The sequence below is a fragment of the Salarias fasciatus genome, chromosome 13 (genome assembly GCF_902148845.1).
Source record: "Salarias fasciatus chromosome 13, fSalaFa1.1, whole genome shotgun sequence".
In the NCBI taxonomy this organism is placed as follows: domain Eukaryota; kingdom Metazoa; phylum Chordata; class Actinopteri; order Blenniiformes; family Blenniidae; genus Salarias; species Salarias fasciatus.
The window spans coordinates 1-203,655 of NC_043757.1; the positions used below are offsets into that span (position 1 = coordinate 1).

At 48.7% G+C, this 203,655-nt stretch overlaps 3 protein-coding genes across 4 annotated transcripts; all 3 read right to left on the reverse strand.

Annotated features, from left to right (window-relative positions):
• Positions 1-38,121: 38,121 nt before the first annotated feature.
• Positions 38,122-57,494, reverse strand: plekha3 (pleckstrin homology domain containing, family A (phosphoinositide binding specific) member 3). Of its 2 annotated transcripts, XM_030106754.1 has the most exons (9): positions 57,241-57,494; positions 51,747-51,863; positions 51,513-51,665; positions 51,141-51,262; positions 50,934-51,038; positions 45,714-45,757; positions 45,590-45,649; positions 40,658-40,752; positions 38,122-39,224 (listed from the first exon to the last, which is right to left on the reverse strand). In XM_030106754.1, exons 1-9 carry the CDS (start codon positions 57,278-57,280, stop codon positions 39,112-39,114), a joined length of 849 nt encoding a protein of 282 aa, XP_029962614.1. In that variant the 5' UTR covers positions 57,281-57,494; the 3' UTR covers positions 38,122-39,111. The 2 variants fall into 2 exon arrangements, with proteins under 2 accessions (XP_029962614.1, XP_029962615.1); XM_030106755.1 differs by lacking the exon at positions 45,590-45,649.
• Positions 57,495-63,065: 5,571 nt separating this feature from the next.
• pdxkb (pyridoxal (pyridoxine, vitamin B6) kinase b) lies at positions 63,066-145,028 on the reverse strand. Its single transcript, XM_030107362.1, has 11 exons — positions 144,810-145,028; positions 107,393-107,447; positions 77,585-77,689; positions 76,292-76,375; positions 68,439-68,473; positions 68,259-68,344; positions 67,483-67,528; positions 67,291-67,402; positions 67,058-67,194; positions 66,923-66,989; positions 63,066-64,663 (listed from the first exon to the last, which is right to left on the reverse strand). The coding sequence occupies exons 1-11, from the start codon at positions 144,888-144,890 to the stop codon at positions 64,548-64,550; spliced, it is 924 nt and encodes a 307-aa protein (XP_029963222.1). The 5' UTR covers positions 144,891-145,028; the 3' UTR covers positions 63,066-64,547.
• Positions 145,029-150,366: 5,338 nt separating this feature from the next.
• On the reverse strand, positions 150,367-181,442 carry LOC115399861 (ATP synthase-coupling factor 6, mitochondrial-like). Its single transcript, XM_030107498.1, has 6 exons — positions 181,343-181,442; positions 173,188-173,241; positions 172,341-172,440; positions 158,238-158,298; positions 152,979-153,103; positions 150,367-151,247 (listed from the first exon to the last, which is right to left on the reverse strand). Exons 2-6 carry the CDS (start codon positions 173,224-173,226, stop codon positions 151,219-151,221), a joined length of 354 nt encoding a protein of 117 aa, XP_029963358.1. The 5' UTR covers positions 173,227-173,241; positions 181,343-181,442; the 3' UTR covers positions 150,367-151,218.
• Between the last annotated feature and the right edge of the window lie 22,213 nt (positions 181,443-203,655).

A 203,655-nucleotide genomic window follows, 5' to 3' on the forward strand; every position in this document is an offset into this window, starting at 1 on the left:
CTAACCCTAACCCTAACCTAACCCTAACCCTAACCTAACCTAACCCTAACCCTAACCCTAACCCTAACCCTAACCCTAACCCTAACCCTAACCCTAACCCTAACCTAACCCTAACCCTAACCCTAACCCTAACCCTAACCCTAACCCTAACCCTAACCCTAACCCTAACCCTAACCCTAACCCTAACCCTAACCCTAACCTAACCCTAACCCTAACCCTAACCCTAACCCTAACCCTAACCCTAACCCTAACCCTAACCTAACCTAACCCTAACCCTAACCCTAACCTAACCCTAACCCTAACCCTAACCCTAACCCTAACCCTAACCCTAACCCTAACCCTAACCCTAACCCTAACCTAACCCTAACCTAACCCTAACCCTAACCCTAACCCTAACCCTAACCCTAACCCTAACCCTAACCCTAACCCTAACCCTAACCCTAACCCTAACCCTAACCCTAACCCTAACCCTAACCCTAACCCTAACCCTAACCCTAACCCTAACCCTAACCCTAACCCTAACCCTAACCTAACCCTAACCCTAACCCTAACCCTAACCCTAACCCTAACCCTAACCCTAACCTAACCCTAACCCTAACCCTAACCTAACCCTAACCCTAACCCTAACCTAACCTAACCCTAACCCTAACCCTAACCCTAACCCTAACCCTAACCCTAACCTAACCCTAACCTAACCCTAACCTAACCCTAACCCTAACCCTAACCTAACCCTAACCCTAACCCTAACCCTAACCTAACCTAACCCTAACCCTAACCTAACCCTAACCCTAACCTAACCCTAACCCTAACCCTAACCCTAACCCTAACCTAACCCTAACCTAACCCTAACCTAACCCTAACCCTAACCCTAACCCTAACCCTAACCCTAACCCTAACCCTAACCCTAACCCTAACCTAACCCTAACCCTAACCCTAACCCTAACCCTAACCCTAACCCTAACCTAACCCTAACCCTAACCCAACCTAACCTAACCCTAACCCTAACCCTAACCCTAACCTAACCCTAACCCTAACCCTAACCCTAACCCTAACCCTAACCCTAACCTAACCTAACCCTAACCCTAACCTAACCCTAACCCTAACCCTAACCCTTACCCTAACCCTAACCCTAACCCTAACCCTAACCCTAACCCTAACCCTAACCCTAACCCTAACCCTAACCCTAACCCTAACCCTAACCCTAACCCTAACCCTAACCCTAACCCTAACCCTAACCCTAACCTAACCCTAACCCTAACCCTAACCCTAACCCTAACCCTAACCCTAACCCTAACCCTAACCCTAACCCTAACCCTAACCCTAACCCTAACCCTAACCCTAACCCTAACCCTAACCTAACCCTAACCCTAACCCTAACCCTAACCCTAACCTAACCCACCTAACCCTAACCTAACCCTAACCCTAACCCTAACCCTAACCTAACCCTAACCCTAACCCTAACCCTAACCCTAACCCTAACCCTAACCCTAACCCTAACCCTAACCCTAACCCTAACCTAACCCTAACCTAACCCTAACCCTAACCCTAACCCTAACCTAACCCTAACCTAACCCTAACCTAACCCTAACCTAACCCTAACCCTAACCCTAACCCTAACCCTAACCCTAACCCTAACCCTAACCCTAAACCCTAACCTAACCCTAACCCTAACCCTAACCCTAACCCTAACCCTAACCCTAACCCTAACCCTAACCCTAACCCTAACCTAACCCTAACCTAACCTAACCCTAACCCTAACCCTAACCCTAACCCTAACCTAACCTAACCTAACCCTAACCCTAACCCTAACCCTAACCCTAACCCTAACCCTAACCCTAACCCTAACCCTAACCCTAACCCTAACCCTAACCCTAACCCTAACCCTAACCCTAACCCTAACCTAACCCTAACCCTAACCCTAACCCTAACCCTAACCCTAACCCTAACCTAACCCTAACCCTAACCCTAAACCCTAACCCTAACCTAACCTAACCCTAACCCTAACCCTAACCCTAACCCTAACCCTAACCTAACCTAACCCTAACCCTAACCCTAACCCTAACCCTAACCCTAACCCTAACCCTAACCTAACCCTAACCCTAACCTAACCCTAACCTAACCCTAACCCTAACCTAACCCTAACCCTAACCCTAACCCTAACCCTAACCCTAACCTAACCCTAACCCTAACCTAACCCTAACCCTAACCCTAACCTAACCTAACCCTAACCCTAACCCTAACCCTGACCCCATTTACCCCTATTACCTACTGGAAGCCCTAACACTTACATTGACTCCTATGGGGCTCCGGGAACATGACTCTGTAACTCAGCCAAACAAAGGCCCACAGTCCTGATTTTCACACCACGCACTCACAACCCTAGCCTTGACACAACCCTACTTCCAGAATGTCACATTGACCAACTTTTGACCAAAACTTCAAGAAACCCTAACCCTAACCCTACCACCCGGACCGGCTCGTCACCCTCTACGCATGGCTCAAGTCTCAAGTCTCTCACACTTAGGGTTACAAAGTTATTGGAGCTTGAGTCAATGACTCAGCACCCCATTTACCCCTATTACCTACTGGAAGCCCTAACACTTACATTGACTCCTATGGGGCTCCGGGAACATGACTCTGTAACTCAGCCAAACAAAGGCCCACAGTCCTGATTTTCACACCACGCACTCACAACCCTAGCCCTGACACAACCCTAGGTCCAGAATGTCACTTTGACCAACTTTTGACCAAAACTTCAAGAAACCCTAACCCTAACCCTACCACCCGGACCGGCTCGTCACCCTCTACGCATGGCTCAAGTCTCAAGTCTCTCACACTTAGGGTTACAAAGTTATTACACGAGCAGTTATTAACTGGGTTCTTAATGATCCCTATTACCTACTGGAAGCCCTAACACTTACATTGACTCCTATGGGGCTCCGGGAACATGACTCTGTAACTCAGCCAAACAAAGGCCCACAGTCCTGATTTTCACACCACGCACTCACAACCCTAGCCTTGACACAACCCTACTTCCAGAATGTCACATTGACCAACTTTTGACCAAAACTTCAAGAAACCCTAACCCTAACCCTACCACCCGGACCGGCTCGTCACCCTCTACGCATGGCTCAAGTCTCAAGTCTCTCACACTTAGGGTTACAAAGTTATTACAAATCGCAGGCCTGCGATTACCACATTTACCCCTTAACCTACCCCTACCACCCGGACCGGCTCGTCACCCTCTACGCATGGCTCAAGTCTCAAGTCTCAAGCACTTAGGGTTACAAAGTTATTACACGAGCAGTTATTAACTGGGTTCTTAATGATCCCTATTACCTACTGGAAACCCTAACATTTACATTGACTCCTATGGGGCTCCGGGAACATGACTCTGTAACTCAGCCAAACAAAGGCCCACAGTCCTGATTTTCACACCACGCACTCACAACCCTAGCCCTGACACAACCCTAGGTCCAGAATGTCACTTTGACCAACTTTTGACCCAAACTTCCAGAAACCCTAACCCTACCCCTACCACCCGGACCGGCTCGTCACCCTCTACACATGGCTCAAGTCTCAAGTCTCAAGCACTTAGGGTTACAAAGTTATTAACAAAAGACTCACTTCAAAGTGCCTTTTTTTGGAATAACTCCTCCCCCGTACATCACAACAACATGGTTCACATATGTATGGATAGATCTCGTCCAGACCTATCCATAGATGTCTCAACCATTCATGTCAGTTGTTCCTAGAAAAAGTCATTCAATCTCAAACCCAAAAAGAGGCACTTTGAGTGGTTTTCATCCCTATACCTACCCTAACCCTAACCCTAACCCTAACCCTAACCTAACCCTAACCCTAACCCTAACCCTAACCCTAACCCTAACCCTAACCCTAACCCTAACCCTAACCCTAACCCTAAACCCTAACCCTAACCCTAACCCTAACCCTAACCCTAACCCTAACCCTAACCCTAACCCTAACCCTAACCCTAACCCTAACCCTAACCTAACCCTAACCCTAACCCTAAACCCTAACCCTAACCTAACCTAACCCTAACCCTAACCCTAACCCTAACCCTAACCCTAACCTAACCTAACCCTAACCCTAACCCTAACCCTAACCCTAACCCTAACCCTAACCCTAACCTAACCCTAACCCTAACCTAACCCTAACCTAACCCTAACCCTAACCCTAACCCTAACCCTAACCCTAACCCTAACCCTAACCCTAACCTAACCCTAACCCTAACCTAACCCTAACCCTAACCCTAACCTAACCTAACCCTAACCCTAACCCTAACCCTGACCCCATTTACCCCTATTACCTACTGGAAGCCCTAACACTTACATTGACTCCTATGGGGCTCCGGGAACATGACTCTGTAACTCAGCCAAACAAAGGCCCACAGTCCTGATTTTCACACCACGCACTCACAACCCTAGCCTTGACACAACCCTACTTCCAGAATGTCACATTGACCAACTTTTGACCAAAACTTCAAGAAACCCTAACCCTAACCCTACCACCCGGACCGGCTCGTCACCCTCTACGCATGGCTCAAGTCTCAAGTCTCTCACACTTAGGGTTACAAAGTTATTGGAGCTTGAGTCAATGACTCAGCACCCCATTTACCCCTATTACCTACTGGAAGCCCTAACACTTACATTGACTCCTATGGGGCTCCGGGAACATGACTCTGTAACTCAGCCAAACAAAGGCCCACAGTCCTGATTTTCACACCACGCACTCACAACCCTAGCCCTGACACAACCCTAGGTCCAGAATGTCACTTTGACCAACTTTTGACCAAAACTTCAAGAAACCCTAACCCTAACCCTACCACCCGGACCGGCTCGTCACCCTCTACGCATGGCTCAAGTCTCAAGTCTCTCACACTTAGGGTTACAAAGTTATTACACGAGCAGTTATTAACTGGGTTCTTAATGATCCCTATTACCTACTGGAAGCCCTAACACTTACATTGACTCCTATGGGGCTCCGGGAACATGACTCTGTAACTCAGCCAAACAAAGGCCCACAGTCCTGATTTTCACACCACGCACTCACAACCCTAGCCTTGACACAACCCTACTTCCAGAATGTCACATTGACCAACTTTTGACCAAAACTTCAAGAAACCCTAACCCTAACCCTACCACCCGGACCGGCTCGTCACCCTCTACGCATGGCTCAAGTCTCAAGTCTCTCACACTTAGGGTTACAAAGTTATTACAAATCGCAGGCCTGCGATTACCACATTTACCCCTTAACCTACCCCTACCACCCGGACCGGCTCGTCACCCTCTACGCATGGCTCAAGTCTCAAGTCTCAAGCACTTAGGGTTACAAAGTTATTACACGAGCAGTTATTAACTGGGTTCTTAATGATCCCTATTACCTACTGGAAACCCTAACATTTACATTGACTCCTATGGGGCTCCGGGAACATGACTCTGTAACTCAGCCAAACAAAGGCCCACAGTCCTGATTTTCACACCACGCACTCACAACCCTAGCCCTGACACAACCCTAGGTCCAGAATGTCACTTTGACCAACTTTTGACCCAAACTTCCAGAAACCCTAACCCTACCCCTACCACCCGGACCGGCTCGTCACCCTCTACACATGGCTCAAGTCTCAAGTCTCAAGCACTTAGGGTTACAAAGTTATTAACAAAAGACTCACTTCAAAGTGCCTTTTTTTGGAATAACTCCTCCCCCGTACATCACAACAACATGGTTCACATATGTATGGATAGATCTCGTCCAGACCTATCCATAGATGTCTCAACCATTCATGTCAGTTGTTCCTAGAAAAAGTCATTCAATCTCAAACCCAAAAAGAGGCACTTTGAGTGGTTTTCATCCCTATACCTAACCCTAACCCTACCACCCGGACCGGCTCGTCACCCTCTACGCATGGCTCAAGTCTCAAGTCTCTCACACTTAGGGTTACAAAGTTATTGGAGCTTGAGTCAATGACTCAGGACCCCATTTACCCCTATTACCTTGACACAACCCTACTTCCAGAATGTCACATTGACCAACTTTTGACCAAAACTTCAAGAAACCCTAACCCTAACCCTACCACCCGGACCGGCTCGTCACCCTCTACGCATGGCTCAAGTCTCAAGTCTCTCACACTTAGGGTTACAAAGTTATTGGAGCTTGAGTCAATGACTCAGGACCCCATTTACCCCTATTACCTACTGGAAGCCCTAACACTTACATTGACTCCTATGGGGCTCCGGGAACATGACTCTGTAACTCAGCCAAACAAAGGCCCACAGTCCTGATTTTCACACCACGCACTCACAACCCTAGCCTTGACACAACCCTACTTCCAGAATGTCACATTGACCAACTTTTGACCAAAACTTCAAGAAACCCTAACCCTAACCCTACCACCCGGACCGGCTCGTCACCCTCTACGCATGGCTCAAGTCTCAAGTCTCTCACACTTAGGGTTACAAAGTTATTACAAATCGCAGGCCTGCGATTACCACATTTACCCCTTAACCTTGACACAACCCTACTTCCAGAATGTCACATTGACCAACTTTTGACCAAAACTTCAAGAAACCCTAACCCTAACCCTACCACCCGGACCGGCTCGTCACCCTCTACGCATGGCTCAAGTCTCAAGTCTCTCACACTTAGGGTTACAAAGTTATTACAAATCGCAGGCCTGCGATTACCACATTTACCCCTTAACCTAACCCTAACCCTAACCCTAACCCTAACCCTAACCCTAACCCTACCACCCGGACCGGCTCGTCACCCTCTACGCATGGCTCAAGTCTCAAGTCTCTGACACTTAGGGTTACAAAGTTATTGGAGCTTGAGTCAATGACTCAGGACCCCATTTACCCCTATTACCTAACCCTAACTTCAAGAAACCCTAACCCTAACCCTACCACCCGGACCGGCTCGTCACCCTCTACGAATGGCTCAAGTCTCAAGTCTCTGACACTTAGGGTTACAAAGTTATTGGAGCTTGAGTCAATGACTCAGGACCCCATTTACCCCTATTACCTACTGGAAGCCCTAACACTTACATTGACTCCTATGGGGCTCCGGGAACATGACTCTGTAACTCAGCCAAACAAAGGCCCACAGTCCTGATTTTCACACCACGCACTCACAACCCTAGCCTTGACACAACCCTACTTCCAGAATGTCACATTGACCAACTTTTGACCAAAACTTCAAGAAACCCTAACCCTAACCCTACCACCCGGACCGGCTCGTCACCCTCTACGCATGGCTCAAGTCTCAAGTCTCTCACACTTAGGGTTACAAAGTTATTGGAGCTTGAGTCAATGACTCAGCACCCCATTTACCCCTATTACCTACTGGAAGCCCTAACACTTACATTGACTCCTATGGGGCTCCGGGAACATGACTCTGTAACTCAGCCAAACAAAGGCCCACAGTCCTGATTTTCACACCACGCACTCACAACCCTAGCCCTGACACAACCCTAGGTCCAGAATGTCACTTTGACCAACTTTTGACCAAAACTTCAAGAAACCCTAACCCTAACCCTACCACCCGGACCGGCTCGTCACCCTCTACGCATGGCTCAAGTCTCAAGTCTCTCACACTTAGGGTTACAAAGTTATTACACGAGCAGTTATTAACTGGGTTCTTAATGATCCCTATTACCTAACCCTAACCCTAACCCTAACCTAACCCTAACCCCTAACCCTAACCCTAACCCTAACCCTAACCCTAACCCTAACCCTAACCCTAACCCTAACCCTAACCCTAACCCTAACCCTAACCCTAACCCTAACCCTAACCTAACCCTAACCCTAACCCTAACCCTAACCTAACCTAACCCTAACCCTAACCCTAACCCTAACCCTAACCCTAACCTAACCCTAACCCTAACCCTAACCCTAACCCTAACCTGACCCTAACCCTAACCCTAACCCTAACCCACGAGCAGTTATTAACTGGGTTCTTAATGATCCCTATTACCTAACCCTAACCCTAACACCCGGACCGGCTCGTCACCCTCTACGCATGGCTCAAGTCTCAAGTCTCTCACACTTAGGGTTACAAAGTTATTGGAGCTTGAGTCAATGACTCAGGACCCCATTTACCCCTATTACCTAACCCTACCACCCGGACCGGCTCGTCACCCTCTACGCATGGCTCAAGTCTCAAGTCTCTCACACTTAGGGTTACAAAGTTATTAACAAAAGACTCACTTCAAAGTGCTTTTTTTGGGAATAACTCCTCCCCCTTACATCACACCAACATGGTTCACACATGTATGGATAGATCTCGTCCAGACCTATCCATAGATGTCTCAACCATTCATGTCAGTTGTTCCTATAAAAAGTCATTCAATCTCAAAGCAAAAAAGACTCACTTTGAGTGGTTTTTATCCCTATACCCTTTCCTAAACCTAAAATCCTTTCTTCCCTCTTTTTTTTCCCCCTCTTTTTTAGTTTTCCTTACACATTAAATTTTGGGATCCTACCCGCCTCCCTTCCTTTACCCTAAACCTAACCCCTCCCTTATATTTACACATCAAATTTTGTGATCCTACCCGCTTCCCTTGCTTAACCCTAAACCTAACCCCTCCCCTATATTCATTAACTTCCTCCCTTCCAATTTTCCCTTTTTCCCCCCCTTTCCCCCCCCCTTCTTTTTCTATTTCTTTTGTCTCCAGTTATATTCAAAATCCTGCAGCTGCGAAGGTGACTGGAAAACAATCATGGGCCTGTTTTTATGATTTTCATCTGAATACTGACCTTGGGTTCTGTTCCCCCTAAGCAGGACTCCAGTTGGGAGATTTATTGGTCATATCCTTCTAATTTTTGTTTTTTATACTTCAAGAGTGTTTCTCTACTAACAATCTCATTTTGTTTCTTTTCTCATTTTACCCTTTTTGTTTTTCCAAGTTATCCAATTATACAAAATATCATTGGGATGTTAAAGAAACGATTACTGTTGCAATAGGGAAGGATACTGTTGCCCATGCTTTTCTCTTTTATGTTTCCACACCTAACCCTAAGGGTTCCAAAGTTATTGAGGCTTGAGTCAATGACTCAGGACCCCATTTACCCCTATTACCTAACCCTAACCTAACCCTAATTAGGGGATTCCATGTCTTGTTCTGAGGGTCTCTGAGCGACGGGAGTAGGACCGTTGGAATCGCCTCGGCGAGCTCTACAACATATCTGGCATTGCCATTTTATACCCGGAAAGTGTATGTGGCATTTATTTCCCTAACCATGGGTCCTAGACAAAAACAGGACGTCTAGGTGAATTCGGGGGATTTTTTACAGTCCGGTGATGTGTCTTTTGACTCTCTAGCACCTATTTTTTTTTGTTGCAGTACCACCATTTTACCACTAGGGGGAGCAATTTGTCTGTCGTTTTCTGGAATATAGTTCCACAATTGGTTCAATCTACCACTGTGAGCCGTAGGAACATGCTAGAGAGCTGGGAGTTGGTTTAAACTGCTGTTAGGGGACTCGGGCTCCCTTGGCCACCGTTTCTGAGTGCCTAGGACCTTTCTGCCAAAGATTCCAGAACTGAAGATTCCGTTTCCAGAACTGAAGATTCCGTTTCCGGAACTGAAGATTCCGTTTCCGGAACTGAACATTCTGAAAACGAGCTCCAACTCCGCTCAGGAAGGACCGAGAGCTCTGGCAATGACTTCAAATGAAAGCTGAGGGCCTCAGCAGTGCAATGGAAGTGGTTTCAAGTGTCCAACTACAACACTGTAGATTTTGAATAGGGATTCCAGATTGGTCAAGCCTTGACCGATTCTGGAAGGTGCTGTAACTGAGCTCAGGAAAGAGCTAGAGGTGTGGGATTTACTTCAAATGAAAGCTGGGGGGGTCCCTGACAGGTGTGGTATGATGTCATCTCTGTAAACCTGCATAAAAATTTCACCTCATGAATCAGCCCATAGACTGTATGGTGGGATACAGGGGGATGAGCCTTATGTGTCCTGAGGGTCAGTTGGGTCAATTTCCACCATGAATTTTGCGACCCCTTGGGGAGTGGCAACAACCCCAAACACACAACTGTTGGGGTGGTGACTGTCTGTTTTGGGTGTTTTTGGGCTGATCCAAACACTTTGAGCTTCAAAGATGCAATCTGGAAGGGGATTCCAGATTCCAGATTCCAGATTCCAGATTGGGATTCCAGATTCCAGATTCCAGATTCCAGATTGGGATTCCAGATTCCAGATTCCAGATTCCAGATTGGGATTCCAGATTCGGTCAAGCAATGATAACTCCTCTCAGGAAGGAGCTAGATGGCTGGGATTAGCATCAAATGAAAGCTTAGGACCTCAGCAGTGTAATGGTTGCAGTGTCAAGTCTCAAGTCACTTCTTAAAAATCGATGTCATTTTCTGGAAGGGGATTCCAGATTTAGACATCAAATGACCGATTCTGGAATCTGCTATAACTCCTCTCAGGAAGGAGCTAGAGGCGTGGGACTGGCTTCAAATGAAAGCTGAGGGTCCTGTGAGTGTAATGGTGGTAGTTTCAAGTGTCTTACTTCAATGTTAAGGGTTTTATGGTCAACCCTATGTGTAACCCTAACTCGGTAACCCTACACCCTAACTGTAACCCTATACCCCAAAAAAGCAGGTAAGTTGTGATGACATCTCTCTGACCCCTAAAGAAAAACTTTGACGTTCACCACAATAAGCATGTTCCCCGTGGGATTTGATCCCACAAAAGCTGGGTTGAAAGCCATAGCATTAGACCACTCAGCCACTCAGTGCCATGAAAAGGTGTGTTTGGAACTTGTACTTATGTTTTAAACTTTGTGTTGACGAGGAGTCAAAGGTCATTTAACCCTAGTTCCCAAACAATTAGGGCTAGGGTTATGAAAGTTGGATATGTGTCTCACTGGGGGTGCCTGACAGGTGGGTTGTGGTGTCGTCTCTGTAACCCTAGCAGAAAAATTTGACCTCATGAATCACCCCATAATGTGTATGGTTGGACCCGTGGGGATGAGCCTTGGGTGTCCTGAGGGTCGGTTCGGTCAATTTCCACCATGAAATTTGGAACCCTTCGGGGACTGGCAACGAACCCGCACACGTGTCTCTTGGGGCAGTGACTGTCTGTTTTGGGTGTTTTTGGGCTGATCCAAACACCCTGAGCTTCAGAAACGCAATCTGGAAGGGGATTCCAGATTTCGTCATTCAATGACCAATTCTGGAATCCTCTGTAACTCCTCTCAGGAAGGAGGTAGAAGTGTGGGATTGGCTTCAAATGAAAGCTGAGGGCCTTGCAAGTGTAACGGTGGTACTTTCAAGTGTCTAACTCCACGTTTAAGTTTCAATGACACTTTCTGGAAGGGGATTCCAGAATGTGTCATCCAATGACCGATTCTGGAATCCTCTGCTATAACTCCTCTCAGGAAGGAGCTAGAGGGCTGGGATTAGCATCAAGTGAAAGCTTAGGAGCTCAGCAGTGCAATGGTTGCAGTGTCAAGTCTCAAGTCACTTCTTAAAAATCAATGTCATTTTCTGGAAGGGGATTCCAGATTTAGACATCAAATGACCGATTCTGGAATCTGCTATAACTCCTCTCAGGAAGGAGCTAGATGCGTGGGACTGGCTTCAAATGAAAGCTGAGGGCCCTCCGAGTGTAATGGTAGTAATTTCAAGTGTGTAACTTCAATGTTAAGGGTTTTATGGTCAACCCTATGTGTAACCCTAACTCGGTAACCCTACTCCCTAACTGTAACCCTAACAATCCCAAACAATGAGGGCTAGGGTTATGAAAGTTTGATATGTGTCTCCCTCGGGGGTCCCTGACAGGTGGGTTGTGGTGTCGTCTCTGTAACCCTAGCAGAAAAATTTGACCTCATGAATCACCCCATAATGTATATGGTTGGACCCGTGGGGATGAGCCTTGGGTGTCCTGAGGGTCGGTTCGGTCAATTTCCACCATGAAATGTGGAACCCTTCGGGGACTGGCAACAACCCCGCACACGTGTCTCTTGGGGCAGTGACTGTCTGTTTTGGGTGTTTTTGGGCTGATCCAAACACCCTGAGCTTCAGAAACGCAATCTGGAAGGGGATTCCAGATTTCGTCATTCAATGACCAATTCTGGAATCCTCTGTAACTCCTCTCAGGAAGGAGGTAGAAGTGTGGGCTTGGCTTCAAATGAAAGCTGAGGGCCTTGCGAGTGTAACGGTGGTACTTTCAAGTGTCAAACTCCACGTTTAAGTTTCAATGACACTTTCTGGAAGGGGATTCCAGAATGTGTCATCCAATGACCGATTCTGGAATTCTCAACCCTAACTCCTCTCAGGAAGGAGCTAGAGGGCTGGGATTAGCATCAAATGAAAGCTTAGGACCTCAGCAGTGTAATGGTTGCAGTGTCAAGTCTCAAGTCACTTTTTAAAAATCGATGTCATTTTCTGGAAGGGGATTCCAGATTTAGACATCAAATGACCGATTCTGGAATCTGCTATAACTCCTCTCAGGAAGGAGCTAGATGGCTGGGATTAGCATCAAATGAAAGCTTAGGACCTCAGCAGTGCAATGGTTGCAGTGTCAAGTCTCAAGTCACTTTTTAGAAATCGATGTCATTTTCTGGAAGGGGATTCCAGATTTAGACATCAAATGACACATTCTGGAATCTGCCTTAACTCCTCTCAGGAAGGAGCTAGAGGCGTGGGACTGGCTTCAAATGAAAGCTGAGGGCCCTCCGAGTGTAATGGTGGTAGTTTCAAGTGTCTAACTTCAATGTTAAGGGTTTTATGGTCAACCCTATGTGTAACCCTAACTCGGTAACCCTACTCCCTAACTGTAACCCTAACAATCCCAAACAATGAGGGCTAGGGTTATGAAAGTTTGATATGTGTCTCCCTCGGGGGTCCCTGACAGGTCTGTTGTGGTCTTGGTAAGATTCGGTCAAGTAATGATAACTCCTGTCAGGAAGGAGCTAGAAGGCTGAGATTGGCATCAAATGAAAGCTTAGGGCCTCAGCAATGCAATGGTTATAGTTTTAAGTGTCTACCTGCACTTTTTAAAAATCGATGTCATTTTCTGGAAGGGGATTCCAGATTTAGACATCAAATGACCGATTCTGGAATCTGCTATAACTCCTCTCAGGAAGGAGCTAGAGGGCTGGGATTAGCATCAAATGAAAGCTTAGGACCTCAGCAGTGCAATGGTTGTAGTTTCAAGTGTCTACCTGCACTTTTTAAAAATCGATGTCATTTTCTGGAAGGGGATTCCAGATTTAGACATCAAATGACACATTCTGGAATCTGCCTTAACTCCTCTCAGGAAGGAGCAAGAGGCGTGGGACTGGCTTCAAATGAAAGCTGAGGGCCCTACGAGTGTAAAGGTGGTAGTTTCACGTGTCTAACTTGAATGTTAAGGGTTTTATGGTCAACCCTATGTGTAACCCTAACTCGGTAACCCTACACCCTAACTGTAACCCTATACCCCAAAAAGCAGGTATGTTGTGATGACATCTCTCTGACCCCTAAAGAAAAACTTTGACGTTCACCACAATAAGCATGTTCCCTGTGGGATTTGATCCCACAAAAGTTGGGTTGAAAGCCATAGCATAAGACCACTCAGCCACTCAGTGCCATGAATTTTTCGCGTTTGGAACTTGTACTTATTTTTTAAGCTTTGTGTGGAGGGGGGCTGGGATAATGACCCTCCTAACCCTTGGGGTCAGAGGTCATTTAACCCTAGTTTCCAAACAATTAGGGCTAGGGTTATGAAAGGTGGCTGTCGGTTTTGGGTGTTTTTGGGTGTTTTTGGGCTGATCCAAACACTTTGGGTTTCAATGTCTCTTTCTGGAATGCAATGCCAGCTTGCTTCATTCTGGTGACAATCTCTAACTTTGTCCAGGAAGGCCCTAGAAGTGTGGGATTGGCATCAAATGAAAGCTTAGGGCCTTGGCAGTACAATGGTAGTGGTTTCAAGTGTCTAACTTAAATGGTAAGGGGTCTTTGGTCAACCCTATTTGCAACCCTAAGCCCTAAGCCTTGACCCTAACTCCAGTCAGAGTTTTTGTTGGCTTCCAATGACAGCTTAGGGCCTTAAGAGTGTAATGGTGTTCCTTTCAGGTGTGTACCTGCACTTTTTAAAAAACGATGTCACATTCTGGAAGGGGATTCCAGATTTAGTCATCCAATGTCAGATTCTGGAATCTGAAAGGTTAGGCTAAGTTAGTTTAATAAAACACTTTGCCTCAGTAACACTAAGTCTCCACTGCTCAAGATGCACCACAATAAGCATGTCCCCCGTGGGGTTTGATCCCACAACCTACTGGTTGCAAGCCATAGCATTAGACCACTCGGCCACTCAGTGCTATGAATTTTTCGCGTTTGGAACTTGTACTTATTTTTTAAGCTTTGTGTGGAGGGGGGCTGGGATAATGACCCTCCTAGCCCGAGGGGGTAGAGGTAATCTAACCCTAGTTTGCTGACTATTAGGGTTACGGTGATGAAAAATTGATATGTGTCTCCCTGGGGGGTGCCTGACAGGTGTGTTGTGGTGTCATTTCTCTAACCCTAGCAGAAAAATTTGACCTCATGAATCAGCGTATAATCTACATGGTTGGATTGGGAGGCTGATGCCCCACTGAGTCTGGGGGATTTGCAAGCTCTCCCAGGGGTCAAAATTAAACGTTGACCGATCGACACGAGGCTCACGTATGTTCATCGGGGGAGCCAGGGTATCCAGTGTGAGAAGTTTCAGCCCTGTGCGACCCTCCTGACCCTATCGGTCAAAGGTCAACGGGGTGACCTTTCCCATAAGGCCTTGAGCCAGGGAGCTCAAATTCGCTGTCATGCATCGGGGCTGGCAGCACATCCACGGTGTGCGATCTCAGCCCTCTAGGCCACCCGGAAGTCTTTCAGGAGAGCTGAAGGCACTCGTTTTCAAAAACGCCTTAACCGAACATATTTTGTGCGCCATTTTTGAAATACTTGAGCAAACGAGCTCAAAGTGGCATCAAAATGACCGTCTCTACACCCCGCTGATGTGTGCCGACAGTGGTGGTTGTAGCTGAAACGGAAATACCCGAAAAAAGCACGTTTCTGTATTTCGCCATTTCACGTTTTTATTTTTTAAAAATCAACGGTGATAGCCAGGGGGCTGAGACTTTCAGGGTGTCCTCGGGGTCCCATCCCACACCTGTGATAAAATTTTCAGCCCTCCGGGACATGTAGAAGTATGTGAAATAGGCAAATGCTAACGTTTTGTGGCTAAAATAGGAGCTAATTTCGCTATTTACATTAATAGCTCCCAAACGATGACAGCTAGCCGGCTCAAACTCGCACACAAGGTGTGTGGTGACCTTAGGCACCCATCGATATGGGGCAGCCCCGCCCACCGCGTGGAATTACTGCACAAAGTGGGCGGGAGCAGAAATTAGCCGTTAGCTGCTAACCCTAACTTCCAGCTTGAATAACTCTTAAACGATTAGGGTTAGGAGGATGGGGGTTGGAGGCATGACTCCTGGGGGGGTCCCTGATGGATGTGTGGAAGGGGATCCCTCCAGCGCATAAGGAAGCCGCGTGGTTGTTGCATTTAGCATTAGCCGCCGCTAACGACTTCGGAGTTGAATAACTCTGGAAGGGGAGGGGCTAGGAGGGTGTGGCTTTAACAGCTGACTCCCTGGGGGGTCCCTGACCTGTATGTAGGACCTCATCCCTCTGCTGCCCTCCTAGCCCCGCCCAATGACCTTTTACCTCAGGAGCGCGTTTAATTGAATAACTCCGGAAGGGGAGGGGCTAGGAGGGTGTGGCTTGAACAGTTGACTTCCAGTGGGGTCCCCGACACTTGTGTGCGATGGCATCCCGATCGGACCTTTGGATCTCCTTCAAATCATGTTTTTTCACTTTTTTCAGCGAAATCTCATTTCAGAGAGGATTGGGAGGCTGATGGCATAGTAACCCTAGAGGATCTGTAGTCTGTCATAGGGGGTGAAAATTAACGCTTTGCCCGATTGGCACGAAACTCGGGGAGGTTCATCGGGGGTGCTGGGAGAGCCGCTGTGTTGATTTTCAGCCCTCTGGGACCCTCCTAACCCTAGGGGTCAAAGGTCATCCAACCCTAGTTCGCCGACGATTAGGGTTACGGTTATGAAAATTTGATATGTGTCTCCCTGGGGGGTGCCTGACAGGTGTGTTGTGGTGTCATTTCTGTAACCCTAGCAGAAAAATTTGACCTCATGAATCAGCACATAATCTATATGGTTGCATCCGTGGGGATGAGCCCTGGGTGTCCTGAGGGTCGGTTGGGTCAATTTCCACCATGAAATTTGGGACCCTCGGGGATCGGCAGGACCCCCGCACACATACCTCATGAGAGGTCAGGGATCCCCTCATCACTCTAAGGGTGAAACTCAGAGGGTGAAAACAACGCATTGAGCTAGAGACAAAAAAACGCTAGATCCTGCATCGGGGCTTCCAGGGCATCCATCCTGTGAAGTTTCAGCTCTCTAGAATACTTTTTTCCAAAAAAATCCATCCGTTTTCACTTGCCCTGCAGAAGGCCCGAAATAAAGCCTGAATCATAGCAAAATCCCTCAACGCTTTGACCGATCGGCACGAAACTCGGGAACCTGCATCGGGGGAGCCAGGGTATCCATTGTGAGAAGTTTCAGCCCTGTGCGACCCTCCTGACCCTATCGGTCAAAGGTCAACGGGGTGACCTTTCCCATAAGGCCTTGAGCCAGGGAGCTCAAATTCGGGGTCATGCATCGGGGCTGGCAGCACATCCAATCTGTGCGATTTCAGCCCTCTAGGCCACCCGGAAGTCTTTCGGGAGAGCTGAAGGCACTCGTTTTCAAAAACGCCTTAACCGAACATATTTTGTGCGCCATTTTTGAAATACTTGAGCAAACGAGGTCAAAGTGGCATCAAAATGACCGTCTCTAGACCCCGCTGATGTGTGCCGGCTGCGGTGGTTGTAGCTGAAACGGAAATACCCGAAAAAAGCTACTTTCTGCATTTCGCATTTTCACGTTTTTATTTTTTAAAAATCAACGGTAATAAATGGAGGGCTGAGACTTTCAGGGTTGCCTCGGGGTCCCCTTCTGCACCTGTGGTAAAATTTTCAGCCTCCCGGGACATGTAGAAGTATGTTAAATAGGCAAATGCTAACGTTTTGCGGCTAAAAAATGAGCTAATTTAGCTATTTTCGTTAATAGCTCCCAAACGGTGATAGCTAGCCGGCTCAAACTCGCACACAGGGTGCGTGGTGACCTTAGGCACCCTTTGATATGGGGCAGCCCCGCCCACCGCGTAGAATTACTGCGCAAATTGAGAAGGAGCTTAAATTAGCCGTTAGCTGCTAACCCTAACTTTGAGCTTTAATAACTCCTAAACGATTAGGGTTAGGAGGATGGGATTTGGATGCATGACTCCCGGGAGGGTCCCTGATGGGTGTGTAAAAGGATATCCCTCCAGCGCGTGCACAAGCCGCGTGGTTGTTGCATTTAGCATTAGCCGCCGCTAACGACTTTGGAGTTGAATAACTCTGGAAGGGGAGGGGCTAGGAGGGTGTGGCTTTAACAGCTGACCCCCAGGGGGGTCCCTGACCTGTATGTAGGACCTCATCCCTCTGCTGCCCTCCTAGCCCCGCCCAATGACCTTTTACCTCAGGAGCGCGTTTAATTGAATAACTCAGGAATGGGAGGGGCTAGGAGGGTGTGGCTTGAACAGTTGACTTCCAGTGGGGTCCCCGACACTTGTGTGCGATGGCATCCCGATCGGACCTTTGGATCTCCTTCAAATCATGTTTTTTCACTTTTTTCAGCGAAATCTCATTTCAGAGAGGATTGGGAGGCTGATGGCATAGTAACCCTAGAGGATCTGTAGTCTGTCATAGGGGGTGAAAATTAACACTTTGCCCGATTGGCACGAAACTCGGGGAGGTTCATCGGGGGTGCTGGGAGAGCCGCTGTGTGGATTTTCAGCCCTCTGGGACCAACTTGACCCTAGGGGTCAAAGGTCATCGAGCCCTAGTTCGCAAACAATTAGGGTTAGGGTTATGCAAATTTGATATGCGTCTCCCCGGGGGGTCCCTGACAGGTCTGTTGAGGTTTCATATCTCTAACCCTAGCGTAAAAATTTGACCTCATGAATCAGCGCATAGTCTATATGGATGGATTGGGAGGCTGATGAGGAGCATTTTCAGCCCTCTGGGAACCTCGTAACCCTAGCGGTCAACGGTAATCTAACCCTAATTCCATCAACATTAGGGTTAGGGTTATGGGAGTTGGATATGTGTTGATACGCGATGAGCCTTGGGTGTCCTGAGGGTCGGTTCGGTCAATTTCCACCGTGAAATTTCGGACCTCTCGGGGACCGGCAACAACCCCATACACGTATTTCTTGGGCTGCTGACTGTCTGTTTTGGGTGTTTTTGGGCTCATCCTAGCATGTGGAGCTAACATGGCTAAGGATTCCAGATTCGGTCAACCAATGACCGCTTCTGGAATCAGCTATAACTCAGCTCAGGAAGGAGCTACAGTGGTAAGATTGGTGTCAAATTAAAGCTTAGGACCTCAGCAATGCAATGGTGGTGGTTTCAAGTGTCTAAATGCAACTTTTTAAAAAACGATGTCACATTCTGGAAGGCAATTCCAGATTTCGTCAACCAATGACCAAATCTGGAATCAGCTATAACTTTGCCCGGGAAGGAGCTTGAGGGCTGGGATTGACTTCAGATGATAGCTGAGAGCCTCAGCAGTGCAATGGTGGTGGTTTCAAGTGTTTAACTCCACATTTAAGGGTCAAGGACTTATTCTGGAAGGGGATTCCAGATTAGGTCAACCAATGACCAAATCTGGAATCTGCTCTAACTCTGCCCAGGAAGTAGCTAGAGGACTGGGATTGGCTTCTACTGACAGCTGGGGAGGTCCCTGACAGGTGTGGTGGGGTGTCATCTCTCTACCCCCTGGATAAAAATTTGACCTCATGAATCAGCCCATAGTCTATGTGGTTGGATCGGTGGGGATGAGCCTTGGGTGTCCTGAGGGTCAGTCGGGTCAATTTCCACCATGAAATTTGGGACCCCTCGGGGACTGGCAACGACCCCGCACACGTGTCTCTCGGGGCGGTGACTGTCTGTATTGGGTGTTTTTGGGCTGATCCAAACACTTTGAGCTTCAAAGACCCAATCTGGAAGTGGATTCCAGATTCCAGATTGGGATTCCAGATTCCAGATTCCAGATTCCAGATTCTGTCAAGCAATGATAACTCCGCCCAGGAAGGAGCTAGAGGACTGGGCTGGGCTTCAGATGACAGCTGAGGGCCTCAGCAGTGCAATGGTGGTGGTTTCACGTGTCTACCTGCAATCTTAAGGGTCAAAAACGCAATCTGGAAGGGGATTCCAGATTCGGTCAAGCAATGATAACTCCTCTCAGGAAGGAGCTAGAGGGCTGAGATTGGCATCAAATGAAAGCTTAGGGCCTCAGCAGTGCAATGGTTGTAGTTTCAAGTGTCTACCTGCACTTTTTAAAAATCGATGTCACATTCTGGAAGGGGATTCCAGATTAGGTCAACCAATGACCAAATCTGGAATCTGCTCTAACTCTGCCCAGGAAGTAGCTAGAGGACTGGGATTGGCTTCTACTGACAGCTGGGGAGGTCCCTGACAGGTGTGGTGGGGTGTCATCTCTCTACCCCCTGGATAAAAATTTGACCTCATGAATCAGCCCATAGTCTATGTGGTTGGATCGGTGGGGATGAGCCTTGGGTGTCCTGAGGGTCAGTCGGGTCAATTTCCACCATGAAATTTGGGACCCCTCGGGGACTGGCAACGACCCCGCACACGTGTCTCTCGGGGCGGTGACTGTCTGTTTTGGGTGTTTTTGGGCTGATCCAAACACTTTGAGCTTCAAAGACGCAATCTGGAAGGGGATTCCAGATTCCAGATTGGGATTCCAGATTCCAGATTCCAGATTCCAGATTCCAGATTCCAGGTTGGGATTCCACATTCCAGATTCCAGATTCCAGATTGGAATGGGATTCCAGATGCGGTCAAGCAATGATAACTCCGCCCAGGAAGTAGCTAAAGGACTGGGATTGGCTTCCACTGACAGCTGGGGAGGTCCCTGACAGGTGTGGTGGGGTGTCATCTCTCCAGGACCTCTAGAAATGTTTGACTTCACCAACCGGCCCCCGCTCTCTAGCGTTGATCCGGGCTGATGAGCTTTATTTGTCCTGAGGGTCGGTTGGGTCAATTTCCACCGTGAAATTTTTGACCCCTCGGGGACCGGCGGGACCCCCACCCACGCGTTTGTGGGGGTGTGACTGTCTGTTTTGTGTGTTTTGGGGCTCGTCCCAACATTTTTGGCATTTCGGGTGAAAATCCCACATGGCCGGGTTCTCTGATTTATTTAGAGTCATTTTGGTGAAAAACATGGGTTAGCCACTTGAAAACTGAATTTTAAAATGGTTTTCTAACTTTTGATGGCTCTCTAGCGCTCAAAACATAGTGGTCAAAATCCGGAATTGGGATTCCGGAATTGAAAAATCCGGATACGGAATTTTCAGTTCTGGAATCTGGAATCTGGAATCCGGAATCCAGAACTGCAAATTCCGGATCCGGATTCTTCCATTCTGGAATTCCAGATTCCTATCAAATCGACGGTGTCCCCTAACCCTAACCCTAACCCTAACCCTAACCCTAACCTCTAACCCTAACCCTAACCTAACCCTAACCTGACCCTAACCCTAACCCTAACCCTAACCCACGAGCAGTTATTAACTGGGTTCTTAATGATCCCTATTACCTAACCCTAACCCTAACACCCGGACCGGCTCGTCACCCTCTACGCATGGCTCAAGTCTCAAGTCTCTCACACTTAGGGTTACAAAGTTATTGGAGCTTGAGTCAATGACTCAGGACCCCATTTACCCCTATTACCTAACCCTACCACCCGGACCGGCTCGTCACCCTCTACGCATGGCTCAAGTCTCAAGTCTCTCACACTTAGGGTTACAAAGTTATTAACAAAAGACTCACTTCAAAGTGCTTTTTTTGGGAATAACTCCTCCCCCTTACATCACACCAACATGGTTCACACATGTATGGATAGATCTCGTCCAGACCTATCCATAGATGTCTCAACCATTCATGTCAGTTGTTCCTATAAAAAGTCATTCAATCTCAAAGCAAAAAAGACTCACTTTGAGTGGTTTTTATCCCTATACCCTTTCCTAAACCTAAAATCCTTTCTTCCCTCTTTTTTTTCCCCCTCTTTTTTAGTTTTCCTTACACATTAAATTTTGGGATCCTACCCGCCTCCCTTCCTTTACCCTAAACCTAACCCCTCCCTTATATTTACACATCAAATTTTGTGATCCTACCCGCTTCCCTTGCTTAACCCTAAACCTAACCCCTCCCCTATATTCATTAACTTCCTCCCTTCCAATTTTCCCTTTTTCCCCCCCTTTCCCCCCCCCTTCTTTTTCTATTTCTTTTGTCTCCAGTTATATTCAAAATCCTGCAGCTGCGAAGGTGACTGGAAAACAATCATGGGCCTGTTTTTATGATTTTCATCTGAATACTGACCTTGGGTTCTGTTCCCCCTAAGCAGGACTCCAGTTGGGAGATTTATTGGTCATATCCTTCTAATTTTTGTTTTTTATACTTCAAGAGTGTTTCTCTACTAACAATCTCATTTTGTTTCTTTTCTCATTTTACCCTTTTTGTTTTTCCAAGTTATCCAATTATACAAAATATCATTGGGATGTTAAAGAAACGATTACTGTTGCAATAGGGAAGGATACTGTTGCCCATGCTTTTCTCTTTTATGTTTCCACACCTAACCCTAAGGGTTCCAAAGTTATTGAGGCTTGAGTCAATGACTCAGGACCCCATTTACCCCTATTACCTTTCTTTTTTTTATAAAATTCCTTTAATATTGCCTGAGTTGAAGCAATGTATGAATGGTTCCTTGGAGTTAAAGGAGTATTGTGGGTATTGGACCACCAGGGGGAGGCATCCTGCCTGCATTGATCACTGGCAGGCAGGCCTAAAGTCAGCTGGAAAGTAGACTCTTCAGAATCCTCCCCCCGGAGAATTCCACGCCCACTTTTACCTCCTCCAGGAAGCTTTAAATCCAGCAGCTCCTCAGACGCTGATTCACTCTGCCCCTGAAGAAGCCTACCGGCGAAACGTTGGGCCTCCTTCTTGCACTTTTTTGCACTCCTTTTGCACTTTTTTCTCCCATGAAGGACATTTTTTGGATCATGGGACAGGACTGAGCTCAGCACCTGAAATAGACAATTTTTTAACCGCCAGTTTTTAAGGAAATGTTGGGATTTTATGTGTTTGTGAGTCTGCCTCCAATTTACCTTCATTGAAGAGTGGAGCACCGCCACACCTGGGCCTCCAAACCGGGCTTCATCCAGAGCTGGACTTCCTGAAACTAGGAACTTTCACAGGTTGGGGAGGCTTTTGAAGGTACTGGGGGGGTTGTGTGGGGTGTAAGAAAACACATAAGACCTCCTAAAGTTTCAGGCTAGTTTTGGTTTAAAGTCTTCAGGTCTTTAGCCTCATGACCCAGTTCCCCTTGGTTTTGTGAATGTTTTTCTTTCCTTTCTTTTTCTTCCCCTTGTTTTCCCTTTATTGTTCTTATTCTTGAGAAGCACTCTTTTAACATGTCTATTTATTCTAAAAACAGATTTGCAGTCCTGTCTTCCGTGGAGCAGGGGAGCCAGCGGGAGGCCCCCACCACATCTTCCAGAGCAACGACTACAGTTCAGAGTGCACCATCCATAGTAAATCACACTAAAAGATACTTTCAGATCATCCAATTAGGCCATCACTTGGAAGTATTAACTCAAGTTGAACAAACTAATACTTTACCAGCAGGCAAGAGAAAAAAGTTGAAAAACTAACCTCATTTATCAAACCGGCCTGCCCAAATGCTGAAGTGTTGGAACAGATTAAAGTAAATACTGTGCATTGGATGACCCGTAACTTAACTATTCTTCAGAACCATTACAACTCAGTTTTAAATCCACTCCTTAAGTGGGCAAGATCTGGCCCCTTTCAACAGGAGCCATACCAGAAAGCCACTAAGTGGGCTAAAAAGCGATATGGTCAGAAGCTGAGGGAGGAAAACTTGCTAGGTTTTGAGGAACTATTTGGGGCCTCCTCAGATTCTGACCCTAATGACTCTTCTCTTACCAGGCCCACAGGTGCCAGCTCACCCCTGGCTGACAGGGAGCAGAGTCTCCCTTTCTTGCCAGCACAACAACCAGAAGTTCTCCCAGGGCCGGCACAGGTTCCCGAACCCCCTGGTCTCCAGTGCATTAATTCACATCAGGTTGAGATAACTGGGCCCTCATCCAACTCTCAGGACCCGGATCCATCAGGACCAACCAAAAGTTCCCAGTGCTCTAAGTACAGTGGCATGATCCACCCTGTGTCCACAGAGCAGATTACCAGGGCATTTTTACCTAAACCTAACCTCTCACCTCCACCGGCAGATCTTCCTGAGCAGCAACAGAAGCGGAGGAGGAGGCGGAGAGGGAAGGGAGCCACCGAGAAGCAAAACAGCAATGGGTTGAACACAAACACACAGGTTGGGAAGGAGATGATGATGGGATTAATTCATAAAGGCGACAATGCTGTGAACTTTTCCCAATCTGATCCCAACCTTAATCTTAACCCTAATCCTAACCCAAAACCCATGGGTGGGCTCTTTGACCTCTCTTCCTCCTTCCTCGAACAACTTGTGGATGGTTATTTAAACGAAAAAAGATAAAACTAACTAGGGGAGTGATATGACCTGACTAGCACTGACCTGGGGACGGGACCCCCTGCTGACCAAGATCTGTATGGAGTGCAGAGCTGGGACTACTTCTGGGACTTCACCCGATTGGCTCCCTGGTTCCCACGGTTTAACTATTATTTTTTTCTCACAGATCACACCAGAGAGCTTTTCGACAGAAACGGGGAACCTTCAGCAGATTCCCGGTTAACTGATTGAACAGATCTTCTTTTATATTGTAGGGGATAAAGGAGAACCCGGGGGAAAAGCTGGACCAGCAGTTCCATAGCAAATTACCCGGTGGTTGAGTGGTTAAGGAAAGGTTCTGAGTAACCAAGGTTGTGGGTTCGATTCCCGCTGGGAATTTGATCCAGTTTAAACTGACTCATATGACAACGGATGGCCACCGATTGGGGAATTGTGATGATTGGGCTTCCACCTCCTTTGTCTCCCTTAGAACGATGGGTTATTAACTTAAGAGAGGGGAACCAGTCGAACCTCCAAGGTAATTTGATGAATTACTTACCTGGAGGAATAGTCCCCCTCCTGATTAGAGATTCCCTTTTCTTTAGAGCCTCTGGTAGATCCAAAAATACATTTTATTGACAGGAATATTTCCAATTTTTTCAATTTATAAGTATTTATTGGGTTTTAAATAAACACTTCCTAAATTATTAGAGTGCCTCTCATGTCTGAACTCGGTGTTTTGAAGCCACCTTTTGAGTTTTAAGCCATAGATCCACACATACCCCCTGGAGGATGGTTGCATTACGGAGGGTTTCTGTTGCCGGTGCTTTTCTTTTTTATGCACTGACCTAACCCTAACGCCGGAAAAACTTCTCGAGGCTGCGTGGATTACCGCGCCTGCATGAGATAGATAGATAGATAGATAAAAACTTTATTAATCTCCCAAAGGAGAAATTCCAGTGTCCAGCAGCACACAGATCATTCACATGCAAATAAATAACAGTACAATAAATACAAGTGCTCGGATTGTACTTAGTTTTGCTCAGGCACATCTGTTATACAGCCTGATTGCTGAGGGGATGAACGACCTCTTGAAGCGCTCAGTTCTGCAGCGCAATGACAGGAGCCTGTTACTCCGCTCACTTTTTTGAGCTGCAACTGTGTCGTGCAGTGGATGTTTGGAGTTCCTCAAGATACTCTGCATTAGAGCCCCCATCCTCCTCTCCAAGACTGCTCCAAGAGAGTCCACCTTCCTCCCCATCACAGACACACACCTCCTGATCAGTCTGTCCAGCCGATTGCTGTCTCTTTTTGTCATGCTGCCACCCCAACAGACAACCCCAAAGAAAACAGCACTTGCAACAACAGACTGGTAGAAAATGTACAGCATGTCACCACACACGTCAAAGGATTTAAGTCTCCTCAGGAAAAACAGCCTGCTCTGTCCTTTCTTATACAGGGCCCGAGCTGCTCCGACCAGTCCATAACTTATGCATTATGTTTATACTTTTCTAACAACGTATTTTAAGTGTAGACATCAGCGACAACATTTGTAGAGCTAATAGACATTTTAATCGGGGTTCGCTTTAACTACAGTCCCCCACAGTTAACTACAGTCCCCCACAGTTAACTACAGTCCCCCACAGTCAACTACAGTCCCCCACAGTTAACTACAGTCCCCCACAGTTAACTACAGTCCCCCACAGTTAACTACAGTCCTGTATAATTAACTACAGTCCCCGACAATCAACTATAGTCCCCTACAATTGACTACAGTCAACTACAGTCCACTCCAGTCAACTACAGTCCTCTACAGTAAACTACAGTTAACTACAGTCCTCTACAGTCAACTCCTGTCTCCTGAACAGGACACCAGTCCAGTCCACAACAGTCCGCTACAGTCCTCTACAGTTCCTTACAGTTAACTCCAGTCCCCTACAGTCAATTAAACTACAGTCCTCTACAATCAACTACTGTCCTCTACAATCGAGGACAGTCTTCTACAGTTGCCTACAGTCCTCTACAGTCAACTACAGTCCTCTACAGTCAACTACAGACAACTACAGTTACCTACAGTCCTCTAGAGTCAACTACAGTCCTCTACAGTCAACTACTGTCCTCTACAGTCAACTACTGTCCTCTACAGTCAACTACTGTCCTCTACAGTCGCCTACAGTCAACTACAGTCCTCTACAGTCAACTACAGTCCACTACAGTCCACTACAGTCAACTACAGTCAACTACAGTCAACTACAGTCAACTACAGTTAACTACAGTCCTCTATCGTCAACTAGAGTCAACTACAGTAATGTACAGTCAACTACAGTCCTCTCCAGTCAACTACAGACAACTACAGTTACCTACAGTCCTCTAGAGTCAACTACTGTCCTCTTCAGTCAACGGCAGTCCTCTTCAGTCAACGGCAGTCCTCTTCAGTCAACTACAGTCCTCGACAGTCAACTACAGTTAACTACAGTTAACTACAGTTAACTACAGTCCTCTCCAGTCAACTACAGTCCTCTACAGTCAACTACAGTCAACTGCAGTCCTCTACAGTCAACTGTAAAAGCCGCCTCGCCATGGGTTTTGGTTCTGGCTTTAGGAACACACAATAAGGCACTGCCAGAGGACCTCAGGGCCCACGAGGGTCGATAAGGTAAAAGCAGATCAGCTAAATAAGAAGGTGCAAGGCCATTAAGACATTTATAAACTAATAAGAGAACTTTAAAATCGATCCTGAAGCGGACAGGGAGCCAATGCAGCGACTGTAAAACCGGTGTAATGTGGGCCCGCCCCCTGGTCCTCGTCAGCATGCGTGCGGCTGAATTTTGTAATAACTGCCTTTGGCCTTTGGAACATAGCCTGTTACTAAGGATAAGTTGATCTGATCTAATATTGATGTACTGATCAGGGGGAAAATGTCTTTAAACAGTCTGGTTGGGATTGGATCTCATGTACAAGTTGTAGGTTTAGATGAGGAACTCAGAGAGTTCAGTAGGATGGAAGCTCAGTAGCTGTGAGTCAGGTTCTACTGACAGGTCTGAAGATGTGGTTGGTTGGTCTGGGACCACTTTGGGGAGAGCACTTTCAATTTTACCTCTAATAGTTCTGATTTTGTCATTAAAGAAGTTTATAAATCATTGCTGCTTCAGGCTGAGGGGATCTGAGGCTCAACAGAGCTGTGACTTCCTGTCAGCCTGGCTCTGGTATTAAAGAGGAACCTGGGGCCGTTCTGGTTTCTTCTATTCAGGATGAATAGTAGGCAGTTCCAGTTTTACGTAAAGTTTTTTCATAAGTTAACAGACTATCTTGCCAGGCAGTACGAAGTACTTCTAGTTGGGTTAGATGCCATTTCCTCTCTGTTTTCCAGCTGATCTTTTTAATGTTTGTAGTTGGTTGTTGTGCCATGGAGTTAGTCTCCTGAGGGTTCATGTTATTAACTTCACGGGAGCAACTGAGTCCAGTGTGAAGCAGAGTGAAGCTGCCACTTCATCTACAACTAAATCAACCTGAGTGGGGCTGATACTGCTGCTAATGCTAATGCTAATGCTAATACTGCTGTCCATTGGGCCAACAGATGGAGTGAAGTTAATATTGATGGATAATTTCCTTGAATTTGGTCACATTTTCCTCTGACAGACATCTTCTAAGTTTAAGTTTTTTCCCAGGTACTTTAAAACCAGTTAATGTAAACTCAAATGATAACAGGAAGTGATCAGACAGTACAGGGTTATTAATCGGTTAATGTCAATACCGTCGGTGAGAACAAGGTGGAGGGTGAGATTCAAGTGATGAGTAGGTTTATTCACCTTCTGAGAAAAAACAGTTGTATCAAGTAGTGAACTGAAAGCAGTGTTCAGGCTGTCAGTGTCGACATCTGCATGAATATTAAAGTCTAAACTACAATGATTTGATCTAAGCTTAAGACTAAACTGGAGAGAAAGTCTGAACATTCAGAGTGTGGAGCAGGGTGGGGGGATACACTCCAGCCAGCAGGACTGGCTTCTGTGTTTTCCAGCTGGAGTTAGTGAGATTCAGAGTGAGACTCTCAAAGGTTTTATGCTTAGTTTTAGATCCAGGACTGATTAGAAGTTTAGAGTTCTAGATGGACGCTGCTCCACCGCCTCGGCCAGATTCTGGGGGAATATGATAGTTGACATGTTGCTTCATTTAAATTGAGACATTCATCCTTCCTTAGCCAGGTTTCAGTGAGGTTTAATAAATCTAAATTATGAACAGTTATTAGGTCACCAATAAGCAGGATTTGGAGGAGAGGGATCGGATATTTAACAGTCCACATTTGACTCTTGTGGGTTTTTGTTCTACTGCAGGTTTAGTTTTAATTTTGATTAGGTTTTTAAGATTAACTTAATTAAGGTGCAGTCTGCTGGAGATAATACCAGAGAGAGGGGTGTGTGAAGAGTGGGCGGGGCTTACTGTTAGTCAGCTGGATTGACAGCTAGAGACGTCTGGACTGCTGGATGTTACCTGACAGGACGGAGTGTCCTTAAAATCCTTTTCGGTGAGCTCGGAGTGTCGCCGCGTCGTGTTGTTGGACCTGATGTGAACAATCACCCGGTGAGCGGAGGAGGGGGCGGACCGGAGGAGCTCTGGAAGTTTTTCCAGGATGGTGGGGACGGTGGCGCCGGGAAAACACCATGTGAGGGTGTTGAAGAAGTGAAGACTCCGCACGATGCTGGCGCCGATGATGAGTGAAGTCGGGGGGAAGAGAGGCCGAGGCGGGGGCGGGGCGGTGACGTGGGTGTCCTGGGCCGGGGAGCGTTCTGCCGGCGCAGCGGGGACGCTGGCAGCAGCCTCGTCGCTGGGGCGGCGTTCCCGGGTCTCCCTTGGGCGGCAGTGGCTCCCGGATCTCCCTGGGGCGGCAGTGGCTCCCGGAATGCCTGCGCACTGCTTCCATAATCAGCCTCCGGCGCGCTGTGGAGGTTGAAGTCCGGGATGATTGCTGCTTCTCCGGGATCGGCGGGACACGCTCTGGCGAGGCTGGGACCCAGCAGGATGGAGGACCGTAGCGGCGTCGGGCGGCCTGGTTTCCGGGTTGTTAAGATCCTGGCGGCGGGCCGTGGATCCACCGGAGGGTGCGGTAGCAGCCGCAGCAGACTGCCGGCCTTCATCATCTGCCGTGTCATCGCCGTCGTGCTGCGTCAGGGCGAGGCAGCGGTTGGAGAGGGGGAGTGGAGGTGAAGCCGCGGTGGGCCGAGGCTATAAAATGCTTTTTAACTCAGCAGAAGCAAATACCATTGTTACACACTCTGCCTTGGATCGTTCCACTATTATGGCTAATAATCAGATCTTTCTTCAGAATATCGATTAATCTACATTTGCATTTCCAGGATCTATGAAACGACACCCATGGCGTGACATCTTTAAGTTGAGAATGCGTGTTCCCAACACGACATGGATTCTAATTGACTTTCAGTGGAGACTGTGTGGTGACCACACGCAATTTCAACACAATGCATGACAGGAGCACAGAATCTAGTACTTTTTTTTTTTCCCTTGTCCTGTTCGGCAGCTGGGGCGTGCAATATTGTATGATTGTCGCCTTTTACTATCCAAACAGATTTTAATGTTAGCAGCAAGAGGAGACCGAGTCTCCTCCTGCTGCTGCCTTTATTTAAAGCTGGCATCCGGCATGGCTGCCGGACAGGACCGGGATGGAAACGCTCAGAGAGCAGGGACAGAAAGAGAGAAAGATAAAGAGAGGGAGAACGGGGGGGGGGGGCACAACCTATGTACAAAGTCACAATACAAAACAGTGTTGTCGACGCACCACACGCAACCAAGAACAATCCCAAATCCCCAATCTGGACAACACCAAAACAGAGCCGACAACCAACACAGAAAATTACAGAACCATACATAATTTTTTTTTTTTTTTTTTGAACCACATTAGTGAACAGACCAGGCCACAAAAATAAAAGGAGGTGTAGGGGAGGAAGGAAATGCAAGGACACCACAAACCCTTTTTTTTTTTTTAATATAGCTAGTCGTAACTCGTAGTAACTAGTAGTAAACTCGGGGCGTGCATCAAGAGAGGTCTGCTACAGATCACCATTAGTCTAACCACCACAAGAAGACAAGGTAACCCAGTATGTGAAGAGTGATTAAAGATCAACGTGATCATGTGAGTATGATGGTGACAGTGATGGTGATAGTGATCATGCATATATGACCTCTGACCTCTGAGAACGCCAGAAGCAGGCCAGAGAGGCCCTCAGAGCCCAGACAGCCGGCGGTCATCACAGAGCCCGGATCCAAGCCGCCCCCCCAGGCAGACGCCCACGCTCCAGTCCAGAAACGGGGCAGAGGAAAGCCCCGGCCGGGGACCCCGGCAGCCCCGGGGCCCGGGCCCCGCGGAGCCACGACCGGCAGGAGCCGGTCTACCCCGGGCGCCGGACGCCCAGGGCGGGCAGGGCCGAGAGCCCAAGGCCCAAGAGCCCAGGAGCCAACCCCCCACCCAGGCGGAGGGCCATGACCCCCCCGGGAGAACCGGCCCACACGGGCGGCTACCCACCCCGGGCCAGTACACCCCCCAGCGCTCCGGCCACGCACCCCGAGATCCAGGGCATCACCCCCACCCCCCCGGAACCCACCCCACCCCACCCCCTGTCCTCTCCCGCCTCACTCCCCCCCTCCCCAACCTAACACTCATACCCACTCACTCATACTGACACACACACATGCACAGACACACACAACCCTAACCCAAACGCGCTCACATTCCCGCGTCATCCAACTGTCATATCCTGTGGGAGACACCCCCGGAAGGCGAGGGAACACCGAACCCCACATCCACAGAATCTAGTACTAAGAGGTCATGCTCAGTTCATGCATTTCTGTTGAGATCAGGTTCAGATTCAGATTTTATTTATATAGCACTTTTCATATTAATAAAAACAACGCAAAGTGCTGAACATTAAAAACAGTCATAAAAACAAAAAGAATAAAAACCGCACCATCAAACAGTATGCACCACACACACACTCACACTCACACTCACACTCACACTACCATTAATTCGCACAGAACAGAGGAGACATGGCATGGCACTGAGCATCTTAGGGAAAACGCCACCAGTGGGGCCCCCCACACCAAGGGAAGTCGAGGGTCAATTAAAACTGGGGCTCCAGCGCCCGACCCCCGACCCCGACAGACCATGGGAACTCGCACACCAAAGTGTGGAGCCCCCAGGCCAGCCAGGACCAGAGTACCCGGGCACAGTAACCCCAGCACTGGACCAGGATCAACTCCCGGTGTGAAGGACCCCCCTGAGGTTGAGTTCAATGTGTGTAAAAAGTGACTAATGTGCTGTGGGGATAATTTCTTTCAATTGTGTCTCAAATAATCTCACTAACTGAATGCTCCAACTGCATTTTGACTACCGAGTGTTTGTTTTATAAGAACTTTAAAATCCATGTGCAACAATTCACCACACCCCCGTCACCCACACTTCCCGATTCAAAATGCAACAGAATAAGCAAACCGTCTGCTTCACCCCACCATATTGGGTCTCATATGAAACTAGAAAAGCTGCACTTTAAGATAACAGCAGGCAGAATATTCTTTGAGCTGACCACCTTCCGTCAACGGCAAAACAAACTCAAAACCCAGCTTCGCATTTCACAGCCAGCACCTCAGACTGCATGTTTCTCAAACATTTCTTCACCAAATCTCAAAGCTATTCACACTAAACACAACATATTTAATTTCCTTACCGTTTTGTGGTCATTTTCCCTCTATCCACATTACTGGCACAATCCTCTGGCATAGTGAAAGAGCGTCATGATGTGTTGCCTCTTGTCATCTTATGGGCTTTTCGTTAATCTTGGGAGTTTAAATAAAGTTTGTTGACTGTCATGTTCACCTGAGAGACTGGAGCCGGAATCCAGGTATTACCCAAAATGCAGACTTTCATTTCATAATCCAGCCATTACAGCAGGGCAGGCAAAAGACATGCACACCTGAAAACTTCTGGAGATCTCTCCCTCACCTGCCACTCCAGCTTCCCACTATGGAGAGGTCTGTCTGACCTGCAGCCACACCTGCCTCTTTATCGTTTCCCCACAGGTGCTCTAATTACCCCCACACTCACAGAAAAGACACTAATAAACCACTCCCCTTTTAACACACCATAACTTAATGACCACAGACATATTATGATAGACCACAGCCATACACTATATGACCAAAAGTATTTGCTCACCCATCCAAATGATCAGAATCTGGTGTTCTAATCACCTGGCTTGGCCACAGGTGTAAAAAAAATCAAGGACCAAGGTATGCAAACTGTTTTGCCAAACATTGGTGAAAGAATGGGCTGCCCTCAGGAGCTCAGTGGATTCCAGCGTGGAACTGTCATAGGATGCCACCTGTGCAACAAATCCAGTCGTGAAATTTCCTCACTCCTAAATATTGCACGTTCAACTGGCAGCTTTATTATAAGAAAACGGAAGAGTTTGGGAGCAACAGCAACTCAGCCACGAACTGGTCGGCCTTGTAAACTGACGGAGAGGGGTCGGCTGATGCTGAAGCGAATAGTGTAAAGTGCAAAGAGGTCGACAACTTTCTGCACAGTCAATCGCTACAGAGCTCCAAACGTCATGCAACCTTCAGATTAGCCAGGTCCAGAATGCAGAGAGCTTCATGGAATGGGTTTCCATGGCAGAGCAGCTGCATCCGAGCCACTCATCACCAAGTGCAATGCAAAGCGCCGGATGCAGTGGTGTAACGCCCACCGCCACTGGACTATAGAACAGTGGAGACGTGTTCTCTGGAACGACGGATCACACTTTTCCATCTGGCAATCTGATGGATGAGTCTGGGTTTGGAGGTTGCCAGGAGAACGGTATATTTTAGACTGCATAGTGCAAAGTGTGAAATTTGCTGGAGGAGGAATCATGGTGTGGGGTTGTTTGTCAGGAGTTGGGCTTGGCCCCTTAGCTCCAGTGAAGGGAACTTGTTTCAGGATACCAAAACATTTTTGACAATTTCATGCTCCCAACCTTGTGGGAACAGTTTGGAACAGGCCCCTTCCTCTTCCAGTATGACTGTGCACCAGTGCACAAAGAAAGGTCCATAAAGACCTGGATGCCAGAGTCTGGTGTGGATGAACTTGACTGGCCTGCATAGAGTCCTGACCTGAACCCGATAGAACACTCTTGGGGTGAATTACAGTGGAGACTGAGAGCCAGGCCTCCTCCACCAACATCAGTGCGTGACCTCACCTGGCGCTTTTGGAAGAATGCTCAAAGATCCTATAAACACACTCCTCAACCATCAGAGAGCCTTCCCAGAAGAGTTCAAGCCGTAATAGCGGCAAAAAGTGGTCCGACATATTGAACCCTACGGGTTGGGAATGGGATGGCACTTAGTTCAAGTGTGAGTCAAGGCAGGTGAGCAGATGCTTTTGGTAATTTAGTGAACGTTAAAGCACAATGTTGGTGCCCGTCCTGGTCTACCACTTCTCCCAGTGTGGACGGCCCCCTTTCCCCACTATCTTCAGTGACATGCCATGTCAGTCAACTGCATACAGGGGCAGTGTTTGTGTTGGTGTGCGATTGCGGTGAAGGTGTTTTATTGCATCATATATTGAAGGCAGTGGGATGGCCTTACCTTTATTTTATTTATCAGGGACAACACATATTAACACTTCTTTTTACAGTAAATACACCAGAGTTAGCCATGGGCTTATTTACATCTGTAATCCCTGAGCAGGAACACCAGTTAACCTGACATGCATGTTTTTGGTCTGTGGGAGGAAGCCGGAGTACGAACCCACCCACACACAGTGAGAACATGCAAACTCCACACAGAAAGGCCCCGAGTCCCGGCCGGTACTTGAACCCAGGACCTTCTTGATTTGAGGCAAGAGCTGCACCACCTTTCCAGGCAGTGTTAATAGCTGGAAAGATTTTTTTTTTGTGCCTTTATTAATATGCAAAGTGCTCCAGCAATGAAATTTGATGATTTGATTTTCTGGGACAAAGAATGCTCTGGAACTGTTTTTGTTTGAGATGAGACCGCTACAGCTGCCATGATGGAGTCATTCAGACTGCTGGGGAACAGATAATACAGAACATTATATTTGGAACTACATAAAAGATATTCTATGACTGCATGTCTGTTCCTGGGGTCATTTTTCAACTTTCTGATTACATTTTCATCCAAGGTAGCTTCTAAAAAAAAAAAAAAAAAAAAAAAAAAAAAAAAAAAACCCACATATTTGATAGTCATATGCCTGTATTGGTTAGAACTACTTCCCATTTGGGTTTCACACCAAAACATAGAAAAATTATGCTTTGTGTTTCACAAGTTTCAACGTCTTCAACAGAAATCTTCAACGATGACTGTAAGAAAAGAAGGAAGTATTAAATAGAGTCACACTCACATTCTGAGAGCCAAGAACTGAAGAGAAATCAAAAACAAAGAGCATCATTAAAAGATGAGAAGCTTCAGTTTCACACGTTTCTTTAATCAATGAAAATCTGATTTTTACACTCACTTCGTGCACCAACGCTTAAGGCATAAAAATCTGCTGGCTTGGCAACAATCAAGGAGGAAAAACAGCAATACATGAAAAAAAAGTGTCTCTGTTCACCCTCTGTTCTCTTCAGTCATGACTTTTACTTTCACGCCACAGATTCGACCAGGATAAAGAAAAGATTTGAAACCAAAACCAACTTCTCAAAATCAAACAAACTACAACTTCTTGATAAAGAAAATTGCAGCTGAACATCATGAATTTATCTTCGAGTGCCAGAAGGAAATTGATCAGTTCAGGTTTATCTGACAGGGAAAAGCTGCAGACTTCCTCGACCAACTCCATCCAATTACGCTGGTGTCCATGGCAACATTCTGAAAACCACGTCCGTGAGCGAGGAAACGCTTCATCACAGTATTAACATACACATTATTATATCCATTCAGGCAAAGTGTTTGAGCAGAAGCAGAGTGAGGATGAAGGCTTGTTCAGTTTAACACACACACACACACACACACACACACACACACACACACACACACACTTTGTTTTCTTAGCACAAACGTTAAAGTGCAAAACTATCACAGTTTCAAAATGAACGTCAGGAAAAACACAAACTGGGTGTAGAATGGAACAGACCTCCAGAGAATGGAGAACTGGATTTTACTGGAAGCCAACATTCAGAACACTGCAGATTCAGGCCTCGTTTGCACCACAACAGTCCAAGTTAAAAACACCATTGTGCTTTTGTCTCCATTTATTCAACTAGAATAGTTTTGAAACTGCTACATTTCCATGGAAATGGCAGAAAACCTGAAGACCAAGTAGTTCTCATGTTGGTCCACTGGTTGGAGCTGTTGGCAATGAAACTACACACAGCTGCAGGGAACATTAAGGATGGGAGAACACATGTTCAAACAGACAATCCAAGTTTCATTACCCTGGTGAAACATGAGGCCAGTGTTGAAGTGTAATAAAGCTGTAATTCCGGGGAAATTCAATCAGGGGGCATGAAGTTGGTTTAAAAAAGAACCCAGGTCCCATTGGAACTCATTGAAAAATGTGGAATTTCAGAGGTTAAATCAACATCTTAAATCCTGGTTTCAGAGCATGTTCTGGTCTCTACATTAGCTTCATCAACCAAGTTGTCTTGACTAGATTTTAATTTTCATCAATTATCTATTGATTAGACTTCATAACTTAAAGGGGCTGTATCATGCTTTCTTAGCTAGTCCAAGTTAGTATAGGCATTAACATGGAAATGGTTTATTTTTGGCGCTAAGGAAAAGTCCTTTTGTGTGAAATAAAAGATTTTCTGGGCCAATTCTGAAACCCGGAAGAGAAAACGCTCTGTTTCACTGAAAATCCCGCCTCTCCCCCTGTGGACTTTGACTGACAGCGTACTTCAACCAATCGGAGCTTCAAAACAAATACGTCATCAAAATGCATTAGCTTCTCTGATCTTTAGCTCTTTAGCTCTAGCTTCTCTACACGCAAAGAAACGCGGAAACGTCTTTTCCTGTTAGAAACTCACCAAGCGCAGACCCTTCAGACTCTTGCTCTTCCTTGATTGTTGCTTTCAGATGATGGTTAAAATTTATCTCCATAATCTCCGCTACACACAGTGATGGCGTCACTTCGGTTTAACCACCGGAATTCGCCAAAACAATTTGAAAACAAAAAGCGGCAATGCTGATTGGCTCGGCCGTTTCATGAGCAAGGGCCTGCAGGGGGAAGGTGAGGGGGGCGGGCTCAGTGGAAGGGGGCGGGCTCAGGGGAGCGCTCTGCTGCTCCTAGTGACGTCACTAGAGCAGACAGAGCGTTTTCACGGGTATGGGAGGGGCTGCCTCTCTGAGCAGGACAAAAACAAGGAAAGCTCAAACACACAGGCATGGAGGAAAACCCCGCTTTGGGGTGTTTTTGATGAGTAAATAACTATATAACAAGGTTAAAACATACAAAAAGGGAATTTTGCATGATACACCCCCTTTGAAGTTTAGCATAAATCAGCCTATCACAGCTCCTCCTCTGTCCACGTAATGCGGTCATGTGACAGGCTGGACCAATCACATTTACATCTGGTTCACAGTGTTCAATATGGAGAAGTCCTGCTGGAAGATACAGTCAATGAGAACGCTATGGGGAATGCCACGTTAGCTCCACCCACCTTTACATACAGTCAATGAGAATGGTATGGGGGAAGCCACATTAGCGCCGCCCATTTTTAATAAATCAATGGTGCAGAGCAGTAGCAGCAGAGGCAGCATTAGCAGTAGTGGTAGCAGCAGTAGTAGTAACATCAGTAGCGGTAATGTTAGCAGCAGTCGTAGTAGCAGTAACATCAGTCGCGGTAGTGGTAGCAGCAGTACTAGTAGCATCAGTAGCGGTAATGTTAGCAGCAGTAGTAGTAGCAGTAACATCAGTAGCGGTAGTGGTAGCAGCAGTCGTAGTAGCAGTAGTAGCAGTAGCATCAGTAGCGGTAGTGCTAGCAGCAGTAGTAGTAGCAGTAGTAGCAGTAGCATCAGTAGCGGTAGTGGTAGCAGCAGTAGTAGTAGCAGTAGTAGCAGTAGCATCAGTAGCGGTAGTGGTAGCAGCAGTAGTAGTAGCATCAGTAGCGGTAATGTTAGCAGCAGTAGTAGTAGCAGTAACATCAGTAGCGGTAGTGGTAGCAGCAGTCGTAGTAGCAGTAGCATCAGTCGCGGTAGTGGTAGCAGCAGTAGTAGTAGCAGTAGTAGCAGTAGCATCAGTAGCGGTAGTGGTAGCAGCAGTCGTAGTAGCATCAGTAGCGGTAATGTTAGCAGCAGTAGTAGTAGCAGTAACATCAGTAGCGGTAGTGGTAGCAGCAGTCGTAGTAGCAGTAGTAGCAGTAGCATCAGTAGCGGTAGTGGTAGCAGCAGTAGTAGTAGCAGTAGTAGCAGTAGCATCAGTAGCGGTAGTGGTAGCAGCAGTAGTAGTAGCATCAGTAGCGGTAATGTTAGCAGCAGTAGTAGTAGCAGTAACATCAGTAGCGGTAGTGGTAGCAGCAGTCGTAGTAGCAGTAGTAGCAGTAGCATCAGTAGCGGTAGTGGTAGCAGCAGTAGTAGTAGCAGTAGTAGCAGTAGCATCAGTAGCGGTAGTGGTAGCAGCAGTAGTAGTAGCATCAGTAGCGGTAATGTTAGCAGCAGTAGTAGTAGCAGTAACATCAGTAGCGGTAGTGGTAGCAGCAGTCGTAGTAGCAGTAGCATCAGTCGCGGTAGTGGTAGCAGCAGTAGTAGTAGCAGTAGTAGCAGTAGCATCAGTAGCGGTAGTGGTAGCAGCAGTCGTAGTAGCATCAGTAGCGGTAATGTTAGCAGCAGTAGTAGTAGCAGTAACATCAGTAGCGGTAGTGGTAGCAGCAGTCGTAGTAGCAGTAGCATCAGTCGCGGTAGTGGTAGCAGCAGTAGTAGTAGCAGTAACATCAGTAGCGGTAGTGGTAGCAGCAGTCGTAGTAGCAGTAGCATCAGTAGCGGTAATGTTAGCAGCAGTAGTAGTAGCAGTAGCATCAGTCGCGGTAATGTTAGCAGCAGTCGTAGTAGCAGTAGCATCAGTAGCGGTAATGTTAGCAGCAGTAGTAGTAGCAGTAGCATCAGTCGCGGTAATGTTAGCAGCAGTAGTAGTAGCAGTAGCATCAGTCGCGGTAATGTTAGCAGCAGTAGTAGTAGCAGTAACATCAGTAGCGGTAGTGGTAGCAGCAGTAGTAGTAGCAGTAACATCAGTAGCGGTAGTGGTAGCAGCAGTAGTAGTAGCAGTAACATCAGTAGCGGTAGTGGTAGCAGCAGTAGTAGTAGCAGTAACATCAGTAGCGGTAGTGGTAGCAGCAGTAGTAGTAGCAGTAACATCAGTAGCGGTAGTGGTAGCAGCAGTCGTAGTAGCAGTAGCATCAGTAGCGGTAATGTTAGCAGCAGTAGTAGTAGCAGTAGCAGGAGTGGTAGCAGCAGCAGCAGTAGCAGTAGAGGTAGCGGAAGCAGCAGCAGTAGCGGTAGCAGCATTTTGAAAACGTTCCTTGGTTTCTCCCCATTGCCATGGAGATGGACTTGTTTTCAATTGCTGAGGACTGTTGTGGTGTGAAGGAAGCCTCAGGCTCGCAGGGTGGAAGCTGAAACGGTTCCTCTGAAGCTGAATCGTCACACTGTGGTTCTGTTAGCGATGAGCATCAGATTACAGGTGTTTCATAGTTTACACCACAATAATGTTCATGCAACGAGGACGGAACCAGAACATGAAGCTTTAGTTCAGGGTCCGGACTCACTAAAGACCATTACTAGGCCCACATCCAGACCTTCATCTAAGTCAACAAAACCATCTGAACCACCGGAACCAACGAAACCATCTGAACCAATGGAACTCTGAACCAACGAAACCAACAAAAACAGCAGAATTGTCTGAACCAGCAAAACCATCCGAACTGGGGGGGTGGGGGGGGGGGGGGTGGGGGGGGTGTTTTAAAAAGTAAAAAATTGAGCTCCCTCTACATTCAGTGAGCTTAAAGCAGCTCTGCCTCTCAAGTATTGAAACATCGATTCACAGGTCAGATACAATAATCTGATTCTCTGAGAAGATCAACTAGATCCACTGGACTGGGAAGAAATCTGGTCCAAGCTGAGTAGATCTACTAGACCTACTAGACTTGAGTGAGGGATCTGATCCGACTGAGACCCAGTGGACTAGTGTGAGGGATGGGCTCTCACAGTCCAGAAAGGATGTGTTTGTTCTGACAGGTGGAGTAGTGGGAGGTGTCGGGTCCTCTCTGCAGACTCTCCAGTGTGAACCCAACTTCTCTAACACCACAACATTCAATGGCTCCCAGCGGACTTCAGAGCAGAAGAGGAGAAAGCTCGTGCGGCTCAGATCCGCCAGAGTCCTTCATATGGACAAGTCGGTGTCTGTGTCGGTGGGCGTGGTCTTGGAGCTGGCGCCACCTCCTCCTCGCTCCTCAGGAATGGAGGACGATTCTCCGTTGAGGCTGGACAGAACTCCTGAAACACAGAAGGCACGAGGAGCGCCAGATGGTCAAGAACATTCTCAAAGACAAGTGAAGGAATGAGCATCAATGAGACGGAGGTGGAGAAAACAAATGCTCAGAACATTATAGCTGGCTTCTTCAACTTCTGTCCTGGAGAAATCTTAAGAAAATTAAAAACTAACAGAATACGACCTGAAGACCATTTGACACAACAATCAGAGCTGGTCTGAGTTCAGCGTTCACTACATGTGGTAATCTGGTTCGATTCCCTAACCTGGCAAAAGCCATCTTGACATGTGCAGCAACGAATTGCTTCACATGTCAATCTGGGATTTCACTCGGCAAATCCGTTCGGGGAAGGAGGGACTTGCTGTAGAACTCTTTGCGTTCATTGGACAGAAGGACACAGTGCACCGCTTAACCATGTTTAGTTTCAGCCAATCACTGCCAAGAAAAAACCTCCTGCTGATCATTTTTCTAAGAGGCAACAGAGGATTCATCCAAAACAGATTTACTGGCTGTCGGGACGTCCATTGTTTCACTAGCCATGCTAATATTATTAGCAGTTCGTCGCTTCCTGCTTCCATCAAAGCTTCATGTCCCGCCCTAAACGACGCGTGATTGGTCCGACCGAAATAAGTCCGATCCCGAGCGCATAGGCCCGAGCGGTGCAAGATGGATTCTTGTGGTGTGTGTGAACTAATACCGTGAGAATTCAGCTTGCCGGCAAGGTTAGAGATTCCAGGGAGTTTGAGGGTGTATAGTGAACTGAATAATACCCCTGCTGACCTGAGGGGGGCAGTGTGTAGTACACCTGCTGACCTGAGGGGGCAGTGTGTAGGACCCCTGCTGACCTGAGGGGGGCAGTGTGTAGTACACCTGCTGACCTGAGGGGGGCAGTGTGTAGTACACCTGCTGACCTGAGGGGGCAGTGTGTAGTACACCTGCTGACCTGAGGGGGGCAGTGTGTAGTACACCTGCTGACCTGAGGGGGGCAGTGTGTAGTACACCTGCTGACCTGAGGGGGGCAGTGTGTAGTACACCTGCTGACCTGAGGGGGCAGTGTGTAGGACCCCTGCTGACCTGAGGGGGGCAGTGTGTAGTACCCCTGCTGACCTGAGGGGGCAGTGTGTAGGACCCCTGCTGACCTGAGGGGGGCAGTGTGTAGTACCCCTGCTGACCTGAGGGGGGCAGTGTGTAGTACCCCTGCTGACCTGAGGGGGGCAGTGTGTAGTACCCCTGCTGACCTGAGGGGGGCAGTGTGTAGTACCCCTGCTGACCTGAGGGGGGCAGTGTGTAGTACCCCTGCTGACCTGAGGGGGGCAGTGTGTAGTACCCCTGCTGACCTGAGGGGGGCAGTGTGTAGTACCCCTGCTGACCTGAGGGGGCAGAACCTTCCAGGACACAGAGGCTGTGAGGCGCAGCCTGCAGGACATCATGTCTTACGTTCAGCGTCGTATACAGAGCTGTCGGAGCATGTCCGGTTCCTGCGCTGAGTCGACCTTTGACCTTTGCTCACGCACTCCTTGGGGACACCTGACCTGAAGAGGGAACAAACCGAGGAGTGAAACACCAGAGAGTTCCGTCCTGCTGCTCACACATCTTTCTTCCGTCGTGTTGGAAAGTAGAACCTTCTGCTCTGATCACAAACTCTGGCTTGTGTGTATGGCTTGTGTCCATAGTCCAAAATGGTGTCTGCCAAAAAATGTTTGACTTATAAAACTGGCACGCACTCACCTGCACAACTTTTCCCTTTATAAAACACAGTTGGCTTGGAAAGCTGTCATGCAGGTTCTCCTCATGCCCCGCCTCTGGACATGCCCACTTTCCACCATATAAGGTTAGCGGGCTGTCCTCATCCCCAACCCAGGACACACCGACTTTATGCCATATCGGATCAGTGTAAATCAGCTCCTGAATATTCTGCCTGATGATCAATGGACTTTTGCGATCAATGGTGGCAGAGAAGACACGGAGCATTTAATGGAGAGTGAAACAGAAGAGCTGGTGAAGGAGGAGGAGGAGGAGGATGAGGAGGAGGAGGGAGGAGGAGGGAGGAGGGGGAGAAGATCTGGTGGAGACAGTGGAATCCCTGAAAACAGAAGGAGGGGTGAACAGCAGCATGTGGTCAGCTGATGTTTCCTCAGTGCACTGATGTGGAGGACACTGAGGACACATCAGTCCACTGCTGCCATTCACCCTTCTCTGTCTTCAATGATTCCACTGTCTCTACCAAACATCATTTTCCTGACTCCCCCTACCCCACAAGCTCTTTTGTTTCACTCTCCATTAAAATGTCTTCTCTGCCACGATGGAGCGTCCACTGATCAGAAGCAGAATCCTCAGATTGTACTTTGCATTGACTATATTTGGTAAAAAGTGGGCATGTCCAGGCCGAGACACAAGAAGGATCCACCTGCTGTGATTTCTAAAGGGATGATTGGTTCCTGTGCCTCTTGGAAGAATCTGACTTTCTCTTGGTTTAGCTCGACCTATAGTTTGATGCTATACCGAGTGTTCTAAATGAAGCTTTGGAACATGAAAGGAACAAACCTAGAATAAAGCCGCGCGCGGCGTTAGTGCTTCACTCCCTGCTATTGCCGTCAACGTCTCACGTTCGCTAAATTGACATTAATGAAAAAGATTGGTAAAAGTAAGTTTTTTTAATTGCATTGTAAACTTTGCACACTCCTATAGGTGGCGCTGTAGCATCTGTCACAGTCATTCATACATCAATATAATCAGCATCATGTTGTGTATAATTGATCCAAATTTGAAGACAGTCGGACAAAGTGTGTGCTTCTAAGAAATGTTTATGTAATTTTCGGGGGGGTCTTTGCGCCCCTGCTGGCCAACGGTTATAAATACATCAAAATGGTGGTATAATTTTTTGCTTGTCTTCAGGCATAGAATTTTACTGCACAGTTTGGTTACTGTGGAAGAATGTTAATGTTTGAGGTGTATGGTAGGGGGCGCTATAGAGTTGAGTTGTATTAAACTTTAAAATGCATTGCATGCGGACCGTTATGACACATAACTGACTGTAATCTGAGTGTTCTAGGACAATGCCTGAGCTCGTGAGGGGCTGTCCAAATAACAGGAAATGAAGGCGTTTTTCGACGGCGTGCTGTGAAGAGACCGAGCGACGCATCAAAAAAAGCTGGCTGATTATTGAAAGTCAATGTGTCTAGATGCAGCGTGCTGAGTTTGGGCTCATTTGGATGAAAGGAAGTAAGAGTTCAGTTCATTTGAAAAATGAAAAGTGAAACGGTGGCGAATTTTATATCCAAGATGGCCGCCTTCCTGTTGGTCCCACAGATTTGAGCCAAGAGAGTTTTCTGTTTGTCCCCTCATGCTCTGTCACTGGTGTGAATTTTGTGTTCCTACGTCAAAACATGCCCACTGTGGGCCATAGGGGTCTGATTGTAGGTGGCGCTGTTGAGCCAGTGTTGATCTGTCACTGTGGAGGTATACATTTTATCGAATTTTTCGCCGGGCCGGTCGCATAGATACCAAAAAACCCCACATTCAGCTATGTTCAGGGGGTCAAAATGCATTCTCGTGGGACAAAGAATAATAATAATAATAATAACAATAATACAGAAGAAACTGAGCAAGAACAATACCCTTCGCCGTTACACTACGTGTTACGGCGATGGCTAATAAGGTCCAGAACAATAAAGGTCGAAGGACAGAGGCAGTTTATCTTTTCCATGTATGAAGGACTCTGATCAATCGATTATCATTCTGCTATATTAGGCCCGTCAGTGTGAGGATGTGATCCCAAGTTTCTATCTGAGGGAATTATTGATCAGTGAGCCATTGATCACCTCCAATAGGAGCTTTGATAAACAGGAAGCCAGAGCTAAGACATCCTGAAGATCCTGACATTCCTGATCAGAATGTCATGTAAGATTTGGCATGAGGTGAAACCAGGATGAAATGATGCTGAGAGTTTTACTTTTGATATAGAATTGACATCTGATCACATTAAGATGTTGGGGCATACACTTCAATGACCAGTACTGTCAGGATGAAGTAAAGGAACAGTTATATTAACTGTACATCAGGACCTTGTGTCATGTGTACCAAGCTTCAGAAGCTTCCAAGATGTTCTGCTGAAATGTAAACATAACATGTTCCACAGATATCAACACGCATACATTACTGTTTCAAACATCCCTGATAATGATCTCAGCTCTCGGCTGGCAGCCAACACCAAACTGTCTGATTGGGAATGAAGTCCAACATATCTGTTGAGACCCAGCCCGGAAGAACATGGACTTAAAGGTTTGCTGCATGAAGGATCAGGTAGGGGTGGGCGATATGACAAAAATGTCATATCACGATTTTTTAAAATTAATATCACGATCACGATTTTATCACGATTCTTTTTTATATTGATTTTTCTAGACTAATTTGCAAGTTTGACTATTTTTCCCCCAATGTTAAACATATAAAATGTATGAAATGTATTTAAACATATAAAACCCTAAAAGAAAAAAAAAAGACAATTTAAGCTAAAGAAACTAGCTTTAATTTAAATAGTACAGGTTTTTTTCTAATCAAAATGTGCAATGAACACAAACATAAAAAGTAATGAACAGCAATAGAGTGCACTTTTGTAGCACAAAAACTAAACACACCAAATAGATTATTAAAAAGGGTCAATAAAAATGCAAACTTAGCTGGTTGCCTCTTAAAGGGCAACAATTTAGAACAAAAACAATATCAATTTAACTTGAATATCTATAACCTGAGTGAATAATACAGCTGCTTGAGAACAATTTTTTGTTCAGAGATCTAAGCTTTTTATCTCCCTTTAAAAATGAGGTAAAAGATAATGAACAATAAAGTACACTTTTGTAACACAAAAAACTAAACATATCAAATAGCTTTTTAGCAGTTTTAATAGGATATAATTTTAGTAGTTGCGCTATATGACCACTAGAGGGCTCTGTCTCCATTGAAACACAGCCCCTCATCATCCCATTAAACCACAGACGTTCCACTAGTGATCAGACTAAAGGGTCGTTTCAGCTGTTAGCTTGATGGTTGTTCACTCAGTGTCTTTTCACATTTCTGTGATTTGTTGCATATAAAATCCCTCATGCTAGCTTGTGAACTGCGAGCGGTAGCTCGCTAGCTAGCATTAGCATCGGTGCTAGCTTCAGCGTCTCTCCCTCCAGCTTTTCGGGGTGTTTCTATGGTGGCTGATCTCTTGTAGATCCCGTACTGCTGCTGTAAACCAGCTCTGCCTGACCCAGCCTCCACCCAGCCTCCACCCAGCCTCCACCCAGCAGCAGCTCCAGTCAGAAAAGCTCCACAGCGCTCCGCTCGCTGTTAGCTGCCTTTGCGTCCCGAACGCAGCGCTGGCTGTGGCTGCGTGTTTTTTTTTTTTGTTTTCTTTTAATCATCGTTAATGTTGCTCCGCATGTATCTATCATGCATGTGGAGAACTGCACGAGAGGGAATGTTTAGTTGATATTATCTGAAGCTTTCAGGTAACATCATCACTCCAAAAAATATTATATATAGGTGAAAAAACAACGAGGAGAACGTGCCCTATAGACGGTTTAACGATCTTTCTGATTTAAGAGATCGTCCTGACGTTATAATCCTTAACGATCTTATATCGTCATATCGCACACCCCTAGGATCAGGATCCAGAGAGACACCCAAGGGATTGTCCTGAGGGTTTTTCTCCATTAAGTCCAGCAGAATCAAAGAAGTGGGTGGAGACGGACGGCAAGTCCCGGACGTCAACAGAACAGACATAGAACGGCTTTACTTTCTATTTCACACTGAACCACAAGGGGAAGCTGAATGATTTTCAAATTGTAGGAAAAGGGCTTTAAATAATCCAGATGTTTTTTTATTTTTTGTTTTTGGTTTCGACAGATGAGAAATGACATGATGAAAATACAAAGGTAAGAAAAGAACAATAGCTTTTTAACTCAAAAATAAGTTTTAGTAATAGTTCCCAGGTTTTAACAGCCATTCCCAGAAAACAAACCCATCAATACCTGATCCGTTACACATAAACGGAAAAAGGAACCGGCTCAATCAAGGGCAATGAGGATTGGGAATTGATCTGTAAAATGCAATAGAAAACTACTTGATTTGGAAAAAAAATCAAGTTTGGTTTTTACTGCAGTCCAGAAAAAAAAAAATCAATATATTGGAGCTGGTTGTTGGAGATTCTATGACAGTTTGATGCTGATCAATATCATCTCTTCTGATCAATATCATCCATTTTGATCTGTTGGGTTTGCTCTATAAAAAGTGTCCAGAAATGAGTATGTTGTAGTTGACACTTTATAAATAAAGCTGAATTGAATTAAAGTCATCAATATCATCTCTTCTGATCGCGATCACCTGCATATGTAGAGTTTCCATGTTTCTTCCACAGTGAAAACCATAAGGGTGTGTCTGACCCTGTGGGCGGGAGTTGTACAGGTCAAAGTTGGGGTCGCAACAGGAAGTGTTGTGTTTGACTCACCTGTCGAGGCTGCAGGTCCCGGGGTGACTGATGGACCTCTTCATCTGGAAGGAACCAGAACACTGTAATTGAACCTGTGTGATTCACCACCGAACCATGAAGCAATGAGTCTGAGCTCCACTGCTTTGAACTGAACAGGAATCTGCTTCCTCTCATCTTTTACCAGGAGAACCACAGACAGTCCTGCAGTAACCTGGATCCTGTGGAGGACTGACAGGGCAGGGGTCAGGGTTAGAGAGTTCAGGGTCAGGGGTCAGGGTTAGAGAGTTCAGGGTAAGGATTAAAGGGTTTAGGGTCAGTGTTCAAGATATAAGTTTCAGGATTTAAGGTATAGGGTAAGTGCTCAGGGTTCAGGGATTAGGGTCCATGTTCGGGGTTTAGGGATCAAGGTCAGGGTTTGAGTTAGGTTAAACACAAATGGAAGAAGACAAACTGAAGTGGATCACACTGATGGACTGGCAGTGAAACATCTGCAGGTTTCTGTGAGGACAGCAGGTGACACTAGATCTGCTAAGCCCTCCTGAACATGACAGTCTGATGGAGCAACAGCACATCAAAAAACCATCATCCAATCACCAACAATTCAAACACTAACAATCCAAACACCGACAAACTACCTCCCGTCCCCAGACCCCCCGTCCCCAGACCTCCCGTCCCCAGACCCCCCGTACCCAGACCCCCCGTACCCAGACCCCCCGTACCCAGACCTCCCGTCCCCAGACCCCCCGTACCCAGACCCCCCGTCCCCAGACCTCCCGTCCCCAGACTCTTCCTCCAGCTCTTCCTGGAGGATCCCAAGGCGTTCCCAGACCAGCCGAGAGACATAGTCTCTCCAGCGTGTCCTGGTCTTCCCCGGGGTCTCCTCCAGGTGGGACATGCCCGGAACACCTCCCCAGGGAGGAGTCCAGGAGGCGTCCTGAAGAGGTGCTGAGCCTCCTCAGCTGCTCCACTCCGAGCTCCGCCCTGGTGACGTAGCTCCTCCCCCTGGTGACATAGCCCCTCCCCCTGTCTCTAAGGGAGTCCAGCCCCCCTACGGAGGAAGCTCATTTCAGCCGCTTGTGTCCGGGATCTGGTCCTTTCGGTCCTGACCCAAAGCTCAGGACCAGAGGTGAGGGTGGGAACGTAGACGGACCGGTAAATCCAGAGCTTCTCCTTTTGGCTCCTTCTTCACCACGACGGACCGAAACGACTGATCTCTGCAGCCGCTGCACCGATCCGCCTGTCAGTCTCCCCTCCACCCTTCCTCCACCCTCCTGTCAGTCTCTCCTCCACCCTTCCTCCACCCTCCTGTCAGTCTCTCCTCCACCCTTCCTCCACCCTCCTGTCAGTCTCTCCTCCACCCTTCCTCCACCCTCCTGTCAGTCTCTCCTCCATCCTTCCTCCACCCTCCTGTCAGTCTCTCCTCCACCCTTCTGTCAGTCTCTCCTCCATCCTTCCTCCACCCTCCTGTCAGTCTCTCCTCCATCCTTCCTCCACCCTCCTGTCAGTCTCTCCTCCACCCTTCCTCCACCCTCCTGTCAGTCTTTCCTCCATCCTTCCTCCACCCTCCTGTCAGTCTCTCCTCCACCCTTCTGTCAGTCTCTCCTCCATCCTTCCTCCACCCTCCTGTCAGTCTCTCCTCCATCCTTCCTCCACCCTCCTGTCAGTCTCTCCTCCACCCTTCCTCCACCCTCCTGTCAGTCTCTCCTCCACCCTTCCTCCACCCTCCTGTCAGTCTCTCCTCCACCCTTCCTCCACCCTCCTGTCAGTCTCTCCTCCATCCTTCCTCCACCCTCCTGTCAGTCTCTCCTCCATCCTTCCTCCACCCTCCTGTCAGTCTCTCCTCCACCCTCCTGTCAGTCTCTCCTCCACCCTTCCTCCACCCTCCTGTCAGTCTCTCCTCCACCCTTCCTCCACCCTCCTGTCAGTCTCTCCTCCACCCTTCCTCCACCCTCCTGTCAGTCTCTCCTCCATCCTTCCTCCACCCTCCTGTCAGTCTCTCCTCCACCCTTCTGTCAGTCTCTCCTCCATCCTTCCTCCACCCTCCTGTCAGTCTCTCCTCCATCCTTCCTCCACCCTCCTGTCAGTCTCTCCTCCACCCTTCTGTCAGTCTCTCCTCCATCCTTCCTCCACCCTCCTGTCAGTCTCTCCTCCACCCTCCTGTCAGTCTCTCCTCCACCCTTCCTCCACCCTCCTGTCAGTCTCACCTCCACCCTTCCTCCACCCTCCTGTCAGTCTCTCCTCCATCCTTCCTCCACCCTCCTGTCAGTCTCTCCTCCACCCTTCTGTCAGTCTCTCCTCCATCCTTCCTCCACCGTCCTGTCAGTCTCTCCTCCACCCTTCCTCCACCGTCCTGACAGTCTCTCCTCCACCCTTCCTCCACCCTCCTGTCAGTATCTCCTCCACCCTTCCTCCACCCTCCTGTCAGTCTCTCCTCCACCCTTCCTCCACCCTCCTGTCAGTCTCTCCTCCACCCTTCCTCCACCCTCCTGTCAGTCTCTCCTCCATCCTTCCTCCACCCTCCTGTCAGTCTCCCCTCCACCCTTCCTCCACCGTCCTGTCAGTCTCCCCTCCACCCTTCCTCCACCGTCCTGTCAGTCTCTCCTCCACCCTTCCTCCACCGTCCTGTCAGTCTCTCCTCCACCCTTCCTCCACCGTCCTGTCAGTCTCTCCTCCACCCTTCCTCCACCCTCCTGTCAGTCTCGCCTCCACCCTTCCTCCACCCTCCTGTCAGTCTCTCCTCCACCCTCCTGTCAGTCTCTCCTCCACCCTTCCTCCACCCTCCTGTCAGTCTCTCCTCCACCCTTCCTCCACCCTCCTGTCAGTCTCTCCTCCACCCTTCCTCCACCCTCCTGTCAGTCTCTCCTCCATCCTTCCTCCACCCTCCTGTCAGTCTCTCCTCCACCCTTCTGTCAGTCTCTCCTCCATCCTTCCTCCACCCTCCTGTCAGTCTCTCCTCCATCCTTCCTCCACCCTCCTGTCAGTCTCTCCTCCACCCTTCTGTCAGTCTCTCCTCCATCCTTCCTCCACCCTCCTGTCAGTCTCTCCTCCACCCTCCTGTCAGTCTCTCCTCCACCCTTCCTCCACCCTCCTGTCAGTCTCACCTCCACCCTTCCTCCACCCTCCTGTCAGTCTCTCCTCCATCCTTCCTCCACCCTCCTGTCAGTCTCTCCTCCACCCTTCTGTCAGTCTCTCCTCCATCCTTCCTCCACCGTCCTGTCAGTCTCTCCTCCACCCTTCCTCCACCCTCCTGTCAGTATCTCCTCCACCCTTCCTCCACCCTCCTGTCAGTCTCTCCTCCACCCTTCCTCCACCCTCCTGTCAGTCTCTCCTCCATCCTTCCTCCACCCTCCTGTCAGTCTCCCCTCCACCCTTCCTCCACCGTCCTGTCAGTCTCCCCTCCACCCTTCCTCCACCGTCCTGTCAGTCTCTCCTCCACCCTTCCTCCACCCTCCTGTCAGTCTCTCCTCCACCCTTCCTCCACCGTCCTGACAGTCTCTCCTCCACCCTTCCTCCACCCTCCTGTCAGTATCTCCTCCACCCTTCCTCCACCCTCCTGTCAGTCTCTCCTCCACCCTTCCTCCACCCTCCTGTCAGTCTCTCCTCCACCCTTCCTCCACCCTCCTGTCAGTCTCTCCTCCATCCTTCCTCCACCCTCCTGTCAGTCTCCCCTCCACCCTTCCTCCACCGTCCTGTCAGTCTCCCCTCCACCCTTCCTCCACCGTCCTGTCAGTCTCCCCTCCACCCTTCCTCCACCGTCCTGTCAGTCTCTCCTCCATCCTTCCTCCACCCTCCTGTCAGTCTCTCCTCCATCCTTCCTCCACCCTCCTGTCAGTCTCCCCTCCACCCTTCCTCCACCGTCCTGTCAGTCTCTCCTCCACCCTTCCTCCACCGTCCTGTCAGTCTCTCCTCCACCCTTCCTCCACCGTCCTGTCAGTCTCTCCTCCACCCTTCCTCCACCCTCCTGTCAGTCTCTCCTCCACCCTTCCTCCACCCTCCTGTCAGTCTCGCCTCCACCCTTCCTCCACCCTCCTGTCAGTCTCTCCTCCACCCTTCCTCCACCCTCCTGTCAGTCTCTCCTCCACCCTTCCTCCACCCTCCTGTCAGTCTCGCCTCCACCCTTCCTCCACCCTCCTGTCAGTCTCGCCTCCACCCTTCCTCCACCCTCCTGTCAGTCTCTCCTCCACCCTTCCTCCACCCTCCTGTCAGTCTCTCCTCCACCCTTCCTCCACCCTCCTGTCAGTCTCGCCTCCACCCTTCCTCCACCCTCCTGTCAGTCTCTCCTCCACCCTTCCTCCACCTTCCTGTCAGTCTTTCCTCCACCCTTCCTCCACCCTCCTGTCAGTCTCTCCTCCACCCGCCCCCCACTGTGAACAAGACCCCAAGATACTGAAACTCCTCCACCTGGACCAGAGTCTCTCCACCAACCTGGAGAGGACAGACCACCTTCTTCTGGTCCAGGACCAGGTCCAGGACCAGGACCTTGGATTTGGAGGTGCTGATCCTCATCCCTGTCACTTCAAACTCAGCTACAAACCGCCCCAGTGCATGATGGTCCAGGTTCCATGGAGCCAACAGGAGAACATCATCTGCAAAAAGCAGAGACGAAACCCTGTGGTCCCCAAACTGGCCCCCCTCCAGCTCCTGGTCCCTGAACCGGACCCCCTCCAGCTTCTGGTCCCTGAACCGGACCCCCTCCAGCTTCTGGTCCCTGAACCGGCCCCCCTCCAGCTCCTGGTCCCTCAACCGGACCTCCTCCAGCTCCTGGTCCCTCAACCGGACCTCCTCCAGCTTCTGGTCCCTCAACCGGACCCCCTCCAGATTCTGGTCCCTGAACTGGACGCCATCTGGCCCCTGGTCCCTGAACCGGACCCCCTCCAGATTCTGGCTGCACCTAGAACTTCTGTCCATAAAGATTTCGAACAGAACCGGTACCAAAGTTCAGCCCTGCTGGAGTCCAACATGAACCAGGACCAGGTCTGACTTACTGCCTTCAATGTGGACCAGACTTCTACTCTGGTCCTCCACAGACCGGACGGCCCTGAACAAGGGGCCCCGGACCACGAGGGATGCAGTCGAATGCCTTCTCCAAATCCACAAAACCCTCTAGCACCCTATGGGTTTGGTTTGTTGGTGTTTCCATCCAAACAACAACAATTCAAATACCAACAGCAGTCAGTCAGGCTGTGGTTGTGAAGGACAGTCGGCTGTCCTGGAATGAGACAGAAAAAGTGAGTTCACCCGTTCAGGAGGTCGCAGTTCAGGGGTCAGACTGTGGTTGGCCAGGGTCATACACTCCTCCAGAGTCCTGATGAAGGTGGAGCAGGTGGCACTGAGCAGCGAGGCCTGAGGAGAGATTCAGAATGCCCTGCAGGTTTAGTTCATCCCATTTCTTACTCAGCAAACATAATGGTGGATCAGGGAACTGGATCAGGATGTGGTGCACACCTCAGATTTGGGCGGGGCGTCTGCGTCAGCCGAGTGCTGTGATTGAATGGTGTGGACCTGCTGGACCAGGAGGTCACAGTACAGACGGAGCTCAGACATCTTGGTCTTCAGACAGTCTGGACCTGGAGACACAAACAGAGACCAATTCAACATGCCGGCCTGCAGACCACCATGCGCCAGGGCCTGCAGACCGCGACAGGTCACGGTTCCGCAGACCGCCGCAGGTCACAGCCCGTCCTTTATTGAAGACACACCATCTGAATGAACGTTCAGAGTTGATCATCAAGTGTCAGGCTGATTGTTCAGAGTTGATCAGGCCTCAGAATGATTGAGTAGTTCTCCCGGCTCGTCAGCAGTGAGTCGTCTCCACACCTTTGCTGTTCTTGTGAGCGTCCAGTGTCCCGGCCTTGGATGATCCTAACGCCACCAGCCAGCGCTGCCGCTCCGCGGCGTTCACCGCCCGGACGTAGAAGTGCTGCTCCCCGGGGATGATCAGCTCCAGACGAGTCAGGTCGCTGGGATGAACTGAAAAGTCAAGCAGCAGCAGCGTGACTCCTCTGAGGACAAGAGCAGGAAGTGTTGGCGCTCAACGGGGGGGGTTCTGACCTTTGATATCGCACACCGACATCTTGATGGATCCCTTGCTTCCTTTGCCAACATCATCCTCGCTATCGTAGTACGAGATGACTCCATTCTCCAACACAAACCAGCGAGGCTGCCAGCCTGGAGCCAACATGAGAATCAGAGCGAGAGAGGAGAAAGCAGCAGACACGTCAGACACGTCAGAGCAGGGCTGCACAATCAATCGAATTTGAAAGGACCCCCAGTGTAAAGGACGCCCCCTCAGGAAACACTGGAGCTAAACATGGGCGGCTGTGGATCAGTGGGGAGAGCAGTCATCTGATAATTGGGAGGTTGTTAGTTCGATTCCCGTCTCCCCCTGTCTGCATGTCGAAGTGTCCTTGGGAAAGACACTGAACCCTAAATTGCCCCCAGTGAACGGACTGAGCACCTTGGATGGCAGCTGCCTTTACTGGTGTTTGAATGTGTGTGTGAATAGGTGAATGTATTAATGCAGTGTAAAGCGCTTTGGGCTCTGTCAGTGCAGGATAAATATGCTATATAAGTGTAGTCCGAATCTGAATAAAATCAGAGTCCATGAATCTGGTGTGCGGGGTGCCACAAGACTCCATCCTGGGCCCTATTTTATTTTTATTGTATCTGCTCCCCCTGGGTAAGATCATCCAAAGGTTCAAGGGTGTTTCTTACCACTTGTATGCCAACGACATCCAGCTCTACTGTTCTTTTAAGCCGGATGAGTTAAAGAAGCTGGACTCCTTTTTCCATCGCTTGGCAGAAAAAACAATGGCTCAGTGAAAACTCTCTTCAGCTAAATGCAGACAAAATTGAAACACTCATCATTGCCCCTGATGCCTCAATTCCAGGGATCAAACAGGAACTTGGTGACTTAGGACAGTCCGCGAATTTGTGCCTTAGAAATTTGGGTGTCTTCTAAGACTGAACGATATATCGTTATCATATCGATATCGGGATATGAACATTCAGGACATTAGTTTCTCAAAATCAACGATATCAAGATTTCCTCTGCTTGCCCTGCGTGTAAGCTCGCCCATGCACAGGTCAGGCCAGCCAACCACAAACCTCGTTTACTGGTTGACAGCTGATGGCAGCCAATGAGAAACATCAGAGGGAGGCAGGAGGGAGACGGAGACGCACACTCACATGTGCTACAGGCGGCGGAGAGGAAGCACAACAACAACATGAGAGCTGAAGAGAGGGCGGAGCACACATGCAAGCACAAATTGATAAAGTACAACACACACACGCACACACACTCTCACACATGCCTACCTCTGTTCTGTAAGTAATATAGTTTCTGCACACAGTTATGTTGTCTTTTAAAGACCAAAAGAGCGTTGTTCCAGCAGTTGCAGCAAATTTTATTTGTTATTTATTGTTAAATATTAGATTTTTACTTCATTTTTTCGTGAATTTATGTTAATGTTGATGACTGGCAGTGAGTTCTCGTAAATAAAACTGCATTTTTTACATCCTTTTGTATTATGATGTTTTCATTTTTCTGAAAAATGCTTAACTTTCACTGAATCCATTGTAATATATCATACCGATATCGAGATATCTGGCATGAATATAGAGATATGAAATTTTGCCCATATCGTTCAGCCCTAGTGTCTTCTAGGGCTGGACGATTATAGCAAAAATAATAATCACGATTATGTTGATAGATATTGAAATCATGATTAATAACGATTATTCATAATTCCAAAACTTGAGTATTTATTAAACTACAACTTGAAAGAACAATCAAAAATAAACTTATAAAAAATTAATATCTTAAATAATATCAATAAAACAAATAAAAATAAATACCCAATCTGCATGCATTTCTATAAAACTTGCAAAAATAGCAATATGCAAAATACACTAATAACTCAGTCAAAAACACAACCTGAAAATATTCTTTGAACTCTCTCAAAAACTTTTTTAAAGAACAAAAGAGGGGTTGGCTGCATAGTTAAACACTCCCTGTAGTTAACTTCCTACAGGTTTTTGGCGAGGAAGACGAGTCTGTTCACCTGGTCTGGCTTCAGCGACTAACGAAGGCAGGTGACAACATTTCCACCTGTGCTGAAAACCCGCCTGATGCAGCACTTGTGGCAGGATGCTGGATGTCTGACGACTTGAAGCCAAAATGCTTCCAGATGACTGAAGTAGTCCTGCCTTTGTCAACTAAAGGCTCCTTTTCTGCCATGTTTGTGAACCTTCCTTCACGTGCTGCTGATAGAGCCCTGGCTGCTGCTGCTGCACAAGGTGCATTCATGGTACTTTGGCAGCGTAGGAAATTACATACACGCCGCGCCGCGCGGCTAATTAATCGTTTTTTCTCCCATTATAAAATTTTTATAATCGTGAGTAACCAAAATCGAAATCAAGATTAAAATTCAATTAATCGTCCAGCCTTAGTGTCTTCTTCGATAAAGACATGTCTCTAGTGCAGCACTGTAAGCAGCTGACAAGAAACTGTTTCTTCCAACTCAGAAATATCTCTAAACTTAGGAAAACGGTATCATGCAATGACCTAGAGCTCATCATCCATGCCTTTGTTTCTTCACGCTTATACTACTGTAACAGCCTGTTCTCATGCTTGAACAAGAAGGAGCTTTCGAAACTGCAACTTGTACAAAACTCTGCAGCGAGAATACTGACCCACACAAACAGGTGGACTCGCATATCCCCCGTTTTAAAGGAGCTTCACTGGCTACCAGTTTCTTACAGAGTTCATTTTAAGATTTTGGTTTTAACTAGGGCTGAACGATATGGGCAAAATTTCATATCTCGATATCCATGCCAGATATCTCCATAGATACGATTTATTATAATGGATTCAGTGAAAGTTAAGCATTTTTCAGAAAAATAAAAACATCATAATACAAAAGGATGTAAAAAAAAAATGCAGTTTTATTTATGAGAACTCACTGCCACGACCACCAAACTCGTTTGTGCAGATTCTGCAGCCGCCCTCTGCCATCAGCTGTCAACCAGTAAACAAGGTTTGTGGTTGGCTGGCCATGGGCGAGCTGACAAGCAGGGCAAGCAGGGGAAATCTTGATATCGTTGATTTTGAGAAACTAATGTCCTGAATGTTCATATCCCGATATCGATATGATAACGATATATCGTTCAGCCCTAGTTTTAACCTTCCGGGCCTTGCATGGCCAAGCGCCTTCTTACATCTGTGACCTGCTCCGGCCTTACTCCCCTGTGAGGGTTTTAAGGTCTGCAGACCAGAATCTTTTAAAGGTGCTGTGTACCCGGTTTACGACCAGAGGAGCCCGATCGTTCCAGGCCGTTGCTCCTAGGCTCTGGAATGATCTCCCGCTCTCTCTCCGCTCAGTTGCGTCTATTGACACTTTTAAAACACAACTTAAAACGTTTCTGTTTGTTGAAGCATTCGCTTAGTTTTTCGGGCCCGTTATGATCTCCTTTTAATGTTGACTATTTATTTGTTGTCTATTATATTGTTGTCTTATATATGTTGTGAAGCACTTTGTGGCTCTTTGCCTGTGAAAGGTGCTATATAAATAGAAACTACTTACTTAGTCCACTTTAACATTTACCATGGTGTAATGTGACCCCGCCCTCTGGTCCTATCAGGATTTTAACCTGGAGTAATGTGACCCCGCCCTCTGGTCCTATCAGGACTTTAAACTGGAGTAATGTGACCCCGCCCTCTGGTCCTATCAGGACTTTAACCTGGAGTAATGTGACCCCGCCCTCTGGTCCTATCAGGACTTTAACCTGGAGTAATGTGGCCCCGCCCCCTGGTCCTATCAGGGCTTTAACCTGGAGTAATGTGGCCCCGCCCCCTGGTCCTATCAGGGCTTTAAACTGGAGTAATGTGACCCCGCCCTCTGGTCCTATCAGGACTTTAACCTGGAGTAATGTGGCCCCGCCCCCTGGTCCTATCAGGGCTTTAACCTGGAGTAATGTGGCCCCGCCCCCTGGTCCTATCAGGGCTTTAACCTGGAGTAATGTGGCCCCGCCCACTGGTCCTATCAGGACTTTAACCTGGAGTAATGTGGCCCCGCCCCCTGGTCCTATCAGGGCTTTAACCTGGAGTAATGTGGCCCCGCCCACTGGTCCTATCAGGACTTTAACCTGGAGTAATGTGGCCCCGCCCACTGGTCCTATCAGGGCTTTAAACTGGAGTAATGTGGCCCCGCCCCCTGGTCCTATCAGGACTTTAACCTGGAGTAATGTGGCCCCGCCCCCTGGTCCTATCAGGGCTTTAAACTGGAGTAATGTGGCCCCGCCCCCTGGTCCTATCAGGGCTTTAAACTGGAGTAATGTGGCCCCGCCCCCTGGTCCTATCAGGGCTTTAAACTGGAGTAATGTGGCCCCGCCCCCTGGTCCTTGTCAGCATGGCTGCTGAGTTTTGGAATAACTGGAGATTTGAAATACTCTTTTTGGAAATGCCAGACAGCCAAGCATTACAGTTCGAGTCCCAGTTTATGTGTTGACCTACCTGTGTGGAGATTCTACAAAACATCACCAAAAAGCAGAATTGCCCAAAGCTTCAGTTTTTAATCTAGTTAGATCAAGTTAATTCAGCAAGATGTGGGGGGTGGTTCTTTGGTCATATTCAGTCGAAGCAGCGTTCAGGAAAGGAAATGCGTTTAAATATGAACGACAGAAAATAGGCCGACTGTGAAGATCGTGAAAAATGCAGACAGTGACGCTTTGAGAAGCTTCAGGGCGGCTGTTGAATGTTACGCTGACATACAGGATGTGTACAGGCCCATGCAGCCCAATGTGAAGGGGCGGTTTGAGCATTTTCTTCAGGAGTTTTCAGCCAGGGGAAACAGAGCACCCTTTTCTGAGTTCTGTAAGAGCAGCATGAAAGTGCAAAGTGCAAAATGAGCACAAAACAGAAACACAAAGACAAACAAAGAGCAGCAGGAACCACAAAACAGCCAAATCTTAACTATAAAAAACAAACAAGATGAGCAAAATGAGCAGTGTGTGTGTGTGTGTGTGTGTGTGTGTGTGTGTGTGTGTGTGTGTGTGTGTGTGTGTGTGTCAGCCAGCTGGATCTCGACAGGCTGGGGCACATTCATTAGGATTAGCATGAAGGGTTGTTGAAGTCAACAGTAAGTTCGGCGCCTCGACATGACCAGACATTAAACAGACTGACAGACTGACAGGTTAGCAGACTGACGGGTTAGCAGACTGACAGGTTAGCAGACTGACGGGTTAGCAGACTGACAGGTTAGCAGACTGACGGGTTAGCAGACTGACAGGTTAGCAGACTGACGGGTTAGCAGACTGACGGGTTAGCAGACTGACGGGTTAGCAGACTGACAGGTTAGCAGACTGACAGGTTAGCAGACTGACGGGTTAGCAGACTGACGGGTTAGCAGACTGACGGGTTAGCAGACTGACGGGTTAGCAGACTGACAGGTTAGCAGACTGACGGGTTAGCAGACTGACAGGTTAGCAGACTGACGGGTTAGCAGACTGATAGGTTAGCAGACTGACGGGTTAGCAGACGTCTCACCTGTCATGTAATTCGTCCATTTGTAGAGCATTCCCTCCATCTGTTTGAACTGACATCGGCTAGTGGCTAACCCGTTAGCTTCGCTCCGTCTCCGGTTCAAGAAGAAACGCTCGCTGGGAGCTTCCCGGCTTCTTCGCTCTCACGGCAGCTGACGGAAATGCGGAGCGACATGACGGCGTTGGAACTGTCGGCGAAGTTTAACGGCGGCTATCAGTCAGCTGGTGAGGAAAACTGTCAACATAACGACTGGTGCGCTACGGAAGCCCGCAAGGGCAAAATCAAACTGCCTTTTGCTCCGCCTCCGCTTCTTCTTCTTCTTCTTCTATGATGTTTAACGGCAGCTTGCATCCCATTGGTTGTGTTACCGCCATCTCCTGGTCGTTATACTTCTATCTTATTCTACTCACTTTTTTCTCATCAGTGCGTTTCTTTTAGGGAGATCAGATGTTCTCCACCTCTCCCCCAATAAAGTATTTCTTTCACCCCTCCTCCTTCCATTCCTTCTCTCCTTCATCCTACCATCATTTCCCTCTTTCTTGGCCATATTTCCTGCAGTTCACTAAAACATGTTGAACTGTTTCTGGCTCTACATTCACCACAGAGTCCTGCTGGATGTTTCCACCTCAGATGTTTTGAGCTGTATAGATCAGTACGTCCAGTTCTTAGTCTGGCTCCTCCCATCCTCCTACTGTCCACTTCCTGGTGGATCCTGTACAGCTGTCTTCCTCTTCCTCTTGTCTTTTTGTCCCAATGTAGCTGCCACTTTTTATTTATTTCCTTCCACACCATGGGTTTTCCCTCTGATCTGGACAGCCTGATGGGTGCATCAATCTGTTCTTTCCTCAGAGCTACCTTATCTGCTCTTTCCTTCCCTCCAACCCCCACATGAGCTGGAGCCCACATCAGGGCCATCTCCATCCCTTGTCCCTTCATTTCTGTGTTCCAGCGTTACTTTCTGGAGTAAGTCTGGTCTACTGCAGGATCTACTGACCGGATGCTCTTTAGTACTGAGTCACTGCAGATGATGACTTTGTTTGTCTTCCTCTCTCTGATCCACTTCAGTGCCATCCAAATTGCGTCCATCTCCAGTGCGGTGGTATTGCACCACTGCGCTGTAACTGCATGGGAACAAATGGCATTGTTCCTTTGGTCTCTGAGGGTCTCTGTATGCCAGCATGAAGAGATCCTGACAAGATAATATCCTTGTTTCCCCATCCAATGAGTTCCCAACACATAGTATGTAATAAAACCTGAGGTTGCAGAATTCCAGTTTAATATTCTTTATTAGTTACATTTCACTGTTGGATACATTAATATTAAAACTGAGGCGTTAATGATGTAAATCCTGTGACGAGCTTTGAAAATTTGGATAATTTATTATTCAATTGAAACTTTAAGAATAAAATAATAGGAACGATAACGTCATATTTTTTGGAAGTGTGTGGAGTCAGTCACTGTCCAGGGAGATTATCGTGTCCCCAAAATGATCACATTTTGTGCTATTATTTTGAAAAATAAATGTTTTTTTTAATTTATTTCATTTTGCTCGATAAATGTTTAATTCATAAATATTTTCTCTTTTAAACAAACTAAAATAAAACCATCAATCATTTTTTGGACTATTTGCTGAAACTTTGAAATTAGTGGCGAGTAAGTCAGCAGGTAAATTGCCGACACCAATAGGAAACTGAAGCGTCCAGCTTTTATCTGATTTGTTCTTTTTTGCAGTTGGTAGAAAGTTTATCTTCAGTAGGAAGGCTTACTGTGTTTGTTCTGTGAATCTGTCTGACAGAGGGGGAAGCCGAACGGGTCAGTCCAGTTGCAAACGGAGCATCTGAGCAGCTGCAGCTCGCTTCTCTGACTCCTTTCAGTTAGAAGATGGAAGGATAAGTTGATGAGCAGTGAGTTGAGGGTTCAGCCTGGCTCCACAGGGGGGCAGTACTGCATTACCTGACGGCTTGTCGTGGTCTGAGGCCACAGCGCTGGTCCAGGTCACCTCAGCAGGACCTGAAGCTGGTGGAGAGGAAGGCAGAGCATCGTGATGAACAGGGACATTCAGAGAAATAAACCATTTCAGTTTTCATCCATCTTCTGTTCCACTTCATCTACATGTCATGTGAGACAGGAAGGGATGAAACCCTGTTCTGGATCGACCCCAGGCTGCTCTGAAACCAGGAGGGTCCTGAACTACTTCCAGGCCTCCACAAGCTGGACATATCAGGTAGACTTCAAACTGGAGGAGAGGCTGAACAGGGTTCTGATCAGATCAAACAAGGCAATGACTCCTGATCAGACTAGACAGGGTCCTGATTCCTGATCAGACAGGAAAGGGTCCTGATTCCTGATCAGACTAGACAGGGTCCTGATTCCTGATCAGACAGGAAAGGGTCCTGATTCCTGATCAGACTAGACAGGGTCCTGATTCCTGATCAGACAGGAAAGGGTCCTGTCAACCTCATCTTTCGTGAGCTCTGCTTGATCTTTGAAAACTTCAAATTGATCAGAGGGTCTGGTGCTTGGAGCCCCGATGTGAGGAGGAATGTGAAGTGCGCCTGGAGCCCTGAAGTGTGTGTTGGGGGGGAGGCGGGCATGTACCTGGAGTTCCTGTCCATTGAAGACGAGGGAGACGTCCACACAGTGGGATTTGTGCTGAGGGGCTTCTGCTGGGGGGGTTCTGCTTCACACTGGTCTCCTGGAAAATGAAGACCAGCCAGTAACGTCTCCCAGCAGCTGGAGGTCTAAAGGACAGATGAACCGCTACACGCAGTCAGTCCAGGGGGGGACAGCTTTAACTGACGTGAACCATGAGGTGGTTCCTTCTGACCTGATGGATTTTCAGGAGGAACATGCAGCTGTTTTCTGCTTGAAGCTCTGTCTCGTGCCTAAAATAATGTAGAGATGATATTTGGGCTTCAAGGTTCCTGTTCACGGTCTGGTTCTCCCTCTGGAGGGCTCAGACCTGGAGAAGCTCCCCCACCCTTCATGTGCTCCATGGACACCATGACCCCGAAGGCTGGATTGACTCCTGTTATGCCAGCTGAAGACACTCTGACCTGTGGACCGCCGCTCATTTGCACACCATTTTACACCAGCTGCGTAGCATCTGGGTGGTGTCGGGGTGGCATGGTGTCCTCTGCAGCTATTCTTTGCCATTCCCCACCGGATGCTTCAGCTGCAGCGTCTCAGTGGAGGAAGCGACTCCCCGCCAGATTAAAAGAAGGAGCAGTAACTGCATTATCTGGCCAGATTTCCCTCGCTGCGAGAAGCTCTTCACAGAAAACATCCACAAAACAGCATAATGGTAGAAAGCATGGCATTTCTTCACTTCTGGAATAAAAAGCTTGTTGTTCATGGTTGGAAAAAAAAACACTTCTGTCAAACAGCAACAGTTGGGAGGAGAAAGGTGTGCCAGTACGGCCGGAAGAAGGGTTTTATTTCATCCGGTTTTTCATGGCGTCTTTCTTCCTGAAGTCCTTTGTCGTTTGCTGCGGCGAATGGTGGAAACAGCCTGGCTGACGATCATCTGGAAGTTGCGGTCATGTCGCTGTTATTAAACTGCATCCAGTGGAAACACAGCCCTTATTTACAGTGGGGCTAATGCAAACGGCTAATGCTAATGGATAATGCTGCGTAATGCAATGCGCCCCTTCAGGTGTCAACAAAACGCAGAGACACAGTGACAGGAGTTTTAGCCTTAATCACTCTTTATTGCATTAGAACATACATTTCTCATATATTTATATATATATATATATCTATTTATACATATGTATATGTATTATAAATGTGAATTTGTACACTACAATCTTTTATTTTGACATGTTAGAAAATACTCGTAATGCTCCAAAACCATAATCACTAAAAACATTTACCAAACAATGATTGTTACACTTCCTCAGTTTTATTTTGGTCAGAAGAAGTAGATGTTGGAGATGAAGCTGGGGGGGCGTCTGCTGCTGCTGCTGCTGCTCATGAGCACCAGAAGAGTGAGAGAACCAGACCGTTCTCTGTGTTCCTGCCTCTTTCTGCAGGCATTTCATCACCTGGAGCGTGGAGCCAGCGGCCTCCACATGGCTCAGGATCAATACTTTTCTTCATTGTGGCTGATTATTTATAATGAAATATAAAAACACTCATGTTCTAAACTATGCTAAGCTAACATGGTAAAAGAAGACACGAAGCTTGAAATGTTCGATGAATGACTGAGCTTCACTTCCTATTGACTGTAGAATGGGGACATGCCCACAGACTGTAGCCTGGCACGCCAGACTGTCTCTCCATGCTCATGGATACATGGATACATGGTCTGGGACCACGCCGTCTGAATCTGACTTCTGCCCGGCAGACTTCTGGCGGACCAATCACAGCCCACGAGAGGCGGGAGTTAGCGATGCGTCATATTATATCCCCCCCCCCAAAAAAAAAAAAAAAACAATCATGTTGGCACAACACAGCGAGGTTTTATCACGGCTCTGTCTGAAGTTTTGAACAAACTGAATTTGGCGCTGAAACCACAGCAGGAATCTGCTCTGAAGGCTTTTCTTTCAATCCCTCAAATTCCACCGGACGCAAAAGCGCCGTGCCGCGTCCCAGAAGCGCCGGTGTTACAACGGATCACCAGAACGGAGGCGCGCGCCACGGCGCTGGTGATTCGCTTCAGGTTGCCGCTCTCTAAACGGTGCTGCGCCGCGCTCCCGGTGTGCGGTGACTTCAGGAACAAGATGCCGGCAGGGCGCGATGCTTTAGCGTCTGGTGGAATTTGGGGGTAAAACGGACGTAAAACTACCTGCCATGATCCCATGTTTTGGACTACAAAACGACTACAACGGGGCGCTGCATACGTCGCATTGTCGTTGCATCACAGCCTTGTTTCTTGGATTGGTTCTCTCCGCTCAATAGTCCCGCCCCTCGTTGCCAGTTTGAAATGCTGCCCCAATGGCGCGGTACCAGACTATTTTTATATGTGTGTTAAACATAAATAAAGTCAGTCTGGCATGCCAGGCTACACAGACTGCAGCTCTTTAAGACTTTTATATTTAAATCTTTCAAAATTAAAGAGGAGCTTTAAGGTGAAGCTGAGGAATCTCGTGTGGATAAACAGTGTCAGCGGGATGAGAACAGTTTGACTCTCAGAGGGTTGGTTAAAGGTCCCATACTCTGCAGGAGACCCCCCCGCCAAAGGTTTTCTCCAGTCTGAACCAGGCTCCAGCGCTGAAGAGTCTGTTTTCTCTCTCACTTCTACGCTTTTTCGAAAGTCTGTGGCGTTCACATTTTAACCCGAATTAACCCTAACCCCTCCCTCTGGGAACAACTCCGCCCCCTGGAAACAGCCCCTCCCTCTGGGAACAACCCTCTCCCCCCTCTGGAAACAGCCTCTCCCTCTGGAGATGACCCAGGCCCCTGCAGATAACCCCTCCCACTGCAGATAACCCCTCCCTCTGGAGATGACCCCCCCCCGCTGGAGATGACCCCTCCCGCTGGAGATAACCCCTCCCTCTGGGAATAACCCCTCCCACTGGAGATGACCCCTCCCTCTGGAGATGACCCCTCCCTCTGGAGATGACCCCTCCCGCTGGAGATAACCCCTCCCACTGCAGATAACCCCTCCCTCTGGGAATAACCCCTCCCACTGGAGATGACTCCTCCCACTGGAGATGACCCCTCCCGCTGGAGATAACCCCTCCCTCTGGAGATGACCCCTCCCGCTGGAGATGACCCCTCCCGCTGGAGATAACCCCTCCCGCTGGAGATGACCCCTCCCTCTGGAGATGACCCCTCCCTCTGGAGATAACCCCTCCCTCTGGAGATGACCCCTCCCTCTGGAGATGACCCCTCCCGCTGGAGATAACCCCTCCCTCTGGAGGCGGAGCTCTGCGTCACTGTGAACTGACAGCTGATTTGGGGAAACACTGTGTGGGACCGAGGAACCTTTGAAAAAGTTTAAAACCTGCAGAATCTGGAACCTTTAAGATGAGATCTGCTTCAAAGATACAGAATGCCAATCATTCTGGAAGCAGACGAGAGAAACGACCAGCTGGCCGGCCTGCTCAGGCTGACAGGGAGTGTGTGATATGAAGTGTGTGGTGTGTATTGAAGTGTGTGTGGTGTGTGATATAAAGTATATGTGGCATGATATGCACTGTGGGTGGCGTGATATGAAGTGTGTGTGGTGTGTATCAGTGTGTGGTGTGTACTGGAGTGTGTGTGGTGTGTAGCACAGGAGCACCAACACAATGGCCCAACAGACAGGTCCGATCAAATCCGATCAGATCGATACACTTATAGTACAACATCTATACATCGACTATACATTGTGCGTTTTTTTTTTTTTTGTTCCTTTGATGTATCATCAGGAGGCCTCTGGGACGGGGGGGTCAGGGAGGGGGGTTACATGGGGTCACCAAAACATCACTGCTGTGGATGGGGATGGGGGTGGGGGTGGGGGTGGGGTAGTGGAGGGTAGTGGAGGGTAGTGGGAGGTAGTGGGAGGTAGTGGGTAGGGGGGGAGTGGGGCGGGGGGGTGTTGGACTGGCGGTGAGCAGAGCCAGAGAAACAGGGTTTGTTCAGCGAGTCAGAAAGAAACTGGAAGAGAGAAAAAGAAATCCTGCTGCTGCCAACAGCAGCATGTTGCCTATGGTGACGACAGTGAATGGTGTTTCAGCCAATCAATCGGTGTTTCAACCGGTCGAATGGTGTTTCAGCTGGTCAAACAGTGTTTCAGTCGGTCAAACGGTGTTTCAGTCGGTCAAACGGTGTTTCAGTCGGTCAAACGGTGTTTCAGTCGGTCAAACAGTGTTTCAGTCGGTCAAACGGTGTTTCAGTCGGTCAAACGGTGTTTCAGTCGGTCAAACGGTGTTTCAGTCGGGCAAATTGTCTTTCAGTTTGTCAAATGGTGTTTCAATCGGGTTAATGGAGTTTCAGTCAGTCGAAAGGTGTTTCAGCTGGTCGAACGGTGTTTCAGTCGGGCAAACAGTGTATCAGTCGGACAAACGGTGTGTCAGTCAGACAAACGGTCTATCATGCAGGCAAACGGACTTTCAGTTGGTCGAATGGTGTTTCAGTCGGACAAACGGCGTTTCAGTCGGGTGAACATCGAGTCGTGTTTCAGTGATCTGGATTTCGCTCTCCCTCTCTACAGTGAATGGATCTCCTGAACGTCTGTCTGTCCATGGCTCTGGCAGGGGGTCAAGAAGCATGGGGTCAGGGGTCACTAAAGGAGGTTACAATACCGAAGGAGGAAGAGCCGGACCACATCGGTTTGGTGAAGACAGATTTACCGATACGGGCTGAACAGGAGTCTGGGGCCGTTAGGGAATGACGGTGGCCTCAGTGACGATAGCCGGATCCTCGATGTCCGCTTTACTCTGAACCATCCGCAGCTCCAGCTGGGGGGGGCTGGGCCTCCGACCAGGACCGGCCAGATCTGGACCAGGGGAGACCAGAGTCACTGGGGGGATGGGGCGGCAAGAGGGGCGGGGGGGTGCTGTCCACAGCAGGACATACACTGCGACCACTGCAGCAGACCCACAACAATGCGACCACAGCAGGAGACACAACACTGTGACCAATGAGGGACACACACTGTGACCACTGCAGGAGACACACTGTGACCACTGCAGGAGACACACTGTGATCACTGCAGGAGACACACTGTGATCACTGCAGGAGACACAGGATACACGCTGTGACCACTGCAGGAGACAGGATACACGCTGTGACCACTGCAGGAGACACGCTGTGACCACTGCAGGATACACGCTGTGACCACTGCAGGAGACACACTGTGACCACTGCAGGAGACACACTGTGACCACTGCAGGAGACACACTGTGACCACTGCAGGAGACACACTGTGATCACTGCAGGAGACACACTGTGATCACTGCAGGAGACACAGGATACACGCTGTGACCACTGCAGGAGACAGGATACACGCTGTGACCACTGCAGGAGACACGCTGTGACCACTGCAGGATACACGCTGTGACCACTGCAGGAGACACACTGTGACCACTGCAGGAGACACACTGTGACCACTGCAGGAGACACACTGTGACCACTGCAGGAGACACAGGATACACGCTGTGACCACTGCAGGAGACACGCTGTGACCATTGCAGGAGACACAACACTGTGACCACTGCAGGAGACACAACACTGTGACCACTGCAGGAGACACAACACTGTGACCACTGCAGGAGACACAACACTGTGACCACTGCAGGAGACACAACACTGTGACCACTGCAGGAGACACAACACTGTGACCACTGCAGGACAGGGTTAGGGTTACTGCTTTATTTGCTGGTTAAAGCAGAACTATGCAGTTTTTGCTCTGGCGCTCCCCCTACTGGTCTTCTGTGAAAGCTCACTGTCATAAACGTCCTGCCCATCACCCTTTCCTTCTTTTCACTCGTCAGACAAAGGTTCTTTCTGTCTTTTTGGTTCTACCATTCGTGAGCAGTTCGGTGGTGTTGCTAACGCTAGCGAGGGTTTCATGTTTGTTTTACGCGCTTTTATCCTTGTCCTCCCGTATGAGCGCCGTAAAGCAGGTTTGTCCTCGCGAGACGTCGTCGGGTCGCTCCTCTGAAAGTTACAAGTGCTGTTTTCAGGACAGACACCGGGGGGAGGTGAGGGACCAGCCAATCACCGTGACAAGTCTGTTTACCCCCACAGGGATTCTGAAAAACATTTATTGAGGTAAAAAAGTTGCATAGTTCTGCTTTAACTTGCTGATCGAATTTCTGGTTAAAGCTGCTGTAGGCAGGATTTTGCTAGTCAATGCTAATTTTTCTGTGTTTCCTTTGGATTAAATGTTAGAGTATCCATTGATAATCCTTTAGGAGTGTAGCATAACTGCTCTACCGCGAGGGCGCGGCGTTTCCATCTGTCTCTGTTCTGAGCTGAAAAGGAATCTCGACAGCTCCAGGTATCTTTGACCAATCAGAAGAGCCCCTGAGGCTCTAACCGTGAAAATAGTTGAAAATAAAAAATAGAATAGATTAAAAAAACAGTCAATTAAAGGGTACATAATACCACTATTGCTCCTAAGTACTAAATAAATAAATCATTTGATTTGTCAGAAAAGGAGTAGGAAGAAGCAAAAGCTTTCCATGTCCTGCCCCCACTTACTCACCCTCTACATTAATCAAAATTTGTTCAGTGCCCCAAACCCCGAATCGATTAAGTTCCTGGATCAGTTGCTGGACCAGTTGCTGGTTAAGGTACTGATTAAGTTGCTGGGTCAACTGCTGGTTAAATTTCTGGTGTTGTAAATGTAAAGACCGTTTTAATGTTATTCCCCTGAATTTTCCATAAATACTGTCTGTTGTAAAATGTTATACTCTGAAAATAAAATTAAAAAAAAAAAATTCTGGTGTTGTACCAACCATGTCACTCCTCTTGATGTTTCATCATTTACAGTCTGTCTCACTTCTGTCGTTCTCGGTAACGTTAAAGAACCTCTAAATTGCGGATGTTGCTCGTTCTGTCTCTCAACCTGCTGTTGACAGAAAGTAATAATCCAGGTCTGAGTTCTCTGCAGTATTGGAGGAGACGTTTGGAGGTGCAGGACAGTTGAGGAGACGTTCTACATTTGATCTGATGACTTTAGCAGTAAATCTGCAAGGAAAGTGTCAAACAGTGAAAGTGGAGGTGGAGAACTCCAGGGTTCCCTTCTTACCGTGAGCATAAGAAATGGTCCTCTGGATGACGTGATGCATCACGGAGAAGGTCTTCTCGCAGGCCGTCTGAGAGGGAGACAGAAGACGCAGTGAGTTTGTCTTCTGGCAGGATGCCTGCAGAGGGATCAGGGTACCTTCAGGTCGTTGGGGTAGTGATGTGTCCACGCTAGCAGCATTGCAGCAAACAAATCTCCGGTTCCCACGAAGACGGCGTCCACTTTGGGGACTTCAATTCGAACTCTCTGCGTCGTCCTGCTGCCATCCGGACGAACTGAAGAGGACAAACCGACCAAACATCAACCTGCAGTCCTGCAGCAGACAAAGCAAGCGGAACATGAAGAACCAGACATCCTGACTCAGGACCCACCGTGACGCTGGCTGCCCAGCGACACCAGGAAGCGGTCTCCCAGTCTGGATGGCAGATCAGAGGACGTGATGACCACCGTGTCTGGGCCCATGGCGTGGAGAAGGTCCATAACCTGGAACATGGAATCCAGAGGTGAAAGGCGAAGAGAAGTGATCCTGAGTGACAGAAGCCGAGCAGGAGGAAGAGTTTTACCTCTACCGCGTCCTTCTCTGTGCTGATGTTCTTCCCCGTCAGCAGCCTGAAACACAGAACCAGCGTTAGACCAGAACCTTCTCTGGACTCAGCAGGACACGTTTCCCTCGCCGTTTCCCACGTCCTTCAGGGTGGATCACAGGTCCAGCAGGAAACCAGAAACATGTCAGTCTGGGGAAGAAAATGAAGTTCAACAGCAGCAGCTGAACATCCATTAAAGATGCAGTAGATCACAACACATCAGCAGGGCCCAGGAGGTCCAGACTAGGTTTTGAAGAAACTCTCGCCTGGAAGGTCTCTTGTCTTGGACAATCTCTTGTTTTGTATGGACTCTGGTCCTAGAGAGTCCCTGTCCTCCACGCCTCTGGTTCTGGACAGTCCCTGTCCCTGTTTCAGCTCTCTCGTGCTCCACATGAGTCTATTTCTGGGTTTCATTTACATCTGGGACAAATAAATAGGGCCCTGCTGGACCAGAGCCCTGCTGGACAGGAAACCTGCTGGACCAGAGCCCTGCTGGACCAGAGCCCTGCTGGACCAGAGCCCTGTTGGACCAGAGCCCTGTTGGACCGGAGACCTGCTGGACCAGAGCCCTGTTGGACCGGAGACCTGCTGGACCAGAGCCCTGTTGGACCGGAGACCTGCTGGCCCGGATCTTATCTAATCAACAGGTCAGTAAAAGGAGGCAAACTCAGAGTTGCCTGTTTGCAATCTACCAATAAAATGCCCTCAAGTCTCCAGTTTAAGACACAAAAACAGGAGAAGAAACAGAAACTCACTCGGCCTCAAACTGGTTTGGAGTGATGATGTCAGCAACTGGAACCACTTTGTTCTTATAGACTGGATAGAGATTCTGGGGAACATACTGGAGAACACACACACACACACACACACACACACAAAGAGAGTACACTATTGAGTGATGACAGCTGGAGGATGACCAATTGTCGTGGTCTCACCATTGATCCGTGATCGCCGAGGACAGGGTCACACACTGAAAAGACAAGCACACAGTGAAACAGTGAGTGAGACACTGTGAGACAGTGTGAGACAGGGACCGAGACATTGTGTGAGACAGTGGAAGCAGCAAGAGGCAGGTGGAGAGAGGGCAGGGCAGTCTCAATTACAGTTTTTCACAATTGCTAAAACACTAAACCCCGCTGCCTGAACCAAACTCTCAGTGGCCGGAACTCATTTTTCGAATCAAACACTCTTTTGGCAAAAACGAACACTGTTCAGGTCCGATGCTCAATTTGCAAAAGCCATCTGCTCTTTTTTGCAAAACCTCAGACACATTCTCAGCCACTAAACACATTTCACAACATTTTTGCAAAATTGTACTCACTGGCAGCAAAATGTGAACACAACTCCAACACAACTGTCATCTTTTACACACAACAGCTCAAAACTGAACACACACGTTTCTAATGACGTGATCAGACCAAGTGCGCACAAAGACAAGACGCTGAGACTGAATCTCCAGGACCGGGACCCTGCAGGAGTCTGCTTTGGTTCTGTTTTGTTACGACAGTGAATTTAGATATTACTTTGACTTAGATACTTTTTTTTTTTTTTTTTTTTGCTAAATGCATTTACAATATGTAAAATAAACATTTTCTGTGCACCACACACTCTGAAAACTGCTGGGTTACTGTAAAAATAACCCACATTGGGTGAAACTGCTGACCCAGCGCCGGGTCCAGAAGGGACCGAGCCATGCTGGGTCATTTCTACCCAGCTGTTTGGGCTGAAGAGTTGACCCTGATGCTGGGTCAGGATTTATCAGCCGGTCTGGGAAGGTTACTTTAAAAATGTAATCCCTTAGAATTCACACACAAGCGCCCTCTGCCCTGCAAGGCTGTCAAACCCTCCACTGGAGGCCAGCTGGGGTTCAGTGCAGTTGATTGACAGGGAGAGGAAAAGATTTGAACTAGCAACCTCACAACTGCTAGACAACCACTCAACCAACTCAGCCACAGCCACACATGTCCACAGGGAGAGGGAGGACATACGTCTTTTCCTTCTTAGACATTTCAATAGTCCTCAGTGAGAACACAGGACTCCAGTTTTCTGTTGCATTTGTTGCCAGAAGCCTCCAGATGCAAGAAGGAGAAGAAGTTGCAGGAATGTACAGAATAGTGATTCTTCTCTTCCCTTCAGCCACAAAATCATCAACTCACTCTGCTGGGTCGACACAATTCACCTCATTTTGGGTAAAAGTGACTCAATCTGCACAAAATCTAGGGCTGCCCAGAAAATGTGTTGGGGAAAAAGACCCAGCAGGTTTCAGAGTGAGGACTGCTGCTGTGTCCTCAGTGATTTCATGTAGAGTCTGATGAACGATCTGAGGTGAACATGTTTTACCTGCTGTGTGTGAGATCTGAAAGCATAGTGTGGTTTTGAACACAGGAGAACTGGTTTTCAGCTGATAGTTTGATTTTGACAGAAATGTCTGAGGTTTTGTGAATGTAGCGTGGACTTTTGGATTTGTGTTCAAGGTTTTGAGAAAATGGATGGAGGTCACAAGAAATGTGTTTTAGCAATTGTAAAAAATGTAATCACAATTATTTTACCTATTCGCAATTATTTTTCATATTCGAGATTACCATGAATTATTTATTTTATTTTACAGGATCACAGACGACCTTCCAATGGCAGCTGACTCACTTCTGGTGTGCCCCAGGGCTCTTTCCTGGGGCCCCTCCTCTTCATCATATACCTCCTTCCCCTCGGCAGTATTTTTCGTAAACATGGTATTCATTTTCACTGCTTCACTGATGACACCCAGCTCTCTCTCTAAACCTGACTCCACTCCCCTCCCCTCCCTCACCCTCTGCATCTCTGAATCAAATCCTGGTTCACTTCAAATTTCCTTAAATTAAACGGCAATGAAACACAACTCCTTCTTGTTGGCACCAAGTCCTCACTGTCCAGATCTGACAGGTTGTCCCTCACAGTGGACAGATCCACGGTGTCCCTGTCCCCTCAGGTTAGAGTCTGGGTGTCGTCCTCCACAGCTTACTTTCTTTTCACTCCCACATAGGGATGGGAATCCAGAACCGATTCTTTTGTAGAACCGATTCCCAGTGACTCGATTCCAAGGAATTGTTTGTCTCCTTGACGATTCCGCTTATCGGTTCCGGTACCACACCGGGTTCACAGCAGTCACGGTGCACGGTACAGAGCCGCAGACCGGAAACTTTCAGCAAGGATCCTGCTGTTCCGCAGTCCAGAGCCTTACCGCTTCAATCTAAACACGAGCACGCCGGGTGCCACAAGGAAAGTAGATACGTGTTCTTAAAGTGATTTCAAAACAAAATCTGTGTTGTGTTTTTGCTATAAAATTGTTGGGGTTTTTTTAATTCTTCTGGTGGAATATATAACAAATAACGCAATCTAACCATTATATGCATTAGCAAATAATGCATTGGTTTTATACAGCACTTTTCAGGACACTCAAAGACGCTTCACACTGCATTCTTCATTCTCTCCATACTGGGTGGTGGTAAGCTGCTGCTGTAGCCACAGCTGCCCTGGGGGGGGCAGACTGACACCATCGGCCCCTCCCACCACCAACCATTCACTCTCACTTTCTTCATTCATACTAGGCAAGGTGGGTGAAGTGTCTTGTCCAAGGACACAACAACAGTTTTACACCTTCGGGAGCGGGGATCGAACCGCCAACATTCCGGTTAACAGTCCGCTCTACCATCTAAGCTGGTACCGGGGCAGGGACACCTGTGGTCTTATAAACACTGAGCACTTCTCATCCTTTGAAGCACTTATGATCAAAGTTGGCACTTCAGACATGTTTTATTGTATTTTAATCTATCGCCCTCCGGGCCCTGCTGGGGGCTTTTTAAGGGATTTCTCTGACTTTTTATCATCAATAATCCGCCTGGAAAGAGTTGTGCTTATGGGTGATTTCAACTTACACATTGATGATAACACATGCAGCCCAGCAACTGAACTTTTATCCATGACTGAGGCTTTTAACTTTAAACATGTGTCAGGCCCCACCCACACCAAACGTCACACTCTGGACCTTGTTTTTTCTTTGGGTCTGCATGTTGACACTGTCTGTGTGGAAGATGTGCATCTGAGTGACCATCACTGTGTCTTCTTTGAACTAAGTGCCCCACCTGAGTCCAGGTGTGTTCCATCTCAGTCAGAGAGGAGGATTATCACAGAGGCAACAGCCACGCATCTCTGTGATAGGTTCGACCCTTCTCTCTTTAGTGACTGCACTGACATTGATGATTTTATGCACTGTTTTAACAGTCACTGTGGGTCTATTCTGGATCAAGTAGCACCACTTAAACTAATATTATGTGGCGCAAACAGTCCTGTCCCTGGATCAATGATGCAATTTTGAGTCTAAGGAGAACATGTTGCCAAACTGAACGTTTGTGGAAATCTACGAAACTGGAGGTCCACAGGCTTCATTGAAGGGACCTCATAGCTTCCTTAAATAAGAAGTTAGAGGAGGCTCGGGCGACCTATTTTCATCAGCTGATTTCCTCCAACAAAAAGAATCCCAAGGTGCTTTTTGATACAATCAGTTCTATTGTATCACCTGTTGTCCCTGCCACCTCGGCTCATTGTAATATCAGAAGTGATGAGTTCCTGAACTTTTTTATTGAGAAGGTCAGAGCTATAAAAGATGGTTTGCCTTTGTCATTGGCCCCATGCCAAGGACCTCAGCATTTGGGACCCCCCCTCAACGCTGGGCATCTTTCAAGCCCGTCACGCAAGAGGACATTTTATCTGTCATTCACAAAATGAAACCGTCCTCTAGTAGTCTTGATGTTCTCCCTGTTAGACTCCTCCTGAACGTGTTTGATCTGATTGGGGCCTGTATTGTAGAAATGTTCAACATGTCACTGTCAGCTGGCGTGTTTCCACGTTCTCTCAAACATGCCATTGTGGAGCCACATTTAAAGAAAGCACGCTTGGACCCAACAGATGTTAAGAGCTTCAGGCCAATATCAAAAACCCCATTTCTGGCTAAAGTCCTGGAGAAGGTGGTCTGTGTCCAACTTGCTTCCTTTCTGAAGACACACAACATACACGACACATTTCAATCTGGTTTTCGTGAGTCTCACTCAACCGAGACGGCCCTGTTGAAAGTGTCTAGTGACATTATGATGGCTGTGGACTCTGGCAAATGCACTGTACTGGTTTTACTAGACCTATCATCTGCCTTTGACACAGTCGACCATGGATCCTGATCAACAGACTGAGGGACTGGGTTGGGTCGTCAGGTCCTGTTCTGGACTGGTTTAGGTCATACCTGTTTGGTAGAACTTTCAGTGTTTCCGTTGACAATGTGATGTCTGATCCTGTGGAGCTTCAGTGGGGAGTGCCACAGGGATCTGTTCTTGGACCTATTTTGTTCTTGCTGTATATCCTCCCTCTTGGCAAGCTGATTCAGCAGTTCAGTGACGTGTCCTACCACCTGTACGCCGACGACCTGCAGCTGTACTGCTCCTTTAAGTCATCTGAGCCAGAAAAACTTAAGTCGCTGATGAGATGTCTGGCCAGAATGAAGGAGTGGCTCAGTGAAAACAGTCTGCAGCTGAATTCAGACAAAACGGAGACTCTGATTGTTGCCCCAGACGGCGCCATGTCTGCCATAAAACACCATCTTGGTGACCTGAACTGTTCAGTTAAAGGCAGCCTAAGAAATCTGGGTGTTATTTTTGATGAAGGAATGTCCTTGGAACACCACACCAATCAGCTTGTGAAAAACTGCTTTTTCCAAATTCGGAATACAGCTAAACTTCGCAAAATGGTGTCCTTTAAAGAGTTGGAGATGATTGTACATGCGTTTGTCTCATCGCGCCTCGACTATTGTCACAGCCTGTTCACCTGCCTCAACAAAAAAGAACTGGCGCCTTCAAGTAGTCCAGAACTCCGCTGCACGGCTCCTGACCCGCACTCGCAGGAGAGCCCATATAAGTCCCATTCTCAAGGACCTGCACTGGCTCCCTGTTTCATTTAGGATACATTTTAAAATCTTGGTTTTGACTTTTCGGGCTCTACACGGGCAGGCACTGGACTACATCAGGGGCCTGATCCAGCCCTATGTTTCCACTCGCTGCTTGAGGTCCTCCAACCAAAACCTGCTAATGGTTCCCCGCACATGTTTCAAAACTTGAGGGGATAGATCCTTTAAGGCAGCGGCACCGCGTCTTTGGAATGAGCTTCCCTGCTCGCTCAGGTCTCTGGACAATGTTGATTCTTTTAAAAAGCAGCTAAAGACCTTTTTCTTTGAACAAGCCTTTTAGCCTGTATGGTACCGTTTTTATCTTGTATATCTATTTGTTTTCTGGCCTGCATGGTACTGTTTTATCTTGCATATTTGTTATTTTAGTGATTGTATTTTGTATTTTCTATTTTGTACAGATTATTTTTATGTGAAGCACTTTGTGACCCTGGTCTGGGAAAAGTGCTATACAAATAAAGCTTGCTTACTTACTATACAAATAAAGCTTACTAAGCTGCTGTCGCCCCCACAATGAACGAAAAATGAACAATGTTATACTTAGTCATTGTAAGAAAGTCAAACAACGCCAAAATTGCACAAAACGAAGCTCTATGACCGGAGCGGCCGTGTTGCCAGATTGGGCAGGTTTCTGCACAATCAAGGTTCTTTTGAACCAGACGGGTGGGTTGATGAAATGGTTGTGTTTGTGATGTTTATATATATATATATATATATATACACATATATACACACACACACACATATATGTATATATGGGATGGGAATTTAAGATTAATTTCCCGCCGACTAGTCTCAAATTTTATTTGTGACTAGTCAACTAGTCTATAAGCAAGAAAACCTGCAATTTTATACTCATATTTAACTAGCGTGGAGCATGTAAATGAACTGCACTGAACCCCAGTTGGCTTCCAGTGGAGGGTTTGACAGCCTTGCATGGCAGAGGGCATGTTTGTGTGTGTGAATTCCAATGGATTCCATTTTTACCGAAAAGCAACCTTCCCAGACCGGCTGATAAATCCTGACCCAGCATCAGGGTCAACTCTTCAGCCCAAACGGCTGGGTAGAAATGACCCAGCATGGCTCGGTCCCTTTTGGACCCAGCGCTGGGTCAGCAATTACTTGGATTTACAGTAACCAGCAGTTTTCAGAGTGTGTGGTGCACAGATAATGTTTATTTTACATATTGTAAATGCATTTAGCAAAAAAAAGAAAAAAAAAAGCATCTAAGTCAAAGTAATATCTAAATTCACTGTCGTAACAAAACAAACAGAACCAAAGCAGACTCCTGCAGGGTCCCGGTCCTGGAGGTTCAGTCTGCAGCATCTTGTCTTTGTGCGCACTTGGTCTGATCACGTCATTAGAAACGTGTGTGTTCAGTTTTGAGTTGTTGTGTGTAAAAGATGACAGTTGTGTTGGAGTTGTGTTCACATTTTGCTGCCAGTGAGTACAATTTTGCAAAAATATTGTGAAATGTGTTTAGTGGCTGAGAATGTGTCTGAGGTTTTGCAAAAAAGAGCAGATGGCTTTAGCAAATTGAGCAAAAGACCTGAACAGTGTTTAAGTTTTTGCCAAAAGAGTGTTTGATTCGAAAAATGAGTTCCGGCCCCTGAGAGTCTGGTTCAGGCAGCGGGGTTTAGTCTTTTAGCAATTGTGAAAAACTGTAATTGTAATGTGTTTCTAATTGTTATTGTAAAGTAACCTTGAGTGTTCTGAAAGGCGCTGTAAAATAAAATTTATTATTATTATTGTTGTTGTTGTTGTTGTTGTTGTTGTTATAATAACTGGCTCTTGGCGAATCTTTCGGATGACACTGCTCCAAAAATTAATTGCTCTTATATCTTAAAGTGTACAGTACAGCACAGAATGTGTATTATTAAAACTAATTATAATATAATAATAGAAGATAAAGAAAAAAAGAAAAAGCAACAGGAAATATATTCATAAATCACAATTATCTGTCTGACAATTAATCATCTACAAAAATTCCTCTTCGTGACAGCCCAAAGAGAGGGAGCTGGAGGGAGGTGGAGGCAGGCAGGTGGAGAGAGGGAGCTGGAGGGAGGTGGAGGCAGGCAGGTGGAGAGAGGGAGCTGGAGGGAGGTGGAGGCAGGCAGGTGGAGAGAGGGAGCTGGAGGGAGGTGGAGGCAGGCAGGTGGAGAGAGGGAGCTGGAGGGAGGTGGAGGCAGGCAGGTGGAGAGAGGGAGCTGGAGGGAGGTGGAGGCAGGCAGGTGGAGAGAGGGAGCTGGAGGGAGGTGGAGGCAGGCAGGTGGAGAGAGGGAGCTGGAGGGAGGTGGAGGCAGGTGGAGGGAGCTGAATGCCAGACTCATAGTAATGAGCAGAGGAAGCGCCATCAGGTCAGATTACAGAGTGAAGAAGAGTGAGAGCAGCTTCCAGCACTCCTCACTGTCTAGGCCACTGCTGTGTGTATGTGTGTGTGTGTGTGTGTGTGTGTGTGTGTGTGTGTGTGTGTGTGTGTGTACGGGTATTTCTATGCTTGCAGGGACCAAATGTCCCCACAAGGATAGGAAAACCTGGCACGACCTGCCTCGTGGGGACATTTTTTGGGTCTCCATGAGGGGAAACAGTGTTTTCTTGACCATGTTGTTGTTACTGAAAAAAGTAAAAGTGCAAAAACATTTCTTTAGGGTTAGGCTTTGTTTTGGTGTGTTTAGGGTTCGGGTTAGGAGTCAGACATGAATGGGAGTCAATGGAAGGTCCCCACGAGGATATAAATACAAACGTGTGTGTGTGTGTGTGTGTGTGTGTGTGTGTGTGTGTGTGTGTGTGTGTGTGTGGTCTTACCATACACCAGGTTGGGGTTCGCTCTCTTCAGTTCCTGAACAATGTCCACCACCATCTCCAAGAAGGACGTGTCTCTGGTGTACCCTAATAACACACACACACACACACACACACACACACACACACACACACACACACACACACACACACACACACAGTTTACTCTGTGTATTGCAGTTGTGATCCAGACTGCTTATATATATATATATATATATATATATATATATAGTTAACTGATGGTTTAAGCTTTAAAATCGTGTTTTGAATATCTGGAGAGAAAAAAAATGTAGATTTAAACAAACCTTGACTTTAGACAAACACTCCCTTCAGTCCTCACTTCTCTCACTCTTCAACCCACACTCACTCTTCAGTCCTCACTCGTCTCACTCTTCAGTTGTCATTTATCTCACTCTTCAGTCCTCACTCATCCCACTCTTCAGTTATCACTTCTCTCACTCTTCAGCCCTCACTCGTCCTATTCTTCAGTCCACACTCTTCTGTTCGGTCATTACTTATCTCACTCTTCAGTCCTCACTCGTCTCACTCTTCAGTCCACACTCCTCCCACTCTTCAGCCCTCACTCCTCCCACTCTTCAGTCCTCACTCCTCTCACTCTTCAGTCCTCACTCCTCCCACTCTTCAGCTCTAACTTCTCTCACTCTTCTGTCCTCACTCCTCCCACCCTTCAGCCCTCACTCCTCCCACTCTTCAGTCCTCACTCCTCTCACTCTTCAGTCCACACTCCTCCCACTCTTCAGCCCTCAATCTTCAGCCCTCACTCCTCCCACTCTTCAGTCCTCACTCCTCTCACTCTTCAGCCCTCACTCCTCCCACTCTTCAGTCCTCACTCCTCTCACTCTTCAGTCCTCACTCCTCCCACTCTTCAGCTCTAACTTCTCTCACTCTTCTGTCCTCACTCCTCCCACCCTTCAGCCCTCACTCCTCCCACTCTTCAGTCCTCACTCCTCTCACTCTTCAGTCCACACTCCTCCCACTCTTCAGCCCTCAATCTTCAGCCCTCACTCCTCCCACTCTTCAGTCCTCACTCCTCTCACTCTTCAGCCCTCACTCCTCCCACTCTTCAGTCCTCACTCCTCTCACTCTTCAGTCCTCACTCCTCCCACTCTTCAGCTCTAACTTCTCTCACTCTTCTGTCCTCACTCCTCTCACTCTTCAGTCCTCACTCCTCCCACTCTTCAGCTCTAACTTCTCTCACTCTTCTGTCCTCACTCTCCCTGTAACTTCCTGTAACATTGCTGCTCCTGGTCTCCAGAGGATTTGATTCTCATCCACCTGTTAAAACGTAGTCGTAGTGATGGACGTTGTTCAGCTTGATTCCCTCATAAAGAACGTGGAGCTCGTCTGCTGTCAACACCTGGCCTTTCCAGTGGGAGTAACCTGTAGAGACAGGACAGTATGCACAAACAGGCAGCAGCAGCACATTTGAAAGGTTCTCTGTTCAAACCATAGATCAGCTAGGTGGCCAGACCCAGACCCTGAGCCCGAAGGGAGAGCAGCGTCACCCCCGTAAAATAATTGCCTAAGTCATTTTTTTCCAAAAATGATTTTTTTGCCTAAATCATCTCCTCATGATGCTGGCCACCTCTGGTAAAATTGCCTACATCCTCAGTTAAACAGATCATGCCATTCTACCCCTTTAGTATAATTGCCTATGTCAAGAGTGTGACTTAGGCAGTTTTATTTTGCCTAAGGCAAAAGACAATGTGACTTAGGCTATTTTAAGATGTTTCAAGATGGTGACTGATTCAAGAAGAAGAAACGTCTACACAGTTGCTGATATTATTTCCATGATTCAGGGCTCCTCTGATATTGTTAGCTGACGATGTTCACTATAATATAAGCTAGGCTATAAAAATTGAATAACATTTCATTGCGGTGGTCGCAGAAAGAGGAGACAGACGAAGGATTTGGTGCGAGTGGAGTTTATTCTTAATACATGCCAGTGACAGTTGTCATCCCAGGAAGATCTGTCTGACAGGTTACTTCAGCCGTTATACACCCCTCTGTCAGTGCACCACACCTCCCCATGTCACTAAAGCCTGCCCTTCGAATGTGAGAATCCTCTAATCCATTTACACCATACAACCCCCCCCCCCCCCCCCCCCCCCCCCCCCCCCCATCCCCCCCCCCCCCCCCCCCCCCCCCCCCCCCCCCAAAATGCAGAAGGGAGCTAGCGTCCCAAGGAAAACAACAACAACAACAAAAAAATGAAAAACCGTCATCAATAATTATCTGCAGTCCCACACAGAAGGCCTAATCACATGGCCAAAACGACTGCCCACCTCCACAGGCACAGGTGCAGGAGCAGCTGGCGGGGCAACTGCAGGTGCAGGGGGCACGGTGGCAGCAGCCGATTTGGGGGGACGACCCCGCCTCAGAGGCTGCGCCACCTCCAACGGCTCCTCTGGCAGAACATGCGCAGGCTTCAAGCGATCTAGCGAAACCCGGAACTGCTTCCCACCAGTGTCCAAAAGAAAGTTCTTGGGCTCCGCTTCCAGGACATGGAACGGGCCATCATAAGGAGGCTGCAGCGGGGCCCGGTGGGCATCGTGGCAAACAAATACAAACTTAGCTGCCATCAGCATCCTCGGTACATAGGAGCAGGGGAGGCAGTGATGAGCTGGAACCGGGACAAAATGCCGACTGGCCTCCATGGAAACGAGCCGTCCAACCGCCATTGACCAGGGTTCCGACGGATAAGGGAGGAATTCTCCGGGAACCCGCAGCGGCTGACCCAGGACCAGCTCTGCAGAAGATGCCTGCAGGTCCTCCTTCGGGGCCGATCACAGGCCCAGCATGACCCACGGCAGCCGATCAACCCAGTTGCAGTCCGTAAGGCTGGCAGGGAGAGCCACCTTCATGGAGCGATGGAAACGCTCACACAGCCAGTTAGCCTGAGGGTTGAATGCCGTGGTGCGGTGCAGTTTCACCCCGAGGTTCGTTGCCGGTGCTGTCCAGAGCTCAGAGGTGAACTGGGGGCTTCTATCCGATGCCACATCCAGTGGCGTGCCGAAACGGGCCACCCAGGAGGATATGTCGGCCCGAGCCACCTCTGCTGATGTTGTTGATGCCAGCAGGACCACCTCCAGTCACCTGGTGGTCCGGTCCACCATCGTGAGGAGGTGCGTAAAGCCTTGGGAGGGGGGCAGCAGACCAACCAAGACCAAATGGACATAGTCGAACCTCTGTTCAGGAACAAAAAACAGTTCCAGCTATGTGTGGTGTTAAATCTTGGCCTTCTGACACACCACGCAGGAGGCTGCCCAGCTCCTGACATCCTTCCTGAGACCTGGCCAGACAAACCTCGCCCCCACCAGCTTCACCGATGCCCTCACCCCAGGGTGCGACAGTGCATGGATAACGTCAAACACCCAGCGGTGCCAATCTGCAGGGACCATAGGGCGGGGCTGTCCTGTGGAGACGTCACACAGGATCGTAGTCCCATTCCCCTGGAATGAAACATCCTCCAACCGTAACCCTGTTGCAGCTGTCCTGTATGCCTGGACCTCAGAATCAGCCTGCTGGTCAGCGGCCATAGCAGTGTAATCCAGCCCCAGCTGCACTGAGCCCACATTGCTTTAACCAGCTACATGACGACTGTCCGTGGTAAACTCCAAGATGACAGAGAGGGGGCGTTGTTGTCTGGCAGACCATGGCTCACTGGTCTTGGACCTGGCAAAGGTGAGGGATTTGTGGTCCAAAAATGCGGTGAACTGCTGTCCCTCCAGCAGAAACCAAAAATGGTGTACAGCAAGGAAAAGGGCCAAAAGTTCTCGGTCAAACGTGCTGTATTTGTTCTCGCTGTCACGCAGCTGTTTACCGAAAAATGCCAGAGGCTGCCAGGCTTCATTCACCCACTGTTCACACACCGCACCCACCGCGTCTAAGGCATCAGTCGTGAGCACGACCGGCGCCGCACGGTGAACTATGCCTAGGCAAGGCAAAGCCAGAGGAAACTCTGATGGAGGCCCGCAGCGGTCCTGACTTTCAAATCGGTCATCTGACCTGGGCATAAGGGGCAAGAGACTCATCGAACCATCTAGTATGGTTCCGTCCGAAGTGTCCCTCGGGGCAGCTGAATCTCAGACTCATAGTTTTATCTGGTAAAGTTATAGGATTGACATATTCATAGCTCTAGTTAGTTTGTTAGTTAGACTTTATACCTGACAGGGAAGAAGGTTTAAAATTGCCTAAGTCACAAAGCCATGTACAAACATTTGCCTAAGTCATTTAATTCTCTCATGTTGTTTTGTTTGACTGACCTTGTTGTTTGTATGTCAATATGCATCTGTTGGAACAGCTGTTTTGATTAACAATGTTAGTAAATATAATATATTTAACCAATGGAATAGTTTTTTGTGTTTCCTGAAAAATCTTAAAAAATGACTTAAGCGATTATTTTAAGAAGGCTATACTGTGCTTCAAATGATTCTTTACCAGGTAGGATTCATAGTTGATGAGACTGCTTTGATGAGTTTTCCTTTATGGTCTCTCAGGAACGAGAATTCCTCCTAATCCTCACTGAGACTGACGGACTGAGTCTGCTGGGGTCTGCGATGGGGTTTGACTAGTTTGAGGGCTTCAACTTTAGGCCGTGGTCCAGAAAAACCATCAAATCTGTTTTGTCTTTTGTCTGTCTTCAGCTGTACGGCTGCATTTCTCCCGCTGTGCAATTGAGAGCATCCTGACCAGCTGAGTCAGTCTGGTGCCGCAACTGCTCCGTGGCAGACCGCCTACAGCGGGTGGTGGAGACCGCACAGCGCTACAGCTACAGCGGGTGGTGGAGACCGCACAGCGCTACGGCGGGTGATGCAGACTGCACAGCGCTACAGCGGGTGGTGCAGACCACACAGCGCTACAGCGGGTGGTGGAGACCACACAGCACTACAGCGGGTGATGCAGACTGCACAGCGCTACAGCGGGTGGTGGAGACCACACAGCACTACAGCGGGTGATGCAGACTGCACAGCGCTACAGCGGGTGGTGGAGACCGCACAGCGCTACAGCGGGTGATGCAGACCGCACAGCGCTACAGCGGGTGATGCAGACTGCACAGCGCTACAGCGGGTGCACAGCGCTACAGCGGGTGGTGCAGACCGCACAGCGCTACAGCGGGTGATGCAGACCGCACAGCGCTACAGCGGGTGGTGGAGACCGCACAGCGCTACAGCGGGTGGTGGAGACCGCACAGCGCTACAGCGGGTGGTGCAGACCGCACAGCGCTACAGCGGGTGGTGCAGACCGCACAGCGCTACAGCGGGTGATGCAGACTGCACAGCGCTACAGCGGGTGCACAGCGCTACAGCGGGTGGTGCAGACCACACAGCGCTACAGCGGGTGGTGGAGACCGCACAGCGCTACGGCGGGTGGTGGAGACCGCACAGCGCTACAGCGGGTGGTGCAGACCGCACAGCGCTACAGCGGGTGATGCAGACTGCACAGCGCTACAGCGGGTGCACAGCGCTACAGCGGGTGGTGCAGACCACACAGCGCTACAGCGGGTGGTGGAGACCGCACAGCGCTACGGCGGGTGGTGGAGACCGCACAGCGCTACGGCGGGTGGTGCAGACCGCACAGCGCTACAGCGGGTGGTGCAGACCGCACAGCGCTACAGCGGGTGGTGCAGACCGCACAGCGCTACAGCGGGTGCACAGCGCTACAGCGGGTGGTGGAGACCGCACAGCGCTACAGCGGGTGGTGCAGACCGCACAGCGCTACAGCGGGTGGTGCAGACCACAAGGCCCTACGGCGGGTGGTGCAGACTACACCGTGCTAGGGCGGGTGGTGCAGACCGCACCGCGCTACGGCGGGTGGTGGAGACCTCACAGTGCTACAGCTTGCCAGGCACTACAGTGGGTGATGCAGACTGCAAGGCACCTTGGCTAACCACATATAGAAAAATCAAATCTAAATTAATTAAATTCAATTCAGCTTTATTTAAGAAGTGCCAATTACAACATGGTGGGTTCAGACACTTTTAAAGAGAAACCCAACAGATCCACATGAGCAGCATAAGACACTGTGGGAAGGAAAAACCCCCTTTTAACAGGAAGAAACCTTTGCAGAACCAGGCTCAGAGGAGAACCCTGCAGAACCAGGCTCAGAGGAGGAGAACCCTGCAGAACCAGGCTCAGAGGAGGAGAACCCTGCAGAACCAGGCTCAGAGGAGGAGAACCCTGCAGAACCAGGCTCAGAGGTGAAGAACCCTGCAGAACCAGGCTCAGAGGAGAACCCTGCAGAACCAGGCTCAGAGGAGGAGAACCCTGCAGAACCAGGCTCAGAGGAGGAGAACCCTGCAGAACCAGGCTCAGAGGAGGAGAACCCTGCAGAACCAGGCTCAGAGGTGAAGAACCCTGCAGAACCAGGCTCAGAGGTGGAGAACCCTGCAGAACCAGGCTCAGAGGTGGAGAACCCTGCAGAACCAGGCTCAGAGGTGGAGAACCCTGCAGAACCAGGCTCAGAGGTGAAGAACCCTGCAGAACCAGGCTCAGAGGTGGAGAACCCTGCAGAACCAGGCTCAGAGGAGGAGAACCCTGCAGAACCAGGCTCAGAGGTGAAGAACCCTGCAGAACCAGGCTCAGAGGAGGAGAACCCTGCAGAACCAGGCTCAGAGGAGGAGAACCCTGCAGAACCAGGCTCAGAGGTGGAGAACCCTGCAGAACCAGGCTCAGAGGTGGAAAACCCTGCAGAACCAGGCTCAGAGGTGGAGAACCCTGCAGAACCAGGCTCAGAGGAGAACCCTGGAGAACCAGGCTCAGAGGTGGAGAACCCTGCAGAACCAGGCTCAGAGGAGGAGAACCCTGCAGAACCAGGCTCAGAGGTGAAGAACCCTGCAGAACCAGGCTCAGAGGAGAAGAACCCTGCAGAACCAGGCTCAGAGGTGGAGAACCCTGCAGAACCAGGCTCAGAGGAGAAGCCTGCAGAACCAGGCTCAGAGGAGGAGAACCCTGCAGAACCAGGCTCAGAGGTGGAGAACCCTGCAGAACCAGGCTCAGAGGAGAACCCTGCAGAACCAGGCTCAGAGGAGGAGAACCCTGCAGAACCAGGCTCAGAGGAGGAGAACCCTGCAGAACCAGGCTCAGAGGAGGAGAACCCTGCAGAACCAGGCTCAGAGGTGAAGAACCCTGCAGAACCAGGCTCAGAGGTGGAGAACCCTGCAGAACCAGGCTCAGAGGTGGAGAACCCTGCAGAACCAGGCTCAGAGGAGGAGAACCCTGCAGAACCAGGCTCAGAGGTGAAGAACCCTGCAGAACCAGGCTCAGAGGTGAAGAACCCTGCAGAACCAGGCTCAGAGGTGGAGAACCCTGCAGAACCAGGCTCAGAGGTGAAGAACCCTGCAGAACCAGGCTCAGAGGAGGAGAACCCTGCAGAACCAGGCTCAGAGGAGGAGAACCCTGCAGAACCAGGCTCAGAGGTGGAGAACCCTGCAGAACCAGGCTCAGAGGTGGAAAACCCTGCAGAACCAGGCTCAGAGGTGGAGAACCCTGCAGAACCAGGCTCAGAGGAGAACCCTGGAGAACCAGGCTCAGAGGTGGAGAACCCTGCAGAACCAGGCTCAGAGGAGGAGAACCCTGCAGAACCAGGCTCAGAGGTGAAGAACCCTGCAGAACCAGGCTCAGAGGAGGAGAACCCTGCAGAACCAGGCTCAGAGGTGGAGAACCCTGCAGAACCAGGCTCAGAGGAGAACCCTGGAGAACCAGGCTCAGAGGAGGAGAACCCTGCAGAACCAGGCTCAGAGGTGGAGAACCCTGCAGAACCAGGCTCAGAGGAGAACCCTGCAGAACCAGGCTCAGAGGAGGAGAACCCTGCAGAACCAGGCTCAGAGGAGGAGAACCCTGCAGAACCAGGCTCAGAGGAGGAGAACCCTGCAGAACCAGGCTCAGAGGTGAAGAACCCTGCAGAACCAGGCTCAGAGGTGGAGAACCCTGCAGAACCAGGCTCAGAGGTGGAGAACCCTGCAGAACCAGGCTCAGAGGTGGAGAACCCTGCAGAACCAGGCTCAGAGGTGAAGAACCCTGCAGAACCAGGCTCAGAGGTGAAGAACCCTGCAGAACCAGGCTCAGAGGTGGAGAACCCTGCAGAACCAGGCTCAGAGGTGAAGAACCCTGCAGAACCAGGCTCAGAGGAGGAGAACCCTGCAGAACCAGGCTCAGAGGAGGAGAACCCTGCAGAACCAGGCTCAGAGGTGGAGAACCCTGCAGAACCAGGCTCAGAGGTGGAAAACCCTGCAGAACCAGGCTCAGAGGTGGAGAACCCTGCAGAACCAGGCTCAGAGGAGAACCCTGGAGAACCAGGCTCAGAGGTGGAGAACCCTGCAGAACCAGGCTCAGAGGAGGAGAACCCTGCAGAACCAGGCTCAGAGGTGGAGAACCCTGCAGAACCAGGCTCAGAGGAGGAGAACCCTGCAGAACCAGGCTCAGAGGTGGAGAACCCTGCAGAACCAGGCTCAGAGGAGAACCCTGGAGAACCAGGCTCAGAGGAGGAGAACCCTGCAGAACCAGGCTCAGAGGTGGAGAACCCTGCAGAACCAGGCTCAGAGGAGAACCCTGCAGAACCAGGCTCAGAGGAGGAGAACCCTGCAGAACCAGGCTCAGAGGAGGAGAACCCTGCAGAACCAGGCTCAGAGGTGGAGAACCCTGCAGAACCAGGCTCAGAGGAGAACCCTGGAGAACCAGGCTCAGAGGTGGAGAACCCTGCAGAACCAGGCTCAGAGGAGAACCCTGGAGAACCAGGCTCAGAGGAGGAGAACCCTGCAGAACCAGGCTCAGAGGTGGAGAACCCTGCAGAACCAGGCTCAGAGGAGAACCCTGCAGAACCAGGCTCAGAGGAGGAGAACCCTGCAGAACCAGGCTCAGAGGAGGAGAACCCTGCAGAACCAGGCTCAGAGGTGGAGAACCCTGCAGAACCAGGCTCAGAGGAGGAGAACCCTGCAGAACCAGGCTCAGAGGTGGAGAACCCTGCAGAACCAGGCTCAGAGGTGGAGAACCCTGCAGAACCAGGCTCAGAGGAGGAGAACCCTGCAGAACCAGGCTCAGAGGTGAAGAACCCTGCAGAACCAGGCTCAGAGGTGGAGAACCCTGCAGAACCAGGCTCAGAGGTGGAGAACCCTGCAGAACCAGGCTCAGAGGTGGAGAACCCTGCAGAACCAGGCTCAGAGGTGAAGAACCCTGCAGAACCAGGCTCAGAGGTGAAGAACCCTGCAGAACCAGGCTCAGAGGTGGAGAACCCTGCAGAACCAGGCTCAGAGGTGAAGAACCCTGCAGAACCAGGCTCAGAGGAGGAGAACCCTGCAGAACCAGGCTCAGAGGAGGAGAACCCTGCAGAACCAGGCTCAGAGGTGGAGAACCCTGCAGAACCAGGCTCAGAGGTGGAAAACCCTGCAGAACCAGGCTCAGAGGAGGAGAACCCTGCAGAACCAGGCGCAGAGGAGAACCCTGGAGAACCAGGCTCAGAGGTGGAGAACCCTGCAGAACCAGGCTCAGAGGAGGAGAACCCTGCAGAACCAGGCTCAGAGGTGAAGAACCCTGCAGAACCAGGCTCAGAGGAGGAGAACCCTGCAGAACCAGGCTCAGAGGTGGAGAACCCTGCAGAACCAGGCTCAGAGGAGAACCCTGGAGAACCAGGCTCAGAGGAGGAGAACCCTGCAGAACCAGGCTCAGAGGTGGAGAACCCTGCAGAACCAGGCTCAGAGGAGAACCCTGCAGAACCAGGCTCAGAGGAGGAGAACCCTGCAGAACCAGGCTCAGAGGAGGAGAACCCTGCAGAACCAGGCTCAGAGGAGGAGAACCCTGCAGAACCAGGCTCAGAGGTGAAGAACCCTGCAGAACCAGGCTCAGAGGTGGAGAACCCTGCAGAACCAGGCTCAGAGGTGGAGAACCCTGCAGAACCAGGCTCAGAGGTGGAGAACCCTGCAGAACCAGGCTCAGAGGTGAAGAACCCTGCAGAACCAGGCTCAGAGGTGAAGAACCCTGCAGAACCAGGCTCAGAGGTGGAGAACCCTGCAGAACCAGGCTCAGAGGTGAAGAACCCTGCAGAACCAGGCTCAGAGGAGGAGAACCCTGCAGAACCAGGCTCAGAGGAGGAGAACCCTGCAGAACCAGGCTCAGAGGTGGAGAACCCTGCAGAACCAGGCTCAGAGGTGGAAAACCCTGCAGAACCAGGCTCAGAGGTGGAGAACCCTGCAGAACCAGGCTCAGAGGAGAACCCTGGAGAACCAGGCTCAGAGGTGGAGAACCCTGCAGAACCAGGCTCAGAGGAGGAGAACCCTGCAGAACCAGGCTCAGAGGTGAAGAACCCTGCAGAACCAGGCTCAGAGGAGGAGAACCCTGCAGAACCAGGCTCAGAGGTGGAGAACCCTGCAGAACCAGGCTCAGAGGAGAACCCTGGAGAACCAGGCTCAGAGGAGGAGAACCCTGCAGAACCAGGCTCAGAGGTGGAGAACCCTGCAGAACCAGGCTCAGAGGAGAACCCTGCAGAACCAGGCTCAGAGGAGGAGAACCCTGCAGAACCAGGCTCAGAGGAGGAGAACCCTGCAGAACCAGGCTCAGAGGTGGAGAACCCTGCAGAACCAGGCTCAGAGGAGAACCCTGGAGAACCAGGCTCAGAGGTGGAGAACCCTGCAGAACCAGGCTCAGAGGAGAACCCTGGAGAACCAGGCTCAGAGGAGGAGAACCCTGCAGAACCAGGCTCAGAGGAGGAGAACCCTGCAGAACCAGGCTCAGAGGAGAACCCTGCAGAACCAGGCTCAGAGGAGGAGAACCCTGCAGAACCAGGCTCAGAGGAGGAGAACCCTGCAGAACCAGGCTCAGAGGTGGAGAACCCTGCAGAACCAGGCTCAGAGGAGGAGAACCCTGCAGAACCAGGCTCAGAGGTGGAGAACCCTGCAGAACCAGGCTCAGAGGTGGAGAACCCTGCAGAACCAGGCTCAGAGGAGGAGAACCCTGCAGAACCAGGCTCAGAGGTGAAGAACCCTGCAGAACCAGGCTCAGAGGTGGAGAACCCTGTAGAACCAGGCTCAGAGGAGGAGAACCCTGCAGAACCAGGCTCAGAGATGCCGGCTTTCTGCTCTTCCTTTTGGGGTGAGGGGACAGAAAGAGGAGACAGGACAGACAGGTTCTTGTATCTACATACAGTTCATATATAAACAGAGAACAGAGGCTACAGGAGGAACAATCATCAGTGACATATAGAAATAGAATGAAATTTCATTGAACGAGAGAAAAAGTCAGAACTGGGAGCCGGTTCCACATGGCAGGACCCTGGGGTTAAAGCTGGTGTCCGGAGTTTCCGTTCGTTTCCAACGTATGTATTATTTTTCAACAGAGCTTCAATGTGTCAGTCTGGCTCGATACTACAATATAATATCATATACATATATAAACATTTATTTATGAGCCCCGCCTTCGTCTCATAGACCCCCATGTTATCAGATAAAGCGCCGATCAGCGTCAGCCAATAGGCTTGGAGCTTCCGCCTTGTCCTGCTGTCAGTCAGCTGGAGCAGCCAGAGAGCACGTCGCTCGCCCAGCAGGGGAGAGTTAGCTACAGCAGATATATCCACCGTCTGCTGGACGTCCAGCGGAAACAGCTCAACATGGAGGATGCTGCAGGACGGGAGGCTCTCATTTTCACCCCACGGATAATAGCGCGCACAATTAAAGGGGTGTGGCTTGGTCGCTCATGAAAGCAGAGGGAAGGGGAACCAGAGACGTTGGATTAAAAAAAACTCTCTCTTTCAAAACTCCGGATACGAGCTTTAAGTAAACGCTTACACCCACTGGGTCCGGGCTACCTCAATTAATCAGTGGAGCAGCAGTTAAATTAAATATAAATTTAAGACAGACACATATGAACAATATAAAAGATGTGAGTACACAAAAAATATATACACAGGGAGTTGCACAGAGCTGAATGGATGAGATTTCACTGGTTGGATGCTTGCACATGATAGATTAAGAATGACGGTTAACAATGACAGTTAGCAGAACGCCAGCAAACTCCTGAGGAATGCAGAATGGTCACATGTCCCAAAGCTGGGGAACAGTAGCTGGATGTGTGCATTGCTATACCAGCTGTTGTTGATGTCGATACATAAACCACCAGGAGCTGAGATATCTCCACTGTCTAGTGCCTAGCTAGCGCCTCGCCGCCTGCTTTTGGTGTCTTAGCACTAGTGGCTAGCGGCTATTGGCTAGCAGCGAGTGGCTAGCAGCTAGTGGCAAGGGGCTAATGGCTAGCAGCTAGTAGCAAGGCTAGCCGCTAGTGGCTAGCAGCTATTGATTAATATAAATGTCTCCTGAGTGAGCACACAGCGCTACACACTACCTCAACACACCAACACCACCAAACCAAATCAAATCAAATCAGATTTTATTTATATAGCACTTTTCATATTACTAAAAACAACGCAAAGTGCGGAACAGTAAAAACAAAAAGAATAAAAACCGCGCCATCAAACAGTATGCACCACTAGAGGTGTCCCCGACTAAGAATTTCCATAGTCGAATCTGATTCGTCCGATTCTGCCAATAGTCGACTGATAGTCGAATCTATCATCTTGTTTGGCGGAGCGGGGGGGGGGGGGGGGGGCTGCAGAGCGTGGCTACACGGGGAGTCGGAGCAGCGCAGCACAATGCAGAGCGGTGCTCACACAGCACACGGAGCGTCGGGGCGCCTGTACCCACAGCCGGCCCTGATTGCACTAATAATAATAAAAAATACAAATAATTAAAAAAAAAAAAAAAACAAACAGCGCAGCCAGGTAAAACAACACTTATTTTTTTCCTCCACACTGAAACACAGACTGGAACAAAGTGTCGGTGACTCTAAACATCAAACAAATGAAGTATAGTTCAAATGAGCAGAACCAAACCCTCTTCTAACAAACGGGCTAAAGCATGTCATTTATTTATATCTATAATCTCTGCAGATAAGCTCACATTTTTTGGCTAAACAGTTTCTCACATTATCTGCTCAAATTAAATGAAAGGCTTAATTGCACTGTGTCGGTCCGTTTCGCAGCGCAACATCCATGCAAAAACAAACACTAAATTAAATAGAATTAGCCTTTTAGATCAATAAAAATAATATAATAATAACCTAAAATATTACAATTAAACGAAATAAAAGTCAGCATTAAAAATGAGAATTGAGTAACAGAACCGTCTTTTATTAGCCCAATTATCTGGCTACTGACCCGTTTAATGTGGAAAGCCATGTTGCTGTGAAGTGAGATGAAAGGACACAATCTGCATTTGACTTTTTTTGGATCATCTTTGACTTGGTCTGAAGTTCTGTTTTTTTCCGACATTGTGAGCCTTTTAAAGTTCAGCCAAATCACCACCGAGATGCTGCTCTGTGACGGAGCTCTGCGCAAAATGGGATTGTGCCACTCACCATGGTGGTTGATTCACAGACACTAAATAGATAGAATATTGAATAAAACTACAAGTTAAGTAAATTTTTCCACAGTGTATTTGATAGGCTAACATGTATATCAAATAGACTTTATATCATTTTTATTTGGGGAAAAAAAACCAAGCAATTCTATGTAAAATCAGTCCTTCAGCACCCCCATACAGCTGGAATGGAATGGTCCTCGTTTAATAAACACATTTTTTCGATGCTTCGACTGCGTGATTGGCCGTCGAATCAGGCCCCTTCGAACGAATTGTCGAATCGTCGACTATCTGAGGACACCCCTATGCACCACACACACACGCATGCACGCACTTCCATTAATTTGCACAGAACAGAGGAGACATGGCATGGCACTGAGCATCTTGGGAAAACACCACCAGTGGGGCCCCCCACACCAGGAGAAATCGAGGGTCATTAATTCTGGGGCTCCAGCGCTCGACCCCCGACCCTGACAGACCAAGGGAACCCGCACACCAAAGTGTGGAGCCCCCCAGGCCAGCCAGGACCAGAGTACCCGGGCACTGTAACCCCAGCGTTGGACCAGGACCAACTCCCGGTGTGAAGGACCCCCCTGAGGAAACACTGGAATTAAATGGCTAAAACATGATAAAATATGATACGAAATTAAAATAAAATAATAAGATAAGATTACAAAGTAAAAAAGTAAAACAAGTTGAAAGTACATAATAAAACAGAATAAAATTACATAACTAAGAATGGAGTAAGAGGACTATAAATGGTCAGTTAAAAGCCTGATTAAAAAGGTGTGTTTTCAACCTCCCTTAAAAAAATATCAATGGTCTCTGCGGTCCTGAGGTTCTGCGGTCCTGAGGTTCTCCAGCAGGCTGTTCCCCAGGCGGGGCCGTAGTGGGGGGGTCTTGGTTCTGGTCTTGGTTCTGGTTTTAGGAACACAGTGAGCCGCTGCCAGAGGACCTCAGGGCCCCGAGGGTGGATACGGTAAAAACAGATCAGCTAGATAAGAGGGAGCGAGGCCGTTCAGACATTTAAAGACTAATAAGAGAACTTTAAAATCCATCCTGAAGCGACAGGGAGCCAATGAGCGACTGTAAAGCCGCTGTCATGTGGCTCCGCCCCCTGGTCCTATCAGGACGTTAAGCTGTAATGTGGCTCCGCCCCCTGGTCCTCGTCAGCACGGCGGCTGAGTTTTGTAACAGTTGCAGGTTTGAAATGTTCTTTTTGTTTCAGACCAGAGAGCAAGGCATTACAGTAATCTAACCTGCAGGAGATAAAAGCTGCATTAGCGCCTCCTGCTGGCCTGAGAGAGAAACGGGCGACTCTGGCTTTATTCTTAAGGTGATAAAATCCAATCTTAGTTATGTTTTTAATGTGTGGAATAAAACTTCGCTCAGAGTCAAAAAGCAGGCCCAGGTTCTTCACTGATTGTTCTGGTTTAAAATCTGATCATTTTGGTAAAAGTTTCTCTCTCTGACCTTCAGGACCGAAAACTAAAACCTCAGTCTGGTCCTGGTGGAGCTGCAGGAAATTCACTGCATCCATGACTTGATGTCTGAAATACAGTTCAAAAGGGTTTCTATTGGCCCGGAGTCACCAGGAGACACGGCCATGAACAGCTGAGTGTCGTCAGCGTAACCATGGAAACTGATGAACAGCTGAGTGTCGTCAGCATAACCATGGAAACTGATGAACAGCTGAGTGTCGTCAGCGTAACCATGGAAACTGATGAACAGCTGAGTGTCGTCAGTGTAACCATGGAAGCTGATGAACAGCTGAGTGTCGTCAGCGTAACCATGGAAACTGATGAACAGCTGAGTGTCGTCAGCGTAGCTATGGAAACTGATGAACAGCTGAGTGTTGTCAGCGTAGCTATGGAAACTGATGAACAGCTGAGTGTCGTCAGCGTAGCTATGGAAACTGATGAACAGCTGAGTGTCGTCAGCGTAGCTATGGAAACTGATGAACAGCTGAGTGTCGTCAGCGTAGCTATGGAAACTGATGAACAGCTGAGTGTCGTCAGCGTAGCTATGGAAACTGATGAACAGCTGAGTGTCGTCAGCGTAGCTATGGAAACTGATGAACAGCTGAGTGTCGTCAGCGTAACCATGGAAACTGATGAACAGCTGAGTGTCGTCAGCGTAACCATGGAAACTGATGAACAGCTGAGTGTCGTCAGCGTAACCATGGAAACTGATGAACAGCTGAGTGTCGTCAGCGTAACCATGGAAACTGATGAACAGCTGAGTGTCGTCATCGTAGCTATGGAAACTGATGAACAGCTGAGTGTCGTCAGCGTAACCATGGAAACTGATGAACAGCTGAGTGTCGTCAGAGTAACCATGGAAACTGATGAATAGCTGAGTGTCGTCAGCGTAGCTATGGAAACTGATGAACAGCTGAGTGTCGTCATCGTAACCATGGAAACTGATGAACAGCTGAGTGTTGTCAGCGTAACCATGGAAACTGATGAACAGCTGAGTGTCGTCAGCGTAACCATGGAAACTGATGAACAGCTGAGTGTCGTCAGCGTAACCATGGAAACTGATGAACAGCTGAGTGTCGTCATCGTAGCTATGGAAACTGATGAACAGCTGAGTGTCGTCAGCGTAACCATGGAAACTGATGAACAGCTGAGTGTCGTCAGAGTAACCATGGAAACTGATGAATAGCTGAGTGTCGTCAGCGTAGCTATGGAAACTGATGAACAGCTGAGTGTCGTCATCGTAACCATGGAAACTGATGAACAGCTGAGTGTTGTCAGCGTAACCATGGAAACTGATGAACAGCTGAGTGTCGTCAGCGTAACCATGGAAACTGATGAACAGCTGAGTGTCGTCAGCGTAACCATGGAAACTGATGAACAGCTGAGTGTCGTCATCGTAACCATGGAAACTGATGAACAGCTGAGTGTCGTCAGCGTAACCATGGAAACTGATGAACAGCTGAGTGTCGTCAGCGTAACTATGGAAACTGATGAACAGCTGAGTGTCGTCAGCGTAGCTATGGAAACTGATGAACAGCTGAGTGTCGTCAGCGTAACCATGGAAACTGATGAACAGCTGAGTGTCGTCAGCGTAGCTGTGGAAGCTGATGAACAGCTGAGTGTCGTCAGCGTAACCATGGAAACTGATGAACAGCTGAGTGTCGTCAGCGTAGCCATGGAAACTGATGAACAGCTGAGTGTTGTCAGCGTAGCCATGGAAACTGATGAACAGCTGAGTGTTGTCAGCGTAACCATGGAAACTGATGAACAGCTGAGTGTTGTCAGCGTAACCATGGAAACTGATGAACAGCTGAGTGTCGTCAGCGTAGCTATGGAAACTGATGAACAGCTGAGTGTCGTCAGCGTAACCATGGAAACTGATGAACAGCTGAGTGTCGTCAGCGTAGCTATGGAAACTGATGAACAGCTGAGTGTTGTCAGCGTAGCTATGGAAACTGATGAACAGCTGAGTGTCGTCAGCGTAACCATGGAAACTGATGAACAGCTGAGTGTCGTCAGCGTAACCATGGAAAATGATGAACAGCTGAGTGTCATCAGTTTAGCTATGGAAACTGATGAACAGCTGAGTGTTGCCAGCGTAACTATGGAAACTGATGAACAGCTGAGTGTTGTCAGTTTAGCTGTGGATACTGATGAACAGCTGAGTGTCGTCAGTGTAGCTATGGAAACTGATGAACAGCTGAGTGTCGTCAGCGTAACCATGGAAACTGATGAATAGCTGAGTGTCGTCAGCGTAGCTATGGAAACTGATGAACAGCTGAGTGTCGTCAGCGTAACTATGGAAACTGATGAACAGCTGAGTGTCGTCAGCGTAACTATGGAAACTGATGAACAGCTGAGTGTCGTCAGCGTAACTATGGAAACTGATGAACAGCTGAGTGTCGTCAGCGTAGCTATGGAAACTGATGAACAGCTGAGTGTCGTCAGTGTAGCTATGGAAACTGATGAACAGCTGAGTGTCGTCAGCGTAACTATGGAAACTGATGAACAGCTGAGTGTCGTCAGTGTAGCTATGGAAACTGATGAACAGCTGAGTGTCGTCAGCGTAACCATGGAAACTGATGAACAGCTGAGTGTCATCAGCGTAACCATGGAAACTGATGAACAGCTGAGTGTCGTCAGCGTAACCATGGAAACTGATGAACAGCTGAGTGTCGTCAGCGTAACCATGGAAACTGATGCCGTGTCTCCTGATGACGTCCCCAAGTGGAAGCATGTAGAGATTAAAAAGTATGGGACCTAAAATTGAACCTTGGGGAACCCCACACCTAATTTCATGGGTTCCTGAGGAACAAGTATCCAAACTTACATAAAAACATCGATCTGTGAGATAAGACCTGAACCAGTAAAGAACAGTACCAGAGAGGCCCACCAGGTGACTCAGTCTGTTTATTAAAATGTGGTGGTCTACTGTGTCAAAAGCAGCACTCAGGTCCAGCAGAACCATCACTGTGAGCTTTTTATTATCTAAGTTCCACCTGATATCATTTAAAATCTTTAAAAGGGCGTCTCGGTACTGTGGTTCACTCTAAAACCAGACTGATGTCTTTCTAAAATGTTATTGATCATTAAAAAGTCATTGACTTGGTTAAAAACCAGTCTTTCTAAAACTTTACTTAAAAATGGTCAGTTGGATCCTGGTCTGTAGTTGTTAAGAACATTGGGGTCTAACTTGCTCTCCTTCAGAAGGGGCTTCACCACCGCCGTTATAAAGACAGTGGGGAAGACGCCCGTCTGAAGAGAGCAGCTCATGATATTTAAAATCTGTTCCTCCAGGAATCCATAAAGTGATTTAAACAGTGGTGGGGATGGGATCTAGAAGGCAGGTTGTTGACTTTACTTGGGAGAAAACTGGACCAAGAGTCCTTCATCAACCAGGTCCAGACTGTCCAGTGTGTCCTCAGACAGGGACAACGTTTCAGCTATGTTCACTGATAAAACCTGTTGGGGTAAAAGACTAGACCTGATGTCCAGGATCTTAGTTCTGAGGTGGTCTGCAGAGTCTTCACAGAGAGCGTCTGTTGGCTCCTTAAAAGCTTTATTAAAATTAGAGCCAGTTAAAATGTAGAAGGTGGAGAAGAGGAAGCGGGGGTTGTCTTTACTGTCTGGAATACGTTGAGAGAAGTGGGAAGTTCAGCCTGTTTCACTGCATTATTGTAGATTTTGAGTTGTTGACGTAGAATCTGGTGATGAACAGTCAACTTGGATTTCCTCCACCTCTCAGCTCTCCTGCAGTTTCTTTCCAGTTTGATGATTGTATCGTTTTTCCTCCAGGGGGGTTTGGGATGGCCCTTGATTGTTTTAGTTAAAAGTGGAGCGACTGAGTCCAGACTGGACTTCAGTTTACTGTTAAAATCATCAACGATAAAATCACAGGGTGCTGGTAAAATCCCAGCAGGAGGGCTCTGTAAGATCTGTATAAACTCTGCAGCCACTTCAGAAGTAAGGTAGGTCTCCTCACTGCTCTCACCGGGGCCCCCTGCTGGTTAAAACTGGTGATGTTAAAAAACAGCAGTGGTCAGACACAGCCAGGTCAACACCAGAGGACACACTGATGGACAGACCGGGTCAGAACCAGGTCCAGGGGGTTAGAACCAGGTCCAGGGTGTGTCCTCTGTTGTGTGACATGCTGTTTAAAATCTAAACAGTTTAAAAGGTTTAAAAATTCTCTGGACATTGAGTCCGAGATGTCGTCAACATGTAGGTTAAAATCACCAGTTATTAAAATTATACTATATTTAGAATGAATTGTTGTTAAAAGTTCTGAAAATTCACTGATAAAAGACCAGAGTACTGAGGGGGTCTGGAGTACTGAGGGGGTCTGGAGTACTGAGGGGGTCTGGAGTACTGAGGGGGTCTAGAGTACTGAGGGGGTCTGGACTCTGTTCAACACAGGATCGGGGGACTGCTAAAAACAAAGGCGTGGTGCTCAAAAGAAGTAAAAGTATTAAAAGCCACTGCACACACGCTAAATGAGTTCTTTAAAATGGAAGCAGTCCCTCCACCACACCACAAATCTGCACATCCCCATACCTCCACCTCAATACTCCACACACATCCACACACCACCAATACCACCTTCCTCCCCACACCCCCACCTCCACTACGTTTGTGTGTGTACAGCTCTGTAATGTGAATGCCACAGCAGACATGCACCGATGCATGTCTGTGTGTGCACGTCAAATGTGCTGTAGGCCGTCGGTGTCACAGCGTCAGGTGAGTCAGACAGGTCACATGGTTTGGGGGTTCTGGTTCCTTAGCAACAAGCCAGGAAAAAGGCAAAGGGGGCAAAAAAAGAAAAAGAAATGAGCAGTCAGTGTGTGTGTGTGTGTGTGTGTGTGTGTGTGTGTGTGCATGTCTTTCTATGGTTGTGAGCACCAGGTCCTGGTGGAATACCAACATGGTGACATCCTGCTGGTCCTCACCATGTATAAAGACCTTTTTGAGGGTTAACACTTCCAAGACCGTTTTTAACAGAACAATTATTTCAATGCTTTTAAAGACATCTGGTGTTTTAACAACATTCTGGGCTGTTTGGAAAACAATGAACTTCACTTTGCACAATTATTAATTATTATTAATTATTAGTGACTGAATTTTTCACTTCTGGGGGATCATACAGAGTCTCTGGGAGGCAATATGACTGTAAAGACTCCTTTTGAAAGTGAATTTTGCACAATATGACTCCTTTAAACTTTATTTTTGTGTCAGAATTAGGATTTTGTTGGTTCGTCATTCATATGGTTAAGGGGGGGGGGGGGGGGTAAAATGCAAAATCCACTTTTCTGAGCTTTGTCTAATGCTATAGTGTCATTTCCCTGTTAAAAAGACATATGGAGTTGTTTCCTAAACCATTCACGCATATTTGAGCAAACCCTTAATCTCCCCTGGCAGCCACGTCGAGGCTGAAACGCTCGGTGCTTCACAGCTCCGGCCATGATGCACAGCTCCACCCATAAAGCACAGCTCCACCCATAAAGCACAGCTCCACCCATAAAGCACAGCTCCGCCCATAAAGCACAGCTCCACCCATAAAGCACAGCTCCGGCCATAAAGCACAGCTCCGGCCATGATGCACAGCTCCACCCATAAAGCACAGCTCCACCCATAAAGCACAGCTCCGGCCATGATGCACAGCTCCACCCATAAAGCACAGCTCCACCCATAAAGCACAGCTCCGCCCATAAAGCACAGCTCCGGCCATGATGCACAGCTCCACCCATAAAGCACAGCTCCACCCATAAAGCACAGCTCCGCCCATAAAGCACAGCTCCACCCATAAAGCACAGCTCCGCCCATAAAGCACAGCTCCGGCCATGATGCACAGCTCCACCCATAAAGCACAGCTCCGCCCATAAAGCACAGCTCCGCCCATAAAGCACAGCTCCACCCATAAAGCACAGCTCCGGCCATGATGCACAGCTCCACCCATAAAGCACAGCTCCGGCCATGATGCACAGCTCCACCCATAAAGCACAGCTCCACCCATAAAGCACAGCTCCGCCCATAAAGCACAGCTCCGGCCATGATGCACAGCTCCACCCATAAAGCACAGCTCCACCCATAAAGCACAGCTCCACCCATAAAGCACAGCTCCGCCCATAAAGCACAGCTCCGGCCATGATGCACAGCTCCACCCATAAAGCACAGCTCCACCCATAAAGCACAGCTCCGCCCATAAAGCACAGCTCCGGCCATGATGCACAGCTCCACCCATAAAGCACAGCTCCACCCATAAAGCACAGCTCCACCCATAAAGCACAGCTCCACCCATAAAGCACAGCTCTGCCCGTAATGCATAGCTCCGCCCCAGCTCTGACGTAGTCTGCACAGCTCCTCCTGCACAGCTCGCTGCCCCACCCCTCATGGAGGTGGACGCTCTCAGGGGGGCGTGTCGCTAAGGTGAGGAGCTTCTTAAAGAGACAGGGACTCATTTCCAGTGGTTTGAGGCAGCCTGATGCAGAGGAATATTGATTTAATGGTGCGTTCCCACCGGATGCACTGCAAGCATCACAGGCGTTGCTTTTACATTCACAGTCTCTGGTGGATGAGCTTCAACGGACCTAGCGCACGTCAGGCGCTTTTTGAGCGGCGCTTTTCAAGCATTGGCGACGTGCGTCGCATGCGTCACACGTGTTCACGCGTTGCAGGCGTCAACGCCTGAAGTTGGGAAAATTGAACTTTGGAAGCATCAACGCAGAGCGTCATCCAATCACAGACGAGCACTCTGGGGAAGACGTCCCTCCTTGTGACACGCCGATGCGCGCCAGAAGGTCGTCAAACCGGCCCGGGAGAGGCAGAAGTCCCGCTGAAAGCGAACCTCATCCTCACGCAGCTCCTGGAGCAAATGGTGAAATTCGCCAAATTGCGAACGCCACTGCAGGATGGGATGAACCCAAAGACGTCACACAGGCGCCTGACCACGCCGTTTTCTGGCTTTCTTTATTAAATAAAGAAATTTGGGCGACAGTAGCTCAGTTGGTAGAGCAGGTCGTCTTATAACCGGAAGGTTGGCGGTTCGATCCCCGCTCCCGCAGGCGTAAAACTGTCATTGTGTCCTTGGGCAAGACACTTCACCCACGTTGCCTAGTATGAAAGTTGTGAGAGTGAATGGGAGGGGCCGATGGTGCAGATTGGCAGCCTCGCTTCCGTCAGTCTGCCCCCCCCAGGGCAGCTGTGGCTACAGTAGTAGCTTACCACCACCTGGTATGGTGTGAATGAATAATGCAACGCTATGTAAAGTGTCTTTGAGTGTCCTGAAAAGCGCTATATAAAACCAATGCATTATTATTATTATTATTATAAAGCCGAGCCAGTGTCTCCATGGGATCCGCCACTGTCAACATGAAGACAGGACACAGAAGCTCCTCCCACTCCCGCCAGTGAGCTGCAGCGTGTCGCGCGCGTTGCAAGAGTCGTGTGTAATTTGAACACGCGTCGAATTCCACACTTTACATGCATCAACTTGAGTTGTCAGTGACGCCCGTGACGCTTGCAACGCGTCCGGTGGGAACGCACCATAAGTTGTTTTTGACTCATCCAGCTTTCACCATCCACCTCTGGGCAAAGCTGTTGCTGGCGTGTGCTGTAGATTGATACGGAAGGGCTAAAAAACACATAACACCAGTAGCGGCCCGTGGTGCGGGGCGCAGGTGGTGGGAGAGCTTGTTTTGTCCGCCCACGCTGCCAGCCGCGGACGGTGCGGTGTTAATTCACTTCCACATTGACGGGAGCGCTCGTTTCCACACCCTTGCATTCCAGGCGCATTCCAAACAACACAACAGGTAGGACACGATTATTTTTAATAAACTGGTTTCTTCAACACCGCCCGCCTGGAATGTGCGGGTATGGAAATGGGCGCTTCCACCAATGCGGAAGTGAATTAACGCCGCACCGCCCGCCGCCGACGGTGTAGGTGAACGAAACAAGCTCTCCCACCACCTGCACCCCGCTCCACCAGCCGCTACTGCCTAAAGGCCCGTCCATGCTTCACATGTACGCGTTTCCGCGTCCGCTTTGGAAGGTCCGCGCACCACCGATGCGGACGCGCTTTCTCCCATGCTACATTTTGAGCTCAGCTGTGCGCGTCTCATGCCGGCGCGGTGATCCACGCAGCCTCGACAAGCTTTTCCGGCACTACAGACTGTTGATCTGCTCCTTTATTACGGATTGTTTAGAGAAAATTAAGCACATACACTGTCAGTACATTATCTTTAAGTATTAAAGTTTATTTAGCCTTTTTTTCTGTTTCTGAATCGCGGGGCAGCGCCGGAGCGAGTAGTTACTTTTTCACTTCTGTCTGCAGACCTTCTCCTCCCTCCAGACAGTCTCTCTCTCTTTCCATGAGTTTTTCACTCTTTCCGTGTCTTTAAGTGGAGCCATCAGGCTGGAGCTCCGTCTACTTTCACTTTTACCGTCATGTTTTGTTTGCTATGGCGCTCTGGCGCATGCGTACACTTCCGCGACCTGCGCGCAATGCGCAACGCGGTCTCAAATTCTGGCTGCTGCGCGGACGTCCGCGGACCGGTCCGCGCGGACCCTAGCAGACAGGAATTCATGACGATTTTTACGTCACGCGGACCAACGCGCAACGCACACCCACGCGGACATGTGAAGCATGGACGGGCCTTAACACCCCCCTGTAAGGTTAGGGTGAGGGACGAGGAAATGCATTATGTCAATGAATGTCCTCAGAACTATAGAATTACAAATGTGTGTGTGTGTGTGTGTGTGTGTGTGTGTGTGTGTGTGTGCGTCCATGCATGCGTGTCCATCCATCCACCATTGGCTTAGAAAGCTGTTCAGGTGGATTCTCCTTATGCCCTGCTCCGGACACGCCCACTTTCTGCCATATATGGTCAGTATAAAGCAGCTCCTGAATATTCTGTCTGCTGATCAATGGACTCCAACAATCCATCGCTCCATCAGTCTGCTCCAGGTGGAGATCAGGTTCCCCCCTAACTCACACCACCTCACACAATAACAGTCTCCATCCTAGTGCTTGACAAAGTTCTGATATCAATATATATCGCGGTATATTTTTATTCAATAGGGAGGATTTAATAACTTGTCTGCAGCAGGCGGCTGAAGACAGGCTCGGTGACAGAGGGTACGCCACAAGCTAGCTCGCGTTAGCTGAGGCCAGAGCAACTCAACAGCAAACTTTGGCTCTGTGTGCAGTTTATTTTTTTGCTTCATCGACATACACAGCTCTGGAGGAGACGGAGGACATCAGAAAGACACTTAATTTTCTCTCACAGGACATTTCAGCAATAAAGACGAAGCAGGACAAGATTCTCAAACTTGTGGAGGAAGTAACGGAGCTACGTACTCGCATCGAGGAGAAGGACAGGAAGATCGCGGTCCTGGAGAGAAGAGTGGAAGACCTGGAATAGTACTCCAGACTAAACGATGTGATCGTGACCGGACTAAAGATCAAACCCCGTTCATATGTTCATGCCGTGTCTGCTGGCGGCGGGGAGCAGCCCAGTGAGCTGGAGGCGAGCTCCGCAGAGCAGCAGGTGGTGGCTTTTCTCGCGACCAGGGACATACATCTGGATGTGAACTCAATTGAAGCTTGCCACCCGCTCCCCATGAAGAAGAACACCACACCAGCTGGGATACTGAGGTTCGTCAACAGGAAAAATAAGACGCACTGATGAAACAAGGAAAAAAGCTGAAAGGTACTAATGTCTGTTTAAATGACCGCCTAATCTAGAGGAACGCAGAAATCGCCAAAAAGGCCAGATTCTTAAAGGGACTTAAGGCAAGATTTGTCAAAAACTACACATGCATTTCCACTTTATTCAGTGCTAACGGGCCGTGAAGCATTAAAAACCTAAAATAACAGGCCAATCCGCGTATCAGTCTGTTTTGTTTTTTTTTTTTTTTTCCCTTGTCCTGTTGGGCAGCTGGGGCGTGCAATATTGTATGATTGTAGCCTTTTACTATCCGAACAGATTTTAATATTAGCAGCAGGGTGAGACTGAGTCTCCTCCTGCTGCTGCCTTTATTTAAAGCTGGCATCCGGCATGGCTACCGGACAGGACCGGGACGGAAACGCTCAGAGAGCAGGGACAGAAAGAGAGAAAGATAAAGAGAGGGAGAACGGAAGGGAGGGGGGGGGGGAGGGGGGGGGGGGGGCGGCACAACCTATGTACAAAGTCACAATACAAAACAGTGTTGTCGACGGACCACACGCAACCTAGAACAATCCCAAACCCCCAATCCAGACAACACCAAAACAGAGCCGACAACCAACACAGAAAATTACAGAACCATACATACATTTTTTTTTTTTTCCCCTTTTTTTCCAAACCATATTAGTGAACAGACCAGGCCACAAAAATAAAAGGAGGTGTAGGGGAGGAGGGAAATGCAAGGACACCACAAACCGTATTTTTTTTTTTTTTTTTGAATATAGCTAGTCATAACTAGTAGTAAACTCGGGGCGTGCATCAAGAGAGGGCTGCTACAGATCACCATTAGTCTAACCACCACAAGAAGACAAGGTAACCCAGTGTGTAAAGAGTGATTAAAGATCAACGTGATCATGTGAATATGATGGTGACAGTGATGGTGATAGTGATCATGCATATATGACCTCTGACCTCTGAGAAGGCCAGAAGCAGGCCAGAGAGGCCCTCAGAGCCCAGACAGCCGGCGGACATCACAGAGCCCGGATCCAAGCCGCCCCCCCAGGCAGACGCCCCCGCTCCGGTCCAGAAACGGGGCAGAGGAAAGCCCCGGCCGGGGACCCCGGCGGTCCCGGGGCCCGGGCCCCGCGGAGCCACGACCGGCAGGAGCCGGTCCACCCCGGGCGCCGGACGCCCGGGGCGGGCAGGGCCGAGAGCCCAAGGCCCAAGAGCCCAGGAGCCAACCCCCCACCCAGGCGAAGGGCCATGACCCCCCCGGGAGAACCAGCCCACACGGGCGGCTACCCACCCCGGGCCAGTACACCCCCCAGCGCTCCGGCCACGCACCCCGAGATCCAGGGCATCACCCCCACCCCCCCCCCCACCCCACCCCACCACCACCCCCCCCCCCCAACCCACCCCACCCCACCCCACCCCCCACCCAGAACCCACCCCCCCGCCCGTCCCCCGCCCGGCCCACCCCTCCCACCCCCTGTCCTCTCCCGCCTCACTCCCCCCGCCCCAACCCAATACTCATACCCACTCACTCATACTGACACACACACATGCACACACGCACACACACAACCACTCATCCCTAAACCAAACGCACACACACACACACTCACATTCCAACACACTCACACCCTCTCACGCACACGCTAACAAGCACGCGCACGCACACGCACATACACACACACACACACACAGACACACACACACACACACAGACACACACACACACACACACACACACACACACACACACGCACACACACACACACGCACACACACACACGCACACACACACACACAGTCCATCCTACCCAAAACACACTCACATTCCCGCGTCATCCAACTGTCACATCCTGTGGGAGACCCCCCCCGGAAGGCAAGGGAACACCGAACCCCACATCCAGAACCCCCCGCCACCCACAACTGCCGCCCCCACCCCCCCACCCCCCCGCCGCAGACAGGTATGCACCCCCCTGAGCCAGCAGCCCCCCAAACCACAGCCGCTCCAAACCCCCGGCCTGTGGGGAAAACAACAGCCCCCCCGCCCCACCCCCCACCAGAAGGAACCTGGAAACGGGGGCGCAGAAGACCCCATTGCCCTCCCTCCCCCCCCCCCGTCTCTTGGGTGTTGATGGGAGTATATGTTGTTTGCGATTAAAATTTGAGGGTCAGTAACCACACCGTGCCGCGAGTGAGGCCAAACGAGCAGTCTCATCCACCTGAACAGCCCCCCCCCCCGACACAGCGCGCCAAGACCCCCCGATGTGTGTGTTTGTATGTATTTGGTCGTGTTAGATGACTAAGTGCAATTAAGACTGAGAGGCGAGCCACTGAAGGGTGCAGTGATTGGGGCCACTTAGACGGCCCCCTCCACCCCCCCTCCACCCCCCCTCCACCCTCCACCCTCCACCACACCCAACCTGATAAGCCCGCCTCCCAAAGCCCTACGTGTGTGTGCATGAGAGCGGGGGGAGAGGGGGGTCCGGGGATGCCGCAGCACCCCCGTCACCCAGGAGCCCCCCGATGAAGGACAGGGCCAGGAGCGCCACCCCCCCCCCCCCCCCCCCCCCCCCCAGGACCAGGGCGGACAGCGACCATGGCCAGAGAACCACCGACCCAAGAAGCACACACCCATCATGCATCAGGAGGAGTGAAGGTGAGGACAGACAGGGGGCAGCAGAAGGACCCAGACCCAGGGCCCACCGACCCCAGGCCCACCGGGCCCCCCCCCACAGGACACCGCACTCTCTCATACATAGCTCCAGTCGCCCACACATATACACACACGTACAGACATACATACATACTTACAGATACACACCCTCACACACATACATACCCCGCTCACAGATACATACCCACACACACATACATACATAGTCATACACAAACATATCCAGATACACACCCACACACTCACATACACCTACATAAATACCCACACATACAAAAACATATATACATACTCACACATACACACCCACACACATATACACATACACGTACACGCACCTTCCCCAACCCCCTAACCCCCACAGCCCACCCTGTCCCCCACCACCCACCCACCTCCCCCGCCACCCCCCACCCATCCACCCCACCCCCCTGTCCCCCACCACCACAACCACCCACCCCGATGCCCTGGATTCCGGGGCAGCAACCAGACACCAGGGCGTGCAGCGACCCAGGCCGCGGCAGCACGCCCGAGCCGACCGGCCCCCCCAGCCAGGTCGACCCCCTCACCCTCACGGAAGGAGAGAGCCCCCAGGCACCAGGGCCCAGGGCCCCCAGCCACACCCGCCCCAGGACACCCCGGCCGCCCGGACATGCACCGGCACCCGCCGACCCCGGCCCCCCGGGGCCCCCGCCCCACCGCCGCCAGACAGCCCCAACAACCGGCGGCCCCCCCACCCCCAATCCAAACCAAACACGAAGACAGCCCCCAGCGAAGCAGCCCAGATCCCGACCCCAAGACAGCGCCAACCACCTGCAGCCATCAGGCCCCCCCCACCAACAACCGACCCTCAAAGTGGAGAGGCCCCCCCCACCAACAACCGACCCTCAAAGAGGAGAGGCCCCCCCACCAACAACCGACCCTCAAAGAGGAGAGGCCCCCCCCACCAACAACCGACCCTCAAAGTGGAGAGGCCCCCCCACCAACAACCGACCCTCAAAGTGGAGAGGCCCTCATCTTCCCCTGACATGAAGTGATGGAGCTGATCACAGGGGACCAGAGGGAACCAGATTCAGCTGATTGATCCTCTGAACAGACAGACATCGTCTCCAAGCTGATATGATCTAATAGAAGATTCTTAAACTGCCTGATACTCAGATTACTTCTGGATTTCCAATTTACAAGGAGAGTTTTCTTTGCGATGCACAAGATGGTGAGAACCATGTAGACTGAGTTTATCGACATGTTAATTTCACCCAGATCACCTAAAAGGCACAGTGTGGGAGTTGCAGGGATGTTGCAGTGAACCATGTTGACAGGTCTTCACACACCTGAAGCCAGAACCTCTGCACTGGTGAGCAGGACCACAAGGCATGGAGGGAGCTGTCATCATGTTATCATTGCAATGTGAACAGATATCAGATTGTGATAGACCCATCTGGAACATCCTTCGTCCTGTATAATGAATTCTATGCAGAATTTTGAATTGTATTAGTTGTATATTTGAATTCTTTGTCATTTTGAAAGTATTTAAACATATTCGTGACCACGCATTTTGGTCAAAGTTGTTAGATAAGTCAGCCTCCCATTTTAAGGTCAGAAGGAAGATTTCATCTTCTACCTTTGATAATATTTTATATATCTTTGATAGCAACTTTGGGGAACTGAGGTTTAAGAATTCTTCGACCCCGAGAGGTAGCTGTCCCTGCAGTTGATTAAAGGTATACTTTTTGCCTATGATAGATTTAAGTTGATGATATTCTAAAAATGCTGTGCTGCTGATTCCATATTGTGAGATGAGAGTATTGAATGATAGAAAGTTGCCGTTTTCAATGATATGTTCAAGCTGGCTGATTCCTTTATTTCTCCACTGAGTGAAGTTGATCATCTTTTTGTTTTGCAGGATGTCCGGGTTGTTCCAGATGGGTGTGAGTTTACACGGGATCAGAGAAGATTTGGTTAGCTTTAGAAAGTCCCACCAAGCCATTATAGAGGAACTGATGTTAACACTTTTAAAACAGCGATGGGATTTGATGGTGGGACTGATGAATGGCAGCTCAGAGATGACTAGATCCTCACATAATGCTGCTCTACATCCAGCCATGGCTCATCTAAATTGTTTGGTTTAAGCCATTTGGAGATATATTGCAGCTTGCTGGCTATGAAGTAATTACTGAAGTTAGGCAAGTCTAGTCCACCTCTGTCTTTAGTCTGTTGTAGCGTCTTTAAACTGATACGTGATGGTTTATTTTTCCAGAGAAATTTAGATATGTATGAGTCCAGTGATTTGAAGCAGCCAGACGATGGTTTGGTTGGTATCATTGAAAATAAATAGTTAACCTTAGGTAAAGTCATCATTTTAATGGTGGCAACCCTCCCCATAAGAGATATAGGTAAGCGTCTCCACCGTAAGAGGTCATCCTCTGTTGATTTCAGTAACGGAACGTAATTTAGTTTTAAAAGTTCTGATATCCTTGGAGAAATGTTTATGCCTAAATATCTCATGTTTCCAGACTGGATTGTAGCATTGGGTATACTTTGTAAATCACAGTTTATAGGCATGGCTGTAGTCTTAGACCAGTTGATAGAATAGTCAGATATTAGTGAAAATTTGTCAATAAGTGTGATTGTCTGGGAGATAGAAGATGGAGAGTTCTGCAGGAAAAGCAATACATCATCTGCATAAAGACTTATTTTATGTTCTATCTTATTGTTAGCCAGGATCCCTCTGATGTCTTTATTTTGTCTTATAGCAGCTGCCAGAGGCTCGATAAAGATGGCAAACAGTGAGGAGAGAGTATCAGTCTGTTGCCTTATACAGGAACAGGAAGAACATGGCCGCCGTGGACACGGACTAAAACACTGCAGGCAGGGTTTCCGCCAGACCTTTTCAGTCCGGGCGCTCCGCCCGCCCAAACTGTGCAGCGCCCGGACAACGGAGAGGAGATAAAAAAAACTTTCCAACGGTACACCGGCAGCTGCGTTAGCTGCGTTAGCACCCCTCGCCCACCCCCGAGCCGACGGCACATTAGTAGCATTCCCCGTGGAACCACACGGCCCCCCCCCCCCCCCAAAAAAAAACACACTCCCCCCCATCCAAACTTTCTTCCAGCAGGAAACCAGGAAACCCTGCTGCAGGGATACAAATGGATTCTTCAGCAGCCTTCAAACGACCTGCATCCACTCAAAGCCCACAAAACAGTGCCACCACAAAGAAAAAAAGGACTTTATCAGCGTTATCTTCTGAGTCAAAAAAAAAAAAAAAAAAAAAAAAAAGACCGAAGCCGGTGCGCGCTCCCGTGCCGCCTTGGCTGGCGGCTGCAGTTCCCCACAGCGCCTATCGCGGCAGCACTGAGGTAAATTTTGTAAAGTTGCCTTAAAGCGGAACGGTCGTTTTTACAATCTGGACCTTATTTCACATTCGAAACAACAACATTGACTCACCCGTTTGACTTTGGTGTGATTTGCAGTTGGTTTGGAGATAATTAGCTCCTCCCATATCCATATAACGGGCGCCGACATGCAGCCATGACAGACGCTCATTTCTCTTATGTTTGTTGTGGGGTGGTAGATACATGTACATTTAGTAAGTCAGCTTCACTTAATGTCTGTAAAGCGGCTAGATGAACAACTCTCCGGAAACGCTGAAGTGATGATGTCATCACACTGCGCCATGAAAAAGCAATGACAGAAGTTCTGAATTAAATGTTGTGCAGCTGTAACAGTACTATGACCTTTGACCCGAAAAACTCAGGCATCAGCCTGCAGATGAATTCAGTGTGTTCTTCACATTCTTCTTCAGATGATCACCTGTCTCTGTTCAGACGGTCACCTGTCCCTGCAGATGGTCGCCTGTCTCACCTGTGTGGTTGGAGAACTGGACTGAGTTGATTGAATCCACCTCGAAGCCTAAAACCTGGAGAAAGAAAACAAAAAAACCAGAGGTGACCAACGGTTAGGAATCAATCCGATATACTGTACTGAAGGACCTCATGAACAAACACCAAAATCTGAGGAGTTTGTAGCTAATTCACCAACAACAAATGATCTGCTGCTTTCAGGAAGAGAAACACTTCCTCACATCCACCAGCTGCAGACAAAACCACACCCCCTCAACAGGAGGTCACACCCCCTCAACAGGAGGTCACACCCCTCAACAGGAGGTCACACCCCCTCAACAGGAGGTCACACCCCCTCAACAGGAGGTCACACCCCCTCAACAGCAGGTCACACCCCCTCAACAGGAGGTCACACCCCCTCAACAGCTGGTCAGGCTCACACTCGGAGGCACAATTCTACCAATATTTACGTGAAGCAGTAAGAAGGTGGGAAAGCGGAGGACACGTCTCTGCTGGCGCTTCCTCCATAGGATGGCGGCAGGTCAGCTGGCACAGACACCAGGTGAGGAGGAGACTGTTTCAAAGTCTAAATCTAGCTTGTGGAGCTTTTCTCCAGACAATTTAATTCTGATGAGTGTTTGACGGTCATTTAGTAACACAGCAGGGGAGTTCTGGCAAACTACACAAAGCGGAACAACAACAAGAGTCAGACAACAGGGTGGGATGACTACGGGTGGGAGTAGGGGGGGTTAGGGAGGAGGGGGGCTTCCTGCTCTGCCCACCCTGAGCGTCCTGTGGGGGCTGGCTCCTGCCGGTCTTGGCTCCCTGGGGCCCGGGCCCCGTGGTTTCCGGGGGTCGAGGCTGGGGCTTTCCTCTGCACCCTTCTGGACCGGTGCATGGACGTTCGGGTTATAAGTATTAAGCTCATCTTGTTAAAGGTGCATTAAGGAGTTTTTCAGCTTTAAAAATGCTTATTTTCCACCATAAATATGTTACAAATATTCAATGATGTGTAGAATGTGCGCTGACACATTCATTGTAAGAACCTCTAACAGCGTTAAGTTGTCATTTGAAAGTCACAGTGCCGGTCCGGCTCCAGAATATTTTGGGAGAATTTGAGAGGATGTGATGTAATGCGCCTCCCGCTGGCCTGATTTCCTTAGATTTCGTTTTGTCCGCCATTACTGCGCCAGATGCTTAACGAGCAACAACTGAGCGGTATTGAGGATGGATCTTCCAGAAAGTAAGAAAAGACCGGCTTGTAGCGCTGCCACAGCTCCACACAGACCCAGCAGAGAAAAGAAACCTACTAAAAGAGCGAGGAAGGAGTTCCCCTCTTCCGTGCACATACATGGACGCAAGCCACAGGCACGGGTGTTTCACTAAGCTGCAGTTACACCCAAGGCCTGCAGGGGCCGCTGTTTCGCATAAAACGTGCAAACTCCTTAATGCACCTTTAACATGCTTTTTTGTATTTATTGTATTTATTTTAAGTACTGTTACCTAATATTGCTGAGCCTGACAGGGGGAGAGAAAGTGAAAGAAACAAGTGAACAGACAGGCCAACTGCAACAAAAGGGGGTGAAGAGAAGGAAGAGAGTGCAAGGATACGATGATCTTTTTTTTTCTTTTGTTTTTTACTCCAGACATTCGGTTACTGCATCTACATAAAGACATGACAGAGGGCATCTTACGGTCCTTTATTGGAGGATATAGCTGGCAGTAAACTGGGTTGTGGACATTGACTATCCAGGTAAGAAATTACACCAGAGCATCAGGAGAAGCCTACTATAGACCACCATTAGTCTAACCCTCCACAAGAAAACAAGGCAACCGAGTCCACAGGTAGAATGTGAAGAGTGATTAAAGATCAGCATGATCATGCAAATGTGATAGTGATAGTGACCATGACAGATCCAAGTCACAATTTAGCGCTGTTAGCGGTACTTTTAATGAATATGTCAGGGCTCATTGAAGCACCGGCTTCGGTCATTTTTTTTTTTTTCGACTCAGAAGATAATGCTGATAAAGTCCTTTTTTCTTTGTGGTGGCACTGTTTTGTGGGCTTTGAGTGGATGCAGGTCGTTTGAAGGCTGCTGAAGAATCCATTTGTATCCCTGCAGCAGGGTTTCCTGGATTCCTGCTGGAAAAAAGTTTGGATGGGGGGGAGTGTGTGTGTTTTTTTTGTTTTTTTGTTTTTTTTTTTTTGGGGGGGGGGCGCGTGTGGTTCTACGGGTAATGCTACTAATGAGCCGTCGGCTCGGAGGTGGGCGGGGGGTGCTAACGCAGCTAACGCAGCTAACGCAGCTAACGCAGCTGCCGGTGTTCGACCGTCAAAGAATTTTTTTTTCTCCTCTCCGTTTTCCGGAGTGTTTTAGTCCATGTCCACGGTGGCCATGTTCTTCCTGTTCTTCCTGTTCCTGAGCTGTCGGGAGCGCGCATACAGCATCAATTTAAGTCACATCCCCACGATTGCGCGGGAAATTCGGACCCCGAACTGCAACAAATTCTGTGGCACACAGCCCGTATAAGGCAACAGACTGATACGCGGATTGACGGTTTTTAATGCTTCACGGCCCGTTAGCACTGAATAAACTGGAAATGCATGTGTAGTTTTTCACAAATCTTGCCTTAAGTCCCTTTAACTTTAATGTCTATAACCTGAGTCAATAATACTTGAGAAATTTTTTTTGTTCAGAGATCAAAGCTTTTATCTCCTTTAAAAAATAAGGTACAAGGTAACGAACAACAATAAAGTACACTTTTGTAACACAAAAAACTAAACACACCAAATAGCTTTTTAGCACAGTTTTAATGGGAACCATGTCTTTAGCAAGGTAATAAGTAACGGCTTCAGTTACTTCTTTCTACGGGTGTCAACGTTTACAATTTTATCTACACGTGTAACCGGGACTTCTAACCGACGTGGAACCGATCACACGTGACGTCATAGATTTATCTTTTTCTACTGCAGTTGCGCTATATGACCACTAGAGGGCTCTGTCTCCATTGAAACGCACTACCTCAGAATCCCATTAAATCAAATCCACTAGTTTTCAGACAAAAGGGCCGTTTCAGCTGTTAACTTGATGGTATGTTCACTAAGTGTCTTTTCACATTTCTTTGATTTGTTGTATATAAAATCCCTCATGTTAGCTTGTGAACTGCTAGCAGTAGCAGAAGGTAGCTAGCAAGCTAATGCTAGCTAGCGTTAGCATCAGTGCCAGCTGCAGCGTGTCTCTCTCTCTCCAGCTTGTTGGGGTGTTTCCATGGCGGCTGGTCTCTCATAGAACCCGTACTGCTGTTATAAACCAGCTTTGCCTGACACAGCCTACACCAGGGGCCGGCAATTAGATTTGGCAGTGGGCCACTTTTTTTTTTGGGCACGTGAATCACGGGCTGCGCATCCATCCGCGGACCGGGGTGGGGTGGGGGGGCAGGAGCACAGCAGTAGAAGCCACAGCCGCTGTGCTCCCTTATATCCTTCTGCGGAGCTCTGCCATGCGCAGGTCTGTGTATCAAAACGTTATTTTAACAGATTGAAAAGAAAACACGTCTTTTAAAATGATTTATAGCCATTGGGATTCGCTTCACGTGCTGACACGCCGTCCCCTGGACCACTGGAAGGAGGATTTTGTCCACTTTCGTCAGTCTGGCTCTGTTTCCTCTTCACCTCCAGCAGTTGAGCTAAGCTAACTACGATGCTAACAGCTGGGATCCAGCCACTGGACGCACAGACACAGAAAAGATATTTATGAGCTTATCTCACTTTGTCAATGATAGGGATAGGGCGTGGGTCCAAAATCTCCAGAGTATTCCTTTAATGACTGGTTACAGAGAAGAAAAAATCTCTACGCTGGATTTCCGGCACCGTGCCGGAGGTCTTCAAGCCCTGCCAGATGGATGACCTGCTGACCTTTAAGGTTCATGTGGCCTCAATTTCTCCATCTTGTCATTATGCCCTCTACAACATCAGAAAGATCAGACCCTTCCTGACCCAACAGGCCCCACAACTTCTGGTTCAGGCTCTGGTGGTGTCACGCATTGACTACTGCAACTCTCTTCTGGCGGGTCTCCCTGCAGGTCCAGTCAAACCTCTACAGAGGATCCAGAAAGCAGCAGCAGGTCTGAGGTCTGGTCTTCAACCAGCCCAGCAGAGCTTATCAAATCAATTCAAATCAAATCAAATTTATTTACACCCTGTTACACACAATAAGTAGCCGCAGCGCTCCACGGTGAAATAACAACAAAATCATAACAATTAAAACAGACGTACAATTTTAAATTTTGTCCATGATCAATTAAAAGGAGCTCTGAAAATAAAAACCAGATCAAATACAGTTAAACAAAGAGCCACTGAGCTGCTGAGAGTCAGAATCCAGCCTGAACACATGAGTTTTCAGCCTGGATTTAAAAAGGCCCGGGTCAGGGGTCAGGGGTCAGTGACGGTTGGCATGTCGGGGGCGGGTCGTTCCAGAGTCTGAGTCCAGCAGCAGAAAACACCCGATCTCCCCGGTGTTTGTATCGGGCTCCAGGGACTTCCTGTAGAGCTGATCTGAGGACCTCAGAGCTCTGTCTGGAACCGCCAACGTTCAGAAGCTCTGTCAGGTCGGGGGAGCGAGGCCGTCAGCGCTCCAGAACAACAGCAAGAGCTTCAAGTCAACTGGAGGAGACGGAAGCCAGTGCAGTGACTGAGAGAACCGGGCGAACGAGAGGAGAACGGGTGACGAGAGAACCGGGGTGTGAACCGGGTTGACGAGTGCGGAAACCGGGTGATGAGCAGAGAACCGGGTTACGAGACGGGACGAGAACCGGGGGTGCGATGAGGAACCGGGGTGACGAGCGACCGGGGGCTGATGAGAGAACCGGGGGTGACGAGAGAACCGGGGTGACTGAGGAGAGACCGGGTGGACGACGAGACAACCGGGTGACGAGAGAACGGGAGACGAGAGACACCGGGGTAGGAGGAGACGTGGTGATGAGAGAACCGGGTGACGAGGAGAACCGGGGGGCGACGAGAGAAACCGGGGTGCGGACCGAGAACCGGGTGACGAGGAGGAACCGGGGTCGAGGAGAGAACGGGGCGACGAGAGAACCGGGGTGACGAGAGAACCGGGGCGACGAGAGAACCGGGGTGATGAGAGAACCGGGTGCGAGAGAGACCGGGGCGACGAGAGAACCGGGGTGACGAGAGAACCGGGGTGACGAGAGAACCGGGGCGACGAGAGAACTGGGTGATGAGAGAACCGGGTGACGAGAGAACCGGGGTGAGGAGAGAACCGGGGTGATGAGAGAACCGGGGTGATGAGAGAACCGGGGTGAGGAGAGAACTGGGTGATGAGAGAACCGGGTGACGAGAGAACCGGGGTGAGGAGAGAACCGGGTGACGAGAGAACTGGGTGATGAGAGAACCGGGTGACGAGAGAACCGGGGTGAGGAGAGAACCGGGGTGACGAGAGAACCGGGGCGACGAGAGAACCGGGGTGATGAGAGAACCGGGTGACGAGAGAACCGGGGTGATGAGAGAACCGGGGTGATGAGAGAACCGGGGTGATGAGAGAACCGGGGTGACGAGAGAACCGGGGCGACGAGAGAACCGGGGTGAGGAGAGAACCGGGTGACGAGAGAACCGGGGTGAGGACAGAACCGGGGCGACGAGAGAACCGGGGTGACGAGAGAACCGGGGCGACGAGAGAACCGGGGTGACGAGAGAACCGGGGTGAGGAGAGAACCGGGTGACGAGAGAACCGGGGTGAGGAGAGAACCGGGTGACGAGAGAACCGGGGTGAGGAGAGAGACCGGGGCGACGAGAGAACCGGGGTGACGAGAGAACCGGGGTGAGGAGAGAACCGGGGTGATGAGAGACCGGGGTGACGAGAGAACCGGGGTGATGAGAGAACCGGGTGACGAGAGAACCGGGGTGAGGAGAGAACCGGGGTGACGAGAGAACCGGGGTGATGAGAGAACCGGGTGACGAGAGAACCGGGTGACGAGAGAACCGGGGTGAGGAGAGAACCGGGTGACGAGAGAACCGGGGCGATGAGAGAACCGGGTGACGAGAGAACCGGGTGACGAGAGAACCGGGTGACGAGAGAACCGGGGCGACGAGAGAACCGGGGTGAGGAGAGAACCGGGGTGATGAGAGAACCGGGTGACGAGAGAACCGGGGCGACGAGAGAACCGGGGTGAGGAGAGAACCGGGTGACGAGAGAACCGGGGTGAGGAGAGAACCGGGGCGACGAGAGAACCGGGGTGACGAGAGAACCGGGGCGACGAGAGAACCGGGGTGATGAGAGAACCGGGTGACGAGAGAACCGGGGCGACGAGAGAACCGGGGTGACGAGAGAACCGGGGTGACGAGAGAACCGGGGCGACGAGAGAACTGGGTGATGAGAGAACCGGGCGACGAGAGAACCGGGGTGAGGAGAGAACTGGGTGATGAGAGAACCGGGTGACGAGAGAACCGGGGTGAGGAGAGAACCGGGGTGACGAGAGAACCGGGGCGACGAGAGAACTGGGTGATGAGAGAACCGGGTGACGAGAGAACCGGGGTGAGGAGAGAACCGGGGTGATGAGAGAACCGGGGTGATGAGAGAACCGGGGTGACGAGAGAACCGGGGCGACGAGAGAACCGGGGTGAGGAGAGAACCGGGTGACGAGAGAACCGGGGTGAGGACAGAACCGGGGCGACGAGAGAACCGGGGTGACGAGAGAACCGGGGCGACGAGAGAACCGGGGTGATGAGAGAACCGGGTGACGAGAGAACCGGGGCGACGAGAGAACCGGGGTGACGAGAGAACCGGGGTGACGAGAGAACCGGGGTGAGGAGAGAACCGGGTGACGAGAGAACCGGGGTGAGGAGAGAACCGGGTGACGAGAGAACCGGGGTGAGGAGAGAACCGGGGCGACGAGAGAACCGGGGTGACGAGAGAACCGGGGTGAGGAGAGAACCGGGTGATGAGAGAACCGGGGTGAGGAGAGAACCGGGCGATGTGCTGACGGCGAGGCGTGTCTGTTCAGAAAGCAGCTGCAGCGTTCTGCAGTTCTGCAGTTCTGCAGCAGCTGCAGGCGGCTCAGGCCAGACGGACGCTCTGATGGAAGCGTTGCAGTCGTCTGTTCTGGAGCTGATAGAAGCAGGATTGTCTTTTCCAGGTCAGAGCGGTTTAAAAATGGCTTCACCTTGGCCAGGAGGCGCAACTGATAAAAACTCGCTCGGACCACGCTGTCAGTCTGTTCGTCAAATCTAAAATCGCTGTCAGAAAGAACACCGAGATTTCTTACAGTGGGTTTAAAATGATCAGACATCACACCAAAGTCTCCAGGCAAGGAGTCACCAAGTAAGACGCAGTCTGTTTTTGCTTCATTAAGATGAAGGAAATTCTGACATAACCGCCGTCTAATGTCAGACATGCGGCCCATCACTGGTTTGACAGCATCACTCCTATGTGAGGACACAGGCAGATAAACTTGCAGGTCATCTGTGTAACAGTGAAATGATCATTTTTGATGCGCAATTATTGATCCCAAAGGCAACATGTAGACAGAAAACAAAATAGGACCCAAAATAGAGCCCTGAGGCACTCCACAGGTTGAAGGGGCAACAGAAGAGGACAAATTGCCGATCCTAACAGAGAAGCTTCTGTTTGATAAGTAGGATTTAAACCATTTTAACACAGTACCACGAATACCGACCATCTCAAGGCGTGACAAAGAATACTGTGATCAATACTGTCAAATGCTGCCGTTAAATCTAAGAGTACTACAGCAACAGGACATTTAGCGTCAACAGCGAGGCCGATATCATTGTGAACCTTCAACAGGGCAGACTCTGTGCTGTGTCTTGACCTAAAACCAGACTGAAATTTCTCAAGAATAGAGTTACGATCTAGAAACACATGGAGCTGTGTAAAAACAACTTTCTCAAGAACCTTTGAAATAAAAGACAGATTTGATGCTGGTCTAAAGTTAGATAAGATACTAGAATCAAGCTGAGGCTTTTTTAGCAGAGGTCTGACAACAGCATGCTTAAAAGCATCAGGGACACATCCAGAGTTGAGAGAAGTATTGATTAAGATCAGGAGGGAGGGCCCCGCAGTGTTAAAAACCTCCTTCAGCAGTTTGGTTAGGAAGATGTCCAAAGAGCAGCTGGTGGTCCTCATACCGTTTACAATGTCTGTGAGGGACGGAAGTGAGGCAGGTTTGAACTGATTGAACACTGCCGAGTACGAGCCCGTCAAATCGGACTGGTCTGGACAGTTACCGCTGCTGCACAGGGCTCTCACAGACTTCACTTTGCCCACGAAGAAAAGATTCAAAAGGATTCAAAGACCTTTATTGTCAGTGCATTTCTGCTAGGGCTGGACGATACAGCCAATCATTTTGTCACGATATAGGTCTTAATTTCGGTCGATACGATATAATTCCGATATCGATATAAATAATACAAAAGCCTCAGAAAAACTGTTAAGAATCATGCACATAATGTACCTGTAAAACTAGAAACTATTTATCCAGGAAGCTCCTCCAGTATAAAATTTTAGAAATAAATTTTTATAGTAAATAATAATAAATGAAAACTACAATATATTAAATGTTTACCTTTTATTTAAGAAATATAAAATCACTGTCAAATAAATGTAAGTTTCACCTTTTTCAATATAAATAGCTTTAACTTTACACTTAACTACAGTTATGTTATTGTTATAGAGTCAAACAAAGGTGCTTCAACCAGGAAGAAAAATAAAAGTGCTCAGAATTACTAAGGTTAAGTACAGATTACTTAAGGTTGTAGTGATTATGGTGACACTGCAATGAATCCCTGTTCTATGTTTTTTTTTTTTTTTTTTTTTTGTGGTATTTGTCTTCACTGTTGCGTCTTTTAAATTGTCGACGGTCCCTGAACCCCGCAGCACTATGGCTGCTCATCAAAATCAATATTGTTTCTGCTTCTTGATCGACACATACTTTTAATGAAAATGAGCTTGCAGCCTGTCGTCCAGCTCACAGCGGCGGGATGGAGGCTCCTTTGTATGTTACTGACATTTTGTTAAAGAGTTATTGAGACCGAAAGTCTGCATCTGTCAACATGCTGCTAACTTCACTGGACTGTTCAGTGAATGATATTCCTAATTCGTGGCCACGAATTACTATTTCATGCACACGATTTATTATTTAGTGGCAACAAATTAGCTTGTGGAAGCTTGTTCAGTGGCGTTTACATCACGAGTTCTCATTTTGCAGCTCAAACTCACGGCGGTGGAGCTAGCTTGTAGCCTGAGCTGAGGACGGCCCGCTGTGGCTGCAGAGCACTGATCACTCTCTTGCGGCGCTTTCTGTTCGGCTTGAATCAGTGGAGCTGTGAACAGCAGTTAGTGACTGTGAAACGCAGACTGTAATGCACTATATCAAAATTTTGTTTAAAACTCATACCACCGTTACTGAATAAAAATATACCGCGGTATATATTGATATCGAAATTCTGTCCAGCACTAATTTCTGCAATGAAACTTTGTTGGCACTCCAAAGAACAAAAACAACAAAACAAAACAAGCACTAAATATATATACAAATAAATAATATTTCAGTGTAAAAGCAAGAGTGCAATAAAGTGCAAAATCTACGCTAAAGTATGCAATAAAAGTCTGGATGTGAACGGCCATTGCACATCAAAGTGAACATTATTATCTGTCAGTTTGAGAGCAGAGGGGTGGGGGAAGAGGACATGTAATGGTGTGATGGAGGCAACAGCTCTGGGGAAAAAGCTGTTCCTCAGCCTGGTGGCCCACTCTGATGGCCTGAAACCTCCTCCCTGACAGTAGGGGGACAAACAGGGAGTGTCCCGGGTGACTGACGGCCACGGAGATGGACCGCGCTCTTCTCTGCACGCGCTTAGTGCACACAGAGTCCAGGTCCGGGAGCTCGGCTCCCACGATGCCCTGTGCCACCTTTACCACCCGGGACAGGTCTTGTCTCTCCTTTGCTGTGCAGGAACTGTACACACTGTGCAGCCCTGGCAGAGGAGGCTCTCGATGGCACCTCTGTAGAAGTTTCTGAGCAGCCGCGGGGCCAGACCCGAAGTGCAGAAAGTCCTCGCAGGTAGAAACAGTGGCGTCCATTAAAGATGATATATGAGGGCTCACCACAGAGCTGATGGTACTGAACAACACTGCAGGACAGTGAGCACTTGCAGAAATAATATTGGACAGGTATTGGGACTTTGCCTCTGTCACTGCCCTCTGGTACTGGGTGAGACTATCCCTCAGCATCTGTAGATTGTCCTTTTTCCATGGTCGTTCGGCCTGGCGGCAGCGCTGTCTCAGGGCCCGTGGAGAGTCATTCAACCAAGGTCAGCTCTTGGTCTGGAGGACCGACACTTGAAGGGAGCTATTAAATCCAGGATGCTGGTGCAAGTGGAGTAGAAAGAAGACAACAGGCTATCCGGATTAATATTATCAGAAACAGGAAGCTCCATGTCCATGAAAGCAGTCGCTAACTCCCCTGCCGTTGAAGAGGTGGGGCCAGGGGTGGGGCCGATGGGAAGAGGTGGGGCCAGGGGTGGAGGGGCGAGAACATCAAACATCAAAGATGACAATCGAATGATCGGAGATGGGCAGGTCTGATATTTCCACTATAGACACGGGCAAACCATAGGAAATTATCAAATCCAGTGTGTGCCCACCTTTATGTGTGGGCCCATTCACAGACTGAGTTGGATCAAAGATGATAGTAGGCTTTTGAAATCATCTACCTGCTGATTGGACGGGCAACAGACGAGTATGTTAAAATCTCCACAAATCAGGATGAGTTCATATTTGGGTGAAACTTCTGCTAAAAATTCTGAGAATTCCTGGATAAAAACCCTGTTGTATTTCGGAGGTCGATATAAATAACTGCACTTCAAATGAGGAATAATTATTTATTAATATATAATAATTATAACAATTATTTACATGCAAATGCTTGACCTTAGTAAAGCATTTGATACCATAGACCACAATTTGCTCTTGTCCAAATTGAACAGATACGGAATTAGGGGTGTGGCTCAGGATTGGATAAAAAACTATCTCACCATAGGGAGCAATATGTTCAATTCAATAATTTCGATTCTGGGAAAAAAAAATATAACTCATGGCATTCCACAGGGCTCCGTCCTGGGTCCCAAATTATTTAACATATATATAAATGATATAGGCTTAGCCCTTAAAAAAAAAGGGTAGTATTTTATTTGCAGACGACACCAGCATCTACAAGAGTCTTGAACAGCTTCTGGAAACTGTGAGCGAAGAACTTGAGACATTAAAAAAATGGTTCGACCATGACAAACTATCTATGAACTTAAAAAAAACTATATATATTATTTTTGGAAATAGGAAGATTGATATATGTACTAAATTGAAAATAAATCAAACAGAAATAGAGAGGGTAAGCAACACTAAGTTTTTGGGTGTAAATATTGATGAAAAGTTGAATTGGAAATTGCATGTAAACTATCTCAAAAGTAAAATAGCGAAAACCATCGGTATAATGTGTAAAATTAAACATTCTGTAAACAAAAAATCATTGCACTTACTGTACAATACCCTCATCCTACCATATTATCACTATTGTTAAGAAATATGTGGGAACACCTACAAGTCCACACTTCAACCAGTTTTCTATTATTATACTAACGCCCAAATAAACGCCAATTTGACCCCCTAAACATGCACGAAAACTCACCAAACTTGGCATGCACATCATGACTGGCGAAAAATTTTATAAAATCCAAAAACGCACACCATTGGCTCTCTAGCGCCACCTATATCCCAAAAAACGTCTAAAACAGTAGCTACGGACCACAGGAATGTCGTAGAGAGATCAAACCAACACTCACGTGTTCCTCTCATCAAGATCTACATTTCACGCACTGACACCCCTGACCTAAATCCAACAGGAAGTCCACAATTTCCCTTTCAAAGTAAAATTTTGCTCAAAATCACTCCTCACGAAAAAATTATCTCCTCCGAGACCGTTTGTCGTACAAACATAAGAATCACGCGACAGGATAGAGGAAAAATTTCTCTACAAAAGTTGTGAACAACTGTCAAAAGTCTAACGGTGTGGATTTTATTAGCATTCAAAGTTGGAAGTCTGAAATCCTGCCTTGCTCCTGCCCTCATCCGTTATAATGGGGAAAAACTGAAAAAAGTCGCCTTTTTTTATCACCTCGAACAAGTGGCGACTGTGGCTAAACTGTGACTCCTATCGACAAACCGAGCACACGTAAAACATCACCAGGTTCTCCCAAACAAGATGATGTAACATAAGTGTTCAAAATTTCATGATCTCTGTACGTTTTCACAGGTATGAAAAGGTGTGTGCTCAGGATTTTTTTTGCTCACAGTTATAATGGAGCCGGATAGGGAAAATTCTCATGCTTCTCACAAACTGAGGCCTCTACGGTCCAAACTAAAAGTGTGACTGCTCTGAAAGCCTCACCAACTGAAAGACAACTAATTTTCCTATCAAACGTGATATTTTTTGTTCAGTTTAGCCAAACAGGAAAGGAATTAGGAGCAGTTGTTTCCCATACAGAAACTTTAATTTTCTCCTCTCTCCACTCTAACGGACATGACCATATATGGGCATACAGTGCAGTTACACAGCTGACAGCAGCTGTCAATCAAACTCTGACACTCAGTGCCTTCATTCAGTGACTGTCAAAAGCAGATGGGAGAAGCTAACAGCTACATGTTAGTGGATGACAGATGCTAACAGCTACATGTTAGTGGATGGGAGATGCTAACAGCTACATGTTAGTGGATGACAGATGCTAACAGCTCTATGTTAGTGAATGGGACATGCTAACAACTCCATGTTAGTGGATGACAGATGCTAACAGCTCCATGTTAGTGGATGGGACATGCTAAGAACTCCATGTTAGTGGATGACAGATGCTAACAGCTCCATGTTAGTGGATGGGACATGCTAAGAACTCCATGTTAGTGGATGACAGATGCTAACAGCTACATGTTAGTGGACAGGACATGCTAACAACTCCATGTTAGTGAATAACAGATGCTAACAGCTACATGCTAGTGGATGGGAGATGCTAACAACTCCATGTTAGTGGGTGAGAGATGCTAACAGCTACATGTTAGTGGATGGGAAATGCTAATAACTCCACGTTAGTGGATGACAGATGCTAACAGCTCCATGTTAGTGGATGGGACATGCTAACAGCTACATTTTGGTGAATGGGAGATGCTAACAGCTACATGTTAGTGGATGGGAGATGCTAACAGCTACATGTAAGTGGATGGGAGATGCTAACAGCTATATTTTGGTGGATGGAAGATGCTAACAGCTACATGTTAGTGGGTGGGAGATGCTAACAGCTACATGTTAGTGGATGGGAGATGCTAACAACTACATGTTAGTGGATGACAGATGCCAACAGGTACATGTTAGTGGATGGAAGATGCTCACAACCCGCATGTTAGTAGGCGGACGTCTCAGTCATGGGCCGGCGGGGAGGCTCGGTCCAGACCAATGCCGCTTGCGGCTTTAAATCTCTTTACTTTTGCTTCTGTCAATAATGGCATTTTTGCCATTACCAATTTTGGCTAGTTTACTACATTATTGGTTAATTAATAACATACAGTTATATATAATATTGTTATTTTTATTACTGCATTTATTAACATACTCATATCAATATATACAACACTTAGATATTGTAGTCATTGTTGGTCATCACTATATCATTCTATATCTGCAAATCTCGAAAAAAAAAAAATCAACAGTCAGGAGGAATGGTGCTGAATGTAAACTTTAAGTAAGACACAATATAATCACCAGTGTAGGGCAGGCAAGGGGGGCTATATTGCTTGAAGACCACCATCTTCTTGTGGTACACTCCCAAATCTTGTCTTTTTAATGCACAGTACAGGACACTCAGACAGGGATGGTCCTGCTGCCCGGGGACTGACCTCCTCAGGCAACCGGTCCACAAACACCTGGTCTTTTTAATGCACCTCACACTAACAAAACAGAAAATCAATTTAAAAACACCAGCACCATTCAGCATGACTGCTGATACACTTCATAATATTTTTGATGTAATGATTGTAGTGATGATGACAATGGTGACGATAATGAAAACTAGAAAAAATTTGCATTTCCTGCAGAAAATGCAAGTGTGAATGCTGAGCTGAAAATGTTAGACTGCAATGCAGAAGAAGTTCAAGAAGTAAGGTTTAAAAAAGGAGAAAAAGTTATGAAAATAATTTCAAAAAATTTAAACTTGAAAAAGTTTGAAAACGTTGAAAGAAGTTGAAAAAACGTGATAAAGGGTTGAAAAAGCTGAAAAAACTTGAAAAGGCTTAAAAGGTTCGAAAAAGTTGAAAACAGATGAAAAAAAACTTGAAAAAGGTTGAAAGAGTTGAAAAAAGCGGAAAAAGTTGACAAAGGCTGAAAAAGTTTGAAAAAGTTGTAAACAGCTGAATAAACTTGAAAAAGTTGAAAAAAAGTTTAAAAAAAACTTGAAAAAGTTGAAAAAAGTTGAAACAACTTGAAAAAGGTTGAAAAAGTTTAGAAATTCGAAAAAGTTGAAAAAAGTTGAAACAACTTGAAAAAGCTGGAAAAAGCTGGAAAAAAATTAAAAAGGTTGAAAAAGTTTAGAAAGTTCGAAAAAGTTGAAACAACTTGAAAAAGGTTGAAAAAGCTGAAAAAAACTTGAAAAGGTTAAAAAAGTTTAAAAAGTTCAAAAAAGTTTTAAAAAGTTGAAAAAGCTTGACAAAGGTTGAAAAAGTTTGAAAAAGTTGAAAAAAACTTGAAAAAGGTTGAAAAAGCTGAAAAAAGTTGAAAAAGTTTGAAAAAGTTAAAACTTGAAAAAGTTGAAAACTGCTGAAAAAAGTTGAAAAAAGTTATAGAAAGCTGAAAAATTTTCAAAAAGGTTAAAAGTTGACAAAGCAGAACAGAGCAGTAAAGAGCAGTGGAGTCAGTGTCAGAGTAACAGAGGATCAACAGAGCTCCAGTCTTAATGGAAAAGTCCAGACTAATCAAGCAGCAGCAGCACAACAGGTGTGTCTGTTGCTATGGAGACCAGCTGCACAGCAGCCATGACAGTGAATCAGCACTTTTTAATGCAGTGCGCATGGTTGAAGAAATGTGTCTCGAGATCCCAGAGATGAAATTGAAAAAGATTTTCACACAGTCAGATTCAGAAGTCTTTCATGAATTTTATGGTGCAGAAATCATGTCTGTAGGATCATCCATTCAGCCACACCGAGGGTGCGAACATGAGTGAACGTTTGGATTTTAGCGAGAAAATCTTAACCTGACAGTCCAGATGGACAGTTTCATGTCCGCCACGGAAATATTTCACAAGTCCATCTGGGTAGCCGCTCTTCCGATTTGATTTCAGAGGCGGGACCTTCAAAACAATCAGTAGCTGGCGATTGGACGACCGTTCGAACCAAGAAGAAGACGATTGGACGACCGTTCTGATTGACACGCGACACACTCACCACGGACCAATCCACATCAAGCCACGGTGTGATGTAGCTTATGTGCTGCTGAGAAGCAGTAGACATCGTTTCCTGACAAAAAGGCTTGAAGTGATGTTCTGTGCTCCTCTTTCAAAGAAGAAACTGAGTCGCTTTCTTATAAAACTGCAGATATTGCCGTGTCCACAGAGATCGCTCCGCATGCCGCCATTGTTTTCCAACTTTTTCCAGCTTCCCGCTGTCGTCACGTCTTTCGTCACGTCCGCTCCTCCCGCAGCTCCCGCCTCTTTCCCCTGATTGGGCCGGTGACATTTTATCAGAGTGAAACCATTGGTCTGTGGAGCGCTGCAAGATGGATCTGCAGGATTTAGGAGCTGAATCAGGCCCGTCTGCTGTGCAAGGTTAAGAAACTCTCTCTCCAAAATGCACTGGAGCGGATCGGAGAAAATTCTGCACTCTCCTCAAACAAATGCACCTGGAGAGAGAACCGTCTGACACGGAGACAAAGTGACTCAATTGTATGGGTCACAAGAAAAATGCCTACGTTTTGAGGGCTTATTGTGCAGATTGAGCCAGAAATGTGGCCGTACGGACAAGAATACAATTTTTTTTTGGTTTAAAACGAGAGCTTCCCACACTCTAAATTCCTTTCTCCCACTCTGGCCTCTCCAATACACACCCATTATAAACTCCAAAAACGGCTGAAATTCTCTCTGTACTTGAAGGCTCACAGTTTAAATTTGGGAAAAGATCTTGAAATGATATTACAAACCTGAATATAGGACAGAAATGCCTACGTTTTAAAAGTAAAATGACTTGTCTACATGAAAGTATGACGAAGTTAAAATGTTTCAAAGTTGAAGGAGTTGAAGGGTCAGTTGAAGGGTTTTCCCATCCACTTCCATGTTAAAAATAATTTTAAAAAGTTGAAATATTTCAAAAAGTTGAACAAAGTTGAAAAAGTTTAAAAAGGTTGAAGAAAGGGTTTAAGAAGTTGAACATTTTAAAAGTTGAATGGTTAAAATCGGTTAAGATTTGAAGAAGTTATAAGGTTTCAAAGTTTGAAAAGATCTCCATCCGTTAACATGGGGCAAAAAGTTGCACAAAAGTTGAAATATTTCAAAAAGTGTAAAAGATATTAAAAAGCTAGAACATTGCAGGAATGTCTTGTTTCTGTTTTCGCCGTCCACTTTTCTTTTTTTATTGTAATTTTTCAGATGCTGTTCACCAGTTTCTCTGGATTTTATGATATCCCTATCTGGCTCACACGTCCCTTCGTCTTCCTCGGTATCGCTATTGATTTTTTTTCTTTATTGCTTGTCCCCCTCTCGTCTGTCCCGCACCTCTCAACTGTTGCCGGAATGCACAGACCGGTGATGTTTAGCGCCTGTAATACAGAGACCTCATTGGCCGAGTAGAGTCACGTGGGATGGCTGAACTCGTACGTAATTGGTCTGTGTGTTTTCTGAGCTGACAAACTAATACCGTAAACACTAGAAAAGCTGCGCCGGTAAACTAGGAGCGACTCGTCAAATTTAAACCCTGTTAGTTTATACAAGTCCGGGTCCGTATTGGACGGCATCTGGGTCCGGATCCGGACCGCGGTCCGCCAGTTAGTGACCCCTGGTCTAGCCTGTAGTAGACATAAACTTCCATCTTTTTTTCATTAAATGATGGGGAACAATTAACAGGATGGATACTCAGAACACACCATTTAGAAGATAGAGGAATCAAGGTAGAGGTCATTTGTGAGATATACTGTGTCACCTGACTCCAAAATCGAATCTCACACTCCCACAGACAATGGTAGAGAGTGCCTTGATATTCACTGCATTTAAAGCAAAGATCTGGAATGCTCGGGTTAAATCTGTTCAATTTTGCAGGAGTAGCGTAAAGTCTCATTATCCACTTGTATTGTATCAAGCGTAGACGGGTGTTAGTGGTCCCAGTTTGGGCCCTAGAGCATATTGTACTCCATTCCTCCAGAGAAATGTCTTCATTTAGATCTAGTGACCATTCATGTCTTTTTCTGTCACAGTTATCCTTGTTGTTATTAACCAAAATTCTGTATAGTTGAGCAACCCGCCCCTTGCTGAAGCAATTCTGTATGGAGAATGATTCCAGCATGGATAATGGAGGTTGCTGAGATGAATTATTTAGACGAGATGAAATAAAGCTTCTGATCTGCAGGTATTTAAGGAAGTGTTTGTTCAGGATATCGAATCTAGTTTTCAGATCATCAAACCACAACAAAGAGTTGTTTGAATTTCATTGTATTGCTACATGTGACTGATGATGGTTCCTCCTGTAGCCTCTGGACCCTGTTTATATATGAACTGGATGTAGATACAAGAACCTGTCTGTCCTGTCTCCTTCTCCTGTCCCCTCACCCCAACCAGGACAGCAGGAAGACCACCTCTGAGCCTGGTTCTGCAGGGTTCTCCTCTGAGCCTGGTTCTGCAGGGTTCTCCTCCTCTGAGCCTGGTTCTGCAGGGTTCTCCTCCTCTGAGCCTGGTTCTGCAGGGTTCTCCTCTGAGCCTGGTTCTGCAGGGTTCTCCTCTGAGCCTGGTTCTGCAGGGTTCTCCTCCTCTGAGCCTGGTTCTGCAGGGTTCTCCTCCTCTGAGCCTGGTTCTGCAGGGTTCTCCTCTGAGCCTGGTTCTGCAGGGTTCTCCTCTGAGCCTGGTTCTGCAGGGTTCTCCTCCTCTGAGCCTGGTTCTGCAGGGTTCTCCTCCTCTGAGCCTGGTTCTGCAGGGTTCTCCTCCTCTGAGCCTGGTTCTGCAGGGTTCTCCTCCTCTGAGCCTGGTTCTGCAGGGTTCTCCTCCTCTGAGCCTGGTTCTGCAGGGTTCTCCTCTGAGCCTGGTTCTGCAGGGTTCTTGCTCATGCGGATCTGTTGGGTTTCTCTGTAAAGTGTCTGAACCCACCATGTTGTAATTGGCACTTCATAAATAAAGCTGAATTGAATTGAATTGAATTGAATTGATTTGTCCTTATATAAGTCTAAAAGCTTTGTTATACCCTTATTTAACCAATTTTTAAATCCCAAATCTTTATTGGCTGGGCTAAAATGTTCATTGCCCCAAATCGGTGTAAAAGAAGATAGTACTGGTAAATCCTCTAAATATGTGTGGACTTCATACCAGACCACAATAGAATTTTTCACAAAGGGACTTCTTGTTTTTTTCAACAAAATTTTTAAGGGGGCAGAATACAAAAAGCTATATAGTGTCGATTCCCCTGAGGACAGACGCTCCACTTGTAGCCAGGGTAAATCTACTCCCTCATGAAACCAGAACATGGCGGCCCTCAACTGGGCTGCACAATAACACCACTGAACACTGGGCAGCTGTGGACCGCCCGTCGTACAGCAAGTAAAGAAGGGACAGCCTCAGCCTTGGTCAGAGGTGGAAAGAGTACAAAAATATTATACTCAAGTACAAGTACTGTTACTCTGATGTGATTTTACTTATGTACAAGTAAAGTTACCTGTCAAAAAATCTACTCCAGTAAAAGTAAATGATTTAAAATGTACTTGAGTAAAAGTAAAAAGTTACTTTTTAACAACAGGTGTTTTCTGCCTCTATTGTGTTGTGCAAAAAGGAAACGAGGACATGCATACGTACATATCAATTAAACCGTTTTATTTACAGGTAGTGAAGCAAATTCAATTATATACATGAACTGTCTGAATATATACCGTATTGGCCCGAATATAAGACGACTCCGATTATAACACGACCCCTATTTTTCAAAGGTCACTTTGTGAAAAAAAAAAAAATGCTGAAGACAATAAGGTCACTCATAAAAGAAATTTTTATTATACAATTATTATAAACTCAAAAACTCACAACTGAGATAACATTTCACGAGATATAAAATGAAAAAATAAGAACCTCAAGGGTCCAAACTGCATAAATGATGTAAATAACTGTCCAGGTCCTTCAGCTGAATCAGGCTCTGGTGGTGGACATTCCGTCTGTCCGTCTTTCAGAGACGTCTTCTCTCTCCCTTCTATCAGTCTCTCTGAAGCGTCTCTCAGGACCACGGAAAGCTTTTCTCATAGCGTTAGCATCTGGAGTGTTTTTTCTGTGCTCTCCAGTCAGAACGAGGCTCTGCTCCACCAGACCTCCTGGCGGCTTGGCAGTAGTTTGATGACTCTGCTGCGTTGATCACCATCAGTTTAAAGTTGGTATCATAACTTCTCCTCTGTTGTTGCTCAGTTGTCCAGCGTTCAGCCCCTTTGTTCCAGATGATCCGCCATTTTTCATCAGATCATTTGATCTCATTTCATCGCTCCACTCGCTCTCTGCTCAGTGATACTTTGGCTCCATCTAGCGGCGCGGATGCGTATTGACCATCTACCGTAAGTCCGCGATTATAACACCACCCCACTTTTGAGGATGCAGTTTCTGGAAAAAAACATCGTCTTATATTCGGGCCAATACGGTACTCGCTCTACCACTGAAGCTGGATGAGCCCAACACACATGAAGCTCATGACAAGTGTGTCCACTGCTGCCTGTGGTCCACGTCTGCCGTCCTGCCGTCATGGCGTCCAGTTCAGGTTGTTCGGCAGCATTCCTGGAGGCCCCAGTGTTGGTTCCGTGTTGCCACACCGTCACCAAAGGCCTTCAGCTCTGATGGATGTCTCCTCTGAAAACATAAATATACAAATATTTTCATTACTATGTAAATCACTACCTTTATTAAATACTCAGCATTTTATTTATTATACTCATAGATATGTTTCTACAGCTAATGCATTTGTGCATCAGAATGCAAAATTTGGTCACAGAAACATATGAAGTATGAGGTACATAACAAACAAGAGAAACTGTGATCTAAATGATGGATGTATTCACACAGTGTGTCTTGGTTTGGTTCAAATAACGATCTAATGAAAGAACAGATAAAACAAACCATTGTGATTTGTTCATCTGTTTTGAGGATGCTAATGGAAAAGATTTAGGGCTCCCACTCTGACATTACAAGTGGAGGCTTGAAAAAAAAAAACCTGTGGTCTGGCGTTTGCATGTCAGCAGAGAAAAATGGAGACTGGCTTCAGAATCAGCGCCTCCATCCTGTCTGCTGGAGTGTGAGCAGTTATTTTGGAAAACGGAGGGAAGAAAGTGTCCGTTTATGAAAAGATGGCATCATGAATGACTCTGCTTTCCCAGCTGTAGGATTACCAGGTTAAGACAGACGCTAAATAACTAGCTTGCACATTTGCATTTATCATGAGGCGATAAAAGAGTGAAAAAGCTGCCGAGTCGTGCCTGGACTGTCCAGACCACGGGGGGAAGCAGCTGCAGGATGTTTGCTGTGGGACCTGGAACACTGATCACGTCAGGCTGGCAAAGTGAACTTGGTTAGCCAGCCGAATAACAGCATTAGTTAAAACGAGAAACACGACTTACCTCAACATGCCTGCGCACAGGAGCCAGGGTGCACGGTGTCTTCTGTATCTGTGTCCTGGACCTCTCCACGGTCGTCCACCGCCACGCCTTCGCCTGTCTCCATGCTCGCCATGTCTGTCTCCATGCTCGCCATGTCTGTCTCTGCTGCACCCATCAACTCTCCCTCCCGAGATTCAACCACAACGGTTTTCTCTTCTCTGTTTCAGCCTTTTTTCCTTTTCTTTTTTTTTTTTTTTACTCAGTAATATTTGTGATGTAAAAAGTACCGGAGTACATTACTTAAAAGAAACTGTACTTAAGTAAAAGTAAAATTACACTTTTTAAAAAGTACTTGAAAAAGTATAAGTACACAAAAAAGCTACTCAATTACAGGAACGCGAGTAAAGTAATTCGTTACTTTCCACCCCTGTCCTTGGTTTCCTATTTTTCTAGCTAAAACTCAAAAACAACTGTCTAACTTTTGAAAAGAATGAGGGTGGAGGAGCTAAAGGGATCGACTGGAACAAATACAGGAGCCTAGGCAAGACTGACATTTTAATTGCACTTATTCTGCCCAGTAAGGATAGTGGTAGGGTCATCCATCTTTTAATGTCTTCAGATATTGAAACTAATATGGGTTCATGGTAGAACTGATGTCTTCTACCTTCGGGGTTATGTTAATATTAAAGCCACTGGTCGCATTTATAAAGGGGTGGGGTACTATCGGTTTTCTTCCCTCACCCTCGTTTAGGAGCATAATTCAAGATTTCTCTTTATTCACTTTAAACCCGAAGAAGCTACCAAATTCACTCAACAAACCTAAACTGGATGGTATTGATTTTCTCAAATCTGAGAGAAACATTATAGTGTCACCTGCAAATAGTGCAAGTCGATGTTCCAAGTTCCCTGCATTAATGCCACGTATAGCAGGATGCAGTCTTATTGCTAATGTCAGTGGCTCCATTGCCAATACAAAAAGTAAAGGTGAGAGCGGTGAGCCCTGTCTTTTGCCACGGGAAAGTTTAAACGGATGAGATGTCACCCTTCATTAGCATGAATAATATTTAAGACTCTCCTCACATTATGAAAACCTTGACGGTTCTTCACAAAAGCATTTTGGTCAGCATGTGTATTGAATGGCAGGACTCTCTCAAGTCTCATGGATAGGGCTTTCACTATGATTTTTGCATCAGCGTTCATAAGAGAAATTGGTCTGGAAGAGCCACATTCAGTCGGCGGCTTCCCTGTCTTCAAAATGAGTGTAATTAGAGCGCTTTGTAGTGAAGGGGGGAGGCGTCTGCACTCAAAGGCTTCTGTGTACATTTCTATTAATGCACCTATTAGTTTGTCTTTAAATAATTTATATATATATCAATGGGCAGTCCGCCTGGTCCTGCGGCTTTTACACTTTTCAAACTGCAAATGGCATTACAGATATTTCTAACGTCTATTTGTTCATCCAACCAAAGCTTTGACTCTTCTGAAATGGTGGGGAATTCTAACCCATTGAGAAAATTGTTCTGATCAGTGGATTCTGTTGGATAAATCGATTAGTAAAGTGTACTGTAAAATGACACAAATGATTGATTCATTTCCAATGGGTCAGTTGTAATATAACCTTTTTCATTTCTAATTGCATTTATAGCCTTTTCTGAATTTTGTTTTCTTTTTTTTTCATTATTGCCAGGCGAGCAACCAACTGGATCTTTCCCCTTGTTCATAAAGACTGTTTAAGTCTTAAAAGGCTACTTCAGCTTTCTGTGTGGAGAGTACTTCATATTCGGCCTTAAAGCTCGGGTCGGCAATCTTGGAAAACTAGCATGTAGCACGAATGCAGCATCTCCCCAAGGCTCCGCCCAGCTCCCGCCCCATTGGAGGAGCTCCCGTTGGGAGCGAACGCACTGGACGCGGAAGCGCCGCGCGCACGGAGTTTGTGATGGCCTCCAATGTTATGAACCTTCCTGACTGCTGCACACGACACTCACAGCAGCGCAGCGCGCCGCTCCCTTCCTTCTATTTTTCACGCGAGCCGCGAGCGCCGAGAGCGCCGTGGCAACGCGCTCTGAACCAGGGCCAGCGCACGCCATTGAAATGTACGCAGGGGGCTGGTAGAACGGCGAAGGGATTTGATTGGTTTCTTAAGAGCGGCCCGCGCCTTTTTTACTGTCCTGTGGCCGCTACAGTTGTCAGATTTTTTTCCGCACCTTTTTCCGTCCACATAATGTAGTGACTTCTCCCAGGGGGCAGGAGCGTTTCACTCAGGATGACAAAAAGGCCTTTTGGACAACATCGTCTGCCCTAGCTTTAAGGGCCAACAATTTTTGTTTAGTTGCTACTGAATTATCAAGGCACACCGCTCTCTCCAACTCTAATTTCCATGTCCAAATCGTTCATTTTTTTGTTTGAATTTATTAAATTTAGAGCCAGTGAAACTAATCATCTGACCTCTGATATACGCTTTAAAAGCCTCCCACCAAGTGGTGGCAGACGTCTGATCTGTGTTGACAGTAAAATATAAATCTGTATGTTCACCCACATATTTGATAAATTCAGTGTTACGCAGCCACCATCTATTGTCCCTTCTGAGTAATCGAGAACCGCTGTAGAGTAATGAAGTGGGAGAATGGTCCCACAGAACAGTGCTATCATATTGGCAACCTGTTATACTGGGCAGCAAGGATCTAGAAACTAAAAAATAGTCCATACAAGATTAAGTTTTAAGAGACGACGAGAAGCATGAAAACTCTTTTTTCGCTGGGTTTTGCACTCTCCAAGGATCACAGAGATTCAGTTCGTCTAAGAAACGTAACTTTTTACTGCTGTGGGAGTGAGAAATAGCCACAAAGACAATCGAGGAATCTAGTTGTTTAATCCTGGTGATAATCTGCTTCAATTTAATTAATTTAACCATTCCCCTCACAATTTCCGCCCGAAATTTCTACTGAAGACGTACAGAAAGTAAAGTGAATGCTGTTCTTGAACTGTTTGGAGTACATGCATGGTTGGGGTCTCATTTGAAAGCTGACAACCTGTATTTTCACCCAGTGCAGTCAGAATTACTCTAGGTGCTACTGCCACAGATTTATTTATGTTGCAGCACACTGAATTAGGATGAATTTCATTCTCGCCTGAATTTTTTTTCCCTCATAAAACACCTGGAAATAAGTCTGGAAGCACTGTGAGAGCTTGAAAACACAATTTTGCTAAAGCCTGGGGTCTTACATAGTTCTGGTCAAAATGTCAGAGAAGTAATACAAGAAATGAGTGTTTCACACATGTATTTGTACTGCTATGCCCCGGTGGGGTCAATTTTGGACATCCTCTGTATACCCCCTGGATGCCCTCTGTACAATGGTATATGTTGGTTTTTGGCCCATTTTTACATTATTTTCACTCCAAAAACTCATAAAGTACTCAAACAATCACTTCAGAGAGGCTTCAGTGTGGGATAAGGCCCTCAGATTGAGAGGAGCAGGGACAGACAGCAGCTGCATCCCTCAGCAGATATCTGAGAAGTCACAAAACCCCGCCAGCGGGCCAGCCAGCCATTCAGCAAGCTCATTGGCTACCAGCCCTGTCAGTCAAACGTTTCTACCGACGTGATTGGCTCAGAAACATCTATGACAAGTGATGACGACTGATGACGAGGGTCCATCAGTCTCGGCAACAGTTGGCTGGTTAGCCATCGGAGGCAGCGATGAGTCACTTGATTGGTTGAAATGTGATGAATAAGCAACAAAAACCGTTCAGTCGCCATATCGAATAGGTCAGCGCGAGTGAAACTTTTATTTCTGATAAAAATATGGATTATTATGGGATGCGCACGTGGAGAGACACGCCGCGTGCGTGCGTGGTCCTCTGCGGAAGGATATACCGGAGCACAGTGGCTGAGTCTACGGCTGCTACTGCTGTGCTCCGGTGTATCCTTCCGCAGAGCGCGATGCTTGTGCAGATCTGTGTGGATCAAAACCTTATTTTAACAGATTGAAAAGAAAACACGTCTTTTAAAATGTTTTATAACCATTCGGATTTACTTCATGTGCTAATACGCCGTCCCCTGGACCGCTGGAAGGAGGATTTTGTCCACTTTCGTCAGTTCGGCTCTGTCTCCTTTTCACCTCCAGCAGTTGAGCTAAGCTAACTACGATGCTAACAGCTGGGAGCCAGTCACTGGACGAACAGGCACAATAAAGGTATTTATAAGCTTATCTCACTCTGTAAATGATAGGGATAGGGCTTGGGTCCAAAATCTTTGGAGTATTCCTTTAAACTTGGTTTCTTGGAACCTGTAGCTTTGCAGTGACATATCCTGATAAGTGCAATAAAGGAAACCTGCATTGTGAGTGATACGAGAAGGCCCAAAAAGAACAAAACAAATAACAAAATGCTGCCAAATCCCAAAACCCGAGTGATAAAACCCCTTTGCTGTAATCCCGAACAATACAGCTACTAATACTCCCCCCCCCCCCCCCCCCACCCCACCCCACCCCCGTCTGTGGGAGTGACCATACGCAAAGACGGATTCAGTGAAAATCAGGGGAACTGAACTGATATACAACCTTTGTGCACCTTTACAAACTAAGGCGCCAAAGGGAGAAGACAAAACAAAGTAAATAGAAAGTTATGAATCTGAGGATCCCCTCGAAAACAAGATAACTTATCTCAAGGGGCTATTCCTCATAATAAAGAACTGCTCACAAATAAATAAGCATGAAACTTAGGAGTCTCCCGGCAACAATTTGGCAGTTTCACGAATGTAAGAATGAGATGTTGAACATCTAAGCCTCTCTTATAGTTGTTTTAATGGGCCAGTTCAAAAACACGGGCCCTGTACAAGACGGTAGTTTATCAACCAGCAACGGAGTAGACAGGAGTGGCAACATGGCTGATAATAATAGCTTTAAAAAAAAAAAAAAACACACCTCTGTCTTTTTTTATAGGTGTAAACACAATCCTCATGTTCTATTTAACCTTAGATTCAGAAATAATAGAAAGTAATAGTATTAACATAATATTACAAGGTGGGTACATTACACTCAGCAAATGGAAATTCTTTTAAAGGAGTCATATTATGCAAAATTCACTTTAAAAAGGAGTCTTTACAGTCATGTTGCCTCCCAGAGCCTCTGTATGACCCCCCACAAGTGAAACATTCAGTCACCTCCCTCAACTGTGGCTCCACTTTTAAGAAAATATACACTCAAACACACGGTTCTGAAATCTCCCTCTTTCTGACGTCAGGAAGAGGAACGCCCCCCCCCCCGGAAGAGAACCAGCCTTTGGCCGGCCCCCCAGGTCGCTCATTTCGGCTGTATTTTCTCATCCATCGCCAGTGTTTTCATAAAGTCAGCTCCTCCCCCGTCTTCAGGTGGGTCAGCTGACCAGCTGACAGTTTTTGCTAACTTAGCCACAGTTAGCTCGATGGGAACGTAGCGGAGCTCCTCTCCCCAGCAGAGAGGCTCTTTGAGTCGGCCGCGGCTGTGACGGCGCCCGGGCGTCTGACTTCCAGGGCCGAGTCGGGGCCAACTGGGTAAACGGCCCGGAGCTGCTCCACGGAAGCTGGTCCCGAAGCCGGCGGAGACGCCGGGCCGCTCCTCTCCTCGCCGGGACGCTGCGAAGCTCCGGAGCCCAGCGGAGGCGCACTGCGCCCGGGCGCAAAGTCAACACACACCGGCAGCGCCGTCCGGTGAAGAGGGCTGCTCCTCTGAGAGGCTCTCTGCTCTCGATGTCACACCAACAACACATGATATAAACAGAAAATAAAATAAAACACGCCTCATTTCCCTTCTGTAAGGTCGCTCTGCTCGTCCAGCCACATTGATCTGTAATTTATAGACGTCCATCAAGGATGAGTTCATGGTTTATGTTTTGATCTCAAATGAGAGCTTTTCTTTATCCAATAGTTCCTGTTGTTTGGTTCATTCTATATAAAAACAGTAATTTCCACTTTGCTGCTGTCTGTTCTGTTCAGCTGATTCTCTCCTCCTGAGGCGGCGGAATAACAACATATAGGAAAAAGTTTACGTCTGTGAGGTTGTGCATTGTGTTTTATTTTGAAACTTCCGGTGTAACTTCCTGTAAGGTGCTTTCTTAACGACAATGAATTTATGAGGTGGGCGTGGCCAGATGCGTTCAAGTTCATCACGGAAAATAGTCTGTCCTATTCCTCAGAGCCACTTTTTAGACCCTCACACTCCGAACAGAGGACGAATTTGGGGCAAACAAACTTATATACTATGTTTTTGGGCATCCATGACCGATATGACGTGACTGAAAAATAGCATAATATGACTCCTTTAATAGTTCAGTGTCTACCCTGAGTCTTTTACTCACATGGCCTCCAAGTTAAGTGTTCATTAAGCGTCCATCTCAGGTCTTCCTGACATAGTCTGTACGTTTCAGATCCTCGATGAATTTTTCGGCGTGTATTAGAAAGGTGAACTGGCGTGTCTGTCTGTCGACCGTCACTCGGAGCTTGGCGGGGTACACCATTCCATAGCGGACATCCAGGGATCTCAGCTGTTGTTTCACCCCGTCAAAGCGACTCCTCCGCCGCAGTAATTCTGCAGATAGGTCCGGAAAAAAACAAGACCTCTTGCTCGCCGTAAAGAACCTTTCCTTTGGACCTGGCAGCACACATTGCTCTGACTTTATCCTGGAAGTTTAGGAATTTAATGATGAGGACTCTCGGTCGGGGGGATCTGGTGCCTTAGGTCCCCGTAGGAATCCTGAGAGCTCCCTGAATGACAGGAGGCGAGGGAAACGCTGCGGGACCCAGAACTTCAGGAAGCCATCTCTCCAGAAACGTGTTTGCATCAGGATTTTCAGCTTTTTTGGGTAGGTTAACCAACCTGAGGTTTGATCTCCTCGAGCGGTTTTCAAGATCGTCCACCTTGAATGTGAGTTGCTCGACTTGTTTGATGAGCTTGTCGGTCTTGCTTTCCCCGAGTGAATGGCGTCCTCGAATTTACTGATCCACTCTTCTGCCTCGTCTATGCGACCAGAAAAGTCTGTCACATCTCTGTTAACATCCCTGGATTGCTTTCAAGACACCGTCCAGTTTTGTGGCAAAGTCGTTGCTCATCAGGTCCAGTCTTTGATTCACATCCAGGTTTGGGTTCGTATCGGCGGGTGCTGTAGCAGGCTGGGGTTAGCGTTTTCTGTCGGGCTAGCCATGACATTAGCATCCCACTTGTCGTCGTCCACGGCACAATCTGCTGCGTTTTTCTCTTATTTTTTTTTTCCAACGGCATTATAAATGTGGCGTAATCTGCACTCTTGGCAGTGCTGGTTGACTGTTGAGTTTGTGTTTTTTGACAAAATAATGAAGGATTTTAGCCGAATTTCACCGGGAGCTCACAGAGACACGTCTACTCAGCTCAGTGGCATGGCCGTCTCGTGACTCTTCTATGAATTTATAAAAGTAGTTGAGAAAGATAAAATACTCATTTTAAGGTTAAAGAAGGTGACATAAGACCATTAGTTATCACCGATGCCTTGGGACTATTATGCAACATCTTAGCCCATGTAATAAAGGACGATGAAAACCCAAAATGTAATAGGGTTGTGAATAGAAAATCCCTCTGCACACGATGAAATACCTTCTCTGCATCAAGGGAGAGGGCAGCAGTAGGACTATCGTTCTCTCTATTCAGACTTAAAAGATGCAATAATCTTCTCATGTTGTCTGTCGATAATCTATTCTTCATAAACCAAACTTCATCTGTATGAATGATGTTTGGCAAAACATTCTCTAAACGAGCTGCTAGAATTCTGGTCAGGATTTTACAGTCTACATTCAGTAGCTTCCAGGCCGATAATCAGAGGGTTGTAATGGGTCTCTGTCCTTTTTTGGAATAAGTGTTATTAAAGCTTCATGTAAGACTGATGGAAAAGATTGTAGAACAAATGCTTCATTGTGAACATCTTCTAGAACTGGGGCTAGATATCTATAAATTGTTTCTAATATTCTAAAGGAAACCCATCAATTCCAGCAGATTTCTTCATTCTTCATGCCTGATATAGCTCGCCGTATTTCTGCTTCCGTCACTGGGTCGTCTAACAGCTTTGCCTGATCAACGGACAACTTCGGCATGTCGACAAGAAGTCTGTCAATATTTCAGAATCAGGGTATATATCAGGAGTATTAAGTGCTTCAAAGTATTTTTGCTGTACTTCATTAATTTGTTTAGTGTCAGTCACTGTTATTACATTCCCCTTTTTAATCGCCGGTATTAAATTACAGGAAGTACGTTGCTTTAACTGTTTGGCCATTGGCTTGACTGTTTTTTCCCCTTCCTCATAAAAGGAACCTGAACAGGGCATAGTCTTTATTTTTATATAAATTTCTTCAAGTTCAGATTTAAAGCAGAATTATGAAACTTTTTTACCTCAATATGGGGCGGGGGGGATGGGGGGGCACTGGGGGGACCCTGGGGGGGGCTGAGGCTCACAGATTACATGCAGCACAACAAACACAGACTGTCCCATCGCAGAGACGCTGCTGGAACAGGTACCCCTACAGGTGTGGAACAGGTACCCCTTGCAGGTTTGGTCTCAGGGACCTACAGATGTAGGACGTTGTACCAGCATTGACCCAATACACATTAAAATCAAAAACCAGATTCCTATCTCTCAACCACAGTACCCCCTCTCTGAAGCTAAATCAAACGGTGTGAGAAATATACAGGGCTGCTGGAAGCAGGAGCACTGACTAAATGTGGATCAAATTACAACACACCACTGAACCCGGGTGAGGAACCGGGGAAGGCCGACTATCGGCTGGTACACGATTTGAGGAAAATAAAAAATAAATGCCAATCAGGAAACATCAAATTATGACACACTGAATCCCTACACCATGCTGGCAGCAAGAGAGCAGAAGAAGAAATCTTCTACAGTCATGGATCTCTCCAACGCATTCTTCTGCATTCTAATAACCGAACAGTCCCAGAAGTACTTTGCGTTCTCTTATGAAGGGAAACAATATACCTACACCAGGCTGCCCAGGGACTGAACGACAGTCCCTCCCTCTTCAACGCCGCTCTCAGAAGTCTAATGAAGGAAATAAATATCCCATACCAGCCCAACAGAGAAGACCACAGCCAAAGCAACAGCTCATCTCCTAAAATGGCTAGCAGAGAAAGGATCTAAAGCTTCTAAACACAGGCTGCAGCTCTGCCGACCCACAGCATCCTTCCTGGACAGAGTGGTGAGCCCGAGGGGCCTATCAGGTACCGGAAATCACAAGGACGCAATATTATCACATCCGAAGCTACAGTGAAGGTGATGAGCTTTTTCCGTTTAACCAACTACAGCAAACATTTTGTCAGTAAATACACAGAAATAATCCATCCTATCCAACAAATGATTAAAACTGCAGGAAGTAGAAACGACTGTCATCCACTGGAGAGGACTGTAGAGGGAGACAATCTTCATCAAAATGAAACTAAAACTTCTTCCAGCCACGGAACTGGCCAACCCACACACAGTAACCCCTCCCACCTCAGAGGGTCTGTCAGTGCTGTCCTGCATCAGGAGGGGGTCCCGGGACGCCCAGGGCCACTGTGGAAGGCAGACATCCCAGCTGTGTGAGGGGGTGAGCGCCACTACAAATTCTACTCAAAAAAACCAAAACAAGCCACATAACTGGTTGAAGATTTTCACTAAAGACACAAACTGCAGAATGTTCTCCATCATTTGGAGATAGATCAATAACACGGCTGTGCTGATAAAACAGGGTGAACCACAAGACTGCCGGCGAGTCGCAGCAAGATCAAACACACCACTTTGACCACAGATGATCTGACAGTAGTGATGATGGACAGTCCTCCAGCAGCATCTGCTGCACACCAACACACACACTCTGCTCCCCTAATTCATCAGGATTATTAGATATGAGACAGAAACAGAGACTCCTCTGATCATCCACCAGTTTCCCTGGTTCTGCTTTTATTTTATTTTTTTTTTCAACCTGTCCTGTCCAGCATGGAAGCAGCAGAATTGGAGGTTCTGGCTGCTGCTCTGTTCCAGACAGATTTGCTCTTCCAAGAGGAGCTTATAAGTATAAAGCTCCTCTTGTTAACATGGTTTCCCACTTCATTTCATTAATTTTGAGTACTGATATATGATATTGCTGGACTGACAGGGGGACAGGAAGACAGGTAAAGAGACAGAAAAGTGGAAGAAAGTGAAAGAAAGAAACCTGTGAACAAACAAGCAAACAACAACGACAAAGAAAAGAGTGAAGAGAAGGAAGGGGCTGCAAAGATACGACAGGCTTTTAACTAATATCGACACTCCAGACAATCAGCTATTGCACCTCCATAAAGATATGGCAGAGGGTGTCCTATGGATCTCTGTTGGAGGACATAGCTGGCAGTAAACTGGGGCGTGAAGCTGAGGATCCAGATGTCAAATTACACCAGAGCATCAGGAGAGGCCTACTACCGATCACCACTAGTCTAACCCTCCACAACAAAACAAGGTAGCCGAGTCCACATGCAGATTGTGAAGAGTGATTAAAGATCAGTGTGATCATGCAAATTTGATAGTGACCATGCATATATGACCTCTGACCCCTGAGAAGACCAGGAGCAGGCCAGATAGGCCCCCAGGGCCCAAACAAATGGCATCCATCCCAGAGTCCAGATCCAAGCCACTCCCCCAGGCAGACGTCCATGCACCGGTCCAAAAGGGGGTGGGGGAAAGACCCCCGGCGGCCACGGGCCCCAGGGCACCAAGACCGGCAGAAGCCGCACCCCTCCCCCTGGTTACCCGGATGGGATTGGGAAACTATGTCGGGGCAGATTATGTGCAGCTGTATTCAATGGAAACAACTCACTTTCACCCAAGTTGATCTTATAACCTGATATAACACCAAAAGCTTCCAGTGTGCTCTGCACAACAGGGACAGATGGTGATAAATCACAAATGTATAAAAGAAGATCATCTGCATAAATAGAAACTCTTTGTTCTAAACCGTATTGCAATATCCCAGAGATGCAGGGGTTACAATGAAGTGATATTGCGAGCGGCTCCATTACTATGGCAAAGAGCGAAGGGACATGGGACAGCCCTGTCTTTTCCATCTCTGAAGAGGGACATATTGTTTGTCCTAACTGAGGCTTTGGGAGAAGAATAAAGAAGTTTAATCCAAGTAATCAATATGGTCCAAAACCAAGTCTGTCCAGAGTATAAAAGAGGTAATCCCACGCCACACGGACAAAAGTCTTGTCGGCATCCAGGGATAACAAGGCTTTGGAAACACTGAGAGTAGATGGATGGTAAGTTGTATTGAACAAACGTCTCAGATTAGCAGGAAGATCTATCGCTGATGAAGCCCGTCTGATCGGGGGAAATCATGGATGGAAGTAAAGGTGGAAAAACTTGTGAAAATATTTGTCTTATTTTGTTTTACATGGCGAAAACCTCGCATTTCAACAGGGGTGTGTAGACTGTTTATATCCACTGTATACATACTCACACATACACACCCACACACATATATACATACACATGTACACACCAACACGCACACACACACCTCAGTCATACCGGCCACAAAGCCCTCGTCCCTGACCCCCACAGCCATTCAAGGCCCGGACCCCTGCTCTCCATGAGCTGGTTGAGCTGAGGCCATCAGCCAATCACAAACCAGAACCACGGCCTGCTGATCAGGCTGCAGGGACGACTCCAACCAAACGCCCTCGTGCTGTTGACCCTGACAGGAATCCCTGAAGTCTCCCAACATCAACATGTCTGGGGATGTCGGTGTGTGTGTGTGTGTGTGTGTGTGTGTGTGGGGGGGGGGGTTACATCGATATGTCTTCACATTTTTGCTGAAAGCTGAAATGACAAGACAAGTTGATTGGTTTAGACCCGAACCCTTCAACATGGAACCTGGTGGTTCTGACCTGGACTCAAACAGGGAACTGAGAGGTTCCAACAGTCCACCAGGGAACTGAGAGGTCCCAACAGTCCACCAGGGAACTGAGAGGTCCCAACAGTCCACCAGGGAACCGAGAGGTTCCAACAGTCCACCAGGGAACTGAGAGGTCCCAACAGTCCACCAGGGAACTGAGAGGTTCCAACAGTCCACCAGGGAACTGAGAGGTCCCAACAGTCCACCAGGGAACCGAGAGGTTCCAACAGTCCACCAGGGAACTGAGAGGTCCCAACAGTCCACCAGGGAACCGAGAGGTTCCAACAGTCCACCAGGGAACTGAGAGGTCCCAACAGTCCACCAGGGAACCGAGAGGTTCCAACAGTCCACCAGGGAACTGAGAGGTCCCAACAGTCCACCAGGGAACTGAGAGGTTCCAACAGTCCACCAGGGAACTGAGAGGTCCCAACAGTCCACCAGGGAACCGAGAGGTTCCAACAGTCCACCAGGGAACTGAGAGGTCCCAACAGTCCACCAGGGAACCGAGAGGTTCCAACAGTCCACCAGGGAACTGAGAGGTTCCAACAGTCCACCAGGGAACTGAGAGGTTCCAACAGTCCACCAGGGAACTGAGAGGTTCCAACAGTCCACCAGGGAACCGAGAGGTTCCAACAGTCCACCAGGGAACTGAGAGGTCCCAACAGTCCACCAGGGAACTGAGAGGTCCCAACAGTCCACCAGGGAACCGAGAGGTCCCAACAGTCCACCAGGGAACTGAGAGGTCCCAACAGTCCACCAGGGAACTGAGAGGTTCCAACAGTCCACCAGGGAACCGAGAGGTCCCAACAGTCCACCAGGGAACCGAGAGGTTCCAACAGTCCACCAGGGAACCGAGAGGTCCCAACAGTCCACCAGGGAACTGAGAGGTTCCAACAGTCCACCAGGGAACCGAGAGGTCCCAACAGTCCACCAGGGAACCGAGAGGTTCCAACAGTCCACCAGGGAACCGAGAGGTCCCAACAGTCCACCAGGGAACTGAGAGGTCCCAACAGTCCACCAGGGAACTGAGAGGTTCCAACAGTCCACCAGGGAACCGAGAGGTTCCAACAGTCCACCAGGGAACTGAGAGGTTCCAACAGTCCACCAGGGAACTGAGAGGTTCCAACAGTCCACCAGGGAACTGAGAGGTTCCAACAGTCCACCAGGGAACCGAGAGGTCCCAACAGTCCACCAGGGAACCGAGAGGTCCCAACAGTCCACCAGGGAACCGAGAGGTCCCAACAGTCCACCAGGGAACCGAGAGGTTCCAACAGTCCACCAGGGAACCGAGAGGTCCCAACAGTCCACCAGGGAACCGAGAGGTTCCAACAGTCCACCAGGGAACCGAGAGGTTCCAACAGTCCACCAGAGAACCGAGAGGTTCCAACAGTCCACCAGGGAACCGAGAGGTTCCAACAGTCCACCAGGGAACCGAGAGGTTCCAACAGTCCACCAGGGAACCGAGAGGTTCCAACAGTCCACCAGGGAACCGAGAGGTTCCAACAGTCCACCAGGGAACCGAGAGGTTCCAACAGTCCACCAGGGAACCGAGAGGTTCCAACAGTCCACCAGGGAACCGAGAGGTTCCAACAGTCCACCAGGGAACCGAGAGGTTCCAACAGTCCACCAGGGAACCGAGAGGTTCCAACAGTCCACCAGGGAACCGAGAGGTTCCAACAGTCCACCAGGGAACCGAGAGGTTCCAACAGTCCACCAGGGAACCGAGAGGTTCCAACAGTCCACCAGGGAACCGAGAGGTTCCAACAGTCCACCAGGGAACCGAGAGGTTCCAACAGTCCACCAGGGAACCGAGAGGTTCCAACAGTCCACCAGGGAACCGAGAGGTTCCAACAGTCCACCAGGGAACCGAGAGGTTCCAACAGTCCACCAGGGAACCGAGAGGTTCCAACAGTCCACCAGGGAACCGAGAGGTTCCAACAGTCCACCAGGGAACCGAGAGGTTCCAACAGTCCACCAGGGAACCGAGAGGTTCCAACAGTCCACCAGGGAACCGAGAGGTTCCAACAGTCCACCAGGGAACCGAGAGGTTCCAACAGTCCACCAGGGAACTGAGAGGTCCCAACAGTCCACCAGGGAACCGAGAGGTTCCAACAGTCCACCAGGGAACCGAGAGGTCCCAACAGTCCACCAGGGAACTGAGAGGTCCCAACAGTCCACCAGGGAACCGAGAGGTTCCAACAGTCCACCAGGGAACCGAGAGGTTCCAACAGTCCACCAGGGAACCGAGAGGTTCCAACAGTCCACCAGGGAACCGAGAGGTCCTGACCCTCCAACGGGGAACCAGAAATCCACTGAGAGGGTTTCTGAATGAGAGTGTGTGACTCTGCTGCTGAGGACAGTTAAAGTGTTATTGACCCTGGTGGGGGCAGTTAATGTGTTACTGACCCTGGTGGGGGCAGTTAATGTGTTATTAATCCTGGTGGGGGCAGTTAATGTGTTATTAACCCTGGTGGGGGCAGTTAATGTGTTATGGACCCTGGTGGGGGCAGTTAATGTGTTATTGACCCTGGTGGGGGCAGTTAATGTGTTATGGACCCTGGTGGGGGCAGTTAATGTGTTATGGACCCTGGTGGGGGCAGTTAATGTGTTATTGACCCTGGTGGGGGCAGTTAATGTGTTATGGACCCTGGTGGGGGCAGTTAATGTGTTATGGACCCTGGTGGGGGCAGTTAATGTGTTATTGACCCTGGTGGGGGCAGTTAATGTGTTATTGACCCTGGTGGGGGCAGTTAATGTGTTACTGACCCTGGTGGGGGCAGTTAATGTGTTACTGACCCTGGTGGGGGCAGTTAATGTGTTACTGACCCTGGTGGGGGCAGTTAATGTGTTATTGACCCTGGTGGGGGCAGTTAATGTGTTATTGACCCTGGTGGGGGCAGTTAATGTGTTACTGACCCTGGTGGGGGCAGTTAATGTGTTACTGACCCTGGTGGGGGCAGTTAATGTGTTACTGACCCTGGTGGGGGCAGTTAATGTGTTACTGACCCTGGTGGGGGCAGTTAATGTGTTATTAACCCTGGTGGGGGCAGTTAATGTGTTATTAACCCTGGTGGGGGCAGTTAATGTGTTATGGACCCTGGTGGGGGCAGTTAATGTGTTACTGACCCTGGTGGGGGCAGTTAATGTGTTATTAACCCTGGTGGGGGCAGTTAATGTGTCACTGACCCTGGTGGGGGCAGTTAATGTGTTATTAACCCTGGTGGGGGCAGTTAATGTGTCACTGACCCTGGTGGGGGCAGTTAATGTGTTATTAACCCTGGTGGGGGCAGTTAATGTGTTATTGACCCTGGTGGGGGCAGTTAATGTGTTATTAACCCTGGTGGGGGCAGTTAATGTGTTATTAACCCTGGTGGGGGCAGTTAATGTGTTATGGACCCTGGTGGGGGCAGTTAATGTGTTATTGACCCTGGTGGGGGCAGTTAATGTGTTATTAACCCTGGTGGGGGCAGTTAATGTGTCACTGACCCTGGTGGGGGCAGTTAATGTGTTATTAACCCTGGTGGGGGCAGTTAATGTGTTATTAACCCTGGTGGGGGCAGTTAATGTGTTATGGACCCTGGTGGGGGCAGTTAATGTGTTACTGACCCTGGTGGGGGCAGTTAATGTGTTATTAACCCTGGTGGGGGCAGTTAATGTGTCACTGACCCTGGTGGGGGCAGTTAATGTGTTATTAACCCTGGTGGGGGCAGTTAATGTGTCACTGACCCTGGTGGGGGCAGTTAATGTGTTATTAACCCTGGTGGGGGCAGTTAATGTGTTATTGACCCTGGTGGGGGCAGTTAATGTGTTATTAACCCTGGTGGGGGCAGTTAATGTGTTATTAACCCTGGTGGGGGCAGTTAATGTGTTATGGACCCTGGTGGGGGCAGTTAATGTGTTATTGACCCTGGTGGGGGCAGTTAATGTGTTACTGACCCTGGTGGGGGCAGTTAATGTGTTATTAACCCTGGTGGGGGCAGTTAATGTGTCACTGACCCTGGTGGGGGCAGTTAATGTGTCACTGACCCTGGTGGGGGCAGTTAATGAGGGTCCTCAGGTCGTGGGGCTTTCATTCATTCAAAGCAAAGGTCATCTGAGTCATGACACCTGAAGCAGACACCCCTCATCCTGATGAGGATCCAGAAACAGACTAAAGGCTCAGGACCAGGATCAGGATCCAGGATCAGGACCAGGATCAGGACCAGGATCAGGACCAGGATCAGGACCAGGATCAGGATCCAGAATCATGAGGTTGTCTGGACAGCATCTGGACTTCCTGCTGAGGGAAAGGAGCAGGTGTTCTCCTTCTTGGTTCCGGTGAACACACCGAGCCCCTCAGCTGGGAGACCGGCTCACATCACCACACCTGTCCAGGCTCTGTCTTTAACACGGATTTAATGCGGCCGGTTCACAGGAAAGGCTACAAAAAATCAACCATGAGAGAAAAGCAGCACATCCTGCAGCGGCTGAGGCGGAGCACCGATTTGGGCTCGACACTAACTTTGAGTGATCTGGATGTGCAGATCAGATAGCAGAAAAACGAGCAGTTTATGAAGGTTTGTCGCGGCTGGTCACACGGGCTCGTGCCGTCGAGTCGTGCGCCGTCCGATAATGGATGCATGCGACTTGTACGCACCTGTAACGGGAAGGAGGCGCTCTTGTTGCCCACATATCCTCGGACTACATGGCTCTGTATGGACAGGACGCGGCACTCCATGGCGGCTCCGTTCACCGAGGAGACGAGCAGAGAATCCGAGGCTCAGCGACGGCGGCGTCCGCACATAACACCGCGGAGAAGCGCTGCTCCGGCACCAGACGCCCCGAGGTGCTAGCTGCTAGCTGCTAGCTGCCCTGCTAACCAGCTGTGTGTCACACGCAGCGGTGTGTGTACGCGCGCGCGTGTCAGTGTGACGTGGGAGGGAGCACGCGTGAGGGACGAAGGAGGGCGAAGAGAGAGCCTGATTGGTCCGTTTGGAGAGAAACTCCAGACTAAAAGTAAATACAGACGACCCGACTTACATGACGATTAAATACACACACACATCGTTTTCAACTCAAAACTGTGAAAAAAAATTAAAGAGGAAGCAAATAAAGTGTTTCTCCTTCTTGATGTCATCAAATGAAATTTTTGTATTTTTTTTTTATTTGAAATGTATTATTTATTTTTGTATTTACCCTTTATTGTTCAGATTACAGCGTCATCACGTACAAACCTTCAAAGACGTCACAGAAAACCTGTCACGAGCTGCTGATCAAGCACATACACACATGCACTCAGAGAGAGAGAGAGAGAGAGAGAGAGAGAGAGAGAGAGAGAGAGAGAGAGAGAGAGACGTGCATGCACATGGACATGAACACAAACACAGCAGCAGCATTTTGGCCTCTTCCTGATAATATTCCCACAGTGATTAACCTCTGTGTGTGAGAGAAAGGAGGATGGATGGATGGATGATGGATAGATGGACAGATGGATGGATTTTAAGGTTCTCTTATTAGTCTTTAAATGTCTTAACATTCTCGCTTCTTATTCAGTCCATCTGTTTTTACCATCTGGATCCTCTGGAGTACCGAGTACCGAGGTGCTCTGGCAACGCACTTTGATCCAGACCAAAACCAGAACCAGAACCCAGACCCACGGTGAGGCAGCCTTTAGCCACTACGGCCTCCGGCTGTGGAACGGCCTGCCGGAGAACCTCAGGAACGCACAGACTGTCCAGGTTTTTAAAAGAAGGTTTAACACAACTTTTTGATCAGGCTTCTAGCTGACCTTTTATATTTTTCCTATTTTCATCAGTATTTTTCATTTTATTTTATTTTATTTTATTTTATTTTATTTTATTTTATTTTATTTTATTTTATTTTATTATGCACTGTAACTTTTTAACCTCATCGTACTTATTTTAAATAAACTTTTCACTATATTTCACACTTTAAAGTTTTTAGTTGTTCAACTCTAGTGTTTCCTGAGGGGGGAGTCCTTCTCTCTGGGGGGTCCTTCATACTGGGGGGTCCTTCTCTCTGGGGGGTCCTTCATACTGGGGGGTCCTTCTCTCTGGGGGGTCCTTCACCCTGGGGGTTTGTTCCAGTTAACTGTGGGGGATCTTGTGTGTGGCTCCTCCCATCCTGGCAGACAGGCTCCACACCTTGGTGTGGGGGGGGCCCAGTCTGGTAGGGTGGGGGGGGCGGGTGCCGGTGCCCCAGCAGTCCTGACCTATGACCTCTCCTGGTGTGGAAGGCCCCGGTGGTGGAGTTTCCCATGATGCTCAGGGCCATGGCTACCTATAGGGCTTGAAAGGACATGTAATATCTCGCAATGCATTGTGGGCAATACGGGACGCCACGTTCACAGTGTTTACCGCGTGTGATCACGCACCGTGCTGCGACAGACAGAATTAAACACGAGGAAAAACACACCGAAACAGAGAGGCGATGGACCGTACCGAGACCAGCTGGATCCTGTTCAGACCCTGTTCAGACCCGGTTCAGACCCTGTTCAGACCCGGTTCAGACCCGGTTCAGACCCTGTTCAGACCCGGTTCAGACCCTGTTCAGACCCGGTTCAGACCCGGTTCAGACCCTGTTCAGACCCGGTTCAGACCCTGTTCAGACCTGGTTCAGACCCAGTTCAGACCCTGTTCAGACCCGGTTCAGACCCTGTTCAGACCTGGTTCAGACCCTGTTCAGACCTGGTTCAGACCCGGTTCAGACCCTGTTCAGACCCGGTTCAGACCCTGTTCAGACCCGGTTCAGACCCGGTTCAGACCCTGTTCAGACCCGGTTCAGACCCTGTTCAGACCTGGTTCAGACCCGGTTCAGACCCTGTTCAGACCCGGTTCAGACCCGGTTCAGACCCTGTTCAGACCCGGTTCAGACCCTGTTCAGACCTGGTTCAGACCCAGTTCAGACCCTGTTCAGACCCGGTTCAGACCCTGTTCAGACCTGGTTCAGACCCTGTTCAGACCTGGTTCAGACCCGGTTCAGACCCTGTTCAGACCCGGTTCAGACCCTGTTCAGACCTGGTTCAGACCCGGTTCAGACCCTGTTCAGACCCGGTTCAGACCCTGTTCAGACCTGGTTCAGACCCTGTTCAGACCTGGTTCAGACCCGGTTCAGACCCTGTTCAGACCCGGTTCAGACCCTGTTCAGACCTGGTTCAGACCCGGTTCAGACCCTGTTCAGACCCGGTTCAGACCCTGTTCAGACCTGGTTCAGACCCGGTTCAGACCCGGTTCAGACCCGGTTCAGACCCGGTTCAGACTCAGTTGGGCTCACTGACCATTCCTGTTGTGGAAAAGGCTGCCTGGAAGTGAAACGTCCATCAAAGCATCGCAGGCGAAGCGCGGCGCTACAGGATGGTGAGGACAGACACACAACACTACAGCCAGACACACAACACTACAGCCAGACACACAACACTACAGCCAGACACACAAACACTACAGCCAGACACACAACACTACAGCCAGACACACAAGACTACAGCCAGACACACAAGACTACAGCCAGACACACAAGACTACAGCCAGACACACAAGACTACAGCCAGACACACAAACACTACAGCCAGACACACAAGACTACAGCCAGACACACAAGACTACAGCCAGACACACAAGACTACAGCCAGACACACAAACACTACAGCCAGACACACAACACTACAGCCAGACACACAACACTACAGCCAGACACACAAACACTACAGCCAGACACACAAGACTACAGCCAGACACACAAACACTACAGCTAGACACACAAACACTACAGCCAGACACACAAACACTACAGCCAGACACACAAACACTACAGCCAGACACACAAGACTACAGCCAGACACACAAACACTACAGCCAGACACACAACACTACAGCCAGACACACAACACTACAGCCAGACACACAAACACTACAGCTAGACACACAAACACTACAGCCAGACACACAAACACTACAGCCAGACACACAAGACTACAGCCAGACACACAACACTACAGCCAGACACACAACACTACAGCCAGACACACAAACACTACAGCTAGACACACAAACACTACAGCCAGACACACAAACACTACAGCCAGACACACAAACACTACAGCCAGACACACAAGACTACAGCCAGACACACAACACTACAGCCAGACATACAAACACTACAGCCAGACACACAACACTACAGCCAGACACACAAACACTACAGCCAGACACACAACACTACAGCCAGACACACAACACTACAGCCAGACACACAAACACTACAGCCAGACACACAACACTACAGCCAGACACACAACACTACAGCCAGACACACAAACACTACAGCCAGACACACAACACTACAGCCAGACACACAACACTACAGCCAGACATACAAACACTACAGCCAGACACACACACACACTACAGCCAGACACACAAACACTACAGCCAGACACACACACACTACAGCCAGACACACAAACACTACAGCCAGACACACAACACTACAGCCAGACACACAAACACTACAGCCAGACATACAAACACTACAGCCAGACACACAAACACTACAGCCAGACATACAAACACTACAGCCAGACACACACACACTACAGCCAGACACACAAACACTACAGCCAGACATACAAACACTACAGCCAGACACACACACACTACAGCCAGACACACAAACACTACAGCCAGACATACAAACACTACAGCCAGACACACACACACTACAGCCAGACACACAAAAACTACAGCCAGACAGACTCAAATCTTTGTGACGGCTGCAAAGTTTTGTGGCTCAGTTGTGTGGACGCCGGTGGACTGCAAGGTTACATTGTTTTCCTTCATTTTATTTGCAGTGTTATTTGTTTCTGCACAATCTGATCGTAATTTATATAGTTGCAGTGATTTGTTGGCACAAAGACTTTTGGACCATATTTGAACTGTGACTAACTTTAAAGGATAAGTTCGGTTTAAACAGTTTTCATGTTGTTTCTAGAACGAAGTAGAACAATATACTCACCCAGAAGGGTTTTCTGATCCGATCAGTGGTTCGGGAGAAATGTAGATCCAAAGTGGAGCTGCAGACATCCGTATACTGTTAGCCAATGGGGCATGTGTGGCGCCAGCTCCCAAAACGGCTTTAATCGTCCAAAAACTCGTTAGTTTCACCAATATGTCCTCATGGTCCACTCAGCCTCTCCTCCATGACAGCCCGGTGTTGAAAAATACATGCTGAGGTTTTACAGATCTCTGAAGTGAATACGGTCATTAGAATGTAAACTGAAGTGCATTCACCAAGAGACACAGTAGGTGGCACTGTGCACCTAAGTTGTTGGTTGCCACCCGCTCCAAAGAAGAAGAAGATCTCTGAACTGCAAACATCTTCTTCTTTATATAAAACTTGTTCTCGCCACCCGGCGGTATTGTGTCTGTCTCCTTCCAGCTCGGGTCCTCTACCAGAGGCCTGGAGCTGGAGGGTTCTGCAGGGTCTACCAGAGGCCTGGAGCTGGAGGGTTCTGCAGGGTCTACCAGAGGCCTGGAGCTGGAGGGTTCTGCAGGGTCTACCAGAGGCCTGGAGCTGGAGGGTTCTGCAGGGTCTACCAGAGTCCTGGAGCTGGAGCCTTCACACCCCACTCTCTCTCTCTCTCTCTCTCTCTCTCTCTCTCTCCTCCCTCGGTCCTTGGTGCTTCTCCAGCTCCTCTGCTCCTTCTTCCTGATGTTCCATCTCTTGGGATTGCTCCATCTATCACCACAGCTGTCTCCTGCTGTTCATCCTCCACCACTATGTCAGGTTGATTGGTCGTCACCTGCTGGTCAGTCTGGATCTGGAAGTCCCACAGGATCTTGGCTGGATTGTTCTGGACCACCTTTGGAGGTGTCTCCCATCTGGACCCTGGGACCTCCAGTCCATACTCGGTACACATGTTCCTGAACACGATGCCCGCTACCTGGTTGTGCCGTTCCGTGTCTGCCTTGCCTGCCAGCATCTGACCCCCTGCTGTGATGGTCTGTACTGTCTCTGGGGCTTCTTGGCACAGTCTGCACCTGGGGTCTGGTTTGGTGTGGTAGATCCCGGCCTCTGCTGGTCTTGTGTTCAGGGCCTGTTCTTGTGCAGCCATGATTAGTGCCTCTGTGCTGTCCTTCAGTCCAGCCTAGCAGTTTTAAATAAAGATTGATTAATTGGATGATGGATGAACAGATGGATGTGGGCGGGGAGTACGGTTAATACCATGACTTATTGCACCTTTAAACGTCATCTTTTAAAAAATTGGCTGTTTGACAGGTGAAGCGTTTTTGTTCAAATCTACTTTATTATTGCACAGAACAAAGTGGTTGATTGATGTGAAACGAGATGAGAATCCAGATGTTTCCTGGTTGAAATGAAATCCGTCTTCAGAGAGCCTCGGAGGAAAGCTGCTGCTGTTTCACCTGGCGCCTCCCATCACTGCAGTGTGCTTTTCAAATGTTTCATCCTGAAGTTGGATCTGATCTGGCCTAAGTCTGGTTGTCTACAACAAAGTGGAGGCCAGATGTTTTAAAGCAGAACTCTTCCCATGTTGCTCCAGACCTCTCTTCGCTTCCATGGGTGGTTTTTCATGTTTCATGTGATCCACATTACTTCGACGTCTAAATGAAAGTCAAACACGCTGAGAAAATCTGGCACCATCTGCAGGACGGCTGCTGAACTCCACAGTCACACAGTAATCCATTGGGATTTTGGACTGTTGAAGGAAGTGTCCCACACACACAGGAAGAACATGCAAACTCCACAAACCCAGGCTGCACAGGCAGTGATGCCTGGAGGCAGAGAGAGGAAAACAAGACGTGAGGAAGAAAGACGAGGATGAGCTGCAGCAAGGTGGTGATGAAGCAGTCCAGCATCATCTGGAGTCCGGGTCCAGCTCAGGTTCCAGGATCATCTGGAGTCCGGGTCCAGCTCAGGTTCCAGGATCATCTGGAGTCTGGGTCCAGCTCAGGTTCCAGGATCATCTGGAGTCCGGGTCCAGCTCAGGTTCCAGGATCATCTGGAGTCCGGGTCCAGCTCAGGTTCCAGGATCATCTGGAGTCCGGGTCCAGCTCAGGTTCTAGGGAGAAAGCAAGGTAGTGAATCAGTGTGAGAACCCGCAAAACCTCTGAGCAGCTCCTGCTCTCTGGAATCTTCATGGCTCTGCAGCGACGTTCAGACGAGGAGTTTCTCCTGAACCGCTGTCCAGTCAGGACAGACGGCTTCATGTCTGCAGAGCAGAGTCTCCTTCACTTACTGCTTCTTATTACATCAGTCGTCATTCGTTGCTTTGCGCTGCGGACGTCAGTTCTGTAAACATTAGTGTGTTTATAATCTGAGGACAACTGAAGATTACTGAGGACAACTGAGGACAACTGACGTTTACTGAGGACAACTAAAGACAACTGAAGTTTACTGAGGAAAACTGAAGACAATTGAAGATTACTGAGGACAACTGAAGATTACTGAGGACAACTGAGGACAACTGAAGATTACTGAGGACAACTGAGGACAACTGAGGACAACTGAGAATGACTGAGGATGACTGAGGACAACTGAGGATGACTGAGGACAACTGAGGATTACTGAGGACAACTGAAGATTACTGAGGACAACTGAGGATGACTGAGGACAACTGAACATTACTGAGGACAACTGAGGACGACTGAACATTACTGAGGACAACTGAGGACGACTGAAGATTACTGAGGACAACTGAGGATTACTGAGGACAACTGAGGACAACTGAAGATTACTGAGGACAACTGAGGATGACTGAGGACAACTGAACATTACTGAGGACAACTGAAGATTACTGAAGACAACTGAAGATTACTGAGGACAACTGAGGACAACTGAGGATGACTGAGGACAACTGAAGATTACTGAGGATGACTGAGGACAACTGAACATTACTGAGGACAACTGAGGATGACTGAGGACAACTGAACATTACTGAGGACAACTGAAGATTACTGAAGACAACTGAAGATTACTGAGGACAACTGAGGACAACTGAGGATGACTGAGGACAACTGAAGATTACTGAGGATGACTGAGGACAACTGAACATTACTGAGGACAACTGAGGACGACTGAAGATTACTGAGGACAACTGAGGATTACTGAGGACAACTGAGGACGACTGAAGATTACTGAGGACAACTGAAGATTACTGAGGACAACTGATGATTACTGAGGATGACTGAGGACAACTGAGGATTACTGAGGACAACTGAAGATTACTGAGGACGACTGAGGACAACTGAGGATTACTGAGGACAACTGAAGATTACTGAGGACGACTGAGGACAACTGAGGACAACTGAAGATTACTGAGGACAACTGAAGATTACTGAAGACAACTGAAGATTACTGAGGACAACTGAGGACAACTGAGGATGACTGAGGACAACTGAAGATTGCTGAGGACGACTGAGGACGACTGAGGTCTCAGTCCAGACTTGGTGTTCTGTCCATATGAATGTCTTCGTCCTTCACTGATAATGTTTAGAGTGTCTTGTTCTACTTTAAGGAATCGTGCTGATCCTGCTTGATGATCCCCTGTGTTCTCATTCCTCATTGGTCTTTAGTGGAACTAAAGCCTGACCCCTCTGGTTCTGGATTAGATGAATCCGGAACAGTCATTGGTCCTGGATCCCAAATCAGTCATTGGTCCTGGATCCCAAATCAGTCATTGGTCCTGGATCCCAAATCAGTCATTGGTCCTGGATCCCAAATCAGTCATTGGTCCTGGATCGGTGAAACCTCCTCGAGTGCATCAGGCGGACGCGCGACCAGCTCCTCTCACCCGGGAAGTGAAAGTCGGGGAAACTGGTCAGATCTCCTCCTCCGAACTGCTGCTGCAGTTTGATCGTCTCCTCAGAGAACCGTCTGTGGAGAACTGGATCGTCCAGAACCTGGTCGGAGTTCAACCTGACAACACAACAGAACATCAGAACAACACGATAACACAAAATAACACGAACAACAACAACACACAAAACAATACAAAAACAACACAAATCAGCACCAAACAACGGACAAGCAGCTGACTGTCGACACCTGCACTTTTCACTTTGACAACACAACAATCTTTCTGGGGTTTCACTTTCAAACTTCAGCTGAAGCTTTTCCTTTTTCATTCTTTAGACTTCTAACTTTCCAGTCTAAAATCACAGCGACCCTCATTCATCACTCTGTCCTTGAAGCGGAAGCAGATCCCAGTGCTGCTCTCGCCGTTCGACAGATTCACCAAACCTTCCTGTTCGACTGATCCCAGCGCTGGACTGATGGTCTGTTGACCAATAAGGAGGCTGACTCAACAGTCTGCCCTGAAATGTTCATGGTTCAGAAGAACCGCTCACTGACATCAAGTGGAGAACCACTGGCCCCGCCCACTGAGGTCAAACACAGAGGACAAACCCTGGCCCCGCCCACTGAGGTCAAACACAGAGGACAAACCCTGGCCCCGCCCACTGAGGTCAAACACAGAGGACAAACCCTGGCCACGCCCACTGAGGTCAAACACAGAGGACAAACCCTGGCCACGCCCACTGAGGTCAAACACAGAGGACAAACCCTGGCCCCGCCCACTGAGGTCAAACACAGAGGACAAACCCTGGCCACGCCCACTGAGGTCAAGACGAGAAACCTTGGCAAATAAAATAATTTTTCCGAGCTGGAAATCGATTCGCTCAGGTGTGAGGTGGAGGTAAAAAAGGACCAGGGTGGAGGTAAATGAAGAAGAGGGTGGAGGTAAAAAAGGACCAGGGTGGAGGTAAATGAAGAAGAGGGTGGAGGTAAATGAAGAAGAGGGTGGAGGTAAATAAGGACCAGGGTGGAGGTAAATGAAGAAGAGGGTGGAGGTAAAAAAGGACCAGGGTGGAGGTAAATGAAGAAGAGGGTGGAGGTAAAAAAGGACCAGGGTGGAGGTAAATGAAGAAGAGGGTGGAGGTAAATGAAGAAGAGGGTGGAGGTAAATAAGGACCAGGGTGGAGGTAAATGAAGAAGAGGGTGGAGGTAAAAAAGGACCAGGGTGGAGGTAAATGAAGAAGAGGGTGGAGGTAAATAAGGACCAGGGTGGAGGTAAATGAAGAAGAGGGTGGAGGTAAATAAGGACCAGGGTGGAGGTAAATGAAGAAGAGGGTGGAGGTAAATAAGGACCAGGGTGGAGGTAAATGAAGAAGAGGGTGGAGGTAAATAGGGACCGGGGTGGAGTTAAATGAAGAAGAGGGTGGAGGTAAATGAAGAAGAGGGTGGAGGTAAATGAAGAAGAGGGTGGAGGTAAATAGGGACCAGGGTGGAGGTAAATGAAGAAGAGGGTGGAGGTAAATGAAGAAGAGGGTGGAGGTAAGTAAGGACCAGGGTGGAGGTAAATGAAGAAGAGGGTGGAGGTAAATGAAGAAGAGGGTGGAGGTAAATGAAGAAGAGGGTGGAGGTAAATAGGGACCAGGGTGGAGGTAAATGAAGAAGAGGGTGGAGGTAAATGAAGAAGAGGGTGGAGGTAAATGAAGAAGAGGGTGGAGGTAAATAAGGACCAGGGTGGAGGTAAATGAAGAAGAGGGTGGAGGTAAATGAAGAAGAGGGTGGAGGTAAATAGGGACCAGGGTGGAGGTAAATGAAGAAGAGGGTGGAGGTAAATGAAGAAGAGGGTGGAGGTAAATAGGGACCAGGGTGGAGGTAAATGAAGAAGAGGGTGGAGGTAAATGAAGAAGAGGGTGGAGGTAAATAAGGACCAGGGTGGAGGTAAATGAAGAAGAGGGTGGAGGTAAATAAGGACCAGGGTGGAGGTAAATGAAGAAGAGGGTGGAGGTAAATAAGGACCAGGGTGGAGGTAAATGAAGAAGAGGGTGGAGGTAAATAGGGACCGGGGTGGAGTTAAATGAAGAAGAGGGTGGAGGTAAATGAAGAAGAGGGTGGAGGTAAATGAAGAAGAGGGTGGAGGTAAATAGGGACCAGGGTGGAGGTAAATGAAGAAGAGGGTGGAGGTAAATGAAGAAGAGGGTGGAGGTAAGTAAGGACCAGGGTGGAGGTAAATGAAGAAGAGGGTGGAGGTAAATGAAGAAGAGGGTGGAGGTAAATGAAGAAGAGGGTGGAGGTAAATAGGGACCAGGGTGGAGGTAAATGAAGAAGAGGGTGGAGGTAAATGAAGAAGAGGGTGGAGGTAAATGAAGAAGAGGGTGGAGGTAAATAAGGACCAGGGTGGAGGTAAATGAAGAAGAGGGTGGAGGTAAATAAGGACCAGGGTGGAGGTAAATGAAGAAGAGGGTGGAGGTAATAAGGACCAGGGTGGAGGTAAATGAAGAAGAGGGTGGAGGTAAATAGGGACCGGGGTGGAGTTAAATGAAGAAGAGGGTGGAGGTAAATGAAGAAGAGGGTGGAGGTAAATGAAGAAGAGGGTGGAGGTAAATAGGGACCAGGGTGGAGGTAAATGAAGAAGAGGGTGGAGGTAAATGAAGAAGAGGGTGGAGGTAAATGAAGAAGAGGGTGGAGGTAAATGAAGAAGAGGGTGGAGGTAAATAGGGACCAGGGTGGAGGTAAATGAAGAAGAGGGTGGAGGTAAATGAAGAAGAGGGTGGAGGTAAATGAAGAAGAGGGTGGAGGTAAATAAGGACCAGGGTGGAGGTAAATGAAGAAGAGGGTGGAGGTAAATGAAGAAGAGGGTGGAGGTAAATAGGGACCAGGGTGGAGGTAAATGAAGAAGAGGGTGGAGGTAAATGAAGAAGAGGGTGGAGGTAAATAGGGACCAGGGTGGAGGTAAATGAAGAAGAGGGTGGAGGTAAATGAAGAAGAGGGTGGAGGTAAATAAGGACCAGGGTGGAGGTAAATGAAGAAGAGGGTGGAGGTAAATAAGGACCAGGGTGGAGGTAAATGAAGAAGAGGGTGGAGGTAAAAAAGGACCAGGGTGGAGGTAAATGAAGAAGAGGGTGGAGGTAAATAAGGACCAGGGTGGAGGTAAATGAAGAAGAGGGTGGAGGTAAATAAGGACCAGGGTGGAGGTAAATGAAGAAGAGGGTGGAGGTAAATAGGGACCGGGGTGGAGTTAAATGAAGAAGAGGGTGGAGGTAAATGAAGAAGAGGGTGGAGGTAAATGAAGAAGAGGGTGGAGGTAAATAGGGACCAGGGTGGAGGTAAATGAAGAAGAGGGTGGAGGTAAATGAAGAAGAGGGTGGAGGTAAATAGGGACCAGGGTGGAGGTAAATGAAGAAGAGGGTGGAGGTAAATGAAGAAGAGGGTGGAGGTAAGTAAGGACCAGGGTGGAGGTAAATGAAGAAGAGGGTGGAGGTAAATGAAGAAGAGGGTGGAGGTAAATGAAGAAGAGGGTGGAGGTAAATAGGGACCAGGGTGGAGGTAAATGAAGAAGAGGGTGGAGGTAAATGAAGAAGAGGGTGGAGGTAAATGAAGAAGAGGGTGGAGGTAAATAAGGACCAGGGTGGAGGTAAATGAAGAAGAGGGTGGAGGTAAATGAAGAAGAGGGTGGAGGTAAATAGGGACCAGGGTGGAGGTAAATGAAGAAGAGGGTGGAGGTAAATAGGGACCAGGGTGGAGGTAAATGAAGAAGAGGGTGGAGGTAAATAGGGACCAGGGTGGAGGTAAATGAAGAAGAGGGTGGAGGTAAATGAAGAAGAGGGTGGAGGTAAATAGGGACCAGGGTGGAGTTAAATGAAGAAGAGGGTGGAGGTAAAAGAAGAAGAGGGTGGAGGTAAATAAGGAGGAGCTTTTTGGAGAAAGAAAAACTGAAATAGAAGGAAAGTAGAAACTGTCTGGAATCAGACCACAGAAGCAGAGAGCAGCGTCACTGTGGACCAACGGACAGCAGCTGAGGTCTGGATCAGTTTCCGGTCCGTCACTGAACCCTGACCGTACTGATTATTACCAATAGTGAGGATGACTCGCGTTACTCAGCTCACATTTGTATTGTTTCCTTTAATGAAGTCTGAGATCCAGACACCAGGTCTCCTCCCCAGAGCGGCCACCGACCCACCGAGACACACCCGCTACCGGGTCCGGACCCGTTACCAATCCAGAACCGGGACCCGGACCACCGACAGCGAGTGTATCACCGGCCGTCGTCACTCAGAGGTCCTGGAAAGGCGAACAGAATTCTGCCCTTTAGAGGCCGCAGTGGAGACCCCGGCTTCAGGGAATCAATAATCAATAACACTCTGAACCACATCAAGTCCTTCAGCCAGCAGGCTCTCCAGGCTGCTGGAACCACAGCGCTGATCCGACAGACGGCCTGTTCGCACTGGACACAGATGAACACATGAAACTTTACATTTCACAAGAGGTTCTTCAGGTCCTGGTTCAATGGTTCTGTATATCCGAGGCATTATTTTATTTTATTTTTTCTTTTACTTTTGAATCTGTACTGAATGTTTACCTTGTGCTTCATGACAGGTTTGAGGTCTGATCAATAATTATTTTCACGCTCTGCCAGGTTTTGCTGTTGCTCCACAACTCCACCCCGACTCAAACGACTACATCACCTGTGCTGATCTTTGATCTTTCCGTACGATCGAGATCATATTGATGAACGCCGATCCTGCCGTCCATATATCTGTGCTCCTGGATCTCTGCCATACCTCCGTTTGATAAATGAGGGCCATTGTCTCCAGATAGTTCATGAGTTTATAGGCAATTGTCTAGTTTTTTATTAAAAAAAAAAAAATCAAATAATCTTTTCATAAATGGAGGGAAAACAACATATCTAGGTTTCTAGGACATAACAAGAAAAATACCTTTTAAGTTTCATTCATGATCATTTTCGTCATAAAAATTAAACTTTGAAAATATGAAATCAGGCATCAGGGCTCACAAAGCTCATACATTTAATTTAGAATTAAAGACAAGACTTAAAATAATTCAGATATATTCTACGATACTTTTAGATCAATACACTGAACAACACACATCCGATATAGCAAATCCTTTAACGTGAGATGAGCATCAAGCTCCTGCAGACAGGAAACAAGCACACCTGTAGTGGAAATTAATTTACTGTGTGAACAATGCAGACTTCAAACACATGAGAATGAAGTGAAATAAATGAGCTGTCCTCTCTTACCTGTACATCTGGTTGTATTCTCTGATCTTCTGCAGGAAGAGGCTCTGAACTAGATCCAAGTCTGAAAAACAAAAGCACAAGGATGGTGACCTGATTTATTTCCACACACTCAAAGGCTGGCACTAGTTTTCCTGGAAAGAGCAGAGAAGCAGCCTTCCAGGCAAAGACGTCTATTGATGAATCTTCTCTCAACTCCTGAGAATTTTTTCAATTCAATAGACCAAATTCCAACTTTTTGCTGAAATTAGCTGCAGTTGAATTGTAAAATTTACTGGAATATCTGACATTTGACATTTAATTTCTTCATCCATCATTCATGAATGGGTGGATGAATGATGGCTGGCTTGGATGGATGGATGGCTGGATGGCTGGATGGCTGGATGGATGGATGATGGCTCGATCAGTGACGTATGGATAGATGATGGATGGATCAATGACAGATGGATGGACGATGGATTATAGATGGTTATGACGTTAACCATGCTTTTCTAAATTTAAAGAATTTCAGTCCCAGAACACTTTAGACCAGCTGACTGCAATGGGGCTCATTATCAGGCTTTCTTCTGGACCTGGCCGTGAATGTTCATGAGATTCAGCTGTGTTGAAGCAGGGCGACATGGAGGACATGCAGGGCTGTGGCCCTCCAGGACCAACTTTGGACACCCCTGCTTTAGACCATGAGTACACAAACATCCACGATGCTTGCAGAGCCATCCTCCGCCCCCACCTGGGCCACTCCGGCCACTTCTCCAGCCTGCTGAACCCAGCCCACCCTCCCCGGCTGTAGCGGTGGACCATCAGCATGCGGCCTCTGTGCTGCAGGACTGCTTCCAGGGCCAGGCTGGCAGGTTCTTAGAAAGGATCTGGAGGAATACTCACCAACTCATTAACACGTGTTTTGTGGATTTAGAGGAGCTCGACAACATCCCTCATCGTATCTTGTGGGGCTGCTTCGGGAGTACGGAGTCCGCGGCCCCTCATAAATAGCCGTCCGGTCTCTGTCCTCTTCCTTCAGAGGAGAAGGGGAATGACCCATGAGAGAACCCACAGAGAAGAGGTTCACAGGGACGTTTGGGGCGGCTGTGGCTCGGTTGGTAGAGTGGTTGTCTCGAAATTTGGAGGTTGTTGGTTTGTTTTTCCAGCTCCCCGTCTATGTGCCGAAGTTTCCTTGAACAAGACACTGAACCCCTAACGGCTCTCGACATCTGAAACTCTCCTTCTCTGTGGATTCTCTTGTGGGTCGCTCCCCCTGTCCTCCTCCTGGAGCACAGCACCACACTCTGGATTTACCGACCAATCGTCACTCCCTTCCCCACCTATGGTCATAAGCTCTGGGTCTGGACTGAAAGGACAAGATCCCGGATACAAGCGGCTCCGTAGGGCGGCTGGGTGCTCCCTCAGATATAGGCGGAGGAGCTACATCACCAGAGAGGAGCTGCGTCACCAGGGAGGAGCTCGGAGTAGAGCAGTTACTCCTCCACATCCAGAGGCTCAGCATCTGTTTAGGATGCCTCCTGGACGCCTCCCTGGGGAAGAGTTCTGGACATGTCCCACCGGGAGGAGGACCCGGGGAAAACCCAGGACACTCTGGAGAGATTATGTCTCTTGGCTGGACAGGGAACACTTCAGGATCCTCCAGGAAGAGTCTGGAGGAAGAGTCTGGGGACAGGAAGTCTGGGCATCCCTGCATAGACTGTTGCACCTGCAACTCGGTTCCGGATAAGTGGTCAAAGATGGATGGATGGACAGACAAACTGAGACCTCAGTTACTAGTTTCATTCTTTTCTTGCAAATAAGAATGACAAATTCCTTTAAATCTTTTTTGAAGGGTGGAGACAGAACTCCAACTTCAGATGTTAACTTAATGTGTGACTGAATTGCTTGCCAGGACTTTAGAGAAGATGTGAGAGCTTACCTGTTTGGATCTCAGCGCTGTCCTCATCCTCTGTGGTTCCGTCCTGACCGGTCGTTGTGTATGTAGGAACTGTGAAGAGCAGCTGCTTCATCAGTTCCTCTGTCTCCAGATCTTCAGCATCAGGCAGAGACAAAGGCTCAGCATTTATACCTTCAGTCACTCCCTCATCCTCAAAGTCAGTCTTCCTTTCACCAACAATAACTTGAGCCTCTTTCTCCAGGTAATCAGTGATTTCACTGATCAGTCTGCTCTCCAAAGTTCTCAAAGAGGCCTCAATTTCAGCCAAAGTCACACTTTCCAGAGACATGGCATCCAAAACTCGCTCTCCACTCTGACCGGACTCCACATCCACTTCCTGTCCCAACTGGGTGCCTACTTGTTGTTCTTCCTGTTTGTCCACTTCCTCCCCCCACTGGGTGTCCACTTCCTGCCCCGTCCCGTCATCGTGAGGCTGCAGAACTTTGACTGAAGTGTCAGTTGGCTGCTTCAGTCCTTGTTCAGAACCTAACATTGCTTCGATTATGACCATTGTCTCCACTTCGATAGTATCTGCAGCTTCTTCAATAGAGTCAGCCATTAACAGTTCAGCTTCTGTTGTATCCTCAAAAACTTCAACAGCCTTTCCTGTCAGTCCCACTCTCATGTTCTCCTCTTTTGCCAGTTCTTCAGCTTCTTTGTCAAGGGACTTGCAGGTTTTCTGCAAAACTTCGGTTTCAAAACTTTCAACCTCTTCCTTAACTGCAGCTAAAGTTATTGATTCCAGTGTCATGGTAGTAACTCCATCCCCTGCATCAGAGACTTGCTGAGCTGCTTCAGGTGGATCTGTGGTCATACTGAACATATTCGCTGTTTGGGGAACAGCAGTAGGAACCGAGCAGAGGAGCTCGTTTACCAACAGGCCACTTTCACCTTCTAACGCCTCTAGGTCCTCGGACAGCGATTCCAACGTTGAGAGAACGTCAGTGAGAATCTCCATGTCTTCCACACTTTTGATTTTGCTTCCTGTAACTTGGTATTCAGCTGCTTGGACTCGTGCAGCTCTTTGGTCCAATTCAGATTTGGTTCTGAGGAACTCGTCGGTTCTAAAAGACTCAACCGAAACAGTGACGGTGTGGAGCGTCATCGATTCTAAGGTCATTTTTTCAGGTTCTTTCTCTGCATGCTTTTCTAAACTTCCCCACGATGCTTCTGTCTCCAGAGGTGAGACATCGTCAGTGTCTTTGTCCTTTATGATGGATTCTACTGTACAGTTACAGACACTTTCTGCTTCCAGTGTTATCATTTTTGTTCGGTATTCTACGGCAGTATGTGCGCCAATACTATCTTCCACTGTAGTCTCTACTCCTTCCCTTAATGCTGAAACTTCCAAAATTTCCCTTGAGGACAGGCTCGTGTCTACACCTGCTTCTATTGTGGTTTCTGTTGAGTATTCTATCCCTGCTGCGTGTAAAACAGCATCTGCTATATTATCTGAACCTTCATCAAGGACCGCTCGGTGTGTTTTATCTAATGTAGCATCTACTGTACACTCAACTGGACCTTTGACAGCCAAGGCTTCAGCTAGAAGGGGTTCTCCTGTAACTGTAACATCTATTGTAAACTCTACTGGACCTCGTAGGGGTTCAACGACGGGAAACCTGGACTCGACTGGAGATTCTAGTTGGGGCTTCGTTGAGAGTTCTTCAGCTGTGCTGTGTAAGACGTCAGTCATCTCTGAGTCTGAGTAACTGGATTCTACTTTGTGAGATACAGCAGCCTTCTTAAGCACTACTGGTCCTTCAAAAACAGAAACTCCAGATGGCAGTGATTCTTCAGGAGGAACACTGGCCTCGTCTGGTGACTCTACTGGAGAACCTAATGTGGCCTCTGTTAAAAATTCCTTAGCAGGATCTGAGGAATGGAACACGTCTGATTCTATGTGTTTGGTTCTTGCATTATCAAAAGAAAAATCGACTGAAGGTTCTACTGGACCTTCAGCAGCTGAAGTACTAGTTGCCAGAGCATTTTCAGGAGGAAGACTGGACTCTAACGGAGATTCGACTGTCTGTGTGGGGGGTTCTACTGATACAGCTGGAAATGCTGGGGACTGTAAGGCAATATCTGTTTTGGTCTCTATTGTTTTGTGAAAGGTTTGGATTTCTTCTGGAGTTGTTCCCGAGGTTGGGACTGCAACGTCAAACAGACAGTCTGGACCAGTCTGAACATCAGATCCAGGAGGAGGAGCAGCCAACCACTGATCTGAGGAAGACTTGGAGGGATCAATAGGAAGTGTCCAGTGATCAATACAGGGTAGACTGAAACTGGAAGCAGAAGAGGAGGCAGCCAAAGCCAAAGGGGCGATGGAAGAGATGACTGGGGGGACAGGAGGGGGGACTGGGGGGACAGACGAGATGACTGGGGGGACAGGAGAGGGGACTGGGGGGACAGACGAGATGACTGGGGGGACAGGAGAGGGGACTGGGGGGACAGACGAGATGACTGGGGGGACAGGAGAGGGGACTGGGGGGACAGACGAGATGACTGGGGGGACAGCAGGGGGGACTGGGGGGACAGACGAGATGACTGGGGGGACAGGAGAGGGGACTGGGGGGACAGACGAGATGACTGGGGGGACAGGAGAGGGGACTGGGGGGACAGACGAGATGACTGGGGGGACAGGAGAGGGGACTGGGGGGACAGACGAGATGACTGGGGGGACAGGAGAGGGGACTGGGGGGACAGACGAGATGACTGGGGGGACAGGAGAGGGGACTGGGGGGACAGACGAGATGACTGGGGGGACAGCAGGGGGGACTGGGGGGACAGACGAGATGACTGGGGGGACAGGAGAGGGGACTGGGGGGACAGACGAGATGACTGGGGGGACAGGAGAGGGGACTGGGGGCTTGGGAGGTTTCTGAAGGCCTCTGGCAAGTCGAGCTGCAGGAGGAGAAGCAGGACAGACGTGGTTTTAACAGAAATAGAAATAGACCTGTCCTGACTGAACTGACCTTTAGGGGGCGCTCTGTCCTGAATGAACTAACCTTTAGGGGGCGCTCTGTCCTGAATGAACTAACCTTTAGGGGGCGCTCTGTCCTGAATGAACTAACCTTTAGGGGGCACTCTGTCCTGAATGAACTGACCTTTAGGGGGCACTCTGTCCTGAATGAACTGACCTTTAGGGGGCGCTCTGTCCTGAATGAACTAACCTTTAGGGGGCACTCTGTCCTGAATGAACTGACCTTTAGGGGGCACTCTGTCCTGAATGAACTGACCTTTAGGGGGCGCTCTGTCCTGAATGAACTAACCCTCAGGGGGCGCTCTGTCCTGAATGAACTGACCTTTAGGGGGCGCTCTGTCCTGAATGAACTGACCTTTAGGGGGCGCTCTGTCCTGAATGAACTAACCTTTAGGGGGCGCTCTGTCCTGAATGAACTAACCCTCAGGGGGCGCTCTGTCCTGAATGAACTGACCTTTAGGGGGCGCTCTGTCCTTAATGAACTAACCCTCAGGGGGCGCTCTGTCCTGAATGAACTAACCCTCAGGGGGCGCTCTGTCCTGAATGAACTGACCTGTAGGGGGCACTCTGTCCTGAATGAACTGACCTTTAGGGGGCGCTCTGTCCTGAATGAACTGACCTTTAGGGGGCACTCTGTCCTGAATGAACTGACCTTTAGGGGGCACTCTGTCCTGAATGAACTGACCTTTAGGGGCGCTCTGTCCTGAATGAACTGACCTTTAGGGGGCGCCCTGTCCTGAATGAACTAACCCTCAGGGGGTGCTCTGTCCTGAATGAACTGACCTTTAGGGGGCGCTCTGTCCTGAATGAACTAACCCTCAGGGGGTGCTCTGTCCTGAATGAACTGACCTTTAGGGGGCGCTCTGTCCTTAATGAACTGACCTTTAGGGGGCGCTCTGTCCTGAATGAACTGACCTTTAGGGGGCGCCCTGTCCTGAATGAACTAACCCTCAGGGGGTGCTCTGTCCTGAATGAACTGACCTTTAGGGGGCGCTCTGTCCTTAATGAACTGACCTTTAGGGGGCGCTCTGTCCTGAATGAACTAACCCTCAGGGGGCGCTCTGTCCTGAATGAACTGACCTTTAGGGGGCGCTCTGTCCTGAATGAACTAACCTTTAGGGGGCGCTCTGTCCTGAATGAACTAACCTTGAGGGGGCGCTCTGTCCTGAATGAACTAACCTTTAGGGGGCGCTCTGTCCTGAATGAACTAACCTTTCGGGGGCGCTCTGTCCTGAATGAACTGACCTTTAGGGGGCACTCTGTCCTGAATGAACTGACCTTTAGGGGGCGCTCTGTCCTGAATGAACTGACCTTTAGGGGGCACTCTGTCCTGAATGAACTGACCTTTAGGGGGCGCTCTGTCCTGAATGAACTGACCTTTAGGGGGCGCTCTGTCCTGAATGAACTGACCTTTAGGGGGCGCTCTGTCCTGAATGAACTGACCTTTAGGGGGCGCTCTGTCCTGAATGAACGAACCCTCAGGGGGCGCTCTGTCCTGAATGAACTGACCTTTAGGGGGTGCTCTGTCCTGAATGAACTAACCTTTAGGGGGCGCTCTGTCCTGAATGAACTAACCTTTAGGGGGCGCTCTGTCCTGAATGAACTAACATTTAGGGGGCGCTCTGTCCTGAATGAACTGACCCTCAGGGGGCGCTCTGTCCTGAATGAACTAACCTTTAGGGGGCGCTCTGTCCTGAATGAACTAACCTTTAGGGGGCGCTCTGTCCTGAATGAACTAACCTTTAGGGGGCGCTCTGTCCTGAATGAACTAACCTTTCGGGGGCGCTCTGTCCTGAATGAACTGACCTTTAGGGGGCACTCTGTCCTGAATGAACTGACCTTTAGGGGGCGCTCTGTCCTGAATGAACTGACCTTTAGGGGGCACTCTGTCCTGAATGAACTGACCTTTAGGGGGCGCTCTGTCCTGAATGAACTGACCTTTAGGGGGCGCTCTGTCCTGAATGAACTAACCTTTAGGGGGCGCTCTGTCCTGAATGAACTAACCCTCAGGGGGCGCTCTGTCCTGAATGAACTGACCTTTAGGGGGCGCTCTGTCCTTAATGAACTAACCCTCAGGGGGCGCTCTGTCCTGAATGAACTAACCCTCAGGGGGCGCTCTGTCCTGAATGAACTGACCTGTAGGGGGCACTCTGTCCTGAATGAACTGACCTTTAGGGGGCGCTCTGTCCTGAATGAACTGACCTTTAGGGGGCACTCTGTCCTGAATGAACTGACCTTTAGGGGGCACTCTGTCCTGAATGAACTGACCTTTAGGGGCGCTCTGTCCTGAATGAACTGACCTTTAGGGGGCGCCCTGTCCTGAATGAACTAACCCTCAGGGGGTGCTCTGTCCTGAATGAACTGACCTTTAGGGGGCGCTCTGTCCTGAATGAACTAACCCTCAGGGGGTGCTCTGTCCTGAATGAACTGACCTTTAGGGGGCGCTCTGTCCTTAATGAACTGACCTTTAGGGGGCGCTCTGTCCTGAATGAACTGACCTTTAGGGGGCGCCCTGTCCTGAATGAACTAACCCTCAGGGGGTGCTCTGTCCTGAATGAACTGACCTTTAGGGGGCGCTCTGTCCTTAATGAACTGACCTTTAGGGGGCGCTCTGTCCTGAATGAACTAACCCTCAGGGGCGCTCTGTCCTGAATGAACTGACCTTTAGGGGGCGCTCTGTCCTGAATGAACTAACCTTTAGGGGGCGCTCTGTCCTGAATGAACTAACCTTGAGGGGGCGCTCTGTCCTGAATGAACTAACCTTTAGGGGGCGCTCTGTCCTGAATGAACTAACCCTCAGGGGGCGCTCTGTCCTGAATGAACTGACCTTTAGGGGGCGCTCTGTCCTTAATGAACTAACCCTCAGGGGGCGCTCTGTCCTGAATGAACTAACCTTTAGGGGGCGCTCTGTCCTGAATGAACTAACCTTTAGGGGGCGCTCTGTCCTGAATGAACTGACCTTTAGGGGGCGCTCTGTCCTGAATGAACTAACCTTTAGGGGGCGCTCTGTCCTGAATGAACTAACCTTTCGGGGGCGCTCTGTCCTGAATGAACTGACCTTTAGGGGGCACTCTGTCCTGAATGAACTGACCTTTAGGGGGCGCTCTGTCCTGAATGAACTGACCTTTAGGGGGCACTCTGTCCTGAATGAACTGACCTTTAGGGGGCGCTCTGTCCTGAATGAACTGACCTTTAGGGGGCGCTCTGTCCTGAATGAACGAACCCTCAGGGGGCGCTCTGTCCTGAATGAACTGACCTTTAGGGGGTGCTCTGTCCTGAATGAACTAACCTTTAGGGGGCGCTCTGTCCTGAATGAACTAACCTTTAGGGGGCGCTCTGTCCTGAATGAACTAACATTTAGGGGGCGCTCTGTCCTGAATGAACTGACCCTCAGGGGGCGCTCTGTCCTGAATGAACTAACCTTTAGGGGGCGCTCTGTCCTGAATGAACTAACCTTTAGGGGGCGCTCTGTCCTGAATGAACTAACCTTTAGGGGGCGCTCTGTCCTGAATGAACTAACCTTTAGGGGGCGCTCTGTCCTGAATGAACTGACCTTTAGGGGGCACTCTGTCCTGAATGAACTGACCTTTAGGGGGCGCTCTGTCCTGAATGAACTGACCTTTAGGGGGCACTCTGTCCTGAATGAACTGACCTTTAGGGGGCGCTCTGTCCTGAATGAACTGACCTTTAGGGGGCGCTCTGTCCTGAATGAACGAACCCTCAGGGGGCGCTCTGTCCTGAATGAACTGACCTTTAGGGGGTGCTCTGTCCTGAATGAACTAACCTTTAGGGGGCGCTCTGTCCTGAATGAACTAACCTTTAGGGGGCGCTCTGTCCTGAATGAACTAACATTTAGGGGGCGCTCTGTCCTGAATGAACTGACCCTCAGGGGGCGCTCTGTCCTGAATGAACTAACCTTTAGGGGGCGCTCTGTCCTTAATGAACTAACCCTCAGGGGGCGCTCTGTCCTGAATGAACTAACCTTTAGGGGGCGCTCTGTCCTGAATGAACTAACCTTTAGGGGGCGCTCTGTCCTGAATGAACTAACCTTTAGGGGGCGCTCTGTCCTGAATGAACTAACCCTCAGGGGGCGCTCTGTCCTGAATGAACTGACCTTTAGGGGGCGCTCTGTCCTGAATGAACTAACCCTCAGGGGGCGCTCTGTCCTGAATGAACTGACCTTTAGGGGGCGCTCTGTCCTGAATGAACTAACCTTTAGGGGGCGCTCTGTCCTGAATGAACTGACCTTTCGGGGGCGCTCTGTCCTGAATGAGCTAACCTTTAGGGGGCGCTCTGTCCTGAATGAACTGACCTTTAGGGGGCGCCCTGTCCTAAATGAACTAACCCTCAGGGGGCGCTCTGTCCTGACTGAACTGACCTTGAGGGGGCGCTCTGTCCTGAATGAACTAACCCTCAGGGGGCGCTCTGTCCTGAATGAACTAACCTTTAGGGGGCGCTCTGTCCTGAATGAACTAACCTTTAGGGGGCGCTCTGTCCTGAATGAACTGACCTTTCGGGGGCGCTCTGTCCTGAATGAGCTAACCTTTAGGGGGCGCTCTGTCCTGAATGAACTGACCTTTAGGGGGCGCCCTGTCCTGAATGAACTAACCCTCAGGGGGCGCTCTGTCCTGACTGAACTGACCTTGAGGGGGCGCTCTGTCCTGAATGAACTAACCCTCAGGGGGCGCTCTGTCCTGAATGAACTAACCTTTAGGGGGCGCTCTGTCCTGAATGAACTAACCTTTAGGGGGCGCTCTGTCCTGAATGAACTGACCTTTAGGGGGCGCTCTGTCCTGAATGAACTAACCTTTAGGGGGCGCTCTGTCCTGAATGAACTAACCTTTAGGGGGCGCTCTGTCCTGAATGAACTAACCCTCAGGGGGCGCTCTGTCCTGAATGAACTGACCTTTAGGGGGCGCTCTGTCCTGAATGAACTGACCTTTAGGGGGTGCTCTGTCCTGAATTAACTGACCTTTCGGGGGCGCTCTGTCCTGAATGAACTAACATTTAGGGGGCGCTCTGTCCTGAATGAACTGACCTTTAGGGGGCGCTCTGTCCTGAATTAACTGACCTTTCGGGGGCGCTCTGTCCTGAATGAACTAACATTTAGGGGGCGCTCTGTCCTGAATGAACTGACCTTTAGGGGGCGCCCTGTCCTGAATGAACTGACCTTTAGGGGGCGCTCTGTCCTGAATGAACTAACCTTTAGGGGGCGCTCTGTCCTGAATGAACTAACCTTTAGGGGGCGCTCTGTCCTGAATGAACTGACCTTTAGGGGGCGCTCTGTCCTTAATGAACTAACCCTCAGGGGGCGCTCTGTCCTGAATGAACTAACCTTTAGGGGGCGCTCTGTCTTGAATGAACTAACCCTCAGGGGGCGCACTGTCCTGAATGAACTAACCTTTAGGGGGCGCTCTGTCCTGAATGAACTAACCCTCAGGGGGCGCTCTGTCCTGAATGAACTGACCTTTAGGGGGCGCTCTGTCCTGAATGAACTGACCTTTCGGGGGCGCTCTGTCCTGAATGAACTGACCTTTAGGGGGCGCTCTGTCCTGAATGAACTAACCCTCAGGGGGCGCTCTGTCCTGAATGAACTGACCTTTAGGGGGCGCTCTGTCCTGAATGAACTAACCCTCAGGGGGCGCTCTGTCCTGAATGAACTAACCTTTAGGGGGCGCTCTGTCCTGAATGAACTAACCCTCAGGGGGCGCTCTGTCCTGAATGAACTAATCTTTAGGGGGCGCTCTGTCCTGAATGAACTAACCTTTAGGGAGCGCTCTGTCCTGAATGAACTGGCCGTTAGGGGGCGCTCTGTCCTGAATGAACTAACCTTTAGGGAGCGCTCTGTCCTGAATGAACTAACCCTCAGGGGGCGCTCTGTCCTGAATGAACTAACCTTTAGGGAGCGCTCTGTCCTGAATGAACTGGCCGTTAGGGGGCGCTCTGTCCTGAATGAACTGACCTTTAGGGGCGCTCTGTCCTGAATGAACTGACCTTTAGGGGCGCTCTGTCCTGAATGAACTGACCTTTAGGGGCGCTCTGTCCTGAATGAACTAACCTTTAGGGAGCGCTCTGTCCTGAATGAACTAACCCTCAGGGGGCGCTCTGTCCTGAATGAACTAACCTTTAGGGGGCGCTCTGTCCTGAATGAACTAACCCTCAGGGGGCGCTCTGTCCTGAATGAACTGACCTTTAGGGGGCGCTCTGTCCTGAATGAACTAACCTTTAGGGAGCGCTCTGTCCTGAATGAACTGGCCGTTAGGGGGCGCTCTGTCCTGAATGAACCAACCTGCTTTAGGTACTACGTCCAATCTCGTCAAGGAAAACAGTTTCTCCACAAGGTTATTGATGTTGACTGGAGGCTGAGGTTTGGCTTTCTCTGCCAGGAGGGAAAAACACCAGTTACTGAATCAGAAAATCCTTTTTCCAGAAAATGACCAGAGTTTGAATTGTTCTCCAAACTCAAAATGAAAAGCAGCTACTGATGTCAATTTTCATTTAAAGTCATACAGAAGAAAGGTGAAGTAAACTCAATCTTTTTCAAAAAAAAAAAAAATATATATATATATATATATACATACATATACATACACACACACACATATACACATATATATATATATATATATATAAATATTTATATATACACACACACATTCTCGCAATTTTGCCATAAGGCATTATTATTGGGTGAAGACGACTTTACAGCTGGACACTTGAACACTTCCAAAATAAAAACAAGTTCAATCTTTAAGGATTAATTACATTTAAACACTGTAAGAACAACAAACTAACCTGGACAAGGTGCAACAAGAACAACTGTTTTTCATCAAATAAAGGGAAAATAAACATAAGCATGTCATGTTTTCTCTTTTCCTCACTTTCCAGCTGTGTTACTGATCAGGGCTCAAGTATACATACTTGAGAGAATTTAAAATAGATTCTAAAAGGCTTTAGAAAACTGGCATGGTTAAAAAAAATCATTTTTAAGTAGAAGCAGTTCTTCAAACTGAAATTATTTATTCTACTCAAAGGATGAGCTCAAATGCATTGGGATCCTGATCACAGCCACAATATAGAGTCCAACAGACCGAATGGAGACAGATTACATGAGTCAAGTCAGATCATTAGATTTTATTGGTAGGGTTAGGGAAATCTTTTTCTACATTAAAGCTCCCATATTATGCTATTTTTCAGTCACGTCATATAGGTCACAGAAGCCCAAAAACATAGTATATAAGTTTGTTCACCCCAAATTCATCCTGTGTTCGGAGTTTGAGGGTCTAAAAAGTGGCTCTGAGGAGCCCTCCTCAGAACAGCCTGTTTATCACAGCCTACTTTCTAGGATGCACTTGAATGCATCTGGCCACGCCCACTCACACACGGTGGGGGGTCAGAGGCACATCCCCTCGACCGGTTCAGCTTAAGTTTCAGTTTCATTTTCAAAAATGTGATTTAGCGAGACAAGGAGGAAAAACACAATTTTCAAATTGAACGTCTTAATGAGGCTGCGGCAGCACACACTGCTGTAAGAAACTCTTCAAAGTGAAAAAGGCATCATATGTCCCTTAATCAGAGCAGCGTTTGCAAGCAGAAACACACACAGCATGAAAGGAATTTTCCGGGGGCTGAACAAACACCTGTCTGGGGCGGTGTCACCAACCTGGAGGAGCAGCGATCTGGGTTTCAAACCGCCCGTTTGAGCACACATTGGCGTGCTTCGTTTCGCTGACCGGGAGCAGAGACGGTGGTGGAGCACACAGGCCGTTACAGCCGGGGGGGGGGGGGGGGGGGGGGGGGGGGGGGGGGGGGGGGGGGGGGGGGGGCATCATATGGGACCTTTAAAGCTACACTAAGGAACTTTCAGTTTCCGTTGATTTCGGCGGCCCCACTGGACAAAGCGGTAGTGTTTTTCCTGAAGGAATACTACAGTTCCCATGAGGCCTAGCGCGTGGCGTGGTAAAATGCTGCTCCCGGTGGCGTGCTGTCGGACTGAACTCGTCTTCATTTGTTTCCAGTGTCTGTGTGAAGGACGGATAGCGACGAGGTCATGAATCTAACGGTGGCTAAACAATGTTCTATCATGATGTGACGCACGCCGTCAAGCAGTCCGCACATCTGGAGTGTTTTAGTGAGCAGGGTTCCTCCCACCCTCCTCACAGCTGCTCAGTCCAAGTGAAGCAATACTGACGCCCTCAGGCCGACAGAGGGTCATTCAGCTGCTGGAGGTCGATGTATCGTCACAAAAGATATTAAAAAGTTTTATTAAGGTTGAAAAGTTCCTTAGTGTCGCTTTAAGACTTCATCAGTGAAAACAGCTCAATAATGCTGCTGTTCCAACACTCAGAACATCCAGGAGGAGAATTTCACTGAAACGACCACAAGAAATCCCAAAATCCAATTCCAGTCAGATCAAAGTGCTTACATGACGACAAGATCTGACACCTAAGGAACTGCATGAATCCAAAACAGGAAGAACCTCCACCCAGGACTGCACCACCCTGGGGAAGAACCATCACTGAGGACTCCTCCACCCTGAAGAAGAACCTCCACCCAGGACTGCACCACCCTGGGGAAGAACCATCACTGAGGACTCCTCCACCCTGAAGAAGAACCTCCACCCAGGACTGCACCACCCTGGGGAAGAACCATCACTGAGGACTCCTCCACCCTGAAGAAGAACCTCCACCCAGGACTGCACCACCCTGGGGAAGAACCATCACTGAGGACTCCTCCACCCTGAAGAAGAACCTCCACCCAGGACTGCACCACCCTGGGGAAGAACCATCACTGAGGACTCCTCCACCCTGAAGAAGAACCTCCACCCAGGACTGCACCACCCTGGGGAAGAACCATCACTGAGGACTCCTCCACCCTGAAGAAGAGCCTCCACCCAGAACATTTTAGTGTGACCTAAGCTGCTGCTCAGGCCAGATGGTTAAAAAGACAACATTCACACAACCAAGCCTTCATAACACAACCTGTGTGTTGTTTGATCACTGAGGTCACCGCAAACGCCTGAACCTGGAAGACTGTAAAGCTGTGGCGCCACCGAGCAGCTGCTCGTTTCTTCCATCTGTACAACATGAGCAAACCAGAGGAAAGTGAAGAAACAGCAAGTCTGCGAGTTAGTCTGACCTCTGTGTGTGTGTGTGTGTGTGTGTGTGTGTGTGTGTGTGTGTGTTCTTACTGATGTGTGTCCTGCGCAGTTGTTTTCTGTCTGTTGGATTGGAGCTGAAGAAAACAGTCTGAGACCCCCAAACAACTCTGTACAACTCCCTGTGAATACACTGCGCACGCACGCACACACACACACACACACACACACACACACACACACACACACACACACACACACACACACACACACACACACACACACACACACACACACACACACACAGGTCAGAACCTGTGGTAAAGATAACCGGAGGTACAGGTTCGTCAGCCTGTGGCGGAGAAAAGGTCATCAGATCCAACAGTCCAGTCAGAAGGTGAAAGGAGTCAGTCAGTGTGTTAAAATGCTCAGAGTGGAGTTGATCAAACTGATGGATCCTAAAGACTGGATCAAAGGATCAAAACCAGGACCAAAACTAGAGCTAAGCATTAATTGTTCTGTTGATCTTAAACCACATGTTGTAATCTAAAAAACACTTAAACACTTAAATGTTGAGTCACCCCACATTTTTGACAATACCTTCATTTCCTAGATTGAAGACAGACTTCCTGGCATGCTTTCAGCCTCAAACAAATAAAGTGAGCCCCAGAAACCTGAAAACAGAGTTTAGCTGGAGCAAAGTGCTCTCTGTGAGTTGGTGTGAAGACGACAAAAGAGTCACAAAAACTTCACACTAAACGTTAACATGTTCCAGAGCGTCGCTCATCAACATGTGGCTCTTCGGAGGCTTCTGTGGCCGGACCGGAGCCTGCATGCTTATTATTATTATTATTATTATTATTATTATTATTATTATGCAGCGAAGAGCAGCTGGAAGGGTCCATGTGTTGTAAAGTAAAAAAATAAAAACGTTTCTTACACGGACTGCAGCTCCTCTCCTGCACAGCGCCGCCGCCATGTTGGACCAGGAGACCTGCAAGAGAAAGACGTTAAAGACATTAGAAACACGGGAAACATTAGAACTATTAGAAACAGACACCAAAAAGAACCGGTCTGTCCGATTAGAACCGGTCTCTCCGATTAGAACCGGTCTCTCCGATTAGAACCGGTCTCTCTGATTAGAACCGGTCTGTCCGATTAGAACCGGTCTCTCCGATTAGAACCGGTCTCTCTGATTAGAACCGGTCTGTCCGATTAGAACCGGTCTCTCCGATTAGAACCGGTCTCTCTGATTAGAACCGGTCTCTCTGAATAGAACCGGTCTCTCCGATTAGAACCGGTCTCTCCGATTAGAACCGGTCCTCTCCGATTAGAACCGGTCTCTCTGATTAGAACCGGTCTCTCCGATTAGAACCGGTCTCTCTGATTAGAACCGGTCTGTCCGATTAGAACCGGTCTCTCCGATTAGAACCGGTCTCTCTGATTAGAACCGGTCTCTCCGATTAGAACCGGTATGTCCGATTAGAACCGGTCTCTACAATTAGAACCGCTCTCTCCGATTAGAACCGGTCTCTCCGATTAGAACCGGTCTCTCCGATTAGAACCGGTCTCTCCGATTAGAACCGGTCTCTCTGATTAGAACCGGTCTGTCCGATTAGAACCGGTCTCTCCGATTAGAACCGGTCTCTCTGATTAGAACCGGTCTCTCTGAATAGAACCGGTCTCTCCGATTAGAACCGGTCTCTCCGATTAGAACCGGTCTCTCCGATTAGAACCGGTCTCTCTGATTAGAACCGGTCTCTCCGATTAGAACCGGTCTCTCTGATTAGAACCGGTCTGTCCGATTAGAACCGGTCTCTCCGATTAGAACCGGTCTCTCTGATTAGAACCGGTCTCTCCGATTAGAACCGGTATGTCCGATTAGAACCGGTCTCTACAATTAGAACCGCTCTCTCCGATTAGAACCGGTCTCTCCGATTAGAACCGGTCTCTCCGATTAGAACCGGTATGTCCGATTAGAACCGGTCTCTCTGATTAGAACCGGTCTCTCTGATTAGAACCGGTCTCTCCGATTAGAACCGGTCTCTCTGATTAGAACCGGTCTCTCTGATTAGAACCGGTCTCTCCGATTAGAACCGGTCTCTCTGATTAGAACCGCTCTCTCCGATTAGAACCGGTATGTCCGATTAGAACCGGTATGTCCGATTAGAACCGGTCTCTCCGATTAGAACCAGTCTCTCTGATTAGAACCGGTCTCTCCGATTAGAACCGGTCTCTCCGATTAGAACCGGTCTCTCTGATTAGAACCGGTCTCTCCGGTTAGAACCGGTCTCTCTGATTAGAACCGGTCTCTCCAATTAGAACCGGTCTCTCCGATTAGAACCAGTCTCTCTGATTAGAACCGGTCTCTCTGATTAGAACCGGTCTGTCCGATTAGAACCGCTCTCTCTGATTAGAACCGGTCTCTCCGATTAGAACCGGTCTGTCCAATTAGAACCGGTCTCTCTGATTAGAACCGGTCTCCCCGATTAGAACCGGTCTCTCCGATTAGAACCGGTCTCTCCGATTAGAACCGGTCTCTCTGATTAGAACTGGTCTCTCTGATTAGAACCGGTCTCTCTGATTAGAACCGGTCTCTCCGATTAGAACCGGTCTCTCCGATTAGAACCGGTCTCTCTGATTAGAACCGGTCTCTCCGATTAGAACCGGTCTCTCCGATTAGAACCGGTCTGTCCGATTAGAACTGGTCTCTCTGATTAGAACCGGTCTGTCCGATTAGAACTGGTCTCTCTGATAAGAACCGGTCTGTCCGATTAGAACCGGTCTCTCTGATTAGAACCGGTCTCTCCGATTAGAACCGGTCTCTCCGATTAGAACCGGTCTCTCTGATTAGAACCGGTCTCTCCGATTAGAACCGGTCTCTCCGATTAGAACCGGTCTGTCCGATTAGAACTGGTCTCTCTGATTAGAACCGGTCTGTCCGATTAGAACTGGTCTCTCTGATAAGAACCGGTCTGTCCGATTAGAACCGGTCTCTCCGATTAGAACCGGTCTCTCCGATTAGAACCGGTATGTCCGATTAGAACCGGTCTCTCTGATTAGAACCGGTCTCTCTGATTAGAACCGGTCTCTCTGATCATCTTGCGCCTGTGCAGCAGGGTGTGTGTCCGAGTGTGTCTGGACCGTCTGATCTGAGAACCTTCTGGGCAGGACCCTTGTTTTCATCTCCAAGATTTGACCTTTGCCTGGGGATCTGTCCCGCCTGCTGGACTGTGGAGGACTTGTCGCTCGACACGGCGGGCCGGGAGCTGGAGCTGCTGCCGTCGGTGCTGAATCTGCCGATACGCTCATGTTCTCCGGAGTGAAGGGAAGTCCACCCTGCACAGCGGTGCTCCGCACTGGGTTCTATCATTTGGGAATTGATGGATTTCTAATCACTTTTAAGGTGAAAATATGTGAAACCAGCGGGAATCTGTTGACCGTCGGCCACTCCTCCGCCAGCCACCGGCCATGAAGCCACGTCTACAGCGTCTGTTTACAGTCCAGACCCCATCAGAACCTCCTCCTGGAGCTCCTCCTCCAGACCCCATCAGAACCTCCTCCTGGAGCTCCTCCTCCAGACCCCATCAGAACCTCCTCCTGGAGCTCCTCCTCCAGACCCCATCAGAACCTCCTCCTGGAGCTCCTCCTCCAGACCCCATCAGAACCTCCTCCTGGAGCTCCTCCTCCAGACCCCATCAGAACCTCCTCCTGGAGCTCCTCCTCCAGACCCCATCAGAACCTCCTCCTGGAGCTCCTCCTCCAGACCCCATCAGAACCTCCTCCTGGAGCTCCTCCTCCAGACCCCATCAGAAGGTGAGGTTTTTGTCTTGGAGGATGAGATTCTGGATCAGCAGCTGCAGTCAGACCAGCAGAGCTTCCTGAGGACAGATCCCTCACTGGGAGGTCGACTGGAAGAAGATCTTTCTGACCCGGGACACTGAACTGGCCTGGAACGACTGTAATAATCTTTTAATGGAGGCAAACCATAAACATGCTCCACAGCAACAATGTAAAGGGAAGAACAACCCGGCGGTTCTCCTCTGAACTTCCAGCTCTAAAGCAGGAGAGAGCTGCAGCCCGGGCCGCGGACAGACGAGGCTGATGCTGCATTCACACCGGACGCGTCGCGGGCGTCGTCGACGCTCGGGACGCCTCGAAGCTGACGCTTGTGAAGCTTCAAGCACGACGCTGACACCAGGTGGTCACCGAGCTCACGACACTCGCGCCGCTCAGGAGGCTGATTTCTGCTTCCAGCTATGGCGGATGGCATCAGCAGAGTGGCTCGGCTTCATTTGTTAGCTAGCTAACCCTATCCGTTCTATTCTTGTCTCGGTTGCGGTCTGACGACGTGTCATAAAGCTCAGGACAAGAGCGCACAGCCACAATCAACTTGTCTTCCATCGTTGTCTTTCCTTTCCGGACTCCTGGTCCTGGCGTGAAATGCAGTGACGTAGCAGCGGAGGGATCGTCTCTGATTGGCTGACGCCCAGCGGCAGCGCGTCGAAAGTTCAGTTTTCCAAACTCTCAAAAAGCGACGCTCACGACGCTCCTGACGCCGGGGACGCGCGACGACGCTCGAAACGCTCAAAACGCTTGAAAAGTCGACGCTCCTGACGCTCCCAAAGCGCCGCCCCCGCCCGCCGCTCCACGACGCTCGTCCACCATAGACTTGCATAGAAAAACGCCGCCCGTGACGCTGAGGTTACTAGATCCAAAACCACAGATAGTCTGAAGGATCCAAAAATATTCTGGAAAGTGATAAAGTCTGCTTCCATGGATGAAACCACAGACGACTGCCCCACCTGTACTATGGACGGAAAACATATGGCGTGTTTCCACCGGCCCTACTCCGCTCCACTGCACTCCCCCCACGGCGCCCGACTCCACCCGCCTCGGCTTGGCGCTGTCTCCACCGGCCTGGTTCGTCTCCATGCTTACCATTTTCAGTGGGCGGGAAAACGAGAAGGCGGGAAAAATGTTGGCGCTTCGGGTATCAGGTTTCAATTGAGCCACAGCTGGTTGCTGATTGGTCAGTGATTTTGACCAATCAGCGACCAGTATGTTTTTGAGGTCACATTTCCAGCCTGACTCAGCCCGACCCGGCCCTCGAAAGCCTACCCAGGTTGTGGTAAAGCGGGCCGGTGGAAACGCCCACAAGCGGGGCAGAGCCCAGTCGGGCCGGGCCGGGCCGGTGGAAACGCCCACAAGCGGGGTAGAGCCCAGTCGGGCCGGGCCGGGCCGGTGGAAACGCCCACAAGCGGGGCAGAGCCCAGTCGGGTCGGGCCGGGCCGGGCCGGTGGAAACGCCCACAAGCGGGGCAGAGCCCAGCCGGGCCGGGCCGGGCCGGTGGAAACGCCCACAAGCGGGGTAGAGCCCAGTCGGGTCGGGCCGGGCCGGTGGAAACGCCCACAAGCGGGGTAGAGCCCAGTCGGGCCGGGCCGGGCCGGTGGAAACGCCCACAAGCGGGGTAGAGCCCAGCCGGGCCGGGCCGGGCCGGTGGAAACGCCCACAAGCGGGGTAGAGCCCAGTCGGGCCGGGCCGGGCCGGTGGAAACGCCCACAAGCGGGGTAGAGCCCAGTCGGGTCGGGCCGGGCCGGTGGAAACGCCCACAAGCGGGGCAGAGCCCAGTCGGGCCGGGCCGGGCCGGGCCGGTGGAAACGCCCACAAGCGGGGCAGAGCCCAGCCGGGTCGGGCCGGGCCGGGCCGGTGGAAACGCCCACAAGCGGGGCAGAGCCCAGTCGGGCCGGGTCGGTGGAAACACGCCACTAACGACTGGGAAAGCAGCAACTCTCAGTGGCTTTAAGTCCTCGGATTCCAGTCCTCTGATCCCCCCACCAGGGCCTGACATGTAGAACCGCTGTCTCAGGACGTCTTCACACCGACCTGGGCGGAGCCAGGACCCTTTTTTGGAAGTGTGAATTTGTAAATCAGCCTCCTCATAAATAACTGGATGGTGTTCTCATCGTCGAACCAAAACGGCGTCAATCCAGACAGAAGCAGGTCGGGTGCCGGAAGGAAATGCGATTCTTGTTCCAAAATAAGTGATTTCAAAATAAAATCTGTGTCGTGTTTTTGCCTTAATATTTATATATATATATATATATATATATATATATATATATATATATATATGTATATATAAACATTTTTTTTTTTTACTTCTCCTGGTAGAATACAGAAAAACCAGCGTGATGCAGTCATTATACGCTTTAGAGGAATGAACGCTTTTGTTCTTCGTCACTGCAGGAAAGTCAAACGACTCCAAACAGCTGTGTGACCGGAGCAGCTCCGTGTTGCCAGATTGGGCGGGTTTCTGCCAAATCAAGCGTCTTTGTGAACACGTCAGACGGGTTGATGAAATGATTATGTGTTTACGACATGTTTTTTATCATACAAATACCGTTTTAACGTGCATTTTCAACTGAGATGGCGGTTTGGGCTGCTTTCTATTGAGTTAATCGGGATTCATATTGTCTACGGGGGATAACGACAGATCTGGCAGCCTCCTCCAGCGGCCTGCAGAGGCACCGCAGTGCTGCGGTGGTTCCGGACTGCAGCCAGAACGGCTGTTCTGTTGTACATGATTTCTCTGCAGGCCAAACCAATCGCTGACTTTCAGAAGGAAGCACCGGCTCTCCACCCGGACCTGGGTCCCCGGCGCTCTGCAGCCCACTGCTCCTCCGGAACGCTTCAGCGCCCTCTATGGATGGTTCAAAGCCGTTTTCACTGAGTAATGACCAATAAAGCACCTTATCCTATCCTTATCCGCCGTGCTCAATGTGCGCTCAGAATATCAGTTCGTATCAAATTATTGAATTCCAGCTCCTAAATTGTTTATTGTATTGTTTATTGTTTATTGTATGGTTTATTGTTTATTGTATTGTTTATTGTTTTGCTTGTTTTAATATCGATCAACCTGAGTTCCACTTGTGGTTAAACTGGACTGTCTCATGTTGTATTTACTAGGGCTGAACAATTTGGGAAAATAATCTAATTGCGATTTTTTTTTCCCTAATATTGCGATTGCGATTTAAAATGCGATTTTATTATTTTATCTTCTTTTTCCCCAAAAAAAGCCATAAATATTTGTTTTAAATATGAGCAACACAACATGAAATCTGTTTAGTGTAAAATGTTCTTTCCATTTGTATGAATAAAATTATAAGATTTACAACTTTAAATAAATGGGATTTTTATTTAAATGCTCCAAGAAACATAAGAAGAAGCACTTTGTAAAAACTGTACAAAATCCACCATCTTGACAAAAAATATATAAAATAATAAGCCTCTATCTCACTGCTCCCAAAGCAGTAGTAACATTTTATACAACTGAAGCAGAGAATTTGACTCTATTTGAACATATTTTGTAGAATCTGAATAAAGTTACAAATAAAAAAACAAATGCACTTTTAGATTAGGCAAAGAAATAAACCAGACCAGTGTGTAACGGTACTGGAGCTCGGCATTTTCACTTTGCAGGCGTCATAAGAGGTACAGTAAATTTTTTTCAAGTGTTGGAACACATTTGTTGTGTTACCGCTGGTTGTGGCACGACACGCTCTGCTCAACACTTGACGCTGCGCTGCATCGTTTTTTTAAATCCGAAGTAATCCCACCCAGCTGCTGTGCTGCTCCTCCTCCGGACGGACGTCTCGGGAGCTTCTGAGGACCAGAGGCCACTGAATCCGTCACGGCGCTTCTCTCGCTTCTGTTTCTTCGTCTACTTTGGAGCAATGGCGGGTGGCGACCAACAACTTAGGTGCATACCGCCACCTACTGTATCTCTTGGTGACTGCGCTTCAGGTTACCGCTTCTGTTTCTGTCGCGTGATTACATTTTAATCGCGCACGTTGCGATTGGCAAATCACATTTTATCATATTGCAACATTATTGCAAATGCAATTAATCGTTCAGCCCTAATATTTACGTGTGAAACAACTCCAGATGTGCTGCAAACAAACTGCCCTTTGGGATTAATAAAGTTTTCTGAATCTGAATCGTGTGGTACGGAAGCCTCACACGGACAGAAGTGCGGCAAACGAGCAGTGGCGTCTCTCTCTCTCGCTCTCTCTCTCGCTCTCCCCCCCTCCACACACACACACACACACACACACACAGGAAGAGAAAGACAGAAGGGTCGCTGACTGTCACTTGTATTGCTACCTGAGTTTTCCTCGCCAGCTGGGGCGCCCCCTTGTGGTTAAATAAAAACACAGCAGTGCAGCTCACAGAACAAATACTTAAAGACAGACCTTCTTAAAAACTGACTGTAAAAGGTAAACTAAGCATGTTTAGTGTGTCATTAATATTAACTATTGCTTTTTAAAATATGTTCTTTACCATTTCTGGTTGAATAAAAACATTCTGGCAAAAAGACAAAAAAAAAGATGATGCAGTATCTTGTGATGTATGTATCTCCATGGGGCCCCGAGCATCCAGTGGAACTCCCTCCCTCAGACCTCCAGCTGGACCCCCTGCTGGACCCCCTGCTGCTCTTTAAATCCAGACCCAGACCCCAAATCCGGACCGCCCTGCTTGATGAGGCTCAGAGTCTGGTCTCCACTCAGCTGCTCTGTTTTATGTTGTTCATACTCTTCTTTTTTCATTTTTCAGTGTTATAATGTTCAGAGTCCCTGGCTGCTTTGAAAGGCACTTTTTAAATTGAATAAATTATTATCATTATTGTTGTTGTTGTTGTTGTTGTTGTTATTATATTATTATATTGATTGTTTACTCTTTGTTCAGGAATATTTATTGTGAAATATTTACTTTGAACTGATCTTCCGGGTTGGAATCACAACTATTAATGTTGTAGATATACTGTGGCTCAAACGTTCTAAAGTTTTGAACTTTTTCATAGTGTGCGCTGAACGACAGCCCATAGTGTTAAAACAAACAAACAAACAAACAAACAAACATCGGAATCATTGGAACCATGAAGAATATTAAAACACCGGACCAGGTGGGGAATGTGAAGCCTCTGAGAAAAAGGACTCAATGTCCCCGCTGGAAGGGGGCGTTTGTTTTCCCCTCCTGGACGCACCGGAGCCTCTCCGTGAACGGGCGGATTATTGCTCTGGGATCGGTTGTACCTGGTTCCTCTGCAGACCGGCAGCCGCCGAACCGTCGGATCCGCTCTGGAGTCTCTGATCAGCCGCTTCCAGACACGTGAAGGTCCCGGTGCGCAGATTGAACAAGGGTCAAGATGGAATAACACGACATCCCGTCAAGACTTTCAGAATAAAATCCTGCTCCATGGAAGAAATGCACAGTTAAAGAAAACCTTTTAAAAAATCCTCTTTAGTCAAGATTTCAATCGTTCTGTCAAACTTCAGCTCAGCTGTGATCTGATCTGCTTCACGTTGGTGCTTTTAAGGAGGCGTGTGTTGTTTCTCCTCTCTCTCTCTCTCTCTCTCTCTCTCTCTCTCTCTCTCTCTCTCTCTCTCACACACACACACACACACACACACACACACACACAACGTGACATTCTGTTGACTTCAAGTCATTAAAAAACAAACTTTTATATTTGAACTAAACTTTGATTTCAGTAAATCTCGCTTTGGAGTTTTATTTTGAAAGTGTACCAGAGACGTGTCTGAAGAAGGACACACCCACTCCGCTTTCAAAGAAAAAAAGGATCAGATTTGTTTGACAAAGTGAATTCTATTTCATTTATTTTAATTATTCTAATGAATTTCTTGATAAATGTTGTTTAATATTAAAGCTCGGGTTGGCGATTTGAATGAGATCCATTTTTTTAAATACTGGTTAAAATGATCTTTATGACCCGATGGGAAACAATTCATAGCGTGTTCTTAAAGTAGTTTGGAAAATATCCGCTATCTACAGCAGGAGGAAAACGGGAAAAACAGCAACCAATCGTCTTGACGGGACACCTTTTTTAAAACCAATCAAATCCCTTCGCTGTTCGACCTGCCCCCTGCGCGTACATGTCAATGGCGTGCACTGACCCTGGTTCAGTGCAGCGTAGAAGGACGGAGCGTCGTTGCAGAATGGCGGAGAAGAATGTTTGGGGCTTTACTTACCGGTGAGTGCGCCATAACTTGGCGTAGTGCAAATAAAGAAAAACGAAGAAACGAAGCGCTGAGGACAGGTTACGCCAGGAACGCACTGGACGCGGAGAGCTGCAACGTCTCCGCGTCTCCGCTCCCAACGGAGCTCCTCCAATGGGGTGGGAGCTGGGCGGAGCCTTGGGAGATGCTACATTCGTGCTACATGCTAGTTTTCCAAGATGGCCAACCCTAGCTTTAAGTAAAATATTTCACTTTTATCAAAGTAAAAGTTGGGAGCAGGCTTCTGGCGCCACCTGTCATGTACTGAGATACGTATGACGTGATGACGTCAGAAGGCGAGAGAACGGAAGCCAGAACCTCACAGGCGGCATGTTTTTTGTAGTCCGCAGTTGTTAAATAAAAGTACCAAAAGACAGCGCTTCATGTCTTGGTGTGCTGCCTAATTCAGCACTGAGGTGACGGGTACACAGCTGATGTGGAATAAAGCTTTGTTTTCAAAGTTCTCAGGAACTCAGTGTGAAGGCCGCTCTGTTTGTCTGGAGTCACTTGGAAACAGCGTCTGCTGGTCTCCTGAGATCTCGCTATATGAGATGGCGTGGCCGGAAGTCCTGCAGAGTCGGGCTGGATTCTCCCCGGAGCAGCAGCCTTGCTCTCAATCAGCTGATCTGTGTGTGCTTCCTCTGCAGTCCTCAATAAATCCTCCTTGTGCAGCGTCAACACCTGGACTCCTCATCTTTGGCTCTGATTCACCTAAAATTCCACAACAGTTTGGGGCTCGTCCGGGATCTAAATACAACATAAACCAGCTGAGTGCAAATGTTTCCTTCTTAATACTTAATAAGGAAGTAATGCCTTACCTGTGGGGATGTTTGACTAGATAAAAGAACTATTTCATGGTTGATTGGAATTTTTAAAGCAAATTTCTAAACACAAAGAGCCAAAGATGTCCCTAAATTTTTGATTGATTCTTATCAATCAACTGCTAATCATTGATTAGTAACAATTGGGTTGTAATAATAATTTTATCCTAATTCAGAACTGTGGCTGAGAGAGCTGAGGAAGAGTTTCTGGACTGGAGTCTGGACGGCCCTGGGGCCTCTGGCGCTGAAGGGCTGAGTCCCTGAAGCGGAGATTTCTGCTGGTGAAGCTTGTTGAAAACCTGGTGAGTGTGATTCTGCAGCTCACCTCACGACTCTGACGCTCTCTCTCACGTTAAAAAAGGGGGTAAATAGAGAAGAAGGTCATGATGCTGGGAGGTTGTTCAGGTTTGTAGAGGACATGTGTTGCTGTTTGTGTTGCTGTTTGTGTTGCTGTTTTGTGCAGTTGTTGTTTGTGCTAACCGTTTGGTGAACACCAAAGTGTTAAACAGGAACAGAAGAGACAGGAAGTAGAACAGAGCGGCGTGGGCTGATCCCGTTGAAAGTTTTCAGCAACTATTCGATGAGTTCACACCGGTCGGGGTGGTCGGCAGGACCGAGATATTGGAATGTTTAGAAGAGTCACAATCTACGGCCCGAGCCATGATTTCTGGCTGGTTACGCAGACAACCGAGTGATCTGAGAACACCGAGAGAGTTAGAGGTTTACTTTAATACATGGTGGTTTGATTTCCTGGTTCTGTGTAAAACACGGATTGAGATCCTCACTGGTGCCACAAAACCAGCTGTTGAAGAGAAGTGTGAGGATAGACATGCTGGAGAGAGAGAGAGAGAGAGAGAGAGAGGCAGAGAGGCAGAGAGAGAGAGAGAGAGAGAACAGAGAGAGAGAGAGAGAGAGAGAGAGAACAGAGAGAGAGAGAGAGAGAGAGGCAGAGAGAGAGAGAGAGAGAGAGAGAGAGAGAACAGAGAGAGAGAGAGAGAGAGAGAGAGAGAGAACAGAGAGAGAGAGAGAGAGAGAGAGAGAGAGAGAGAGACAGGGCAGAGAGAAAGACAGGCAGAGTGAGAGAGAGAGAGAGAGAGAGAGAGAGAGAGAGAGAGAGAGAGAGAGAGAGAGAGAGAGACAGGGCAGAGAGAAAGACAGGCAGAGTGAGAGAGAGAGAGAGAGAGAGAGAGAGAGAGGTGGAGTGAAGTGAAGAGATGAAGAGTGTGATGAACAGGGAGGAAGAACAGGAAGTCAAGAAAAATCAGCAGGTTTTAACCACAGGGAAGGTTTTCAGCCTGTTTGTTTTGTTTCCTGTTTTCTTACATGTTTAAAATAAGGAATCCATCAATGAGTCAACCAGAGTTGCTTGCTGAACATGTGATCTACTCCACTGTTTTAACCTGCAGTCTACTGAGGACGCCCAAGATTAGAATTTATATTCAGATCTTTGACTCTAACAGCCTGTCTGATCACGACGGGTTGATTAATCTATGATGTGATTGATGATTGGTTCTCTGAGAGAGATTCACTCTGCAATCTTAAAAATTTGATTAATTTAAAAATTGAATTCATCTGCAGCTTAAACCAAAATAAAGAAAAACAGTAACTGTTTTCTAATGAGAGGGAATTCATTTAATAGAAATCAATTCCTGCTTATATCTACACACAAGACAAGCCGTCTTGACATAGTTTTTCATTGTTCATCTGAGGAACAAACTTTGAATGCAGTGTTTTATCAGAGGAATCAAATAAGATGTCTGCTGCTGACAACACAAACATCCACTGGTTAGAAGTAGTAATACTCTGAGCAGCTTGTCTGGAGACATGCTTTGTACTCCTAAGTATTTTCTGACACCAGTACTTTTACGTGTAATTGAGCATTAATCAGTGAAGCAGTATTTGTACTTCAGTACTAAATTTTCAGAAACCTCCACCTCTGGGAATTTGTCAAAATAAATGTCCTTTTTTCCATCTTCAGTCGGGTCAGAGGCCAGGAGAGCCACCTGTGAGCCTTTTCCTGGGAAATGCTGTAAAGCAGTGGTTCAGGCCTGTTAGAGAGAAAACTGATTTCTCCAAGACTTCCAGCTGCGTGCAGGGTCAGAGGTCAGGGTCAGAGGTCACTGCTTGAGCCATTGACAGGGTTGAGGACGGCTCCCTGAGGACAAACCCTCAGGATGATTATTCATGATTATGTTAAAGAGAAAAGACAACCTGAATTTGAAAAGCAGTCCAATTTTTTTGACAAACTGTTAACCCGCATAGCGTCTGTTTTTTAAAAACAAGCTGAACATGGAGTTCAGCTTGTTATTGCAACATGAAAACCTCATAAATTTCCAGTTTATTTTAAACCCTCCAAAGTGAGCTGAAGAAAGTTCTTTCAGTGGTTCTTATCAGACTGCTGAGGAGCCGAGGACCCTGAACAGGAAACAATCCAGAGAAAATATCAGCACTGTACAGGCGCTCGCCGCTCCGATCCACGACCCCGATCCTCACGGCCAGCTGCACCGCACCGGCCAGCCAGGAGGGGGAGCTCTGTCAGCGGCGGGAAGTGCAGACAGTGTGGTGATTCTCTGTCCTGTTCTGCTGAGACTTTCTGTACAGGAGAGGAGACGTTGAGGAGACGTTGAGGAGACGTTGAGGAGACGTTGAGGAGACGTTGAGGAGACGTTGAGGAGACGTTGTGGAGACGTTGTGGAGACGAGGAGACGTTGAGGAGACATTGTGGAGACGTTGAGGAGACGTTGTGGAGACGTTGTGGAGACGAGGAGACGTTGAGGAGACATTGTGGAGACGTTGAGGAGACGTTGAGGAGACGTTGAGGAGACGTTGAGGAGACGTTGAGGAGACATTGTGGAGACGTTGAGGAGACGTTGAGGAGACGAGGAGACGTTGAGGAGACGCTGAGGAGACGTTGTGGAGACGTTGAGGAGACGTTGTGGAGACGTTGAGGAGACGCTGAGGAGACGCTGTGGAGACGTTGAGGAGACGTTGAGGAGACGTTGAGGAGACGTTGAGGAGACGTTGTGGAGACGTTGAGGAGACGTTGAGGAGACGTTGAGGAGACGTTGAGGAGACGTTGAGGAGACGTTGAGGAGACGTTGAGGAGACGCTGAGGAGACGTTGTGGAGACGTTGAGGAGACGTTGTGGAGACGTTGAGGAGACGCTGAGGAGACGCTGTGGAGACGTTGAGGAGACGTTGAGGAGACGTTGAGGAGACGTTGTGGAGACGTTGAGGAGACGTTGAGGAGACGTTGTGGAGACGTTGAGGAGACGTTGAGGAGACGTTGAGGAGACGTTGAGGAGACGTTGTGGAGACGTTGAGGAGACGCTGAGGAGACGCTGTGGAGACGTTGAGGAGACGTTGAGGAGACGTTGAGGAGACGCTGAGGAGACGTTGTGGAGACGTTGAGGAGACGCTGAGGAGACGTTGAGGAGACGTTGAGGAGACGTTGAGGAGACGTTGAGGAGACGCTGTGGAGACGTTGAGGAGACGTTGAGGAGACGTTGAGGAGACGTTGAGGAGACGTTGAGGAGACGTTGTGGAGACGTTGAGGAGACGCTGAGGAGACGCTGTGGAGACGTTGAGGAGACGTTGAGGAGACGTTGAGGAGACGTTGTGGAGACGTTGAGGAGACGCTGAGGAGACGTTGTGGAGACGTTGAGGAGACGCTGAGGAGACGTTGAGGAGACGTTGAGGAGACGTTGAGGAGACGTTGAGGAGACGTTGTGGAGACGTTGAGGAGACGCTGAGGAGACGCTGTGGAGACGTTGAGGAGACGTTGAGGAGACGTTGAGGAGACGTTGTGGAGACGTTGAGGAGACGCTGAGGAGACGTTGAGGAGACGTTGAGGAGACGTTGAGGAGACGTTGAGGAGACGTTGTGGAGACGTTGAGGAGACGTTGAGGAGACGTTGAGGAGACGTTGAGGAGACGTTGTGGAGACGTTGAGGAGACGTTGAGGAGACGTTGAGGAGACGTTGAGGAGACGTTGTGGAGACGTTGAGGAGACGCTGAGGAGACGTTGAGGAGACGTTGAGGAGACGTTGAGGAGACGTTGAGGAGACGTTGAGGAGACGTTGTGGAGACGTTGAGGAGACGTTGAGGAGACGTTGTGGAGACGTTGTGGAGACGTTGTGACTGCGGAGGCGGTGGACACATTCTCGGAGACGGCTGCTCCTGGTGGCTGCTGGGAGGAGGCTGTGGAGGCGCTGGGTTTGATTACGACGTGAAAACATCGGACGTGATAACGGCGTACCGCTACGTGATGGAAAATATGAGGCAGCATGACCGCGACAAGGTCAGGCCATGAACACACACACACACACACACACACACACACACACACACACACACACACACACTGGGGGGAGGAGAGATTAGACCTTAAAGTTTTAAATTCCTGACTTTATTAGCTTTTGAATGGATTATGTGTTTTGTTTGTTTTATAAGTCACCAGGAAGATATCAGTGGGTCGACGGGCTGAACCGTCCTGACCAGACTGAACCGGAGGCAGCAGGATCCTCCATGATGGTCACTTCTCCCCACATCACTGTAACCTGAACACAGGGGGCGGGGCTTCTGGTTCTAGTGGTTTTAATTATCCACCACTTTCTCAGTTGGGTGAAGAATTAAAGTGAATTAATTAAATGAATTTGTTTCAATACAGTTTCAATGAAATAACTTGGAGGTCACATTCCGGGTTTTCAAACTGAGTGAAGGGGGGGGGGCAGGTTTATCTCGACCTTCCCCTTCGACATAACAAAACTAGCACCACAATGTTTTTACAGGACTGTGCTACAAGAATTTGTTACTGTCTATGAATCTACATTCTTAACTTTGAAATCTACTGAAATGAATCACATTTGCACCTTTATTTGATTCAGTTGGAGGATTTGTGGGCTAACTATAAAGAGATTACTCAGATTTAGCATCGACTAAACCTCACAGAATCACACTGGAGCTAAATGTCGAACTGCTACAGGGAGACAATAGAAGGTTTGTCCAGAAGTCATTGGAGGTATTGAATGTCTTATGAGCTCAATGAATGATTCAGTGATGTTTAATATCAACTCTTTCTACACCAAGACGAGGAGGACCTGATGGGTGGACATTTTTCCAAGATTTTATAGAAATCACCTGAACTGTACTATCTGCGACTCCAGAATCTGCTGATTTTAAAATCATTTTGTCTTTTGGACCTCTGACTCATGCTGCTGTCCAGTCGCTGACCTGTCTGACCTGTCTGCTGCATTATTTTAGCTCAGATTGGATCCTGAAAGGCAATATTTGCCTGCATTCACCTAAAGAGGTAAATACTGCTTCACCTTTGGCCCAGGACTTTGTCTCTGGTCTGGGAGTTTGTGCATCGGCAGTGAGGGGATCTGGATCTGGACCTGTCAGGTGGAACTCTGATACAGTATGAGGAGGAACTCATCCATGCATTTGTTTCTGCGAGATTGGACTACTGCAACTCCCTTCTCGCAGCCTGCCCAAAAAGTGTATTAAAAAACTTTCAGTTGGTTCAAAATGCAGCCGCCAGATTATTAACTGGAACTAGAAGACGTGAACACATTACTCCCGTTCTAAAATCTCTTCACTGGCTTCCAGTCGAGTTTAGAGTTAGATTTAAAATCCTTCTCCTCACTTACAAAATCCTAAATGGGATGGCTCCAACCTATCTCCAAGATGCTTTAACGCCTTATCAACCAATCAGAGCACTTCGCTCTCAAAATGCAGGGTTACTGGTGACTCCTAGAGTCTCTAAATGGACACTAGGTGGAAGAGCCTTTAGCTATCAGGCACCGTTTTTATGGAACCAGCTTCCAAGTGGTGTCAAAGAGGCAGACACAGTCTCCACATTTAAGGTTAGGCTCAAGACGTTTCTCTTCGATGCAGCCTATGATCAGGTCAGCTAGGGACTCTAAACTAAACTAAACTAAACTAAACTAAACTAAACTAAACTAAACTAAACTAAAACAAACCAAACTAAAGTAAACCAAACTAAACTAAACTAAACTAAAACAAACCAAACCAAACTACAGTAAACCAAACTAAACTAAACTAAACTAAACTAAACTAAACTAAACTAAACTAAACTAAAACAAACCAAACCAAACTAAAGTAAACCAAACCAAACTACAGTAAACTAAACAAAACTAAACTAAACTAAACTAAACTAAACTAAACTAAACTAAATTAAATTAAATTAAACTAAACCAAACCAAACCAAATTACACTAAACAAAATTAAACTAAACCAAACTAAATTAAACTAAACTAAACTATACTAACTAAATACTAGTTTAAACAGTTAAGTATCCACAAAGCTGCCCCAGGAGCTAGAATGCTGTGGGAAGTACGGTGCACTGAGCCCTGTCCTCTAATGTCTGAATGTTATTCCCTTTAGTCGTGTTCATTGCTTTTCCCCTGCTGTCCCCCCCTTCGAGGGGGAGTCTTCTCCAGTTTCAGTTGCTGACTCCACTATTACGAGGGCCTATGAACAAGCTCCGTCTGGACCGGGAGGACACTCCTGTCGGTCCTGCCCGTGGACTGGCTTCGGTTCTACTGCTGGGATCCGTGGTTCTTGTGCTGGACCGTCCAACGGACTGTCCTCAACATAGTCCTAGGCTTTACTTCTTATTGTCTCATGCTAGCTGTTGCCAAAGCTGTCCGTCCCTGGGAGAGGGATCCCTCCATACTGTGGTTCTCCCCAAGATTTCTTCTTTTCCCACTGGGTTTTTGGAGTTTTTTCTTGCCGGATGTGAGGGTCGAAGGCGGTGGTTGCTTCGTTCTGTCTCGTTACTGTAAATATTGACATATTACCATTATGCTTATTCACTGTTTTTACTTTTACCGACAAATGTAACATCTTGAAGCCCTCTGAGGCAACTGTTGTTGTGATACTGGGCTATACAAAAATAAATTGATTGATTGATTGATTGATTGAGGAGGATGTTTTCAGACCAAAAGGTTGAAGGAAGCTTGAAGAGCCTGACACTGTTCTCCTCCTGAACCGTCTTCCTGAGGGAGGCCGCCGAGCATCCTGAGCCCAGCTGCAGCTGAAAGTGACGTTCCTTGGACCCGTTCTGGAGGAGAAGAACCGGTCCTGGTCTCCAGGAAGACCTGGACTGTGGTCTAATCTGCTGCTACAGACTAAGGGAAGAGACGTTGTCTTTTCTAGGTCTGGCAGAATGCTGTCGTCACTGGATTTCTGGTTTGCGGCTGTAGACTCTGTGTTAGGAACAACCACACAAGGATGTTTCTGCAGGACTGGAGTGAACAGAGACCAGGTCACAGGAGGGTCAACATCTGGAGGAGGACTAAACATCAGCCTCTGGTCTGGGATTACCTGGCTACGGACCGCCCTGTCATCTCTATTCCAGGAGAAGGGACGGTTCTCTGCAGGTATTCTGGTTGGGATCATGGATCACGGTTTCACCCTGATGCTTGTTTCTCTTGCAGACTCCTGACTGGGTTCCTGGGCTCCTAAACAGTCTGAGAGCAGCTGATGCTCCAGCAGAGGTTATCACTGCAGCAGGTTTTGGTGCAGGACGGCGGATGCTTGGTACATGTGTCACATTCTGCTGCTGGTGAATAAAGCACAGAGTGCCTGTCAGCAGGGGGTCGGGGTGTGAAGCCATGTTCTGTGGTTTTACTTTCACCTTGGAAATATCTGCTCAACTGAATCTGGGTGAATGTGACTGTGACTGTGTTACGGCTGACAAACTAACTTACTAACAAGCTAACACTGACACTGATGACTGACTTTGAGAACGACCAGACGTTCAGTGTTTTATTGTTGTGTTCAATGTTTTTGCTGATTTTAATGGTTTTTCTTTCTTTTCTTGGTTTAGCTTGATTGGACACATCGCGGCCACTGATTGTCTTTTGCCTTCCTGGTTGATCGGCCTGGACCAGGATTGTTGTTTGGCATGAAGGTATTTCCAGCTGTCACTGTCCCATGGTGCTGATTGGTTTAAACTGTGCATCCATGACTGAGAGCTGCTTGGTGTTTTTGTGACAGTGGATCAGTTGGAAATGGTCGTTGAAACATCGGACATATAAAATAAAAATGACGATGCACTTGGAGGAACTGATCTTATTGATGTTTATGGGAAACATTAATATTGACGTGTGACACAAATGAAAAGTGGTTTTACTTTGTCTGGCTTTACTGTCTCCGTTAGTGAGTTAGATTATTGCTAAAATTCAAATTTATTTTGTGTCTGGTTTTGTTTAAATTGAAATTTAACAACAGGAGGGATTGATGTGGAATAAATGCTTTGTTTTCAGAGTTCTCAGGAACTCAGTGTGAAGGCCGCTCTGTTTGTCTGGAGTCACTTGGAAACAGCGTCTGCTGGTCTCCTGAGATCTCGCTATATGAGATGGCGTGGCCGGAAGTCCTGCAGAGTCGGGCTGGATTCTCCCCGGAGCAGCAGCCTTGCTCTCAATCAGCTGATCTGTGTGTGCTTCCTCTGCAGTCCTCAGTAAATCCTCCTTGTGCAGCGTCAACACCTGGACTCCTCATCTTTGGCTCTGATTCACCAAAAATTCCACAACAACAACAATGGCGACGAGGAAGACGAGGACCATGGATTTTTTTTTTTGGTGAAGAAAAAAAAAGATGGCGGCGATGCGGCACGTTAGCAAAAGGCTAAGCTAACAGTATGGAAAATTCAGGTATTCCACGGTTCGCTTGCTACACGTTTCCAGCTACACTCGGACCGAGACGGACACGGTGGTTGACATCTTCCGAGCTGTATGCAGACGGGAAAGGACTTATTTTGGCGAACGATGCCACAGATGCAATTAAACAGCGGAGACGAGCTCTTTTACTGCACCTAGCGGGACCGGACGTGCAGGATGTTTTCTCCACCTTACCGCAGACGGCGAGGCGACGGACTACGCGGCGGCGGCGGTGGCGGCACTCAACGCATATTTTGTTCCCCAAGTAAATGCGGCATTTGCACGTCAAATGTTTCACAAGTTGTCCCCAAAACAAGGTGAGACTGTGCAACAGTTTTGTGCACGCTTAAGGCAAGCTGCAAAAGACTGTGACTTTCAAGGAGAAAGAGATAACCAAATCAGAGACGCTGTCCTGAGTAAATGCATTTCTGAATATGCACGGGAAAAGCTACTTGAGGAGGGTCCAGGGTTAACAGTGGCTCGCACATTGGAGGGAGCGAGTGGAGGAGCAGTGGAGGAGCAGCTGGCAGCGATGAGCGTCACGGGGGAGAAGAAAGAAGAGGACACGTCAACCGGATTTCAACGACAAAGAAAGGGAAGTACACAAAGCCAAAGTGAAAAATGAAAGAGGAGGATAAAACGGACAGACAGTGTTGTAGATGTGGTTAATCTGATCACATCAGTAAGGATTCCAAATGCCCAGCACGAGGACAAACGTGTCACAAGTGTAATGGTAAGGACCACTGCTCAAAAATGTGTCGAACAAAAGGACATAAGAAGCAAACTGTGAATGTGGTAAAACAAGATGATTATTTATTCACTGTAAAGATGATGATGTACCTGAGAAAATAACTTGTTCGGTGGGAGGAGTGGAGTTGAAAATATTAATAGATTCTGGTGCTACAAGTAATGTAATGGGAGAAAACGTATGGCAAAAGCTGAAAGATGAAAAGATAAAGAGTCATTCATACATATCCAAAGAGCCGAGGAATTTGTATGCATATTCCTCAACACCATCACTATCGGTTAAAGGAGCATCCAGATGTGAAATCAAGATTGGTGATAGGACTGATGAGGCTGAGTTCATTGTGATAAGAGGTGGTGAACCACTCCTGGGTAAAAAGACTGCTGTAAAGCTAGGGGTGCTGAAAATAGGTGAAAATGTGGCGGCTGTCACAGACTTAAAGCACACTCTGAAAGAGCAGTACCCAAAAGTGTTTAACGGGGCGGGAAAACTAAACAACTAACAGATCAGCCTGTAAATTGACCCAAATGTCAAACCAGTGGCACAGCCGCTGAGGCGCATACCCGACCATTTAAGATATGCTGTTGACAAGAAGATAAGCGAACTGATCAACATGGACATTGTAGAACGTGTAGAAGGACCTACACCCTGCGTAAATCCTGTAGTGATACTCCCAAAGAAAGGTGACAAAGATATCAGAATGTGCTTGGACATGAGAAAAGCAAATGAGGCAATAGTCAGGGAAAGATACCGCATTCCTACGGTGGATGAAATACTCCAAGGATTGAGTGGCTCTGCACTCTTCAGTAAACTTGCTCTCAAGTGGGGCTACCATCAGCTGGAGCTCGCCCCAGAGTCCAGAGAGATCACAACGTTTGCAGAGCATAATGGAGTTTACAGATACAAAAGACTGATATTTGGAGTTCCATCAGCCAGTGAGCAATACCAACACCAGACTGCTAACGCACTGGCAGGCACTGAAGGAGTTGAGAACATCTCAGATGGCGTGATCATACATGCACCAGACCAGGAAACGCGTGACCAGCGACTGCATGCTGCTTTGTAAAGACTTTCTGAATGTGGTTTAACACTAAACCCAGGAAAATGTCAGTTCAACATGGACAGACTTGTATTCATGGGAATACTGCTGACAGAAAGGCATTGGGCCGACAGAAGAAAGAGTGAGAGCTGCAGTAGAGGCCAGAGAGCCAAAGAATGCTGCAGAGGTGAGAAGCTTCCTGGGACTGGTAGCAGTGGCGTAGCTGGGATTTATTCCACATGGGTTTTCATGTGGTGCCGAGAGTTGCGGGGGGGGGGTTAGCGAGTCTGAGTCCGAGCGGTGCGGTGCTCGCACAGAGTGGTGGAGCGGCATAGAGCGGTGCTAACTCGGAACACGGAGCGTGGGTGCGCCCCCTGTACAGCCACGCCGCCCCCCACACTGCGCCCTAGACGGCCGCCTAGTTCGCCTATGCCTGCAACCGGCCTGCTTTGATGCAAGCCAGGTAGCAGTGGGGCCGCATCAGGCACGTTCCCGACGCTGATATCCACCAAACTGGTGGATACTCGGAAAGGGCCCCATACGGGGGATTTTCGGTACGCTGTCATTGCAGCGTCTAGTGTAGCGCCTTTAATTTGTCATTGAAATTGACTGATGTCAGCCGTCCCTCGGGGCCCCCTTCAGCTCGCTCAGGACCCTGTGTGTAGCGGCGCCTCTGGCCGGAGAGAAGGCTGCTGCTGCGTTCACTCTGCCTCGGATTTAAACAAACAAAAAACAAACACAAAAATCGTCGGCAGTGTGGTGGTGGGACAGGATTTCACCACAAGAGGGCCCGTGGGTTTTCAGAACCCACCAACCCGACGTAAATTACGCCTGTGACTGGTAGGCTTCAGCAGCAGGTTCAGACCACAGATCGCTACACTCTCTGAGCCATTAAGACGTCTAACCCGAAAAGAGACAAATTTACATTTGGGCCAGAGCAAAAACAAGCATTCGAAACTTTGAAGAGTGAACTAGCCAGAGCTGGTACTCAACCCAACCAAAGTCATAACGGATGCAAGCCCGGTAGGCTTGGGCGCAGTGTTGGTACCAGAACAGAACGGAGAAGAGGCACCACTACTCTATGTAAGTCGCAGCCGAACAGACTGCGAGCGCAGGTACTCTCAAACAGAGAAAGAAGCCCTGGCGCTGGTATGGGCATGTGAAAGACTGCATCCATATGTTATGGCAGGAAGTTTGACCTAATCACAGATCACAAACCGTTAGAGGTCATATACAGTCACAGATCTAAAGCATGTGCACGAATAGAACGGTGGGTTCTCAGATTACAACCATTTGACTTTAAAGTGGTGCACATTGCTGGAAAACAGAACATCGCTGATTCATTGTCAAGACTGTTGTCAGATGAGACACCAACACAGACACACAAACATGAATCAGAGGAGTATGTGAGATTCACTGCAGTAAATGCAACTCCGAAAGCACTCACCACAAGAGAGGTTGAAGAAGCTTCTGCCACAGACTCAGAACTAACAGAGGTGCGAAAAGCGATTAAAAATGGACTTTTTGAAAAATGCAAAGCATATGCACCCGTTGCAAATGAACTGTGTGTGGTAGGATACATAGTTTTGAGAGGTAATCGCATAATATTGCCAGAAAAAGTCAGAGCTAAAGCACTATCACTTGCTCATGATGGACATTTAGGAATTGTGGGAACCAAACAGCACCTCAGAACAAAAGTATGGTGGCCTGGCATGGACAAAGCTGCAGAAAATACTGCAAAGCGTGTCATGGATGCCAAATCGTAGCCAAACCTGATCCACCTGAACCACTGAGAGTAACTACCTTACCAGATGCACCTTGGCAAGATGTCGCTGTAGACATACTTGGACCGCTACCATCAAACCACTCAATACTTGTACTTGTAGATTACTACAGTCGCTACTACGTGGGCGTCTGCCTGGGGGGGCGGCTTGGATCCGGGCTCTGGGATGACCGCCGGCTGTCTGGGCTCTGAGGGCCTCTCTGGCCTGCTTCTGGCCTTCTCAGGGGTCAGAGGTCATATATACATGATCACTATCACCATCACCATCATATTTGCATGATCACGATGATCTTTAAACGCGGATCTTTAATCACTCTTCACATACTTGGTTACCTTGTCTTCTTGTGGTGGTTAGAATAATGGTGATCTGTAGCAGACCTCTCTTGATGCACGCCCCGAGTTTACTACTAGTTACTACTAGTTACTACTAGTTACTACTAGCTATATTCTCAAAAAAAAAAAAAAAAAAAAAAAAATATATATATATATATACATATATATATATATATATATATATATAATATATATATATATATATATATATATATATATATATACACATATATATGTACATGTACATGTATGGTTCTGTCAGTTTTTGTGTTGGTTGTCGGCTCTGTTTTGGTGTTGTCTAGATTTGGGGTTTGGGATGGTTCTTGGTTGCGTGTGGTGTGTCGACAACACTGCTTTGAATTTGTACATAGGTTGTGCCCCCCCCCCCCTCTCGTTATGTCTCTCTCTTTCTGTCTCTCACTGTCTGAGCGTTTCCGTCCCGGTCCTGTCCTCAGCCATGCCGGACGCCAGCTTTAAATAAAGGCAGCAGCAGGAGGAGATTCAGTCTCGTCCTGCTGCTGACATTAAAATCTGTTCGGATAGTAAAAGGCTACAATCAGACAGTATTGCACGCACCAGCTGCTGAACAGGACAAGGGAAAAAAAAAAAAAAAAAAAAAAAAGAATATGACGTGATGACATCCACAACTGCTGAAAAAGCGATTGACTCTATTGACTGTATTTTCAGCAGACATGGACTTGCAGTTACCATTAAGTCTGACAACGGCCCGCAGTTCCAATCTCAATTGTTCAGGGAATATCGGGAAGACAATGGAATTAAACATGAGAAAATGACACCAAAATGGGCTCAAGCGAGTGGAGAAGTCGAACGTCAAAATGCATCACTGATGAAAAGAATCAGGATCGCGCAAGCTGAGGGACTTGATTGGAAACGTGAACTGAAAAAATATGTTACTGCTTATCGTAGCACTGAACATCCAACTACAGGAAAAAGTCCAGCAGAACTGAAAGCGAGAGAACGGAAGCGAGAGCCTCGCAGGCGCCATGTTTTTTGTAGTCCGCAGTTGTTAAATAAAAGTACCAAAAGACAGCGCTTCATGTCTTGGTGTGCTGCCTAGTTCAGCACTAAGGTGACGGGTACACAACAGCACCAAAGGGAAACGTGAAGAACAAAATGGACTGAAACATATTTCCTCCCTCCAGCCGAGCTGTGGCTGCCGGCACAGGAAAATCCTCAACCCTGCAGAGACCCCAGAAACCTCAACCCTGCAGAGACCCCAGAAACCTCAACCCTGCAGAGACCCCAGAAACCTCAACCCCAACCCTGCAGAGACCCCAGAAACCTCAACCCTGCAGAGACCCCAGAAACCTCAACCCTGCAGAGACCCCAGAAACCTCAACCCTGCAGAGACCCCAGAAACCTCAACCCTGCAGAGACCCCAGAAACCTCAACCCCAACCCTGCAGAGACCCCAGAAACCTCAACCCTGCAGAGACCCCAGAAACCTCAACCCTGCAGAGACCCCAGAAACCTCAACCCCAACCCTGCAGAGACCCCAGAAACCTCAACCCTGCAGAGACCCCAGAAACCTCAACCCTGCAGAGACCCCAGAAACCCCAACCTTGCAGAGACCCCAGAAACCCCAACCTTGCAGAGACCCCAGAAACCCCAACCCTGCAGAGACCCCAGAAACCCCAACCCTGCAGAGACCCCAGAAACCCCAACCCCAACCCTGCAGAGACCCCAGAAACCCCCAACCCTGCAGAGACCCCAGAAACCTCAACCCTGCAGAGACCCCAGAAACCCCCAACCCTGCAGAGACCCCAGAAACCTCAACCCTGCAGAGACCCCAGAAAACCCCAACCCTGCAGAGACCCCAGAAACCCCCAACCCTGCAGAGACCCCAGAAACCCCAACCCTGCAGAGACCCCAGAAACCTCAACCCTGCAGAGACCCCAGAAAACCCCAACCCTGCAGAGACCCCAGAAACCTCAACCCTGCAGAACCCAGAAACCCCAACCCTGCAGAACCCAGAAACCCCAACCCTGCAGAACCCAGAAACCTCAACCCTGCAGAGACCTCAGAAAATGTAACCCAACACCCACTAAACCTGGACACCAACTGAACCCTGACTTCAGCCTGCTGACAGGTTTCAGTTTAGACCGGTTCCTCAGGTTCCTCAGGTTCCTCAGGTTCTCCTCTCTAACCTGACGATGGAAGGTGAGGAACAGTTCCATTGAATCATGTTATGTTTAGAGCCAATTGTTCTCTGGTTTCATGACAGAAAACCAAGCGCACCACCTGGAGGACTCAGGAGGGTTTCTGGACCCAGTGGAGGTCTAGGCAGGAGGGACTCTGGACCCAGTGGAGGTCTAGGCAGGAGGAACTCTGGACCCAGTGGAGGTCTAGGCAGGAGGGACTCTGGACCCAGTGGAGGTCTAGGCAGGAGGGACTCTGGACCCAGTGGAGGTCTAGGCAGGAGGGACTCTGGACCCAGTGGAGGTCTAGGCAGGAGGGACTCTGGACCCAGTGGAGGTCTAGGCAGGAGGGACTCTGGACCCAGTGGAGGTCTGGGCAGGAGGGACTCTGGACCCAGTGGAGGTCTAGGCAGGAGGGACTCTGGACCCAGTGGAGGTCTAGGCAGGAGGGACTCTGGACCCAGTGGAGGTCTAGGCAGGAGGGACTCTGGACCCAGTGGAGGTCTAGGCAGGAGGGACTCTGGACCCAGTGGAGGTCTAGGCAGGAGGGACTCTGGACCCAGTGGAGGTCTGGGCAGGAGGGACTCTGGACCCAGTGGAGGTCTAGGCAGGAGGGACTCTGGACCCAGTGGAGGTCTGGGCAGGAGGGACTCTGGACCCAGTGGAGGTCTAGGCAGGAGGGACTCTGTGAGTCTGGCTGACCTCAAATAGGCTTTGCTGAGCTTCAGAGCAGAACAGCTCCTCTCAGCAGAGACAGAGACAGAGAGAGAGACAGAGACAGGGACAGAGACAGAGACAGAGACAGAGACAGAGACAGAGACAGAGGCAGGCAGAGGCAGAGACAGAGGCAGAGACAGAGACAGAGACAGAGACAGAGACTGTTGGTCCAACTGAAGTTTATTCTGAACATTGAAAGACAAAAATGCACATATTGATCCTCTACAGTGGAGATAACCAGCAGCTGTCTCATATATTAACTCTCAGAAAACAGCAGTATGATACACGACTTGGAAGGCGTCGGTACGGATTCTCCCGGGGGGGGGGGGGGGGGGGGGGGGGGGGGGGGTCGAGCCTCGCCAGCTCCTGATTGGACAGTGGCGGGTCACTGGGGTAAGTGTTGTCCTGTGGCATTAAATTAAATTCACTAACTAGCTTCAGTGAGGGCGCGCAGCCAGCCAACATGTAAAGGTCAGAACAGACTCAGTCAGACAGCGCCCCCCGCTGGGCGGCGACGGTAAAGGAGCTCCTGAGGCTCAAGGTGACAATCAGTCAATGATATGTTCAGAAACACTGATCAGTCAGCTCATCATGAGAAGGCACCCCAAGTCTGCAGCCACCCCTCCACCCCTCCAGCACCACCCTCCAGCACCACCCTCCAGCACCACCCCTCCAGCACCACCCTCCTGCTCTACTCCTTCCAGCACCACCCTCCAGCACCACCCTCCAGCACCACCCCTCCAGCACCACCCTCCAGCACCACCCCTCCTGCTCTACTTCCTCCAACCCCACCCCTCCAACTCCACCCTCCAGCACCACCCCTCCTGCTCTACTCCCTCCAACACCACCCCTCCAGCACCACCCCTCCAGCTCTACTTCCTCCAACCCCACCCCTCCAACTCCACCCTCCAGCACCACCCCTCCTGCTCTACTCCCTCCAGCACCACCCCTCCAGCTCTACTCCCTCCAACCCCACCCCTCCCAACTCCACCCTCTAGCACCACCCCTCCTGCTCTACTCCCTCCAACACCACCCCTCCAGCACCACCCCTCCAGCTCTACTCCCTCCAACCCCACCCCTCCAACTCCACCCTCTAGCACCACCCCTCCTGCTCTACTCCCTCCAGCACCACCCCTCCTGCTCTACTCCCTCTAGCACCACCCCTCCAGCACCACCCCTCCTGCTCTACTCCTTCCAGCACCACCCCTCTAGCACCACCCCTCCTGCTCTACTCCCTCTAGCACCACCCCTCCTGCTCTACTCCCTCTAGCACCACCCCTCCTGCTCTACTCCCTCCAGCACCACCCCTCTAGCACCACCCCTCCAGCACCACCCCTCCTGCTCTACTCCCTCCACCCACTCCACCCCCTCCGCCTGCTCAAGTCATGCTCTGAGAATCCCGCTGACGGAGGCGGCGCCCTCAGCTGGTCAGAATGTGCAGAATCTTCTGCTCTTCTGCAAACCAAAGAAACACGACGGACGTTAATGTTGACGACTGAAAACTGCTAAATGCTTTTATTCTGACGGTCCTGCGGACGAGGGAGGAGAGAGGGAGTCCAGGCGGTACCGACACGCCGCGGGGCCAGCTTCCACGCTGCCAGACTCAGCCACGCTCTGATAAGCTCCTGTCATGGTCACCATGGCAACAAAAAGCTTTTGGAGAGTCACTCGGGTTCCTGTCCCAACAACGATCCAGGAGTTCTGACGGTTGATGCCAAAAACTACAGCAGAAGTCTATAAAAGAGGAAGGAACACACGGCAGAGCAGAGAGGCCGGCCGGCCCGGTTCTTTAATGTGCTGATTCAGCAGATCCGGTCTGGAGAGCACTTCTTCCTTACAGGCGCCCCCTGCTGGCCGGACCCCACATTAACAATCCAGTTCATGGTCTTCAGGAAGCCGTGCTGCTCTGCCCCCGAGCTCAGCCGGACCCCGGTCTGAATCCCGGTGGCCCCGGTCTGAATCCCGGTGACCCCGGCCCGGTGACCCGGTGACCCCGGTCTGAATCCCGGTGACCCCGGTCTGAATCCCGGTGACCCGGTGACCCCGATCTGAATCCCGTCTGAATCCCGGTGACCCCAGCCCGGTGACCCCGGTCTGAATCCCGGTGACCCCAGCCCGGTGACCCCGGTCTGAATCCCGGTGACCCCAGCCCGGTGACCCCGGTCTGAATCCCGGTGACCCCGGCCCGGTGACCCCGGTCTGAATCCCGGTGACCCCGGCCCGGTGACCCGAGCCTGAAACCCTCTCAAACTGTTAAGACATTTCTCCTCAGGAGGGGCTCGTCACAACACCGCCCCCCCAACACACACACACACACACACACACACACACACACACACACACACACACACACACACACACACACACACACACACACACACACACACACACACACACACGCTGGGCTGGGATTGTCTGGATTCCATGAGATGAAACAGAAAAAAGAAAACACCTGATGACAGAGCAGCAAGCTGGACCAGACCGAGGACCAGACCGAGGACCAGACCGAGGACCAGACCGAGGACCAGACCGAGGACCAGACCGAGGACCAGACTGAGGACCAGGCTGAGGACCAGACTGAGGACCAGACCGAGGACCAGGCTGAGGACCAGACCGAGGACCAGACTGAGGACCAGACTGAGGACCAGACCGAGGACCAGGCTGAGGACCAGACTGAGGACCAGACCGAGGACCAGGCTGAGGACCAGACTGAGGACCAGGCCGAGGACCAGACTGAGGACCAGACCGAGGACCAGACCGAGGACCAGACCGAGGACCAGGCCGAGGACCAGACCGAGGACCAGACTGAGGACCAGACTGAGGACCAGGCTGAGGACCAGACCGAGGACCAGACCGAGGACCAGACCGAGGACCAGACTGAGGACCAGGCTGAGGACCAGACTGAGGACCAGACCGAGGACCAGGCTGAGGACCAGACTGAGGACCAGACCGAGGACCAGACTGAGGACCAGACCGAGGACCAGACTGAGGACCAGACTGAGGACCAGACCGAGGACCAGGCTGAGGACCAGACTGAGGACCAGACCGAGGACCAGGCTGAGGACCAGACTGAGGACCAGGCCGAGGACCAGACTGAGGACCAGACCGAGGACCAGACCGAGGACCAGACCGAGGACCAGGCCGAGGACCAGACCGAGGACCAGACTGAGGACCAGACCGAGGACCAGACCGAGGACCAGACCGAGGACCAGACCGAGGACCAGACTGAGGACCAGACCGAGGACCAGACCGAGGACCAGACTGAGGACCAGACCGAGGACCAGACCGAGGACCAGGCCGAGGACCAGACCGAGGACCAGGCCGAGGACCAGACCGAGGACCAGACCGAGGACCAGACCGAGGACCAGACCGAGGACCAGACCGAGGACCAGGCTGAGGACCAGACTGAGGACCAGACCGAGGACCAGACCGAGGACCAGGCCGAGGACCAGACTGAGGACCAGACTGAGGACCAGACCGAGGACCAGACCGAGGACCAGACCGAGGACCAGACCGAGGACCAGGCTGAGGACCAGACTGAGGACCAGGCTGAGGACCAGGCTGAGGACCAGGCTGAGGACCAGGCTGAGGACCAGACTGAGGACCAGACTGAGGACCAGACCGAGGACCAGGCTGAGGACCAGACTGAGGACCAGGCTGAGGACCAGGCTGAGGACCAGGCTGGATCTGGACTCAGCAGCTGAAACAACAGATGTTGGAGGAACTGAGTCCAGTATCAGAGACTCCATTTATTTACTGAAGTTCTGGAATGTTCAGACACTGAGTAGACCATTTCCTGTTTCCTGTGTCTTGGTGAGACCTGGACAGGACCAGGATCAAACAGACTTTGACATGGTCTAGTTTTTATCAGGGCCCAAAGCCCCTCAGAGTAAAGCAGAAAAATAAAGAACAGAACCGAACAGAACCGAACACAACAGAACCGAACAGAACAGTGACAGCTGGAAGAGGAAGTGGCTTCAGGTCCTCTCAACCAGTCTGCCACCAGCACCGCCAAAATAAAAGCTTCAACTCGTACACAGAAATCAGTCGATGCTGAAGGAAAGTGACAAACAGTGGAGAACAGAATGAAGAACACCAAGAACCGAGTGAAGAACACCAAGAACCGAGGGAAGAACCCCAAGAACCGAGGGAAGAACACCAAGAACCGAGGGAAGAACACCAAGAACCGAGTGAAGAACACCAAGAACCGAGGGAAGAACACCAAGAACCGAGGGAAGAACACCAAGAACCGAGGGAAGAACACCAAGAACCGAGTGAAGAACACCAAGAACCGAGGGAAGAACCCCAAGAACCGAGGGAAGAACCCCAAGAACCGAGGGAAGAACACCCAGAACCGAGTGAAGAACACCAAGAAACCGAGGGAAGAACCCAAGAACCGAGGAAGAACCCCAAGAACCGAGGGAAGAACACCCAGACCGAGGGAAGAACCACCAAGAACTGAGTGAAGAACACCAAGAACCGAGGGAAGAAACCCCAAGAACCGAGGGAAGAAACCCATAACGAGGGAAGAACCCAGAACCGAGGGAAGAACACCAAGAACCGAGGGAAGAACACCAAGAACCGAGGGAAGAACCCCAAGAACCGAGGGAAGAACACCAAGAACCGAGGGAAGAACACCAAGAACCGAGTGAAGAACACCAAGAACCGAGGGAAGAACCCCAAGAACCGAGTGAAGAACCCCAAGAACCGAGGGAAGAACACCAAGAACCGAGTGAAGAACCCCAAGAACCGAGGGAAGAACCCCAAGAACCGAGTGAAGAACACCAAGAACCGAGGGAAGAACCCCAAGAACCGAGGGAAGAACACCAAGAACCGAGTGAAGAACCCCAAGAACCGAGTGAAGAACACCAAGAACCGAGGGAAGAACACCAAGAACCGAGTGAAGAACACCAAGAACCGAGGGAAGAACCCCAAGAACCGAGGGAAGAACACCAAGAACCGAGTGAAGAACCCCAAGAACCGAGTGAAGAACACCAAGAACCGAGGGAAGAACACCAAGAACCGAGTGAAGAACACTGACTCTGGAC

What these genes read in the sequence shown, in the direction of transcription:
- plekha3 (XM_030106754.1), bottom strand. Translation starts at nt 57,280, where the DNA reads ATGGAGGGAATGCTCTACAAATGGACGAATTACATGACAG. An exon ending in AACTGCGACCTCCTGAACGG is followed by an intron (nt 45,758 to 50,933) that starts GTGAACTCACTT and finishes GGTTCCTTCCAG; the next exon opens with ATGAAGAGGTCCATCAGTCA. An exon ending in CTCTGTATACGACGCTGAAC is followed by an intron (nt 39,225 to 40,657) that starts GTAAGACATGAT and finishes TCTGTGTTTCAG; the next exon opens with GAGTTCTGTCCAGCCTCAAC.
- pdxkb (XM_030107362.1), bottom strand. Translation starts at nt 144,890, where the DNA reads ATGGAGTGCCGCGTCCTGTCCATACAGAGCCATGTAGTCCGAGGATAT. An exon ending in ACTACCCCAACGACCTGAAG is followed by an intron (nt 66,990 to 67,057) that starts GTACCCTGATCC and finishes TCTCCCTCTCAG; the next exon opens with ACGGCCTGCGAGAAGACCTT. An exon ending in GACCATTTCTTATGCTCACG is followed by an intron (nt 64,664 to 66,922) that starts GTAAGAAGGGAA and finishes CCCCTGGTCCAG; the next exon opens with ATCTGGCCGGTCCTGGTCGG.
- LOC115399861 (XM_030107498.1), bottom strand. Translation starts at nt 173,226, where the DNA reads ATGGCGGCGGCGCTGTGCAGGAGAGGAGCTGCAGTCCGT. An exon ending in ACTGCGCAGGACACACATCA is followed by an intron (nt 158,299 to 172,340) that starts GTAAGAACACAC and finishes TTTGTTTTTCAG; the next exon opens with ACTTGGATCTAGTTCAGAGC. An exon ending in GAATACAACCAGATGTACAG is followed by an intron (nt 153,104 to 158,237) that starts GTAAGAGAGGAC and finishes TTGTGTTGTCAG; the next exon opens with GTTGAACTCCGACCAGGTTC.